General features: G+C 38.8%; 1 long non-coding RNA gene across 7 annotated transcripts; it reads right to left on the bottom strand.

Moving 5' to 3' along the window:
- Positions 1–2,261: 2,261 nt before the first annotated feature.
- On the bottom strand, positions 2,262–179,888 carry LOC140740782 (uncharacterized). Of its 7 annotated transcripts, XR_012101927.1 has the most exons (8): positions 179,471–179,644; positions 153,108–153,255; positions 148,882–148,965; positions 143,012–143,212; positions 89,982–90,121; positions 47,861–47,940; positions 46,256–46,332; positions 44,780–45,882 (listed from the first exon to the last, which is right to left on the bottom strand). It is a non-coding gene; the product is annotated as an uncharacterized lncRNA (long non-coding RNA). The 7 variants fall into 7 exon arrangements; XR_012101928.1 differs by lacking the exons at positions 44,780–45,882; positions 46,256–46,332; positions 47,861–47,940 and adding exons at positions 2,262–2,276; positions 24,767–24,982 and having other exon boundaries at positions 179,471–179,646; XR_012101929.1 differs by lacking the exons at positions 44,780–45,882; positions 46,256–46,332; positions 47,861–47,940 and adding an exon at positions 82,829–84,983 and having other exon boundaries at positions 179,471–179,637.
- Positions 179,889–288,358: the final 108,470 nt, after the last annotated feature.

Below are 288,358 nucleotides of genomic sequence, written 5' to 3' on the forward strand. Positions count from 1 at the left end.
GAATGAAATAAACTGAATATAAAACTAAAGTGCAATTTAGATGTCTTTGTCATTCAGAAATTAACATTTAATAATTTGTGAGGAACAGTTAACAAATACATTAAGAACCATAATACTTTCAGATAAAAGTAACATTGGACTGATAAAAATAAATCAAACAGAAAGTGACCTTAATGCATGCACATTTGTTTTTGTTGCAAATAGTGTGTTGGAGTTATCTGCCAGTGCATTAAAAATGAACAGTGGTTTGCTCAAGATTGCATTCCTCTCTGATCACTTCAGATATTTTATGTTGAAATAATCACACCAATTTTTAAGGGAGAGCCTTTTGGCAATAAATTGACCTGATGATTTTCACACATTACGATAGAAATGTAGTTAGAAATTATTTTTTCCAGTATTTAAGAGGGATAAAAAATGGACTGTAAAAACGAGCTGGTTTTTCAAGTTATTTACTACTTACTTTTGTAGAGTATTCTCTGGATATTTGGTAACATATCTTCATTTTTGTCCTTTCCAAGTCTAACACAACGGTATGATTCTGTATGGTTACCATTACTTTATATTGCAAGAAATTTAAAATTATGTTATTTTTATAGTCTCCATTTTTAAGTTTTCCATAAGCATTTTCATACAAACATGGTATTTTTCATCTTTATTCAGGGTTTTATAGATAATGGGTTAAAGAATTCATTTTCCTAGCAACACCTGCTACACTATCAGCTTTCAGTGGCAGAGGCCATTTTCATTTATGTTTTTGCTTATTCACTAAATGTGCGTTTTTGAACTCAAACTAAAAGAAATTGAGTCATGAATTTAAACATTCTATTCCAGCAATCTTTCTATTGTACAAAGAGCAAGCCTTGGGATTTTTTTTCTCGTCGTACGTGCACAGTAACTCTTTGAATGGTGAATTCCCTCAGCACACACAGTACCACTCAATGTAGGACTTGTTCTAAATTAATAATAGAACACTCAAACCCTCTTCCAATTCTAAATTCCATGTAGTCATTCCATAGTAAAAGAACTATGAAAAGGATGCAAATTTTCTTTTTAAATTATACATTCTAGTGTAGACCAAATGCATTAATTACTGTAACCTTGACTTGAATGTTGGTACAATATAGGAATCATACTCCAGGTATTAGGGGGTTAAGTAAATATTTTTTTCTCTGTTCTGGTCGATGTGTTTAGTTCCCTTCCTGCCAAGTCTCATTTTGCTATGCTATCTTGCGAGAGACACATATGGCGCAGTGAAATTGCTATCTATGAAAGCATGTCCTGGCCTGTTGAGACATCATCAAATAAGATTAAAGCAAAGTAAAAATAAAAAGATAGACTGAGTGATTTTTTTTTGCTTCATCTTGTGCACATCGATAAAAGTCAGGGAGCACTTGGTGAGGCTTTATGGTTTTGTTTTGTTTATTCATTTTATAAAAGCCAACAAACACAACGAGCCCAGAACAAAAGCAACATAAATAGCCTAAAGGTAGGATTAAGGAACGAGGGATGAAATGTGATAATTTAAAATCGTTTACATATTAACCTTCGCCTTGTGACAGTGGTCAATCTTAAGCTCAAAACATAAATTATCTCCAATTACTTCAAAGTCAGCCATTGCCTGTCATCTAAATTTCACCATCTGTTTGGTTCAAAAACAGACAATCCTGCCTGTCAATTTGACTGCCCATTCTCCCTCGCTGGACCAGCACCAGAAGGGGAGAAGGGTTATGGTTCTCGGGAGAAAACTTTTTTCTCTCTCTCTGGTTAAGAGGCGAGGGAGAGGTTCAAGTGGTAAGAATATAAATTGAGGAGGGAGAAACAATTTGCATAGCATCTGACCCTTCCTGTCAAATGTTATTCATAAGGCTGCTTAGTAAATTGAGCTGTCAGCGAAGTTTGATGCTACCTTCTCCTTTAAATTATACTTTGCAATGTTGACAGCATAGACTAAATTCAGGCAACCCAGGGTATTTTACAATGTCAGATCAGCCATGGTAATACCAACTCATTTTAAATTATCCTATACAAAACCGTCCATGATTCCTGCTAGGAAGACAACGTTTTGTAGCTCAGCTGATGATATTTGTGCCATAAACTTTCTCTCATCTTAGAGTCCAGCAGTGTGCGTTTGAGAGGAGGGGAAGTGGGAGTTACCTCCTGTTCAGATCAAACTACCCCTTCTGGTAGAGCACCGTGAGCAGTGAGTTGAAAGTCAAAGAGTTGAGAAACGAGCAAATCCTCACCGTTCTCCAGTGTCAGTGCTGACAATTTGTCTGAAATGAAGACATCATTAAGTCAGGCAAAAAAAAATCAGTCCTGCTTATTGAGAAACATAACTCCAGCAAAACATGCTCTGTGTTCTGATTCACAAAAAGAGTCAAATTAATTAATATCAAATATTTTACATGGTTCCACTTTATTCAGAGATGAGATATGGTCCTCTACCAAGGACAGCATTTCAAACTTCAAAGTAAATTTATTAGCAAAGTATTGATATGTCACCAGATACTACCTTGAGACTTATTTTATCAGGTGAACAAAGAAATACGATAGAATCAATGCAAAACCAATGCAAAGACAGGCAAACAACCAATATGCAAAAGAAGACAAACTGCACAAATGCAAAAAAGTAATAATAAATAAAGACTGAAAACATTCCTCCCTCCCAATGAGAAGCTGGTGGTTGGTCCTTATGATGTGAGTACTCCCCTACAATGCTGTTGGGCAGCGATTTCCAGCATCGTGAAGGAACAGTGCTATAATTCCAAGTCAGCCCAGTGCATGCTGGAGAGGGAAACCTACCAGTTAGGCCAGTGGTGTTACCCTTGGTGTCAGAGTTGAGGGATTATGAGGGATTGCACACATAACTTCATAGAGATGCTGAAGCCCCTTTTGTCATGAAAACAAACTGAGTGTGTTTCACGGACGGTGCCAAGCTTCCTGAGTGCTGTGGGAGCTGCGCATATCCAGGCAACTGGGGAGCGTTCCTTTATGCTTCTGACCTTGCCAGAAAGGTTTTAGAGAGTCAGGAGATGAGTCTTCCCTGCTCTTGCAGGCACAATCTTTGTAAGGCTGATCCTGTTAAGTTTCTGGTCACTTTTCTTGCTCTGTCTTGTTTTTGAAATGTCTTATTCTTCTGCAGAAGGAGTAATAGAAATTGTATGCTGTCCTGGTCTTGCTGCATGCATGTTTGGACTGCTAGGTTGTTGAGGTGTTGAGAATGTTACTGTACACTACAATTATGAACAAGCATCCCCATTTTTAACTTTGTGAGAAAGGGAAGGTGATTCATGAACAGCTAAAGATACTTGGGTCCAGGGAGTTGACCCAAGAGGAATTCCTGTCATGATCTAATGGGACTGGGATGACTAAATTCCAACAAACCACCTTATGTTGTTGTGACTGAGGCCAGAGGAGTATTTTATCTTTGTTTCCTATTAAATCTGTTTTATTGTTGTCAGACTCAAATGCTACATTTTTATCAAAGCAGTCACTCAAAACTTTGGAATTTAGCTATTTTTCCTTGCTAGGACCAAAGTTGCATTGAGATCTGGCAGAACCCAAACTGAGGAACAGCGGGAATGTTTTTGATAAGTGAAGGTTCTGATATCAACGTCAATAGAAGTGTTGTACTTTTGTTGATAATTGTTTGTCATAGAAACTAACCCAGATAAGTTATTTGCTGAGATTCCACAGATTATTATATCAATAGTCTAATATAAATTCAGTGGGAAAATAAAATATGGAGATTTCTTCATATCAGGACTCTACCATTGCTTCAAAGTTTAAAGTTTTCTTTCAAACTCTAGAGCCCTTGTCCATTATAGGCATACAGATGACAGAAGTAGGGATATGGCTTGTTAAACCACAATGTCTTGCTCCTAACTTTGGACTAGTTCTCAATATACCTGCGGCAATTGGTGCCCCAAGAGAAAGGAGGCATGCCAGCCTCCCAAGGCTGGAAGAATCGTCTTCGAAGAGGAGAAGTTTTATCTCCAAGAGAAACACCTTTTCTCTGCCACTACTCCATGCTTAGTCTGGGGCGGTGTCCAATGTGTGAGTCAGTTTTCCTGATTTATGATGCATCTATCAGGCGGGTAACATAAAATAAAACGGTCTAAGAGACTTTGTGCTCATCAGTACAATGAAAAAAGGTAGGCCCAATGAAACGACATGGCATGCAATTTTGGGTCCATCTTATACAGAATGGTTAAAAACTATATTGATTTATGTTATTAAAGTGAAATACAACTTTATAAGTGCCCTGCCTTAAAGTGCATATGGTATGGCATTTGGCTGGGATAACCACAATGAGCGCAAATAAGTTTAATAATAATTTTCTGTAATGTATATTGTCCCAATATACTCAATACAGTGTTAAATTTGAAGCTTATTATCTTATTAACAAAATGATGTGCCCATTGTAGACTGTTTTCAATGTTCAATCAAGCATCTTTAATTAGAGTTTAAATGGAGGAACAAGATTAAACTTTTCATTCTCTTCTCACCTAATTATTCCATTCCTGTTATAACTGCTGCAATTTCATTCAAATGCTTAAGCAATTATGTTTAACTGGAGTTCAGCAACGAGAGGTGCAAAACAAATTAAAAACCCCGAGACATGACATAACCATTACCGCTAGATGTCTCTTATGCCAAATTTACATTGCAATGTTACTATGGCAGTGAAGCGACTGAAGTCCGAGCCAGATAGTCAATTCAGTTCCCTCAAGACCGTAACGGAAAACCGTAGCAGTTGGGGATTTCACAACAGAAGTAGGAATCACTTAGTGCCGTACCACTCTGATTTCCTGCAGGTCAGAAGGCCAGAGAGGGCACTGCTCAGTAGTAAAGTATCATGAGACAATGATATCACCGGCTTATGGAGACAACCAATTCATCTGGACACAGTGGAGGTGCCAGTGTTATACACCCTCCACGAGCTATTCAATCCAAAGTCTGAAATGCTCTCTTCAGCCCTTTGTGCCGGCAAATCTCTTTGAAAATAATTTCAGTGTTGCTCTTGATTACAAATGAGTAATTCCACTGAGCAAGTAAACCCAATGTATGACAGAAATTGGTAACTTTTAATACTGAGCGTTTTGCTGGGGCAAATTTCCAATGAACTTGACAACTTTACTCCTCCCATGAAGGGTTCACTCCAAGCCTTCCATTCCCGTTACTTTCTTGCAGTATTTCACCTCCCCATTAAAAATTGTCACTGGAGTCAAGGATTTAGTCGGCATACATCTCATGCAGTATGCAGGCAGGTTTCAGATGTGGAAGCTTTCATAATCACCTCTGCTCTCCCTCAACCTAAATCTTGCACAGTTTAGCAGAGGACTTGCAAAGGGACAAAGAATGGAAATAGAATTGTAAACTAGTAAATAAACATTACATTTTCTCTCCTTTTTGCAGATAATGTGGAACGCCTAAGGTTAAAAAGAGGAATAGCCTGATTCATGACTTGTCTTTGTAGTGCCAAGTTACAAAGCGATGAAAGTTTGCATCAAATTTCTCCAACCCTTTTATATGGGTTTACTGCAAGTGACTGAGGTGTGCTTTAAGATCCTCAATTCTAGATCTTACTTGTAAAATGATGTCTTTTATTCAACTAGAAAAGTTAGTGCATATGATTCTGTAGTGCCCATTCTCTAATCACTTAGATTTAGAAAGAATTTTTTTCTCATAACCATGTAATCAAAATATTTTGCATGCAATGACTGCTATAATTTAAATAATGAATATTTGCTAATGTACACTTTCATATCATCTTAATTTTATTTGTATAAATTAGGAAAACAATAAGCTATGAAATAATTGGTTACATGTCCAGATAAATCTTGTCACAATAGTCATAATAGTATATTGAAATGTGTTCATATACACAAAAAAACTTTAAAAATCACAGAGCAGTGCAACTTTAAACAAAGTATGTCAAAGTTACAGATAAACTGTTATGCATTTATATTCTAATATAAACTCTAAAATGCATCAATTGGTATAAGTTTTCAAGTGAAATGTATTTACATCTGTCAATCTATTTCAGTTTTCACAATTAATACACTTACACATTAAACCTCCAGTAGATTTTTTTGATGAAGCCCTGTAGAGATTTATTTAATGAAGCCTTTGTAACTGGTATGTTATTTTTATGGAAGGCAGATATCTGGTCTGTGTGGTTCTCAGTTTATGAAGAAAATCGCTTTTCAGCAGGCTTAAATTAGGTGGTTGCTGAGTAGTCAAATATAAGTTGATTTTCCTCATCAGAAATTCAGTCTTTGGCAATTTTAGGCCAGCAATGTTCCTGAACTGTTGTCTTTTCCTGGTTGTAGTCAGTCTTTATTTCATTAGCTCATTCCACAGTTTTGCTTTAGTTTGTGATCAGTGTGGCTGGCAGAGGAAATAAATATAACCCTTCATTCTAAAATTATGCTCATAAAGGATATTCAAAACCAGTCACAAGATTGGAGTAAATAAACCTGCAATGTTGTAGGTAGGTATTTCAATAAAATTGCGTATTAGTTTTAAAAGCTACTTTCTGTGTCTCCTTGTGGCAGTTTGACAGTAGTACTGATATAATGGCTGAAGTAAACTTGGTGCTGAAATATTGGCTGTCTTCTCCTATACCAGTCTTGTTGGTTTTCTATAAATCATGCAGAAGTCTACAAATCTGTCAAAAGTGTCTCTCAATCCAACATGGTTTATTCAAGTCACTAAATATGCTTTTCTGATATATTACATAAAAATATGTAATCCAAGCCCGCATGCTGAAAAGACTAAAGTTAGTTCTTTTTCATGTCTATTGGATTGCAAAGAATGTGATCTTCCTATCTGATGACGTTTTTATTTATAAACTTAAATATAAAGCTTCTTTCTTAAGTTAAGTCAAAAGTCCACTTGTTACAGATTGGAATATTTATTTTAAAACTTCTACAAGTATATTTATTTTTTTTTATACAGAGTCTTGTGGTCATCTCTATAAAGCCCAATTATACTGCTGTGTGGTCAGCTATCAGTGGGATGGGGGTGGAATCTCAGCTGCTTTCTCTTCTATCCTAACGTATCATTGTCTTACCATTTGGGGAAACAGTAACCAAGGCAGGGACTCAAACCCAGATGTCCTGGTCCATGGAGAGCCAGCCTGACACACTGATCTACTGGGCCACCCACAGAGGCATTTGTTTAATTAAATAAGAATTAGCATTTCCAGGCGGCAATTGCCAGTCACGGATTTATGACAGAAATTAAACTATAGATTGTGATTGCAATTACACTATATTCCCATTATTATTACTTAAAAAATCTATTTAGATGATACACTGTAGCAACATAATACATTTCTTAAATAGTAGGTTAATACTTAAGTGCAGCAATAAAGAGCCATTGGCTAGCATGGATCATTGGGCTCTTGTGAATAAATTACAACAGAGATGAGGTTGGTTTTCTCATCATTTATTTCCAAACATGTGCAATAATATGACTTATCATGAATTTATTAACTGGTAGACTGCTTCAGATCATATGCAATTTGAAACACGGTTTTAAAATTTGCTTTGACAAAGGATTTTTGAGTTGTTCTACATACAGTAGTATTTACGTACAAGGTTGCAATATTCTGACCTGCAACATACAGTATATGATCATGAAACAAATATTGAAGATTACTTTACAAAACGAACAACACAATAACTTGTCATCACAATATGTACCAGCAACTCAGAAACTAAGATTACCGAAAACATTGATTATTGGCATGGAAGTCTACTTGTCTTATTCTGTTAATGATGATGATGCCAAGAGAAAACAGAATAGAAAATAAGAGGCATTAATATAGCCTACAGAGGAAAGCTGAACCAAAGACGTACATTTCTGGAAAAGAAAATGAGGTGGTGGAAATCAGACGGCTGGGTTACTAAAGAAGTAAAGAGAAGAAGTAATGGGTAAGAAACAGTGATTCACCTTCTAATGGATAATCATTTATCATTTCACCAGTTCCTGGCAAATTAGATTTCCACATCAATTGAAATGGCAGAGTTACGTGAAACATATATCCAAACTCTTATATTTTCTGTCCTAATTGATCAACAATAAAAAGCACAGCATCACAGTATCATAACTTGCAGAAAGCCTGGGAATGAAGCCAGTGTTGGCATATTCTCTCTCTTCCCTCAAACTTAAACAAATAGACATCATTGGCCACAACACTCCCTCTGATCCACTTATTGTTAACATCCTAGATATATACATGAGATCACAAATGTCATCCAATAATCAATAGTGGCTGATCTGTCAGAATACCACAAGCTAATACAGCACACAAATGAAACACCTCCAGAATTTAATCTGGGAACAAAAGTTCTAAAAAATACCCAAGTTTCTAATAGAATGCTTTAATTTTTTGTTTAATTAAAAAGACACGGAATGAGGCATGAAAGGCTTGGGTCTGAGTTAACCTTACCATGGGTTAAAATTGAATGCTTTAATCAGTTGTCAAGTTGAGTAGGGTTGCAACAAAAACCTTGCACTCAGGTTTAGTTTCACTCAGAATGCGCCAATTCTGTTAACAGCCAATGCCACCTAAGGCTGTGCCCGCAAGGGTTGCCTCACATTCTGGCATCAACAAAGCATGTCCGCAATGTTCAGCAGGACAACGCAAGCAACAAAAGCACAAGGAGTCCCTTTCCCTTTGGGACCACTGAAATGCACACGGAGGCCTCCAACCCCAGGACATCAAGGAGATAATTGTGAACTTCAGGAAGAGGAAATCAGGAGAACAAGCAGCAGTTCTCATCAAGAAGTCGGCAGTGGAAAGGGTGAGCAGCTTCAAGTTCCTTGATGCCAACATCTCTATCCTGGGCCCAGCATATTGCTGCAATTTTGGAGAAGGCACACCAGTGACTAAATTTCATTTGGAGTTTGAGGAGATTTGGTATATCATCAAAGACTCTAGCAAGTTTCTACAGATATACCATGGAGACCGTTCTGACTGGTTGCATTGCTGTCTGATATTGAGGTGCCAATGCACAGGATCAGCAAAATCAGCACAGGATTGTAAACCCAGCCAGCTCCACTAGCTTCCATACCATTATGGACATATTCAAAAGAGATGCCTCCTATCCATCATGAAGGACACAGCTCAGCATCCAGGACGTGCTCTCTTCTCATTACTACCATCAAGGATGAGGTACAGAAACCTGCAGACGCACACTCAATACTTTAGGAACAGCTTCTTCCCTTCCACCATCAGATTTCTGAATGACCCATTAACACTACCTCACTATTTTCTCTCTTTTTGCACTTTTTATTGATTTCTTAATATTCTTATTGTAATTTATAGTAATTTTTTTACTGTGCTGATGCCGCAAAACAATAAATTTTATGAGATATGTCAATGATAATAAACCAGATTGTGATTCTGTTTCTAAAATATTAGAGTATTTCTCCATGGATACTTTGCACTCTTGAGATAAAAATCCTAGTGCACAAGCTTAGAAGATTGGTACCAATGAGTTGGGAGAGATTATTACTTGCTCAACAAAGATAATTATCTGTTTGTTAATTATGGTAATATAGGTCTGAATGGTTAAAGATAGATGTTGTTAAACTCAAAGCTGAGAATAGAAAACTTGACAGTGCCAGTCTGCAGACTCAGAAGGAGCCTGCCATGTTTATAAATCATTTATTTTGTACTGAAAGATGTAGCTTATAACTCCTCTAATACTTGTTTATAGATGGGTTCCTAGATGTGTGCTAAAGAACTGGAGTGCAGCCAATGTGGAATACATCTCAAAAGTCATATCCATGCTTGACAAACGACATAGAATTCTTTGAGAAGGGTAAAGGTATGGTAGACGAAGGGAATACAATGGAAGTAGTGTACATGGACGTTTCCAGAAAAGTTGGCAGGGGAATTATTACAGATGACATTAATAAGAGATATAAGCGACCTTATATAAGAGTTATAATTAATTCCTTAGAAGACCACAGAGAATTTCAAGACTTCATTGATAAGGTGGGAAAATGGGATAAACTGTAACAGAATTCACAGTTAGTAATTAACAGCATTGAATTTTAGTACAAAAATAACATCAGTAATTATACTTTAAGTGGAAGCAAAGTTGATGCTGTGGAATAGCAGTAAGACTTAGGGATACAGTTTCATAGAACATTAAAGGCTGCTCCTCACAATGATAAGCTTGTGGAAAGAAGCTACTACAATCTATATTTCATCTCAAGAGGAATAGAATATAAAAGCCAAGAGGCAAAGATAAGCCTTTATAAAACCTTAATAAAACTTCACTTAGAGTACTGTCTGTTGTTTTGGTTCCTACATTATCAAAACCATAGTTCAGCTTTAGAGATTGTGCATCATGGATTCACAAGGATACTACTGGAATAAGGAAATATAAACATGACGACAGAATTGAAAGTTGGAACACTGACTATTAGAGTAATGTGGGATGGCATTATCTGTATAACCAGACTGGATGGAGTACGTGGAATAAAACTTTTTCCAGTACTCAAAAAGCCACAGATACCATATTAACTATAAGAAAACTGGAGAAGGAGAACAGGGGAGATTTTTTTGATATTACATTTGTGAAGCTGGAGAATTCATTTCCAGGATTAATGGTTCAGCCAGAAACTATGACAGATTTCAAGACTGAACACCGACATTGATTTGTTGAGCCGGCTCACCTTTCTGTGAAGATTTAACATACTTCTGAACATTTAGCTGGTAAATGTGTATATTTAATTCACCACAGGTAAAGAGTATGAAAAAGTACAGATGGTGAATTAATTTAAAAATATTAACACTGAGAACTGAGATGTATCTCACATGATAATGGCAGAAACTCAAGTTGGACAAAAAGTGAGGAATACTTTCCTCATGTTTAAATAAATTCTCAACATATAATCAATGGCCACTTTATTAGGTACCTCCTTTACCGAAGTAGCCATGAGTGTATGTATGTGGTTATCTGCTGCTGTAGCCTCTCACCATCAAGGGTTGACGTGTTGTGCCTTCAGAGATGCTCTTCTTACACCACTGTGGTAATGCGTGGATATCTGAGTTACTGCTGCCTTCCTGTCAGCTTGAACCTGTCTGGCCATTCTCCTTTGACCTCCCTCATTAACAAGGCATTTTCACCTAAAAAGCTGCCTCTCACTGGACAATTTTTTTTTTGTTTTTTGCACCATTTTCTATAAACTCTAGAGACTGGTGTGCATGAAAATCCCCAGAGATCAGCAGATTCTGAGATACTGTAACCACCCCGTCTGGTACCAACAATCATTCTATGGTCAAAGTCACTGAGGTCACATTTCTTCCCCATTCTGCTGTTTGGTCTGAACAACAGCTGAACCTCTTGACCATGTCTACTTGATTTGATGCATTGAGTTGCTGCCACATGATTGGCTGATGAGCTATTTGCATTAACATGCAGGTGTACAGTTAAAGTGGCCACTGGGTGTATATCAACATAACTGATGTACTTAATATTGGGAGTGAAAGCCTGATAGGCATCAACTAAAGCTTTAGTTCTCTTGTGAATCAATTGATAGGAGAATTCTAATGCCCCCCCCCCCCCCTTATTATTTAATCTGGGAGGCTGGTGGTGGGAGTTAAGAAATGGGGAGCATGCACTCAGAATAAGTGTTCAGCTGCCTAAGAGTGAGAAGAGTGCAAGTTCATCACTTAGAGAGTGGTTGATCTTTGGTGTACTCTACCCCAGACACTAATATCATTAATCATTTCAAGGTTAATTTAGACATATTTCTGGACTGCACAGGAATCCAGGATTGTGGGGACTGGGCAAAGATCAGCCATTATACTGAGCAGCAGATCAGCTTCCAAGGTCAGTATGAATGATTCATGCACCTTTTACTTAAGTTCTTATCTTCTTCTTTAAAATTGAGTGAAGACAATCAGCCTATAGGATATAGGGACATAGAATCAGAATGATGCCATTTGCCCCATCGAGTCTGCTCTGCCATTCCATCTTGGCTAATTTATTACCCCTTTCAAACTCATTCTTCTGTCTTCTCCCTGCAACCTTTGATGACCTTACTAATCATGAAACTGTTAAACTCCACTTTACATATACCCAGTGACTTCACTTCCAAAACTGCCCTTGGATCCTCATGGAACATTCCGCACCCTTGCTTCTGTAAACTTGTTTAACATGTGAATAGCTGGAAGCATCAGTCTCCAGTTTAATTGACAATGTGCCTTGATAAATTTGAACCAATTTCAAGCAAATTCCTGAAGAAAATACACAAAAAAAATTTCCAATAATTCTATTACAGTTATTCAGGGACCTGACATATGGTCAAATGCCTTTCATTAATATAACCTGGAGTAATAGCATAGGTGTTTTATAATCAGGTAACCCTCATTTGAAACCAAACCAGAAAGTGCTAGAAAAACTTAATAGGTCGGACAGTATCTAAGGAATTTCTCCTTTCCATTCATTCTCAAGATTGAGATTCTTATACTTACACACAAAACTATTTGAAATATAAGGAGAGGATATGATATGATCTGACTTCAGAATTTGAGAAATTAAAATCATTGACATCATAGTGTTTATAGAAAGCAAAGCATATTTAATATTTCAGATCAGAAACTTCTTGTCAGAACTGGGAAGGAGGCAATCTAGAGAGCATTCAGTAGCCAACAAAGTGAGGAAGAAATGGGAAGAGCAAAGGAAATGTCTCCCAGAGGTAGGAGCAAAGGGTTTAATTTGGCCATTAGAAATTCATTATACTTTGTAGTCTACAGGCCAAAATACACTAATTGAAAAGAAATACATGACCATTATCACTGGAGAATGACTGACAGAAATGGTTAGTACTGGTACAGACTGAAAGAGATTCAAAGGGACCCTAGCACCAAATATATTGTTACCTTCCCCTCCCCCCACCTCTCGGCTTTCCACAGGGTCACTCCATCCATGGTTCCCTTGTCCATTCGACCCTCTCCACTAATCTCCCTCCCAGCACTCCTTGCAAACAACTAAAGTGTTACACTTGCCCATTCACCTTCTCCCTCACCTCCATTCAGGGCCCCAAACAGTCTCTCCAGCTGAGGCAACACTTCACCTGTGAATCTTCTGGGGTTGTCCAGTGCTCATGATGCAGCCTCCTCTGGGTTGATGAGACTCATCGTAAATTGGGGGACCACTTCGTTAAGCACCTCCGCTCCATTCTCCAAAAGCAGAGCTTGCTAGTGCCCAAACATTTTAATTCTAATTCCAATTCCCATTCTGACATGTTGGTTCATGGCCTCCTCTTCTGCCAAGATATGCTACCCTCAGGGTGGAGGAGCAATACCTTATATTCCATCTAGGTAGCCTTCAACCCGAATGGTACAAATATCAATTTCTCTTTCTGGTTAAAATACAATACCCACCCCCTCCCCCTTCATCGATTCTCCTCTCTGGCCTCTTATCTCTTTGCACCTGCCCATCTTTGAACCCTGGGTCCTCTCCTCCTTCCCTTTCTCCTTTGATCCACTCTCCAAGTTCTATCAGATTCCTTCCTCTACAGCCCTCTATTTTTCCTACCCACCTGGCTTCATCTTTCACCTTCTAGCTGTCCTCCTTCCCCTCCCTCCATCTTTTATTCTGGCATCTTTCCCTTCCTTTCCAGTCCTGAAGGAGGGTCTTTGCCCAAAACATCAACATTTCCATAGATATTCCATACATCGATATTGATGTGGATAGTTATTTTGATTCAATATTGCTTTAATATTGATTCATTATTGATATTTGTTCCAATATCAATTTCTCCAACTTTAGGTAACTTGGTTTTTCTGTCCATATCAGAACAGCAGTTGTTTGTGATTGTAGCTCACTATTTCTCTTATTATTTATACAGCGTGGTCTGTTGGTCATATCCAGCTCAGCTGTTAGCAGCATATAACAAACCAAAGTACAACTGGTTTCTAACTGCGCATTAACTCATTTGGTCTCTCCATTTCAGCAATATTTCCTCTGTTCTACTCAGTCCTCCCCCACAATTTCTGTTGCAGAAAATTATACTTTTCTGCAGAGTAACAGAATCTGTACTCTGTTAACTCGGCTATAGATCCTGATGAAGGGTCTTGGCCCGAAATGTCAACTCTTTATTCCTCTCCACAGATGTTGCCTGACTTGCTGTGTTTCTTCAGCATTTTGTGTGTTGTTACGTTCCCCAGTAACCGGGTGACTTATCAGCAAAGATAGATAGGTCCGCTGAAGCCTGATGCTACTATTTTCAAACGTTTTTATTTATAAAGGGGCACAAACGTATGGTTAATACAAAACATTCAGATCATATACGTCGTCACAACTCAATCTAAAGCACAGGTATAGTAATAATCAATCAGAAATAAGCTCTATCGTTGTCTAGGGGTAATGTAGATATATATTATTTACTAGATATCTAAAAGTCTTTTGCGGTCACTGCAGTTCCACCAGTTGCCGTCGTTGTGGTGTCGCGTTGGTGCACTTTTGTTAGAAAGAGAGAGAGAGATAATTGAATGAAACAGTTACCCGACAGGTTTTCCAACCTGTAGGAGTTCGGTTTGTTGGAGCCTCGTTGGGGGAATGAACGCTCATCGGTGGCCTCCCCTGTAGCTAAGCCGTACTTCCGTTGTGGGGTCGCCAATCCCAGGCAAGGAAAAGATGCACACGAACCCCACCACCGGCTGTCGCTATCAAAACGCTGTCACAGGATTTCTAGCGTGTCTTCTGGTGCGTCTGAAGGGGTCCCCCCCCCCCCAGACCCTCCTTTATACTTCCTCATGGGATCGCCGGTGTCAATCTCTCTCTCAACCAGCCCACTTTGCCCGAGGGCTTTACACGTGGTCTTCATGAGACAATAGTCAGAGTCACTTTATTCTGCTTCCCGGGGGAACGTGGTCTTCCGCATGTCTCCCTCTCTCTCTCCCATTTTCCTGTGTCTATTCAGCACGTCTCTCCCCCTCTTGGGTCATTTGATCCCCCCTTAACTAGGGCTCTTGCGATTCTCACAAAGGAGGGGGCTGGGGTCATAACAGTGTGTTACTCTGGATTTCCAGCATCTGCAGAATATCTTGTGTTTATAGAAAAGTAACTTGTTCCTTTCTTTTTTGGTACAGATGAAGGATCACAGACTGAACACTAACTCTGTTTCTATCCACCACCCCCCCCCCCCCGCCCACAATACTACCTGACAAACTGTGTGTTTCCTGTATTATTTTAAATATTTTATTCAGACCCTAATGCAATAAGTTTGACTTTATTCCCAATGTGAGTGTTAGGGTTAGGGTTAGGGTCATTATTGATGAAAGTAACAATACTGACAAAAACCACAACAAACTAGTTGAAAAATTAATAAATGCTTAAAAGTTGTGTGCCAGTAGACAACAAGTGTAAACTTACTTTCACAAAAATGGGTTAACATATTATATTGTTAGTGGAAAAAAATAAGCTATAGCTAAAAGTGGTGGTAGTTTAATAGCAAATAAAGCAGTGGCATTTGTTAACAACTGTAGTAGAAACATTAATATAACAATTGAAGCTGGATCATGAAAAGAACCTGCATTCTATTATTTACAGGTGAGCCTATTTTCCCTATTGGAGAAGTGCTTGCTTTGAATCTGCATGTGACTGTGATAGAACTGGCTTCACACATACTAGAGAAATGAATGCATGAAGACTTTCAATCACCTTCCTTTGAGGTGTTGAATATTAATCCAGAAAGTATTCTTCAATATATATTCCTTCCGTTTGAAGGAAATATTGGCTACTGCTACAATTGTTCTAAGCCTTATGGCTTCATGGAAGCTGAAGACTGCAACTTACATTTTAGAAAGTAATTTCGCAGCACACATTCCTGCAAACTGTATCCTGAAAACTGATTCCATTCTAGAAGCGTTACTGAACAATCTGATTGTCACTACTCCACGTAAGTATGAATACCTTTATAAATATTCCTCTGCTAATACCAAGTAAAGAATTTTTTGAGTGTATCCAACAAAGAGAAGTAAAATAATAAATATTCCAATTGTTGTACTCAACTTTGCCTTTTCCATGTCATTGTTTGATTGCTCTAAATTAGTTTTTGTACTAAAACATTGAAGCTAAGGGTGCTTATCTGGATTTCTATGTCATATGCTAGACCAGAAGCTCAAACCAATTACTCTGATCTCCTACCTTCTAGAGTTTTAAACCCCTCAAATAAGCTTCACTATCCTTAGCCTTCAGCCTCTCACTTCTTTGGCTATTCGTACAACACTGACTTACATTCATTATATTAAATTTGTATCTCCTTGGAACTCCCCTTGCCTGGCCATGTATTGACATGCCTGGGACAGGAAGAACATTGACAAGATCAATAAAGAAACTAATTAAAATTGAGAGAAATACTTGGTAATATTTTCAAGTGAAATAGGGCATCACAAACTTAATATTTAGCAGAAATCTATTTTTAGGTGCAAGTGTTATCTATTTTTGGTTCTCTTAATGAGTTATATAGAAATATCTACAGTTCAGAATCAGAATCAGATTTAATATCACTGGCAAACACGAGGAGATCTGCAGATGCTGGAAATTCAAGCAACAGACACAAAATGCTGGTGGAATGCAGCAGGCCAGGCAGCATCTATAGGAAGAAGTACAGTCGACGTTTCGGGCTGAGACCCTTTGTCAGGACTAACTGAAAGAAGAGATAGTAAGAGATTTGAAAGTAGGAGGGGGAGGGGGAGATCCGAAATGATAGGAGAAGACAGGAGGGTGTGGGATGAAGCTAAGAGCTGGAAAGTTGATTGTCAAAAAGGATACACAGCTGGAGAAGGGAAAGGATCATGGGACAGGATATCACTGGCATATGTTGTTATATTTGTTAACTCTGCAGCAGCAGCCATTGCAATACATGATAGATAAATAAATAAATATAGAGAAAAAAGCTGAATTACAGTTAGTACATATTAAATAGTTCAATTAAAATAAGTAGTGTAAAATAGAAATTTAAAAAAAGTGGTGAGGTAGTGTTTATGGGTTTATGGGTTCAATGTCCATTCAGAAATTGGATGACAGAGGGGGAGAAACTGTTCCTTAATCGCTTCTTCCAATTCTTCTTCAAATTTGACTAATGAGCATCACTAAATTTTATTCTAAAATTTTACATTTAAAATAATAACTTCTTTTTTACAATAAATTGGTAGTGGTTTACCCAAAGCAAACAAAATTATGCAAAGTACAAAAATGGTGTAAAGATAATACATTTGTACTTCAATCACAAAGGAAAATTCACAGATGCTGGAAATCCAAGCAACACACACAAAATGCTGGAGGAACTCAGCAGACCAGGCAGCAGCTATGGAAAAGAGTACAGTCAACCCAAAATATCGACTGTTTACTCTTTTCCATAGATGCTGCCTAGCCTGCCGAGTTCCTCCAGCTTTTTGTGTGTGACATTTGTACTTATTTGCAATATGTAAGCATCATGATAAAGTTAATATTTATTGCCTATCCTTAATCCCCTTGCAAAGGTGTTGGTGTGTATATTGTTAATCCACTGCATAGTTTGTGGATTAACAATGTGTACAAAACTAAGTATTGGCTTCATTTTGTTGTATTTATGCAGTCAAAGCATTCTACATTAAAAATGTATTTTGTTTATTTTTTTAATCAGGATTTTTCAAGGAGAGGGAGAAGGTAAGAATGGATTAGAAATTTGTTCATTTTTTAGGTGGTTATTAACTTTCTAACCCTCCAAGGGCACATTCATTTAGAGCTGGAAGTAGATTGCATATGTTATTGCTAAATAAAATATACAACTCACGAGCCTGAAATGTAACAAATAAAGTAAGTGGCCCAAGGTAAGACTATGAGTGTCCCAACTCACACCTAATGTTTGGCTTGCTGACCTACAGGACATGCAGCCAACCAGAACCTTGATACTCACGTATGTTTTTGAATCAGACTATAACCTTGCCCATTCCTTCCTCTGTGATTTCCACCAGCCTTATAATCTTACAAGTAATAGCTCTCAATCAGTTCTGGTTCCCTGACCGGACTGAGGTTCAATTGGTTGACCATTGATCAACCATCACATCAGCTGTCAAAGCTGTACAGTCTGCAGTTGTGTCCCTGCCTCAGGTTGTGTCAGGGTTTTGGTGATAATAAATCCCGATGCACCATTTGTAGTGGGCTTTTGTTATACCACCACCCATCCACCCTCCACTATTCAGTAAATCTTTGACTGCTGGATCTTCACACTTGCAACATTGAATTCCACCTCATGGTGGAGGTACGATGCCAATTCATCAGATATCCTGCTCTGCTTGTGAATACATTACTGGGTCCACTGGTGCTTTATGCTGCACTCAGGTGAGAAGTGGAATAGACTGGAGTAAGCACAATCTGATCAATTATATCTTCATGTGACTGTGGTAAAGTTTGTGTGACTGTGGTAAAGTTTGTGTAACGTTGTCGTAGAGTCAGAAAGAAATATGGTACTGATACAGGCCCTTCACCCCAGGCAAACCATGCTGACCACAGTGGTCTCTTTCCCCAATGTTCCAATGGATAACGACCTATTCTGGCCAACGTTGCCCTATAAGTCAGGCTTTCTAGTCTGTGTTACCATCTGATTCATCCCCATAATCTTTTCTGTATTCTTTTCAGTTTAACCCAGATAGTCCTGATTTCCTGAATTCAGCTCATACCCCTCCAGGTACCTATCCAAGTGCTTCTTAAATTGTACCTGCCCCAATCACTTCCTCTGGCAGCTCATTAGATAGATAGATATTTTATTGATCCCAAAGGTAATTGCGGTGTCACAATAGCATTACAAGTGCACAGATATACAAATGTTGGAAGGGAAGTAAGAAAGAATTAAAAAAAAATTACCTCAAACAGACTAACAGGAGAGGGGCATCACTTCCCTGGCTATAGGCTGACTCATTACAGACCCTAATGGCTGAGGGTAGGAATAACCTCATATAGCACTCCTTGGAGCAACACAGTTGTTTCAGTCTATTACTGTAAGTGCTCCTCTGTTCAGACAAGGTAGCATGCACAGGTGAGAAACATTGTCCAGAATTGCCAGGATTTTACAAAGGGTCCTTTTTTCTACCACAGGCTCCAGTGTGTCCAGTTTGACTCCCATAACAGAATCAGTCTTTCTGATCAGTTTATGGAGCCTGATGGCATCACCCGTGTTGATGCCATTGCTCTAGCACATCACCGCATAGAAGATTGTACTGGCAACAACAGACTGGTAGAATATGTGAAGGAGAGGCCTGCACACTCCAAAGGACCTCAGTCTTTTTAAAAATTAGAGGCGACTCTGGCCCTTCTTGTACACAGCCTCTGTGTTATTTATACTCACCACCCTCTGCATAAAGGAGTTGTCCCTCAGGACTCTTCTAAATTTTCCTTTTTCACACTAAACCTACGCCATCTCATTTTGGACTTCCCTATCTCAGAGAAAAGATTGTCACCATCCACCTCATCTCTGACTCTCATAATTTTCAATATTTCTACAGTGTCACCCCTCTTTCTCCAATGTTCCAGGGAATAAAGGCCTAGCTTAGCCAGCCTCTCCCCGTAACTCAGACTTTCTAGTCCTGGCAACATCTTCATAATTCTTTTCGGTTTACCCAAATCTTTCCTACAACAGGGTGACCAAAACTGTACACCAAGTGAGGTCTCACAATGACATTTACAGCTAATGCAATTGAAAAATGCTTTGGGATGTTATGCTCATTAAAATCATTGTATAAATTAAATTTTACCACAGGATTGAATACTCTTTCATGTGGTATTGCATAACATACGCAGTCAATCTATACTATAGTAACAATGAGGAAATAATTAACCACAGGCTACATTTAATCAGTCAATACAAAAGGCATTTCAATCATAGTTATCACTGAACCTGTGTGTCAAATGCTGTGGGTGTACAGCACTGTCATCCTGAGCCTGGTAGCTACAGACCGTGTATATACAGTGTTACCAGTCTAAAACTGGCAGCTGTACAGTACAGTATATTCAATTCATATTGCACTTTACCAGATTTCCTAGTACTATGTTGAAATCTTAGAACTAGAGGAAAATTACAAGATGGTCTACCTTAGATATGCCGAGTTTGTAAGCAAATGTTCTCAAATCTCAGATCAAAGTATTCTCATTCTCAAATCGTTTGGAACAACTATTTTGCAGATTTGTAAACACTTGCTTTTAGGACAGGCTAGACCTTGTAGCAGATTTGTGTATTATAAATCTTAATGGCTTGAAACAGTTTCTCCAAGATAAGTCATTTGCTGTTCTCCTTAGCTGGCTCTGGAAGAATAACGTCATTTATGCATCAATGTGCAGCAGAAATTACTTCTCAGTGCAGTTAAGTTGGCAGTTCTGGGGCTAATGTTGTGCAGTCACTTTGCCCGTGCATGTCCAAAAACTAATCTCAGCATGCTCATAGACTTATGACGTGCTTTGACACTAGGTGAATATTCAGAACCTTACTTTAAGTAACTTGGGCCTTTATGATAAACCTTCTGCAAAACAGAAAACTCTTTGCATTGGTTGAATCAAGGGATAGGTAATTTAAAGTATTATTTTAGCTCAGCTTGCCTTGTTTCCTCTTGTCTTTTATTCTCTTTTCTCTTTCTCTGGGAGTAAAGGTCATGCCAACCTTTCCCTCCTGCATTTGACATCTCCTACATTATTTTGACTTGGTTCTTTTGTCTGTGTCCTCTTAACTGCTCCCATTCAGTCACCGACCAGATAACCTTGTTTACAGCTTATCCCCATGGTCACCTCAGTTTTACCCTGTCAGAGACATGTCCCTCCCTAACCCTCCCGACAACTTTATAATCTTCTCGTCTCTATTCTCAATTCTTAAAGCACTCCAACCTGAAAAGTTGACTCTGTTTCTCTTCTCATAGATCTGCTGAGTTTTTGTTTTCATTTTCCAGCATCTGCAGTTTTTATTATTTTCATTTCTATTTTAATTTACATTCTAAAACTATACTTTCTTTAAGTGAAGGAAACAAAAATATGAAATTAATAGAAAGCAGAGCAAAGTACTGGAATCTAATATGTCTTATTAGTGCTTTAAATAGTCTTGGGTCAGTGCCATGAATACATATTTTTCATAGGAAGATTGAGGTTGTATACAGTATATAGTAATATATTTGTCAACATAAAAGTTAATCTTTTTTTTGAACAGGTTAATATTACAAAGTAAACTTGATAACAAAATGTTACTAATCACTGCTACTGAACTCAATGCCAGTTGCAATCAACTTGTTTATTCACTCTCAACACTGCACAGTAACTTGGAAAGTGATGAAATGAGAAAAAAAATTGCTAATTAATTTCTAAGATAATTTATTCAGGATTTCAGTGTTAACCAAAGTGGTTGTGAGTTGTGAAGCATAGCATGTTCAAAATAATTACCAGTCCTATGTACCACATAAAAATGTCAAATATGAAGATTTTTATCTTAGCTCATTGTGTAAAAGTTTCTTAAAATATTGTGAATAAATTTCATTTTCCACAAATTTGGTGTAATTATTTTTAATACTGTTGTTTTTAAGCATTTGATTGAATAAAAAATCTAGCATGTTATTTTTTACAAAACAGGTAAGTTAAAATATATTATCTTCAGACCTGTTAACACTGATCACTTACAGGGTTAAAATTAATTGCTACCTCCTAATCTTTCTACTGCATGAATCTCTGAACCAAAATCACACAAAACCTCAAATGTAGTATCTTATTGCAGTTGCAAGATCAATAGCAGTTACAATGTATTCATCATGATCAGAACAAAATGCACCTTTTAATGTGAAACTTCCAAAATATAAGCAATTGAATACATATGTGTTGCGAATATTAGAAAACAAAACATCTGAAAACAAGAATGTGAGGAGACAATAGATTATTTTTGTTTCTTTCCGTTCCAAGCAGACCCGTTTCTTCTACTGCTTTCAGCCAACAGATTGCGTCTGTAACAAAGAACCTTTTTTTGGTGGGCATGTCATTAGTCTGATCATCAAACACGAGCCCTTTGGGTTTTCGATCAACTCTGTTGTTTTTGGAAACTCTCAATGCCATGCATTATTATACTAGAACTATCTATCCTTTCAAATATGAGCATGTTTAAAGAAGATCTTTAATACTTGAATTTTAGAATTCGATAATACAAACTTTGGTTGTTTTTACTAGTTATATAAACTATTAGGTGTTAAACCAAAGTAAACTGGCTACCGAGAGGGAAACACATCATTGGAAAACTGTACAAACTTTCAGACTCAAAGCAGATATTCAAGATTATCCAAAAGCTGTGAAACTAGAAAATTAGGACTCCCATTTTACATTATTTTTACATTGTGTTATTTTACAATTAATCAAATATTCACACAAGTGCATGTGCTATATATCGTTTGTAAAGCAATGAAAAATGAGTCTAAAGATGAGCAGATTCCTTACTTTGTTCCCATATTTATTAATTGTGTAATGGACATCTGAGTCTGGCGGACTGCTTTCTCTTAACTAAATCCCAATAAATTAAAAATTGCTTTTCTCTAGCATATTATATTAACCTTTGTCAGCTAATTTCTCTATACAGCAAAATAGTTTTCTCACTGTGCTAACTTTAATCATGTTTCATAGATATAAATGTATTAATCTGTGGCATTAAGTATTAAGAAAATCCATTCTACCCCAAATAGTGCTAGTGAAATTAGCAAAATGTGTGTGTTCAGAGCAATAAATGTGACTCGCTTCATCCTTGGTGGTAGGGTAAGTTGTATACAAAATATTTGGCTTATCAGTTAAAATTTGCATCTTTATCTTGGTCTGTTAAATTGACACAACACTAATTCATAAAATTTAGAGTGGAGGTAGATATAACCAATTGACAGTAATCTTGAGTTAATTTGATAAGGTAGCCAGTTCTATGAACCTGGTAAAACAACCATACATTTCTCCAAATCAGAATCAGGTTTAATATCACTGGTATATGTTGTGAAATTTGGTAACTTTACAGTCACAGTGCAATTGAATACATGATCAATAAATGTGGAGGGAAAAAATCAAGTTACATTAAATGTATTTATGTCTATTAAAGAGTTAACTTAAAATAAGTAGTGCGAAAAATAGAAATGAAAAAAAATAGCGTTCGTGAGTTGAATGTCCTTTTAGAAGTCGGATGACAGAGGGGAAGATGCTTTTCCTGAATCACTGAGTGTGGGCCTTTAGGCTTCTGTACCTCCTTCCCGATGGTAACAGTGTGAAGAGGACATGTCCTAGGTGGTGGGGTTCTTAGTGATGGACACTGCCTTCCTAAGTCACCGCTCCTTAAAGATGTCTTGGATACTAAGGAGATTAGTAGTATGATGAAACTGACTAATTTTATAAGTTCCTGCAACTTACTTTGATTGTGTGCAGTAGAAGTTTTTGAGTGTTTTAGTTGGCAAACCAAATTACTGTATTAGAAGTAGAAAGTTATGCGCCAGTGGACATAGTTGACAATTTCATTTGTTATAGCAAAAGTCATTAATTGTGGTTAAATAACATTGTAATGCTTACAGTATTTATTTTTATTCACATATTTGTAACACATTGTTGCTTTATAAAGGAATAAATAAATAATATAAAGCAACGGAAGTGTGCAGGTTATTTTGTACTCATAGACTGCTCCACTGCGTTTAAAGGTTATTGAAATACATAGTCTTGCCTTTTAGTTTCTTGAATCTGGAAACAATATGCTTCAAAACATCACCATTTAAAATGTGACAGACAACATATTTATAAACAAGTAATTTGGGAATCCTGCATTCCTGTAAATATGATAGAGAAAGATCTCCTTTCCCAAATAGTCAAGTATTATAGCATGATAGAACTTTCAAAATAACATCAGAGAAAACTTGTAGGTTGTTTTACAAGGATTATGTAAAATTAAAGTAATTAAATTTTGTTTAAATAAGATCATGAGAAATAGGATCAAAATTAGGTCAATCAGCCCATCAAGTCTGCTCTGCCATTCAATCATGGCTGTTGTGGTTTTCTCAACCTTATTCTCTTGCTATTTCCCTACAACTCTTAACCCCTGTATCAATAAAGAGCTTATCAATCTCTGCCTTAAATACACTGAATGACTTGGCTCTTTGTGGCAATGAATTCTAAAGATTCACCACCCCCTGGGCAAAGAAATTCCTCCTCATCTCTGTTGTTAAGGGCCATCTCTTTATTCTGAAGCTGTGCTGTTCTTCTCGTGGATATTTTCCTTCAATGTATGCTTTTGAATTCAGCTGATCTATTAAGCCTGTTGACTTTATCCCCAGTTAAGCAGGGCTAACCAGTGCAAATATGGATGCAACACATCTACTGTTAGCTACCTAGGAAGCAGGCTTGTGGAGCAACCGTGGGGAAATACCTGACTCCAATCTGCTCACACTAAGCAATGGATGATGGGAACTTTTGACTTTATTATTCATGTAGAAAAACTGAAACAATAGACATTCTAACATCAACAGTGGTCCATTTAGCATCATGAATGCATTGATCCGATGACCCCAATCAAAAGAAAACACTGAAAATGGAGAGGAATTTCACTTACAACTGCCCCACTTAACACAGCAGGTTGGATTACTCAGCTGCCATTAATGTGCATCCTGTAAGATGTAGCCATATATTCTATCAACACATGAAACTGAAAATTAACCCCACAGGATCTTATTGGTATCATATTTAAATAAGTGCGCATTAATCAAATGCACCTTTCTGGAATTTTGTACTTTCTCATCGCCGCTGAGCCACTTGTGGTGTCCTCTGAGAGTAATTTTAAATATTCATCCTCAGTGTCTTCGTTGTGGTGTGGCGAGCAGATCATCCACTTGTTGGAGAACAAGGGGGTCACCAACCATCCAGATCACCCAAGGGCTTCCAGGAACTGAAGACTCATCTCCAGGAGACTGCAGTTCTACAGCAAACATCTAGAAACATTAAAAAAATGTGCTTTAGACACTGGTAATTGGTCATAAAAATAACTGACGGTCAAGGATTATCCTTTTGGACAGCATAAGCTTTCTAATTGGTATATAAAACCAAACATTTTTGAGCAGATGATAGGATTAGAGACAGGAGGTTACACATACTTACAAATATATATATGACAGGGAAACTTGCAAACAATCTGTCCCATTTTATTCCCCTTGAAATCTAAGTAATGTGACTTCCTACATTACCTCCATGATAGTATAGCCAAATACTATGTTCATAGTCCCAGGACTTTCTCTACCACACAAAAAAAAACTTGTGCAGAAGCCAACTGTCTGATTTAGTCAACAACTCTATCCATACTGTTCTGTCAATTATGTTCTCATGATAACCACCCCCTAATTGTCCTTGCTTTTATGATCTACATTCTAGGGAACATTATGGGGCAGAATGTTAAAGCTCAGACTTAGCACTACAGAGAATTAGAATGAGTTTTTCCAATCACAAGTTTAATGAGTTGTAGAGAGTCTCTTGCATGTGATTTGAAACAACTTGACTGACAAGGAGGTTAATAAGTTGTTTTCCACGCAGGTTAGCTACATGACATGCACACGGAACTTATGTTGCAACTTATAGATTTCTTTCAGAATGATGTTCAATCTAGTTTCAATATTGATGAATAATATTGTCTTACCAAACATTCATTTTCAGATTTAATGATAAGATAAAGAATGCTATTCTTACACATGTCTCTTCTCAACAGTTTCAGTAGCAAATGCTTTCAATCATTTCCGTAACTTTCCCGAAAGACCCCATAAATACAAAATCTTGAGGATGTTGGAAGGTGGAAAAAACACAACACTAAATACAGAATGTTCTCAGTCAGCTTCTGTGGAGGAGACACAGAGGGAGATGAGGGCCACCTTCAGAACAATGATCTCTCAACAACTCTGACTGATGGTTTTCAGTCTAAAACATTAACATACTCTGTCTGTTCCCAGTATTTCTGGGTTTTATTTCAAGCTATATTTGTGGTTAAGTATATAAAAAAATAAAGGTGAAATGATCAGGTGGCTTTGGAATGGGATCAGGAAACAGATTGAAAATTGTGTTTGTAGACAAGATGCGGTATCAGTGGCTGAAAGAGGCCTTAACCTGCTTTCATTTTATGTTCAAGACAGAGTCACATAGTGGTTCTTCCTTTTCTCAGTATTTCGCCAAAAGTCTCTTTATTGCTTGGAGTGGGAGTGAATGCTTTTATTCAGTCTCTTAGCTTTGAAGGAAAAATAAAAGTCTGTTTTGTATTCTTGTTTCAAGTAGAGATTTCCTCTTGTGTTCAAACAGCACCGAGTTTTCCAACAAAGGGAGGAGCATTTTGCTTCTTTATTTCCAGCAGTTGTACGTTTGGTGTCGCTCAATGAATTGAGAGATGAGATTCTGAACCTGGAAGTGTCGATACCACTTCAGCTCTGATTCCAGACAAAAATGCTTCAATAGGATTTGTTACACCATCTATTGCCTGTGGAATATGCCACAGGAGCATATATCTGCAGCAGAAGAAGTCAAAACATACTCTTTCCATAAATAATAGAAAAATAGACCAGAAGTTTAAAATCTTTTCACTGCTTTTTTTCCCACAGATTATTCTGAAATAAATGCTAATTCTGTGCAGACACCTACAACTCAACATAACTTGAATTAATTAAAAAAGAATAATAGCTTTTAATTCAAATTTCCATTAATTTAACCTCCCGACACCCCCTGACCATACCCCACACCCCAGCAGCATAGCTCCTTGCTGACATCATGCTTTCTTTTGATCTGTACAATTTGTTTCATTTTAGTTCAAGACCCTCTTCTAATGACAACATAGGAGGAGGGGTTTCTTGTTTTAAAAGGACAACTGAGTCAAATGCATAACATGATGGGGATTTTAAATGTACGACTAATGCTGAAAAAAATGCCAATTCATAAACATTTCTCCCAATAATGATTCAACTTGCTCGTTTGAGTAGTGGTGCTGGCTGTGAAACTAGGGTAGAAGCCCTTTTAAATGGTGTCATCTACATTTTACTCTCAACGCTATTGCAGTGCCAAGCTGTAAGATCCATGTTCGATTCCCACTGCTGCCTGTAAGGAGTTTATATGTTCTTCCCGTGACTGCATGGGTTTCCTCCCACAGTCCCAAGAGATATGCTTGGGTGTGTATGTTTATAGTATGACTGGGTAAGTTTGTGCATGCTTAGTTTGGGTGTGTAAGTTTATAGCTGATATGCAATGTTGACACTGGACACTTGCTCAGCACGATCCTTGCTGGTTTGATTTGACACAAATGATGCTTTCACATGTGAAAAATAAAGCTAATATTTAAATTTTATGAGGTTTTGTGCTTGTGCAACCAATTGATTATCTTTTGTTTCTATCTCCAGTTTAATTATAGCTATGACAAAACATGGAAGACAACATGAACGGACAACATAGGCTTCAAGGAGCTTTAAACAATCTGGTGGAAAGGCAGCCTGACAGCAAATGAAAGTTAATGATGAAAAATATTAAGTGTTGTACTTTAGTAGGGAGAATGAGAGGAGGAAATATAAACTAGAGGGTACAATACAACAAAGAGTGCAGGTTGTATAGAAGAACATGGGGTATATGAACATGGTTTAATTGATATAGCAAATTGAGAAAGTTAATCCTACAGGAAGATTGTATAAAAGAGCATAAGGATAATGGGTTTTATAAATAGAGGCATAAAGTACAAGTGGAAGGAAATCAAAATGAATCTTTATAAAGTAGTGGTTTTGTCACAGCTGAAATATTTTGTTTATTTCATTTAGGGAGAATGTGAAGGATTTGGAAAGGGTGCAGAGGAGATTTACCAAAACAATCTTGGGAAGGGTCTTAACTGAGATGATTTCATTTGGAATAGTGATGCACGGAATTCTTTCTCTTACGCTGTAATTAAAGAAGGCCTTTGAACTAAAAATTAAACAATTATACAATCAAAAATTTTAAATTGTGAGGAATATATACAGAGTAGATTGACAGAAACTGTTTCCATTGGCAGAGGCATCAGTAACTCGGAGCTGGTTAAAGCACGCGTTAATCACCGATTGAAGTGTCGAGGAAGATTGAGACATTGAGGCGAGTGCGAGTTCATTGCCAACTGCCTTCCTTTTGATCGCTGCTGGAGAAGGAGTCTGTGAGTGGCCTATCGCAGTGTGGCTGGCCGGTCAGCCTCTCTGCCTCATGTGGTGTCCCTCTCTTTCAATGAGCATTGGTGATATTGTAGGATGGTATCAACCAGGCTCGTTTGAAGAAAATTCTGCCCAATTACCATCAGCATATAACCTGCAGCACCAGAGGTCCCAACATGCATGACCACTGTTATACTAAGATTCAAATCTGGTGACCAAGGAAGTTACAAGAGGTCAAGGTACAATCTCCTGAAGGTTATATCATGGGCAACACGGCAATTCCAGACTAAACTTGGATCAATGAAGGATGCTTGACAGTTGTGGCTGGGCCTGAATACTATCACCTCGTATAAAGTTAAATCAAGCAAAGTAGGTGACTACAGGGCTTTCCTTCCAAATGAGCTCTCTGCTTTCTATGCATGCTTTGACTGAAAAAGATGGAGGAACCATCAAAAATTCCCACAGCCCCTGATGATCCTACGATTTCAGTCTCTGAGGCTAACGTGCGAGCAGCCTTCAGGAGGGTGAACTCATGGAAAACATCTGGCCCGTACGGGCTACCTGGCCAAGTACTGAAAACCTGCGCTGATCAACTGGCTGCAGTGTTCATTGAGATCTTTAATCTCTCACTTTAGCAGTCTGAGGTACCCACATGCTTCAATCGTACTGGTGTCGAAGAAGAATGTGGTAACCTGCCTCAATGATTATCATTCAATAGCACTTACATCCACAGTGATGAAGTGCTTTGAGAAGTTCGTGATTAAATATATCAACTCCTGCCTGAGAAGTGAGATGGATCCACTCCAATTTACCTACCTGAGCAAATGGTCCATGGCAGATGCCATTTCATTGGCTCTTCACTTCCTTGTGTAATTGGATCTTTGATTTCCTCACTTGCAGACCCCAGTAGGTTCAGATTGGCAACAACATCTCCTCCACAATCTCCGCCAGCACAGGTGCACCAACCACAAGGCTGTGTGCTTAGCCCCCTGCTCTACTTGCTTTATACTTATGACTGTGAGGCTAAGCACAGCCCCAATGCCAGATTCAAGTTTATTGACCACACCACTATTGTAGACTGAACCAAAGGTGATAATAAATCAGCATAAAGGAGGGAGATTGAAAATCTGGCTGAGTGGTTCCATAACAGCAACCTCTTCTCAACGCCAGCAAGACCAAAAAGCCGATTATTTACTTCAGGAGGATGAAACCAGAGATCGTGAGCCAGTCCTTATCGGATGATCAGAGGTAGACTTTAAAATCCTCAGTGTTATTACTTTAGATGACCTGTCCTGGGCCCAGCATGCAAGTGCAATTATGAAGAAAGCACAGCAGCACCACTACTTCCTTAGAAATTTGTGAAGATTTGTTATGACATCTAAAACTTTGACAAACTTCTTTAGGTGAGTAGTGGAGAGGATATTGACAGCCTGGTATGGAAACAACAATGCCCATGAATGGAAAATGAAGCAAAATGTAATGGATAATGTACAGTCCATCATGGGTAAAGCCTCTCCTACCATTGAACACATCTACACAAAACATAGTCAAAAAAAAAAGCAGCATCCATCATCAGAGACCCCCACCACCCAGGACATGCACTCTTCTCACCGCTGAAGGTACAGGAAAACCAGAAATCACACCACAGGGTTGAGGGACAGTTATTACCCCTCAGCCATCAGGCTCTTGAACCAAAGGGGATAACTTCACTCAAATTTACTTGCCCCATTGTTGAAATATTCCCACATCCCATGGACTCACTTGCAAGGACTCTTCATCTCATGTTCTCGATACTTATTGCTTATGTATTTATTAATATTATTTATTTTGTTTCATATTTGCATGGTTTGTGTCTTTTGAATGCCCAAGCTGATGCGGTCTTTCATTGATTCTGTTATGGATTTATTGGGTATGCCCACAAGAAAATTAATCTCAGGTTTATATACGGTGGCATATACAGTATGTACTTTGATAATAAAGTTACTTCAAACTTTGAAGGTACCGATGCAATAAATGATCTGCATACAGTATTTGTCACACAAAACAAAGTGTTTCACTGCACCTCACTATGTGTGGCAATAGTTTACTCATTTACAAAACAAGGGGAGAATTTGCAAGGCTTTGGGAGAGCATAGAAGAATGGGACAGACAGGAATATTCTCATGTGCACAGACAGAGGTCAAATGCCGTCCTTCTGTACTTCTACCAATTTGTGATTTCACAAGTTCAATATTTTACATGGAATTTCCCATTACATGCATTGAAGTTTAATATGATACACAAAATTTGTAAAAGCACATTAAGAGATTAGAACCAAACTTGAAAATCAGTCCAGGAACCTATAAAGATTGCTACATTTTAAACAGATAACAACAGAACAGGAATTGTTGGGTATCCTGATCTGACTTTCAATTTCTATAGCAGTATAATTTATACTGTGCTATTTAATTTTATAACTGGTTTTAATTTTGTATCGTTTAAGAAAAAAATGGATTGGTTAGAATTTAAAAAATCATCAGTAAAAGAGTAGAGTTTTTGAATACTTTTGGTTTTCTAAACATCATTTCAATGCCTGGTCTCATATCAGTAAAATTAAATGTGGGCAACATATTCTTCTCCATTAATCCTACCAGAGGATTGTGTAATTTTAGGAAAAATAGTTTCCAAAGAATATCCAGTGAGCAATCACTCACAGTTTACTGTCAGTTCTTGAGGTGGGAGCCAAACTTTGAAACTTAATGATTAATTTTAATATCTATACTCTCAATTAACTACCGTATTTATGAATATCTGTTTTTGAGCAGAACTGGTGGATTGGGGGAAGCTTCACCATAACTAATGATAGTCCAATAAGGTCTAGGAAAGACGTAGGTTCAAAATTTGAAATTTCTAAGCATTTTAATTCAATAATTATAGAAGTCTGGAAGTTCACACAACTTGAAGGCTGTATGAGATGAAAAATTGATGATGAATGTGATTTGGTCAGAGTTCACGAACTGCTCTCAAACCAAGTAAGTATTGGTGAGCATCAAGCAAAAAGATTGTTCATGGGTGATGTAGATCCTCATGCAACAGTTAAGAATCAGCTCCACTGTGAAAAGAGTTGTGGGTTTATTGGGGAGCCATTTGGAGTAGAGCTCACATCCCATTTGTACCATCTGTCTGTATCTGCGTCCAAATGTGCTCATCGCAATGTCCCTCCCACCTGCTTCCTAGTTATCAGCAAATGTGCAAACTCTCCTCCAGGTCATGCCTGTAGGTGAAACTACAGACAGGCCTATGTTGTGGCCACTGGGGTGATAGAAATTTGCCCTTATGGAATTCGCAATTTAAGACACAGGCATTTTGAGATGTTGTTAAATTTGTTTTCACTGAACTTATGTGAAGAAACTTAAATAAACGTATTCTTTAACTTGCTTTTCTTTAGACAAGCGCAGATGAACAGTTTCATTCTACAGACACTCTGATACAAATCATCATCTAGGAATGTAACATGCCCCAAGTGTGGGGTTGCCTTAACTTAAGGACTAAAATTTGACCCTTCGGTCTCCCTACTCATTTCACCTTTCCAGTCTGAAAAAGCCTGCCACATGTCATGAGGTCAACTAGGCCTGACTATACCAGTCGATTTTCAGTAGGGTTAGTATATCAGCTTGTCTCAGCATTTTACCAAATCAGGCTGACTTGGTTAGTATTCCTGCACAACTCTTTTGTTTTTGATCAATGGCTGAACAAAACAACTTCTCTTCCTTTTTTTATAAATCCATGCAGGTTGGACAGAGCAAAAATTTTAAATCCTTCAGATTCAGCTGGGTTCAGACCCTGATAGGGTTAGCCTTGGGTCCAGTCTTAACATTTCAACCTCAACAACTACAAATAGGGTGGTGAGATTGAGTGGGAGGTTCCATTTATTTTTCCGCTGAGTCAAACGTGGGATATAAAGGGCCAGAGACGACAGCTGCTTACCAGATCTGCCTAGTAAGAAGGGCTGGATTCAGTGATCACTTTTCCTTTAAGTAGTTCTGGTCATATCATCGTTTGGTACTGGTGAATTTTCACTGGGTGCAACTGAGTCCAGAACCCATTCGAATAGAGGAAAAATTGCAATTGGTGCTTCCAAAGATTTCAAAACTTGCTTGAGGCAGACATTGAAAAGTCATACAATCCCACACACATCCCATTTTAACACACTTTTATCAGCATATGAATTTCATTACAGTTGTTTCTGTGGCTGTTTAAAGCAGGTTTATCATCTTCACACTAGGCTATTTGGTAGCTCATAAATGGAAGGATATGAATTAACATCTGTACATTCAATATTTAAATGTTTGTCAATATCTTCTTGGTGTTTAACAATTCTCCATAGAAGTCCCTATAAGTTCATTAACTTCATATGCATTCATCACTGCAACAAATAAATTAAAAGATACACCATGAAACAGGGTAGTTATACTGTATTTGTTTTACTTAGTACATTCATTAATGTTCACACAATCTTTTCAAAGATGGTTCATCTGCTAGTGTGAATTGATATACTGAAATTTTGTCCAGGTTAGGATTACTTATGCTGAAAAGAATCTAATTTTCACTCTGTGTTAGTGATTTTCAGTCTTTTGACAAAATAGCAAATAGTATGTTGAATTGAAAACCCATCCTGAGTCAATTATCAATCTGAGAATTGTAACCAATTCATAGGACATTGCAAATTGCCATCCATCCTTTCGATCAAGATGATTCAGGGATTTTTTTTTTTAAAGTTTGCTATTCCTAGGCTTCAGTCCAATCTTAATTTTAAAATTCTATTATAATTTGCAATTTAGCCTGAAGTATGACTTCCTTATAATCATTATTTGTAAATAAATGCATCCTTCCTGAGAGTCTTGGTACAAAATAAATTGCTTCTGTAACACCCTGCTACCAGCTAAGGGTATTACTAAATATTTCTAATTAATTTTTGCTTAACATATAATGTATTACACATTAATGCTGCATAATTAATACTCAGGAAAGTCTAAACGGTGTTCCAATTGTCCCGCTGGTACTTTTTAAAATTTGTTCAGTATCATTTTTCGAGAATAATGCTGAAATCAGCTACTCTGGAGTCAGCAATCATTTGAAATGGTAGAATTTCCAGTCATTTCACAAGTGTTATCCTATACTACCCCAGTCTATCAAGGTCACTGTGAGATTCACCTACAGTCTGCACTGAATGAATTCAACCTACCCACAGTTCATGTATAATTTAAACTCATCTTCTTCGGTATTACGATGCATTTGAAAAAAATACTTTATTACAACATATTGGCACAAACCAGCATGCATTATGCATCACATACTATGATTTTTGATTAACTATCACAAATATAAAAGAATCTTTTAGACCATTGTATTCCTTTTAAAATGGCATAAAATTTACCTCTTCAAATAAGATTAAATATCCTCCCATTTAATTTCTTCAAATTCATCAGATCACGTAAAAGTGCCGTGAAATGATGGGCATTGGTTCCTTTTTATCTGGTTACTTACTTGGTGCACATCGTCCTTTTTTCTCAAGTTAATTTGGTTTAAAATTTCCTCTATTTATTAAATTTCAAGATTCAAGATGGTTTAACGTCATTTCCAGCCCACAAATGTAAAGGAGAATGAAATAAACATTACTCTGGATCCAATGCAACACAAAAAAACCCCACACACTATAGTATAAGGACAATAAATATAAATACATAAGATAGCTTATATACATAGCTTGATTGTATGTCCATAAAGTGACACTCAGTTACTCAGTTATCAAAGGATCATAAAAAGGAAAGCAAATCATTGTAAGCAAATATCAAACTTGTTTTTAAAAAGTGTTTGTTGGTTGCCCTATTATTGTTTCTGGCATATGTGATAACTGAGAGTTGTTGAAAGGACAACGTGAAATCTAAATATAACTTTCTCTGTTGGGTCGATACATTACTTTCCATCCCCAAGCTTTTAATAACGTGAGAAAGGAAAAAAAAACATTTGGGGAGGTTTATAACTCTGCATTAAAAATGATTGCAAGGCAAGTTTTTATAGTGGAACTTACATGAGAAAGTTATCTTTGTCATTTATTGGAATCCATAGATGAACAAAATTAATGTAAGATCTATTGTTTTTAAAGTGCAAGAACTCACCGAAACAGTTGCAATGCTTCATAAATTCCTGGTTAAACTAAATTCGGAGGTAAAACTGTACTTTCTAAAATGATGCAAATGTCCCTTTCATTAGATAGATTGAATTATTTATTCCTGAAGTTTAGCAATTGTAACATCACAAAGCAACACACCTGGAGTTTAAGCACCTTAACATTAAATCTATTTATCTTCTCTTGCTTTGCTAAGCAGGGGCCAAAAGTAATTATGCTTCAAAACTGATTGAAAATCAAAGTCACTTTTGTCTGAATGCTAATGACAGTAAGATAGCTGAATATTATATCCCTTATTACAAACAAATATATTTCACTTGGATCTCTGCGAGTATTACCATGTTGCACAGAAAGTTCATGAAGGAAAGTATGCTCAGGTTCATTGTCAAGCCGGAAACAAGACAATAACATACATTACTTGAGGTACCATTTTGCAAACAAGTGGCATCATTGAAACAAAATTGTTTGAGAAGACAAAATGCAAGAATCAGAATCTATTTACAAGAAATTCTTGAGGTCTATTGCAGGCATTTATTTTACTACAGGGCATTATTGTTTGGGTTATATTTATGCTATTACTCTGAAGTATATGCTTTAGGATTAAATAAACTTTTCAGCGGTTACTTTTTGCTCAGCAGGTTTCAAATGATTTTCTCAGAATCCAGCTCAAGTTTGTTCCCTAAAATTAGCTCCCACTGCTATTAAAATCTGCAGGACAGAGAAGAACTGCAAACACAGCATTTCATCGAATGAATGCAAAGATTCATGTCAGACATTACAAGGAATTCTATGAGAAACTTTAGCTAGCAATTTGTGAAAGTAAAACATTGTTCCTGAAAAGTTCAAGAGGCAAATTCTTTTCTTCCTTTTCTCCCTTCAATAACAAATATAATGTTAACATCATTATATTTGAATTATAAATATACCCTGTTTAATTCTAATCATTTATGTAACTATCACACCATGAGCTGAACTTTATAAGACTCACCACTTTCAAGCAGAAAAAAATGTATTTCATTTTATAGAATGAAAGTTTCAAGCATTAAGGTATTATTACATTTCCTGAAGAAGCCAAAATATATTTGAAGTTTTTATGTAAGTCTTTAGAACTGAAAAATAATTATTCAGCCAGACATATACAATGAAAAACTCTTCCTCTATCAATTTCTGATAGAGCCATATATTCTTTTTTCTAATTTTTCTTTTTCATTTCTTATTCTTTGTATAATACCCTAAATTAGGTAGGAGATGGCAAGATAATTTTATCCCACCTTAATCACTTTTGCTAACCTGACATTTTCATTCAATATAAACTGAGGTGTTAGGGCTTGGGGGGGGGGGGGGAAGGATAGATACAGTGAATCAGAGAGACAGGCAGTTAGAGGGAGGGAGATGGAAGGAGGGAGTGGGAGAGACAGAGAGAGAGGAGGAGAGAGATAGAGACAGAAAGAGAGCTAGACAGAGAGAGGAAGGAGAAGGAGAGTAAGAGAGAAACAAAGAGACAGAGAGAGAGTGTTGAAAACTATGGCAGCATTTTTTGCTCTGAGAGTCACATTTTCTGCTGATGGTATATGCGCTATAATCTGTATACACAATTTAATCCATCAAAGAATCACCAGCAGCATATCAATCAAGCTTTCATCAACTTGTAAAAACAATATTTTGATTCAATCAGGCTCAAGACCAGCTGTTAAATATTTGGCACCCCATCATAATGCATGAGACACAAATTAATCCGGTGTCACTGAGCTGCTCTATGGAGGCTACTGCAACAGTCAAATATTTACATGCCATCCCACATGTCCCACAAAAGAGGCTGGGGAAACAATGGCAAACAGATTAATATTTCAGCAATCAGCAGATTTCTTACTTTAGTGTGACGAAGCATATCATTTTCTGGGATCTTTGAATTTTATAGGGAAAGGCTTGGTTATTGCTCAGTGAGAATTTCCTGGTCAGATGTCATTGACACTTCTAGCTGCACATTTTTCCCCCAAAAGTTCAACATAAATGAAAAGTGATTCAGGTGAAAAATATACAGCATTGATGATAAATTTGCCACCATTTAATGGAGAAGAACATTAAATTCAATGAAGATCTATTGTCACATAGAAAGAAGAGAAAAATATCAAAATCACATGTGTTGAATCAGTATTTGCCTTTTGAAATACAACCTTCAAATTTATCAATTTCATGCTGCTTCTCTCTGCAATCATTCTGTGGTATAAGATGAAATTGCAATGATTTTATTCTTTCATAGAATATGATCATTTTCCGATATATATGTAGCACTAAACACAAAACTTGTTTATTTTACTGACTGAATGTGATGTCGTTCTTTCAAGGTGTGTCTAAGACATTAATTTTCTAATGATTAATATATGCTGCAACTAATTCTTTGTAAAAGATTACAATTAATTCTTAATTTTATCAGTTTGGTGGGTAATAAAATAAATTAAATGTTTAAAACAATTATGAACCTGTCTCTTATTTAGTTTCAAGAAGAATATGTTCCTGTAGAATTTGTAGTGAATGAATACTTAAGGGATGCAAAATATTAAAACAACTTTGGAAGAGTGAATAGTGAAATGAAGATCAAAGCAAAATTATTTAGACATGCGTGATTGTATAATCTTAAAGTCCCAGTTCAGAAATGTTTAATTTATTGTAGATTTTTATACTAAAGGGAATTAGAATTATTTCACTTTCAATCAGGAGAAGACACAATTTTTTAAATCTTGAAGACATTCAGTTCTCCAGTTTATTCATGGGAGTGTTCATGCAAATATCGTGCTTTGCATTAATAGCATTAAAATTCAGCAATACAATTGTACCTTTGCATTATCATTATTTTTTCTCATAAAATAACCATGGCAAAAATACTTTGCAACAAAGATGGTGCTAACAATGAATAAATACACATCCACAAATCATCAGATTGTCGGAAATTAAGTTTAAATAGGTTACCGAAACTGAAAAGTATTAATGATCTGAGATGATCTATCATTTTAGACCGAATTTTTTCAAAACTGCACTTCCTTAAGTACTTTATTTTGTAATAGAGCTAAATTTAACAAATTTAATTCATTATAGTTCTAAAAATCTGAGACAGAGTTTGATACTTAATGATGGAATTTGAATTTTAAGGGAACTGCGATATATATTTTAACTCGTGCCCTCCTTTGGAAGAAATAACTTATTTAAAATAAATGAGGGATTCAAAAATATTATTTGTTCTTTAGTAACCAATTGTTTCTTAATGCAGAATTCCAATATTATGCACGTACACAGACCATGAAATATTATGAAAATTAGTCCAATTTATTTGCTTCTGTTCCTATTTTTAATTGAAATATGTATCAAGCAGTTTATTTGAATTAAAATGTAAAGGATATTAACAGTCAGCTATTCTTCTAAATCATGTTGCAAAAACGTGGTACTTGGACATAATGTAATACTGTTCAGAATTTTTAATTTCTTTGGAAATGAAATATTATTTAGTCCAGTTTTAGAAATAAACAATCACATTCCTAACCATCATGGCATTTCTGGCAGCTCAGTCCTAAAAACTCTTCCAAAATATTTGAAATTTCATAATTCTTTTCAAATATTTTGACAGATCTTTCTTTTATACTCTTTTCTCTTAATTTTGAAGTTTTTAATAACCCATGTTATCAAGTAACAGTAGAAAATATGGATATGTTTCAAGGAACTGACCTCTCTTTGCCGGGAAGGGCATTACTGCGGTCTGCTGTCTCCATGGTTGTCAAGTATTTACCTCATGTACAAGTGGATAGTTTGAACCATGTAGAAGACATAATATATATATATATTCACTGATCCGATTGCCTTGGATTATCAACTTTGTATCTCATATGTCGCATAATTTATAATTCATACATTCAAGCTGCCCAAAGTGCATTTGGATAATGTGATACCACAGTCACTTGAATCAAAAAACTTTGCCATAGACAGAGTTGTCTGATTGTACGCCACTAAACACAGGAAAACCATCAATAAGGAATTAAATATGTATTCCTCCAAAAGTTTCAACACTTAATGATCCATTTATGCCATTCATTTTGATCCTTAACAAAATGGAGGATCATGTTCAATACTCAAGGTTTCTTTACTGTATATGTGCAAACACTACACAAAGTTTATAACGTCGTATGAACGAAATTTTCAGCAACAGAATTGATTATTTAAAGGGAGTATTTCAGCATGTATACCTAAAAAGTTTGGGACTTTCTTATTGAAAGATAATTACTGGCATTGTTTAACTTTCAATGAAAAAAATCAGAAGAGGGCTTTTAAACCAGTGAAAATCAGAATTCATATTTAATGCTGTTTACACCATCTCAATCCTATTTATGATCTGGTTCTGCATTATCTTGGATGCTTCAAGATTCACAGCAGACTAGGAGATACTTAAAATTTTTTGGCTAGTTTCCTTAGTTAATTTGAGATCAAAGTCACATCGTTTTTTTAGAAATGCAAAGCAAAAAAGAATGCTTTGCAAATCAGAAATAATAGTTCAATAATTCAGCATGATAAAGTGGTAGAGCCGTACCTGCAATATCGTGGTGAATCTAAGATTATTAATATGTTACAAGATCCAAAAGAATAATTTCAAAATAAAGGAGAAATTAAAATTTAAAAAGGGGGAAATAAAGAGGGCAATGATTAATGGAAAGTAGATTATTGGCATATGAAAGGAATAGTTCTGTTTTAACCCATGGTAAAACTGATATATTTTTATACAAAATCCATTTTGTTAAAAGAATGTTTTGAGGCTGCGCTTGAGATTTAACCTCAAAGTGTGCGACTCATTTTATACACTCAGATAATATCCATTAATTTTTGACAGTACATGACCAAACATTCATCCAGGGTATGCATGGCCACACATTTTCACTTCTAGTGATTTACCCTCAGGCTACTGTGCTCATTCATTTCCACAAAGAATTCTGCACTCTCATCCCAGTAAAATGAAGATAAACACAATTAAAACTACAAGAATGTATAGCCTTTGACAAAAACAATTGCTTAATATTTTGCATTATCATGTTTGTGTCAATTTACTGCAAATAGAACAGTGCTCATTAAAATTTTTGACGCTTTCGATCGGTGTATTTTACGTCACATACAGTAAATCTATTAAATCATAGGAAACTATAGATTTTTCATTTTGCCATTACTTTCTGAAATTCTTTGAAGTATAATTCTAAGTCCACCGTGGTCATGTATTGAGTGGTGCTGCCACACATGGTTTATTATTGCATCTCTGATGGGGGTGATGCTTATTTACATTTCAATAGGTAACTTGACCAGGAACTGTTGATGGGCGAATGCACTAGGCTGCCAGAATGCTGTACCCCAACAGCGACACATTATTATAATGCGGAAACACTAAGGCTGGTACACACAACAGCGCTTTATCAGAAACAGTAGGCATTCTAAGTTGGCTACGATTAAATCTAGACCTAAACCCTAAAGAGAACATTTAGGCAATTATGAGGAACAAAACAAAGCAGTGCTAAACATAACCCGTCAAAGAACTAGAGCAAGGAACAATGTGGTGTAGAATCCATTTTAATGTCTCCTGGAGAGGTGGGCGACTGCTGAACTGAACTATATCGTGCTGAATAGAGAATTTACATGCAGAATAATCAGTAGGGGTTCAATGATTTTCAAAATGTAAGATCAATTTATCACGAACTCTCCAAAATCACATTGCCATTGCTACGAGAGCCACCGCTCAGCATCACAACAAAAGAATGGCATTTGCTGCTACGGACACAATTTGAGGTCATCACAGATCTTGACAAGCAGACAATTCTCCTGCCACATATGAAGTGCTGAGAATAGACTTGGAGTCTGCACACAGGCATCTGGAAATTTTGTACAAGTCAAAATATTTCAGTTCTATGTACTTATTCTAAGGACAATTTCCCATCTCTTCAGTGTGTCTGCTGGGTTTATCAACAACGTCTATAATTATACCCCGTATAATAATATAAAGGAATAATTACTGTGATGAGCTTGTTTATGTAGTCATTTCCTAGACATTGCATTTAATGGCATAAAATATAACTTAAGCAAGAAAGATTTGTATTAACATTATTTTAAGCTGTTAATTCTGATAAAAAGTATAACATGTATGTTTAAAATAATTTTTAGAAAATCTTGCTATTTCACTTTTGTCAACCTGATTATTAAGCTTTTGAAATAATTTCTACAGAAATCCACACAATGTTAATTCTTTTTCATATATCTGCCTTAACAGTTGATACATCTTTAAGACAGAACTTTAAAACATTTTATTGATTTTATTACTTTTTAAGTCCCTCCTCTGTAAGTTTTTCCAAAGTTTTCCACTTCATACATTTGCCCGGAACACCCCGGTTTCAGCCCAGAGCATCTTATGTACAGTCAACACAGTATTTTAGACACCAACATGAGGTGAGCTTCAGCAGTGTGGGACAGGGTTACCACCAGACTTAGAATGTTTTATAACTACATACTGCTCCATCTGGTGGCCTGAGCAAAGACAGGCAATACTCAACTTAGCACAAAATGTCAGTAGAGACTAACGTTTGAATCGGGGCCTGCTGGAGGAGGACTAGGGCTCTTCCAGTCCTCATCACCTGCCCACTTTCTGCATATTTAAAGATCCTGTCAGATAATGAATTCTTTACGTGGAACAATAGGTAATGAAAGGTTCCTCTAGTTTGTCCACAAATGTGCAATCCTCAGCGAAAATCAGCTATTCTAAGTACAGTATTTTAGAAAAAAAAACACTTCTATGGACAAGCAAACAGGTTATTGTAAACAATTAGCCATTAGAAACTTAGAATATAATTTTTAAATCAGATTTGTGAATGCAGTTGTCTTTTTTTTCTCTCTTTTATTCATTATTTGCCATGCGACAGAATACAGAAGAATAGGCCAGAAGTTGGAAGAAACTGTATATTTGAACACTATTCTCAGCTGATGCTGATCACAGTGAATCACGGTGAAATGAGTTTGCTGGTCTCAGTCAGGTCAGCCCAAGGAAGAAAGATTTGCTTTTGGTAGCGGAATCCATGTTTACATTCTACAAGAGGGTTTACTTAGATCAACAAAGGGAACAACATCTACAAAAAAGACTGACAAGTTAAACTACCTGACTGAGGAGGATATTATAGTAGAGTGTATGATGGAGGGTGGTGAATAGAGAAGCAAAAAACATGCGGAGCAAAATTACAAGATAAATGCAGAAGCGTTGAGTTTTCAATCTCCAAACAATTTATGAAGTTCCTTTATTTCTTGGGGGCTGAAATATAAAAATGAATGTAGAACTCAAATCTTAATACCTTCTTCATTTGCAGTTGAATAAAGAATAAATGGAACAGTTAATGACAATAAATGTAGAATGACCTTAATTTTAGAGCTAGAATTTCAGCTTTTAAGAAATTGAACCCAGGGTCAAAATAACAGCATTGGAAATGTTTTATTCTGGATTCAAGATGTTGTAAGTCACTTATCTTTTTATTCAGCATTGTGTGCTAAGTTTCCTGCAGCTTCTTACAGCTTTTGTATTAAAATTCAGAAAGGACACATTTTTGATACCTCACACTGTGCATTTTTCTAGACAGTCTCTGTTAAAAACTTGTTTCTAATCCCAAATTGGACACAAAATAGTTTTATAGCAGACATCAGAAAATACCTGCTGTTTAATAATAACTGCCTTCACACTCAAAAGTTGTTCCTGACCCTTCAATCCACTGATTAAATAAAATATATTTGAAGAAAATGTTTTCAATCATAATATATTGGCAATTTATTACAATGGTTGTTGATGCTGTGTGCTGTTGTCTCATGGTGACCCTATGGATAGAGTTTTCGGAGTACAGTAATGCCACTATCCACTTTGTGACCTGGCTGGATTTGAACTCAGCACCATCTACCTCGCAGTCCAGTGCTGATGCCACTACACCACTGGAGAGCCCAATATAATGGTTCTAGATATTTAATTATTATATGCAGGCATTTAATATTGTTCTGCATTATGATATACAGTATTCACACAAGACATGGAAAATACTGAGAATCAGCCATATATAAAACATTCTAAGGTGCAAAAGATTTTTGAAAAAAATATCCAATAAGATACTCAAGATATCTTCATGACTGGGTTTTATCATTTTTCATGTAAGTGATTCTGTGAACAGATAAATAATGTTCATAACTATGAAGGCTTCAGACTAAAATTGATAGCTTCTTGGAACTTAATCTACAGTCAGTGGGCAGTTCATTAGCTATACCTGTACAACTACTTGTTAATAAAGATATCTAATCAGCTAATCTTCCGATAGCAACTCAATACATAAAAGCACGCAGACATGGTCAAGGGGTTCAGTTGTTGTTCAGACCAAATATCAGAATGGGGGAAAAATGTGATCTAAGTGACTTTGATTGTGGAATGATTGTTAATGCCAGGGGTGGATTGAGCATCTCAAAACTTTTGATCTCCTGGGATCTTCACACACAAAAATCTCTGGAGTTTTCAGGGAATGGTGCAGAACAAAAAAAAAGATCCAGTGAACAGAATACTAACAATAAAAAAAATCTCAGTTCCACTCATTTCCTGCACTGAAATATGTCATAATGTTTCCCAATTATGTATAACTGTCATATTGAAGATAGAACATATTTTGTTCCTTAGTCATTCTTATTGTTGAGGTTGCTTTCTTCTCTCAATGCAATCAGCATATTTTAGTGAAGAGATTTTCAACCTTCTTGTACAATAAAGATGAACTCTTGATTTTCCAGTCTACCTCACTGGACCTTCCCTCTAACAGTAACTGTAACACTATATTCTGCATTCTGTTTTTGCTTGTATTATCTCAATATACTTATGCTATGAAAAGATCTACATGGAAGGCAAAGCTTTTCACTGAATCTCGGTACATGAGAAACAATAAAACAGTTGCCAATGATTGACATCCTGTCTTCCCTTAATCAGTACAAACTTCTAGATTGCACCTTTCTCTGAAGATTCCTATAGCTCTCCGGTGAAAACATTGAAAGTAGAAACTTTTAATCATAGATGCACCCATCTTCTCATCAACTCCTTTCGCCCATGTACAAGCTGTTCCTCTTGCCACCACTTTCAATGATCTTTCTGTGTCTGTGCAATCTTTTAAAATTACATTTAGTTTCAATTTTGTTCTTTTGATCTTTAATCCCTTTTCACTCCTTCATTGAAATTAGACTGTTTTTTTTTTGTTTTGCTTATTATAACACATGAGGTATTGAGTGAAGTGGGTAGTAGGATAATGGTCAAGCTTATGAAGAAAGTGCAGTGAGTTTGATCAAATCTTGTAACCCACTTGTTGAAGGATGATTATGCAAGTGATTTTTCAGCCAAAAATATTCATTTCATTCCAGCATTTGAAAGCATCTTAGGTTTTGAGAAAATATCAAGCTGTTACCTTATAATGGTTCTAAACTCTTCATCCAAATTTCTTCTCGCCTGCCTTTTTTTTGTTCACTTTGTGTTTATTGTTGGTTATGTTGTCATTGCTCTTCTCTTTATAGAGTTTTTTTGTGTAGGGATAGCAAATCTCATTTCCAAATCTACAATGTTGGAATGTGTACATGAACGAGGAGTATTGATTCCATTATCAGGTGGTCTGGCTCCAATCGTTGCAAATAGCTCACTTAAAAATATGTGATAGGAATACTTGGAGTTTCTCAGAATTCATCCACAAGCCAAGAATTTCAAGGTGCAACAAGTGAATGAGTAACATCATTGCATTGTCAATGAACCCCCTTCGTGCTTGATATTTAGGACATTTGCTAGCTCTATTTGATCTTTTGCAACAAATAACAGGCAGGTCTGTCTGTACATTTGATAGTTCATATGGATCATAGATGTCACAACCTCTGCCAAAGAAAAATCCCGACTAGAGACAAACATTCTCGAAAGAAGATAGTAGTAAATGGGTATTACATTTCCTCAAATATGTCTTCTAATCATAAATAATGAATTATTCAGCTTTAAAAGACTTATTTTCAGAAATATTTATTGATGTCGGGTAGGAAGAGTCATCTTTGCGATATGGGTATCGATGTAACGAGTGTGTAGCCAGTGGAACAAGTCTACACTGACATGTTAAGCAGGATGACATTTTTCAGATTTAAAATGTCACAAACTTGATCATTTAAAAATTTATGTTTTACTAATCAATGACTTTCCTTACTGGAACATTGTAGAAGTAATATGAAGAGATCATCTTAATTAAAATTTGGAAAAAATATCCATTTAGAAAAGACAAAAATGATTTGGCATTTTAATTCATTCTGAAAATTAAGCTTTCAACTACATATTAATGGCACATCAATGAGTACAGAGACAAAATTTAGTAAATATTATACAGCACCAATTTATTGCACACATTTGTATACATAATAAAAAGGCTCTGTGAGAGATTTCAAATGGATCACATATCAGCAGTTTGTTAACATCGGTACCCAACAACTTTATTTGAGAGTCACAAATAGCTGGAATGCAAATGGTCAATTCAGATGTTAACAGAACAACAAGGAGTGAATTAAATCACTTTGATGCCTGTCCTCAGTTTTAGAATATTAATGCTCCCCATGAACTTGGCCATCTCACTAGAAGGACAAATGGGTGATTTTTTTCATGAGATTCCTGATCGGACGGAATCTATAGGTTTTGGGAAAAAGATAAGAAATGAAATTGTGGAACAGATCAGCTGGCAAAGACCTAGCAGTTTCACAATGGATCAAATTGACTCTTATTGTGATGTTGAGAACTCAGAGAAACAACCCAGATCAGTTTTGCCTGAGGATGTACTGGCCTTTGCCGAGTGCTTAACATTGAAGTTAAAGGGGAAATCACAAGGGGGAGTTTGGGTTTTATTTGCTTCAAAGTTTCCTGATATGCCTCTAACACTTACTATTGTGCAACAATACCCGAGTATCCAGGTGACCTACAAAGATAAATAGCGAAAGTTTGTTTTTGAATTAATGAGAAATACTCAGTAATTTTTACCATCTATAGCTCTTAAAAGTATGTGTCTTCACTTGAAGTGAAAATATGTACACACCGTTTGGAGGGAAGTAGAAGATGAAAATAGAAATTGTATCAGGATGAAGCTATTCAGTCCTTCGAACTTGTGCAATGCATAATATACATTCAGAGGCCACTTTATTAGGTACACCTGCACACCTGCTTGTTAACACAAATATCTAATCAGCCAATCATGTGACAGCAACTCATTGCATAAAAGCATGCAGGCATGGTCAAGAGGCTCAGTTGTTGTTCAGACCAAACATCCGAATGGGGAAGAAATTGATCTAAGTGGCTTTGGCCGTGGATTGATAGTTGGTGCCAGACAGAGTGGTTTGCGCATCTCAGAAACTGCTGATCACCTGGGGTTTTCTCACACTGCAGTGTCTAGTGTTTACAGAGAATGATACGAAAACCAAAAACAGCATCCAGTGAGCAGCTGTTCTGTGGGCGAAAACACAATGTTAATGGGAAAGCTCAGAGGAGAATGGCCAACTTGTTCAAGCACAGGAAGGTGACCGTGTGTTACAACAGTGGTGCGCAGAAAAGTACCTCCAAATTCACAAAATGTCAAACCATGAAGTGAATGGGCAACAGCACCAAAACACCACAAAGATACTGTACATTCTGTGGTCACTTTATTAGGTACCTATAAAGTGGCCATAGAGTGTACAGCTTAAACTAACATTTCAGGCAAGCTATATGAGCTTTTAACTGGAATACAAAAATCTCATTCACATGAATTTTTTTTAATAGTCTATTAAAATATGCAGTATTAAAAAGTTATTTTTGTCATGTCCCGATGGTTTAACATTACCTTTGTTGTGGCAGCTTTTCACTAAATATGCGATGCAACCATGTCATCTTCCTCACCGTAACTACAGCTAAAGCATCCTGGAGAATCAATTGCACAAAAAATATATAGTTTACTGATGGTACCCAGCTGACCCACAAAATACTTATACAACCTGAAATAAACTTATACAAGCTGCACATAAATAAAATAAGAAACAAATAAACCTTTGCCCTTAGGTGAATGCTGGCAGTCCCACTCATACAAACGTGTTCTATCCTAGCATTCTCCTTTGCAGTCCACTGGTGTGTAATGATATCATGGAGTCTGTACTGAAAGCAGCTCCAAAGCATTCAGGGGTTCTACATTGCATGACAGTGTTCAGCACAGTAGAATGAAAAAAACATATTAGACTAAATTTCTGCTCAAAATGCTTCCCTTAATTCTTTAATGAGATTTACTCAAGATATGAATATTTAGCTCTTCACCTACATTCAGTCTCATGTACTAGATTGGTGATTGGTTGTAAAAAAAAATCACATAATTTTCTATTGAAATTATTGACATATTGTATTGATAATGGATGAATGTGAATCTTGGCAATCCTTTACTTATTTATTATTATTGTTATTATTTTGTTTTAGTTTTCTTTCTTCTAGATTATGTATTGCATTGAGCTGCTGCTGCTAAGTTAACAAATTTCATGTCACATGCCAGTGATAATAAACCTGATTCTGATTCTGCGTCTAGAATGCTGCCTCTAAAATTGGAAAATATGTCACTTATTCCATTTGGAACCTCAGTCACCTCTTTGTAGGCAAGCATTCACTTAATTATGGAATAAACATTCTGTTCAAGAAATCCAAAGCACTTTTACATTTGTGCACACACACAATTCAGTATATGCTAAAGATAAAAGAACTACATATCTGTACACATTGATAATTTTGCTCATTATCGTTAAACCACTTGATCAAATTGGCCCTGGAGTTCAGGAATTAACATTCTTTTTTCCATCTTCATATAGCTGGGAGTGGCACTCCTTCTTAAAATTAGGCAAGACATTGTTAGGCCTTTTACAGCCTTCAGTTTAGTGGACAACATCATTTGTATTCCACATGGACTGAAATATGTTCGAGGCAGTGCCGTGGGAGTCTGATGGGTTATGGTTCATCAGTTTCTGGTAACCCTACCATCATGACTGATGCACTGGAATATGATAGCTTCTATACACCACAGGAAAAATAGATGGAATTAAGTTGAAAATTATGTCAAAATTTCAAATTAGAGCCTCACTTCAAAAGAGGAGTCAATAGTTAGAAATGACCTACTAATTTATTAACTAACACTCGGTTTTATATATTCCAAGAAAGGATTCCCATACTTCATTTATAAAATATTACATCTCATATTTTATATTTCATATTTATTCCTGTCATAAGATCAGTAGGAAATATTTAAAAACTGAGCACTTTCATGACTTCTATAAATATTTATGATTAAATTTATTTATATTTCTACAGTAATCCATTTCTGATTATTCTATTTCTAAATGAACTAACGTACATCGATGTTAATACTGAGTTGGTTTTGAATAGATGAAATTGACATGAGAAGAAGAATACTGACCTAGAAACTGGAATATGTTCTAATGAGGCCAAAGTCCAGGAACTTGGCAATCTGGATCCTCCAAGTTCATTAACTCAACACTGGAAAACAGGAAGCAATAGTGGCCATCCCATTGATGATAAAGGCAGAACAAAGTCAGTAAGAAGAAATATGTCTTTTCTTACTACAGAAAACTTTTTTCCCCCCAAACTTTTTAGTACTTTTTCCAGTTATCCTTTTAAGAACTGCTGGTTAAATAGCATGCAGATCAGGAGATCTGAATGTTGCATGGCTTTTGAGTGGGATAAACCAATTGTCTCTTGATAATAAAATTAAGCCCCAATTAAGATAATCCAGCAGCAACATCAAATTTTGGGTCACTTCCAGGTCACCAGAATCAATATATGTTTTCTGAACCTTGCATGAAAAATTTACCTCCTAAATTGGAAAATGGGTGCATTATGTTTAATTTCATCCTCTGAGCCTTTGAGTCAGAAATCTTAATTTGAATTTCAGTGATATTTTTCATGTTTTCTATTTCTACTGGGTAACCTTCCTCAGTCTTGATTTGGTCATCCGTGAGAAGTAGGAAAGACTAATCGCTCAAATTGAGGGACAATTGCAGATGTGTATGATGGATAAAAAATTCCTCATTCAGTTATTGAAGTAATCTTTTGAAATGTAGGCATATAGTCTCGGATGACATTGTTTTCAATATGGTTAGAACTTGGACTACAGCATGTTTTAGAAGGGAATATATATATATATATATATATATGACATAACTGAGACCGACTAACACAGTTCAGTTACTGTGGATAAATAGACTATAGTTCATACCCATGATTCTGCTTATAGTCCTGTTAAGGAAATAAGGGAATAAAAGTTAGCCAAGTCCTGCTTCTATTCCTTCCACCTAACTGCATTGCTGCATCTGTTCAGAGAGGAGCAGCAGCTGATCTTAAAGACTGGGGTCCCATGGTAGCGTAGCAATTAGTGCATCGCTATTACAGTTTGGGGCATCGGAGTTTGGAGTTCAATTCCGATGCCACCTGTAAGAAGTTTTCTATAAAAATCGATGTACTTATTGATTTTGTAAACTGGAAGTATAGGATTGTTTGCATCTCAACTATTGTGAATATATTCTTAATGTGAACATACCACTTAATTCAGTTTCTCTTTCTTGCAGTGCAAGTCCTAAACATTTAGTATATTGTAGATACAAAGTGAGAAATCATGCTATTTAAAATTGGGTCACAGTATGCCATCTTTTATCTCATTAATTTTAACAAAGTCTGGTTTTTGATGACAATTATATTATTGATAATAAGACCATATCAGCAACTCCATGTTTGGCTTTCTAATATATCAACACTTTGCAATTGAGGGAAGTTCAGACCTCAATGTCTTAGGAAAGACATTTGGGCATTTAAACAGAATATCTCAACATGTTTTAGCAATTTTCAGGATCCTTTTTACAAGAAGAACCTCAACTCATATTCTGCCTGGGTATTCTGCAACCCAACAGAATGAACATTGAATTTTCCAATTTCAGATAACCTGTTCCTGCTGTCCCTTTTCCTCTGATCTACCTAGGTTCTAATACAAAACCCTTCCTCCCTAGCCCCCTATTACCCAGTTTCTTTTACCTCCGCACCCACTCCCTCTGGCCAATATCCACACATTCCATCCTTCAGGGTTTCCTTCTCCCCTCTCCCCAAATGTTCTCAGTTGTCCACCCTACCTTTTCTCCCCCCCACAAGCTCTACCTTCCCTTTCCTAGTAGATTACCATATTTGAAGATCTTTTTTGCCTCTACCTACGACTTCCTGGCTTCTGTATTATTTCTGTCTTTCCCTCTCCCTAGTTGACTCACCTGCCTTTCACCTCTCCTCACTTGGATCAGCTCTTGACCCACCCCTCTCCCTCATTTCATCTTCCCTTCTACCTGTCAGTTCAGTTGAAGGATCTCGACCCCAAATGTCAACTGTAAGAATTCGATGAGCTTCAGATCAGCTGTCTGACCCAATGAATTCCCCCTGCGGATCATTTACTTTCATCCATATTCCAGAATCTGCTATCTTTTTAGACCTCTGATAAATTTATGCTGGTTAATGTCTTATTTCATTTGATCTAATACAGATCTATTATGGACTTCTGAAGTACACTCAAGATTTTGTCTGAACTAAACAGCAGGAATAGCACACATCTGAAAACCATATCACCAACACTGTATGCTCCCTATTAACAAAGCAACCGGACAGAAGCTCAAGGATTTATTTATGTACTTGCATGAAGTAAGTCAAAATTATTTAGAATATGCTTGATATGCACACACACCTATTGGCTAACTATAGAGAGAAGGTTCAGCAGTTGTGGCATCGTCGTCAGAGATTAGAAGTCCCAAGGGCAGACAAAATATAAAAATATAATTACTAATATTTTCTAATACTAAAAAAAACACTAATTTGTAGATAGATTTTAACAAAACCTGTGGATGGTAAAACAATACAGACAATCCCTGTGCTATGAACACCCTCATTTATGGATGCACGTACACATAAAAAAGCTCCCATAATATTAATAAATTCAGAAGTCTGATTTGTGTGTGTGTGTGTGTGTGTGTGTGTGTGTGTGCGTGTGTGTGTGTGTGTGTGTGTGCGTGCGTGCGTGCGTGCATGCGTGTGTGTGTGTGTGTGTGTGTGTGTGTGTGAAGTCCTACAAGTAGCATGCTCTCCCACTCTACATTTAGTAATTGTTCTTTTTAATGCTCTTTGGATGCCTTTTATATAATACTGTGGAAGTATGGTTACAATATTTTCTGATATATGGACAAAATCAACGTAAGGACATCTGTTAAAACAAAACCCCTTTATTAGCCGGGAACAGCCTGTATATATTTGCCTAACTTTTTAGTACTGGAGAAATGTTACAACCACTAACTCTATTAATAACAGCAAAGTTTATATTGAAATAATAGCATCAGACTTGGGAGATGTAAAACAACTAGGCAAGAATTAGTCTAGGTAATATACAGTACAGTTAGAGACAGTTCTTTAAAAATTCAAAATGTCATTTCCAATGCAGGCAGGAAACTCTTCAATCTTTTGAGCGTAAGCAGGAAGGGTGTGATTAAGCTAGAGAGGGAGCAGAAAAGATTCACAAGGATGTTTCCTCTATTGGGAAAGTCTAGGAGCAGAGGACACAGCCTGAGAATAGAGGGACATCCTTTTAGAACAGAGATGAAGTGGAATTTCTTTAGACAGAGAGTGGTGAATCTGTGGAATTCTTTGTAATTGGCAGCAGTGGAGGTCAAGTCTCTATGTATATTTAAGGCAGAAGTTGATAAATTCTTGCTTGGCCAGGGCATGAAAGGATGCATGGCGAGGGCAGGAGATTGGGGCCAAGAAGAAAATTGGATCAACCATGATGTAATTGCAGAGCAGACATAATGGGCCAAATGGCCTAATTCTGTTCCTATATCTTATGGTCTTGTGTTGCTGGGACTTGACAACTTAAGAGGAGATTGGATAGACTGCAATTGTTTTACCTGGAGAAAAAGGAGTTCAAGGGTTAACTTTACAAGAGAGGTATAAATAGGAATGAATTGTCACAGTCTTTCCCAGAGCAGAGGAGTCTAAGACAATAGAACAGAGATTTAAGGTAAGAGGGGTAAGTTTTAAAGAGGACCTGCGAGGCAAGTTTCTCCGCACAGAGAACCAATTGCCAGAGGAAATGATAGAAAAGTTACCATTACAATATTTAAAAGACATTTGGACAAGTACGTGGGCAGATAAGTTATCTTTATCGGCATGAATGAGTTGTGTCGGAGAGCCCATTTCTATGCTGTATGACTCTAATATTCGTATTTAATGCTACTCAAAATTCTTCTGACACAATAGGAAGGGATTTGATCCAAAAGTTTATACTAGTTATCAGAGCTGTCCCATCAATCCCATTCCCTCTTTTACTTCTCTAACATATTCTCTCCCTCTCTGATTCTTGGCGTAAATCACGGTGGTCAGTTCAGTTACCAGCTAGCACATCTTTGGGAGGAGAGAGGAAACTGGTGCACTCAGAGGAAACCTACATGGTCATGGTGAAAACGTGGAAACTCTGCACAGGCAGCACCAGAGCAAAGATTGTACCTTCATCATTGGAATTGTGAAGAAGCAACATAACTTGCTGTCTAGTTATGCTGTCCACTAACAGTGCAATAAGTACTTACAGACCCTATGCAGTTAACTGTGATATTCTCAATGCAATCTGAACATAACCATTCACTTCCTTAAATGGAAATAAACGCATTTTGCATTAATACTAGGAGATTGCATATATTGTAAATTGTGCTGCCTGGATACAGACCTTTGTGAATTTGAAAATTACAATGCTGACATTTTGTGTTGCTTCAGAATTTCACAACTACTGTAACTACCATTGCATACAGATCCCCACTTTTCAGTTAAAAGTGAAACCTCAAGCCCGAGCTTCCCTTTCAAGTGGGCACATCGGTGGATTTTATGCATCGAAAATCAATCACCTGTGATTTTGGTGAAATCAGCTGAGTATTTTTTGCCTCAATTTCAAAAATAAAATAACAAGCTTCAGATTTACATTTTATTCACAGATCTGCACGTTGCATGCTGCCATTAGCGCCCATACACACTTTATAATTAGACTTCCTATAGACCTTTAACTTACTGTAGACAATGAAGTGGAATGCTCCTCCTGCAAGTATGGAAAGTCAGGGCACCCCCATAACTACATCTGTGGGAAGTGAACCCAGCTGCAGACCCAGGCCAGGGTACTGGAGGTGCAGCTGAATGTCCTTAGGATCATCCAAGATGCTGAGAAGATCACAGATGAGAGTTTTGGTGAGCTGGTTACAACTCAGGTGCCCGATATAGATAGAGGGGTGATCTCCAGCGGAGGTAAAGTGAGTAAACAGATAGTGCAGGCCAGTCCCGTCAGTAAAAAGGTATACCCTTTTGGATATTGTTGGGGGCGGGGGGTGGTGGAATCAAATAACCTTTCAAAGGTCAACAACAGCAGCTGGGTTAGTGGCTTAGGACTCAGCACTGAGGCAAAAAAAGGAAAGAGTGAAGTCAAACAAAACGTAAGTAATAGGGGAACTCAATGCTGAGGGGTGCAGGTTGGTGTTTCTACGACTACAGTCGAGAATCCAGGGTGGTATATTGCCCCCCAGGTGCCAGGGTCGAGGACATGGAGAAGGGAGGGCGGGCAACCAGAGGTCATGGTGCGTATGGGTACCAATGACATCGGCGGGAACAAGGATGTGATCCTGCAAAGGCACTTTAAGGAGTTTGGCAGAAAATTAAAAAGCAGCACTTGCAAGGATGTAATCTTAGGAATACTACCCATCCCATGTCCTAGTGAGGTGAGAAATCATATATGGTGCAGTCCAACGCGTGGTTAAAGAGCTGATGCCAAAGGTGGGGAGGGGGGCTTCAGATTTATGCATTATTGGGTTCTTCTCCAGAAGAGGTGGGACCTGGACAAATAAGACCACTTGCATCTGAACTGGAGAGGAGCCAATACCCTCATTGGGAGGTATGTTAGTGCTACTTGGGAGGGTGTAGATTAGAGTGACAGGGGACGGGAACCATAGCAGCAGGGCAGCAGATGACAGGCCAAGGGCAAAAAAAGTTGACACAACAAGCAAGACAGAAAGGAAGGACAGCAGGGGGATAGCTTTAAAAAAATGTGGGATTGATGTATTGAAATTCATCCACTACCCGGTTCAGGAACAGGTATTACCCCTTAGTCATCAGGCTCTTGAACCAGAGGGGATAACTTCACTCACCCCACTCTGAACTGTACCCACAACCTATGGATTCACTTTCAAGGACTCTTCATCTCAAGATCTTGATAATTATTCCTTATTTATTTATGATTACTTTTTTCTTTTTGTATTTTCACAGTTTGTTGTCTGTTGCACATTAGTCATTTGCCCATCTTGTGTCATATTTCATTGATTCTATTATGTTTCTTTGCATTTACTGTGAATGCCTGCAAGGAAGTCAATCTCAGGGTGACATACATGTATTCTGAAAATAAATTTACTATGAACATGTTTATTTTAATGCTAGGAGCAATTTAGGTTAAGGATAATGAACTTAAAACCTGGATCAGTACATGGAGTTATAACACACACAAAATGCTGGTGGAACACAGCAGGCTAGGCAGCATCTGTAGGAAGAAGCACTGTTGATGTTACGGGCCAAGACCCTTTGTCAGGACTAACTGAAAGGAAAGATAATAAGAAATTTGCAAGTAGGAGGGGAAGGGGAAATGCAAAATGATAGGAGAAGACCAGAGGGCATGGGGTGAAGCTGAGAGCCGGAAAGGTGATTGGCAAAAGGGATACAGAGCTGGAGAAGGGAAAGGATCATGGGATGGGAGCCCTAGGGAGAAAGAAAGGGGGAGGGGAGCACCAGAGGGAGATGGAGGACAGGCAGAGTGATGGGCAGAGAGAGAGGAAGAAAATAAAGAGGAGGAGGAAAAAAACTAAATATATAAGGGATGGGGTAAGAAGGGGAGGAGGGGCATTAATGGAAGTTAGAGAAGTCAATGTTCATGCCATCAGGTTGGAGGCTGCCCTCCCCCTTTCTTTCTCCCTAGGCCTCCCGTCCCATGATCCTTTCCCTTCTCCAGCTCTGTATCCCTTTTGCCAATCATCTTTCCAGCTCTCAGCTTCACCCCACCCCCTCTGGTCTTCTCCTATCATTTTGTATTTCCCCCTCCCCCTCCCCCTCCTACTTTCAAATCTCTTACTATCTTTCCTTTCAGTTAGTCCTGACGAAGGGTCTCGGCCCGAAACGTCGACAGTACTTCTTCCTACAGATGCTGCCTGGCCTGCTGCGTTCCACCAGCATTTTGTGCGCGTTGCTTGAATTTCCAGCATCTGCAGATTTCCTCGTGTTTGCTCATGGAACTATAACATTTCATGATTAGCACAACATGGTGGGACGAATACAGAGCTGCTCTGTAATACAGTCTGTTCTCATTTTTAAGCAATACTCTGTTGTGGATGACAAGATTCCACTCAGTGGAATGCTTTGTGATTCCACTCAATGCTTTGTGATTGAAATAATAAGTTAAAACTGATCATAGGAAATGTAAAGCCTAAATGTAATTGTACAGGAGAAAAAAGATATGATAAAAAAAGCTATAGATTCAATGAATCTGTAGGCTCGAGCAACCCACTCTTGCAATTGTCAACTGATTACTTACAGTAAGCAATGACAGTCTTTTTTGTTTCATTTGCAAGGAAGAATATACATTGAATAGAATCAGAATCAGATCTGATATCATTGGCATATGTTGTGAAATTTGTTGCTTTGTGGCAGCAGTATGATGTATCCAAAATAATAAAAAAAACATCAATTACAATAAGAAACATGGGTTCACTGTCCATTCAGAAATCTAATGGCAGAGGGAAAGAAACTGTCCCTGAAACATTCAGTGTGTGTCTTCAGGCTCCTGTACTGACTCGTTGATAGTTGCAATGAGGAGAGGGCATGTCCTGGGTGATGGGGATTCTTAATGATGGATGCCACCTTTTTGAGGCATCACCTTTTGAAGATGTCCTCGATGCTGGGGAGTCTAGTGCCCGTGATGGAGCTGGCTGGGTTTACTACTTTCTGCAGTTTTTTCTGATCCTGACCAGTGGTCTCTCCATACCAGATGGTGATGCCATCAGTTAGAGTGCTCTCCGCAGTACACCTGTAAAAATTTGCTAGAGTCCTTAGTGACATACCAACGCTCCTCAAACTCCTAATGAAATATAGCCACTACCATGCCTTCTTTGTAATTGGATCAATATGTTGGGCTCAGGATAGTTCTTCAGAGATATTGACACCCAGGAACTAGTCACTGCACATCTTTTCCATTGTTGATTCCTTGATGAAGAGTGGTGTCTATCCCCTTGACTTCCCCCTTCTAGAAGTCTCCAATCAATTCCTAGGTCTTGCTGATGTTGAGTGCAAGGTTGTTGTTGCGATACCACTCAATCAGCAGATCTATCTCACTTCTGTATGCCTCCTCATCAGCATCTGAAATTCTGCCAACAGTAGTGGTATCACTGGCAAATTTATAGATGCTATTTGAACTGTGCCCAGCCACACAGTCTTTTATGTAGAGACAGTAGAGCAGTAGGCTAAGCATGCATCCATGAGGTGCACCAGGTCGATTGTCAGTGAGGAGGAAACATTACTTCTGATCCACACTGACTGTGGTCTCCCAGTGAGGATCAAGTTGCTGAGAGAGGTAGAGAGGCCAAGGTTTTGGAGTTTGTTGATTAGAACTGAGGGTGTGATTATGTTAAACTGTCAGCTTAACTAATAAACAGCAGCTTATCACAGGGTATTACTTTTGGCCAGGTCTTACACGGCCAAGTGGAGAGCCAGTGAAATTGTGATAATAGGAAAATTACAGCAGGTCCAGGTCCTTGTTTTGGCAGGAGTTGATTCTGGCCATGACCAACCTCTTAAAGAACTTCATCACTGTAGATGAGAATGCAACTAGGCGTCGCTATGATTGTCGCCCTTTTGAAGCAGGTGGGAATTTCCGACTGCAGCACTGAGAGATTGAAGCTGTCCTTAAATAACTGGTTGGCAAAGATTTCCAGTGCCCTATCAGGTACACCATCAGGGCCTGACACCTTGCGAGCTTTCACCCTCTTGAACGATGTTCTGATGTTGGCCTCTAAGACAGAGGTTTCAGGGTCACCATAAGCTGAAAGGATTCAGATATAGTTTTATTCTCCCTTTCAAAGTGTGCAGAAAAGTTGATGAGCTCATTTGGGAGTGCAGCATCACAGCCAGTGGTGACGTTAGGTTTCGCCTTGTAGAAATCAAAACCTGCCAGAGCTGATGTGCATCCAATTCTGTCCTCAACTTAAATTGGAATTATTTTTTCACTCTTAAAATAGTTTTCTGTAGCTTGTATCTGGACTTCTTGTATAGCTCTGCGTCACTGGTCTGGAATGCCACTGACCTAGCCTCAGAAGACCATATAACCATATAACAATTACAGCACGGAAACAGGCCATCTCAGCCCTTCTAGTATATGCTGAACGCTTACTCTCACCTACTGACCTGCACTGAGTCCATAAGACTACAAATCTCCCTTTGATTTGAGTATATCCAGTATGTTCTCAAAGGCACTCACTCATCCACACAGGTCTTGATGAATTCAGTGACAACTGTGGCATATCCATTCAGATTCAAAGATGAATCCCTGAGTACTATCCCGTCCACTCACTCAAAGCAGGGCTATAAGTGTTCCTCTGCCACCCACTATTGACGATAACTTTTTGGTCCTCACCACTGGTACTGCAGTCTTTAGCTTCTGCCTATATGCCAGGAGTAGAAGTATAGCCAAGTAACTGGGTTTTCCAAATCATAGGTGAGGAAAGGCACGGTAAACATCCTCAATGGTGATATAACAGTGATCAAGTGTGTTGGCTCCTCTGGTCCCACATGTTGGCGGCAGTTGTTCTGGGTCTTCATCATGTGATCGCTAGATGTTCCAGGTCAGATGAGCAGGATTGAGACAGAACTGCCACATCTGTACACTACGATGAGTTAATCATAAAGCATTCTCCACCTCCCCTACCTTTAATATACTCAGTTACCCTGCCTTTGCAGAGAATGGTGAAGCCATTGCAATATTTATATATTCAAAATATTTTACAAGCATAGATTATTTATAGACAATTTTCAAGGACTGCGGGGTCCAGTGAAATGTAATGTCAATTTCTCTTCTGACAAAGCTTCCATATCCCACTGACTTGCACACTTAGTAAATATGTGAATGTAACTATTTAGATGGTAGATGGACAAAAATGCTCAGAAGAATGAAGAATAACTGGTACACAACACACAAATAGATCTCTTCTGGGTTTTACCATCAGAATACCGGTATACTCAAAAGAATAGAATGATGTTGCTTGTCTTAGACAAATCTCCACTCCTTCAATGTCCAGCTCGTGTGACCATGGTTAGTGCCCTTTATCCAGACAATGATCCTACCATATTCTCTGTTCCATTCATATTTGGGTCTCCGAGCAGTAAAGGGTAGTAACTCATTGTAAAAGTCTGCCTCTTGGGCATGGATTTTAACTTTGGTTGGAAAGACTAATTCGCATGCGATTCTTCGAAGAGGAAGCCATGCACGTATTCCAAATCATCTGACGTGAACTTCTCTGGTTTAATGAGAAACAGGAAAAATGTCAACGTAGAAACAAAAACAGAAGACAGATGAAACCTTTAAAAGTCTTCGTCAGGAGCGCTTACATACACCAGACAGAATATAGCTTTTTTTTGATGATCATTAACAATGGAAACTCTGGAACCTCAGTTTAAACAATGCAGCTAAAATACTGGCAGATATTTTCAGTACTATTTATGAAACTAACCAGAAAGCTAAAAGGAGAGTTGCAGTTATCTCCACATTTACGTGTCATTACATGGATTTGAGAACACCTACCGCTGTCATACTAAAATACATACAACACAGCAAGTTTATACCTAGCCAGACACCCACTGATACTGACCCCAAAACCATATTTGAATCTTGAAATTGCATTCTAAACCTTACTACACTGCATTTCTTCTTTAAGGTGTATTAACTCACTGTTGCCATCAGGAAGATGGTACTAGAGCCTCAGGACTTGCACCACAAGGTTCCGGAAAGTTATTATGCCTCAACCATCAAGTTCTTGAATCACAGGGGGTAATTTCACTTTCCTTGCAATTGAAATGTTCCCACACCTAAGGGCACTCTTTTATCTCAAGTTCTTTTTATTTATTATTTATTATTATTATTTCTTCCTTTCTATATTTGCACAGTTTGTTGTCTTTTGCACAGTAGTTGAACACTCACATTGCTATTGTTTTCCATTACTTCTATTATGGTTACTCGTCTTTTCTGGATTCATTGAGTATGCCTGCAAGAAAATGAATCTCAGGGTTGCACGTAGCGGCAGATACATACTTTGGCAATAAACTTACTTTGAACTTTGAAAATTAAATGAATAATAGAAGTATGTACTAATTTCTTAGGAAATATTAATGTTAGATAAATGCACAGAATTTGGGTTCACTTCAGTGTGAAAAAACAGCAATCTGTTTGTGTGTTGTTTATTTAGACTCCAGACAGGCTTGCATAGAAGGGAGGTACCTTCATTAAAAGATATTCAGGTTTAAAATATTTGGACAGGAATACAATTGTGTCTTATAGAATTACAGTTGTTGGTGGCACCTTGCAATTAAGTTTGGAGAATTTTATTTGATACTAATTGAATTTCCATGGGAGAATAGCATTGCCACGCGTGAGGGAAAGAGTGAAGACCCTGGGAGTAATACAGTAAGCTGAAAGAATGAAGTGGCAACAAGGACAGACCTGAACGTGAGGTAAATTATCATAGGGCACTGCTGTCTGATTTCATTAGGGTCAGCTTTTTTAAAAATAACTTTTTATAATCATATGCAACATCTTTTACATGGAAAGCACATTAAAAATGCCTGTTATGACACATAATGTCATGACAAAAGAATCCTATAATGTGTGACATTAAAAAGGTTACTTGATCAGACAAAAGAATTCAATGTGCTTGACAGCCTATAAAACAAAGCATTAAGACAGTTGAAAAGTTGATTACAAGTTAGCTCACCGTATTAAACACAAAGCGCTTTGTGTGGTTGAGATAAGACAAGTGCTTGAAAAAAACACACACATCATGATAACTGCTCCTAGTATACTGAAGTTTTCAGATCTTTAACTCAAAACTCTGGTTCAAGGTTATTGCTTCTGCAATATTGGGAACTTATGCAAATTGGAGAATATTGCATAATAAACATTCAACAAGATCTTGAAATTATCAAACCCTGTTAGAGCTACATTAGAGGCTTGGTGATTCATACAATAAAGCATGCATAAAAATTCCAACCAATATAATTAATATAATTATGGAATTCATATTTGAAATAGTGATTGTAGACAATTTGTTCACAATTACTGAAACAAAACTCTCAGATGACAAACTATTATCAGGATGAAAGAAATGCAAGTAAAAGTAAATTAAATAATTTTGTGTTCTTAGCTTCATCAGTCAGAATTTTTAAATATCTGGAATTTTATGTCCAGTACCAAGAGTCAAATTCCTTGGAGCTTCCTGTGAATCTCTGACCTTTCATTCAAATGTTTCACTGATCCAAAACCCCAGCAGTGAGATCAGATTTTTGGTACCATTTTGAATTGTTAATTGTTATGTTGGCAAATGGGTGAAATGATTTTTTTTATTGTCACTTTTATCAAAGTACAGTGAAAAGCTGCGTTTGCATGGTATTCATACTAATCAGTTAATCACATCAGTACATTGAGGGAGTACAAGGGGAAATCATTAACAGAAGTGCTACAGGCACAGAAAAAGTGCAGTGCAGGTAGACAATAATCAAAAGCCCATCTTATCACACAAGTGATCCGTTCAATGGTTTTACACCAATGATCAGAATTCCACAATTTCATTTTCCCAACCAAAAATCCATAGTTGCAGAGAATCTAGTCAGAGCACTGAACAATAAACAATATATCCTAGCCATGATATCTGAATCAAATCAACAATTTTACATATGTTTTCATATTTAGGGAATCATACTAGTTTCAGAGTAAACTAGTTGGGTTTTAACAACAGTCACAATAATTGTTACCAGGGTGAACCTTCCTGGCTGAGGCAGCAGTTCCAAATTGAGCTGCTACCACTCAGCCAATCCAATAAAAACAAGCCCTTGACTTACAAGGGCCCACCGCACGTCAAAGGCTTACTGTGCGCTGTCAGCAAAGACCAGTGGCAAAAGGCACAATCTGCAAAGATAGTAGTTTCGTTTAATCTCCAGCATCAAGGTGCTTTCTCCAAAGAATATTTTTTCTTCTCTCTTGGACTAATTACAGAAACTCCACAGATTTTTTTCATGTTGCACCTTTATACTCCTTCAAGCAGCAACGTCCCAAACTCATTGCAAATGGAATATTACAAACTTCAACTTGAGAGGAAAGCAATATTCAACTAACAATAGTGTCTGAGACAGCAATGTATCAAAAGTGCACCCATGTAATGAGATACTGCATTTTTGAAGTCACAGAGCACTACACCACAGAAATAGGCCCTTCAGCCCAACTGGTCTACAGCCTTTCATGCCCCTCTGACCCATCTCTCAAATGCTGAAATTGAACCCACATCCACCACTGCCCCTTTCTACTATGAAGTCCATTTCTGTTGGCAGATAGGAAACACGGATTTGTATGCAAGAGCAAGATTTGTTATACACACAAAACTCCAGTTATCTGGCACACACAGGAATTTGGTGGAGCCATACTGTTACCAGACAACAATTGGATGTTATTCCTCTGACATCAACCCAATTGTTACACTGTATCATAGCTATTTTTTCCAGTGATGTTGGTAAATTTAAAAGCAGCCCTTGTGCATGAGTTCCTAACCTTTTCTATGCCATGCACCCCTACCTTTAACCAAGGGGTCCATGGACCCCAGGCTGGAAACCCCTGCCCTAGTGAATTAAAAGAGATCTGAGAAATATCGCCTACTGCACCATCAGGATTTCTGAGTAATCAAACAGCAAATTTGCTCCATCTGCAGCAGTTCGCAAGTATTTTGTTGACGAAACACATAAATAGGTGGAAGATTGAAGGATGCACACCAGCACACTTTCTGTCTTTAGCTCATGTTCATCTTCAATGCAGAATCACAGAACATTTACAGTAGAGAAAGAGGTCCTTTGACCTGTTGAATCTGTACTTAACCCATGTAAAAAAAATAGCTCTGCTCCCGTGCCCTCACCCCTCAGCTGGCAATTTTTTTCCTTTCAGGTAATTATCCAGTTTCCTTTTGAATGTTACATTCAAATTTGCCTCAACTACCTACACTGCCAATGTAATGCACATCCTAAGCACTCACTGCATAGAAAATATTTTCCTTATGTTTTTTTTGGTAGTTTTGCCAATCACCTTCATTTAATCCTTGATCCCCCCAAAAAACCGCTTCCCTCTGCCAACTGTATCTAAACCTATTATGAATTTATGTAACTCACTCCATAAGATTGCAACCTTTGCTGCTGCAATTAGAACAACATCCGAGGGTCCTCTGCACTATAGTCATCCCTGGAATAAGTTTACTAAATTTCTTCTGCATTGGCTCCAAAATGTTTGTATCTTTCTTAAAGTGTGGCAGCACTTTCAGTAAATGACGCACAAATCCCACCAGGTCAATCTAGTCATACACCCTTTAAAAATAGTGCCTTTTAGCGTAGATCACCTCTCTTCATCCTTCCTACCAAAACGTAACACTTGCCATTTCTCCGCATTTGATTTCATTTGCCACCTAACTGTCCATTCTACAGCCTGTCCAGAGCTTATTGAAGTCTATTAGTATCCTACTCAAAGTTCATTGCAGTTCAATCTTGTAATATCTAACATAGCACAGAATGATTCAGTTATAGACAACTTGGCTTCAAAGTTGCAGTTCAACTTCTAAACTTAAAACTACAATTTTATTGACGTTTGTATAGCTTGCCTTAGCAAAACATGATTATCCTGTCATTTTAACTAAATTGTAAACTTAAAATGCATCACTTCTAATTGGAATAGCTGATCTATAATAATTAATACTGAACAAACATAGATCCTTAGAAAAGTAAACACATTTGCACCACTTTATTTGACCCCTATCTACACATGGCATTAAATTAAAGAAAGAAAAATAAAATATAATAAATTCCATATGCACAACAGTAATAAGGGTCCTCTGAGGTCTTTGAAAATGGACTCCGTGTTCCATGGTTTCACATTTCATTCACAAAACTGCCCCTGACAAAAAGTTTCAGAATGTTGAGAACGCCGTTGTGAAGCCTATTATTGCTGCAGACAGTTATTGCGTGTCCTTGTCAGGTGCAGACTTTGTGAGTAAGGAACACTTCAAGATCAAGGTTGCCTTCTGCTTCATTCTGAGGATTTTCATTATTCTTTCCATTTTATCAAAAGCTTAAAGATTTATGTGATCACTGATTAATACTGGCCAGATTTTTGGTGCGGTCCCAGAAAGGAAAGTTCAAAGAACATGCGTCTACTGCTGCTCCTTTCCGTTGGTCCCCTTGCAAGTGTTTTTGAAGAAAAAACAGAGGCATTGAACCACTTTTCAAGTTTAATTTTCAGTTCAACATTCGACTTTTTATAAAATAAGAACCAAAACAGATGCCCTTTGTGATGGAAAGTAGTTTCAAGTTATTTTAAGTATCATAATTTACAACATTAGCAAGAGCATCAGTGGAAGAAAAATGTGCATTCTACAGAGATGACAATATTTGTAATTGTTAATGGCATTTTCAAATAGTTCTTCTGAATCCCATTATTTAATACCTATAATAGGTCTGATATTCCTTCAGAAATCTCACAAGCATTATTCATTTCTGCTGGCTTGCTATTAGTTATTGTGCAGAGCAATTGAGGGGAACAAATTTAATTTAATAAAGGATCTCAGCCCAAATTGCCAACTGTTTTCCACTCTGTAGAATATTTTTCCCCTCCATAGAGGTTGTCTGATCTGCTTCGCTCTTCCAGCATTTTGTGTACATTGCCCTTTAACTTCTGGGCATCATTTGATTAAATCCTAATTAACTGATATGCTTATTATACTGACAAGTTCCTCAAATGTCTGAGAAGTGGGGGAATGGGTGGGAAAAATGGTTGAAATAACTAAGCATTTTTAACCAGTGGCTATCAGCAAGCTGTCCCTCAGTTCTGAGATGGGATTCCACTTAACTTCACAGAAAGAATGGCACCACTAAAGCCCTTTAATCTTTTGATACTGAATGGAATAAGGACTTAACAGGACAGGGAGTTGCTCTTCTTCCTTGATATGAGAGTATTCCCTCAAGGAAGACCATGTTTGAATTAAGCTGATCAAGAGATATGCAAAGCATAAGCACTGTTTCTCACAGGGATGGTTAATGATACCATTATTTCAAATACTTCTCGCTCCTCTGCTTACAAGCAGGTCTGAAACAACAAAGGGCCAAGATTGGGAGCATGGTGATTACTTGTACTTGGTTTCAGCACAATTTGAGGAGATCTGCAGTTGAAGAATAAAATAGGGATAAATGCCAGAAAGCCATGAAGATTTCTCTAAAACCCATTATTAAAACCAAGAATGATTATGTCAATGCATTCTGAAAATTGTTCTTAAAACATTTGGTTTTAATTCATTGTACCTCTTACATCAGGGAGACAATCTTTCAACATCTTGTGTCCTGGCACATGTGTGATTGAGAAGAAATGGTGTTTCAGAATTTGAAGGAAAGGGAAATTTCATTTCGATGTCTGAAGGAAGTGATTAAATTTTTTTTCAGATTGGACATCAGCTGTAAATGAGCTTGGAAAGATGCTGGAGTTTGCTTTTTAGATTGCGGCAGGCACAGATATTAACGTTTGACCTTTTAGCTGAGAGACACAACTCTCAGGCATTGAAGTGAGTCTCAGATACATGTATAGTGCCTTAGTCTGGAAACACATACAGATACAACAGCATGCATTCACATTAAATCTGTATTGTTGATCGTACCTGCTGTGAACCTTTTTTTAAAGTGTTGGGAATAGAAATTCTTATCTTCCTTATCACCTGAGAATGAGCACAATGTCAGTTCATTCCAGTTTGCTAAAACCATTTATTCTAATGTACAAAGTAACCCATCAAAGATTAAAATAACTGAATATTTTACTTTTCCATGAAACTATTGCCATCAGTACAATAGTAAAATGATAAACATTTGAAATAATTGAAGCAATTAATGCCAAACATTAAAAGCAAGTGAAAAACTAAATCTATTTAGCCCTTGGTTGATGAGTGAGTTTTTTTGTTTGCATCCAAAAGTAATTGTTGAAGTATTTTAGGCAGTAGATCTCTCATTTTCCTATAACACACTATCCGAATTATTGACTAAGACATCGACAAAGTGTGTGAATCGCCTCATTATATTTATTTTTTATTTGTGTTCTGTTCGCTTCTCTTGGTGAATAACCACACTCGAGCTAAACTAAGCAATAAATGCAAGACAAAAACCTGGGGATTTGTGATTTTCTGATAGAAGCTGAGCTTTCTTCTCTGATGATGGATAATTGAGTCCTGCTGGAGAAAGGTGGCAGTAAGTGAGAGTCAAAGAGCAAGAAAAGAGGGAAAAGGAAACTGAGAGAAAGCATGCACTATTGTTCAGTTCCCAGACGAGGGTCTGAACCGACTACGTCACAGAAGTCGGGCATCAGGAGGTACCCATCTGTCACACTGACCAGGTAGAGTTTGGGGTGAAAGCAAAAAAAAAGTTCCACCCTTTGCCTAGTCTGTACTGTACCTGATCTAGGTATGTTTCTTGCTCCCAAAAAAGAAAACAAATTCTGCTCTCCAGCACTGATATCCTTGATAAGCACCCAGAAAGCAGGCGAGTGAATAATTAAACTAAAGCAGTAAATAAAATTCATTTCATGAAGCTACAAATCCCTTGATGCAATTTCCTTTCCTCAAAGAACAAGTAATATATTTTTCATGATACCTATCAGAATTGTTATTCAATGTTTTCATGCTTTACCTTGGTACAGGGCGTTAACAGTGGAACAATGAAACACTGACAATAGCTTTCTGATACACTGCTTTTTTCTCCTTGACCACAATTTAAATCACGTAGCTTCAACAATAATCTATTCATGCTTTATTTTACGTAATGTGATATGCCTTTTTTATGATGACAACACTGGGATCCATTATTTTAAAAGACTTGGTGCAAATACAGAATAAAGAAAGCATTTCACTCTTGAATCACGACAACTTAATTTACTATAGAGTGAAATAAACTAAGGGTGGAAATGCAATATAGATAGCGTGTAAAACAAAATGAAAGTGACCATTTACTCATCTGCTAACTATCTCTTGTAAATATATTTTTCTCAGAAATTAATCCTTGTATAAATGCTTAGTGAAAATTGTTGCAGGCTATTTTTGTTTTGAGCAAATTGCTTAGCAAAGTTTCTGTCTATGGTTTAAGCATTCAAATAATTGAATCCTGACACAAATTAGAGAGAAACACAAAACAGAAACGCATTGAAAAAAGCAAAACTATATTTAATATTTTTAATGGTTTTAAAGGCTTCTTTGAATTATCTGTCAGAGAAACACTGCTTTGCCACATACATGAAAATTAAACAATTGGCTAACAAATTCTGTTTCAGTTCTCAAAAAGTATCAGCATTTTACACAGAATGAAAAATATCCCTGTTGCTTCTGTCTGGCAATTATGATGTTAATTCATTGAAAATGGTTTAATGAATTTGTCAAGAATTAAATATTTAGATGAGGACTGATCTTGTACAAATTAACAATTAAAAAAAAGGAAATTATAAATTTTTACTCAACTCTAAATGGGCTGAATCTTTCTAATCCAGGTTTATCACTTGAAACCCTGATGACAAATTTCTATAAAATCTTTCATAGCAGACAAAGTCTTTTGGCCCAGCTCTGTCAGCTGTCAAGCTGGCAAGGTGCAGTCAAAATAATAAATGTCTCTTACTTAGGAAATTTAAAAACAATTAAAATTTAAATAGATAATTAAAAAATTAAAACACTCTCAATAAAAATGAAAAATAATTATCTAAAACCAACTGAACTTACATAAATAATTTAAAAATTATTAAAGAAATATGGCATAATTAGAGAAAAAGAATGTGTCTTCCCCTTTGCTTCTCATTCCGAGCCCTGCATTCTTTATTGAAATGCATGACACCTTGGATCCTGCTCAAAGTTTAATGAGGGGCAGGATCTGAAAGGTGATACCCAACATAAATCCTGTGGAACCTCAACAACATGTAGTTCTACCACTAAGCTGGTCACTAACTTTGAGAAGTCTATGTATTTTAAACAGTGATTGTTTCCACTTAGTTAGGTAAGTTTCTGCAGTTCCATTGGGAGCTTCTGGATTTACCAATAGGATCTATGCAAAAAATGGTGCATTCTTATAATTTTTCTGAAAATAGGGTTAACTGAAAGCTTTTTCATTTAAATAATTGTCTTTCAATAGCAAATTAAAAGATACGGGGAGACAGTAGCAGACGTCAAAAAAAGATGGCGCTGGATCTATCTGATGACCATATTTATCCTCAATAGCTGGGAATGGCAATAACCAACAAAATAAAATCCCAAGCTATCACTCCCAATATTCAAAGGCATTATCATTACTGAATTCCCCCCACTGTCATTAACTTAGGGGTTACCTTTGAGGAGAAACTGAACTGGAATGGCTACGAGAGTCAAAGGTAAGGAACCTTGCAGTGACTGCCCAGAGTTGACCAGCTCAGGAGTGTTATGGAATAATCTCCGCTAGCCTGGATGAATGCAGCATCAACAACATTCAAGATACTTGACACCATTCAGGACATTGCCGCCCACCTGAGAGGCACCAAGCCCACAATCATCCATTCACTCCATCATCAAAGCACAGAAACAGCAGTTTATACAGGATGTATTGCAGCATCTTACCAAGACTCCTTTGACAGCACCTTCCAAACCACAACCTCTACCAGCTAGAAGGACAATGGCACAAAAGTTGGAAGCTGCCCTTTGAGAAACATACCATCATGACTTGGAGGTATACCACTGTTCCCTCACTGTTGCTGGATGAAAATCCTGAAACTCTCTCCCTAACATCGTTCTCATTATACCACTCCTCAAGGGCAGCACTGGTTCAAGAAGACAACTCAAGGCCATTTGGGGATGGGCAATTAAACACTGGCTCAGCGTACAGAGCCTACAGTCTTTCAATGAATAAAATCCTGTATGCTGGCTTCAGCATCGAATTAGATAACAACCCGATGCATCTTATTTAATGCAACTTAACATGCAATATTATCCACAAATATTTACATTTTGGAAAGTATTAGGACAGCGACATTGATTCCGTTATATATTTTGCCAATCTTTCTAAGTTTCTGTTATTTTTCTCCTTTAAAGCCATTGAGCTGGATTATCCTGACCTTTGGGCTTGTAGGAGGTCAGAAGTTCTGCTGCTGCAACTGATTGTTCACTTATGCACCGGAACGAGCACAGAGTTGAGAAGTGCTTCTGGGTTGTTTCGCACCATTGAGTTTCACCAGTCTCGGCTGATGTACCAAACGCATGGGGGTGTGGATGCTCCAAAAGACAAATAGAAGTTGTATATTATTGTTTCTCCTTTTCTCTTCAATTTAATTTTATGACCTGAAGAAGGTCCTCGGCCCAGAGCATTGACTGCTTACTCTTTTCCATAGATACTAACTGACCTGCTGAGTTCCTTCAGCATTATGTGTGTGTGTTGCTTAGAATTTCCAGCATCTGCAGATTTCCTTGTGTTTCTGTTTTGTTTGGTTTAATTTTAAAAATTATTGTGAAATAATTAATCTTAAATAATTATATAAAGTATGAGGATTTCAGTAATTTCTGAGGTTTCTGATTATCAGGGGTGGTTGAAATTGACTTTGACAGCACAGGTTGGCCTGCAGAATTTACCATCTGAGTGCTAGTTGCCATGTGAGGACCACTCTGCTTCCTAGGATGGCTGTAATGGTAAAGCCTCAAGGATATTTGGAGCCAATTGATTGAAAAAGGGAAATGCGATGAGGAGACCATTATGTATAGCTTGGATCAAAACTTAATTATTTTCATCAAATTGGTTGTCCTAAAGTCTTATAATTACTTAAGCTAACTTCTTCATAAAATCCAGAAAAATCTTATTCTCAATATTACATCTTACACAGCAATTGGTCTAAGCATAAATCTCAATTTAATTCAGTTGATTTTAGCTTCCATCTCTATAACCATTTATGACTTTTGCCTTTTAAATGCCAGCCACCTGCCACCAAATGAGAATCAGATAAAAATAAACACTAAAAATATGGAAAATGATAATTCATTCCCCACACATACAAAGAAATGAGAGAACAAAATGGATTCTTCTGGTGTTCCCGCCAAAACCATCCCCCATCAGTATTTTGATCAAAGCAGAAAATTTAGCACCATCTTCTGAGTAGGTCTGATCCAATTTAACAGCAGGTCACAGTTAGAGGCCTCAAGCCACTAATGTAACCCAGATTTAGCTGTGCATTTGGTTCATGAGGATTTTTTAAAAAATCTGCAATGTGCCAGGTTAAAGCACTTTTCAAATAGGAGTAATCTTCTATTTTCTTAAATGCACTACAAGGTTATGTTCTAAAAACAAAAACTTCAATTACTTCTAATTTATGTTCCAAGTTTTCTTATTAACAAGGTCAAAAAGTTATTATAATTTGCTTTAAAATTCTGCAGACTAACTTCAAGCATTTAATTAGATTGCTTTGATAAATTATTTAATTTCCTTTTTCTTCCTCTATTAATGTTTATAGTATATATTGCATGCCATAGCATTATCAGTATGAAATTATTTACAAATATAATGCATCTATATTTAAATTCAAATAAGAGCCAAAATAATAAACAATGGTTTAAAGATCATACAAATTTAATTTCAGTAGACATAATATTTAGAATAATTTGGATAAATGAAATAGAAATGAAACTCTTATTCAATCAAAATAAAGAACAATTCGTCACCCACAATCTGTAAATGTTCATACTTTTGAAAATGGCATAAATCCTGTTCAGGAAAAAAAATCCTTCAATTTTTTTAAATCATTTAGGTTGACGTCAAAGACTGGACTTGTATTGAGGACCAGTTCCTGTACAAAGACTTAAAATTGGCAACCATTTTAATGATAAAAATTTAAACCGAAAAGACATTGAATAATGATACAGTAAAAGCACTCAAAGAAATCCTATGGTTTCACACATAATTTGAAACATATGAATGTGTGTCTGCATTCATTAAAAATACTTCAATTTTCTAATCAATATGCTTTATTTTAATTACACTAGTAAATTCATCTTTAGTATGCTTCACAACAGTCCTCATTTAAAATAGTGAATTAGTGTCAGCAGTTAGGGCACTTGAAACTTTTAAGTTATCCCTTGTGATTTAAAACAAAGACTGTTTCTGTACTAGACACTCGCAAAACTGAGAGAAAAAAAAAATCAGAAAGATTTGAAACAGAAGTTTAGGCAATTCCAACCATGCACCAGATGTTATTGTGTACAAGTCAAGCCACTTGGTGAATGTCAAAGTACTGTCTCAATAAATGTGTGGTTTAAGATACAACCTGAGTACATGTATTCATAGATAATAAAGTTCCCAACAAAAATATTAAAAAACTATGATTAAACTTTAGTCTATTTAAAACTGTTGATACTTAATTTGAATCAATTGATGCCTGTAATCCTTTATTTAAAGTTTAGGTTTCACACCTAAATCAATCTCTTTTAACAATTACCAAATATACATAATTGAAGCATTACTGTGTTTATGGATTTCCATTTGTTGCTTTCACTCTCATTGGTACTTTGATATAAATTTTCAGCAAAAGGTTCTACATCAATTTATAAAGTTTGACTCACTTATTCTTTTGGTGGTTTGGTCTATAGTACTCATTTTCTCAGGGCAGACTTAATATGAAATTAATGCTGGTGATGACCAGCAATGCAGGGAGAAAGATCAGTGTGATTAGATGTGAAGGTGAGGTGTGACCATTCACACCATGTTACTTTAGTTCTTCTTCTCCATAAAACAAGTTTTCTGGCCAATGCTTATAGTGGACGAGAGATTCCAGCAACATTGATCTCACAGTAACATTCAATAACAAATAACTGCAATTTGTATACATATGTAATACTGAATCTGTTGCATTGTAGAGCTTGTATACAAAACCAGCTTCTGAGGAGATAGTCCATCAGATTGCTCAATTAAGGGACTTGGGTCAAAGTGCAGACATTTTAGAAGACAGGTGAAAAAATAAGAAACATCCCGACATTGCATGCCACGATAACAACGCTGATTCCAGAAAGAAGTTGCCAAAGTATTTGTAGAAAACAAACATAAAATGATTTGAACAATTGTTCCTAAACCCAAATGTTTTTTAGTTTTTCTCCATGGGACAGCTATTCTTAAAATTTTATGGTAATGATTTATGATGAAACTGGTTCTGATGTTTTCTTCACATCCCCCAGGAAGAATTGACCATAACATGGCACAATCCTTCACTTTAAAACGATAAATAAATAAACTCTTTAAAATGTACTAGTAGCCAGACAATTGTAGCATAAGTAATTTATAGGGGCAAGAGATGCCAGATAAATTTGATTACAATAAAAGATGGGGGATATATTTTTCCCCTCATAGAATTGACAGAAATGGACACAAAACAAAAGGCTAGGCAGAGTGAATGATTTCATTTTGTCTTCAATCCCAGACAAAATTCACAAGTAATTTTGACTGAGCATTTTATCACAATTTGACAGCTTTTCCACATGCCCTGATCATTAATTTCAGAAAGAAGCCTGGCCTGAGATGATAATTTTTTTTTGTACCAGCAGAAAATTTGTGAATCCATTCCAGAGTCGTGCCTACTGCTGCGATTGTGATTTGCTAAAAACAGCTAACGGCATACTCCGAAACCCAGCAGGACCACTTGCTAGCAGCCCTTGATTAGCAGCTTAACAGAGCCAGGAGCTGGGGAAATGCATTCCTCTCTCACCTGCTGCCTAGATTCCGCTCCCTTATGAGAGAGAGTGGTCAGCAAACTCTGTTAGTGTCCAAGAAAATGATACAATCATATTACTTGGTAAATTTGCAGATTTAACATGATATTAAAGTTGACTCTATGTGCCATTGCTTCATTACTGAGTGGACTAATAAAAAAGTATAGCTTACCATTAAGGTTACAGTGATTTTCCCCATTTAAGATAAAATATTAAACATGATGAAATGAAAATGCCTTTATTCTGTGCAACAGAAAGCTAGGCAATACAATTCTGCATCAAAAAATACAATTGTTTCTAACCCCAAATCATTTTTTCTCTCTCTAGGGAACAGAGATTCGAGCTCTAGATTTTTCTTCCTATTATTTCAATTTTCTATGTTGTCGTTATAATTACACTGGTGTTTTTTTAATGGTCATGTATTCTTCTGGCCAAAGAAAATTTTTTAAAAATGTGAAAGAGAAATTCAATGAACCATTATTTCAAATGAAAATTTCAAACCTTTCTATTTGTTTAGGAAATCAAAAAATGTCTGGGCCATAAAAATTTTCACTTTTATGTCTGCTATTTGTATTTTCTTTCAAGAAAAAATGTTGTAAATGTAGATGTACAATCTGGAAATTAAAGTATTTAATTTACAGATCATACAAGGTTACACAGACATTATTCTCATCTTATTTTAAACATTCCAATCAAGCTTCTTACTCAGATGAAATATTTATTCTGTGTCATGTTTTATTCTGTGACCTGTCACACAAAATATGCCGTTGTATAATGCAACCCAACCCTCTGCCTTTTGATTTTTTTCGCATGGTGCAAATGTAATTTTGTCAAATAAAAATGGTAAACAAGTTAAATTTCTCATAACAAAATAACTTAGCAGAGATCGATTACACACTTTCAAGCAGACAAAAAAAATGGTCAAACTTTATGATAGTATCACCGTGAGAATAGTATTCTTTCATTATTTCCTCAGCTATTGTCCTTTTTCAAGATGTTAAGAAAGCTCATTGGAGCTGCTATTTATTAATGGATACATCTGTCAATGAGAACACCTGTTTAATGACAACCAATCTATTTCCTCTACATGTATAGTATTTTCTCAACCAGTTAAAAAGGAAACATTTTTCATGCCACAGGGTGTTTTCAATATAAACAATTTTAATATGCCAACTCTTTGAAATGAAGGAAGACCTGTTCAGTTACCTTGCTGTGGGGGTAAGGCATGTAGTCTGTTACATGTTTTATTTCTTGCCAACAGTCTTTATCAACCCGCTACATCCACGCTACAGTGACCTCTTGTTATCCCATTGTTCTATATCATCACTTACTTTCAGAGGGCATTTCATGTTTTTGTAAGTACTCATGATACACTGCTAGATTAGATACAATCTTCCCTGATTTGAAAGAGTATTAAATTATTAACAAAGAAAACATATAAAATGTATCGCAAATGCCATGGTATCTTTTGCTATGCTAATTAACTGCATGGTACATATTGATCAAGCTGCTATTTTAGTTTGCATTCATATTAATAAACTATTAACTGCTGGTCACCCTGCCAGTTAGTCTGGATAGTCTTTACAATTTGACACTGAACCTTAGAATACTATTTCTTTAACAACAGTGAAACATTATTTTAAATGTATTAATTGGCATGAGATAGGGGTTGGAAAATATCTCTACAAGTCAAGGATTAACCCTGTGTAATACTAAAACTTGAAGCTGTTGCCAAATATTGCTAATATTTTGAATATTTGACTAATATGTCATCATTAATAAAGAATCTATTGAATATACTTTGTGCCCCAGAGCCAAGAATAATTTTTCATCTTTCTAGAAATATTTTGCATTTGCTCTGTATGGTTTGTAGCTCAGGATAGTTGGATTACTTCAGTCTTACTAATTAACACAGACAGAGCAGTTAATGCCGCTGCCCCATGGTTTCAGGGGCTGGGTTCAACCCTGACCTCTGGCGCCGTGCATGCATTTTGTACATTCTCTCCATGACCACACTGGCTTCTTCTGTGTTCCTTAGCTTCCGCTCACGTCCTAAAGCTGCGCTTGTGGGTTAATTGACTGCTGTTAATAACCCCTCAGTGAAAATTACTGGCAAAAAGAATCAAAGGGAAATTCAATGACCAAATGAGAGAAAAAAATTACCGTAGTTGCAGAGCTGAAAGTGGGAAGAAAAAAGAAGTGGAAGAACGGGACTACTTCCTAGGAGCGTGCTCGGAGCTGATGGACCAAGTGGTCATCTTCAGCAAAGGATTCAACAGACAGATACACGAGTCTGAAATGTTACATATTTATCAATACAAGGGCAAGAAAGTGGCTTTGGAAAGTTAGAATTACACAGCATAGAAACAGGCCCTTCAGTTCAATTTGTCCCTGCTGAGTATTCCTTAAGCAATGCCTTTTCTCGCTGTTATTGATTTTATAGCCTTCCCCCCCCATATATTCATTGTCAATCAGCACACCTAGAAGTGGACTAATATTGTGCAAAGAATTCAAAATAAATGTTTTTGGTATCTATTATAACAATGGATCACCAAATATGAAATAGCCTAGACCATGCAAATTTGATACTGTCTAGTCATTATATTTACCTTAAAATTATGGTGTGTATTTACAGTTTCATCATTTTTTAAATGGTAACTTGGCATTCTATGACATTCTATAACAGAAATGAAACACATTAATGTGAAAGTTTTGATGGACTATCTTATCATTTCCATCACCGGCTCTTTATTGGATTATTAAGTAATCAATCATATGAAAATCCCCACAAAAGAATATCAAACTTCTAATAACTGCGTATTTAAAAGAACTTAATTTAAAACTCTTCAAAAGATTAACCTCCCTAAGTGCCAGGGACTGAACAGAAAATAGGTAACGGCCTCTTGTTCAGAACATACTTCACAACAAAGTTGCGCATCACAGGGAAACTTACTCCTTTTCTGTGTTCATCACACTACAGAAGCACAGGCAGGCAGCCCGATTTCCATGCATATAGTATTTATTTTCTAAATTTTAATGAAAAGCAGTCAGCAAACAGATATGCCTAATGCATATAGAGATGAAATTTAATATATCCATGCACTTAGAAATGCTTGCAATTCATGCATATTATAGGGACTCATAATAATGTATAGTTTGCTAGCATTTATTTGTACACCTCTACAGAACTGCAGTGTAATATAAAGAGTGATGCAATGCAGTAGCTATATCTTCATGGCTTTCTTTATTTCTAGCCATAGCTTTATGACAGATGGACAATTTAACTCCTAAATCAATCATTGCAGTCTCTCCAAAGCACCAGAATACAACCGTGTCAGCACAGTTTCTTGATAAGCAGCAAACACACTGTTTCCAATTGTATAAACTAGCATCTTAATATCAGGCAATGCTTTTCAATTCTACCTCCTACAATTATGCTGCAGTTACTATGATTGCAGTAACTAGGAGGATTATGTGCCAATTAAACATTGTGCATATTTCTAGATCTAAGTGGTCTCCAATGAATCAGACAGAGTGTGTTGTTTCCAATGAAAGGAGTGTAATACACCACACAATATGTTATAACGTGGCAAGTGGATGTCCTGTGGTTGTGTTCTTCCATTTCAATGGGTGGGGTATGCAGCTGGTGGAAGATGGGGCTTAGATCAGTGTGAAAGAATGATGCCAATGTAGGGTATTGTTACAGGGTGGAGCTTGAAAAGAAATGAAATAAAAGAAGATTGGTTCCACTTCAATTTGGGAAGATTGAAATAAGTAAATAGGGAAAATAAATGGCAAAGAAATACAGTAAATCAGTCAAGAATGTACTAGGAAAGAAATAAAATGCTACAAATGGTCAGTCAACTAACAATTCTTTTTAAAATAAAACTTAAGAACTTGCTTCTATGACAGGTACATGGCCAAGTATCAATTTTAAACCTGACTATGATAGATTTTGTTTTGAACACCCAAACTATGAAAGAATACAGAGCCAAGCTGGGGCTTGGTCACATATTTTTAGATTTTCAGTAGAGTTTCAGCTGTAGGGTAATGTGGGTAGAAACATAGGCAGAATTCACAACCACCAACATTGAGTCGGGGTTCTCTTTAAGAGACTGGTCAGACATGATGATGCAATTACGTGAATTTATGATCTATATTTAGAGTTCTATAAAGGAGTTGTTAGGTTTTCCCTTAAACTTAAAAATACCTCTGCCATTTTATTTACAAAAACATACACAGTTGTTCTTAAATTCTAACTCATTTTGCCCATAACTGGCAATAACTGTTCAATGTTTGTTTCAATGTTCACATCTACATGTGACAAATAAAGCCAATTTAAATAATTGCATGCATAAAGAAGTGGACAGCATGGATATGATCAGCCAAATAGGATCCATTGGGCTGTAAAACTCCATGAATTAACAATTCCCATTCTAAACATGATGTGATAGTTTTCACTATCAGCACAGCCAGTCCATTGGGATATTTTTCTTTTGACAATTTTATCATGATGAAGTGTTGCTTGTAACGCGAGGTGTACCATAAGTCTTCTTGCTCACCCATGGTCTGCTTGCAGAGTGGAATAATGGCTGCTCCATTGCTTAACTAAATTTTATCACTTCCTATTTACTAGTGTTGAACATTATCACCTATATTTTGTTCATTTCAACCAAATGATTCTCTAATGACCTTTAGAGAAGGAAACTGTTTCTTCTGCTCTGGCCCAAAGGTGACTCCAGTCCCTTAGAAAGACGGATGACTTGTAACAGCCTCCTGAAGTGTTCCAATAAGCCATCTATTCTAAAACAATTTGAGAAGGCTGATAAATATAGACATTACTAGCAACTGCTCAGGAATATATTTAAAATATTACTGTATCATTTCCTACATAACTGACTGGAATGACCCAGAGATACAGAGCTGAGAAGAAATGTCTTTAGTCAGAATGTAGCGAATCTGTGGAGGCCACATCATTGGGTATATTTAAAGCGGAGTTTGATAAGTTCTCAATTAGTAAGTGCATGAAACGCTATGAGGAGAAAGCAGGAGAATGGGATTGAGAGGGAAATAAATCAGCCATAATTGAATGCCAGAGCAGAGTCAATAGGCTGAATAACCTAATTCTGCTCCTATGTCTTGTGGTTTTATGGACCCCAAACTTAAACCATATCAGTCAAGAGCACCAATTGTAAAATTGACCTTTATTATATTTTCTTAATATTGTTATTAATCAGATTGCTTTTGAGCATCCCTTTCTTAATTACTGTCTTTCTCAAATATTTGAAAAATATTTTTAATGTTTACATTTTGTCACTAGTTCTTAAATGTCTCTTCAAATTCACAGACATTCAAAGTCATTGACATACAGCAAAGCTGAGTAACACCCTTCCCTGGCCATCAAAGCCAATAGAAGCAGTTTAGAAATGGCTTTCATCACTACCTATTAGAAGTCAAGTGTCACCATTGAATAGCATGATAGGGCCACTTTGACTAGGTACTTGTGAGCAGATACTGGTTGCAAGTAACGCGCCTGTGCAAGAGGGATCTCTTTCACAATATCCCAATGTGTTTATTTTCAAGTTAAGAATTTTAAAATAAAGAAAAATTCCTATTTCCTCACATTGTTAATAATTCTAAATAGAAACAGAGAAACATAGAAAATCCCCAGCACAATACAGGCCTTTCGGCCCACAAAGTTGTGCTGAACATGTCCCTATCTTCACACAGTTTGTGAATTTAAGCTAGTTACAACTACTCATTATTCTAGATGGGCACATGAATGAAAAAAAATAGAGTGCTATGAGGAGGAAAGCGTTAGATTGATATGGGAGTAGGTTAAGAGTTTGGAGAAGTTCATGGGTCAAAGGGCTGTACTATGCTGTACTGTTCTATGTACTATGTTCTAACAATTGATCAGTCTGATTTACCCCTGCATTTGTGTCAGTACTTCCCCTAATTTATAATTATGAAATATAATATTATTTTCCTCCTGCAAAGTATTTAAACCAGATAGCTTATTGTCAAAGTACTATTCCCCTCAATTTTCCTTCATTTTCAACTAATGTTACTTGGGTTAATTTTCCAATGTTCCCTACATTCCAGCCATATATCCAATTATTTTAAACCAAATGGATGTTTCTCTCTACCTTGATCAGGAAATTCATCACTGTCCCTTATCGCCTACATGGATTGTAATAACTGCTTTCTACTCCTCACCCTGCTCCATATTTCCCATTCAATGCAACTTCTCTGCAGCCCAATAACCTGTTCGGCAAAATTTGGGACCATTTGGTGCAAATGATGGTAGTTTGACCAATACTGAATTGTTAATCACTATGATGTTTACATATCTGTCTGTGTGTCTGCACATTATTTAGTACTTTGCTTTCGGACTCCCAGCCACCTAATGGAATGTAAACAAAATGATCTTAAAACATTATTACAAACTGGGAGGGTTGGGAAAGAGGGAGAGCCTTAAAAAATATTGCGGCAGGCAGTTCCTGCAATGCAATCCTTCAAAAACACATTGATGCAATGACCAATTTGTTTTAGTGGTTCCTGAAGAGGAATAAATGCTTGCTTGAATGCTCCATTATTTTTCTACTTTTCTACCACCCCTTATAGGAAAGGTGATGTTGCTAAACAAGATGAATAAGCTATAATAATTGGCTAGTGAAGTGTGGAAAAGTATTAAGTACATCAAGAAATTTGACTATTTCTCATCCTATATTTGAAAGGCATTATATGATTAATAAAATCCAAATAGTATTTTTAATAATACATGACTTGACACTTGACTTAATTTTATGCTGTTTCTCTATAAATCTATTGCAAAATTCCTGCAGTACTTTATTGGATAGAATAACTACAATATAATTTGTATTTGGATGTCTATCTTCCATCCCCATCTCTTAACTCTCTTTCCACCAGTGAACCAGTAGATTCAGTTTTGCTTATTAAAGCAACAGGGCAAGAAAATGGCTTCTTGTCACAACTTTAACATGTTCTTTTCTACAAATCATACAGGGTACATCAACCAACTATGCATTCAGTGTGATTGAAACACCATGTACTACCAATTATTAAGGAATCAGTTCTTGCAAGCCGTCGTCAAGTCACTCAGAAGTCGTGTGAGAAACAAGAGCGAAAACTGATGACGAGAGTGGTCATCTACACGTGGCTGGCTGCTCACTGTGCCATTTTAGATCTTAGAAACAGCGCAATCAGAAAGACTTTGAGAGAAAACAGTAGGAGCCCCAAACACAGCTTTGTTTGGATTCTTATTATGTGAAATTCAGTCATGATTTTCCTGCAAAAAAAATTATAGGGACTGCAGTATCCAACTTGATATTGGAAGGATTAATATACTGTCCTACAAAGAGTTCAGCTTTTATTTCCTCTGCACATGCTATTTCACAAAAAAAAATTATATATAAACTGCACAGGACATGCACAGGACTCCTACTTAAAAAATCTTTCTCTCCAGCTTTCATTTTCTACAGCCAATGTTTTTCCCTCAGTTATCCAAATTAGAATTCCCACTGTGTCAATAGCCCATAGTGATCGAAATGAAGATGCATTGTATCAGGGCGGGTTACTCGTTCTTGAATTGTTTTTCACACACATTCTGAGAACATAACAAATAGCATCAGGAGTGATGTGGCACCTCAAGCCTCCTCTGTCTTCAAGAAGATTGCGGCTGATCTTCTACCACAGCATTTTGCTGCTGTATCTGTTTCCCTTAATCTCTCTAAAATGCAGAAATTTATCAGTTTTGGTTTGCAAAGCAGTCAGTGAGTGACTCTCCACAACTCTCCAGTGTAAGGAATTTCAAACCTTTTTTTTACCATCTGAATGAAAACAATTCGTCCATTTCAGTTCTAATAGCTGATCTTTTATTTCCATATGTCAACACAGTACAGAAGGAAGCCATTTTGCCCCATCAAGTCCACTTGTAGAGCAATCACATTTCAACACTTATTTTTCCCTGCACCTATTCTCCTTGCAATCCCAGATTCTATCTTTCACCTAGAACCATGGGCCAATCTACAGCTGGGTTGTGGGAGGAAACAAGCCAGCCTCATAAATACCTTGTCTAATGCTTGGTGGCTTGCGGTGAATGTCACCTCCTGACACCCACAGTCTTTTCATTATCTGCATGGCATAGATAAGGAGTATGCTGGTATACTCTGTGGTGAACTATATATACCTGTCTGGACACGCCCCCTGCTGACTGCTCCTGTGGCTCCTCCCACAGACCCCAGTATAAAGGTGATTGAGGCCTGAGCCCGGCCTCAGTCTCCAGGATGTAGTATGGTGGTCAACTACTGCTTGTTCTTTCTTCCAGTCAATAAAAGCCGATATCTTGCCTTTACGTCTCAGAGAGAGTTATTGATGGTGCATCATACTCTGTCTGAACGAGTTTAGTCTAACAAATCTCAAGTAGCTTGACACCACCCAGGACAAACAAATTTCCTGTCATCAGCCATGCTATGTGTTGATTTTCTCCACTACTGGTGTACAGTAACATCAACATGTAGCATCTCTAAAATGTTCTGCAGGTACTTTCCTACACTAGACAACACTTCCCAAATCTACAATCTACTCCACCATATGTGCAGTTTATAGAAAACGATGCTGGAAAGATAATTAATGGGGGGGGGGGGGGAGGCAAGGAAAATGCAAATAGCTGAATAAGTATTTTGCATCAGTCTTCCTTGTGGAAGACACTAGTGGAATTTCCAGATGTCAGGGGTCACCCAGTGTGTGAAGTTACCATTACTAGGGAGAAAGTTCTTAGGAAACTGAAAGGTCTGAAAGTAGATAAGTCACCTGGACTAGATGGTGTACACTCCAAGGTTGTGAAACAGGTGGCTGAAGAGTTTGTGGAAGCATTAATGATCTTTTGAGAATCCTTAGATCATATATGTCAAACTCAAGGCCCGCAGTGGAATTATCTTTGGCCCGCGAGATAATATCTAACTACTATTAAAGCTGGCCCCAGTAATCGAAGCGCCTATGGCGTATGATATGGCTAATGCTGAGTTTATTCAGGTACCAGGTTTTCAGGGTTTTTAGTGTTTATTCGGCAGTCTTCTTCATAAGAAATGGAATTTGTAAAGTGAAACACTTTGTAGTTATAGCAGAGACTGAGACACATGAGAGCAGGCTGAAAAAACGGAGGCAATGAAAGCTGCGTTTGCACGCGTCCGACTGATCCGGCCCGCATGAAGCTGCATTTTGCTCAATCCGGCCCGTGACCTAAAATGAGTTTGACACCCCTGCCTTAGATTATAGAATGGTTCCAGGGGACTGGAAAATTGCAAATATCACTCCACTCTTCAAGAAGGAAGAGAGGAAGAAGAAAGGAAATTATAGGCCAGTTAGTCTGATCCCAGTGCTTGGGAAGATGTTGGAGTTGATTGTTAAGGACGTGGTTTTGGGGTATTTAGAGGCACATGACAAATTAGGCCCTAGTTAGCATTGTACCCTCAAGGGAAAATCCTGCCCAACAAATCTGTTGTAAGTCCTTACGGAAATAACAAGTAGGATAGAAAAAAGGAGAATCAGTTAATGTTGTGTACTTGAATTTTCAGAAGGATTTTGACAAGGTGCCACACAAGAGGCTGCTTAACAAGCTATATCGTATTGCAGGAAAGATTCTAGCATGGATAAAGTGGTGGCTGAATGGCATGAGGCAAATTGTGGGAATAAAGGGAGCCTTTTCTGGTTGGCTTCTGGTGACTAGTGGTGTTCCACAGGGTTCTGTGTTGGGACTGATTCTCTTCACTTTATACGTCAATGATTTAGATAATGAAATTGATAGATCTGTTGCAACGTTTGCAGACAACAGGAAGGTGGAGGAGCAGTTAGTTTTGAAGGAGCAAAAGACAGATAGATTAGGAGAATGGACTAAGAGGTGGCAGATGGAATACAGTGTCAGGAAGTGTATAGTGGTGAACTTTGGTAGAAGAAATGAAAGGGTTGACTATTTTCTAAATGGAGAGAAAATACAAAACTCTGAGGTGCAAAGGGACTTGGGAGTCCTTGTGCAGGATTCCCTAAAGGTTAATTTGTGGGTTGAGTCTGAGATGAGGAAAGGAAATGAGATGTTAGCATTCATTTCAAGAGGACTAGAATATAAACCAAAGATATAATGTTGAGATTTTATAAAGCACTGGTGAGGCCTCATTTGGAGTACTGCAAGCAGTTTTGGGATCCTTATCTTAAAAAAGATTTGCTGAAACTGGAGGGGGTTCAAAGGAGGTTCACTAAAATGATTCTAGGATTGAATGGCTTTCATATGAAGAATGTTTGATGGCTCTGAGCATGATTTCACCTGAATTCACAAGAATGAGGGGTGACCTCATTGAAATCTATCGAATGGCGAAAGACCTTGATGGAGTGGATGTGGACAGGGTGTTTCCTACGGTGGGAGAGTCTAAAACCAGAGGACACAGCCTCAGAATAGAGAGGCATCCTTTTAGAATGGAGATGAGGAGGAATTTCTTTAGCCAGAGAGTGGCGAATCTCTGGAACACATTGCCCCAGGCAGCTGTGGCGGCCTTGTCTTTATGTATATTTAAGACAAAGGTTGATAGATTCTTGATTGGTCAAGGCACGAAGGGATACACAGGGGGAGACAGAAGATTGGGACTGACAGGAAAATTGGATCAGCCATGATGAAATGGTGGAGTAGACTCAATGGGCCAAATGGACTAATTCTCCTCCTATATATTATGGTCTTAACCTTTCAAGGTGCACATCATCTTAACCTGGAAACCAAATCACTCCTTCATTGTCATTATATCTAAACCTTGGAACTTGCTACTACACTTTGCTTTGGGTATGCCTTCATCAGTCGGACTGTAGCAGCTCAAGATATTGGCTCAACACCACCTTCTCAAGTGTCATTAGAAATTCAAAATAAATGCTGGCCCTGAAAATTATGCTAATATCTCAGAAAACTGATAATTAAAAAGAAATTCTGCCATTGTTTCTTACTTCTGTAAGGACTGCATACACTTTTACATATTTTAATTGTGTTTATTTCTAAGTATAATATTCTTTATAAAGATATCAAAATGGAGAAGATAACAGCATCTGTTAATCATAAGCTGGAACAATTTGATTCATACTGGGAAAAATGGTTTAACTACATAATGCCTCATAGGCCTGATTTTATTCTCACAAATCAATGAATCTGTTGTAAAAAAAAATTGCTCCCTACTTGTACATAGTTCTTTTGTTTGGCTTGTTTTTTCTTTCCACTCTTTTCTATAAGTGTATACCTCAGATAAATACTTTGTGGAGATTTGTGATATATGATATATATGTACAATGTCTGAAATACATCTTATGGAAATATTTGTTTGATGATGAACTTCAATAAAAATAAATTACAAGAAAAAGATATCAGTATTATATTTTGGCCAACAATGTTTAAAAGGATAGCTGTCTATGACAAAAGAATTTTCAGAATTTACTTCAGAAGCTCTGGTAAGGACTCAAAGTCATACCATGGATCTTAATCATCACGAGATACACACCCAAGCAGTACTCTCCTTTGCAAATGAACTCTTTAGTTGGGGATCTGCAAATGCATTAAACGATTGACCAATTTTGACAGAGGTGCAATCAAGAGCATATCTGATATATCAGTAGAAGTTTCTTTTAAATTGTGACATACAGTTTTGATAGGGCCAATCTATTACATATTTGGAAGCAGATGACATGTTTCAACTTTCCATTTCAGAAACCAATTCACAAAATCCCATCATGAGATTATTGCACAAGGATGAGGGAGTGAGTTGTGGCATAAGACATCAGCATGGAGTGAAGAGTAGCTAATATGTGGAAACCACAAAAGCTTTGGATTGACAGATTGCAATTAGTCAGTTAGCTGAAGGACTGTTGTTCATGCCCCAACTATTGGTAATAACAATAGTTTAGGGGTAACACGAGGGGGAACTTCTTTACTCAGAGAGTGGTAGCTGTGTGGAACAAGCTTCCAGCAGACTGAGTGCAGGTCAGTGGGACTAGGTGAGAGTAAGCGTTCAGCACGGACTAGACAGGCCGAGATGGCCTGTTTCCATGCTGTAATTGTCATATGTTATATGTTATATAACAATGTCAAGGAGGGAACCAATCGTAAATTTGCCAATTTCTCAAAATTAGCATATTAAAATGAGTGCCCAAGGAGGAAGCAAGTGCTCTGCATGAACAAGCAATGAAGTCAAGTTCTTTTCTTTAGTGTGGAGAATAAAGGAACATGTATCCTTTAGAAAAATAAATCTTCAACCAGATTACCTAAACATGAATTCGGGCACAAAGAAATGTGGTTGATTCTTGCACGTGAAACAAGGGCAACAAGGGACAGACAATAAATGATGCCTTGATAGAGATACTCACAGAAATTAGTCAATAAAGTACCTAGAGGTTTGGCACTGATGGCATCAACAATGACACACCTGAAGGTTGCATGTGTGTCCTGCTCTCTGTACACCCATGACTGTGAGGCTGAGCACAACCCCAACGCGACAGGAGGTGCTGCCTGAAGTACCACCATCAAAGATACCCTCACCATCTTTGCCTTGCCTTTTCCACGCAGCTACCATTGATCAGCAGCCTGAAGTTCCACACCACCATGTTCAAGAACAGCTACTTCCCTTCAAACATTTGGATTTTGAACAAACCCCAATCACTACAGCTTCACAACACAATGAACAGATTGACCATTTTGCACTTAGTAGATTTTATTTTTTTCTTCTATTTGTGTTTTCTTGTAAATTGTGTATAATTTAGGTTTTATTTTCTTGTGGATGCTGCTTATATGATTCTATGCGCCTATGATGCTTCTGCAAGTTTTCATTGCACCTGTGCATACATTTACTTGTGCATATGACATCAATCAGGATCTAGATCAGATTTACTATCACTGGCATATGTCCTGAAATGTGTTGTTTTGTGGCAGCAGTACATTTCAATACATAACCAAAGAACATAAATTACAATAAGAACTATATTGATTAAATTAGCGCAAAAAGAGAGCAAAAAAAAAGTGAGGTAGTGTATATGGGTTCATTGTCCATTCAGAGATCTGATAGCAGAGGGGAAGAAGCTGTTCCTAAAATGTTGAGTGTGTCCCCTTAGGCTCCTGTACCTCCACCTTGATGGTAGCAATGAGAAGAGTGCATGTCCTGGGTGATAGGGAGACTTAATGATGGATGCCACCTTTTTGAGGCATTGCTTTTTGAAGATGTCCTTGGTGCTGGGAAGGCTATTGCTATGATGGAGCTGGCTGGGCTTGGAACTCTCTGCAGCTTTTTCCCGATCCTCCATCCCAGAAGGTGATGTAACCAGTTGGAATGCTCTCCATGGTACAAGGTTTGCTACTACGAATTCCTGCAATGATGAGATGGCTTAATGAGAAACTGACTTGTTCACATCTCTTTTCACTAGATTTTGAGACAGAAGAGTAATTTCATGATACATAAAATTCTTAAGATGCTTGTCAGACAAAATACTGACATCTATATTGAAAAGTTATAATATCCAAACAAGTAGCTCCTAAATGAAAATTGAAGCTTTGGAAGCTTCAAATGGAAATTGAAGCTACTTCGCTTTTTAAAAATACGGTATTTCTACTTTTGCATATTTAAAAAAATCTATTCAGTATACATAATTGATTTACTTGTTTATTTATTATTATACTTTTTTTGCTCTCTCTCTACTAGATTATGTATTGCATTGAACTGCTGCTGCTAAGTTAACAAATTTCACGTCACATGCCGGTGATAATAAACCTGATTCTGATTCTGATAGTTGACCATTTAAGAGCGAGATGAGAAGCACTTTCCTCCCTCAGTAAACTGTAATCTCAAGTTTTCTAACCAAAAGCTCAGGGAATTTGTACTCATTGACTCTATGAAAGTCAGAGACTGATAGGTTTTGGATATGTAGGGAATCAAGGAACATAAAAGCTGGAAGAAGGTCCTAAGATAGTAGAAAGCCAGGCATGATCTTACTCAAGGAAGAGCAGCCAGGAAGGATCAAATAGCCTCAACTTTCACCTCATTTCTCATATGCTTTTCTTTAGAATGTGTCATTATAATAAAATGCATACCTTGATCGTGGTAATGTGGAAAACAATGCTTCAGATAAATTCAATGAAGCATTTTATGCTTACAATTAATTTTATGAAATGGATGTTTTTAGCTGGAAAATAGCTAATTTATCCTATACAAATTCAAGAATAGGTACAGGTATAACAATGCCATATATATGAATGATGAGGCCTGGATTACTAGTTTAATGAATAAAAATCTCCTGTGGATTTTAATAGCTTCAATATTCTTACCAGATATAAATCAAGAACAAATATTGGGGTTTATTAGCTATTAAATCATCACAAAACAGTTAAATACATACATACCATTTTAACAAAATCTCTATATCAATTGTTTTCTGCTTGCTTTCAACAAAATCAATGCACTAATGGTCTTAAGTGAAAAAACAACACATTTGTTTCCCAAGTCAAATCATACCCATTGTATATTCTAAGAATGGTAATAAACTTTTCATGTACTTTAGACAGGGTCCAACCGCGTATACACAACTTTTAAGAATATATTATATGTACATTCTTTCAGATTTATTTAATTAACAATATAGAGCTTCATTTTTCTTCTTTCTATTTTAAAATCTCTGTATATTAACAACAATATGAAAGAAGCAATCTGAGATTTTTTACATAATCCTACATGCTCATATTTGATATCATTTTATCAAATGTGACTCTCCCCATACACAAATAACACTCTTGTTCTCTACAACCTTTGGTTTGAAGTTTTTAAACATAAAACATTTAAACAATTTTTATGTGCCAAGTTAAAGCAATAAATTGGGGACAACTTCAGACCACCTCGTCTTATTTTATAAGAATTATAATCGTGACTGTTCATTTTACCACATCAATCATTCCAAACTAAATAATTAAAAGCCCAGACAGAAGTCACTAGAGAATATCTTAAAAGGGTAATTCTTTTTCTCTACTTTAGTAGTTACAGTTTTTATACATCTCTAAATCATAATCAGATTTTAATTACTGGTGAACCCTTAATATTCCAAAGCATCCTGTGATTTTGCATTAAAATGCCAGTGTCTTTAATTTATTTAGAAAGCATTTCAACAAACCGTAAATCTTATTTCTGTGTTTCGATAGATCTGGCTAAGTGTGATGATAGGGGAAATTGTGGAAGGCATTTGATGCAGATGTAGAATGTAATGCTCAGAAAGTGAGGAATCTAGCATCAGCTTGGCACAAGGCTTTGAGCCAAGTCTGGAGTGTGCAGATGTAATGACCAGTACTTTTGTGATCTTAATTTCCATTACTACCAAAGCACCAATGCAGTTAAAAACTCAGGAAGTTCTGTTGTGACTGTGGGCTATAGCATTCAATGATGATTGCAAGATTTCACAGAAGCATGGCATACTAACTCCAATAAAATGCAAATATTGCATGGAACGAGAAGCTGCAGTCTTCTTTTAAGTGACAGAGTCAGATGCAATTTCCTCCCAATCATCTCCACTTTGCCAACCCACATTGTTGCTGCCCAGTAGCTACTCGCTCAGACTGCAGCAACCCATGCCGAGATGGTACTCTCCTTTGGCAAGTCTGAGCCTGATCCAGGTCACTTTCCAAAGATATCTGCTGCATCCTCAACTGATGGCCAGCAGCCTTGCACCAGCCAGATAGGCAGCATCATAAAGTTCATCAGAACAGGCAAAGATGCAAGAAGTCAACAAACATCCAACCACTGGGAGCAATCCATCTAAATACACCACTGGTAGCTCCTTCAAGCTGTTGAGACTTGTTTAGTTATTCAAGGTTAGAGTGAACTTCAAGATGTTAACAATCATTGCTGCATTGGTATGTCATGATCTACCACCTCTGCTTCTGAATATTCAATCCACATAAATATCTTTGTCAACTTAGCATCTTGTTGAAGTTTTCTAACAGGGGACACACATAACAATGGTTCATGTTCACCATTAAGGACATTAGTAGCTCCCAAATCCTAAGATACTCTCCTGTGTAGGCCATGCTTAAAATGTCTGCACTATACCATGCATTATTGCTGATACTAAGGAAAATTAGAAGATGATTCATCACATTTAATTCTCCAAAATACAGTTCTTATGCTACAATTCATCAAGATAATACTAATAGAAAAAAAATCACACAGATTATTTAATTTGTATTTACTTCAAGCAACAATTATAAAATCAATCCTAGAGTCAAGTTAAATCAAGTAGTTTTGCTAAACCATTTCAACACAAGCAAAAATGAGCCAAAAGATCTCTGTATTTTGAATACTTCACCATGCAAACTGCATTTCAACAGAATAGCTCTCTCACTCTCTCACCCACTCATAATGTCCTTTGAGATTTTGTATTAGTTGTAATTGGCCACAACTGTGTTTATGAAATACAAGAGCAAGTAATGCATTCTGAGTGTGGAGAATTACTCAGAAAAGAACTGAACCATTTCTTTTGCTTGGGGTGTTGGTTTTACTCTCTATTGAATATACTCCCTCAGTGTGTGGAAGACCTCTGTGTGCAGGCTCACATTAACCATTTCTGTGAGTTATATATAAAAAAAATTAACCAGTGAACACTGTATCAGCAGTTGCCCTTATCCTGTCCACTCTTGTTTTAATTGGGGTTATTTACCTACAGCAGACAAAGAGATAGCACTTGAATGCAGTGGGATTAGTTTCAAACTTCCATTGTAAGAAATTAAATGCAGGATTGCTAAAGGAGGACATGCAGTCTCGTCGAGATCATGTCTGAGTGAGTAGGATAAAATAAACAAAAGACATTTATTTCTCTTTCTTGTAAATTTCCCTAAACTGAGCATATACATAGCTTTGTGCAGCAAGTAAATAAATTCTCCTGAAAAACTTGGACACCATCATCATGAATTATGAACTGAGATAAAGGCTCATTTCAACATGTATATTTCTTTACCATTACCTGTCTATTTTTAATATAATTGCTAACTTGTGAACACCAGGGAGAATTCATTTTCACAGACACAAGAAATTATATGATGCAGAAGAAATAATTCAGTGAACTTTGGGTCAATTTTAGACAATTATCTCAAACTGTGATGAATTATTTTTTTCTCTCTCCCAATAAATCTATGAGTAATTGAGGAGCTATTAATTAATAATAAAAACCAACTGATACCCTAGAGAGTGGCATTAATTATGAATATAAAAAATTGTCGTTATTAAAATGAAACATTTCCATTTCAAGGGAGGCGACAAGCATTTTCAATGCAAATGATATTTAGTGAGTTTTATTTATCCCATTTAAAAATGAACACAAAAGATAGTACGTTAACCATTTCGTGATTGAGCAGACTAAAAATCATGTCCTTCAGTTATAAAGGCAAGAGTTTTGATGTCTCTATTAGAATTAAAAACAACAGGATGATTAGAATCTACTTAAGATGAGTGCCTGTATTTCAATATTATTTTTTTCCTTGCGCATTTAGCTGAGATAATTTTGAGCAATGAGGGAAAGGCAATGAGCTTAATGTCTTGTGCTAATTGTGTTAAAACTGTCAGTGCCCACCTTTATCACTGGACAAAACTGACAGCAGAGCAGCTCTGGGTATCTGTTTAACTGCGGAATTCTGGAATCTACTTTCAGGGATACCCTGCTGCTTCACTGATACCGTCTTCTCAGATGGCCTCAGCATAGAATTCACGGTTATGAACGAAGGGTAATTACCTAGAAACATTACACCAAAGGCAGCTGAAAACATCCAGGCTAGTGACCAAAAAAAGATGTTACTCTGTTGTCTCCTAAATGTGTAACAAGGGATAATTATCTCTGATCAATCCTGCTGTCTCTGAAAATTAATTTATAGAAGTGTGGAACCTTATTCACTTAGAAGTAAATTAGGTATAATCAAACATATTTTTATTCTACCACTGTATACCCCTCCTTCAGCCTACGCATATGTCCTTATCTTTATTTGTCTTCCATCGTAATATACCTTCCTTTTTTTAAAATCAAGTTCCTGCCTTCTTGCATATGTACCTTCAAAATGACTGGTTGAAGATCATCTCACTGTTTTCCCTAGTTGCAGACATCACATATTCTCTGCAGAGAGACCCACACTGGATTCGATGCTATATTACCAGCAACCTCTGCTGACAACACCATGAAAGCTCTTTGGACAACTGTACACTAGATGAATGGTGGACATTTTGCCAATCACAGCAATATTTAGGCCATTATTTAAAATGCATTTCTATCTTTATTGCATTTTGGAGCTAGGTTGAAAAAACAACCAGCAAATCAATATGAGTAAAGGAAGGAAGTTACCTCAGTCTTAGAAGAGGCAAATGCCAGTTAGCACTAAGAATGCACATCAGAGACTCTTTAAATCATTTGTTCTCCAAGAGCAGGTTGATAAATCGAATAGGTCGAAGATACTCTTGTTTGACAAGGCCAAGCACTTGTTCCTGTGACAAAGAATATAAAGATGGCATTAACAAAATTTGCATATTTACTTCATCAAATGGTTGCTTTTCTATTAACTCGTTAACAATTACATTTCCATTTAAAATGGAACATCTATCACACAAACAACATTTACTTCCCTTCACATCTCAGACTATAAAACTCAGCTCAGTTATATTAACCTCTGTGCCAATAGTAAATATAGAGTATAATTATATGGACTCCTCAACAAGGAAATTGATTACATATGGGAATGCTATTAAATTTCAAATCTTTAATTATTCTCAATTTTTTAAAAAATGGAAGCTTTTTTCCTCAGATATACAGGCCTTTGGAGTCAGTAAATTTAGTCAGATGCAATGGTTAACTCAAAACAAATACACCTTTGATTGGTGTGTAATAAACAGGCAGCCAGTGGCAAAGAACACACAGCTGCAACTCGGCATGTTGGCAGAATTCCAGGATAGTGGGTCTGGCAGAAAAGCTGGAGTCAATAGTTCATTTTAATTACTTTTAATTAAAGGTACTTTGCATTTTTAATTAATTGATTTAGATTTGTTCACAGGTTGAAATCAACATGTTAACAATTATGAGTTCATGGGATAAATCCTTTACATAATACATGCCATTTTGAGAGTGGGTTTATCCTTTTTGTTAACTTTTGATATTTATCACAAAATATGCACAATGTAATAAGCAAATTCAGCTTCTGTTGTCAGACTAAATTCACACCGTACCAGTATTTTTAGTGGAATATTAAGGAAGATTTGATATTCATTTTGTTGTTGATCCTGTCATTCTTTTATTTTTTTTTGCTTCCCACTGATATAACATTTGTGTTCACTGGTTTGTATAGGGTTGCTCAGAAATCAAACACAATTTAAAATACTCCAAAGTGACGGAAATACAACTTTATACACCAATGAAATAATTGGAAAGTTTGTTGGTGGGTTACATAGCCTCCTCCTGTTTTGAGCTCTTAAAGGTAGATTGCTGAAAGTAGTCCATTAAGATTGACTTATTAATGAGTAGAAATCCATCTGATACTAAATAACAATTCAGCATTGGTCACAAATACATGGTGATCTACAAATTTATTCATAGGATTGTAGCTTTTTTTGAGTTTAAGGTTGAGTTGCAGTTAAGGCTATAATTACCTCATCAAGAAGTTTTGGGGAATTGTATGGGGATAAAATATGCAAAAATGCAAGAAAATAATAAATTAGAAGTCTAAGCATACGTATAAATGGTGCTCAAGATGGTGCCACCAACCAAAAGACTAATGGCGATGTCCTGCAGACAGTTCACAAAACTAATGTACTTCTTCTTCTCAACACATACAAAATGCTGGAGGAACTCAGCAGGCCAGGCAGCATCCATGGAAAAGAGAAAAGTGTACAGTAGATATTTCAGGCTGAGACCTTTCTCTTGTTTGTGATTGGAGTACTTTTTCTTCTCCTTCTTCATCTAAATATATTTCTACTATTAATCTATGTGCGACTGGAGCCTGTAATTTACATTTCGTGTGTTGTTCCTCTCCGCGCCTTATGGTGCATCAGGCAGCAACCTTGTCATTTCTTTAGCATTTTTTTTTTGTTTATTATGAGGCTGAGCTGCTAGCTCAACATTCAACCCAGCATAGATGGTAAGCATGCTAGGAGCTGGCCGTATTTGAACCTGGAACCACTCACCTTGGAGTCTGGTGAGGATGCCATTACACCAGCGCTGGGTTAAGTAATATACATTTTGATGAAGTGTTTTTGGGCTGACTTTTGTTGTCTCTGAGGGAATTCAGCGTGGTTGAGAGTGAGGCTGGGTATGGAGTGTGCAGCCTAATGGTGGCGTGTGAACCCATGATCAGCTCAATTCTCGACCAGCCCGCTGATTGAAGTGCTGAGCAAGATTGAAATCAATGCAGTTGAGAGCAGAAGGCGAGTGGGTGATCAGCACTGTCTGCCCATGTTAAGCTGGTCTTCTTCACTGCTCACTGTTGCTGGAGGAAAGTGCAGGAATCTTGGGTCTTGGACAAGACTTGATCGACATGGTTTGTGGATTGGACTCATGTTTTAGAGGACTTTGCAATTGATGTTTTATGTGTTTCTGGTTTCTGACTACCCCTTTTTTTAATGGCTATTTTACACCATTTTGATCAAATCTGACTGGTTCTGCAGCTTGCAGCCAATGAACAGCACGTCACTTAATTGAACTGACTGAACTAAACTGAACATCCCCAGACGGTTTCAAGCACCCTGTGTTTTGACGTTTAATTTTGTGTATGTCATCCGCTCATTTTTTACCGTTTATATGATTTATTCTTTGTTTCTGCGCGTTGGGTGTTTGATGTTTTCTTTGGATGAGTTCTATTGTGTTTCTTTGTTTTGTGGCTGTCTGCCCGAAGACAAATCTCAGGGTTGTATACTGCGTACATACTTTGATAGTAAATATGCTTTAAGTCTATGAATCTTTGTATTGAATGTCTGACAAAGAAACCATGATGTTAATTATCTCATTGCTCGAGTGACAAGTTATGATTTCATCTGCAATTATCCATCGAATTTGGTAGAATAGGAGTTAGCCATATTGGAAACCTTGGCATGGCTGGCAGACAAAATCTACTTAACCCACTAAATACATTAAGCTTTTGGAATGTTACAATTAGTTTATCCACAAAAAACATCTGGCAAATTAGTAAATTGATTTATTATTATCATATGTACTGAAGTTGAGTGAAAGACATGTCTTGCATACAATTTATACAATGAATGTAATTAATTACAGCAGCGTATTGATGCAATACATTGAAAAGCAATAGAAGAATGCAGAATAAAGTGTTAGATTTAGAGAGACAGTGCAGTGCAGGTAGACAATAATTTCAAAAGCCGTAATAAAGTAGATCATGAGGTCAAGAGTCTATTATATTATACTGAAAGACCATCCAATAGTCTTACAACAGAAGCTGCCCTTGAGCCTGCTGGTATGTGCTTTCTGGCTTTTGTCAGGGGTTGCTAGGGTAACAAGGCTCAAAGGGCCGGAAGGGCCTCCTCTACGTTGTATCAGTAAAGTAAATAAAAATTTTATATCTTCTATCCAATGAGATCATGGATTATGACAACAATGGGACATGGTAAGGCATTAACAGCTGAATTAAATGTGGAAAGCATTGTTTAATTATGAAGTGCAAAAATTATGAATACTAATTTCAAGCAAAATGGAATGCAGAAAACAAGCTAAGATGTTTCAGAACTTATTCTCCTCTCAGTAAGAGCATTTTCTTGGCTTCTGATATGACAACTATTGATTTGGTTTTTCTATGTAATTTATAGAATAGTTTTAAGCTATCTAGTTGTAGCGTTTGTAAAAAGTGCCTAAATATTTTGCTTAAGAAATCTGTTTATGAACCTGATAAAAACAGTGCTGCAATGTTGAATATCACATTAATTTAAGAGGGAAAGGAGCTTTATGTAAGTTTCTTGTTTCAGAATCAGCTCTACCATCATAAACTCATATTGGTCAAGATTTGCATGATCACTTGTACTTTTTTTTGGCAACAATATCACCCATCATTACACTCAATTCTTAGCCTCAGGATCATGCTTAATCACAGCTGTTAACAAGTGCAAAATTTTCAACGTTTGCCATTCACTCCTGCATTCTAGATGCTGTTGCCAACTCTTCTCCAGAGAGAAACCTTCCCTACTTCTCCTTAAGTCCACAGCAACAGACAGAGCAGATAAGGGCACTTGCAGACAATTGGTTTCCACGAAATGCAGGCACTCATAAGTTTCATTCATGTGGTCATGAGAGCTCACATATCTCTCGTACATGATCCCAATGTACATTTGTTGGAACATCATCACAAAATGAAAATGCTACAAACACGAACAGAAACATTCAGCAGGTCAGTCAAAACCTGTGAGAAGAGAAACAGAGTTAACGCTTCAGGCTGAAAACTGATAGTCACAACTGAAGGATCTTTGATTTAGAATGTAAACTCTGTTCCCCTTTCCATGGATATTGTCTGACCTACTGAGTGTTTCTGAAGGGGTTCAGACATGACAGTTTGAGATAATGCATCGGAGTTTCGTCAGTGCAAGGTTCTGAGCCCAATTACCCTCAACTTCTTTGACAATGACCTTGCTTCTGTCTTAGGGTCAAATGTGAAGATGTTCACCAATAAGTGAACAATGTTTAATTCTATTCGCAACTCCTCCAAAAGCAAAGTAATTCTTGACTGAATATTGGAAAGCCTGGATAATATTCTGACATGAACTGACAACCGACAGTTGAACTACAATAACCTTGTCCATCATGGAACAATTCAGCCCTTGGGTAACATTTGCCATGTTTCCTGTCCTGGCAGACTGAATAGCCTGTGGTGGATGTCTCACCTCCTTACAGCCCAACGCCTTCCCATCCTTGACAAGGCACAGATCATGAATGTGGTGGAATATTCTTCACTTATTTAAGTGAGTCCAGCTACAAATATCCTCAAGAAATTTGTAACTGGCAAAAGAAGCCAACTTGATTGGAAACCAAGCACCACACCTGATACCTTTCCTAAGTTTCCACCTGGTTGTTTCCGAAGTCTACCTGGTAATCTTCGGAAACGTTGAAAATTTTGCACTTGCTAACAGCTGTGATTTAGCATGATCCTGAGGCTAAGAATTGAGTGTAATGATGGGTGATATTGTTGCCAAAAAAAGTACAAGTGATCATGCAAATCTTGACCAATATGAGTTTATGATGGTAGATTCCCAACCTGGGGTCCACCGACCCCTTGTATTGGTCCATGACATAAGAAAGGTTGGGAACCCTGTCTTAGAGTCATACACTATAAAAATAAGCCCTTTGGCCCATCGAGAGGTTGGTCATGGCTAGAATCAACTCCTGCCTCAGCAAGGACCTGGACCCACTGCAATTTGCCCATTGCCAAAACAGGTCTATGGCAGAGAAAATCTCAATAGCTTTCCACGTGACCTTAGATCACCTGGATAATACAAATACCTATGGCAGGATGCTGTTTATTGACTAAAGCTCAGCTTTTAACACAATCATTCCTACAGTTTGATTGAAAAGCTACAGAACCTGGGTTTCTGTACCTCACTCTGCAACTGGATCCTTGACTTCCTAACCAGTGTGGATCCTAATCTGTGTGGATTGATGATAACATCTCCACCTCACTGACAATCAACACAGACATACTTCAGGGATGTGTGCTTAGCCCACTGTTCTACTCTCTCTACACCAAAACTGTGTGGCAGGCATAGCTAAAAATGCCATCTATAAGGTTGCTGATGATATGACCATTGTTGGCAGAATCTCAGATGGTGACATGAGGGCATACAGGAGTGAGATATACCAGCTGATTGAGTGGTGTCACAGCAACAATCTTGTACTCAATGTCAGCAAAACCAAAGAGCTGGTTGTGAACTTTAGGAGGGTAAGACAAGGGAACACGAACCAATCCTCAAAGAGGGATCATAAGTGGAGAGACTGAGCAATTTCAAGTTCCTGGGTATCAATATCTCTGAGGATCTAACCTGGTCTTGACATATCGATGCAGCTATAAAGAAGGCAAATAAGCAGCTATATTTAATTAGGAGTTTGAGGAGATTTAGTTTGCCAGCTAAAACACTCGAAAACTTCCACAGACATACCATGGAGAGCATTCTGACAGGCTGCATCACCGTCTGGTATGGGGGGGGGGGGGGTGCACTGCACAAGATCGAATTAAGTTGCAGAAAGTTGAAAAATTAGTCAGCTCTATCATCGGTACTAGCCTCTATAGTATCCAAGACACCTGCAAGGGGTGGTACCTCAGAAAGGGAGCATCTATCATTAAGGAACCCCACCATCCAGCACATGCCCTATTCTCATTGTTACTGTCAAGAAGGAGGTACAGAAGCCTAAAGGCACACACTCATCGATTCAGGAACAGCTTCTTCTCCTCTGCCATCCAATTCCTAAATGAACATTAAACCCATGAAGAGCACTTCACTACTTTTTAAAATTTCTGCCTTTGCAATACTTAGTTTAACTATTTAATATACATATATACTTACTGTAATTCAGTTTACTTTCTACATTTATCATGTATTGCAAAGTTAACAAATTTTACAGCATATGCCTGTGATATAAAGCTAATTCTGATTCTGATTCAGGTCTGTGTCAACCATCAATTACTCATTTACTCTTATCCTACATTAGTCCTGTTTTCATTCTTTATGCATTCCCATCAACCCACCCCAAATTGTACCACCACCTACACATTATGGCAATTTATGGTGGCCAACTAATCTACCAACTTGCAAATCTTTGGGAGCTGGGAGAAAGCTGGAGAAATCCAAAGACAGAAAAGATGTGCAGACTCCACACCGGCAGCACTCGAGGTCAGGACTGAGCCTGAACGTCTGACAATGTGTGCTAGTGGCTCTACCAGCTGAGTCACGTGTCACCCTGTGCATGGCACGTCTTGCGGTACCGGCTCGAGGAGCGAGGTGAGCAGTACGACCTGCGCAGTGAAGCTGGCTACGAGGAATTAGTGCCATAGGAGCCATTTCCAGGGTGTGCTTCAACTGGCTTCCACTGGTGGCTGAAGTGCTGCTCCCTCCCACACATAACTCCATGAAAAATGTAGAAAACCTCATATGGTCTTCTTTGACTTCATAAAATCCTTTGGAGAGGTGAAAAGGGAGGAACAATGGAGAATTCTTCTCAAGTTTGGCTACTTTCACTAATTCCACTCAACATCAATAAGACAAAGGAGATGGTGATGGACTTTAAGAAGACTAAAACATGCACTGCTCCATGTTCCTATTGATGGCAGGGCATTGGATGTGGTGAGGAGCTACAGGTACCTGGGGGTGCACCTGGATGACACACTTGAGAAGAACACCAACACAGAGGCTGTGTACAAGAAGGGCCAGAGTTGCCTTTACTTCCCGAGGAGACAGAGGTCCTTTGGAATATGCAGGCCTCTCCTTCACGTGTTCTACCAGTCTGTTGTTGCCAGTACAATCTTCTATGTGATGGTGTGCTGGGGCAATGGCATCACACGGGTGATGCCAACAGACTCAATAACTGATTAGAAAGGCTGACTCTGTTACAGGAATCAAACTGGACACACTGGAGGTAGAACAAAGGACCCAGTGGAAAATCCTGGCAATTCTGGACAATGTTTCTCACACTCTGCACACCACCTTGGTGACACATTTAGTAATAGACTAACACAACAGCATTGCTCCAAAGTGAGCTATATGAGGTCATCCTTACCCTCAGCCTTCATGCTCTGTAATAAGTCAACCTATAGCCGAGGAAGTGATGACTCCCTCTTGTTAGACTGTTTGAAGTAACTTATTTTTTATTCTTTCTTACTTCCCTTCTAATATTTACATCTGTGCACTTGTAATGCTACTGTGACACTGTAATTTCCTTTGGGATCAATAAAGTATCTATCTATCCATCTTTCCAATTTGCTTCTATTCAATATCTGTCACACATATAAGTTAATTCTAATCAACAGGTCCACCAGAAATCATTCCCAATGCAAACAGACGTCAAACGAAGGCTGTATTATTATTCCTCTTTTCTCAATTATTTTCAATCAGCTTTTCTCTTAGCAACATTGCACCCCACTTCCCAACAAGCTTCCCATTGTGGTGAAATTAATCTACAGGACAAATAGGAATCTGTTCAGTGGACAAGAACTATCTCTTCTTTGAATGACTACTCCATCCACACAGAGCTCAAGCACATGAGCCGATCACTGTCATAATGGTAGCCATGCCAAAAAAAGAAGCAAAGGTAACACCAACTGCCAATATACTGGCTGCACAAACGTGAAAATCGATAGAAGAAGTTGACGAATCCAGGCTCTCAATAAGCGATTCCCTGAAGAGAGCACCTTCAGGAATGTGCAATGAGGCAGCAAGCTGGAGTGGTTCATAAATGCCACGTAACATCAACACTTCCTACTCGTGCATTGTTTACACCCAAGTAATGGATATTGCAACAGAATTCAACAAATTGCCTTCAGTAAATGCAATGTTGTTAATAGCATCTCCTGTATATCACAGCCATATGGCAAATATAAATGATTTTCAGAAAGTTACTTAGCTTAAGGTGGTGGAAAAATATCATTCCCGAAAACAGCTGGGTGGATTTACCTCAGATTTTTTTAGTCATGGCCAGATATTGTAACAATCGGTTTCTCAGAACGGTGTCTTAATTGAATAAATCCATTACTCTTTATTCTCCAGCCTTGCAAGAATACAAATGTCGCTCCTCACTGGACACACAGTCTTTATTACTCAAGCATGACACCTACCAAATCATGATTTAATCTCAGGGCCAGCAGTTCTGCCCATTTGCAAACCTTACAGTTGTTCAGCACATGGTTCACTTAAAAAAAATACTTGCAGTCAAGTACATTAATTGATAGTCAGGATCAGGACATTACAAAGTACAGTGGCTACTCAACGACATCAGGAATCACCAGTTGATTCAATGGAATACTTCAGCAGCAGCTACAATTGGCCATCACCTCTCTCAATTGAGATATACATAGACCAGCCTCATAGTCCCATTTGATGCAGGAAATTTTGAACAAAGTCACCCATTTGGCATATCGATGCATTCAATTACTGACCCAAGATGGTACTCCTACTGTTCCCATGAAAACCCTTTGTGAAAGAAACATAACACTGGGCCGTGCAACAATGTGCTTCAAGTAGATACATCTTTACCCTTTTGAAATTCTTCAAACACAATGATTTTTCAATGGCAGGCTTTTCTCAAACAAAGGCAGTCTGACCTTCTGATGTTTGGCATCAGTCAGTGTAATCAATAATTTTAGGCCACCCACCTGTTTTTATAAGAGCATCTAACTCACTGGCTTTTGGCTCTGCTTATGGGATTGCACTCACCATGATGTCAACCTCGACCACTTGAACTACTTGCCTCTTCCATTGTAATTGAGAATCAAGTTTATTATCACTGACTTATGTCATGAAATGTGTTGCTTCGTGGCAACAGTGCATTGCAAGACATAAAAATTACTGCAAGTTACAATAGATAAATAAATAGCTCGAAAGACGAATAGTGTTGGTTGACTGTTCAGAGATCTGATGGCAGGGAATTCTGTTAACATCATGACAGCTCAGCAATCATAGGCTACAACTGAAGTTGATTGTGCCCCTACCCTGATTGCCTATAGTGTGGCTTACCATGCCAGATCTCACCCTTTGTGAAGCCATCTCTTCAGATTAACTTCTGAATGGTGCTAGTATCTAAGATGGTGGAGCCTGCAGGAGAAGGCACACTGGCAAATTAAGGTGTAAACAGTCCTCCTGTTCTTCAGTTATATCAGCAGCTATGCTGGGATAGTAGGCCATAGCTGATTACTTCCCTCTCTACCACTTCGAGAAAAGCCTGAAAAACCCAAATGCTTTGCAGATGAAGCTGCATCAGTCATGAGCTGTAAGTGTATCTCATCTCCATGCATATCCCAAAGCCATTGAGAACACACTTGGATCTTTTTGCAAATATTTACTTCTGGATTTGTGTGAAATTATTTGCTTCTTGTGCCAGAGCGATGACTCTTGCTGAAAGCAATGTCCATGGACTGGCTGGAAAGACTGGAATTATGAACTTTGCAGGTCTTCCTCAAATGGCCCAGTTGAAAATAATGGTATGGATGTAATGTATATAGGTGAAATGCAATGGATATTTATGATCAGACTGAGACAAAGTACCACACAGGGAAAAGACATGAGTTTGCATTGAAGGTTGTCACTGACTTTGGCTGGCTAAAATAATGGGCATGTATTTGATTGCAGATTTTCATAACGTAGGAGATCAATGATCCAAGTCCTGCTTGACCTGGCCCCAGCCTCCCTGCCCATCAATATTTCTGAGGCTCTGGTTGCCTCTCACCTTAATTTTCCTACCCACTCCCCCATGGCTTCTCTGCCCCCTAAAATTCTCTGTTTAAGCCCACTCAAGAAACATCAACTCAATTCCCATGTAAGCATTTTGCAGTCCTTAGGACTCAATATTGAATTGAAAGTTTCAGATAATAAATGTCACTATCCAGCTGTAATATTAATCCAGTTTTTCTCTCTGCTTCGGTGCTATTTTGCCTGAATATTGCCAGCAATTTTTAAATTTCAGATTTCAGGCAACTGCTGCTTTTTGCATCTCAGTACCAGTATTCTTTTGCTCTCTAATGTGTTTACTGATTTCCATCTATTTAGACTCCTCCAGACAGATCAACTATGTTAAAGCAGCATTTGTCACCTTCTCTTGGACAACACCTCTGACAATCTTGCCCTCCTGTCTCTTACAGACATTGTTTTCTCCACTCCTCCCCTACTTTGCAACTTCAAACACATCCACTTTCTCACTTTTCCAGCACTAATGAAAAATGATTGACCTGAAATGTTAACTTGCTTCTCTCCCTGCAGAAGCTGCCTGGCCTGCTGATCATCTCCAGCATTTTCTGACTTTATTTTGTCAATAGCAAATGTTCCCTTGTGATAGTTGACCAGGGATGGCACCTGTGTTCAAGACCAGTGCTAGTGTAACACATCCTTTACGTGGATGGCCCGTGTGTAAAGAAAACAAAAATAAAACTGCAGAAACTGGCAATCTGAAATTAAAAAAAGTTAAATATTTCATTTCATTTTTCAATCTTTTTTTTATTGATTTTCAAATAAAGAATATACAAATCGGAAGAAGAGTTTAACAAGTAGATAATATAAAAGACATATAAATAGCAATAGTAAAAACAGGAAGTATATAATGTCAAAATCAAATAGGTAAAATATTATGCTGTTATATATACAATGGTCAAAAAAAACTACAACTCCTCATAGCAATCATAAAAAAAGATTTGAAATTTTATTGATAAAGGAAAAAAACCCACTAACTAAACTGAAACAAAACAAAAAGAAAGAAAAAAAAGGAAAGAAAAAGAAAGATTGGGCAGTCCAATTGAGGATAAAATTAGAAAAAAAAAGGAGAGACAAAAAAAACACATCCTTCTAGTCATCTCCGAACCTTCATGGATAAGGATTTTCCCCAAAGAGAATAAAGAAAAATAAATAAATAAAAATAAATTAAATCATGTGAAAATATTGAATAAAGGGCCGCCAGACTTTTTCAAAATTAAAGAATGTATCAAATGTCCGGCTTCTAATTTTCTCCAAGCTTAGACATGACATAATGGAGGAGAGAAATAGAAAACAGTAGGTGGATTAGATTCTTTCCAGTATAGCAAAATAGCTCTCCTAGCCAGTAAAGTTGAAAAAAGCTATCACACATTGGGCGGAAGCAGACACTTTGCTTGCTTCCTCTGGAATAATCCCAAAAATTGCTGTAAGTGGATTAGGTTGAACATCCATATCTATAACTTTAGATAATATTCCAAACACATCCCTCCAAAAATTATTTAAACTTACACATGACCAAAACATATGAGTCAGAGTAGCCACTTCTGCGTTACATCTGTCACAAATAGGGCTTATATTAGGAAAAATATGCACCAATTTATCTTTGGACATATGGGCCCTGTGTACTATCTTAAACTGAATTAAGATATGGCATGTGCAGATAGATGAATTATTGACTAAATAATAAATTTTACTCCATTGATTATCTGAAAGTGAATGTTGAAGTTCTACTTCCCAGGTGCGTTGAACCCTATCATCAGGCGACATGCGAGCATTCATTAACTTTATAAACGATAGCTATTAATTGTTTTTGAAAAGGATTAAACTGAAAAATAACATAAGCCAAATTTAAAGAGCAGGCCAAGGGGTAATTCGGTAAAAAAATCACGTAAAAAATTCCTAACCTGTAAATACCTGAAAAAATGTGTATTAGTAAAAGTTAAATATCTGGAAACATTCAACAAGTGTGGCAGCTTCAGACTTCATGAAGAGTCTGCAATCAGAAATATTAATCCTGTTTCTCTTTCTGAATGTGCTGCTTAACTCAGATTTCCAAAATTTCTAAATTTATATGAAGACTGCTCCTGATTTCAGACTTGGAAAGGGGCCCAGGTATCTTCATATAGAGTGCTGGACCGTGAAAGAAGTACTACAATGTTACAGCTTTCAATTTGATTGTCCAACTGCTCTTAACAATTGCATCTGACTAAATTACTGATTTAATTTCGACTGATGTGTGAAGTCTCCATCAATTGACTAGTTTAAAAATGAATGGTCTTGCTTTTGGATAAGTGCCTCCACAAAAGCACGTCTGTAGTAATGAGCGAAGGTGTGTTAAGTGGCAATGTATGTAGACCCAGTTGACTTTGGGAAAATTCCACTTCTCCTGGTGCCTGGGCTCAACGAGAGGTTCCGCAGGTTCTTCTGGCACACAATTCCTTTGGGTGATGTGATCCATTAGGCTGTCTGTGTGTGGCTCTCTGTAAATGTGGAACAGCATTCCCTGTCCTCCGTCATCACTGGTAAAGGCATAGTGAGGGAAATAACATTCTCTAGCATTATATGTCTGACTGATGAGGCTCCAACTTCAAAGCTTGTGCCACAGCAGCATTGCAGTTACAGCTTTGGGGTGTCAGAGTTCAGAGGTCAATTCCATGTCCTCTGTAAGAAAGTTTGTACATTCTTCACGTGTTCATAGGTTTCCTTCGGTTCTCTCCACAGTCCAAAGATGTACCATCAGCTACGCTAACTGGTCATTGAATATAGTCCTTCGCTTAGGCTAGAGTTAAATAGGTGCATTGCTGGTTGATGCAGTTTGGTGGCCTGGAAGAGACTGTTCCATGTTGTATATCTAAATAAAATAAAAATTAACAAAACAGCTGCATGAAGTCCAACAGAAGATTTTCATTAATGGCCACTATTTTTGTTGTATGAGGGAGCCCAACAACACTATTTTGTTAAAGAGCACCAACATTGCAACATTTTCAAAAGAGCATTAAAGAAATTTAGAACAGCATTCCAACACTAAAGAAAAGTGAAAATGAATTTCTAGGCACAGATGTTTCTTTTGAAAATGTGTTCTATCTTTTTTTTTCACATAATGGCTTGTTGTTGTATATTTTGAATATCAGCAAGATTCGGAACTTATTGCTTGTAGTTTGAATAACTCTGCAACTGTTTTAAGGAACTTGTCTACAACATTACCTTCATTTTTCAATAAATGAAAATCTTTTTACCTCTCTCATTTTTACCTCCATTACATTAATTTTAGGCTTCTTTACTTACCCTGTCATACCTACTCATGCCTTTAATCTTGCTCACAATCTACTCTTTTACTGGTTCTTTCTTCTCCTTTCTCATCATGAAACTTGTTTAGCTCAGGATTTTTCAGTTCTGTTCAAATGCAATTGACCTGATTTATCAGTTTAGTTCCTCCTTTTCCCCAACAGTGGAAGAACAACTGAGTACTCCCAAAATTCCATTTTCACTAGGATCCTGATAACAACTAAAAGAGTCGGCAAGAAAAATATATTTGTATCCGAATTAAAGGATATAACTGGCCAATGGAATGGGAAATCTGGCATGACCATTTTGATTTGCAAAATGTTGAATGTGTTCTTTTTTATCTACTTTCTTCGCTAAATTGATCGGGTTTTGGTGAGTCAGTCCCAGTTTTAGCCCAGTCAAGTGCAAAATCCCCTTACTTTTCTCCATAGTGTCTTTGCTCCAAACTAACTAACCTCACACTCACTAACAAACAGTACTTAATAAATTTAATTTTCTTTCCTGACACCATCATGCTCTCCAATATTTCTGAACAAGATTACCAATTTCACTTGCTTTTAGACTGTTCAAATTCAATTCTCACACAACTGTTACAAGGAGCAGATTAGGGGAGATTTTACGGGGGATCTACAGATTTAAAACTTGGGCTATTTTCCCCTCACCTTCAGCTGAAGGTCTCTGAAAAATACAGTATTACAGAGTTCCTCCAATACATGGATGGAGATTACTAACTGTGAAAAGTAAGCATTAGGGTTGGTATTTTCTTAGTTGTTATAGTTGGTAATACATTGCAGAGTATAATTACTTACTGAGCCTTCAGAGTAGTCATTCAGTAGTTCTTCAACCATAATCCTAACAAGGGAAACACCCTCTAATGCACCAGCGTAAATTCATTTACTCTCACTTACAGGCTTGGCTCATTATTCCTCCACAAGGTATTGAATTCCCAAATGATTACTTAAAATGCCAGCAGGCAAGCTCTTTCCTATATATAAAAAACCCCACAGAGCTCCTATCCAAGAAAAAAAATGGCATCTGAGGAAATTGACATCAGATCTAAGGGACTAAATTACATATACATCCTTATTCTAAAATATTTGATAAAAATCTCAATGTCATTAACTACAATTGGCTCCAAAACATGGAAGATATCTTGTAAGATGACAGTCAATGTTGAATATGCTCAGCATTTGAGGGATTTTCAATCTGAGGAAACTTATTTTCTGTATTTCTATCATACTTCAAGGTCCCTTTTTTTTACAGTTTCCTAAGTGGGCTTTTCGCACTTGTCAGTCATCCACGCTTTTCTTTCGATCACAGCAAAATGATTTGCTGTTCAAAATGGAGATGTGCTTTCCCGGCTATGTCTGAAACTCACCCAGAAGTGTAATAAATTATCAGAAGTGCTAAGCAATAGGAACAACTAATCCATGGCAAACATGAACTGAATATATAATTCTTCTGACTACCAACTAATGGACTTGTGCTAGTATTTTTTAATTGAGCCACTCCCAACCATTCTGCTCTCAGTTCTGCTCTGAGGCATTTTCAGTGCAGTAAACGATGCAGTTTTGTTGGTGTCTCCAATCTCTACACTTGCTTCAGTATGCACAATTAGAACCAGTCCAACAAGCATAATCGACAGATCCCCCTTCTGGTTCATCAGTCCCCAAGAGCCAGCTAGTACAACCTCTAACACTTTATTATTGGTCAATTTAGATTTTCTGCCCACTTAAGTGGCAAAGGTGAGGGTCTCTGTGGCTACCATAATCAATAAGACCAGTCATTTCTATGCTACTCAGCAGAAGGTAAATTTACGCTGCCAAATATTCTAGATTACCCAATAACCATTTCATTACATCAAAAATGCACAGTTACTTTTTTGGTACACAGAACAATTATTTTCCAAACAGAAGTATTATTTAAATTACACAAGTTGTGGTCAGATAAATTATTTTCCTATTCAGAAAATGGTAAAAAATAACTTTATTTATTAAATTAATTCTGGAATCACAGGCAGATGTGTCTTTGCTTTTCTCACTTGGTCCTGACTGCTAATCATCATTCATAAATACACATTTTCAGCAGAAGAAAAACACCTTTTTTCCATCTTATGTAATCTAATTGTTTTGAATACGTACAACTTTAGGTGAAACATTTCAATTTAATTTGAAAATATATTTCTGTTGTTAAATCTTTAGGCATTGCCCTTTTCAACTTTCTTTTTGAATATGAACATTTTTTTCAAGCCCATTACATAGGTTTTGGTCACAAATTGATACCTTAAATATGTCTTTCTCAGAATGTAGCAATATGTTTCTGATTTTCTAATTTTTCTTTCCTTAATTAAATGTATTCTCCATGCAGACATGAAACAAAGAAGAAAGCACAGACTTAAAGAAATTCTGGCTGGCAGTTCAATTCACAATTTATGTTCAAAGGATAAAAATGTGCTACTGTTATTGTAAATCACATACTCTAATACCTTACAGACTTTGTCAATATGAAAGCGTTACTGGAGCCATTCCATTACAGTATTGAACACCAAAATTGAGACTGACTATCCAGTGCAGAGCTGAGGGAGATCAGTACTGTTCAAGGTGTCACCTTAATATTGCAATAAGCAGTTTCATTATTACCAACTGATTTCAATACTGAGGGGACACAGCTTGCTTGGACATCAGCAATATCAGTATTTTTGTGACTCTCCCACCAGAGTCATAAGGAAAGGCTGAATAAGTTTGGATTTTTTTTTACCCTAGAGCATAGGAGAATTGGGGCAGAGGAAAATTGTTAGATGTACACAAAATTATGAAGGATATAGATAGGGTAAATGCGAAGAGACATTTTCCATTGAGATTGGGTGAATACAGAAGTAGGGGTTAAGGTTGGTGAGACTGTGATCTGCCACCACCGAGGTCTCGTTGCTAGGATAGCGAGTTGCTTGTTGTTTACTGTTTAACTCTGCTACACACTGCAAGCTTTTTGAATGACATTTTATTAATTTAATTGTAGTAATATTTTGTTTATATATTTTGTGGATGCACCGTGGTCCAGAGGATCTTTGTTGGTTTAGTTGTATAAATGTAGAGTCAGATGGCAATAAACATCATTTTCAACTTGAACCTGAATGAACTTCTAGTGGACGTGGCGGATGTGGGTTTGATCATGGATTAAGGGTGAAAGGTGAAATGTTTAAAGGGAGCATGAGGGGGGAGCTTCTTCACTCAGAGGGTGGTGAGAGTGTGGTATGAGCTGCCAGCGCAAGTGATGGATATGGGGTCGATATCAACACTTAAGAGAAATTTGGATAGCTACGTAGATGGGAGGAGTGTGGAGGGCTATGATCCAGGTGCAGGTCGATGGGACAAGGCAGATGAACAGTTCAGCATGACTGAATAGACTGAAGTACCTGTTTCTGTGCTGTGGTGTTCTGTGACTCCATGACTCTAATGAGAAATAGTTTCAAAATAGGGGTGGGGGATGAATTGGACTTGTAGGTAATCTTGCTAATTTAGAACCTCCACTTCTCAATCTTTAGAGTGGTGGAAAAGGCAAACAAGCCATTCAGTTACATCAAAAAAGGAACAGCAAGGTGCCACAGGAGTAATTTTATTGCATGGAGTGTGGCACCTCATTATCATCGTAGGACAGGTTAAATCGGTTAGGATGGGCGACGTGTCGGCCAGACCAATGAACCTCTTATCACTGATAGCACATAACTACGCTGTAGTGGTGTGGTCATAATGTGTAAGATATACAGATTGTGGAAAAGCTCGGAGAAGAGCCGCTGGGGCAGACCTCACCTTTGACACAAAGACTAAACAGGGTCAAAGGCATCTGCCACCTATGTGCTCTCCTCACACATCCAATTGTCTGAACTACAACAGGTGTCTCTTAACATCTATCAATTGGTTGTGTATAATAGAGGCAGCCATTTTGGTACAGCCTGTAGGTGCCAATAGGATTCCACCCCTGCAGACGAGGTAAGAAAAATTACACCTAGTCAAATAATTTTATTTATATCAAAACTGTTACAAAAATAATGTGGTTGGATGTTGTGCCTTCTTTTTAACAGAATGCAAACAGCAAACTCAGGGAACATCATATAAAACTTAGACTACCACATCCGAAATAATGTCCATTACAATCATCGCCTTATGAGGTGGACTGCTAAATACGGCAGGAAATACTGACTTCATTGAACCACTCACAGGGGAATTGGATCAATTCTTGATTTATTAAAGAATATTCCAAGATGGCGGCGTGACGCAGCTGGCAGCGGCCACTCCGGAACTGATTATCTGTTATTTGTGAAGTGGAGTGCCGTGCACAATCATAATCGATTGAAAACGGACGTGGAAGCACGGAGAAACATCGGGAAATCTCCAGGAAGACCTTCTTTGTTGCTGCTGCTGCTGTGAGGTCCGGGACTCTGCTGGGAAGAACAGGCCCCCAGTCCTCAGGGTCACGTTGCCAATGGCCTTAATACGCTCAGCAGAGGATGGTGCTCAGAAAAGCTGTGCCGGAGGGGATGGTCGTCGGCTCGGAGGTTCGACGGACTCAGAGTCCTTACAACGGATTCAGGTCGCTTTTGGCGTGTGCTGCGTCTGCGAGGCTGAGTCGGGCGGCGCCTTGGAAGTCCATAGCAGGGGTACTCCCTTCTGCCGCCGGCGTGGGATGGCGATTCTGTCAGGACCCTGGGGACTTGTGGAAACTGTGGTGATTTCTTTTGAACTTCCAGTCCTTTAACAACTTGGACTATTTTTACTGTGCCCATAGTCTTTTTTTTAATCAATTATGCTATTGTTTGCACTGTTGTAACTATATGTTGTAATTATGTGGTTTTGTGCAGGTCTTGTAGCTTTAGTTTTTTGTCTTGTTTTTAGTTTTTGTCTGGTGGATTTGGAGCTCCTTTCCGGGGACGCGCTAGATGGTAGCGTGATATTAATACGCAGCAGCCTCTCCGGACTCTGGATTGGGGATTGCCAAACATTACATGGATTTTCTGGTGTAGTCTGTTTTGTCATATGCTTTTCTGATATCATTCTGGGGGAATGTTGTCTCATTTTTTAACTGCATTGCATTTGTGGTTTCTAAATGGCAATGTGGTAAACTATGTGATTACCTGTCTGGACACGCCCCTCTGCTGACTGCTCCTGTGGCTCCTCCCACAGACCCCTGTATAAAGGCGATTGGGGCACTGCTCCTCCCTCAGTCTCCAAGATGTTGTGGTCACGTTTGCAGCGAATTAAAGCCTATCTTTTGCCTCCCGTCTCCGAGAGTTATTGATGATGCATCAGACAATAAACTGAATCTGAATCTGAATAGAAGGTTATGAATTTGGAGTTAAAAAAGATTTTAAAAGGACTCTGCAAGAAATGGGAAGGATGTGGATTACAAAAGTGCTTGGCCTTTGCTTAGTGATACATACTTATATTCGTCATGTTGCCCATGAACAAAAATCAATGCATTGCAGATCTTACCTACTGCAGTGGGAAGACCTTTACACAGCACCAAAGCCAAACTGTTTCACCAAACGGTATAGAGGGGCCGAGAGCTGAACTTGCCTACAGACAGAGCCAAATGACGATCTAATACGAGTACAAATGCTGAAGTCATTCACCTTTACTACTGACAGCATTACCGTCATCACAGGACAAGGTGGAATCAATCCTCATGAGACTGCTGGGGGCTCTGCTTAGGACAGTAGGTTATCAATGCTTTATTTGTTCAAGCGATATGGACGTGGATATCAAAGCCAACATTTATTGTCCATCCCTAACTGTCCGTGGATTGAGTGCTTGTTGTCACAGTTGGGCCATACTGGGTGAGGATTACTGACTTCCTTCTCTGCAGGACAATAGTGAACAAGGTGAGTCTCACAACACTCCAGTAGTTTTCAAGCTAACGGTTACTGATGCTAGCCTTTTCATTCCAGGTTTATTCAGCGACCTGAATTGAAATTCCCAAGGTGCCATGGTGTGACTCGAACTCTCATTTATGGATCAATGGTCCAGGCCTCTGGATACTGGCCGAGTAATTTAATTACCATCCTACCATGCCATGAAATAGCATAACAGCATTTTTGGCTGGGGAGGAATGACTCTTTCCCAGTCCTTTGAATATACAAATAAAATCAGTTTCTTCTTGGTATAACTTTAAAGAGAGTTTGCTGCATAAGGGTCTTACCTGTCTGCTGTATGAGAGTCACACTGAGGTATCTTTATCAATGGTATCAGTTTGACCAGAAATCTATCTATCTACCTATCATCCTATCCATTTATTTATTTGTTTGTTTATTTCTTATTGTAACCTAAGGTAATTTTAATATATTGCACTGTACCGCTGCTGTAAAACAATAAATTTCATGATGCACGTCAGTGATGATTAAACTGATTCTGATTCTGTGTAAACAGGTGATGTTACATCATCTAATTTCATGGTGGTAATTTGAATATTCATTTATAATACCTGACTATTATTGTCAGAGTTAAGTCAGGTAACATTGTAAACCAAGATTTGGTTAGAATTGTGCAACTTGAGACACCCCAAGCAGTCGAGTGATAAGGTCATCGAGCAGAAAGCGAGGCCGCAGAATGATCTATTGCCCAAGGTGCAAAAAAACCGAACAACCTGCTGAGCGCAATTCACCCGATCGTTCAAAACTCGTATGCGATTTTACAAATTTAGCTCACCAAATGAAAGACTGTGAGCTCCAACGGAACTAATTGCAAAATACTGAAATATTTAAAGTAATTCAGCTAACAATCCACATTTTTAATTTATAAGAAAAATAACATTCACTGGAAGATTTGAAAAAAATCACTAACATATGAGTATTCGGAGTCATGGCACCTTACAAAAAAAAAGCTGATTTATTGTCTTCTACAGAGAAAAATACAGTCTGGGGACTGAATGCTTCTTTTGTTTAATCAAGGAAAAAATCCAAATCATTTACTACAAGCAATTTCACATGCTGTGATAATGAAGTATAAAAACCTTTAGTATCATTCAAAGAACAAATTTCCTACGTTACTCAGTACCAGCCAAATTCTTTGTGTTGCTCTGCAGCCCCACACATTCCACGTCACACTCAAACAAAAGATGTACAAATTCATTAAACTATTTAATTACACATCTTTACTTTTCTCCATTAGCAATCCTAGCCGGTACAAAGTATATAAAAGCTGCCTAGTTTCTTGAGCAACAGCAGTGACTGAGGATTTTATTCAATTTACAATAAGGCCCTTTTTTTTTTCTCTTGGCCAGTTTCCTACAAGCCCAGCAAATGGGAGCATTCAAGTGTACACACAGAGCAAGAATCTAAAACGCAGTAACACTCGGACAGGCAAGCACATCTATGCAAGCATTAAAGCTGCCAGCGCCAACAGCGGCAGAAAAGTGCTTCAGCTACAAACAGAAAGGATATTAGCTTTTTTTCCTAGTAAATTTGCTTTTTACATCTATTTCTTTTCAGAAGGGTTGTTATTGAGCTTAGTGTCCACAAATGCCATTGATCTGCCTGTGACTCAATCTATACACTTTTACTTTGACAGAAGCTCAGCATGTAAGCAATACAAATCCTAGTTAGGCTACAAACTTATTGATTTTATAGATTTCTCCCAAAGTTGTGATAATGATATATCATTGTTAAATTTGGTAGAACAAACTGCTTTTCCAATCTGTCAATGCAAGCATGAAAACCAATTCACAGCCTTGTTTAGAGATTTTCCTTCAGTGGGATAACTACTGCAAGCGGAAACAGATCGCCAATATCCAGCTGGTGGCAGTCGCTTGATGGATGACATCTTTTCTGATGCCCCTTTCCGATCCACAGTGTGTTATGTCAGATGGGGTTTTACTCACTGCCAATAATCATCAGCACAGTTTTTCATAATCTTTTCTTAAGCAATTTAAATTTCATACATACCCACGTGGTGTTTATTTTTTGTTTTGTATGCATGTGTCTCTGTGCGTACGTGTTTTATTCTAAGAAATGAAGGACAAAGACAGCTATTCATTGATAATTACAGACTCACTAAGCAAATATTTAAAAAAACTATTCCAAGCTTTCTTACCCCTTTCTTTCTAATATATAAAATATTGGTCATTTACTCCATTCATACACAACAACAGTTTTTGGGATTGTACATTGCAGATTTTACAAGGCAAACAATAACCTACGGCTAAAGTTGTTCATGAAATGTTTTTTCCCTTGGAATCAGGCACATGTGTTCTTGCACACTTCACAGCGTCTGAGCGCACAATTAATTTTATGGTGGATGCGTTTTCTTTTTTTCTGAAAATCTGTTCATAATTGTACTGGTTGAATTTGCAGGGGCTTTCACAGAGAATGATGACTTCCCCCTCCTGGATTTGATCTGCTCCTATGGGAGGTGCAATTTAGATAGTGCAGTATCGATTTTTGCCATAATAGGTACAGAGGTACCTCTCCGGCCTGTTCAGTCTGCCCACTCTCAACATCAGGATTGTCAGCTGCTGCGAGGAAGCCTGTCATTATTTTTTTCAAGTAAATCTATCACAGAAAAAAGGTGATGAAAATAAAATTATTTTCACCTTGCTACAGAGAAGAATGGCTGCATCCACCACTGAAATTATTCTTAATGCCTTCTGGTAACAAAGTAATCAGAAAACAGAAGGAAATGGTTTGTGAAGGTTAATTTACTTTTAATTTGCCTCAGACACTTCTGTGATTTTTTTATATGTCAAACAATATGGTGCTATATTTTCTTTAAAGGAATACTAATTGGGATAGAAACATAGGACTTGACTAGTGCATCACCAACATATATTATATTATATGAAGACCAGTTATTCCTCGAGAAAGGATTGAAATGAGATTTGTAAATTCAAGTGGTAGCTTCAGAATGAAATGAGATTGTCAACAATTACTTGTGGAAAATAGGACATGCAAAAGTAAGAACCCCGGGGCTTGTCATTCCTGACCTCTGGAAGATTAGTGAGTCTGTTGAAGCTCTTCCACTGAAGTTCAACCCAGAGGGGGAAAAAAAACTTGATACTTAAAAGGAAATGTTGCCTCATTACATTAAACCAGCAAGAGGCACTCGTAACAGATTGTTTATAAAATTGTTTAAAAAAGTCATCTGACTTTGTGTTTATTAAGACTTACGCAGTAGTTAGCTGAGCACAGTTGTCTGTGTACATCAAGAAAAACAAAGAAAGAAATGTCCTTAACTGTCACTTTTAATAAGTGGAGTCAACATGCCTCTATTCAGGTTAAATATTGCCCTGTCACTTTTCAATTGAGTCAACAGATATTTAAAAAAAAGTCAAACCATAGTGTATGCAAAAATCTGTCATAATGTGACAGACCTGTTCTCATTCAAAATATTCTATTGTGAAATCTGAAAAGTAACTTTTCATAATCAGCAGTGACATTAAAAGGAGCATTTGCATGATAACAATGATTTTTCTAATTTAATGAAAGCTTGTAGGTTTCCATTGTAAAGTTTACAAAAACCTCATCCATTTGCATTTTCAGTCAGTGGATAAAATATAGATTAACAAGAGCTCTGCCTTAAAGTGAAGCTTCTGTGTAACCATGACATGTACAAGGAACAAAAAAAAAAGATGATTTGCCCTCATGCTTACAATAAAATTCACTTTGAACTTTGATTATGAGGTGTAAAACATTTTACATATTATTACAAAGCAAAACAAAACAAATGCAAAATTAGTTCTATGTGCATATCTTGGTAGGGTTCAGGTACAATTGATGAAAAACAGGCAAATCTCAGACCAATGAAGATTGGGATTTAAGCAGAATGCTTCCAAGTTCATAAGATGGATCTTTGAAATATTGTATAAAAATATTAATTGTCAATGTAGCTGCGGTGAGGAAAATGTAAGAGCTAAAGTAAATATTGTTTTTCTAAGACATTGAATTAGGCTCAACGGTCAAAATATTTGAACAACGACATCATAGGCACATACAGTAATCAGAATTTGATCTTTCCAGATAATTATTTAAAACCTTCGAATAAACTTAAGGCAAATAATATTATCGGAAAATTTCACTGCTCAGTTTAGCTTTATTTTTCTTTCATGTTGCTGATCAGCTATTACTTACATTGAAATGCCAAAACAGAACAAATAATAGAATAAACAGAATAAAATAGAAGAAATAAACAGAACACTTAGAATACACCAGTAGTTATTTTTAATCATTATCATTTTTTTTCTTTAATTTTACAGACGGCAACAAAGATTCCCCAAAGTTAAATCATATTTTCCCTGCTGTTTATAATACCTGGAAATTTCATCTTTAGATTGTGGGATATATATCTTTGATCATGATATTCTCAAGCAATTTTACTGAATCTGTACAACCTGACCACATCACTGTAGTATTTCATACAAAATTTGAAATGTGTTGATTTCACAGCAATCAATACATTTAAGCAAGTTTTACCTTCAGATGTTATCATCAAATGTATTTCGTTAAAGCAACCCAAACTTATAAAATTTGAAATTTTAAATGATTTTCTGAACACACAACCCACCTCTAATGCTTTGTCCATTTATGGAGAAATCCAATTCCTGGCAGTGCACTGGGAAAAATTGATAGCTTTGGGCTCAGCATTATGCTCCAACACCTACTCAGTATATATGGTGCTATTAATAAGGCAAATTATTCCAAGGCATTTCAAAGGACTGTCATCAAATAAAAATTGACACAAGCTATATAACATTGGACAAATGACAAAAGGCTTGGTCAAAGAGATATGCATTAAGTCGCACCACATAGGAGAAAGAGAATGTCAGGTAACAGGAAAGTTTTAGAGAGGGGATGCTGAGCTATGACCTTGGAAACTGAAGATATGGTATGCAATGGTGAAGCAATTAAATTGGGGAATGATCAAAGGACCATAATTAAAGGAGCACAGATATCCGGGAAGATTATGGAGCTAAAACAAATTACAAAGGAAGGAAGAGAATAGAGGGATTTGAAAACAAGGATGAGAATTAATGATCCACCATGATGTCATCATTTTGTATTGCTTTTGCTTCTGTACAATTCCACAGAAATTCGCTAATCGAAAGAACATAGCTAATTAAAAGTTAAAGAAATTTTCATAATCACAGACGTTTTTGCAGGTTAAAAACTTGTAGGTATATTTGTGGTTCAAAATGTGCATGCTCAGTAAGGACTGTTGGTGAGATGTGAACAAGAGAGAGACAATAATGTCACCTAAACGCCATGTGTTATGAACTACAATTCTTACAACACTGCCATCACTCCTTTGGAATAAAAAAACGAATGAGCTTGAGGGAATGAATTGGCTGATTTTTTGATCAACCAGGTTAATTTTCCTCAACCTATACATATCTCATCTGCTATAAAAGTAAAAGAATGATTAAACATATAATATGATCAAAATTTAATAGTTTTTTATAGATAAGCTGTTAATTGTGACAAAGAAGGAACAGGAAATCCAATAAATTGTAAAAGCTTCACAAGTTGTGCACAAAGATTTAATGATTTGCACAAATCAATGATGAGTTTTAAGCCTCTTTTGAATTTTTATACTGTTTATTTACTTTTAAATAATAAAAACTGCAGATTCACACTGAAATATCAGTGATTAAAACTTCCAAAGACCCTTGAAGACTGACTTCAATATACTCTTTGATATAGGTCTATAATTGGCAGAACATAGAGTGCTGCAGCATTTTGCTTGCTATCTAGTCAATAAGATTTCACATTATATAAAGTGAATAGTCAAGAGTAAGTTCTCTTCCAGCACAGCATATATTGAGGTACAATATATCTATCTTCCTCATTGGTGGAAATAGTGTCAAGACTATATTCTTATGGATAATAATTTTTTCTACAACTGACCACTGTAAAAAGTACTTGGATTGATAAAAACACAGTGTCTTCAAGTTTCTACTTTAGCTTGCTTTAGGGTGGCTCATCTGTAAGCGGCCAAACATAAGTTTAGCACAAACAATGTCAGATCCAAACTGAGCTTGTCTGTTAAATTTAAAAAAATTCTCTGGAATTTGGCCACACCCACAAATCTGGCCCATCCAAGTTAAAACCAATCACCTTGCAGTTATCTGCTAATTGTGCCACTTTTTGGGCCTTCAGATTTTTTAAAAATCAAGCTTCTTTTTTATCAGACACAAGTACATCACTAGGCCTGTGGTAAATTCCTTTTTATTTTAAATATTTGAACTGACCATTATACATCAAGGCAGTACTATATAGTTTGAGATAGTTCTTAAAAAATATTTTCAGTTATCAAATTAGAAATTCTGAGACTTGGTGTTTTCATGTATCCAAATATTTCTACAACTGTCAATTGTAAAATAATTATTTTCCCTCAGAGTATAGTCATGATATTATAAACCAAATGATAAAACTGTGGCACGCAAACAATAGCTGGTATTAAAAAGTATTTGATTTTCCTTCTGATACACCCAGTTAGTATTCTGTTAAAAAAAGTGCATCCATTAACACTCTTAAAATTAACAAGGAATATATTGTCTTTAAAAGAGAAATTCATCTTTTAAAATGTTGCTGGTTCACAGAAAACAGTACATTTCATGATGCACAAGGGAATTTATGCAGAAATTTGGGCAATAAAAACTCCTTAAAACCAAAGCAATCGTGAGAGTAATTTGCACTTGAATGAGTGAGTAGAGCCAAAAGAGAGAATCTAGCAAAGCTGGCAGTATAAATTAAAAGAGTAGAATATGCCAAGATATATTGCATCATGTCTGATATCAAACCCATTTAGCACATGTAACCACAGGCAAATCTCTCCCCACTAACTCCTGCTTCAACATTAAACCTTGCATATTGTCAATGTACCAGACAAACTTTGTCTCCCTCATGTACATCAACACATCAGTCAATAATCAAAACTGAAATAAATTTGATGGCGACAGCAGTGTAGCCTCTAGTCTGAGAAAAACAAGTAATCGGATCAATGTAAATGGTGTAGGAAGGTGCTGTATATCAGCTGCTTCAATGAAAAGACTACCTTTTGTGTTAAAATGCTAACATCAATAGTCTTTTGAAATAAAAGTAGTTATTTTAATAATTTGAAAAACAGTTCTGGGAGCATTGAGCAGGTCACAGAAAGTTAGGGTTTATGTTTCAGGTTGATTGTTCTGGCTAAAGGTTTTCGATCTGAAATATTAACTCGATCTTTCTCACACTATATACAACTGCAATTTACTGCTTTTTATATATTTTTGACCATATTCACCAACACGTTAACACATGAGTGTTGGTAAATATGATCAAATATATATATAATGCAGTAAATTGCATGAGCATGAAAAATGTGATAAGGACACTAAATACTACAAAACATAAAAATAGTAGTAAAAATAATTGAGAATTGTTACCAGTGGTTGATGCAAAGGATTGGCAAAGGAGGTTTACATAGTTGCTAAAGAATCTGATCGCAGAACACTATATCATACACATTTCTGCACAACACTGCCTTGTTTGGCCCTTTAAGACATTATAGAGTGAGGGTCCACAATACATGATCTTCTCTATTAATCATATATCCAGCTGAAAGTGCAGAAAGAAATTGCAAAATCAGCAAAATATTTTTGCAGACCAATTCAATGTTGAGTACACAGCCCATGTTAAGCAATCATTTTGGAGAAAGTTGTAAGGAACCGAAAGCAATCAAAAACATATCTTATAGCAATATCATAATGAAAATTTGCTACATCACTGTGAAAATCAGCATCTTCGCTTTTACTTGAACACATTCACAGTGGATTGAATTTGCAGAATTATAAACAGATGTTGCTGAATGCCAGAATGTGACACAATGCAGGCAGGATTCATCGACTTTGGATAATTAAAGGTTTTTGTTTCTTTTATTAAAATGAGATGGACTCTACATCATCATTTGTATTTCACGTTAAATTTACGGAACCTGTGGTACCACAGTTGATCAAACAAGTTCCAAATGAATATAAAACAAGTTGAAACTAATGAAGTGACACTGAGATATCCTGACCATCAAATAATTCAAGCAGTAAGGAATACTTAATGAAAATAATCATTGACATGCTTTCAGATTTCTTTAAAAGTTAAGCCATGGAAATGTAAGTTAAATTATCATACTTAACCAGTCTCATGCAAATAGCTAAGCACCCAGCCAAAAGCATAAAATAAACCAAACTGTAATTCAATCATTAACTAAATAAAGGTTTCACTCAAACCAATTGTGTTGAGTGCAATTTGTATCTTTCACTATTAAGATAAATATAATAATTATTTTTAGTAGTAGTCACTACAGAATAGCATTAAATGATTAAGACTACACAATAATATTTATGTAAATCTCCAGAAAGCCACAATACTAAACGCTACTAGAATAGTCCGAAAGTTACTAACAATTGAGAAATGATTGTGTTTAGCAATGACTGCACCTCAGGTTTTATCAGCTTGAGATGAGAAAAATAATACTAACGACAATAATAATAATATCTTTATTTATAGAGCACATTTCATACAGGTGATGTTGTTCAAAATACTTTACAATGGGATAAAAGTACCAAAATGCAAATAAAATAAAAAATAAACATAAAAATATCAGAAATATATATAAAGCTCAGTTTAAGAATAATAGAGGCTAATATTTCAGTTCTTTTGTTTTTAGGTTATAGCTGCAACCTCTTCAGTGCATCATGCCTCAAATGACCATTTAAAGAATTAAGGGGTAACACTAGCAAATATTGACAAACAGGTTCAATGGACCTGCAGTGTGTATATAAATTCTAAAATTTTAAATTACATGAGCCGAAGCAGAAAGAACTCCTTTTTAGTACAAGATCTATAATTATAGGAATAACGATCTTGAATTGCATCCTAGTATGGCTTCAGGCAATGGAACTGTTGATCGATTTACTGTAGAATATGGTCAAAATATTTCAAGATTTGATACAACTTGATTGGAGAAGGTAGGTGAGGGCATCCTAGAAAGTGGTTAACTGAAAGGTTAATTATCCACAACCAAATATGGTGGTGTTGCAGATTTGTTAGATCTGGTAATAGTGATTTAAAATGTAAACACAGAGAGAATGTTTCCTAGGTCCAGAGGGTAGAGCCTCAGAACAGAAGGGTGTCCCTTTTGAACAGAGATAAGGAGGGGTATCTTTCACCAGAATTGTTGAATCTATGGAATTCATGGCCACAGGCAGCTATGGAGGTCATCATTGGATATATTTACAATGCAGATTGGTAGGTTCTTGATTAGTAAGGGTGTCAAAAATTAGAGAGAGAAGGCAGGAGGATGGGTTTGAGATGGATGATAAATCTACCACAATGGACCAGACTTGAATGGTCAAATGGCCTAATTCTGCTGCTATGTCTTATGGTCTTTCGATCCAAAAGATGCACTAATGAGAAATCCTGATTGAAAAAGAGCTGAACACTTTGTAAGGATTCACACAGTTGCTATATAATTCAGAGAGACCAAATCAAAATGCAACATAAAATACTAGAAGTTTTTTTTTTACAATTAATGTATCAAATATTGCTGGATGTTATTGCTTGACTTTATTACTAGATGGCATGCCACAGGATAATCAAGGATCGAACTTTACAGAACTTGCTCAGACCAGCAAATAAAAAGAGCAAAGTTGTATCCACAAGAATTGAAAAGACTTAGGAATATAAAATAACAAAGATGTCACAGTGGCGGAGCTAGTGGAGCTGCTGCCTCACAGTGCCAGAAACAAAGTTCAATCCTGACCTCCACCTGTGGAGTTTGTATGTACCCCGTAAATGTGCTGATATCCGCTTATGTCCCAATGACGTGTGAGTTAGTAGGTTAATTGTCCATTCTAAATTGTCTCCAGGTGTAGGCGATTGGTAGTTTCAGGAAAGGAGAAAGTTAATGGGAATGAGGGAAATAGGATTGCTCTGTGGGTTAGCATAGACTCGATGGGAGGAATAGCTTTCCATGACCTTTAGAAAAGTAATAGATCTTGCAGTATTTTGTCTAATTTTATGAGAATAAGAAGTTAGACACTTGTTCCTTTGATGAAATTCTCATTTTTCCTGGCCAGTGATAGCTGATTACTTCTCATTTAACTACAGTAATTACATTAATAATTCTGTGCAAGTAACAGTGGACCATTCTTCTAAAGAAGAGTTTAGAAAAGATCTACATGTAAGTGCTCAGTTTTTTAAATAATGAAGTATTCATGTGGATTTTCCAAAAGGAAATTAAAATGATCAAAATATTTCTGATGCCAATTGAATTTTTTGCTGAGATTGGAGCTTTTCAATCAGTCCCAGGAGTCAATTGTATTTAATATATTAAAAATTAATTTTGCAATTACTCTCCTGTCTACAAATCTTACTTATTGTTATGCTTTTCTTAACCATTAGAGTTAACATCCTCTATTATAAATTCCTTGCTTCATAATGATAATTCCCTATGTACACTAACTGAACGTCATTGCATTCTTCCACCAATAAAACCATTATTGTTCTTCCTTTCCTTGCTTTCTGGCGAATTAAGCAGCAACCTTGCCATTTCTTTAGCATTGTTGTCTGTTTTTTAATGAGGCCAAGTTACCAGCTCAATGCTCAACCCAGCATGGATGAAAAACTTGCAAGGAGCCGGCTAGACATGAACCCAAGACCACTCGCCTCAAAATCTAGTGTGGATAGCACTACACCACCATTGTTTTCTATCCTTCAATTGCATAATTTGTTCTCCATTCCAGTCCAAGTACTTGCTTCTCAGATTACCTTAACTTTGCTCCATTACTCTCAATGTTTACCTGGATTTGGCTGGCATTTGAAGTGATGCTGCTGATGGTACTTTCCAGTCCCTTGAAGTTCATACTGACTGCTATGATTTGCTTGAAATCTACAATGTAGTAAATGTCATCTACCTCCAAATACCCAAGGTCCCACACCACTGACAGATTCCTCAGTATATCACTACACCAACATTTCTCAGGATAATAGAACATTAGACAGTTTTTGTCAAGAACAGGCCATTTGTCAAAGCTTGCCAAATTCCTATTCATGTACTCTTGAAGGTTGGGTCAATTTACATCAGCAGAATGGTGCCTTCACATATGAACCATATGTATACATGTGATTGTGGGCAGAAATTGTAATCAGTAGATCATACCACAAAATATTAGTGCAATATAAAATTTGTACGGTATACAAGGATCCTACTCTGGACCATCAAGAAATTGACTTTAACCTCATCAACTCTGGAGAACTCCCACCCACTGCTATCAAAATCATAGTTTCTTTTCCTCAGACTGCTCATTTCTACCTGCTACCCAAGATCCACAAACCTGACTATCCAGGTGAGCCGCTTGTCTCTGTCTGCTCTTGCCCCACTGAACTCTTTCCTCATACTTCGACTTCATTCTATCCCCCTTGCTTTAGAATGTTCCCACCTACATCCTTGACAGTTCACATACTCTCAATCTCCTCATCAACCTTCAATTCCCTGGTCCTGACTGCCTCATTTCCATCATGGATGTCTAGTTCCTGTACCCTTTTCTCCCCCAACAAGAAAGCCCTAACACTCTCCACTTCTTTCTCAACAAAAGACCCAAACAGCTCCCCTCCACCACCAACCTCCTCCGTCTGGCAGAAGTGGTCCTCACCCTCAACAATTTCTCCTCCGGCTCCTCCTACTTTCTCCAAACTCAAAGGGTAGCCATGGGCACCCGCATAGGCCCTAGCTATGCCTGCCTTTTTGTTAGCCACATAATATAGTCCATGTTGCAAATCGCCTCTGGTAATGTTCTACAACTCTTCCTGTGCTATATTGATGGCTGCATTGATGCTGCTTCATAACACATGCTGAGGTCATCGATTTCATCAGCTTTGCCTCCAACTTCCACTCTACTTTTAAATATACTAGTCCATTTCTGACATCTCTCTACCCTTTCTCTGGAGACAAACCATCTATTCACATTTTTTATAAACTATCTTGATAATATCTCTTCCCACCCTGCCACATGTAAAAATGCAATTCCCTTTTCCCAGTTCCTTTGTCTCAGCCACATCTTTTCCCAGGATGAGGATTACCTTTACATGACATCAGAGAAATCCTCCTTCTTCAAAAAATGAGGTTTCCCTTTTTCCACCATTGTTGCTGACCTCGCCCGCATCTCTCCATTTCCCCGATATATGGGTTAACTGCATCTTCCTGCTGCTTTAACAGGGATAGAGCACCTCTTGTCCTCATCGACCATGCCATGAGCCTTTGTATCCAACACATCATTCTCCACAACTTCTGCCATATTCAATAGGATCCTACAACCAAACACATCTTTAGCATCCCCTCCCCACCCCGCAACATACCATTTTCCAAAAGGATGGCTCTCTCCGTGATTCTCTGCTCTATTCATCCCTCCTCACTAATCTGCCTCTTGGCAAGTATCCCTGCAAGTGATGGGAATGCTACAGCTGCCCATTCACCTCCTCCCTCATCTCCATTCAGGGCCCAAACAGTCCTTCCAGATGAGGTAATGCTTCACCCGCAAATCTGTTGGGATCGTCTACTGAACCTGTTGCTCCTGATGCAGCCTCCTCAGTGTTGCTGAGACCCAATGTAAATTGGGGGACTGCACCATCGAACACCTCTGCTCCATCTGCAAAAGGCAAAATTTTCCAGGAGCCAACCATTTTAATTCTTATCCCCATTCCAGTTCCAACATGTCGTTCTATGGCCTCCTCTTGTGCCACAATGAGGTCACTGTCAGTGTGGAGAGGAAAACACCTTATATTCTGCCTAGGTTACCTCTAACCTGATGGCATGAACATCAATTTTGTCTTCTGGTAATTTTTTTCCCTTCCCTATTTTTCTATTTCCCACTCGGACCTCTTACCTCTTCTCCTCACCTGCCTATCAACACCCCCTGGTGCTCCACCACCTTCCTTTTTCAGTCATGGTCCACTCTCCTCTCCAATCAGATTCTTTCTTCTCCAGCCCTATAACTTCCTCAGCCACCCGGCTTCACCTATCACCTTCTAGTTAGTCCCCCTTCCTCTCTCCCCACCCATTTATTCTGGTGTCTTCCTCCTTCCTTTCCAGTCCTGAAGAAGGGTCTCGAAGTTGAAATGTGGACTCCTTATTCATTTCCATTGATCCTGCCTGACCTGCTGAGTTGCTCTGGCATTTTTATTTGTGTGGCTCTGTATACAAATAAACAAGGCTCAAAATAACGTCTGCATATCTTTATCCAAATATCCTCCCGTAGGTAGAGGTATTATTTTTATGTTCATTATATAAAATGGCTTTGTCATCAGTGCTGTATGCAAAAGGAATCTATGTCAAGGTTCTTAATAGGCACAGTCAATTTATATAGTGCTCTTAATGTAATAAAGTGTGTTGCGTGGTCAAGTGGTTAAGGCGTTGGACTAGCTATCTGAAGGTCGTCAGTTTGAGCCCCAGCCGAGGCAGTGTGTTGTGTCCTTGAGCAAGGCACTTTAACCACACACTGCTCCAGTCCACCCAGCTGAAAATGAGTACCAGCAAAGTGCTGGGGGTTAATCTCGCGATACACTGGCATCCTATCCGGGGGCCCGGGGGGGGGGGGGGGGGGAGTCTCGTACTCTCAGTCACTTCACGCCACGGAAACTGGCATAAGCACTGGCCTGATGAGCCTATAAAGCTCAGGACAGACTTTAACTTTTAATGTAATAGAACTGAAGAGTTACAAATACAAGAAGAACGGGGTGATGTTATGGATTGAACAATTAAACAGACATCTCGGGATGAAGAAACTCAGTGAAATATTTCACTGTTTGGGCCTTCCAATCAGATACAGCAAAGAGAAGAGGAATGAAAAAGGTAGTAGATGCAAAGAATGGTGGCCTACGCCACTTAGCTGTCAAGATGGGAGAGATGAGACACAGGACGGATTTATAAATAACCACAAAATTTGAGCTATCGATAGATAGTAAGTCAAAATTTAAGATTAGCTTTTGGGTGATTATATGCATTTAAATGCCTTATGGGATGAATCCTAAGTAATCAACAAATTTGAAAACTCAAATAACTTACAAATAACAAATGCTAATTCAGTTGTGATGAGTTACTTCTGGCTGACAGAGAATCTCTTCCATTAATCAAGCAGCAAAGATTCTCACGAATCGCTTTAAATTTCATTGGCAGTTCAGAGACAAATCATTATTTCCGGTAATGAAATAAGTTGGTGAGAGATAGAAGGGAGAAGGATTGGATAAAGAAAGACAAGAGCATGGGATGAAAGGAGGAAACATTATTTCCTTTATTCACAAAATTTACATGGTATTTTCACCATACAAAATAAATCAGGAGAAAGTTGGTTGTTTCGCTGTGGATCTTGTCGGCCTGACACAGTTATGAGCACATCTGGGTAGTTTTGCATCATTGCCTAAAATGGACTGGACATTGACTAACAAATGATAGCTTTTTATGTGAAGTTTGCATGACTCCTTGAGCAACCTTTCCAAGCAGCGTGTGGGAAATTAGATCAAGTTCTTCACAAGAGTGATCATCCTCCTATTCCCTGGCACCAAGTAACAATTCCCCTTCAAACACATGCCTCCAAGCAGTTCCCATTCTCCATAATTATACTTTCAAACTCTATTCTTGCTCCCTCCTCGATTACATTCCCAAGCTCCACTCACGGCTCAGAACCTCACTCATGCTCCTGATCAGCCACCCTCAATTCTCATTCCCAAGCCCAATCCCAGCACTGACCACCAAGCATACTTCCACTCCTCCTGACCTTATGGCCACACAGCCAAACGTCAACTATAATCACAATCCCCCAAACATGTTCCAAAATCTAAATCACCAACCTTCTCCCCGATCTTGCCAACAGCTAATCATGCCTCTGACCCATGCATCTCACTTCCAAACCATCAATCCCGCTCTAAACTTCCCAATCATGCACCAGTCTTCCTTTCAGTTTCCCAAAATGTAATCTTGCTGCCAACCACCAGACATTCTCCCAATATTCCAATCATGTTCTCAACACTAATCCTGATATCCTGATCACCCATTATCATTACAAAGCCCTGATACAGAGCCCCATGATAGAGGAGGCACATGTCCATTCTACACAATGGCCAATTTCACAATCTTCATCAGGTTGTAGCCATAGATCCTCCCTTCCTTGAACCAGCCTCCATCCCAGTTGGGCAGTTCCACTTGTTGAAGCATGCAAAGTTCTTTCAGTCACACCAGTAGCTCTGGACTAGGTGCTGCTGGCGTTTCCACAGACAGAAATGTTGCTTGAGCACCAAAGTCCCATGCAACCCCAAATTTCTTGGCTACTTTTAAAGCAGCATTGCTTTCCTTTACAGCAAGGTACAGGAAGAGGATATATATGCCAAGTTCTTTACTATTAGGTCTTGAATCATTCTGCTTTAAATGATGGAATTTAAAAAAAAACACCTCCTAGCTGAGAAGTCAACCTTTATTTGACCAATAAAATTCTGTGCCAGTGATAAACGCTAACCATTCAGAATTTACATCTTTATTCCCTCTTTTTTGAGAATGTGACACATGGCCTTCAAAATGCTCTTGTCAACTGCTAACCAATCACATCTGTTCATGGGATATGCTGGTTAATAGCACAAGGATATTAAAACCTTCTGAAAGAGTTAAACCACAGAGAAATGGACCAGACATTCATGATCACATGAAACAAAAATGGAAGATTGAGGCAAATAAATCTGAACCCCTCTGCTTTTGTCATTGTTGCCACATTTGATTTAATTACTTTGCACATCAACCAAAAATTGATGCAGCCCTTGAATGAAGGCTTGAATCAATGAGTATACCTAATATTGTAGAACACAAAAAAAAGGTCAGGAAAAACTCTGAACTGAACCAAAATCTGAGTTAAAGTTGCAGATTCTATAGATTATTATTATTTAATCCCATAATCATGAAAAACATTAAAGACATTACTGAGTTTTACTGAGTTAAGTATTGTATGTAATTAGTTTTGCTACAACAAGTGTATGGGACATTGGAAAAAAGTTGAATTTCCCCATGGGGATGAATAAAGTATCTATCTATCTATCTATCTATCTATTCCCAAACTTAAAAGGGAACTTGGTGATGCACCATCAATAACTCTCTCTGAGACGTGAAGTTGAGATATCGGCTTTTATTGACTGGAAGAAAGAACAAGCAGTAGTTGACCACCATACTACATCCTGGAGACTGAGGGCCGGGCTCAGGCCTCAATCGCCTTTATACCAGGGTCTGTGGGAGGAGCCACAGGAGCAGTCAGCAGGGAGCATGTCCAGACAGGTATATGTAGTTCACCACATTCACCCCTCCTTTGTTTTAAAAGAGAGTCCCCATGGGGCGAAGTTTCTTACAAGTATATTTACAGGTTAAGTCTATCAGGTGGTCAAATCTGTCGCTGCGATCTACGTAGCACCGGCTGTGATTGCACAGGTGCCGGTGGTGATTGCACCGGAGACGGTGGTTGTGCTGGTTCCGGCCTAACTGGAGGTGTCAGCCCACTAGGCGTCAGTGATCCCTCATGTGTGTGCGAGGCGCCTGGTATATGCACGTACGAGACGCCCGGTATAGGAGTGTCGTGAGGAGTCTGTGTAGGGCTTGGTGTGCGCGGTGTCACCTCGGGTACAGGGTTCATAGTCACCGTGGAGTGTTCGGGGTAGTGGTCTGCTGCTCCTGTGGGCGCCAGGTCGCGGACGGAGACCATGTCCTCTCGCCCATCAGGTAAGACCACGTAGGCATACTGGGGGTTCGCATGTAGAAGGTGAACCCTCTCGACCAGCGGGGAGTATTTATTGCTCCTCACATGTTTCCGGAGCAGCACTGGCCCTGGGGATGTCAGCCAAGCTGGTAGGGTGGTCCCAGTGGCAGACTTCCTGGGAAAAGAGAATAGGCGCTCGTGAGGGGTGGCATTGGTGGACGTACATAACAGGGAGCGGATAGAGTGGAGTGCCTCAGGGAGGACTTCCTGCCATCGAGAGACCGGCAACCCTTTTGACTTAAGGCCCAAAAGTTTGGCCTTCCACACTGTGGCATTCTCCCTCTCCACCTGTCCATTTCCCCGGGGATTATAACTCATGGTCCGACTAGTAGCAATGCCCCTACCCAGCAGGTACTGGCACAGCTCGTCACTCATAAAGGAGGACCCTCTATCACTGTGGATATAGCAGGGATATCCGAAAAGAGTGAAGAGCTGGCACAGGGCTTTTATGACGAACGTGGTAGTGGTGTCGGGGCAGGGGATGGCAAAGGGGAACTGTGAGTACTCGTTGATAATATTGAGAAAGTAGACATTGCGATCGGTGGAGGGAAGGGGGCCCTTAAAGTCAACACTCAGTCGCTCAAAGGGGCAGGTGGCCTTGATAAGTTGCGCCTTTTCAGGACAGTAGAAGTGCGGTTTGCACTCAGCGCAGACTTGGCAGTCCCTGGTCATCGTCCTGATGTCCTCAAGGGAGTACGGCAGGTTCCGGGCTTTCACGAAATGGTAAAATCGGGTGGCCCCCGGGTGGCAAAGATGTGCATGGAGGGCATATAGCTGGTCAAGCTGTGCGCTGGCACACGCTCCCCGGGATAGGGCATCAGGGGGCTCATTGAGCCTTCCAGGCCGGTACAGGATATCATAGTTGTAGGTGGAGAGTTCGATGCTCCACCTCAAAATTTTATCATTTTTGATTTTGCCCCGCTGTTGGTTGCTGAACATGAACGCAACTGAGCGCTGGTCGGTCAGCAAGGTGAAACTTTTGCCGGCGAGATAGTGCCTCCAGTGCCTAATAGCTTCCACTATGGCCTGGGCTTCTTTCTCCACCACGGAGTGCCGAATTTCAGAGCCTTGAAGGGTACGAGAAAAGAATGCTACTGGCCTGCCTGCCTGATTGAGGGTAGCAGCAAGCGCGAAATCGGAGGCGTCACTCTCTACTTGGAAGGGAATGGTCTCATCCACCGCATGCATCGTTGCTTTGGCAATGTCCCCTTTAATGCAGCTGAAGGCCGCGCGGGCCTCAGCAGAGAGGGGAAATGTGGTAGACTTGACCAGGGGGCGGGCCTTGTCTGTGTAATGAGGGACCCATTGGGCGTAATAGGAAAAGAAGCCCAGGCACCGTCTGAGGGCTTTGAGAGTGGTGGGAAGAGGGAGCTCTAACAGGGGGTGCATACGGTCGGGATCAGGGCCAATGACCCCGTTTTCCACGACATACCCAAGGATAGCGAGTCGGGTGGTTCCGAACACACACTTGTCCCTATTATAAGTAAGGTTCAGGGCTTTGGCCACTTGGAAAAATCGTTGGAGGTTGGCGTTGTGATCCGGCCAGTCGTGACCACAGATGGTGATGTTATCCAGATAGGGAAATGTGGCCTTCAGTTGGCACTGGTCCACCATCCGGTCCATTTCCCTCTGGAAGACCGAGACACCATTTGTGACACCGAATGGGACGCGCAGGAAGTGATAGAGCCTGCCGCCCGCCTCGAAGGCGGTGTAGGGGCGGTCCTCTGGGCGCATGGGGAGCTGGTGATAAGCGGATTTCAGATCTATTGTCGAGTACACCTTGTACTGAGCTATCTGGTTGACCATATCCGCCATGCGGGTAGGGGGTACGCGTCAAGCTGCGTGAACCTATTGATGGTTTGACTATAGTCCACGACCATCCTATTTTTCTGCCCGGTCTGAACAACAAACACCTGGGCCCTCCAAGGGCTTGTGCTTGGCTCAATGATCCCCTCCCTGAGCAGCCGCTGCACCTCTGACTGAATGAAGGCCCTGTCCCCCGCGCTGCACCGTTGGTGAACAGCGGTGGGGGAGGGATCTTAAGGGTGGAGAGGCTGCAAGTGGTGTCAGTAGCGCAGCTGTCGGCATGGTGCTGGGTGGGATGTGTGGTTCGGTGTGTGTGTGTGGTTAGTAGCGGGGTATATGGTGAGGTCCCACAAAACTGAGGATTCCTGATAGTGAGTGGTGGGAGGGGCCCGTCATATGCCATAGTCACACTTTCAAGGTGGCTCTGGAAGTCCAGCCCCAATAGCCCAGGTGCGCACAGTTGAGGCATGACCAGTAGTGCAAGGTTCCGATATTCTGTGCCCTGCACCACCAATGTCGCTACACAACCCACCCGGATGTCTGTGGAATACGACCCAGAAGCCAAGGTGATCCTGTGACGTACCGGCCGTGTCACGAGTCCGCAGCGTTGCACTGTGTCCGGGTCAATAAAACTCTCAGTGCTGCCCGTGTCAAACAGGCAGCTAGTCCTGTGCCCCTCCACCAGGATGTCCATCATTGACCTTGCAAGCTGGTGTGGGGCGCTTTGGTCGAGGGTTACGGTGGCCAGAGTTGAACTGCTGTCTTGGTGCCTGGTAAGCACCGGTGGGTAGGGGGCGGGGCATGTTGGCACCGACAAAGATGGCGGCCCCCATGTCTCACGTGCAGCACTGCCCGACCCCGCTCGTGGTTTAGACTTACAGACCTTGGCGAAATGGCCCTTCTTCCCGCAGCTGGAGCAGGTCGCTTCTCAGGCCGGGCAGCGTTTTCGGGGGTGCTTTTCGAGTCCGCAGAAGTAACACTGCGCGGGCTTGCGACTGGCAGCAGCTGTGGTCGGGTTCGGGGAGTTCGTGGAATCGCAACTGGCAGCGGCATTGGCGAATTCACTCGCGGGAACCGGCGGCGGCAGGGTCTGAGGTGTCCACGGAACCAGCGGGGGATCGCGCGGCTGGACAGCGTCAGCATTGTGCAGAGCAGCCTCCAGCGTGTCGGCCGTCTCGATCGCCGAGCATAAGGTAAGATCGGCATTTTCCAGCAGCCGCTGGTGTACGTAAACTGACCTGATTCCTGTAACAAAGGCGTCTCGTACTAGCAGCTCCGCATGCTGTTCCGCCGTGAGCATTTTGCAGTCGCAAGTTCGCACGAGTGTCTGTAGGGCTCGGAGAAACTGGGCGCTCGACTCTGCAGGCCGCTGTCTTCACGTAGCTAAGCGATGTCTTGCATAGACGGTGTTCACCGCCCGCAGGTACTGTCTTTTGAGGGCGTCCAGTGCCCCTTCGTAGGTCGGCAGGCCTCTGATAAGTGAGTAAACTTTCGGGGTGACCCTCAAGAGGAGAATTCGGTGCATAACAGCGGGTTCAGTTGCACTAACCTCCTCCAAGTATGATTGGAAGCATGCAAGCCAGAGTTCAAAGGCAAGAGCTGCTTCAGGGTCTTGGGGGTCCAAATCCAATCTTTCCGGACGTAAAACACTTTCCATGTTTTAAAACTTCCAGTCAATATAATTGATGCACCATCAATAACTCTCTCTGAGACGTGAAGTCGAGATATCGGCTTTTATTGACTGGAAGAAAGAACAAGCAGTAGTTGACCACCATGCTACATCCTGGAGACTGAGGGCCGGGCTCAGGCCTCAATCGCCTTTATACCGGGGTCTGTGGGAGGAGCCACAGGAGCAGTCAGCAGGGGGCGTGTCCAGACAGGTATATGTAGTTCACCACACTTGGGTCAAATTACTTTTGGACTCTCACAGGGAAAGAGTTGAAACAGTTGGTTCCATGATGAAGCAAATTTTATTCTTTTAATTCAGCAAAGTTCATTGATAAAATGGGTTTATTGCTAGACTGGCATGTGTGCCATAATACAGAACAGCAAAGCATTAGGGTGAGAGTTTGGTTTGGATCTATGATTCTATTCAGAGCAAGCTTTCAATATAACGAGTATATTATCTAAAGATATAACTCAAGGGATTGGGAGGAGAGAGTGTTGGTGCAGTGTGGGGAGATTAAAAAAATGGGGGGAAAGTTGCAGCAAAACCTTGCAAGGCTTTGAGTAGCCCATTATGGGATGATACTTGTAAAGTTCCTGGAGTGGGGGGCACAGCATCTAAATGACAATTTATTTCTTGCATTTGGCAGAAAATGAAGTAGCAGCAGTTGTTTCTAAACTTCAGGAGAACTTGCACCAGTCACAAGCCCTCCATATTGGTGGCACAGCAGTGGAAGTTACAGTTTCAAACTCCTGGGAGTGCACATTGCGCACAACCTCTCATGGTCTCAGAGCAAACCAAAACAGTCAAGAGAGCTCACCAATAACTCCACTTTCTGAGGAGACCGAAGAGAGCTGGATTTTGCATGTCCATACTCACACCATTCTACAGATGCACAGTAGAGAGCACCCTAGCAAGCTGCATCATTGCTTGGAATGGAAACTGCACTGAGGCAGACAGGAAGGATCGACAAGGGGTAAACATGACTGCCCAATGCATCACTGGTACCAGCCTACCCACCGTCAAGGACAAACATAGAGATAGGTGCCGAGAAAGGGTCAATAACATCATGACACACCCTGCTCATGGACAAGAGAAAATCTGCAGATGCTGGAAATCCAAGCAACACCCTGGATTTGCTGGAGGAACTCAGTAGGCCAGTCAGCATGTTTTGTGTGGGCATCCTGCTCATGGACTGTTAGTCCCATTCCCATCAGGGATGAGGCTACATATTATCGATGCCCAGGACCGTCAGACTCAAAAACAGTTACCTTCCCCAAGCAGTAAGGCTGATCAACACCTCCATCCACCCACTAACTCCACCGCTACTTTATTATTTCCTGTCGGTCACCTTATATACAGCCTAGTGTCACTTTCCAATCAATCTATATAGGTAACTTATTTTATGCATTTATAATTATTGTGTTTTTTATTTTTTTATTATTGTGTTCTTTATCTTCTGTGTTTTATTTTGTGCTGCATCAGATCTGGAGTAACTATTTTGTTCTCCTTACACTTGTGAAAACCTAATAACATTAAACAGTTTTGAATCTTATTACCAAAGGCATAGAAATATTTCATATTGTTATTGCATTGAAAAATAAAAATTACTATTTTCTTTCCCTTGATGGGGCTGGATGGTAAATAAAAACTGCCTAACACATCACTGGCCCCAGACTATTAACCAATAAGGACATGTGGTATATACAGCCAGATACCAGAAAAGGGGCAGTATCATCATGAAGGATCCCACCCACCCTACTTGTGGACTGTCCGTCCCACTCTCATCAGGAAGGCAGCTACGTAATATCCACACCAGGACCACCAGACTCAAAAACAGTTACTTTCCCCAAGCGGTAACGATGATCAACTTCTCTACCCACTAACCCACTCCTCCACAACCCCCAACCACCAGTACTTTATCATTTCCTGTCAGTCACCTTATTTACAGGCACTCTTGTGCCTAGCGTCATTTTATGGAGACACAATCTATCTATTTATTTAAGCTATCTTATGTATTTATATTTATTGTCTTTTTATTATTAATGTGCTCTTTATCTTATTGTGTTTTGGATCCAGACTAACAATTATTTCATTCTCCTTTACGCTTGTGTACTGGAATTGACATTAAACAAACTTGAAAACTTAAATCCTTGACTTTATTGGGCCTGAAGACTAAGGGGCATGCTGGGTATTTTCAGGGGGCATGCTGGGTATTTTCAGAGTGCAGAGAGTCAACCACACTGGTGGGTCGGAGGTATTGATTCGACCAGATTAGGTAAAAACATACACACCCTGAAGGGCATCATTGAACCAGATGGGTTTTTAAGTGAAAATCCAATATATTTTCATGGTCACTGAAACAAGCTTTTTAATTCCAAATGTATTTAATTACTGGAATTTAAATTCCCCAGCTGCTTTGTTGGGATTTAAATCTGTTGCTGGATCAATAGTCAAGGCCTGGCTCATAGTTCCTCACGTAACCACCTACTATCTCACCGCCCCCCCCCCCCCAATGCCAATTCTTGCACATTAACTACACCCCTGAGACTAGTTTTTAATATTTCTGCTGCTTATGACTCATAAATAGTGATTAATTAGTGCAAATATTAACCATAAAATTATCTGAAACAGCGTAAGGCACATTCTAAAACAGAACATGGCATGTGAGGGCTTGTCGGTCTGAAGTGTTATTTCATGGCTGGGATTTTGGGAACAATGAGGCAACAGAATCAGCCAGTGACCTCAGTGAAATATATGTAAACATTCAACTCCAGAGTTTCCGCCAGCCTGAACTTAGAGAGCGCACAAAGAGATTTTCCCATGATGAGATCTTACATGTTAATTTGATCAGATGTGAAGAATCCATCTCTGAGGTGGCCAGACCTACCCCCTGACCACAAAGTGGGAAGACAACCTAAGTCATGCTCACAGGCTGAGCATGAAATACCCAACAATTTAATTATTTCAACACACCCTAGACGTTCATAAACATTCAGAAAATTTCAACATCTTTTAAAGACTGGAAAAGCAAGAAAACCTAAAAAAGCTTAATTCTTTTTCAACCACCCAAAAATGAAAACCAAACTATCAAGTCAACAGAAACTTATTTTATAAAAAGGGTTAGAAACATTTTTCAAATAATCTTTTTTAAATTACTGGGTGTAGGAGGTCCTTTGTAAATTAACTTTCTAATGACCTGAATTACTTACATCCACCCACTCCCTATAAAATACCTCGGTAAACTCTGCTTTCTGCCTCCTCATGTCTACTACAGGGTCTTTGGGAAAGATCTCTCCAAAGGCCTGGACATTTAGCCGAAGTCCTCACTCATTTGGAGAACTAGCTCAGTGTTGAGTCCTGACATGCCACACATCCAGTGGCGAACTGCTGACAATGATGATTAGGTTTCTAAAATCGAGCACGCATGCACAGAAATCCAAAAGTTGCAGTCATTTATACAGTCTAGTGATAGGTAACGCCAATAGTATCTCTATCATTATACCCATCTGGGCCAATTCCTACTCACGTGGTTTAAGTATAGACACCATGAGTTGGAGCTAAATGTTACTGGGCCTCACAATGGTCATCAATATTGACAGCAATGACAGAATTTTAAATTGCTAATGCACTGGAAGTAGTTTGGACAGGTGGACGAGGTTGGATGGGCGGCTGAAATCCAATGGGTGATCGGTAGGAGGAGGAGTCAGTGACAGATCCAGGAGGCAACAGAGAGGAGATGATATACAACATGCTTGTTGGAAGCTTTCTGATGCCACCATGGCCTCAATGTGTTTTCAAGCTCCCCAACCAAACAGACACATTGATGACTTGTTCAGCTTAATATTGTCTCTGCTGAGGAAAGCGTGTTGCAAGCCTGAAATCCAGTGGATTCTGGAGCGTGATATCCTGTCTGGGCTGCGTATGTACTGAGAGTGACCAGAAATTATTGATTCATTAACATTTCAAATCTGTAGGAGCTGTAGAAAAAACGTTCGAGCAAGGAGCCTGCCAGTGATACCAAGAATACATCACTGAAGGGGGCCTATTCTCCCCTATCGCCTCCTTCTGGCACCCTTACCCCTTCCCTTACTTCCATGGTCCACCCTCCTCTCCTATCAAATTCTTTCTTCTTCAGACCTTCATCTTTTCCACTTATCACCTCCCACCTTTTCACTTCCTCCTCCCTCTCCCACCCACCTACCTTCCCCCTCACCTGGCTTCACCTATCACCCTCCAACTTGTACTCCTTCTTACTCCCCCCATTCGCCAAACTTATTTTTCTGGCTTCTTCCCACATCCTTTCCAGTCCTGATGAAGGGCTTCAGCATGAAACATCGGCTTCTTATTTCTCTACAGAGATGCATTGACATTTTATTCCTCCACATAGATACCGATTTCCTCCAGCATTTCTGTCTATCACTGAAGGAGAGGGTGTCGTTCCTTCATTCTTCACTTACATCCCGATATACACATTATTTATACACCCCAGCCTTCTCCCTTCTGCAAACACCAGCATGTTACCCCTCCCACCCATTGTTTTCTGTCCATTAACCTCTCCACATCCCCCCGTCCAAACACCAAAGACATTGAAATGGCTCTTTCAGTAGCGTCATACCCTGCTCTCGGTTACCATCAGCAACCATTCTCCTTCTGTCCATTCAACAACATGTGCCATTACCCCATCCATCTCCACCCCTTTCAGTGTTTAACCACCAATCAACTCATCCGCCCTGCTACTAGTTCCCTCCCATTTGCTCTAGAGTTTAAACTCACCCCAATCAGACAGCTTCAAAGTTTTATGGTGTGGAGGGAGTTCAAAATACCGGCATCATAATTAAAGCCCAGTTAACTATTGATATGTCCACAGTGAATTGGTTATTGCAGAATAATAATTACCTCCTATCATTATGTAAAGATTTATTTAACTCTCTAAGCACAATATTAACTATGACTCAACACTTTAAATTCTCCATGTGTAATGCTCGTTCTGAGAACACATCTGTATTTAAGTAGTCTGTTACATTTCTCCAAGGATTTTACTACAGATTTTCCATCATGGATTATGTTCTGCCCTCTCCAGATCTGTTCTCCATGGCTTTTTCCAGGTTCTAATTCCAGCCCTGCTTTTAGACTCAGGCTTCACACCCTTGACTTGTGGTTCGAGTATCTAGTCATAACATAGATAAAGGGAAACAGTGGATGCTCACAATGTGGAATTCGTGTGTGGTTATTTTACAGAAAACTGTTCCACTAACTTCAATTGCAAAATACTCTGGATAGGAAGACCACTCATAATCTGTAGATGGCTCCACCATGAACATTACATGGTACACAATGACCATTATTCTCTTCTGGTGAGAAGACAACACAGCTGGATAAATTAATATTTTGTAAGTTGCACAACTCAGCTTCTGATAAAGGGTCATCAAACTGAAATGTTAGCTTTTCTTCTCTCTTCTTATCTACTGTGCCTTCTCTGTATTTTCTGTATATTTTCATCTTTGGTAAAGTCTTTTAGGAGAGGAAAATGATTTGTTAAATTTGTTAAAATGGCAGGACTGACTAACTTTGCACACCACCCTAATGTAAAAATAACCTGACACGTTAAAATGAGTTGCCAATAGATTTTTTTCATTTGGCATTAAAAGTTAAAATTGTTCCCATTGACCCTTGCTTTAAGTCACTTCTTTCTCATCTGTTTATTATTGACTAAGTTATGCTATATTTTCATTTATCAGTTTTCTATCACATATTTTGCCATTTAAAATTAATATCTCCTGTTGTCCTAATCTGCATTCATACACTCACTGTCATCCAACAGAGTAGCCAATCATCTAAATGCTGTAATCAAGTAAGTCACAAGAAGTTCTGCAAAAGAAGTTATCAATTTTATTTTCTTACAGGAAACTGGCCTCTGCATTAATTGTGGGAACCTGAACTTCGGCAATGAACTGAAGCCACAGTTACGCATTACAGCAGGAACTGAAAGGCATAACATAATGTATCTTTCATGGAGTTGTATAGTATTTATGGAGCTTTCATTCCATCTATCAGCTAGTCAGAAATTAATTTATATACTGTCTTCTTCATAATCACTAAGACATTTCACAATCCAAGTTCCCCTCTACAATTTTCTTCCAAGGCCTCAATCTTTGCATCTACGATGGTGAAGAGGTTTGGGGCAAGAAAAATTCAGAGCAGCCAGACATTACCATCTGATTTCGATCTCTTGTTCCTGTTTTAAAGTGCAAGATTTCTCCTCATACAGACTGGGCCACCAAGTGTGTGATGTTTCATCCAAGTAATTACTTGGGAGCATCAGCAGACTTTGATACTGTGGCATGAGAATGAGAAACTGAAACCTTGTCTTTTGATCAAATGAGAGTTAACATATCCCTTTCCATCACAATCATGAAATAAATCATAAGTTAAAGAGTGCTTGAACATATTGCAGTTAACACTTCAGGGTTCAGATGACAGTTATAAACCACTTGTGCTTTGCAGTTCCCATTGACAATTCACATCACCATGTCAAAATATTATGCTTTCCTTCCATATTTCAAGGAATTAAGAATAATAGAGCTGTCAATAAAATTTCTAATCTGTTAGTGCTTTTGCATATTATAAACTTGGCAGATACACATTAACCTATGAAATTACTTCTCAATCAGATCAAATCCTGAGTTGAGGGTGTAACAGATATCTATATTCGGGAAAAAACATTCAATATAGTTCCAGTTACGTGGCAAGATAGCTCATTTGAGCTGATTATTAAAATGTATTTTAGTTTGTGGTTATAGCTTAAAATAAATTGAATAATATATCTCATGAATTAGAACATTAGCCAAGCATATACTATAAATTATCAAGGAAGAATAGGATAATTCTTCCGAACTGTTTAGTTGATGAGTTAATGATGAAGGCTTTGTTTCCTTATCTAAGTTTTCTGATTATTTTTAATATACTTACCAGCTTGTGCTTTATAATCTACATTTCCTTATCTGCCTAAGAATAAAGATTTTGAATCATTTATGCTTCTTCTTCATGAGCACTTTCAAATTAGCCAAAATACCATGGCCCAAATTGAAAGCATTAGTCCAACTACAGTCCTCCTTCAGTGGATGATACTCTGTTAATACCATATCCTCATGAACACATGTTGACGTATTGTATGATTTCAATGCAATTGTTACAAATGCTAGTTATAACAATGAATGTTATTCAAAGTCACTGGACATCTCAGTTTACATGCTCAACCAATATCTTTTGGGCTAGAAATTCCCCATTGATAAAACTGTCCGCTTTTCAATCTCTCTAGCAATTATCTGGCATCAACAGTGGTGCAACATGTCTGCAGTGAGATCTTCAACCCCATTAGTAGAAAAATGCCATTTCCTATTTATTCAAAGAATGAATCAGCTTTACTAAGCACACTTTGTTGGAAACTGCACATCTTAAAGTGCTAGCACTCATTTGCCTTCTTTGTCCTCACTGAGATCTCAGATACAACATCACATGATTGCTTTGCCCATCGGGATCAGGGTCACTATCATTTTCCCAGCCTCAGAATTACTTCAGGTTTTTGTTGCGGTTCTCTGCCACATGAAAGTTTGCTGCTCACTGCTGCAATAGGGAAGTTATCCAAACTACTTAAAGAGAGATTTCATCTACTTTTCTGCTATGTACAGGAATAGTTGATCAGGTATTTTTTTGCACTGCAGGTTTCTAGGAAGTGCAATCATTCAAGAAGGCCTCATATCCCTATGGAGACTTCCTTAGCAACTAGGGGTGCTTCCCCTTGGTCAAAGCATTCTACTCCTGCAAGTGTTATTCTTCACTATTTGTCCAGGTCTCTGATCCCCTGAGAAGCACTCTCTCTCCAACCCCACCATTTCCATAATGATACTATTAACTCATTCTGTTTCAACACTCTCCAGTAGATGGAAATGTGTGGCTTGCATCCCTCTTTAAAACCCAATTACAGAAATTACAATTGCTGTGTTCCATGCTGAGAAAAGTTAGAAGCTGCTGAACTTCACGAGGGAAAAGCATACTGATGTAATCTTGAACACAGCATTCAGATCCTGAGAAGAGTGACAATGTGCTTTTCTAATCTTTGAAACTGAAGTTCTTACTTTTTGTGCGTTTTTAAGATACAGAACCAAAGTGATCTACAGGGCTGTTTAAGCAACAGTGGAACATCATGGAGTTACTTCTGGGCTCTTGTTTCATTTAGCCACATACCTTCTTTTCATTAGTCAATAAAGGGTAGCTTTTTTTGAGAACTTTCCAAGCATAGACATTATTTGGCATTCAAAATAATCTACACAAAATAAAGCAACATAATGTGTTAAGGGAAAAAAAGAGTTTCACCTACCACACAGATATATGTTTGAATTAATTTCAAATATGTCTAAGTTCCCATCATATTATACTACTTGTAATGTTTCATGTTAGCCTTAAACAATATAAGTGCAAAATTCCTGATGAAAAATATCTCCAAATCAAGCACTTTCAATCAAATCTTTTATTTATTCAACTGAATTTGAGATATTCACATTTGAAATATTCTGCTCCCAGGACATAGGGAAAAAGGAGAAACTATTCAGTAATAAAAAAAAATTCTCATAGAAAAATGAGATAATTACAATTAATAAATGTATCTGCAAAGGGAACAGCAAAAGAATTTTATTCTGGGAACAAATCTATTTAACCTGTCAAATGTTTTCTGGTCTCTAATCCTCGAGGCTTCTTTCTTGCGGTGATTTCCACAGCTGCCGGGGAAGGCCTTCTGGCCTTTATGCCAAGAGGCCATGCCTCTGCATTCCACCTCTTCCACCACTCCTCCATCAAGGCTTCCAGTGAAATGACATCAAATGTTGGAATCCTGTCTCTTTCTCTCCCATGCAGCCCCCTTTCTTCAATATATCCCTGGTCTGAATGAGTTTCAGAATAGCAACCAGCACTTACAACTGTCATGATTCATGTACTTGCTGTTGGGCCTAAGGAGCTTTAAGTGGGATGATTGTGGCTCCCTGCTGAGGTGTGTGGCCATTGAGTTGAGTGGTTAGTGCTGGCTGAACATTGCAATCACACAAATGAGCAGATGGTAAGAAGTTGTTGCCTGTATTGAAGAAGCTGGCACAGGTTAATGACACACTATGATCACTTTGTCCATTCTCAGGAGCTGCCCAATGTAACCCCTATGATTCTGACCATTGTTCCACAAACGGAAGCTATTTGGGATGTAGAAATATAAGTTTATTTTGCCTTTGATAATTACAACAGTGACATTGCTGGCAGTAAAGCACCTTGACATATGCTAAAAGGAATATACTTCTCTTTCCTTTCCAGCTCCTGTGCTAATCCCCAGTGCCCTCACACTCTTCTTTCTTCTTGGCAATCTGTTGATGCACTGCAGCGCTAAGGAAGAGGCAAGTGCTTAGAATTAGGAGGGAAAGGTGCCCATAACGAATTTGATAGTTTAAGGCTCCCTGAGTGCTAATTTATGGGTTTCACCAATTCAGGATCTGATTGTTTGAACATAAACATTAAATGTGAAGGGAATACAGACGTATTCATTTGCAAATAGTTACAGTCTTAGAACATTTACTGCTTAGGGTTCTTTATTTGTACTTCATCTCATTTGTTCATCATCATGGTCAAACAGTTCAGATGTAGCCTTCCAGCTCCAAAGACTTGTGTTACGTGAGACCTCAAGCGCTCTATGTATAGAATTTATATTTCCTGTCTGTAAATGCATGCATTTCCCCCAGGTGCTTTGGTTCTCTCTCACAGGCCAAGGACATGTGGGTTGGTAGGTTAATTGGTCACTGTTAATTGCCCATTCTGTGCAGATGAGTAGAAGAAACTGGGGAGAGTGGATGAGGAAGGTGTGGGTTGAGCTCACGGGGAAAGGTAGTGGGGGAATGAGATTGTTCCGATGATCTGGCATAAACCTGATGAGTCAAAATATCTTCTCTCAGGGTTGTAAAGAAATATGGAAATATGAAATATGTTCTCATGCTGGAAGATAACTTGACTCACCAAGTTCACCACAGTTCAATACTGCTGGAGTGCAGGAAGTCACCCCTGGAATTTGGTTAATGATTGGGGTAAAAATTCAAATCAATTTGCAATAAATTATTAATGAGTATATTACTAATAGAGATATCATGTTTCTGAGAGGGGGAGGGTTTCTCTTTACTCTCTACAACAAAGGAAGTAGAAAGTTAAGATGAGCAAGAACGATTATGCGTGCACAAAAAAAAATCAATAATTTTATATCTTGCATGTTAGCTGAGATCCATAAACAAATCTATTCCAAAGAAGAAGCAGGTCAGAGTGCAGAAGTGGATGCAAGTTCCTTCATTAACCTCAGGGTATTATGGGGGATGCTGACAATCAATTATTATCCCTAAATCTCTGGAACCTAAAAAGGTATCGTGGTGTTTCATTTCAGTACCGATTAAAGGCTGCAATGATGTTCCATTCACCATATGTTCTGATGTACTGCACTGTTACGTCAGAATTACTATAACCACCCTTGGTATATTAATGTACAACCCTACCAAAACTCTCAGTGTGTTACAATCCACCATTTGCCCCATGTGAAGCAAAGCAGACTTTTTTTATTAAACTGAAACTGCTTTTAATGCAAAAGTAGGTTAGGTCAAAGTATAGAGTATTAATGACGTCCAATAACCTCGTGGCTGATGTTTTAATTAACTTTGAAAGGTTTTCTCTAGCAAGCAGAGCAAAAGTTTCCATTTTAAATCAGCCTGGAATCATCGCTATACTCCACAGGACATTTTAATCGATCATATGAAAGATACAGTGAGTGTACTTAATGAAGAAGTTAAGAATATTAGTATATCAGAATCTAGCAAGTCCACAATACTGGACTGGCCAGCTTGGCAGCAATTATTCTTGGCAAAACAAAATTATACCAACACATAAAATATATTTAGTCACTACTTTCTCCTCACATTCATCAGCATGAATTGTCCTTACTTTGGATCAGAAAATAAAGCCTATCTTTTAAGGTAAAGGAATAGATTAATGGTCAACTTTGTGGCACACAAAAATCTACACTGTAACCCTGGCTGTATCAATTAAACAGTAACCTCACAACTTTGCACAAGAGAAACTCCTTTCTCTGTCTAGTAAAATGCAACTCCCAAAGTGACTGACTTTATGTATTAATAAAATGAACCAGCAACAGCCATGTAACTATCGGATGGTTCTCAGAGAATGCCAGGCTTGTGTCTACACATCTGCGAGCCACATGTGGACACACTGTGTGCTGCAGCTCTTAAATGTGAACTTCTAGCACTGACATTGAACTTATTTAATATTTTACCGAGTCTGAAAAAATGTTAACAAATTCGTGTTCTGCAGTCTCAAGAAAGAAATAGAATTTGCAATATCGAATGATTAGGATATATTAGCATATCTGCTGAATTTGGAATATTGGCTGCTTCGATTTTTTGATCCAAATATCAATATCAGCAAGAGGATGCATTGCTTCCAACATTCCTGTGGAGAAAGAATGATTGAGGAATACATCCTCCCTTCTCTGTGCTGCTTGATCCTTTCACATTTAGGTGGAGCAATGCACAATAAGTGCTGGAGGAGCTCAGCAGGTCAGGTGGCATCGATGGAGGGAATGAACAGTTAACAGGTTGGGGTTTGACCCTTCAACAGGATTAGAAAGAAAATGGCAGAAAAAAATAAAAAGGGTGGGAGGGGGGGAATGGGAAGGATTATGATCTAATGGATGATAGGTAAATCCAGCTAAGAAAGGGAAGATAGAAGAGGGGAGTGAGATCAAAATATCAAAGAGGCCAATGTTCCAAATTCAGCAGGTATGCTGAAGCAGGGAGTTGACAAGAGAGGGCAGGGGAATGTAGAATAAAGGGTAGGAGGTGGGAAACCAGACAGAGGGGATGGCATGGATGATGGGCAGGTAGTAAGGACTGAGGAGGAGAAAGTGAAATGGTAACAGAGTCACAAGGACAAATGGTGACAGAGGGGTCCAGTTACCAGAAGGTAGAGAAAATTGATGTTGTTGCCATCATGTTGGAGATGACCAAAATGGAAGATGAGGTGCTGTTCCTCGAATCTACGTCTGGCCTAAATTTGGCGGTAGACAAGGATATGAACAGAAGTATCAGTGTGGGAATGGGAAGTGAAATTAAAATGGCTGGCTACTGGGGGACCCTGGCTGTTGTTGCAGATATTTGGGACGGTTGCAGGGATAAGTACCTAAATGGTGATTGGTGAGGAGAGACATCAGACAAGGGAGACATGTGAAAAGCAATCAGTGCGGAGAACAGATCGGGTAGGGAAGGGCAAGATGCAGCAGGTGGTGGGATCCGAGTAGAGATGTTGGATGAAGTAGCTCGTGGGTGGTTGTTAAGTACAAGCGGAACCCTATCCTTGTTATGTTGGGAAGTGATGGGGTGAGATGTGCGGGAAATAGAGAAGATGCATGTGAGTGCTGCATTGAGAGCAATAGGGAGGAAGACATTTTTGGGGGGGAAAAACAGACATCTCAGATGTTCTGGAATGGAAAATATCATAATGAGATATGATGCAATGGAGCTGGTGTAACTGAGGGGAAGGAATAGCATCCTCGTAGAGACAGAGTGGGAAGAGTCAAGGTACCTGTGGGAGTCGGTAAGTTTGTAAAAGATGTTGGCCAATTAAGACAGGGAGATCAAGGAAGCAGAGAGAAGTGTCACAGATGGATCACATCAATTTGAAGGCAAGGTGGAAGTTGAAGGTAAAGTTGATAAAAATGGGTGAACTCTACATTGACGCGGTTATCCATGTAGCAAAGATTTACTAATGTAGGTTTGGAACATGGATTGTTTAATGAAAGGGGAGGCATGTTGAGGTGGAATTGGAATTATGGATTTGACCAGCATTGTTCTTGTACAAGATGAATGTCCCAGATGATCATGTGGAGGAGTGAAGCTAGCTCCCTGTCTCCGGTTTTGGGAAAATGGTTTTCCATTTCAGAATGCATTCAGGTGAAAAATAAACATCAGCAAAAATTAAAGGCTCTTCCCCTTTACTTAGTTTGCAGAATGTGTTGCTCATTTGCTAATTATTAAAGTAGCAAGTGTAGAATACCATTACATAGATCCACAGGTGGATAGGACATGCGCCATTGACTCCTAGCAGACCTACCGCCTAAAACGTAGAAGATACTGTTAGCACAGTGGATAATATCAACTTTTCATCATAAATTATGAACCAATTACAAACATATTGTGGAGGATATTTCCATTTAATTTGTTTATTTTATTAAGCAGGCTATAAGCATCAGAATAGTTGTGACTTACTCAGAAGTTGCTGAATTATCTGTCTCATACCTTTGCTAGATAAATTTCATTAGCTTTTGACCAGATTGTCTAGTTTGTATCTCATGGGGAAAAGCAAAAGACATGATCCATCTTGCACTGGTGAATTATGCCTTGTGCTGGCAGCCCATGAAGGAGCAGTGATGGTGGTCACAGAGATGTCTGTGCGCCAGATGATCCAAACTTGTCATCTAAAGGATACAAGGCTTCAGTCTGTAAGGTAGGCAGAATGAGAAGAGAAAATCAAATCAAGTAAAAGAAAAAGATCTTCAAAATTCCATTACACCTTATTTACTGTATATGCAATCTCTCTAACAATATATAAATACATACAGAAATACATATACTTTAAAAATCTTCATCAATGAGCACAGTTTTAAAGGTGAAAAACAAGAAGACTTTTTTCCCCATTGATCCTCCTTTGCTAAAGTACATGATTTAATAAGTTATTAAGCAGAATTTTGGCATAAACAGAACAGGTGTATTTCAAAAGATTATCAGATTTTAAAAGCTGTACAACATGCTATTTTAATTATTTCCTTATAATTACCAACAAGAAAGCTTTATGTGGTTTTAGTATTTTCAACTCAGCTATGAAACATACACTGGAGAAAAAAACACTTCTGGCTTTAAAATGACAGTGTAGCTATGTCGCCGAGACTTTAGGCATATTCAACTCCTAAATTGTGAAAGCCATTCTACTGTGGCTAATTCATCCTGAAATATTCAAAACTGCTTCTGCAGGCTAACTTTGCTCAGTATTGTTTTTGCTTTCATTTTAATTAAATAATACAGTTGCACTTCCAGATGCGATGAGAAATGCGTAAAAAAGAAATATGCTTTTAACTATCTAATACTTGGTGAAAGTAAAGAGTTTCTCCATATACTTTATGGGGTGGCATGGCAGCATGGTAGTACAACACTTTATGGTACAGGTGCCCTGGGTTCAATTCCCTCACTGCCTGTAAGGAGTCTGTAAACTCTTGGGTGCACGGGTTTCCTCTCACAGTCCAAAGACATACAGATCAATTGGTTCATTGGTCATTGTAAATTGACCTACAATTAGGCCCAGATTAAATCAGGGGATTGTTGGGCAGCACAGCTTAAATGCCAGGAAGGCATACTCCATGCTGTCTCTCAATAAATGAATACAGTCAGAGTGACATTGTACTTTAAATAGATACCTTAACTGAAAAAAATCTTTCATAAAATATTTCAATTTAGGATTTATGAATAAAGTGCTTCAAATCTGATGAAATGTTAAATTTAATATTTTGCAACCAGACTATACTGTTCTGATTAAATGAATTTGAGTAAATATATTTTTATACATGAAGTTGGGGGATATCACTGAAACCTATAAAATGTTGAAAAGCTGAGATAGAATTGATGTGGAGAGGATGTTTCCTATAGTGGAAGAGTCTAGGACCAGAGGGCACAGCCTCTGAAGAGAGGGATGTTCATTTAGAACAGAGATGAGGAAAAATTTATTTAGCCAGAGTGTGGTAAATCTGTGGAATTAATTGCCATAGTTGACTGTGGAGGCCAGGTTATTGGAAGTGTTGTAATGTGAGTATTATTAAAAGTAAGTTAATACTAATCGGGAAGCTGTTGGTAGCAAGAGGCGGGATCCGGGATTGGCAGGGTCTTTACTTCCGCTCTTTTTACTCCCAGTATGCATTGTATATAGTTCCTCCACCCAGGCCGCACGAGGTACCTGGAAGCCTCTGTATTGTAAATATCATTTGCCGTCCCAGATAAAGATGCTCTTTTGGCCATCAAGTTGTCAAGTGGTCTTTTTGTAAAGTAGAAGTTACCATATATTTTTGGCGATGAGGTAAACTAGTTTTGTGGACGGGTCGGCCCCGTTTTCGATCAGGCGATCAGATGTGAGCAGGCGAGGAGCCTCGTGTTCGGATGGCTTTGTTTGGTACGGTCGGTGTGTTCGACGAGCAAATCGAGGAGTGGCCGGAGTACGAGGAAAGGTTGGGCCACTTTCTCTGTGCTAATGGAATTACTGAGGAGGCTAAGAAGCACTCTATTCTCCTGAGCATGTGTGGGGCAAGGACGTACAAGCTGATACGGAACTTAGCTACACCGCGGAAACCAGGAGAAATTCCATACGACGAACTGGTCAAGCTCGTGGGGAACCACCACAATCTGAAGCCTTCGGTGATAGTTCAATGGTTCAAGTTTCACAGCCATGTCTGGAAGCCAGGTCAGTCTGTGGGTGATTTTGTAGCCGAGCTTCAGCAGCTGTCGGAGCATTGCAATTTCGGAGCCGTGTTGGATGACATGCTCCATGACAGATTAGTATGAGGCATTAATAATGCCGTCGTACAACACCACTTGTTGGGGGAAATCCAACCGTTGATTTTCAAGACAGCCCTAGAGATTGCTCAAGGCATGGAGTTGGCTGCTAATAATGCCAAGGATATACAGAAAGGATATGGGGGGGTTGCAGTCGACGGCAGTGCTCCAAGTCAGGAGGGAGACTGGTAAACAGGCAAGGCGGGTGGAATGTTTTTGGTGATGTTTTTGGTGTGGAGGAACGCACTATGCAAATGTTTGTAAATTCAAAGATACTGTCTGCCATGCTTGTAGCAAGAAGGGACATTTAATTAAAAAGTGCAGGAGCATAAAGGGTAAGGTTAAGCCTGGGCAGGGGAAAGCTCAACAGACTCTGGCAGCCACACACCACCTAGGAGAAGCAGACAAAGAGGCAGCGTGTGCCTACATGTTTGGGGTGGAAACGTACCACCTGAACCATACTATGCCACAGTCACTGTCAATGGAAAGGACATTAAGTTCGAGACTGATTCACGGGCTTCTGCATCGGTCATTAGTGAAGAGACCTACATGAGGACATGGGGATCCAACCTGCCTCCCATCAGACCATCTAAGCTCAAACTCAGGACCTATACGGGGCAGCCCATACCTCATTTAGGGGTGTTATATGTGGATATTTTGGCCGGGGGTCAGAAGGCTGAAGCCAGGCTGCTGATAGCTAAGGGCAGTGGGCCCAGTCTTCTGGGCCGCGATTGGCTTTGCAAAATCTGGCTCAACTGGCATGAATTTAAATATGCGCACATGACGGAAGAGCATGAGGTGCAGATGAAGTCGCTGATGGCAATGTGAGTGACAGACACAGTCCGGACACATTTGAGAGTGAGCTCACAGCACAGCTTGTGGCTCTTCAGCCTATTACAGGAGCAATTGACGTTACCCCCTCGGCACTGAAAGCCAGCACTCCACTTCTAGTACGGCGAAGCAGTGACCCAGCTCTTGTACCACCTGCCCAGTTACAACAAGGTGCATCTTAGCCTGATGATCCCACTAACAGGAACCTGCATGTGAAGCCAGTCGTAACAGTAGCAAATGGGGCACCCGCAGACAATGTAAGAACAGAAACTCCAGGACCACCAGACAAGCATTCAGAAAGCACTCTAAGTGATTTGACAAAGAAAGTAGAATTTTCTGGAGGCGGTGGCCCCCTGGGAATCCATGTGATGCCTTTTAACTCTACGCTGAGTGGAAGATTCCTTGGCCTGAGTATTCGTGGTATTGAAGAGAACAGCTGTTCAAGAAAAGAGAACCTGCTCCAGCAGAATAAATGTATCATCAAAATCAATGACTGTGATTTAATAGACAAGATCTTTGTTCAAGCACAAGAGGTTTTCCAAAACGCATTGTGATTTCCTGCTGTTGACCTCCAGATAGTTCCAAGTTATAACAAAGAACTCTATGAAAAATTTGCAATTGGGTCTATTCTGAGCCACGGTTCAAAAACCAAAGTTCCTTTTTCAGTGCGTTCCAAGCTAGGTGGCAAACCTGCTGATGCCGTTTATCCCAATAATGCTGAGAATAGCTTGCCACCGATTTCAAAGAAGCTTAGTAGTCCAAAACAGTTAAGGAACAATGGCCACTTAATGCATACCAGGAAAGCATGCCCACCAGTGACTTTGCTAGAGGGAGAGGCACTGGCAGAGGGGGCAGAATCCCCTGAAGAAGATGGACACTCTCACACAGACACACAGCCCCCTCTCGTGTCCCCAACACTCGATCCACCCAAAAAATCCTCACCAGCGGTGCCTGCTGTGTCACCGGGGGTAGTGCGTAGATCGCAGCGCCCTCACAAACCTCCTGACAGACTGAATCTTTGATTGGATAGTTTCTTTTGTTGTTAAATTGTATGTTGAATTTGCCATGGTTTTTTTTAGGTGTTTTTGTATTGATAACCTGTTGCTAATGATACCACTGTTTTTATTTCCCAGTTCTTCTATATTTGGGGAATGTTGGATTTTAAAGGGGGAGAAGTGTTGTAATGTGGGTATTATTAAAAGTAAGTTAATACCAATCGGGAAGCTGTTGGTAGCAAGAGGCGGGATCTGGGGTTGTCGGGGTCTTTACTTCTGCTCTTTTTACTCCCAGTATGCATTGTATATAGTTCCTCCACCCATGCCGCACGAGGTACCTGGAAGCCTCTGTATTGTAAATATCATTTGCCGTCCCAGATAAAGATGCTCTTTTGGCCATCAAGTTGTCAAGTGGTCTTTTTGTAAAGTAGAAGTTACCACAGGATGTATTTAAAGTGGAGGTTGATAGGTTCTTGATTAGTCAAGGTGTGAAAGGTTACAGGGAGATGGAAGAAGAATGGGGTTGAGAGGGATTTCAGTCATGAGGAAATGATGGAGCAGATTTGATGGGCTGAATGACCTAATTCTACTCCTATCTCTAATGGTCTTATATTTCAATGATACAAAATAATACACAAAAACTGGCAAAGCAAAACAGGCATGCAAAATGCTTCAAACAATACCGTATTAAACTAAAGCTACACTTCATAATCATCAAGTATTTGTAATCATAGGAAGTCGGCCTAATTTATGATCATGGGATTGCATGAGGATATTAATAGTAGGGATTCATTTTATACACAGGCTTGAATCACTAAACCATTGCAAATTACAAAGTTGAAGCTTTTTATAAATTGTGTGCAGAGGGGCTGACATTCAATAAAAATACTTTAACCTCAGATCAAAAAATCAAATACACTTGACATTTTTCTACAATACAAATGTAGTGTTCACATCTGTAATAGAAAACAAAAGAGTTATAATATTATAAAGTAAATAGTTTCTGCAAACACCCTAACCTCCATCTCTCTTTATCCTGAGTGTTTTTCACGACCATAGTTTCAACAATAAAACACATTTGCTTTAAAGAAAATTTAGTATTTTTAGAATTATTTTTATTACAATTGTTCTTAATGATTTTAAAGTTATTTTGTGTTTAACATATCCTTTAACAAAATGAAATTTTACTAATTATATAGGTCTGCATCATATTTAACAATCCTGTAAATAAAGGATTTTTAGTATTTAATTTGAATTTCTTTTCTTGCTGTTCAATACATTCCTTTCGATGAATGATGGCAGAGCACAGATTTCATCAAATCCAAGCTTCTTCAATTCATTTTCTTCCCATCTTTAAATACAGACAAATCATACCTCTTTAGATATAAAACAATCTGGAATATTTGGCTGCTGGAAGTATCCAATTTCAGAAGTCCAATATACTACAAATAAAGCTACTAAATTTCCTAAAAATATTTCTCAAATTGATCATAGAAATTTGGTACCTGGTGTGGTACTACTTTGTATATAATGAGGTAGAGGTAACACTATTGCAAAGAAGCTTGCTGGGACGTAGAACCAGGAGCTAGAATCCATTTTCCCATTGAAATGTTTTAAAGAGATGGTCTATAAGGCATCCACAGAATACTAAATCCTCAATTGATTGCTTCCCAAGTAAACAAGTCACAGTATTTTTTTAACCTACATAGGAGAGGTAAATGAATAAACAAATTTGTTCTTACTTACCTCAGCTACATAAATACACATTTATATGTAATAGCATTAGCAGTTCCTTCCCATTGTGTATCAGCTGTTCAGGGCACTGTTTAACTGAAGGACAGGAAATATATAAAATGCGAAGGAGGGTTAAATTATCTTAACTTCTTCCACCATTTCCATGTTGCTTCACAACATCAGTTAGTAAATTCTGTTTCAATAACTGCTTAAATTTACGTTTCTGCTTGGAATTCACTACAAAACTGGTATTCACCAATAATATGTATCTTAATTGTGATTTTTGACTGACATTCAGTACAGTTTCTGGAACAATTCCAATCTAATTGCAGTAAAATAAATTAGAATCAGGTTTATCATCACTGGCATGCATCGTTAAATTTCTTAACTTAGCAATAGCAGTACAATGCAATACTTGATAATATAGAAAGAAAAATAAATAGATAAATAAATAAAATAAATCACAGTAAGCATAAGTTAAAATAAAAATAGTGCAAAAAAGAAATATTAAAAAAGTGAGGTAGTGTTCATGGGTTCAATGTCCATTTAGGAAATGGATGGCAGAGGGGAAGAAGCTATTCCTGAATCACTGAGTGTGTGCCTTCAGGCTTCTGTACCTCCTTCCTGATGGTAGCAATGAAAAGAGGGCATATCCTGGTGGTGGGAGTCCTTAATGATGGACACCGCCTTTCTGAGGCACCACTCTTCGACGTTGTCTTGGATACTATGGAGCTAGTGCCCGTGATGGAGCTGACTATTTTTACAACTTAAAAGTGCTATTTTATTTGTCATACAAGCAATTTGCTAGCATTAATGAGTAAACAATTCTTTGATTAATGTTATTCATATTTCCTACAAACTTTTTTCTCAACAGTTTAAGTTCTCCTTGTTCCTAAAGTCAAGAGATTCTGCAGATGCTGGAAATCCGGAGTAGTGCTCACAAGATGGTGGAGGAACTGAGCAAGTCAGGCAACATCTATGGAAAAGAATATATAGTCGATGTTTAAGGCCGTGATCCTTCATCAGGACTCACGAAGGGTCCTGAGGGTCTCAGCCTGAAATGTCGGCTGTATATACCTTTCTATAAATGCTGTGTGAAGCTTGTTTAACATAATTTGTTTTATTATTTGAATGATACTGCAAAAACTGAAATGTCAATTCAAGCTAACCAGAAATAATATGTAATAAAATTGTTTCCATTGATTTTTGTAAATTCTCTGAGAATATTGATTTTTCTTTTCAAACTTTTTTTCTAGTAGTTTTCTAAAGCTTAATCATTATGATTTAACTGATACACAATTAGTAGAGTAACAAGTACTCAGATTTAGGAAATATATTGAGTATGGCTGTATCATACATGATCATGTCTGCAATGAAGTTTTAAATGACAATAAAAATTCAGATGGCAGGGAACTTGATGTGAAAAAAATATACGATTCAAACATGGTTGAGATGATAAATTATGAAGAAAAGAAAAGCTATTTCCTCGCAATTCATTGTGTCAGTAACACTCACATTATTTTGTGCTTCAGAGCTTTGCTCTGCCTCCAAAATTCATTCTATTGGTAATAGGTTCTATATACTGCATTTAGTGTACACAACTGGGATGAATTTCCAATTATCCATTTGCTGCAAAGTTTAAAAAAAAACAGCCAGCTTCTGTGATAGAGAAAACGTTGAATCATCAGTATTCTGCTGAAATGAAGCATCTTGTTCCATATCTTTTAGTGAGTGTAGTTAAGCACAGAAATCTGGATCTTGTTCTGATATATCCAGCTCCTCCACAAACCTTGTTGAACCAATACCATGCTAATAGATTTCCCGTCCAAAGCACATGGGGGCATGAGCTTGCAATACTCAATACCATTTGCTCATTAAAATGTCAACCAAACGACCTCCCTAGCCCTAAAATTTATACAGCTCTGAACATTCATTTCTTTAGTATATTGTTTCTTCAGATATTGAAAACAGTATTTGTTTTGGCTTTAGCTTTCTATCTCTTAATCCCTTTCTTTCCTTTTTTAAAATTTCTCTTTATGCGTGTAATTTTGCACTGAACAAATGCAAAGTTCTAGCTGGCGCTCTAACCAGCTAGAGTATCACCATCTGGAAGGAGGGGGCGGGGCTACTGCACAGGGTCACAAGAAGCGACAGAAATTTGTGAACTCAGTCTGCCCCATCATGGGCACTAGCCTCTGTAGCATTCAGGACACCTTCAAGGAGCAGTGCCTCAAAAAGGTGGCATCAATCATTAAGGACCTGTTCTCATGGTTACCATCAGGGAGGAGGTACGGGAGCCTGAAGGCAAACACTCAACAATTCAGGAACTGTTTCTTTCCCTCTGTCATCAGATTTCTGAATGGACATTGAACCCATGAACACCGCCTCACTACTATTCTTGCACTGCTTAATTTAACTATTATATATATTACTGTAATTCAGTTTTTATTATTATGCATTGCAATGTTCTGCTGTTGCATAACAACAAATTTTACGATGTATGCTGGTGATATTAAACCTGATTCTGATTCAGATTCTTAACAAATTCATACTTCTGCCTTATATCTTATGTGACACCTGAAGATGCTTCAAGGCTGAGTGCCTAGAGAGTAAATGTTTAGTTTCTCTCTTTCCTACATCAAAAGGCAGCAAATTGTTGTTCATAACTGCAGAGAAAGTTGGGGGCAGCTGTAAATATAATAAAATTGAAATATGCTTATTTTACTGTTAACCACAAAATCTGAACCATTTCCCATTTTATTATCTCTAATGAATAGCAATTTATTTTGACAATATTTTAAGGACTGTGAGTCTATTAGCTTAACAAATTGTAAATTACTTTTAACAATGTAATGAGAAATGCTTTCAAAGCTGGATCGCCCAAAATATTGAATATTCTTCACTTTAGATCGTTTCTAAAAAATCCTGCTGGCTCAAAGTTCGTTATATTTTATAAGCAAACTTTTACGAATGAGCAATCTTAGTAGAGCATAGAAGAAAATTTGGAGGGGAGGCAGATATATTTTACCAATGCTGAATAATGTAAAAGATAGAAAGACAAACTATTTTCAAGTTACAGTTTTAACCTAACCTGTCCTATCTATGGTAAAACCGGCTTTGCAAATTAAGTTGACTATGTGTTAAATGGGAGGTATCTTCAGTTCAATCCCATTCATGTTCTGTAGATTTGTCGAGAATGCCCAGAAGAAAATATACTTCAGGGTTGTATATGGTGTCATATACGTACTTTAATAATAAATTTACTTTGACCTTTGACCCTTGAATCAGTCTCCTGATAGCCAGATTAAGATAAAATTGTCAGGGCACAATTAACAAGTAAAAACATCACTTTAGCACATTTCATTACAGTACATATGTAGACAGGCTCTTTTTCACCACTGTGCTTAGAAGTATGGTAAAAATAAATGGAGTTTCTTTTACAAAATGGAAGATCTGAGCATATCTTTGCACTCAGGGTAGTGAAGTACAAGTGCAGATCTGTGATAACTGCTCATATCTAATTGCAGATTTTTCTGTAAAATGATCAGTTTTACAACCCAGTCAACAGAATTCTACATGAGCGCTGTCTACATGGAATGGAACATTGCTTTACCCATCTGTCCTGTTGCTAGGGTAATTACTAATGGAATCCTACTTATGGGCTGTATTTCAATGGTTTGTAGTATTATTACATTTTAATCTAAAATTGGAAGGAGTGGCTTTTGAACTAATCAGGCTTGTTGCTGATAGGAACTCACAAAACAAACGGTAGAGTTTGTTTTAGTTTCATTACATGGCCGCTGTTTCAAGGCCTTCAGATGAAAGCTGCTTACCGTGGGGCTGAGTGTGCTAACCAAGCCCATACCTCAAGATTGCCACCCCCATCCATCCCTGGGCTGCTCCTGTGGCCATGCTAATCTTTGTAGCAGCCTGTCTCTCATCCTACAAACTTTTGTAGTTTTCAAGTGAAAACTTGGCCGCAGGCATCAAATCCTAAGGCACCCCATTTCATATCTCTACCTCTTCTATCACCAGAAAATTCTGAATGGCTTCTGACAGTTTATGTTTCAAAGGCCTCTTCAGCTAGCTCTATGTTGTGTCATAGACATATAAAACATGCTCAAAAACGTATGCTTTAGTCACTTCATGTTACTTGATGTCACTTTAGCTACCTGATGTAAATTTATTCAAAATATTAATGTTAATAAAAATAAATAAAGAAAAAACAATCTACTAACCTTTCCCATCAAAGAGCACTGACGTAAAACAAGGAGTCAGATATGAAGTGTATCTGATCACAATCTATAGACTTGATGGTGACTCCTGGGACAGAGCATGAGGTCAGATGTGCCAACAACTGACCTCCAGTATGTTCTTCCTTCTTCACTGCAATGCACAAGCATAGGAATCATGAATATGCTGACCAATCAGGATCTCCTGATGGGAGACTCTCTCCTGGATCACAACCATTTCAGGCCAATTCATCTCAGTTGGGTCAATTTGAACTGCAGTCAAGTAAAGCAAAAAATGTTGGTACAACAGCATTATATTAATATTTTTATAAATCATAAAAAGTTGAACTTTTTGTCCCAAAAAACATTTCATAAAAATTTTAATGGATTTAATTCTGAAATGCAAGTCTAATTCTGTAGATCATGAATTAAAATTCCATTGGGTAAATTTATCAACTTACTCTGCTTGATGACGAGTTCTCAACTTAATTACAAATAGATTCAAAATTTGAATCGAATTAAATAGTGAATATACAGGGTCAAATGTGGATTTGTGCTATTACAGTTCCTTTTAATTAAGGTTATTGGCAAGTCTAGTAACAAATAAATGATTCTGGACACCAATGCAGGAACCGGAATATGACAACCAGCTTATAATTCATCTTGGATGGAACTCAAAATATTAAAAAATTATGTTTGTGCGAGTGCAATATACATTGGATTTATATCAGACCAAGATAGCCAGGAGCAGAACAATTCATGACAATATTCATGCAGTATATGTTAAAACTAATATTCAATTAAATGTTTTAATTCAGAATAGAAGTGCAACACTAAAGAAACAGATTTCACTTGACAAAACAATTTGTTTGGATGCAACTTTGAATATTTTTGGATCAAATACCATTCTTTTTATAATTTAACACACACACACACCTGGATTTCCCAATTTCAAAATGAACATTGAGGCTATTTATACGTAAAGGTGAGAAACCGGAGACCCCGTACACATGAACGTCTATTCACTGACCGCAGACAGTAGAGGGGAAGCTCCACATTTTTAACGGTCCTGCCAGGCAGAGAATCATTAAAAGTGTGTGATGAATTACAAAGACACAAGGTGTTCAATGGCCACCTGTCCCATTAATTCTCAGTTAAAGTTGCATTGACAAGAAAATAAGTGCATGTCTATGAAAAGCACAAATGCCAGGGCACCTGAACAAGATAGGATGGCATAGTGGTGCAGCAATTAATGCACACGTCTCCGTGCTTTATAACACAGGTTCAATCCTGACCTTGAGTGCTGTCTGGTATAGATTTTCCACTTTCTCTTTGTGATTCATGGGCTTTCTCTGGATGCTTTGGCTTCCGTCCACTTGCTGGTTGGTAAATGGCTAACTCAATCACTGTAAGTTACTCCATATTAATGGTAAAAAGAGGCAAAATGGTAATTAGAGGGCACACGTAAGAGAGAATAAGTGATAATAGAGATGCAAGAAAATGGGGGGGGGGGGGGGGGAGGTGACGGTGGTGAGTAAGATTTAAATACATTGCTTGCCTGGAAGTGTCAGGTGGAAGATATGATTATCACAGGAACTTTGGCAAGGGTATCACTGGAGTGGGTAGGTAAGTCAAATTAACTTGATTCAGCATGAGGTTAAGAAATAGACACAATATCTATACTTGTGCCTTTTTGTAAAAGGGGCGCAGAAGAAAGCAAAAATATAGATCCCAATGAGAAGAAAATGAAAGAATTATTAATTCCAGCTTCAGATTTACCCCTTGCCTTTCCACCCATATAAAAATTGAGAACATACAAATATCCCAAAATATTTTGTGCAAATATTTTAAAGACATTCTATTCACTATTTTGCATAAAGAAAGATCTCAACAGAATATATTAAACGATGACTGCTTCAGCTGGTAAATAATATTTTTATATAAATGCACATTCCCATAAAAGAGCTGATTTTGTTTGTTTGAATATTACCTTCATTTCTCCTTTCCATGTCTCTAGCATCAAATCACATTTGCAAAAGGAAGATTTATTTTTTAAAAAATGTCATCAAAATATAAAATTATTCCACATTTACCCAAACTTCATTTCAGAGGAAGATGAAGTTGCATGATTATGCAGATCAGACCGGCAAAACTTTTTTTGTGATTTTAATTGTGAATTTTGTTCAACTAATCTTTGAATCAGAATCAGAATCAGGTTTAATATCATTGGCATATGTCATGTAATTTCTTAACTTTGCAGCAGCAGTACAATGCAATACATGATAGACATAGAAAAATACTGAATTACAGTAAGTATTTAAAGTGCCTATAAAAAGTACTCACACACTTTGGAAGTGTTCATGTTTCATTGTTTTACAACATTGAATCACAGTGGATTTAATTTGGTTTTTCTGACACTGAGCAACAGGAAAAGACTCTTTTGTGTCAAAGTGAAAGCAGATCTCTACAAAGTAATCTAAATTAATTACAAATATAAGACACAAAATAATTGATTGCATAAGAATTCACCCCTTTCAAGATGACACGCCAAATTATCACTGGTGCAGCCAGTTGGTTTTAGAACATGCATAATTAGTTAAATGGAGATTTGTTTTTGGAGACCCGTGTGCAGTCAAGGTGTTTCAATTGAGTGTAGTAAAAATACACCTGTATCTGGAAGGTCCAACCGCTGGTGAGTCAGTATCCTGGCAGAAACTACACCGTGAAGACAAAAGAACACTCTAAGCAACTCCATGGAAAGGTTGTTGAGAAGTACAGCAGGAGATGGATACAAGAAAATTTCCAAGTCACTGAATATCCCTTGGAATACAATTGTCAATCATTAAGAAATGGAAAGCATATGGCACAGCTGTAATCAGCCTAGAGCAGGCCATCCTCAAAAACTGAGTGACTGTGCACAAAGGGGACTAGTGAGGGAGGCCATCAAGAGACCTATGACAACTATGGAGGAGTTACAAGCTTCAGTGGCTGAGATGGGAGAGACTGCAGATACAACAACTGTTGCCCGGGTGCTTCACCAGTCGCAGTTTTTGGGGAGTGGCAAAGGGAAAGCCACTGTTTAAAAAACTCTCACGAAATCTCAGCTAGAGTTTACCAGAAGCTATATGGGAGATGGAAGTCAACTGGAAGAAGGTTCTATGACATGATGAAGCCAAAACCAAACCAGATTAAGTGCTATGTTTGGCCAGACACTGCATATCATCAAAGACACACCACGTCTGCCGTGAAGCTGCATCATGCTGTGGGGATGCTTCACTGCAGCAGGCCCTGGAAGGCTTGTGAAGGTAGAGGATAAAATAAATGCAGCAAAATACAGGGAAATCCTGCAGGAAATTCTGATGCAGTCTGCAAGAGAACAGTAAACCATGAAACTTCGGTGGGGGGTGCGGTGAGTACTTTTTATCAGCACTGTATATGCAAATTAAATAGTTACATTAAAATAAGTAGTGCAAGAACAGAAACAAATAAAACATAGTGATGTAGTTTTCATGGGTTCAATGTCCATTTAGAAATCAGATGGAGAGGGAAAGCAGCTGTTCCTGAATTGCTGAGTGTGTGCCTTCAGGGTTCTGTACCTCTTTCCTGATGGTAAAATGGGAAGAGGAAATGTGCTGGGTGGTGGGTGTCCTTAATGATGGATGACACTGTTCTTTGAAGATGTCTTGTATTCTAGGGAGACTCTTAGCCATGATGGAGCTGACCAATTTTACTACTTTGTAAAAGTAGTACCACGTTAAAGCAAACTTTGTACCATGTTAAAGCAAACTTTGTACCACGTTAAAGCAAACTTTGTACCACGTTAAAGCAAACTTCTGGACGTTAGATGTTTACTATGAGGGGACTTCACGCGGGTCCACTGCGTGAGTAGAAAAAGGCAGGAGCGGATCACAGCAGCTTGCTTGAGCTCTGACCAGCAACCAGTTCCAGGATGGTTGTTGCTTCCCAGGTGTCAGGCTCCGGAACATCTCAGCTGAGTCCTTAGCAACCATAAGTGGGATGGTGAACAGCCAGAGATCATGGTGCCAATGACATGGGCAAGACGAGTGTCAAAGCTCTGCATAGGGAGTTCAGGGAGTCATGTGCTAAGTTAAAGGGCAGGACCTGCAGAGCTGTGATCTCAGGATTGCTACCCATACCACATGTTAGTGAGGCCAGAACTAGAAAGCTCATACAGTTTAAAATGTGGCTAAGGAGTTGGTGTAGGAGGGAGGGCATAAGAATTTTGGATCATTGAGCTCTCTTCCAGGGAAGGTGGGGACTGTACAGAAGGGAAAGTTTGCACGTGGACTGGAGGGGGGACTAAAATCCTACTGGGAAGGCTTGTTAATGCTGCATGGAGGGGTTTAAACTAGAGTTTCAGGGGAATGGGAACCAGAGTGCCAGAACAGTTAATGGAGAGGTTGTGGAGGCAGATGCTGGTAAGACCTCAGACAGAACCAAAAAGTTGAGCATGGTGTGACTAGTGTTCTGAGCAGCATATATTGCAATGCCAGACGTATCGTAGGAAAGGCAAATGAGCACAGAGCTGGATAAGCACCTGAAATTATGAATTTGTAGCTTCCAGTAAGACTTGGTTGAAGTAGCAGCAGGACTGGCAACTCAATATTCTGGGGTTCCGTTGTTTTAGACATGACAGAGCAGGAGGGATTAAAGGAGAAGGGGTGGTGTTGCTAGTCAGGACAGACTGGAGAACCAGACTAGTGAGGCATTATGGGAGGAACTGAGAAATAAGAAAGGTATCACCATGTTAATGGGGCTATATTACAGACCACCCAACAGTCCGAGGGATTTAGAGGAACAAATTCGTAAAGAGATCATTTTAGTAAGGTTGTTTTAGTAGGTTATTTTAACTTTCCACATATTCACTGGGAATCCCATACTGTAAAAGAACTAGATGGTATAGTGTTTGTTGAATGTCTTCAGGGCAGTTTCCTTCATCAGTACAAAGACATTCTAACGAGAGAAAATGCGATACTGGAACTGCTATGACGGAATGAGACCGGGCAGGTGTCAGAAGTTTGTATTAGGGAAACGCTTTGTATCCAGTGACCACAATCCCAATAGCTTCAAAGTAAATATGCAAAAAGATAGGTTTGGTCTGCAGCTTGAGATTCGAAATTGGAGAAGGGCCAATTTTGTTGGTATCAGATATGATCCGGCAACTGTGATTGGGACAGGTATTTTCTAGCAAAGGTGTACTTGGAAGGTAGGAGCCCTTCAAAAACAAAATTTTGAGAGTACAAAGCTTGTATGTCCCTGTCAGTGTAAAAGGTAAAGATAACAAATATAGGGAACTTTGATTTTCGAAAAATACTGAGGCCCTGGCTCAGAGAAAAAAGGAGGTTCATAGCAGGTATAGGCAAGCAGGAACAAATGAGGTGCTTGCGGAGTGTAAGAAATGCAAGAGAACACTCAATAAAGAAATCAGGAAGGCTAAACGAAAGCATGAAGTTGCTCTAGCAGACAAGCTGATTCTACAGATATGTTAAGAGGAAAGGATTGCAAGGGAAATAATCTATGTGGAGCCAGAACAACTAGGGGAGATCTTAAATGAATTCATTGCATCTGCATTTACTCCAGAGATGGACACAGTCTATAGACGTGAGGAAAACGGTTTCAACATTATGGACACTGGACCGATTACAGAGGAGGAGGTGTTTGCTATCCTGAGTCAAATCACGGTGGATAAATCCCCAGAGCCTGATGAGGTGTTCCCTTGGCCCTATGAAGGCAAGTGCAGAAATTGCTGGGGCCCGAGAGAGATATTTAAATCATTCTTAGTGACAGGGAAGTTCTAAAGGATTGAAGGATAGTCAATGTTGTTCCATTGTCTAAAATGGTTCGAAGCATAAACCAGGAAATTATAGGCCAGTGTATCTGCCATGAGTTGTGAGAAAATTCTTGGAAGGTATTCTAAGGGACCGGATCTACACTGTAAGTGGACAGACATGGCCTGATTAAGGCTAGTCGACATGGCTTCATGTGTGGAAGATCATGTCTAACCAATCTTATAGCATGTTTCAAGGAAGTTACCAGGAAAGGGGATGTAGGCAAGGCAGTGGATGTTGCCTCTGTGGATTTTAGTAAGGCATTTGATAAGGTTCCGCATGGCAGGATGGTCAAGAAGGTTCAGGTGCTCGGTATTCAGGCTGAGGTCGTAAGTTGGAATGGACATTGGCTTTGTGGAAGAAGCCAGAGAGTGGTCGCAGATGGTCCCCTCTCTGACTGAGGCCTGTGACTAGTAGTGTGCCACAGGGATCGGTGCTGGGTCCATTGTTATTTGTTATCTATATCAATTACCTGGATGATAATGTGGTAAATTGGATCAGCAAATCTGTGATGAGACCAAGATTGGGGTGTAGTGGACAATGAGGAACACTATCATGGCTTACAGTGGGATCTGCATCAGCTGGAAAAATGGGCTGAAAAATGGCTGATGAAATTTAATGCAGACAGGCGTGAGATTTTATACTTAGGTAGGACCAACCAGGGCAGGTCTTATAAAGTAAACGACAGGGCACTGAAGAGTGTTGTAGAACAAAGGGATCTGGGAATACAGGTCCATAATTTGTTGAAAGTGGAGTCACCGGTAGATTTGGTTGGAATAAAGGCTTTGGGCACATTGGCCTTCATAAATCACTGTATCGAATACAGGAGATGGGATGTTATGTTGAAGTTGTATAGGGTGTTGGTGAGGCCTAATCTAGGGTATTATGTGCTGTTTTGGTCGCTTACCATCAGGAAGGATGTAAGCAAGGTAGAAAAAGTACAGAGAAAATTTACAAGGATGTTGTCGGGCCTGGAGGACCTGAGTTATAAGAAACTGCATATTGAAATCCCCATGCCTGTATTCTTCAGAACATAGAAGTCTGAGAGGAGATTTGATAGTGGTATACAAAATAATGAGGGATATTGAAATATAGAAACTTAGAAAACCTACAGCACAATACAGGCCTTTCGGCCCACAATGCTGTGCCGAAAATGTACTTACTTAGAAATTACCGGGGGTTAACCATTGCCTTCTATTTTTCTAAGCTCCATGTAGCCATCCAGGAGACTCTTAAAGGACCCTATCGTTTCCGCCTCCACCACCATCGCCAGCAGCCTACTCCACGCACTCACCACTCTCTGTGTAAAAAACTTACGCCTGACAGCTTCTTTGTACCTACCTCCAAACACCTTAAAACTATGCCCTCTTGTGCTAGTCATTTCAACCCTGGGAAAAAAAACCTCTGACTATCCACACAATCAATGTCTCTCATGATCTTATACACCTCTTTCAGGTCACCTCTCAACCTCTGCCGCTCCAAGGAGAAAAGCTGGAATTCACTCAACCGGTTTTCATAAGGCATACTCCCTAATCCAGGCAACATCCTTGTAAATCTCCTTTGCACCCCTTCTATGGTTTCCACATCCTTCCTGTAAGGAGGCGACCAGAATTGAGCACAGTATTCCAAATGGGGTCTGTCCAGGGTCCTATATAGCTGCAACATTACCTCTTGGCTCTTAAGCTCAATCCCACAGTTGATGAAGGCCAATGCACTGTATGCTTTCTTAACCACAGAGTCAACCTGTGCAGCAGCTTTGAATGCCCTATGGACTCGGACCTCAAGATCCCTCTGATCCTCCACACTGCCAAGAGTCTTACCCTTAATACTATATTCTGCCATCATATTTGACCTACCAAAATGAACCACCTCACACTTATCTGGGTTGAACTCTATCTGCCACTTCGCAGCCTAGTTTTGCATCCTATCAATGTCCCGCTGTAACATCTGACAGCCCTCCACACTATCCACAACACCCCCAACCTTTGTATAGATAGAGTAAATGCAAACAGACTTTTGCCACTGAGGTTGGGTGGGACTACAACCAGGGGTCATGGTTTAAGGGTGAAAGGTGAAAGGTTTAAGGAGAACATGAGGGGAAACCTCTTCACTCAGAGGGTCATAAGTATGTGGAACAAGCTGCCAGCACAAGTGATGCACGTGAGCTCGATTTCAACATTTAAAAGAAGTTTGGATAGTGGGGATATGGAGGGCTATGACTCTGGTGCAGGGTGACGGGAGTAGACAGCTTAAATGGTTTCAGCATGGACTAGATGAGCAGAAGAGCCTGTTTCTGGGCTGTACTTCTCTTTGACTCTCTGACTCTCTGACCCTATGACTTCGATCCTGTGCGGTGCCCCCCACCCCATACCAGACGGTGATGCAGCCAATCAGAATGCTCTCCATTGTACACACATTAAAGGAAAGGCAAAAAAGAAGAATGAAGAATAAATTTCTAATCGCCAACTATAATCAACCATTCTTCTTTTCAGCTGCATGGTAAATGCTTCCATTGGAGCTGCTTGCACAATTTGCCTTCTTGATGAGAACATACACCAGTCCTCACCAAGAAGTGGAACCGGCAAGCAATTTCAAGTTCCTGGGTGCCAATATCTCTGAGGATCTATCCTGGGCCCAACATATCAATGCAGTTACAAAGAAGGCACGGCAGCGGCTATACTTGAGTTGGAGGAGATTTGGTGTGTCACCAACCCTAAACACACTCACAAATTTCCGCTGGCATGTCATGGAGAGCATTCCCACTGGCCGCATCACTGTCTGGTGGGGGGAAGGGCACGGCACAGGGTCAGAGAAAGCTGCAGGAAGTTGTAAACTCAGTCAGATGCATCATGGGCACTTGCCTCCCCAGCATCTGGGACATCTTCAAAGCATGATGCCTCAAGAAGGAGGCATTCATCATAAAGGACCGCCATCACTCAGGGCCTGCCCATTGCTGCCATCAGGGAGGAGGTACAGAAGCTCAAGGGCACACACTCAGCTGTTCTGGAACAGCTTCTTCCCCTCTCCAATCTGATTTCTGAATGGATATTGAACCTATGAACACTTCCACATACTTTTTCTTCTCTCTTTGTACTACTTATTTAATCTAATATTATATATATACTGTTATTTACTGCATTTATTATTATGTATTACATTGTACTGCTGCCGTATGACAAAATATTCAACGTATGCCGGTGATAATAACCCTGATTCAGATTCTGCTTCTGATTCTGGAATACTTCACTTAATACTATATTTTGCTGAAAGGAAGCATCTGAAAACAATTGGAAATCATTTAGTGGTGGATACCATTTCCATTCCAATAAAAACTCTTCTTCAAACAGAAAAGTTATGATGAACTTTTTGGCTAATTAAATCAAGTGAATTGAACATGTTTAAACTAAGATGCTGTTCATTGGTTCCAGTTCAACTGCCGTAGTTTCTTGAGCTTTTAAAATATTGATAGAATAGATATAGAATATTTCAGAAGACCTGTAATCATTTTAAATATTTTGTCACCAAAATTCCGTGCTCTAAATGTTAAAGCTATGAAAGAGTTAGAACTTCGTATTTCTCAGGCTGCGATTTCACTTTAATGAAGATCAGGAAAATGAGTACATCTGTACCTTTAATGTTGGGCATATAATGGCAATGTGTGAGAAAGGTAATGCAGTTTCTAATTACCTCATATAATCGAAAGCTTAACTTGTCTGCTAATAAAACTTGTTTTATAATAACAAACATATGTGTGTTATCAATGTGATTATAATCTCAACCCAGTCAAGTTTTAGTTCTAATTCTTTAAAAATAATTTTTCAATACGTAAGTGGAAAAGAAAACCTTACTAAGGGGAAAATTTTCATCTTTTTCTCTCATTTTTGCTATATCCATGTGAAAATATTAGGTACTTGTTCTGCATATCCAGACTACCAGTATCCTCTACAACCACATGTATGGAGATTAGTATAACTAGCAACCAATATTCTTGCACATATTTTGAGTTTATGATCAAGGACAAAATTCCTCTCATGAATTCTGTTCCCATTTCTTCCCATTACTGTTGTTGCTGCAGACCAATATATTATCTGGAGAGACTATGAGTTTCTCCTTACATCCAGTACATTTCATTCATGATCAGCTGATATGTCTGGCAAGACTGAACTAGAATCTCTTATTTTGTGTCTCCCTACATATAATTACTAAGCCTTATCAGAGAGAACCCCACTAAAAGAAAGGAATACATTCTGACCACGATTTCAGTATTGCAAAAACAAGGATTTGATGAGAGGGTTACTGGATTTGCAAGTATGTGTTATTTAAATTTACCACGTGCTTTGAACATATGTGGGAGACCAGTAAGTTTAAATTTACCAGTACACTTGCACAAATTTGACCAGTATCATGAGCTGGGTTTTCTCTAGAACTTGAAGTTAATAGTTTCATTGCCACTCATGGTACTGTACAACAGTCTTAGGCATTACACTGTATACAGCTAGGGTGCCTAAGACTTTTGCTCAGTGCTGCATTTGTTAATGTGGGTTGGAAAGGGTGTTTGTAGATCTGGTGGGAGCAAAGGATGCTGGGAATGGTGAGGGAGGAGCGCTGCAGGAGGAGTGTGGGACAGGTAGCAGAGAAGGAGTGTCAAGGGTGGGGGGGGGGTCAGTGGGGGTGCAGACACACTGAGCTCTGACACACCAGGAAAGATCATTTGATTCCAAACAATTAATTGGTTTATTCATCACTACAGAATCACTCTCCTGTGCTTCCTGCTCCCTGCCCTCTCCCTTCCCCTTTCCCAACCATGATTCCCTTCTCCCTGCGCCCCTCCCACTCTCAGTCCACAATCTCAGAATGAGGTTAAACATCATTCACATATGTCATGAATTTTGACTTTTTTTTGCAGTAGTGGTACAGTACAATACATAAAATGACTACAGTACTGTGCAAAAGTCCTAGGCACCCTGGCTATATATATATAAAGACTTTTGCACAGTACTGTGGAAGAGAAACGATATAAGCCTAATGGAAAGTGACTACAAAATAAATAAATAACAACTGGCAACAATTGATGACAACACAGAGTAAACTGATGGCAGATATTACCAAGTAAAAACAGATAAGGAACAAATAGATATTTCCACATATCTTTGTTCAGAGCTTAGTATCCTTTTTGAATAGTTAAACACGGCACCTTGAGACGAAGCAATGACTCAACAAGAAAATGGAAAATGACTACACAGGAATAGCATTCTGGAAAAAATGGGAAGTGAAACATTAGTACCAGCAAAGTTAACCAAAACACCAGCTTGTCTGCTGTGGTGACATAACTTGGATGGCAATTTGAATGAGAAAGTAACAAAAAATATATATAATTAAAGAGAATGAGAGGAAGTAATCGATATATTTAGCAGTAGTTTTCCTGCTTCTGTCACTAAGCATTAGTGTATTCAATTTTACCACACAGGTGATTAACTCCTTTAGCACTTTTATCATTACTTGACTTCCATTAAAATTAGTTTGCATGTACAATGCATGACAGTTGCAAAATTTAAGGTTGGAACAGCTACAAAAATATGGAAGATGTTATTTTATTTAAAATGTATACTATATGTAGCCAATTATGCTGATGCCTTGTATAGCATTTAGTTGGTCTAGACAATGCTTCTACAGATTTACAAATGGATAATATTAAAGATAATTTTCATATTTACCATCATCTTGAAAGCAACAGGGATCATAAATCTCTGTACTACTGTGTTTACTACATAAAAATAAACAGAAATTCCTGGAAAGGATTAAAATTAATAATATATTCTCCCATCAGATACCCCAAACATTAGAAAATCCAGAAAAACAAACACAAAATGCAGAAGGAAGTCAGCAGTTCAGGCAGTATCTATGGAAATTAATAAACAGTTGACATTTCAGGCTGAGGACTGAAAAGGAAGGTGGAGGAAGCCAAAATATATTTACTAATATATTTAATATATTCTGGCATCTTCCCCCTTCCTTCCCAGTCCTGATGAAGGGTCTCAGCCTGAAATGTTGACTATTTATTTCCAAAGATACTGCCAGACCTGCTGAGTTCCTCCAGCATTTTGTGTGTGTTTCTCTGGACTTCCAGCATCTGCAGAATCTCTTGTGTTTATCAGATTTTATCATCTTTAATTTCAGACTACCACAGGCTTGCATTAGCAAAGAAATTCAAGGTTTAATTGGAAGAGGTATAAGAATTTAGACCAATCTATTAAACATAAAAGGCAAATGTGAAGAGTCATTATCATAGTTAATGAGAAAATGTAAAACAGATTCACATTGACAAACATAAACTAATGTAAAACTGTCAAATTTAGCAACCAGATGATTTTGATTAAAACTTAAAGGATTGATTAACAGATTGATTATGATTAACAATTATTCTTATTAATAATATGGAACAAAATAAGGCAAAAATTATTGTCCTACTCAAAAACAAAAGTTCTGTCTTTTAAAACAAGAATATTGACTGATTGGCCTTGTTTAAATTATTATAAATAAATCTACATGGTAGAAAAGCTTCATAAAACAGATGTTCCTTTACAAACAGGGAGCATAACACTAACCTGCTCTATGTTGCATGAAAACTAAAGCACTTTATTTTTGTGTTTTTTTTTGTGAAACCTGTCTAGGCATTTTTTAAATTAACTCACCAAGCATTTACTCTAAACAAGATTCACCCTTTTTTTTTAATCACAGAAAGGCAAAGTGCATGCTACAATGACCCTGAACAATCATGTAATCAATTTTAAAAATATTCACAAGTGCCTTTTAGGATACCATGGATGGATAATAATATGCAACTCCACTAATGTTCAAAGGATTGGTCTGTGAGAATAAAATGAAATTAGGGAAAATGTGATGTTATTGGAGCGCTGTTCACATCTAGACCAGGGATTGGGATAAGGACGAAGTTAATTGCATTTCCAGATGACAAACCGCTCACCTCGGAACTGAATGGCTCTTTATGAAAGCTATCAGTAATAAACTGTAAATCTCAGCTATGATTGCAAATAAAGGTCATGCCCTTTGTGCTGCTGATGTCCCTGTCTTATTATATTCCCCAGATCCTTTCCAGTCCTTAAGGTGCCTAAGCTCTAAAAAGCAATCAACACTGAAAATATTTCCTCCCCCCGCCTTTTCTTCCCTGTGACATCCATCCCTATACTTTGATAATTGTAAATGCCTCATATACAAAACAACAGGAATTTTGATCCTTGGAAGAAATTCACGGCCGGGATGCTTAACCCTCACATGCCGAGCTGCTAAAAGATTCCGTCAAAGGCAGTTTCCAGGCTAAATTGAAATGCATAGTTCATGTACCCCATGCCTCTTCCAACTGATTTAAAAAATGCTTTCAGTCCTCCAATCTGAATCACTTAATGCACTTGCAATAGAAACACACTGATGTGGTATTCAATGTGCATTTTGTAGTACAAGTCACTGATAGTTCTGTTGTAATATAATTTTATTATACTGTAAATCTGGTAGGTTTTTGGGGGTTTTACAGCTCCTGATTGATGCGTTGTCTTCTTCTGGAATCACAACAACCAAGAAACTTTGTAATGGACCTTCCCACAACTTCTTCATACAGACCACGGCTATAAATTATTGGAGTAGTATCCAACAGTAGACCATGAGACATAGGAGTAGAATTAGGCCTTATTGTGCCCGTGATGAATTTTGGCTGTATGGTTATAAAAACTTCATACATCCAAAGACAGAGCAAAACAATCAGAGAAGTGGGATGGGACGATGGTGGGGGTGGGGGGGGGGGGGAATCACCACGGCAATCACAGGTGCGCAGGATGTTGCCAACATTTAACTAGCTCAAAAAACACTTACCTGAAATGCAATGCATTGCTGCTTGTGTGTGTTTTTTCCCCCTTGATGTCCTCCACCCCCCAACAATAACAAAGCTTTTTTTCCCCCAAAATTACCATCTAAATCAAAGTGGTGTGTAAGATGCAATTTGTAAATCTAACAATTGATTACAAATTCTGTTTCAGCCTTTTCCTACCTCCACAAATCAAAGGTTAATTACTTATTTGGATAGTGGATTATTATTTAAATTAGAGAGGTTGTCTTACTACATATATTAATGGAAAAATAAATGTGAGGGTGTCTACAGTGTTGTTTTATAGTTACAAATCACAGGATATAACACTAGATTTTTTAGCTCTTCCCACTTTTAAAACTGAACATCCAAATCAATGTAATGTCACTGCACAGACCAAAAGTGTTTTTAAAAATAGTCTTCCCATTAACCAAACAATTTTGTGCTTGACTTTGTGATTTCTAGGTTGAAATTATTTTTTTTTAACAGAGGTTGCTATCCTCCTCATAATAGAGCCTTCTGTAATAGCTAATGAAGGTAATGAAATATGACATGCAGTTTGGTCCCTGACCATAGAATGCTCCCCCTCCCTCAGTATCTTGAACAAAGCCGAAACAGATGTAGCTACTTTGTGGTTTATCGTTGTCGTATGCTGTTAGACCAGGTCATTAGGTTCCCAGATATTAAAATCTGCACTGTGCAAATGTGAAATTCTCTGATTTAACAAGTGACTGTCCCAAATGTTTCTCAATACAGAGGAAAATCAAGTTAATGACATGTCATGGCAGAATCGAGAGGGCCCTAATGATGCTCAATTCCAACCGTTTGTTATTAACAGGACAGATGCCGAGAGACTATACCTTCCAACTGGAGAGTATTGGAACTAGGAAGCACAGTCTGGATAAAGGGTCAGACATTTAGGAGTGAGATGAGAAGAAATTTCTTTATGAAGAGACAGATAAATCTTTGGAATTCCCTAGCTCAGACACTGTAAATGCTCCGTCATTGGGTACATTGAAGCTTGAGATAGATAGATTTTTGGACACAGTGGGAATTAGTGGATGAGGATATCCAGCAGGCACAGGTTCATCAATGCTCTTACTGAATGCTGGAGCAAGCTCTAAGGCCATCTGGATTACTGCTGCTACTGCTTGTACATTCTAAAGCAGGCTGTCCCGATAGTCACAAAGCAGCTTGAATGTGTGCTGCATCAACAATAAAGATATCATTAAGATTTGATATTGGTCCTTCCCCAACAATATGCAAGACTTGTGATTAAAAACAAAACAATAGCCACTATGTTTTAGCACCTTTTCAATTCTTCCAGCAATGAAACTCAGATATACTATTATGCACTGGAATAAATAGGTTCTAAATGTTTAATGTTACACACTATGTCACTTCTAAAAGGAAGTGGAAAAAAACATAACATGATTTTACATGGTATTGTTCACACAGCAATGTGGATTTCTGCATTCACTTGTTCTCTTGCAACGTACAAGACACATCTCATAAATAAATTATGATAAGACATTGCATGGTGAACCATCAATTTACATTTTACTAATTTAAACCATACACCAAAGTGCAAATGGATACTTGCTGAAAGAATTTAATGCTGCTCTGTGGATGACCACAAAGCAGATATAAGGCAGATAGAAGAGTGTGAGATGTATAAATTATTTCATGTCTCTGTCACCTTCTCAGCTCCTGGAGCACAAGGCCACATTAAATTTATTCTTTCAAGTGCTTTTTGGGCCCCAGAAAGGCCAGCAATGAAATAATCAATCTATTAAATAAATCATTCCATGTGGTAGTGATTGACATTATTGCAAGAACATTAGAAAAAATCAGGATTTATTCTTTTTTGAAACTGTTTATAGCTAAAGAGATGATTTACTGACCCTAAAGTGATGCATTATGAATGAAACCATAAACAGGTTGAAAGGCACAATGTAGTATGTGCAAGCATTTTTAAGTTACTCTGATACATATTTCTGTAACAAAAATACCATGGTACTCGAGAAGTAATAACTGAACATCAACTCACGTAATATGCCAACTTTCCTTCTTCCAGAATTTTTTTTAAATGCATCATTTCAATTGTGGTCACTCGTGTTTCTTATCTTAAAGTTATTTTAGCCTGCTGCAATGCATGTTGCATAAATATGTTACTGAAATTTCCATCAGTCCGAGAACAGCAGCAAGATTTTCGGTCAGTTTGACTTAATGGAACAGTTGAACATTGTGACTATGTTATTGGAAACACAAACTGTTGACCAAATTACATGTTTTAGTGTTTGAATAAACTGTATTAATCACAACCACACTAAATATCATTCACCCTGTGGCTGTTGTGGTAGTTTTAGCTTTTTCAATAATATTTAGCAGTATTTTAGGTATAGATTTTAAGAAAATCTAGTTTCTTCAAATCCACCTCCAATGGAATAAGATAATCCAATTTAACAGGATTTTACTGTTCAATATAATGAAAGTAAACATGATCATATTCATTAAATTTAGATACTTCTTTCAAATTACTCCTTACAGTAAATAAGATGAGATTGCTTTTTGCAATGAGTGTATTCTCATGCTATTGGAGAATCACAGTAGTAACAACGAGAGCTCAAGCCCCCACAAGCAGGCCTCAATCCCCAGAATTAAACATAGTTTTGCTGCTCGAATGTCAGTCTCACATCATTTGTAAAATGCACTGAAGGTTCAGATTACATTCCAATACCAAAATTTTCCTTCACATCTTTTTATTATTTTGACTGTTAAATATTCCTTACTAAATGTTGAATCATCCTCTGCCTGAAATATTTCAGTTTGAGTTCACAGAAAAATAAAATCATTTGGTTTTTCTTTGTACATAACTGATACATTTGATGAAAGTTCTATTTTAGATTTTGAATTAAAATTAGAATGAACAAATAAATTAATACTACAGTGCAAAATATAAAAATGAGCAAATATATTGTCTCAAGGCCTGCTGCACAAGTACCCATAATATCAAAATATTAATTTTGTGATATATCACTTAACAAAGTTTAATTGCAAAACATTACAGCTTAGCACAAGAAGAATAAGACAGAATATGTGTGGACTGCCATCTTGCAACAATTATATTTGATATATATTCCAGTACACCGGCCATTCTTTCTGCTTTTGGTTTGTTCCAATGTCAGACGAAAGCAGGCAGAAACATGACGGCACTGAGATGAGAAAAAGAGATGCTCTGATGTTGCTAGTTTTTCAGGTTTAAGCTGTGGTTTACTGCATTTTTGAGTAGAAAATTGCCTGGTATTTAATGCCTCTGACCTGTAACCTACACAATACACAATCCTGCATCCATCCTAATAGAAGCTCACATGACATTCCGGGGAGATATTTGTTGTGAGCTTATGAGGAAAGTGAAGCATGTACAAACCCTTTAATAGCTACACATTAGAATGGAAACTTTAGTAACAGTGTCATACATAGCTGCATATTACAAAATGCCACAGTTGATAAACAGCACAACTCAAAGCTAATATCAGAATATAACCCTTCAGTTTATCTAGTGCACAGAATTTAAACCTTACTACAAATCAATTATCACATATATTCTAATTTCTAAAATGTCTACAATGGCAACTATTAACCTTAACTTATTCTTTCATATTTGAAATCGGAACATTTTTTAGGAAGCTCAGAATATTCCTTTGTAACAAATTTATTGGTCATCATTAATAACTACTGATAAACACCAGCAATGGTGCTAATCTACATCTAACTATGTAACATAAAGCCACATGTTAAAAGAAAATGTTACAAGTTTGTTCACTTGAACAGAATACAGCTTTGCCATTAAACTTCTAAGCACATATATCTGTATAAATAAATATATAAAATATATTGTGCGTTAATTCATTGCTTCTTCATATGATTTTATTTTGCATAATGACTAACGAGAGTGGGAGAAAAGGTTTAGAAATCAAATCATGAAAACAGCCCTGAGGGTGGCACAAACTATTTCTAATTGTTTGCTTATTGACACCAATTTATCACGGGGCACTTACTGAATAAAGGTTTCTGCAATACATGACACTTCGTTATGTCAGTTTTTACCTCATGTTACAGCCCACATTTGAAAGAAGTGCTGAAAACTCTCAGACCAGAAATGAGCAGCCTATTAAGATTTGAAAAGCTGTCATCCAAACTGAAAAGACTTGCGTCAGCCACAGAGGATATATTTTAACTGCCTGTCCACAAAACTTTAATAATGCTGTCTTGTTCTAATGTGTGCAAGAAAGACAATTTTACTTCTTCTATTAACCTGAAGTGATTACAATAACTAGATGGTGTTGCCTTATTTCATGGAATATTAAGTTCAAATTCTGCCCACAGTAAGAATTATAAAAGTAACCAGTTACTATATGCCCCCTAATAGACCCAAGTGACACATATATTTGATTCTCCTTGCAATTCTGGTGTAATCTAGGCCTATCCAAGGAATGAGTTTTGTCAGATTACCTTTAATAAATTGGGAACAGCACATCTGTTTATTGCTTGTATTTTCATATCAGATACCATATCCAATTTTTGTTTGGCCAGCTACATATCAATGCTGTAAATATCTTACTTCATAATAGTGTATTACTTCAAATGAAAAGGACAGATACTAGTAGTGTCATTGCTTAGAATCATATCCAGTTCACAGTTCCATAACTCAGGATGCAGAATATTTGCATTTTATTGGTGGCGCCCCTGTAAACTAAACTTAAATGCCATTTTTCACAGAGGAAGTCGGTATGTAATAGATAAAATAAAGCTTCATGTTATTTATCATATGAAAGAACAAAATTGTCAGAATCACAAGCAAAACAATATTGTTTTGTGATCCTTTGTGTACTAAAATGATGATTCAATTTTTTAATCTTTTACAAAGCTGATTTGTTTCAAAGACTAAATGACTGTTCAGTGTTAACAGTACAATATCATTCTTTGTGTGAAGCTCAGAATTCTACTTCTATTACACCTCTGTTACAAACTCTGATTAGTCAGTCTCATTATTCTTTATCTTCTTAGAAAAATATCAACACGTGAAACGCACAAATATAGCAGTGTGGTTCAAACAAACAGCTCATCGAAGCAGACGGGCTGTACACAAGCATGCATTCCACCGGTTATGCTTCATGCTGGACAACATAATTCATAGACTGTATTTCAAGTACTAGACAAAACGATTTGGCAAAAAAAATTAAGGAGAAATTCAAACAAATTTAGAATTATGAAAATGACTGAAATACACAATGAAAGATATAGAATAAGCGGTGGATTTCTTTGATGTCTGAATTCCAATTATGCCCCTGACTGAGTTCAAAGAGAAAAATGAATAAGGTATATTTTAAAAGGCACTATATGCATCTTTGGTCTCAGCACTACCCCCTCTTTATGGTCACTCGCTTACGATTTCGTGGTGGAATTTGGTCTCAGCACTACCCCTCTTTATGATCATTCCCTTACAATTTAGTGAAGGAGTTCTTCCCCCAGATTCTCACATTTGATTCTCTGGCTGACAAATAAAGACAAATGCTTTATCAGCTGTCATATTCCCTACACAGACCGTTCACTGAATTCATGAACAAAAATACATGGAATGAATGAGACTATGACATGCAAGTTTCGAAATTTTCAAGCTAATTCAAACAAGTGCAACAAATGTGAGCTCTTGAATGCAATGCAATTGACTGCATTGATTAACAAACCCATGTGGCTTCATTCACTGAAATAAAACATTTACACTATAATTTAAAAATACATTTTTCTACCAACAGCATGGATTACATTTATTTGAAATCAAATTGAGCTAGCAAATGGCAAATAAAATAAAATTTATAACCTTAAAAAATTAAAGATACAATTCATAAATGTGATCCAGCATGATCCATATTAAATATTTCAATAGAAATATGTTCCTGTTATTATTTGCTTTTGATATTTTATTTTCTATAATTCTTCATTAGATTTATTTGATATAATTCAAAATATTAACTTGTATGCAATATTAAATCTCAAGTAATCTGCAGCTGACAAAATAATGACTATCTTCCTTAGATGGCTTTTTTAATAGTTTTGTTTAATTTTCATTAAGGCTTTCTTCTACTTTTGCATTTAATAAATGCTAATACCACACCTATTAATAAAAGTAAAACATGCAAATATTTTCAAATAATATATTTGTATTACATGCATTTATGTCCTGCAAGAGACAAATGTCAGCACTTCCATTTTATAGGTTGCTTCTCCATTCCAAATTAACTAAACTATTATTTTATTATTTTTTTTAGTCAAAACCTCTGTTCCTTTTGATATTTATTAACATTCAGCTTAACAGCTATGAAAATACGATTTTTCATATAATAAAACTTGCATCAAATAGCAATGAAGTGCATCAGACTAGCATTTAACACAAAAGGATGATCACAGCAGTCAAGTTTGGTAAGCAGTAGAAATCAAAACAGCAACAGAAAATAAGAAAGAGGAGCACAGTTTTTACCTCAGAACTAAAGCATGACAAGCTAAAGAAATTACTCCTTGTTGAGCTAAATCTATTCATATTGAGAACAGCGACTATAAACCAGAAGAATAACTGAAGGATTATCAAGAATTCTTTACTTCAGTATAGAAACCATTTCTTTGAAATGAGAACCATAAGAAATAAATCATGTTGTTTTAACGAACTGAAAAGTTGAAATCGTTTTTTAACTGCATCTTATAGCACACATGCTGCCCAGGCACTGTTTGAAAGGCTACACAAACCAAAGCAAAATTAACAGGAATCTCAAACGTGAAAGAATTATTCATTTTCCTATCTGATATTACATATTTTAGTGCCTTTATTTAGGAATAAATCAGAACATTAGGTGAATGTGCAAAATGTTAATCTAAATTCTACAAACCCAAGTGTCACGACAAGCATGTATGCTGCATTGAGCATAACAAGACGAAAGGGGTTATTGACACTCTGTTGTCTCAAACCACTCTGAATACATTTCACATTTCATCAGTTTTGTCTTTCCTGCCACGGGTGAAGACGATCAGAGCAGACACCCATTAGATTTTTCATACAATTTTTTCATGACACGTTGGCAGGATGATGGCAATTTTGAAATCTTACCAAATGAGAAAATGTCAAAAATTGAACTGACATCAATAGTCGTCAAGGAGACAAGGCAATATATAAAAAATAAAGCTTGCTTAATTCAAAAGTAATCAACATTTTGTTTTTACAACATTAAAGAAATTTCGAGCTTATTTTGAAAAGAAGGAGTTCATTCTTTAATTACTAGAACACACAAAATTAACAGGGCTTTTCTTTGTTTCATTTCTATGTGGGAAGTATGATTCTTCAGGGACTGTACATCCAAGCTCAATATTAACAAAAAAAAAACACTTGCATAAAACACCAGACATAAAAGGCATTTAACCGTAAGTCAAGCAATTGAAAAATATGACATTTCATTAAAAATATGAAACTAAATAGAAATATTGCTTGTGTATCAACTTGAGAGCCTTTTGTATGAAAATAAGAGGGGCTACAGTAGCAAAAAGATGTCATGAATTTTGAAAAGCAGCACAATTAATTAAATCCTGTAAAAATGCATGAAAATTGTTTGAAGAGTTACATTTTAAAGAAGTCAGGAGCTGCATGGAGATTCTTCTGCATTTAAAGTAATTGTACAAATGTATCTAAGCATGTAACTACAAAATCTTTTAAAGATAATAGTCAAAAGGTTCCTTTGTTTGCATGAGTCAAATTTAAAATCCCACTGTACTTTAGAATTAAAACTACAAGCAAAGAATATTTGAAATAAAGCAAACATGTCACTATCTGTACCAGATTTTAAGAATACTAAAAAAATTACATATATCATTAGATTGCAATAAAAACCATCCTTTGTCTAAAAAGCTATCATTTTACACAATAGTGCGATGCGCATAGCTTTAAAATCAAATGGTTTGATAAAGCAAAGATAGACTATATTGCCACCTACAGGCAATACTATGTAAAAGCAGCTATTTCAAATTATAAACTCGAGTTGTCCAAAACTGAAGTATTCTTGGATTGAAAAATAAAGTATGGGAAACATACAAACATACATACATAATGTTTCTAGTGGAACATTATGTCATTTGGTTATGACTGTTTTACTTAACAAAAATGTTAAAGTGTCTTCTTTATTTAAATCTGCCTGTATTGGAAGTACAAAGCACTCTACACCATTGTTTCATAAATAAAATGTCTTTTGTATATGAAATCCATAGAAGCTCACTATATAACACATACAATGGCTTATCCAAGCTTAGAAATTGAAATTAATTGTTAAAGCTCATTCTCAAGAATGTTTGCTGCTCAGATTCTAAGATTAAATCCAAATTTCCAACCCCATTGGAGTATCACATGAATGCATGGTAACTTTTGCTGAGAAAACCCAGGGTTAAGGGAGTTAAATGATTATACTGTAACCGAGGAAGCCAAAAATGTTGTAGGAAGAGAAATCTGGAAGGTATTGAGCTGAGGTTGGCTGAGCCAGACTAGTAGTCAGTATTAATTTCCTTCCAGTTATTTTTACGTAGTACCATTTCTGTAGTCAAGAAAAGGCCTACCCTGAGCTATTTCATGGTAATACAGAAATCACAGTCATGGAAAAGAGGATAACTATTAGTGTATAATATGCATTGGAGTTTAATAAAACTCAAAAGCAACAATATACATTAATGATCCAGGAAGTCACTTCTTCAGCTACATCCATCATCTATACAAGAAAATGAAGTCTTTGACAGCATTATGGAATTACTTCTGATCTTGTCAGTAATTTTCAGTTTATAATTAATATAATAAAAAAATCTGTAAGAAAACTATGCACAGAAAAGCTTGTGATTTGTTTTAACAGTCACATTAACAGAAAATTACTGCACACTCTATAAATCGTTTCTTGGCTAAGTTCCTCTAAAACATATACTAAACATGCAAATCTACAAAAATAAAACCATTGGAATGGTGCATTTCAGGTGGAATCTATGCTTAAAGATTCAATCAAATGAAATATTGGTTCAAATAGCAAGTTCCATTACAGCAAAGCTAATGATTATATTTAATTAGATTTTAAAATAAGACTGCAATAAAAAGTTTGCATACAAATATATGACATGTTAGTAAGAACAAGAGAATAATGTTTATTTAAGTGCCTTTGTGCCTCTACTGAATTACTGCTATTTTCTTCTCTTTACATAATATTCCAACAATCGTATTATTTCTCTTTCCCATGTTGTAACATCACAATATCTACATAAAACTCTCATGGTGTAATATTAATCTTCAAATAATCATCTTCACTTTATTCTATATATATAGTAATAACGAATTGGCTCTGTGAGTGACCTATAATAAAGACTATTGTGACTTTTCTGTTCTTATTATTAATCAGCTACAATTAGAATAAATAATAAGCAATTTACATTGTGTGAATTGAGCCTTAATTTCAATTATTTTCTTGAAGATAATGCTGAAATCATGCTTTTAAGTTAAAACCAATAATTTGTTGAAGCCTTAAAAACAAAGCAAAATCTAGCATCTAAATTAAAAAGCAAATTATAAATGTAAAACATTTACTTTATCCAAGGAGAAGCAGATATGCTATTTATCTGTATGTGCAAACAAGCAAATTACTAGAAACGATAAAGCCGTTTTGCTAACTGCAATATTTAAGCATTGATCAGGATGTTTTTGAGATGTCAGTAACTTAGCAAAGATTAAGTTTATTAAAACATGCAGAGGCATAATAGTATTGTGTTAATAAGAAGTTAATGCCTGGTTTAGCATTAAAATGTGACAACTAAATCCTTTTGTTAAATACAAACTTTCAAAAATACTCAGGGTTCAGCAATCAAATTGTATTTCTGCGTTTCAGTCTGCATGAAAAGAAAGTAAATATAATCTGTTTGGGTTGTATGTAATTGTGTAAATTGCCCATGGATTATTAGTTTATGTTAATTCTGATTTCTGGCCTGTTTTGTTTTTAATTGTTCCTTTCATTGTGCTTGCTATACTTCCACAGGAAAATAGGATTAAAAACAGCCATCATTAGATATTGGCTCACAATTAATAATAGAACAAAATAGAATAAAAATATTTGCAGATTATACTGCATAATAATTGTTCAAGAATAAATATTCATTATGTAACATTCTGTGCTAAATACTGAAATATGTTCTTACATTGAACGAAACTATTTAATCAGTAATGGTCTTCAATTAACTCACTGAAGTCAAATCATTTGTCCCTATAATGAGGCTCAGGTGTACATCTAACTTTAGCTATTTATTGCTTTACAATGATGAGATTGAGAATGGAATCACCTCAGCCTTGATAAATAGTAAAGGTTTTACAGATATTTTTTTCATTTTTTGAAATTAGATTACATGTAATTAAACATCTACCTATAAATTATCATTTGTAAAATAAGGCTTCCTGATTACAAAACTTCAAATCAAATTATCGTGGACAAAAGACTTATCTGTAAAAAAAATGAAAATTAATCAAGGGGAATTTGCAAAAAAAAATTGTGTACGATACTTGAGGTGAAGTCATCACTGCTTTAATATTGAGAACATTTCTTTAGAGCATTTCAACTGAAAAAAAAGGAATTACCAGTCTGCATTGAACAGTATTTTTTTAAAATGCAGTTATATTGTTAACTTCATAGTGGCAAAAATTAAATCGATACCCTAAAGAAAATGAATAAAATACATGGTAGAAAGTAATTTACTATGTTGTATTTCAGACATCCAAATTGCCAATGATCAAAACCTGAAAGTAGTGGAGAACTAAGAAATAACTATTATAGATTTATGATTACTGAAGATCAATATCAGTTTTTGATCAGTGAATTACTGATATGATCAGAGGTGTAATTTCTTTCCCATAATACTCAAAGGATGTGACATTTCTATTATTTACACCTTGCGTTTTGTGAATTTTATTTTAAGATGTATTAACTTGCTAATTTAATTTTGTAGTTAACTGATAATATACTGTAAATTTCTAAACCACACTAAGTATAATATACTTCTGTTGAGTAATAATGGGGATGAAAGGTCAAACAAGGCCAGTGCACTTATTAAGTTTATATCACTTTTGAAATACCAAAATACCATGCTTCCATTTTCTGATGTGACCCGGGAATTTTTTGAAAAAAATCTAAAATTACTATCTGAAGTTCTGATAAAGACACACTCTCATCATCGACACCTCGGGCAAGGCCATCTAATAGGGACAAATTGCCAATGACTGCCCAAGCAACTACCACAGACTGCTGATTTGTGGATTGATACTGATGTTTAATGATCCCCCTGGGTGGATCAATAGTAATAATCCTCTTTTCTGCCTTTCTTCCTTATTGGCACTACAGACTAGGGTTTCGGTGGGAGCTCTGTGGCAATTGCAAGCTTATAAGGGAGGAAAGCAAACGTTCCACAAGTTAAAACACCAGGTAGAGAATAAACAGAATCTCGCTGCATTGCAGACAAGAAGTTTTATTTTACTCGATTTATTACTTATATAAAAGCAAATGAATGTCTGGGATTAAATCCATGAATAACAAAGCTTTTCCCCCTCAATTTTTTACTGAATTGATGCATTGTTCAATAATAGAGCATATGCTGAAATTGGGAAAAAATATTAAAATTAAAATTGGTATAATTTTTAATATAAAAGCAATTGATTCAACATTTAACTAAAATTGCAAATATGAGACAGGGCTGATACGTCATAACATCAGCACTCTGAACACAGGCTCGCTCTGTTTAAGTCATCCTTGACAGCATTACTACAATCTGACTTCAGCGTTGTTAAATATAAAGCTACAGATTTCCCTCTATTGATAAATAAAAATAACAAGTAATAATATAAACAGAAATATTTGTGCATCGTTTTTAACCCAGCATCTTTTGTGCACAAATACTGTTGTAGATTCTATAAATTTTGCCAATAAATGTCTGATTGTCAAGCTGTGCCTCATGTTTAATGATCATAAAATTCCTTGCAGATAAAATCAGGTTAAAAAATGATGCCGAAGTGAAAACAAATAAAACTGAAAAGCACTATCATTTTTAAAAAATCAGCCCTAATAAAGAATGCATTCTGACAGCCCCTGGCACTAATCAACCTTGTACAGTAAATCAGAAGTCCTCGGCTGCTTACTTGCATAAGCGATCACATTCTATTCATAACATCATTATGTCATATCCATACTAATCTCTGCCCTCACACCTCCGTGGCTTTGACATGCAAATGAACTAGAAAAGCGCACATTAAAAAACACTGCAATCATGTCATGCTTCTGAGCTTGAAGCTCCACTCTGCACACAGGGCTGGTGATCAGAAGAAACAACAGCAATCTGTTGAGGATCAGACGCTGAGGCAAGGAGGAGGGGAGATGGATACACACATACACGTGTCACAAACGCAGCCTGTGAGCCTGCTTTGCATATTCACATGATTTCCATGCTCATCTGCTTTGGCAGTCAAGTACAAGTTTTTTAAAGTCTCGCACTACAAGGCCATAAATAAAACGAGGAAAAGGATAGAACTGCCTTACCTCAGCTTGTTTGCCTTGTGCTCCTGCCTTGGAATTCCCTGTGGCTGCTTTGAATTTTGAGCTCCATCCTTCAAGGTTTTGCTCTCCCCTCCTCTCTCTGAGTTGTGACTGGTATATAAAAAATAAAAAGACAACTACATGTTAAGCCAGCAGGCAAGACATCATGAAGCTTTGGATAGGGGGAGGGAAGAGAGGAGGGGTGGGTCACAGTTAAATGCTTTACAAAGGAAAACCTGAAGGCTTTCGTAACTTGTAAGAGTCACTTTTCCAGACGTTGCTCTGAGGAGTTGGTGGTTTGGGGCTAGAACCACATTGCAAGCATGTGCCTGGGATTAAAAACAGTGCAATGCCTTCTATGTATTCACAATCAAAATTGCTTCATATGAAAATAACTCAATAATAGTCTATGACACAAATTCAGATGAAAATGTCATTCGAAGAGGTCCACCTTGGACTGATCGAACACTTTACAAGAGAAACGTAATTTTAATCACATGTCTGCTGACTCTTTCTTCTGTGTAACCGAATTTGATGAAAACATTTCTGACAGGGGCTGCAGTTACATCAGAACAGCATGCCTAGGAAAATAACTGCAATCTCAGATTTTTAGAAAGAATTGATCCTGTTTAAATGATAAACCATAATTCTGAACCAAATTATGCAAGAGCTGATAAATTACACGACTGCTTTAAAAGAAGACAACCATATTGAAAGGAAGCCAATTTTTTAAAAAATCATTAATTTATGATAGCAGAAATAAGCCATTGAAAACTTGTAAAAAAAAATAAGTTAATATAGGTTTTAAATTTCATCCGAATTTATGAAGTGAAGTGGTGGGGAAGAGGTATGGAACAGAGATAAGCTGATGCCCTTTATTTCATTCCCTGTTCATGTACTTCTTTTATCTACTGTGCCCAGAACAGGATCACATGGTCCTGCAGATATAGAGCAAGGTGGGGGGGGGGGGGGGGGGTGGGAGGACGCTGGTGGAGAAAGAGAAAACAAAACAGACAAACTCGTGTACGCACACATATACGCAGATACACATGCACAAAGGGAAAAAAAGACAACATTTGCATGCTGGGCTGATCTGACAGAATCTTCAGCTTGTTTTTGCTTGGTTTTAGCCTGAAGACGCATGACCCTGCTGTGGCGTGCAGCAGCCGTGGAGGTGACCCCATGCTAACCAGCCTGTTAGAACTAATAAGGTACACCCATAAACGACACCACTGACATTACGGTCTCCTGCAGAATTTGTCTATTTATGCACTAGTGGGATCTAAATTTCTTGTTTCTCACTGTATTATGTATCATTATAGTTGGAAGATAATTTTGGCTATTTCAGACGTTTGCAGTACCCTTCTGTGGGATAATTATCAACAACATCAAATAGGGAGATTGCAAATGGCTGGCTGAAATGGAGGACAGTCCAAAGATGTTGTGAGACAATTTTACTTCTACTAATTTCAACAGAAATGGTTTCTGAACAGCAATTTCTCCACTGACGACACGTCAGCAACCATTTACGTTATTTTCTTTCCCCCTCACTCCCCTCGCTCTGCTGAAATCCTCCATTTTGTGATCACTTGTGATCATCGCAGCTTCCTATTTGCATGCTACGAGATGGTGGCAAGCAGGGGGATGAAAAAGACAGTATGAAGAGTGAATGTCAAAGCCCACTTCTGGCATTTGCTCATTTAAATTCAATCATGCAACCTTGCAGGAGCTGAAAAATAGATGGCCTGCATTATGAATTTCTGATCAGCAGACTGATAGGTTATGAGAGAGGACAGTAATCCTATTGAACAGCCTTTTTCCAAGCTGGGGCGTGAGACAGCTGCCCTTCTGAGATTGTTATGTTTTTTTCTCTTACCCTCCTATTATTTTAGCATTTCCCCCCATATTTTACTGAATGTGACATGAATTATAGCCGCTTACATTTGCATCTGAATCTTCATTGATGTATTAACATTAATCATTAACACCATTTTTAAATGGACTACAGGCTTTTATTTGTTTACATTTTAAAAGCTCGATATATTTCATACTCAACAATCCTTTATGGTCTTATTGTTAAATGTACATCCTGATTAATGCAAATAAAAAGATTGATGATACGGATCATTTACATCGTATTTTTTTAAAAAAATAAGCCAACAGTACAAAACTTCATAAAAATAAAATCAAATAAAGTATGCTATCAAAAATGCAATCTCAAAATGTGGGGACAGGGGAGAGAAGAAAAAGAGACTATCAGCTCATAATTTTCGCTTGCTTGATATGTAAGCCAGTGATATAAGCCTACACTTAAATCTTAGCGCTAAGCTTTGCCTATTCAGTGCATCTTACTTATATTCAGCTATTAGACAAAGGATTAAGGCATCCCTATAAACCCTAAAACATACAAATAAAGTAGATTAAAATGCAAAAAGCTATAAAGCCATTAATGGAAAACAGAAATATTTTAAATTATCTTTTTTATCACTAGGAACAAAGTAAAATGCATTAAATTAAAAATAAATGATAGTCATGGCTTAGTATATTTTTAATATAAATAATGAAATCAGTCTCCATGCAGTTGCCTTTTGTTCACATTACAATTTATAATGGCATACCTTTGGGATTTTTCTGTTTAAAATATATGATTTTTTTAAGTATCATTAAAACTGCTTTCAACTCTGTGGAAAAATCTATGTGAATAAAATAATTATTTGGGCTATTTGCAGGATATAAATTAAGGAAGCATTAGCAGACACGAGCAATCCACACTATCCTGTTTTAGGCTTGGTGATACAGCAAATAAACAGTTTGAAAAAGCCCGAGTGACCACAATATTCCTTCCCCAGTGAAGCTGCGGAAAGAGCGCGAGTCATCCGCCATCAAAATTTGGCTCCTTATTGCACCTTCTGGATGAGTGGAAACACAGCTTCTGGAGAAAAGCAAGTTTATGGCATCTTCTGCTTCAAAGTGAAAATATACTGCACTGTGTAAAAGCCTTAGGCTAGGGTGCTAAGACGTTTGCACTGTACTGTAGCAATTTTACGCATTGCACTGTATTGCTGTTGCAAAAAAAAAAAATTCATGACATATGTGAGTGATGATAAACCTGATTCTGATATGGGTCTCTATTGTGGACTGAGCTTAGGAAGCGGGCAGCGGGGAGGGGATTCACGCTTGGGAAAAGAAGAAGGGATTGGGGAGGGAGCGGGAAGCAACAGAGAGACATTCTGTAATGATCAAAAAGCAATTGTTTGGAATCAAGTGACCTTGCCTAGTGTCTCGGGGCTGGGTGCGTGTGCGCCTGGGCCACCCCTATCTGCTGGCACTCCTTCTCTGGCACCTGACCCACACCCCTTCCACAGCATTCCACCCTCACCATTCCCAATATTCTTCACTCCTGGGAAAAGTACAAACTCACTCTCTGCTCCACATTGACTGTTAGCTATATATACGACATTTGCACAGTTCTGTATATCAAAATATTTCTGAATGATCACCTGTCCTCTTCAAGACCAGCTTCTTAATAAATATTATGGTTACAGAGAGTACCATTTTCTACAGAAACAAGAGAAAATTATATTAATAATACAACACAGAATGAATAAGTCTGTATTTAGCATGCTGGTTCTTTCTGGTAGTTTAGTCATGACTTGCTCATTGATAGGCCTTTTGCTGTGACAATTTCCATCGCCACCTAGGAGGGAGTGAGGGAGTTTGCTGCTTGGAAAGCACAGATCCAAAGCCCTCTGGTTTATTGTCCTAGTGGCCTTTAATTCATGTATAAGAATAGACAGTGAATAATGGCAGGCTATTTGGTCAGAGAAGGCATCACAAGCAAGCATTATTCCGTTGTCACCTGACATTTACACTTGCATACTTCCGGCAGGGGTCCCGTCTGGATACTAGCAAATGATGGTAATTTTTCACTCCTTAACAGAGAATTGCTGAGCCAATTGCAGTACTCTCATGCTGCCTCTATTGAGATCATTCTCTCCGGGCAAGTTTGACAATGGATTTTTAAAAACCTCATCTTTTCACTATTACAGGAATGGGAAAGGAAGAGGGAGGCCATAAGTATTTCTCAGGACATTTAGCCAGCCGTGCTCTCTTGCCTTGCATCCGAAATTCTGAGGCAAATGAGAAACTAACTGTAAGTGCATTCAGCACCTGCATGACCAGCTCATTACCGTGAAGTAAAAAGTACAGTCTAGATGGGGATCAGATAGAAAGGATGCTGCTGCTGTTATCCTGATAGACCTGGTTTACATTTGACTATAAGTCAATGGTTTCTAAAAGAAATCTCTTGCTTGCAACATTCCACTTTTTCACTCAGAACAAAGGAAATACATTATGCAGAAAAAAAACATTGCCATAATTCATTAAACTCTCCTAGAATATTGAACTCAATGTACTGCAACATTAGATTGAAGACATCAGCACACAATAAGATCTTGCTGAACAGAACTTGGTGCACAAATCCTCCATCGGCAGCTTGTACTGTGGCACTGCTGCCATGTTTATGCCTCATATTTCCACATTTAAATGCCGCACAAATCATCAGAGGACGAGATATAAAGAACTTTCACAGTTCGGCCCAGTGCACAAATGAAGTCATTTTGTCTCAGCTCAGCTGGGATTTTAAGTGGTTGAGGGATGCGAGTGTTAACAGTCAGAACATCATTACAATTGCAGGCACTGCACCAAGCCTTACACCAGGAGACTACTTGATAGCATGCATCTTTCTTAACAAGATGCAAAATAAGAAACACATTTGCCTGTTATTAAACCCCACTCATAAGTGGATGCAGGGCTCCTTTTTTTTTTGCTAAATATCGGGAGGACCCTAGGGGATTACTGTATGGTAACTGGAGATGAATTTCAGACAGGGAGCCTTTTAAACCAGCAGTGAAGGAATCTGAAGCATCAGAGCATGAACATCAGTTTTAAATGCTTTTTCCTTGCCAAAGGAGTAAACACTTAGTAAAAGAGGGGGAAAAATGAGAGCGCTGACATGGATTGGATAAATACACTGGATGGATTGAGGACATTAAGCACTGTTTCAAATCTGGCAGTGCATTAAAGGCTAACACTTCTTTTAAGATGGCACACAAGTCCACTTTATGCAATATGGAAAAGATTAAGGATATTAATTCATCTACCACCTAATCAATTATAGGTTATGGACTAGACTTCTGTTTCTACACAGTATTCATCATCAAATTTACACTGGCTTGTCTGTGTTGTTCCACAGAATTCTATACACTGGTACATGAGGTCCACAATGGTAATATGATATATTTAAAAAGCTTTCTTACACTGCTGCAGCTTACAAGCAGTCCATCTTACATTGGTACTCGTTAAGCACCTTTTCTTTGACATGGCTGATTACTGAAGCACTTTGGAACCACTTTAGAATCTTTGCGCCAATTAAGTAAAATAAAACTATGGATAGCCAGCAATCTACATGGTAATTTAATGCATTTCTCACCAATTTCCTAAAATTCACTAACTGGGCATAAATCTAGAGTATATTGCAATAGCAACACAAGCCATTTATTCATTCCAGGTGTGTGGCTGTTTTATTTATTGGCTCAGCATCTTTTCTGTCTGGAACTTCAACATGAGAAATTCTACTTTGCAGCCAGCTGCATGCAATTGCTGTGAACAACTGCATCGTGAATTAAAAATCCTCCAGTACGACAGTGCAATCTGTTTCCCTCTGCCTGCGTCCAGTGCTCTGCCACAGTTCCAAAGCACGATGCTGTTATCATTTCCTACCTCTGAAGGAGAGAAAAAGTTTTCCAGTGGGAACAAAATGTAGCTCAATCACACATTTTCTTTTAAACAGCAACTAAATCTTACACTTATGTGCATACTCAATCACCTGCTTCGTGGTTTTACCTGTGCACACAGAGAGGGCAGACTGGTGAAAATACATCAGAGCTGGCTTCACTAAGACTAGCTTTACTCAAATAATCATAGCCATTTACCACACTTCGATATGCTCATGTTTTAGATACTGACATAATTAACAGTATATTTTTAACAAGGCTAATTATTAGGGCATTTTAATATTTAGTGCTCCAAAGCCCTCCTTTACCAGATAATTCATCCGTTCCATCAAACATGTTGTCGAGCATATAGGGAAAGGAGTACTTGAACTGGCTCTTCTTTCCAGCTATTTTTTTATCTCAATATATTTAGGCAGGGTCTCCAAATAAAACAGTAAATTCCTTGGGGCTTTTTGCTATTTGTCTTCTAATTTAAATGATGCTTTTTTAGTGGTTTCCTGAATATGAAGGAACGTTAAACCATAGTTATTAAGATAATTACAAGGCGATGTATATTTATAGTGATTCTACATACTTTTAACATCAATTTAGGTTACCTTAAAAATCCACAGACCTTAAAATGCCTTTTTAAAGTGTTTTTGGTCCTGTCTGGTTGACACATTTGCCATCATAATCAGATGGAATAATCACTTCTGGCTAACACCTTAACTGAAAGATGAAGCCTAAAAATACTGTTCTCATGCATAAATATTCTACATCAGCACACAGTCACTAATGCCTAGCAATGTACAGTTGAGCCACTATATGTTCTGAATTTCACATACATTTGTCTCATAAGCAGAGAGTAGTTATGTTGCTTCCATCAATGTTCTTCAGAATAATAGCTAATACATAACTACTCTTAATGGTAAGTATAAAATATAAAAGACTTTTGAAATATATGATAATGAGATTTGGCCATATTCTCTAAAATACTAGCTACTAAAAGATGGCAGTAAAATCATTAAATCACAATATGTATGATGCGAAGTTTAAACTGAAAGATACAAACAAAAATTATAGTCATTACATTAGCCAGGGAGAACAGCACTAATGCTTTTTTAATGCAATATTTAAATTACTCCTGGCTAATGCAGGGTTTTCTGTTCATTTCTATTGCTGCCAAGGGTTCAAGGTAGGGAGGGGGGGTGGGGGTAGAAATTAAAGTAAATTTTTTATAATCAAGGTACAACTGCCCTAAGCACCCAGTAGCTCTCATCTAAATAGCCTCCGTCCCTATTATGCCTTTCTTTTATTCTCTGGACTATTGAATTCAATATACAAAAACTCCATCATACAGCAATATAATTTCTGTGTCTGGATAAGGAAGGATTCTGGGTAATTGGTTGGTTGCAGTTCACTCATTGTTCACAGCTGCCATCAGGAGATTCATAGAAGCGTCTGGAGAGATTTCCCCTTTGCGCTTATTTCACCCAAGGAAAAAAGTCATTTGTCTGATTTATTTATGATGCAATGAAGGTATGCTGAATGGATCAGGATAACCTAACACTGGTCAAACTATCTGTCAGTAAAGATAAAGCACACTTATACTCCAATGGGCACACAGTTTTTAACTATCTCCATACCTCAAACTGTACAGCCTTTGTATCACTGCTTCGCACACAAGTTCCACCTTATACAACCCAAATGAATTTGTATATTTCGGTGTCTTCCTGTTGTACAGTGTTGTGTTTGTGTGTATATGTATATGTGTGTGCCATTGATATTCGATTCCATCTTTTGTCAGATTTATAATTTTTGCGCACCAGTCAGCAAGTGTAGATTATTAAAGTAATTACTGGCCTTTTTCTGCGCTGCCCCAAATAGCCTTTAACACTCCAGGTTAACTGCTTTCCGTCATAATGCAAACATTATTTTCATAGTCTATCAGGCACAGTTCCCAAAGCATGAGAAGGAGTGATTATTTGTAGGCAAGACTAGCCCCTGCAGGCACAATCTGCCATTGCAATCACAGAGACATCAAATGCTTTGATATTCTGCTTTTGTAGGAAAAGTCTTCAGAGAGAAGTGGGGGTGGAGGTATTGTTTATCGAAGCAAATGCGTCATAAACTAATTGTATTTTCAGCAAAAGAATATAAAATATCCTATAAAACCGGTGGAATTTAAAAGAGCCCATGCAATGAATGATAAAAAGAACCTTTAATGCAGCTTTCATCAAAGGCTCAATTCACCCTCCTAATTGAATAAGTTGCTGTCCCACTTGACAAAGGATCAAAATTACATTTCCTTACCACTGTTCGATTGAACAAAAACATTGTTTTAGATTTTATGCCACCCAACAAAATAATGTAATCAATAAAACTATCTAACAAACACTTGGACAGCACTTGTTTTACAAAACAAGGAAATGGAAGTGATGTTTCACCTTCATTTAATTGCCAGAACTTATTCCCTGCTTATAGCTAATTCTTTCCCCTTGAAATGCTGCAGATAGAACCAGAAGCAATTCATGAAATATTGCTCTGTCAGTTTAACACAGCAATCATGGTTATTTTTACAGGGAACATTTCGTTTCAGCTGGAAGTCAAACATTTGTAGTAGAAAATCATTTACAAAAATAACAAAAAATGCACTGTGGATGTATACGTTTTTTTCAGAGCTGAGAACATACTTGATAGCTAAGTATTTTTGAAAATGTGCGTCTGTTAATTTAAATAGAGTAGTGCACTCTTGTGACTTTTAACCCTAAATGATCATTGCAAGGAGTGCCTGAACTGTATGTTATTTCTATCAACCCAGTTTACTGAAAGGAAAATGCTGTTTCTATAAGGAAAGAAAGCCACAACGAAGTAAGGCAAACTCACTTATTAAAAATACTTCTTAGAAACATTTTCAGCATTTTAAACATAGAAGTCTTCATTGGCTTTCATCAGTGAATTCTTATTACTAATAAGAAATACAAACAGTTAAAAGTTAAATGCATTGCTGGCTACCTCACAGGCATACACATCTTCAAGGTTTAAGTTTTGCACTTGGTACCAATCCACCTCCTCTTTATTTAATGACCAAGTATGACCTGAGGAACTCCTGTGCATAGGCATAGAGTCATAGAGCAATACAGCATAGAAACAGGCCTTTCAGACCATCTAGTCTGTGCTAAATTGTTATTTTGCCTAGTCCCATTGATCTGCATTTGGACCATAGCCCTCCATACCCCTCCCATGCATATACTTATCCAAACTACTCTAAAATGTTGCAATCAAACATGCACCCACCATTTTCTGCTGCTTCTTATTCCATACTCTCATCACCCTCTGAGTGAAAACGATCCTCCTCAGGTTCCCCTTAAATATTTCACCTTTTGCCCTTAATGTATGACTTATAGTTCTAGTGCCACCCAACCTCAGTGGAAAAAGCCTGCTTCTATTTACCCTATCGATACCCCTCATAATTTTCTATACCTTGAGGCAAATCTTCTTCATTTACCTACACTCTAGGGAAATGTTCTAACCTATTCAGCCTTTCCCTATAACTCAAATCCTCAATTCCTGGCAACATTCTTGTAAATTTTCTCTGTACGCTCTCAATCTTGCTGTTATCTTTCCTGTAGGTAGGTGACCAGAACTGTACACAATACTCTGAATTTGTCCTCATTGAAATCTTATACAACTTCAGCATAACATCCCAACTCCTGTACTCAATACACGGAACTACGAAAGCCAATGTACCAAAGCTCTCTTTATGAACCTAGCTTCTGGTTAAGATGGCACTCCCGAGCATTCGCAACAGCTTCCTGGCAGTTAAAAAGTTAATAAATTCAACTAAAAACATCACTACATCACTAAAAACACCTTTTCTGAGGTAAATTGTGTAAAATCATCACTGCAAAAAGTGAGGGGACGAGCGATGGCAAGGTGAGTTTGGGGAATGAGCCAGGATGGTGTGGTGCGGGATCAATGCAGATGGAGTGAGCCATTTGGAAAGAAGAAGTCAGAGCAGAGAGTCTCGATGCCCATACAACTGGCCTGGGTGCGAGGTTGGATTGCTCTGGGCACTGAGCTGATTTGAAGAGCTTGAGAGCCGTTTCGGACTGGGCTGTGAAATCTGGGCTCAGAGTGAGCCATTGGGTGGTGTGGTCCAGGCCCCAAGCCCTTCACAGTAGCCAGGTCCTAGTGCGAGGTATGATCCACCATTTAGAAAATTGAAACACCAGCCCAGATTGGAGCTGAGAGCCGATTCCACCTGCACTCCACGATGTTCACTCCTGTGACACCACAGCCTTTCATTGTTTGGTCAATTTAAACACGGCCTGAGATAGACTGAAAAGACAGAGTGTTGGGATCCAAGTCAAGAGCCCATTTCACTCACTCTCCGCGATGATCACTCTTCTCTCCATGGTGTTGAGGCTATGAAGACTGCCTCAGCTGCTATGCTCTGTGCCCATGCATATGATGAACTGATAATTGGGGTTTTGGGCCTACTCTGGGCTACTCTGGGGTTTGGATCTGAGGACTCAATTTAGTTCAGAATTTTGTTGTTGGCTTCAGTTGTTGGCTTGATTTGTGTTTTTTTCCCTTTCTCTTGTGCATCAGGTCTTTTATTTATTTTTCTCTTTATTGGGTTCTTTTGGGTTTCCTGTGAGAAAACTAATCTCAAGGTTGTATAATTTATACATTCATTGAATCTACCTTTGATAACACTTTCAAGGAATTATGGGCCTGAACTCCCTGAGGTTGTATCATTGTTTAATACACAAATTCCAGCTTACAAGAGATAAATGGATTTGTGTAGTTTCAAAGTTCCAAGTTAATTTATTATCAAACTACATATATGTCACCATATACAACCCGAGATTCATTTTCTTGCGGGCATACTCAATAAATCCATAATAGAATAATAAGTGTTCACCTACTGTGCAAAAAACAACAAACTGTGCAAATTCATAAAGAAAAAAATAATAAATAAACAAACAAACAAATAAATTTTGAGAACATGAGATGAGAGTCCTTGGAAGTGAGTCCATAGACTGAGGGAACATTTCAATGATAGGGCAAGTGAAGTTAGGTGAAGTTATACCCTTTGGTTCAACAGCCTGATGGCTGAGGGGTTCTTGAACCTGGTGCTGTGTGTCCTGAGGCTCCTGTACCATCTTTCTGATGTCAGCAGTGAGAAGAGAGCAAAGCTTGGGTGGTGGTGGTTCCTTATGATGGATACTGACTCCCTGCGACAACGTTTCGTGTAGATGTGCTCAACAGTGAGGAGGGCTTTTCCCATGAGAGACTGGACATTGTTGTACGATTTTCTCTTCGGGGGCATTAGTGTTTATGTACCAGGCTGTCATGTAGCAGTTTGGTAGGTTTCTGTTGTATAGTGTTGCATTTGTTTAAATTACATATATGTGTTGTAGATATTCAATTCCATCTTTTGTCAGATTTATAATTCTGCACATCAATCATAGGTGCAGATTATTAAAGTAATTCGTCGAATAAAAATTGTAATGCAAGCAGCCTGCTATATTAGGGAAGTGCTGATAGTCTATATTGATAATGAATCAAGTTCTTGTGATGCCGTTACAGATGCTTTCCAATGGAACTCATCGAATGTCACCCAAGGACAAAGTGCTGCAGCAGTTAGTGCTGCTGAATCACCGTACCAGGGACTGGGGAGCAATGCTGACTTTGGGCGCTGCCTGTGTGAAGTTTCCATGTTCCTCCTGAGACCGTGCAGGTTCCCCCACATCCGAAAGACATGCTGAGAGGCTAATTGGCCTCCATAAATTGCTCCGTAGCATACCTAAAGAAGAAAAGAATCAAAGAGGAGCTGACAGGCAAGCGAGTTTCAGGGTCAAAGAGGGAAAGGGAATGGGACTGAATGACTCAATCTGCTCATGAACCTAAATAGCCTCGATCTGTGGCACTGTGGTGAGGGCCTGTGGATTTCATCCACTGCATCACATTAATGTGATGGTCAAGATGCTCCCAGTGGGGTCATTGAGGAACAACTCATCTATTTCAGGATGGTGGTGGGGAAGTTATCAGATTTTAATGATAGGGAGATGTCAAAATGTACCCTTTAAAGGGGCCATAATAATTTTGCCCTTGAAATTTGCTGGAAGCAAAGACATAAACCTCAATTAAATAAATATGATGTAAAAGCTAATAGATTCCAAAAAGATCTTTGAATGGACAAAAGGAAATTCAGAGGGTAATTATCATACACACTGGTGACACTAGCACTGAGGACACATTTCTAATTGCCTTTGAACGGAGAGGGAAGTGAACCACTGGAGAAGTTAGTTAAAAGTCAACCACACTGCTGGTGTGCCAGTGTCACTCATTAGCCATTTCAGGTAAGAACATCTAATTTCCTCTCATTAAAGAATAAATGGGTTTTTATGACAATCCAGTAATTTTATTGTCATCATTACTGACACTCAATTTTTAAATTCCACAATATTTAATTAGGCAAATTTAAATGAAAATAAATTTCAGTGTGCTTAGAGATTAAGCATTTTTGGAGAGAGAGTTAAAAGCACTCATATCACGGGCTGGAGGGGATAGATATCCACCTGTGTGCATTCCTATTAGTGATCGTCCTTACTTCACTGAAATGTCATGAAATGACTCTGTACAAGAGAGTCAAAGCACCTACTCTTGACTTCCATTGGCATCACCATTGCCAAGACCATCGCTGTTGGTTTCCTGTGGCCATAAGTACTGCAGCTGCAGGAGTGTGGCAGAGACTGGGTAACCTGTTGCCAATGACTTGACTCCTGACACCATTGCCTTTTCCACAATGCGCAAGGCACAGTTCAGTAGCATGATGGAATACTCTTCGCTCCCCTGGAGGAGCGCAGTCCTCACAACTCACGTGAAGCTCACTGCCATCCAGTACTAGGCAGCTCGCTGGATCGACACCCTGCCCACACCCTAAGCATTCATTCCATCCAGCACCAGATGTACAATGGCAGATTGTGAAGGTGGATGGTGATGCTGAAGAGAAAAGGTGCTGCTCTGGTTCTTTAGTCCACCCTAACTGCCTGGAAACAAAGCTGGTGATGGTGTATGGATATAAAATCCAATAGCACACATGCCCTCCACACTTTCAACTCCACTGCCTGCACACCACATGGTAGGAAGAGTTCAAATTCCTCCTAATGTCAGAGGGATGTTCAGAAAAGTCTCTTTCCTGGAAGCCACTCATTTGGCATTCAGTATAAGATCTAAGCTTTTGAAATTCTTTCCCTAAATTGACTCACCTTTCATTCAGCTCTAACACAGTATACAAAACTCATCAGTCTGACGAGGACTTTAAGCCCTGTATCTCCTTCTTTGGCGCTAGATCCAATTCTACTTATGTGAAACAGCTTGGGACATTGCTACCATGTTAAAGATGCTTCATAACTGGAAACAGCTGCTCACGTTGCAGAAAATAATTTTAATATCTTTTGTTTTCTAAAAATAACTTCATATATCATTGTTTAAGCAAAGACAGGACTTGGTTCTATGAAATAAATTGAAATACATTTGAGAAGCAGTGAAAATAAACGATCATGCATTGATGTAACTCAGGTACAACTGATTTCAAAATTATGAGGTCAGCTTAATAAGGAAAAAATCCCCTTCATATTTTACATGCTTTCATACACCTTTTATCTACCGGTATCGATTTGTCAGCATCGGATTATAAGTCTTGCATGTCACTGCTGGAACCAATTTGCAAGTCTAAGCCACATCCCAGTGAACTGTCAGTTAGCTCTTATTCTCTTCCTTCCACACAGGGTTTTGTGCTTTCCTGCACCAGCTTCCTCCTTCATACAGATCTCCAGCGGAAAAGAATGGCCAGGAAGTTAGGCCTTTGGCAAAAGTATCATCAGACTTGCTAGTGCTTCACATCCAATAAAGTACTCCTTTAAACATATTCCTAAGCAGCCCACACTTTCAAATATCTCCACCTGTTTCTCAGTCCTTTGTGAAACTCTGCCACTTTGATTTACTGCATTCAGATCCCATGTAAATGTATGTTATTGTTAGAATTTCTGATGACAGTATCAATGTTCAGCTGTATTTATTATTCATTAAATTCATTATGGAACCTTTTTAAAAAAAAATTGGACTCCTAAATGAGCTTAATTTAGGGTTTAGCATTAATTTAAAAAAACTATTGGAGGAATTGATGAGACTAAAATCCCAAAGACTTGCTGATTTTTATCCAGAAGTTTTCAGAAAGTTGACAATGGAGATGCACCCATCTGTTAGTCTATGATTCTATAATAATTTCATAGATTGGAAGATGGAAAATGGGCAGTTGATGTTTCAGCTCGAGACACTTCATCTGAATTGGAAGACAGAGGGGAGGTAGCCCGTATAAAGAGGTGAGGGGAAGAGCTGGCAAGCAATGGGTGGATCCAGTTGAGGATGGGTAAGAAAAAATAACAACAGAGGTTAAGGCAGATAGATAGAGGCAAAAGTCTGAGCTGCGGAGATACACTCTCACCCAATGAATTGGCTGATGGCCTATCGGTGACGGGGGTGAGCAGGGATTACTGACAGATTCAGGAAATCTGTCAGCACCTACCGCAGCAGAAAGGGGTGGCCATGTGGAAATTGCGAGGTCATGTACTTTAGTAAGAAAGTAGAAAACCAGAGTATTTTTAAAAGTGGAAGGATTGGGACATGTGTATCCTAGAGCACATCTCACTAATGTGCAGTTACAGCAAGCAACAAGAAAAGTAAATGGTATATTTATTGCAAAAGTATTTCAATACAAGATTAAAGATGTCTTTCTGCAATTACAGTATACATTGTAGGTCACCTGAAATACAGAGAAGAACACCAATGATTAATTCATCTGAAATTCAATGTGATCAAAAAAGTGGTTGATGTAAAGTTGTTGCGTGAATATTCCTTCTCATCCCTGTGTTTTTTCCATAAGTACATCTTCCTGCGACAAGTTAAGTGATCTTAGTGCAGTTTTAAGTGGCTAGAAGTACCATTCCTCCATACACAAGGTGGAAGTACCAGCAGGGCTTCAGTGCAAAGCACCATTGCCTGCTCCTTGATGTAGACTCTTTGTTTCTTTCCCTGAATAAAATTAAGGACACTGATTAAGTGCATATAGAAATTATCGGCTACAACAGTGTATAATTCAAGGGCAATGACAACTCGCATTTATAAAACAATTTAAAGATAGAAGAATAAGCCAAGGCTTCTCAGGCTGATTAATACCAAACTCAAGATGGCATAACGCCAAGTAAAGCTATATTAGGATAGCTGTCCAAAAGTTGGGATAAGAGGTAGGTTTAAACAGTACCTTGAAAGAGACTGACATTCCCTTTCTGCTCAATAGGGCTTCCCTTTAAAATATTCTGCTTACATATCCCTCCACAGCCCCAGCCATTCCCTACCTCTTAAGTTTTCACTAGCCACACAACCCTTGGAGATGGCCGACCTCCTCCATTTCAGGTCTCTATACACTCAATGGCCACTTTATTAGGTATACCCGTACACCTGCTTGTTTCATGCAAATATCTAATCAGCCAGTCATGTGGAGGCAATTAAATGTATAAAATCATGCAGACATGGTCAAGAGATTCAGTTGCTGTTCAGACCAAATATCAGAATGGGGAAGAAATGTCATCTAAGTGAATTTGACTGTGGAATGATTATTGGGGCCATACGGGGTGGTTTGAGTATCTCAGAATTGTCTGATCACCTGGGATTGTCCTGCAGGGAGGCAGACACAAGGGAGAAGTGAGACGCAGGTGAGGAGTAGAGTGGGGAATGGAAGAAGAGGGAAGGGGGAGGGGAGAAGTTATTGTAAGTTAGAGAAATCAATGTTCATGCCATCAGGTTAGAGGCTACCCAGGTTAAATATAATGTATTGCTCCTCCAACCCAAGAGTACCATCATCATGGCAGTATTGGAGGCAATGGACTAATAGATCATAATGGAACTGAGGATTGGAATAAAATGGTTAGCCACCAGGAAATCCTACTTGCTGCAGACAGAACGAAAGAACTTGACAAAGATTCCTTCCCCTGGTATTCCTCTTCCTTCCCTTTCTCCGATGAAACACTCTCCTCTCTTATCAGATTCCTTTTTCTTCAGTCCTTTACCTTTTCCACCTATCATCTTCCAGCTGGTCAGTTTATTACCCCCCCCCCCCACCTCTGCCACCCATCATTTTCTAACTTGTATTCCTTCCCCTCCCCCCTCCCACCTTCTTATTCTGGCTTCCTTCCTCTTCTTTTCCAGTCCCAATGAAGTGTCCCAGCCCAAAACATTGATTGTTTATTCCTTTCCAAAGATGCTGCCTAACATGCTGAGTTCCTCCAGAATTTTGCGTACCTCATTGAATCTACCCTGTCATATCCACTATGAATTTTGCACATTTCATTCAAGTGACCTCTCATTTTCATAATCTAAACTATAAAAACCTATCCCGCTCATTTTCTTTCTGCATGACGTCCTGCTACCCTAGAAACCAGTCAGGCAAATCTTCAGTGCACTCCCTCTACAACAAGTATACCTCTTTTAGATAAGAGTACCAACATCGACACGTTCTGCCGTCAGGGAGGTTGTCAGGAACCTGAAGACCCACACTCATTGCTTTATGAACAGCTTCTTCCCCTCCACCATCAGATTTCTGAATTGTCCACAGAGCCATGAACACTATTTGTCTTTTGCACTATAAATTTACTTTTGTAACTTACAGTAATAGAACATAGAAACATAGAAAATCTACAGCATAATACAGGCCCTTCAGCCCACAATGTTGTGCTGACCTTGCAACCTACTCTAGAAGCTGCCTAGAATTCCCTACTGCATAGCCCTCTATTTTTCTAAGCTTCATGTACCTATCTAAGAATCTCTTAACAGACCTCTACCACCTTGTATCCACCTCTACCACCTTCGTTGGCAGTGCATTCCACACACCCACCACTCTCTGTGTGAAAAACTTAACTCTGGCATCCCTTTTGTACCTACTTCCAAGCACCTTAAAACTATGCCTATTGTGTTAGCTATTTCAGTCCTGGGAAAAAGCCTCTGGCTATCCATGCAATCGACGCCTCTCATCATCTTATACACCTCTGTAATGTCATCTCTCATCCACTGTTGCTCCAAGGAGAAAAGGCCAAGTCAACCTGATCTCACAAGGCATCCTTTCCAACATTCCTCTGCACTCTCTCTACAGTATCCACATCCTTCCTGTAGTGAGGTGACCAGAACTGAACACAGTACTCCAAGTGGGGTCTAACTAAGGTCTTATATAGCTGTGACATTACCTCATAGCTCTTGAACTCAATCCTATGGTTGATGAAGGCCAACACACTAAATGCCTTCTTAACAACCCTCTCAACCTGTGCAGCAGCTTTGAGTGTCCTATGGACACAGACCCCAAGATCTTGCTGATCCTCCACACTGCCATGAGTCTTTTCATTAATATCATATTCTGACTTCAAATTTGACCTACAGAAATTAACCACCTCACACTTATCTGGGTTGGACTCCATCTGCCACTTCTCAGTCCAGCTCTGCATCGCATCAATGACCCGCTGTGACCTCTGACAACCCTCCAGACTATCCACAACACTCCCAACTTTTGTATCATCAGCAAATTTACTAACCCACCCTTCTACTTCCTCATCCAGGTCATTTATAAAAATCGCAAAGAGGAGGGGTCCCAGAACAGATCCCTGCGGAACACCACTGGTCACCGACTTCCATGCAGAATACGAACCATCCACAACCACCCTTTGCCTTATGTGGTCAAGCCAATTCTGGTTCCACAAAGCAAGGTCTCCTTGGATCATATGTCCTGTTCTGTCCTTTACCACAAAATCTCAAATTTCATGACATATGTCTGTGATAACTCAGTTCTGATTCTAATTCTGAGAGCTCCAAAGTGGTTTCATCAGTGATAAATATAGTAAGGGACCTTTACACTTACTCACTGATAAGGCACCTTTACTCTGATACTGAATAAAGGTCAACCTACAATTCCCCTTCAAAACTGTCTGACCTGTGACCTGTGACCTGTGTAAAAAGTGCCTTTGAAAAATAGCATCTACCTATATACAGTCGGCCCTCCTTATCCATGAGGGATTGGTTCTGGGACCTCCTGCAGATACCAAAAAATGCAGATGCTCAAGGCCCTTATATAAAATGGCATAGTATTTGCATATAACCTATGCATATCCTCCCATATAAATTAAATCATCTCTAGATTATTTATAATACCTAATACAATGTAAATGCTATGTAAATAGTTGTTATACTGTAATGTTTAGGGAATATTGACAAGAAAAAAAAACGGTACATGTTCCTCTCGCTCACAACACAAGCAGCGAACGAACGAGGGGTGAGGTGAACAATGATCAAACGACAAGTAAAACTTGTAATACCTGTACAGTAGTTGTTACACTGTCTTGTTTAGGGAATAAGGATGCTTTGGAAGAGGCTCAATAATACTAAAGTCAGGAACTGTGGAGGTTGAGGGCTGAGGATCTTCAAGCGTTGAATGTTGAGACTTCAAAATTGCAGATGCTTTAGTTAGAAATATTGATATAGGAAGCTGAATCTTCTTTTTCTTTGCATCATCAAACAAACCTTGCAGTGGTTGTTGGCATATTGTTATCCCTCAGGGTGACACGGAGGCTTCGTTCCTTCGAAGGATCGTAGTCGAGGATCATATCCTTTTAACACTTGCCCCTGTTGAAAAACATCTTCTTCCAGAACAAGCCCATTTCATCACAATTTCTCTTCTATGAGTTTCTTGAGCTCCTCTGGGAACGCTGCTGTGGCCTTGGTATTAGCCAATGCTGATTCTCCTGTGATCTTTACGTTCTTGAGGCTGTAGCGCTTTACGTAGCCAGCCAGCCATCCCTAACTTGCCTTAAACTCTTTTCTCTTGCTCTTATCAATCCCGTCACAGTAGTGCTCATAGAGACTAAGAGCTTTTTCACGTATAATTTGGCCATGGACAGGGATATGCTTCTGTGATATGCTTCTAATATTTCTAATTTCTCGGCGAGAGATAGCACTTTACACTCCCCCTTAGCCTTTGAGGAATTGCTTTGACAACCTAATTGCTTTTTAGGAGCCATTTTTCACAGGAGCAAAGTAGTGAACGAACGAGACGAGAGGCGAACAATGCTCGAACAATAAGTGCTGGAAGAGCACTTCCGGGTTTTCCCGATTCGCGGTTGATTGAATTCATATTTTTGATATCAGCATCTAAAACATTCATCATTTCTATATTTCATAATCAAATGGATCGTCCCACGTACAGTACACTGTTTGCTTTGTTGTTTAATCTGCCTCGTCCTAGCGACCTGCACCCAGGCCATAGCCATCCATACCCCTGCCATACACGTACCTAACTAAAACTCTTAAATATTGAAATCAAGTTCGCATTCACCACTTGCACCGGCAGTTCGTTGCGTACATTCACTACCCTCTGAGAGAAGAAGCTTCTCCTCATGCTCCCCTTAAACTTTTCACCTTTCACACTTAACCCATGACCTCTAATTGTAGTCCTACCCATACTCAGTGGAAAATATCTGCTTGCATTTACTATCTATACCTCTCATAATCTCTATCAAATCTCCCCTCAGTCTTCTACATTCCAAGGAATAAAGTCCTAACCTATTTAATCTTTCCTTATAACTCAGGTCCTCCAATCCCAGCAATATCCTTGTACATTTTCTCTGTATTCTTTCAACCTCATTTACATCTTTCCTATAGGTAGGTGACCAAAACTGCACATAATACTCGAAATTAGGCCTCACCAACATCTTACACAACATCAATAGATTTATGAAGGCCAATGCAACAAAAGCTTTCTTTATGATCCTATTTGCCTGTGCTACAATTTTTCAATGAATTATGGATCACTTTGTTCTACCGCACTCCTCAGTGCCCAACCATTCACTGAGTAAAACTTACCCTGGTTGGTCTGACCAAAGTGCAATACCTCGCCCTTTTCTGCATTAAATTCCATCTGCCACTTTTCTGCCCATTTTTTTTTCTTCAGCTGGCCCTGATCCCACAGCAAACTCTGATAGTCTTCCTTGCTGTCCACTACACTCCCAGTTTTGGTGTCATCTCCAAATTTGCTGATCCAGTTAACCACATTATCATCCAGATCATTGATACAGATAACAAACAACAACAGACCCAGTACCAACCCCTGCAGCACACCACTAGTCACAGGCCTCCAGTCAGAGATGGAAGCATCTACTACTATTCTCTGGCTTCTCCCACAAAGCCAATTTACTACCTCACCTTGAATGCCAAGCAACTGAGCTTTCTTGATCAGCTTCCCATGCAGGACCTCATCAAATGCCTTGCTAATGTCCAAATAGACAACATCCACTGTCTTGCCTTCATCCACATACTGGGTAACTTCCTTGAAAAACTCTATAAAATTGGTTAGACATGACCGATCACACCGATCATGCTGACTATCCCCAGCTTGTCAATGTCTAACCAAATACTCACTTATCTGGTCCCTTCGAATACCTTCTAATAACTTTCCCACTACTGACATCAGGATCACCGGCCTATCATTTCCTGGTTTATTTTTAGAGCCTTTCTTAAACAGCAGAGCAACATTAGCTATTCTGCTATCCTTGGTAGCTCACTTGTTGGGAAGGATGATTTAAATATCTCTGCTAGGGCCCCTTCAGTTTCTGCATTTGCCTCCAACAGAATCCAAGGGAGCACCTTGCCAGGCCCTAGGGAATTGTCCACCTTAATTTGGCTCAAGACAGCAAACACCTCCTCTTCTGTAATCTGTAAAGGGTCCATGACCTCACTGCTGCCTTGCCTCACTTCTATGGACTCTGTGTCTGTCCCCTGAGTAAGTACAGGTGCAAAAAATTCTATTTAAGATCTCTTCCCTCTCATTTAGCTCCACGCATAGATTACCATTCTGATCTTCCTTGAGACCAATTTTGTGCTTTACAATCCTTTTGCGCTTAACTTATCTGTAGAAACTTAGGATTCTCCTTCATCTTATCTGCTAGGGCAACCTCATGCCTTTTTTGTGTCATCCTGATTTCTTTCTTAGTGTGCTCTTGCATTTCCCATACTCCTTAAGTACCTCATTTGCTCCTACCTGTTTATACCTGATGTGCATCATATTCTGTGTTAATCAATTTGTATCATGTCATCAGTAAATTTAAAAATGTTCCATTGGGCACATTATCCTTTTGTTGATATACAGTACACTCAGTGGCCACTTTATTAGGTATATATGTTCACTTGTTCACCAATGCAAGTATCTAATCAGCCAATCATGGGACAGCAATGCAATGCATGCAGACATAATCAAAAGGTTCAGTTGTTGTTCAGACCAAACATCAGAATGGGGAAGAAATGACACCTAAGTGAATTTGACTGACAAATGATTGTTGGTGCCAGAGTGTTTTGGAAATCTCAGAAGCAGCTGATCTCCTGGGATTTTCACACACAGCAGTCTCCAGAATTTATTTAAAAAAAAGAAAACATCCAGTAAGCAGCAGTTTTGTGGGTGAAAATGCCTTGTCAAAGTGAAAGGTCAGAGGAGAATGACCAGACTAGCTCAAGTTGAAGGCAACAGTAACTCAAATAGCCAAGTGTTGCGACAGTGGAGTGCAGGGGAGCATCTCTGAACACACAACACGTCGAACCTTGAAGAAGATGGGCTACAGCAGCAGAAGACCACGAACGTACACTCAGTGGCCACTTTATTAGGTGCAGGAGGTACCATTTTCAGCTCACCTACTGATCAAACCAATCCACTCATGATGCCATTGCCTCAGCCCTGGACTCCACCCTGTCCCACCTAGAAAATGATGCCTTCTATGTCAGGATGTTATTCATCATCTTTATCTTGGCTTTTAACTCGATCATCCCTCAGAGGCTGGTGGATAAACTATCCTCATTGGGACTCAACGCCCCTCTTTGTAAATGGATCTTGGACTTCTTGACGGAAAGACCCCAATCAGTCCGAGTTGGCAGCAACGTGTCAAGCTCCATCACACTGAGTACTGGTGCCCTCCCCAGGGCTGTGTAGTCAACCTGCTGGTGTTCACGCTACTGACTCATGACTGCACTTCCAGATCCAGTTCAAACCGCATCATCAAGCTCGCTGACGATACAACAGCAGTTAGCTTCACCAGCAATAATGACAGGTCAGCATGCAGAGATGAGGCAGAGGGCCTGTGAAATTCTGACAGAACAACAATCTGAGTCTGAACATGGACAAGACAAAAGAGGTGATTATGGACTTCTGGAAGACGGAGGTCGACCACTCTCTATTGCACATCAATGGCTCTACCCTGGAGAGAGCAAAGAGCACCAAATTCCTTGATGTGTGCATAACCAATGATCCAAATGGGTTCCACAACACCTCCTCATTAGTGAAGCTGTATAGCAGAATCTACACTTTTTGGGGAGACTGAGGTGGGCAAAGCTCCCCAACACCATTCTAACAACTTTCTACAGGAGCACCATTGAGAGAGTCCTATCTGGCTGCATCTGTCATGGTCCAGTCCGTTAACTACTCATTTCAGTATTTCAGTTAATTTCCTTTTCCCCGTGTTCCACTGGGCTCCTTGATTAGGGCACCTGATCCTCATTCAAATGGGCAGCACAAAAACTCCGGCTTACATCTACTCGCTGCTGGTTCGTCACCTCAGCAGTGTGGCTATGCTCGTTCCAAGCCCCCTAGAATATGTCGAGTCGAGAGTCTGCCGTCCACAGTTCCTGTGTCGAGTCAAAAGACAGCCATTCACAGTACCTGAGTCGAGTCGAGAGCCTGCCATCTAGCTGAGTTTTGCCGGCCTTTTGCCACTTCATGTCCTACCCGGAGCCGCGATACAAATTGTCTTGTCGTCGTTTGTTTTTGTCATCTTGTGTCTGGCTGAGGTTTGCAGGCCGTTTGCCACTGCTACGGGCCGTGATACGAGTTGGCTGTCGTTGTTTGGTTTTGTCGCTTGGCGTCCAAGTCCAGTTTCAGGCTCCGTGTCTGAGCCCAGGCTCTGTGTTCCAGTCAAGTCCGAGTCCAGGCTCCGAGTCCAAGTCAAGTCCAAGTCTGTCTCCATGCCTGTGTCCTGCACTTGGGTCTGTTTCCAGTTGCCTCCTTGCAACAGTATTACAGTATGATATGGAAGCTGCAAGACCCTACAGAGGATAATAAACACTCCCAAGAGGATCACCAGGTCTCCCTTTCCTCTATTTAAAAAACATTGTAGATGAAAGTCCCAAAGCATTGTTGAGGATCTCTACCACCCATCCCTCAACTTCTTTGACCCTCTACCATCAGGAAGGTGGCACAGGAGCATCAGGACTAGGACTACCAGACTGGGTACAGCTTCTTCCCTCAACCTCTGAGACTAATGAATACCCTGCCACCACCTAGGTCTCATTACTAGGATAAGGAGCTGATTAGAGTTTTCTGTATTGGTTACAGTTTATCTGTGCTGTGCACTTCCCATGCATTTTGAATGATATTTTATTAAGTAATTTGTAGTAATATTTTGTTTATGTGCTGTGTGTGTTATATGTATTGTAGGTGCACTGCAGTCTGGAGATACACTGTTTCATTTGGTTGTATATATGTATAGTCATATAACAATAAACTTGAACTTGATTGTGGATAACTGGGGCCCAACTTTGATCCCCACAATACTCCACTTGTCAGTTGATGATCTAATGGGGATCTTGTACCCCATTTATAGCACTATATAAATACACCTTTCATTGTAATTGAGAGAATATTATAGAGATGGTGAAAGTTAGGGTTGAATTTTCAGAAGGCCAGGCAGCTGCAAGCATCCAGTGTTTGATGCCAGACAAAGCAGGTGCAGTGTGTGGATGAAGAGAGGTGGTGCTGGAATGAACTGGGTATTGCCAATGTACACACGGAGGATCATCACCTTGTGTGGAGAGGCTTGCAAGCTCCTGAGATCCCAAGAGCAATGCCACTTGGTGCCTAGCTCCTGCTGGGGCTACCCATGGTTGCAAGTTCAAATAGCAATCCAATCAAGACCGTAGGTAGATAGAAACACAATGGTCTGAAGTGAAGACATAGGAGTACTCTTGAAATAGCAGTATAGGGGTGCAAAGACCTGCCATTGCAGGCGATTCACTGACTGTGACTCAAAATCAAAATTAATGAGACAGATGACCCAACCGGAAACCAGAGGAGAGGTGTTGGAGCAGGGTAAGTATTCAACCATGTCAGAGGCTATGGCCATTGAGAAGGATGAGAAAGAAAATTAACACCATGGTTATGGTCACATTTGATGGACCTATTTGATTGCTTTTTGGGTTTGGAAACTGAATTGCAGAGAATTAATTATGAAATTTTGGGAAAGACGGTTATGGAGATGGGAGGTTACAACATATTCAAGATTTTCCAGGGTTATAAGGGAGGTACAAATCATAAACACGAGAAATTCTGCAGATGCTAGAAATCCAAAGCAACGCACGCAAAATGCTGGAGGAACGCAGCAGGTCAAGCAGCATCTATGGCAATGAATAGACGGTGCTGAAGAAGGGTCTCAGCCGAAATGTCAACGTTTATTCGTTTCCATAGATGCTGTCTGACCTACTGAGTTTCTCCACGATTTTGTGTGTTGCTTATAAAGGAGAATCTTTGCAAGGATTAGAGTGTGAAGATTGAATTTCTTTATTGAACAGGTAAAGATAAGAAGTACGAAAGAGGTTCTATTTTTTGATTAGTGATTTAAAACCCTTTGGTTAAATACTTGAAAGGACAACATTTACAGGGCCACGGGAAAAGAGCACTGAAGCAGATTAATCAGATGGCTCTATCAAAAAGCTATTACAGGAACAATGGGCCAAACGGCTTCCTTCTGTTCTGGGTCAGTATGCCATTTACATTAATTCTTTATTCAGCTGCAAATAGACAGAACCACGTGTTTTCCTAACACATTGAAAAATGTAGGTACTGTATTCAACAATTCTGCTTTTAATGCTAAACTATAGAAAATATGAAGAAATTGAAAAGAAAATTGAAACTGGTTCCATTTAGCGGTGCTTCACAGAAATGAAGCTGCCAGCCCGTCGGTGATGTGCAGTTGATCTGCACACCCACTCCCATAACAGGAGACCAATCATGTTTGGTAAGGACTGAGGGGAGAATCAGACCTGGACTTTACAAATCATTACATGTTTGAATAGCCCTCTGAATGAAAGGACTCCAAAAGAAAGACTACTGTTTAGGCAGAAAGCCAGCAAACAGGAGCTTTCCACTGAACTGTACAAAATAATTGGTGATCAGCTGTAGCGAATGTAAGAATCTAAAGTAGACACTACAGGGAATGTCATATCCAATCTACTTGAGCTCAGGAGGACATATGAGTCGGAATGGGTCCTAAATTTCTATCTACTGATACAAACTTCAGAAAATGAAATTCAGATGCTGATGACTTTCTGTTTGCTTTTTTCTGATATACATAAAGGTGCTGGTTAATGACCACAAAGGGCTTCTAAAGATAAAATGTAAGTACTCAGCTGAAAAATTCAACCTGTACCAGGAATGTTAGAAGCCTGAAATCATTGTGTACAACTTCAGTCGACCAGGCGTCATCTGTGAACCAAGAAACAGATAAGATTACCACACAAAATGTTGGAGGAACTCAGCAGGTCAGGCTGCGTCTATGGAACTGAATGAACAGTCGATGTTAGGGCCAAGACCCTTCTTCAGGACTGAAAATAAAGGAGGAAAATTCCAGAATAAAAAGATGAGTGGGAGGGTAGGAAGGAAGAGGGCTAGAGAGTAATAGGTGAAGCCTGGTGGTTGGTAAGGTAAAGGGCTAGAGAGGAAGGAATCTGATAGGACAGCAGAGTGAGGCATAGGAGAAAGAGAAGGAGGAGAGAACCCAGCGCGAGGTGATAGGCAGGTGAGATGAGGTAAGAGTCCAGAGTGGGAAAGAGAACAAGTGGGGGCGGGAAAAGTTGTTTTCCAGAAAGAGATAGCATTTCAGTGTGATGGCTTTTTATCAGGTTGACCCTCTGAAAAGTCACTGTTCTGAAGCATTAACCCTGTTTCTTGCTCCACATATGCCACCTGACAGTCTGAGTATTGCTACCAGAAATTTAAGCTTGGAAAGTAACTGACACAAATTTCAGACCTGCTCATCTCTGGACTGAATATGTAAACAAAGGGATTATCTGAGAGCCTACAGATGCCAGAACCTGGAGGAACACAGAGGGTCTAGCATCATCTATGGAAATGGACAGCCGATGTTTTGGGTTGAAACCCTCCATCTGAGCGAAAAAAGACAGTGCATTTTCTGCCTTGAGTGGTGCATGCACAAGGAAGTAAACACGGTGTTGAGTAATCTGATATGGTAGTACATGTTATTGCAAAAACAAGATTAGCATCCTCAAGGGCTGCCAGAGGTCGCATCTTGTCCTACTCTGAAGTTTACAAAGGGACAATTAAAACTAATCCCACTTTAATTCCTCTTCCCATTCCCACACTGACAAGCCTGTACACGATGAAAAATATGCATCAGGGAGTCCTGACTTTGAATCTGTGGAGTGGACTGTATTCAGGGATTCATCTTTGAATCTGGATGAATATGCTGCAGTTGCTACCAACTTCATTAAAACCTGTGCCTACCAAAACTTACTGTACATTCCCAAACCAAAAGCTGTGGATGAACCAGGAGGTACGTCGTCTGCTGAAGGCTAGATCTGTGGGAATCAAGTCCAGCGACTCAGGTCTGTAGCAGCAAAAGAGGTATGATTTGCTGAGGGCTATTTCAAGAGTGAAGAGACAATTTTGAACGAGGTTGGAGGTGACATCGGATGTATAGCAACTCCGGCAGGGTTTGCAAGACATTACTTCCTACAAAGTGAAACCTGATAGCGTGAATGGCAGTGATGCTTCACTACCAGACGCACTCAATGCCCGCTTTGAGTGGGAGGGTATAATTACAGCTGTGAAGATCCCTGACCTCTATCTCAGAGGCCAATGTTAGGCTGTCTTTAAAGAGTGTGAACCCTCGCAAGGCGGTAGGTCCCAATGGACTACCTGGTAAGGCTCTGAAAACTTGTGCCAACCAACTGGCGTGAGTATTCAAGGACATTTTCAACCTCTCACTGTTACAGGTGAAAGTTCCCACTTGCTTCAAAAGGGCAACAATTATACCAGTGCCTAAGAAGAATAATGTGAGCTGCCTTATTGACAATTGCCCAGTAGGACTCACATCAACAGTGATGAAATGCTTTGAGAGGTTGGTCATGACCAGACTGAACTCCTGCCTCAGCAAGGACCTGGAAGCATTGCAATTTGTCTATCGCCACAATAGATCAATGGCAGATGCAATCTCAATGGCTTCTTCATATGGCCTTAGACCACCTGGACAATACAAACACCTACATCAGGATGCTGTTCATCGACTATAGCTCAGCATTTAATACCAACATTCCCACAATCCTGATTGAGAAGTTTCAGAACCTGGACCTCTGTACATTCCTCTGCAATTGGATCCTCACCTTCCTAACCGGAAGACCACAATCTGGGCGGATTGGTGATAATATCTCCTCCTCTTGGACAATCAACAGTGGCGCACTTCAGGGGTGTGTGCTTTGCCCACTGCTCTGCAGTCTCTATACCCACGACTGTGTGGCAAGCCATAGCTCAAATACCATCTATAAGTTTGCTGACGATACAACCATTGTTGGTAGAATCTCAGGTGGTGATGAGAGGGCATATAGGAGCGAGATATGCCAACTAGTGGAGTGGTGTCGGAGTAACAACCTTGCACTCAACAACAGTAAAACAAAGTAGCTGATTGCGGGCTTCAGGAAGGGTAAGACGAAGGAAGACATACCAATCCTCATTGAGGAATCGGAAGTGGAGAGAGGGAGCAGCTTCAAGTTCCTGGGTCTCAAGATCTCTGAGGAACTAACCTGGTTCCAACATATCAATGCAGTTATAAATAAGGCAAGACAGTGACTATACTTCATTACGAGTTTAAAGAGATTTGGTATGTCAACAAATACACTCAAAAACTTGGAGAGCATTCTGATGTACTGCATCACTGTCTTGTATGGGGGGGGGGGGGTAGCTACTGCACAGGACTGAAAGAAGCTGCAGAGGGTTGTAAGTTTAGTTCGCTCTACCTTGGGCACTAGCCTACAAAGTACCAGGACATCTTCAAGGAATGGTGTCTCAGAAAGGCAGTGTCCATTATTAAGGACCTCCAACACCCAGGGCATGCCCTTTTCTCACTGTTACCTTTAGGGAGGAGGTATAGAAGCCTGAAGGCACACACTCAGCGATTCAGGAACAGCTTCTTCCTCTCTGCCATCCGATTCCTAAATGGACATTGAACCCATGAAAACTACTTCACTTTGTTAATATATATTATTTCTGCTTTTTGCATGATTTTTAATCTATTCAATATATGTATACTGTAATCGATTCACTTATTTATTTATTTGTTGTTGTTATTATTATTATTATTATTATTACTATTATTATTTTCTTCTTCTTCTAGATTATGTATTGCATTGAACTGCAGCTGCTAAATTAACAAAATTTCACGACACATGCCGATGATAATAAACCTGATTCTGATTCTGATTCTGGCTTGGATTGGGGTTCGCTTCATCGAGCACCTACTTTCCATCTGCTGCACCAGTCATTTTAATTCCACTTCCCATTCCCACAATGACATATCAGTCCATGATTTAAAAATAATCTTTCAGCTCCTCTGCATGTTGCTGCAGAGTTCCAGCATCTGCAGTTTTGTTTGCCTCTATTTTAAGCTAATGTTGTGGTAGTGTCAATGAAATATTTATTTGCTTCCATAACAAATGTAACATCATAAAACCATAAATGCACAGCAGGAGGCTGCTCAACCCATTGAATCCATGGCTTTTTATAGCGTGCTCCAGATATCCCATTCTTCAGCCAGAATCAACTGAATACAATGAGGATACCAGTAGATCTACAGCCCGTAACAGCTTTGAATTAGGAAAAGGAAACTGGTTCTTGTCTCCATTCAGGGACAACCAAACCCAATCCACTCATTCATCGCACAATTGTAGTCTGATCAAGTGGCTATGGATAGAGGAAGGAATTGTACCCGGTACACTACACACCATCTTGAACAGCCTACGGAATGGAAAACAATTCAGAGAAGACCAGTAAACAGCAACTGTTTACTGAGCTGCACCCGACAGCCAGTATTTAACTACCAGGCAGTAACACAAGGGAAGAAGGTAAAATTTGTAAATGGAGTCCAGTGAGCTTGAGGTGGAACCTAGCAAAAAGGAGCAATAAATGTTCATGATTGTGTACTGCAGACTTGTACACCATCCATTACATTGCATTAGAGATGCCTGAGAGGTCAGATACCCCCTTGACGTAGCCGTGGAATCAGAGAGAGAGAAATCAGATTGCTCTTAACCTCCTGTTAGCCATTTTCAGAGGGATCACTTGCTCGCTCTTGTAATTAGAGACAGAGTGTGCTAAAGAATTGAAGGGGAGATAAAAAAAAACTCGTACTTTCTCAAAAGAAGACATAAAGTACAATTTCTAGAGTTACATTACATCTTTCTGTTCACATCAATTTAACTTAAAAGGTAATTCCAAACCATTGCTCATTAGCAGCCATTAAGTTCCTCAGAAAGGAACAAACTGAAAATATTAAATACAAAGGGTCAAATCTGACAGATAGGAGGAGGTGTACTTGGAACATAAACACAATCATTCCAGCCCTTTTCAGTCCAGCACCCTTGCACTGTGGATACAATACAACAGATTGCTGCAAAGAAAAAGAGAATGTTCCACGGAACGGTGCAACTGAAATGGTAGCTGGCTATTGATGGCGTGGTGAGATTCTGCTCAGAGTGCCAGGACACTGGGTCACAGCTACCCGCTAACCCAGTGTAAACATGCATTCGGCTGGCTCATCTCCCCCACCAGGTGCATGTTGACTCACTTCAGCCACCGGTGGAATACGTCCTCAATCTTGTTGACAGCCGCATAAAGAATTTGGAGCTGCTGCTGCTCGGGTTGTGCAGTCATTTTCATTTGCAATGCCGTGCACAAAAGCATGTGAATTTTGAGTCGTTGAGCCAAATCAAGCCAACTTACATTCAGCAGGTGCTATCGGAAACCAGCTGTTGTTTCTGCTAATTGGATGATGGGTCAAAAGCCTTTGCCACTGGCAAGCTATCAAAGGCTGTCAGGGAGCTCTGGAGGAAGAGCTCATGATATCATACCGATGTGTCTTCTATTTTCTATTTTGTGGGCAACTCTCACGTGTGTAGGGTCAAGTTCATCACCTCTCCCTGAAAGAGCAAGTGGGCGGCGAGTTTGGGTGGCTAGCTAGACCAGCAGGATTCCAGCCCATTCACATTTCCTCATAACCCATTATCTGCCACACACCTGTCAATATCAGTGTCAAATGGCTGCAATTTACAGGTGTAAAGGTGTGGATATACATCTCTACCAAAGGAGATGTAAGACATTCCTTCCCTCTACTAGCCTGCAGGTCACCCTTATACAAGGTGTAGCACCTGCTTATTCCACCGATCAGGGTCACTTGAAGCCATGGGAACAGGAGGTGAATGGTCATCTGAGCAGCTGGTATCACAGGTCCTGGTTATGTGACTGCTGATGCCAGGTAGACAACCTCTGAAGAGTATTGATACTGGCTGGGGTCACCCTTCCTGTAAAGACATTGCCCAGGAGAAGGGAATGGCAAACATCTTCTGCAGAAAAGCATGCAAAGAACAGTCATTGTCATGGAAAGACCATGATTACCCCCATCATACGACATGGCACATGCACAGCATTGCAAACAAAAGGAAGTCTATCACCACTGATCTATTCCTTTGAACAAAAGTAAATGTTGTACATATCAGAAGAAGGATCATGAAGCAAAGGCATTTAAATTCAAACCAACAACTATTAACTAATACAACCCCTTCATGGACAGGATATTTATCCAACCGAAAAAAATGAAGAGTGAAACTCAATTATGCTAAAATATTTCAGCCTGAGTTGAATTGAACCATGCTTCAAATAGAAGAAGCAGCAATATTTCAAGATAAAAGCACAGATAAACAATCAGTCAGGAGAGGTTTAAGGTAGAGCAGCAGATTGTTCTTCATCATAGTTAGAAACACCTGCAGAAGGAAGTTCAACCACCCATCTTTGCAGAGAACATATTCGCAAGACACATCTTTGTGAAGAATTGACTGTGCATGGTTAAATACAATGCATCATGTATCACAACGGCTGTTCATTAGATTTCCCATCAGTCATGACTAACTACACATGATAACCAACATTACTAAACATACTGTAGGTTGGCTAAGAAAACTAAAGATCAATTGAAGAGATGTGTTTTGTGCCAGGCAGTTACTATGATAACATGCCTGGAGATAGTATTGCTATCTAGAAGGCAGATGGATGAGTCAAGCCAAAGGTCAAACTTGTGAATTGTGAATTTCATCTCATGCCATATTCAATATAGAGTCAAGCAGAAGAAAAGTTCAACTTGTTGAAGAATGGATTCTATTGAAAATTCCTCAAAAACAATGGACAAACATAACCATTATCAGGACATGACTGAGACAGCTGGATTGTGCTGTGACAATGAAGTAACCCTCAACCAGACAGTAAAAGATGAATGGTGCTCTCTACTGACATTACAAGATTCTCATGCGAAGTTGGCGGTAGCCAAGCTCTTCACAGAGTTAAACTTGTTGCATGTGTTCACTTAAAGAAGGAGCACTCCCACGAGAAAGCAACATTTACCTTTAAGAACCCAAACCATTCATGCCATGCTCCCTTCTCTTTGCTGCTATCAGGAAGGAGGTACAGGAACCTTAGGTCCCACACCACCAGGTTCAGGAACTGTTATTATGCTTCAAGCATCTGGCTTCTAAACAAGTGCAGATAACTTCACTACCTCAACACTGAACTGATTCCAAAACCCATGAACACACATTCTAGTAATTTACAAATCATGTTCTCAATATTATTTATTATTTATTTATATTTTTTCTTTTTACATGACTTGCCTTATTTTGCACATTGGTTTGTTGCCTGTAGTCATTTATTCATTCTATTGTGTTCCTTTGTATCTTCTGTGAATGCCCACAAGAAAATGAATCTCAGGGTAGCATATGGTGACATATATGCACTTCAATAATAAATTGGCTTTGAACTTTTTGAATTTTGAATTAAATATAGATGAAGACTGTCAACATGACCTCACCATAAACAGACACAAGGGTATGCATCCCTACACAAAACTGCCAGATGGAATTATGTCATTATAAAAATTCTCCAATGGATGATAGAAAAGTTCCAGGACTACCTCCAATCTTAATGAGGAAGATAATCTTCACACTCAAAAGAGGCTTTCAAATAATGGAATCATAGCAAAGTAAAATACAAATGAAGTAAATTCAGTTATGTCTAACCAGAAGTTATCTATTTTAGATAGCTTCTTATTAATGTATTTTTCCGAGTGATAATATGCTTCTTTATTCATTATTTTGAATTAAGTTACTCGCTATTTCAAAATTTGCTTGCTATTTTGAAACTTTTGCACCTTGGCCCCAGACAAATGCTGTCTCATTCAGCTGTATCTATATATGGTTTGAATGATAATTAAACTTGATTTAATAATCAACTATGAATCTCTGTGGGTACAATCTGACAATGAAAATGTCAAAGCCTTGTAAAGGCAGAAAGCATGGCAGAGGTAAAAGAGGTTTTGAGTATGATCCAGTAATAATCAAGAATTTTACCTGAGTTAGTATTCATGCTTTATCACTTAACCAGGAAGTGTAAGTGAAAGGTGGATAAACAGGGAGCATATGACCTATTACAGGTAGAGTTTCTACAGTGAAGATATTTGTGATGTTCTTCAAGAATGGAGATCAAAACTATAGAAATATCCTTATGGGCATGGAGCTGATTGAAGGAACCAACTTAGAGAGCCCATGTAGACCTTGGACAAATTAATCAATGCGGAAAAGCGAAGACAGTAAGGATGACAAGCAAATCCATTCTGAGGTGGGATATTGTTGAAATAGCACCAGAACGCAGTATTAAATCCTGCCTTGTTCGAGGGAAGTGTCAGCAGTATCCAAATTAATCTTATGTGACTACAGCAGAAGAGATATTGGAAGCAGATATAACAAGGCAAAGGCAGCTTTCATTGCACCTGTGCTTACATGTACTTGATTGATTCATTGATTATTGATTCATTGGTTATTATTCTATTTTGGATTTATTGAGTATATCTGTAAGAAAAAAATCTCAGGGTTGCATATGGTGACATATCTGTACTTTGATAACAAATTTACTTTAAATTTTGAACTTAGAGCATATGACAATAAACTCGTTTGTCTTTGAGATTTGACAGTATAGTTTAAAAATCCCCAGCTTCTGAAGGTATAGCCGAAAGATTGTATACTTTGTATTCTGGCTCTTTGGCCACAGCACGTCTCGGTGATCATAAAGAAGCAGAGCCGCTTCCCCAGCCCTGAGTCTTCAAATTACGTCCACCGCAGGAAAAGAAAAATCATCATCTTGCAACTTTGCATTCAAATCCACAGAAAACCAATCCACAAATACACCTCCCTCAAACAAATATAAACCACAGACCCCCTTTAAGAAAATGCAGGCAATGTTTCAAAAGTGGCAGACCTGCCAGAATTTGCAGCCTCCTAAAGAGCATACTGTCTGTAAGTAGCACAATTAGCCCTGGTAGTTCACCACCCCAATTTCAAAGAAGCCTGATCACAAAATGGTCTGGGTCTCCCACTGATGACACCTGGTGGGCAGAGCAAATGCACAAAGCATCTGAATAGACCACCACTTACCTACTCTGTGTCAGAAATGAAATTGACCCGAACGATTGCATTAAAGGCTAAGATTTACGGCACCGACAATGATATTTTTACATCTGTATTCTAATTTGCTAAAAATCATTGCCAATGCATTGAAATACCCACAAACAAAAACAGAATGTTGCATCAATTATATGTCTTTTGTTGGATGGCTGTCACATAGGATTTTTAACCTATTTTATTGCTTTCCTTTAGTGTCTTGACCAATAGCTTGCAAATTCATATCTTCTCATACAAAGGAATGATAATTTATTGATATTGAAGTTCTAATTCATTCTCCATAGAAAACTAATAATGGATAATCCCTTCTGCAGAGCAACATAAAAGATTCCAATAATTGCAAGTCAAAATGTTGGTGACTGCTGGAAAATGATGTGAAAGGCATCAAACATCTTGCTGTGAACAGTAAAGATAAAATGAAGTCTGTCTCTTATACTACCTTCAAGGTGAAATTAATAATTAATCGGTAAAGCATGAACATGAAATGATTGCTATCAATATTTTAATACTTTTACTGTTAATTTCATTCAGCCCATCACGTATGTCTTGAGAAAGGCTGATGTAATTTACACATTTAAAAGGGGTGACCCTCTTTTCTGCACGATGTACAACTCTTTCACTGTGTATAGAACTCCATTATGACATTCAACAGAATATCTTTAAATATTACCAAGATGATGGGCAGTGAGACTGTTGCAGGAATATATTTGTTTACATTTCACTAGCACTAGAAGTCACTAGCAATTAGAAGTCACTAGCAATCAACGCATGGTAGTGTCAATCTGTAATCACTTTTATACCTTCAGCTCCAACCTTATGAAACTAAATAAAAAGAAATTTAAATAGTTATATATATAAAGCATACAAGTACAAACATACAAATAAAATAAAAGAAAATTATTCAATGTAAAATTGTAGAGGATCCTCTATGTCTGAATATTTCCCCAGTCTGCTTAAATTGATCTAAAATACTGTGCTGCATTATAGAAACTCAAGAGATTCTGCAGATGCTGGAAATGTTGAGCAATGCACACAAAATACTGGAGGGACTCAGCAGATCAGCCAGCATCTATGGAGAGGAATAAACAATCGACCAGTCCTTTGGGCTGAGACCCTCATCAGCACAACAGAGGGTCCTGATGAAGGAACTCCGCCAGAAATGTCAACTGCCTATCCCTCTTCATAGATGCTGCATGACTTGCAGAGTTCCTCCGACATCTTGCATCTGTTGTTTGTTGCTTTTGTGCTCTGTTATATAATGAAACTTAAACAACGTCTGATTTACAAAATTATGTTCTCCTTTGTATTCCTGAAAACAATATAAATCAATCTACACTAATTTGCACCAAAGTGAAAGAAATTCAGCCCATCACGTATGTCTTGAGAAAGGCTGATGTAATTTACACATTTAAAAGGGGTGACCCTCTTTTCTGCACGATGTACAACTCTTTCACTGTGTATAGAACTCCATTATGACATTCAACAGAATATCTTTAAATATTACCAAGATGATGGGCAGTGAGACTGTTGCAGGAATATATTTGTTTACATTTCACTAGCACTAGAAGTCACTAGCAATTAGAAGTCACTAGCAATCAACGCATGGTAGTGTCAATCTGTAATCACTTTTATACCTTCAGCTCCAACCTTATGAAACTAAATAAAAAGAAATTTAAATAGTTATATATATAAAGCATACAAGTACAAACATACAAATAAAATAAAAGAAAATTATTCAATGTAAAATTGTAGAGGATCCTCTATGTCTGAATATTTCCCCAGTCTGCTTAAATTGATCTAAAATACTGTGCTGCATTATAGAAACTCAAGAGATTCTGCAGATGCTGGAAATGTTGAGCAATGCACACAAAATACTGGAGGGACTCAGCAGATCAGCCAGCATCTATGGAGAGGAATAAACAATCGACCAGTCCTTTGGGCTGAGACCCTCATCAGCACAACAGAGGGTCCTGATGAAGGAACTCCGCCAGAAATGTCAACTGCCTATCCCTCTTCATAGATGCTGCATGACTTGCAGAGTTCCTCCGACATCTTGCATCTGTTGTTTGTTGCTTTTGTGCTCTGTTATATAATGAAACTTAAACAACGTCTGATTTACAAAATTATGTTCTCCTTTGTATTCCTGAAAACAATATAAATCAATCTACACTAATTTGCACCAAAGTGAAAGAAATTCCTTCCTCTTACATACAGTAAATGACCTATGGTAGCTCGATACATTATCTAACAAGGGCTACATTCTCAATTTCAAATATGAGGCATGTTGCAGGCATACACAAGTTGCATCTGAACTCCAGTTCCCTATCCACACCCCTCCTTCCAGACCCCACAATGTATCACTTTTGGAAGTTACCTGCTGCAGCATGCTGCCTATGCTGAAGGGCCAAGTCTTGCTAACATACAGACAATGGATTTGTAGGTAACAGGGCAAAAGGAAGGATCTCAGGATAGTGGAGTAAATCAGCTTAATAATGTTATGCAATCTGCTCATTATCTGAGTCCAGAACAAATTAGTTTGCGTGAATACTTTCTCAGGATGAAAGTGGATCATATAGCTCTTGAGTGGCTCACAAGAATAATAATTTGTTTTTCTCCCCATCCATCCCTTTGTTGTACTGTACGTTAACTAATTGAAATAGACTACAATAATTAACTGACAGCCAAAGAACTCAAATCCTTTGTCATTTTATTTTGTCTAACACTTCTTACCTTCTTATTTGTCAGTATTTCTACTGTGGTGTAATGACTCTGCTATCATGAACTTGACAAGGTATAGACAACACACATCTAAAATCTTCTTAATACTTCCGAAACACCAGTGACTCAAAGTTCCATTAACTTTCCCAATTCCATATTTGGCTACAACAATTAAAGTTTGTCAACCTAGTTTTCTGGCAAAAGATCCATTTGACTGCTCTCATTTAACCATAATCTAAATGGACATTGTCTGAATTTAAAATTAAGATTCTAAGGATTTGTTCAGGAATAAGGCAAAACTAACTGATTCAGTGTACACTTTATCTTGTTTACAGTCAAAGTTTATTGGCAGAATTCGAATGATAAATTGGGACTGGAAAAAATATTGCTGTCCTTTCCAAGACCTACTTTACTGAATTACTTCAGCAACTCTAGGAACATGACAAAAAGGCCCAGGGAACTGATCAACCTTGGGTTCCACAAATTTCTATCCAAAATCATCACTGAGAATTGGTGCGTATTCTCTTCTTTATGTCATAGAGTCATGCAGCCATGGAGTTATCTGTCATAGAAACACTTGGTCCACTCCAAAATTTAACATTGTTTACACTAACTCATTTTTATACTTTATACGTTTTCATGAAACTCTTCTCAGGTGCTAGCACACACTTACATTGAAAACACTGACTGCTCGTTTCCACGGATGCTGCCCGACCTGCTGAGTTCCTCCAGCTTGTTTGTTCATGTTGATTTGACCACAGCATCTGCAGTGTACTTTGTGTTTACACACTTACATTAGTCTGTATGTCTTTGAGATTTATTTATTTGTTTGGTTGTTTCTTTGTTTTTATTTATTTGTTTGGTTGGAGATACAGCATAGTAGCAGGTCCTTCCACCCAACAAGCCCACGCCACCCAATTAACCCATGTGAGCAATTAAGCTACTAACCTTGCAGTTTTGGAATAGGAGAAGAAATTGCGACTTCTGGAAGAATGTCACATGGCCACAGGGAGAACGTACAAACTTCTGACAGACAGTGGCAGAATTGAACCCAGGTCACTGGCGTTAAAATAGTGTTATGCTTACTGCGATGCTGCCATGCCACCTCAAATATAAGATGTGAAAGGAATTCAGAGCCCAACAAGGAAATTTTATACAATCACAGGGAGAAAGTGCAAACTTAATATAGAAAACACAGGAATTCAAGACTGAAGTTGATTCACTGGTATTGTGGAATAGCTGAAACACTACGCTGCCTTCATGAACCAGGGTCATAGAAACATAGAAACATAGAAAACAGGTGCAGGAGTAGGTCATTTGGCCCTTCGAGCCTGCACCGCCATTCAGTATGATCATGGCTGATCATCCAACTCAGAACCCTGAACCTGCTTTCTCTCCATACCCCCTGATCCCTTTAGCCACAAGGGCCATATTGGAGCTAGGAAGCCACAGCTCTTCCAGCTAAACTGTTACACTGCATTGGCTTTCAATCCTACTTGCATTACTCTTTGTTAAAACCAATGTGATTTTATTTAATATTCTCCAGTGCCCATTAATTCATGATCACTGACTACTCGTTCCATCTCAAGACATTACATTTTATACATGCACTTTATAAAACCACTTAGGAGTTCTTATTATATTTCATATTATCTTTTTATATTACCTGTTAACCTTCTTTTCATATTCCTTTTTAGTCCTTCAAATTTTTTGTTCACCTTTCTACAGCACTTTATCCACATCCTTGTTATGCTTTGTAGCTTCAAAACATTAAACTAATTCCAAGGAAAACAAGTCAGGAGGTAAGTCATGTACTTCATTTTTACTTTAAGTGAGGCGCACACATATCATATGCGATCCATGTACTTTTACATATAACCCACAATGAATTATTTAAACAAAATGCTTAATCAACCAATATAGATAAAATATTACTGAAATATTAAATACACAACAGTCCTCCCTGCCTAGCTATAAACTCCAACTCAATAGAGAATGCTTTCAACTATATACACAGTATATTATATTAAACAACAGCTATATAAAGTCATCCATAGCATAGTAATTTTTAAATTATCCCATTCATGCCTGAAGATTTAATCGCTGTGGAGGATTTCTTATTCTTGTGGGAATAACACCTTTCCTGACAAGAAGGATCATTCTGCTTGGCAGGCGAGACTTGTGGTTGTAAAACAATCTCTTGTTCTGGGACGTCCTCTGTCGTGGTTCTAGGAGCTGACTCTGACAGTGCAGGAAGTGGTTCTAGCACAGTGGCCACCTTCCTTTTCTACCTATTGGCTCCAATGCCATTAACTAATCAATGAGTTGCCTCCAGATATCACAAGCACTCTCCACTGTGCAGGAGACTGGTCCAGTTCTGGTCTTTATCATTCCGAATACCCACTTTTGATCACCTCTGCAGTTCCTTGCCAGGGCTGCTTGTCCAGGAGTGGAACATCAAACCTCCTTCTCAGGAAAATCCAGGAGTTTGACCTGCATACCCCTCCTGGGATTGGGTTTGAAGAGATCCAAGCGAGAACGCAATGGATGACTTAGGAAAAGGACAGCTGGTGAGTTGTCGGTTGTGCAGCGTGCTGCTTTGTGATATTCAGGGAAGAAACTGGGGAGCTTCTGATTCAGGGTCAGTGTAGTGTGTTCCACTATCATTGCTCACACTGTGTTCTTTAGACTCTGGTCAAACCATATGTAGCTGGGTGGTACGGTGCAGATGTAATATGTTTTATTCCATTCATCTTTAGGAATAATTGAAACTGCTCGCCCACAAACAGTGGTCCATTGTCACAGACTAGGTGTTCTGGAATGCCGGCCCTTCCAAATAGGCTTCTCAACACATCAGCAGTGTTCAAGGCTGCTGTGGAGGCTACTGGAAACACTTCTGTCCACTTTATAACTGCATTTCCTGCTACTCAGAAATCTGCATCCATGAATGGCCCAGTAAAATCCACATGAATCCTTTGCCAGAGCAATACAGGCCATTCCCAGGGATGGAGGGGCAGTGCTCTTGGTATCTTCTGAACATGTTGGTTCCTCCACACAGGGCATGGCAAGCTGCTCGACCTGCTGATCTATCACAGGCCATCAGACAAAGCTTCGATCCTATGCTTACATCTTAACCACACCTAGATGGCCAACATGTAGCTCCTCCCAACACTTTAGCTCTCAGCTTGGATAGTACAATTCTCAATCTCCACAGAAGGCAAACTCCGTCAAGGGCAAATTTATCTTGGCACTGGTAACAATGGACGACTGGAGTTCCTGCTGCACATTCCAACCATTTCGGCTGGCCACATAGACTTGACACAGTGTGAGGTCTTTTGTGGATAATCTCTTTGGATTATCTCTGCCATGATAGAGAGATTTTCAATTTGCATCAGTGAGAATACGTCGAGAGGAGTGGGTTTTGTTTTTGTATATTTTTCTGGTATTTCCTTTTCTGGGGTAAATGGGACAATTCATCAGCATTTCCATGACTATTTGTCCTCTTGAATTCAATCTTGTAATTGTGTCTTCCAAAATCCAGAGCACACCTCTGCATCCATGCTGCTGGTGTTAGTGGAACTCCCTTCAGTGGATTGAAAATGGACATTAGTGGACATAAAGGACCCTGCGGAAAATCCTGGCAATTCTGGACAATGTTTCTCTCCCTGTGCATGCTACCTTGGCTGAACAGCGGAGCACCTTCAGTAATATACTAAGACAACCGCGCTGCTTTTAAGAGCACTATATAGGTCTTTCTTACCCTCAGCCAGTAGGCTCTATAATGAGTCAACCTATAGGCAGGAAAGTGATGACCCCCTCCTGTTAGACAGTTTACGGCAACTTATTTTTTATTCTTTCTTACTTCCCTTCTAATATTTATATATTTGTCCTTCTAATATTTATATATTTGTATACCTGTGAACTTGTAATGCTACTGAGTCACAATAATTTCCTTTCAGATCAATCTCTATCTAGTGGTTGATGATCAGTGATAAGGGAAAAACTGCTACCCATCCAAGTACCTGTTAAAACGTCTTACATCTCAAACCAGACCAAAGGCCTTTCCATCAATCTGTGTGTAATTTTGTTTCTCTCTACAGCAGTAAGAGAACGTGATGCAAAAGCTATGGGGCAGTCGCTTCCATCATTCCTAACGTGACTACATGTACCGCAGGGCGAGGCGTCGCAGGCAACCTTCACAGAATGACGTGGCTCATAATGTGTGAGTACATTGTCTGACATCACCGTTTCCTTTATCTTTTTGAAAGTCACCTCACCCTGCTTTGCCGATTTGCTATTTCTTCCCAAACTGCAGTAATGAGTTCAAGAAGTGGAGCACAGTACCCAGGTTTGGCAGGAACCTGTTATAGTAGTTGACAAATCCTAAAAAAAGGATCACAACTTTGACAGGTATTTTCGTCTTGGGGCACCCTCCACTGCTTGAATTTTCCCAGCACAATTATATAATCCTTATGCTTCAGTAGTGTGAGCACCGTTTGGTGATGCTTGGTTTAAACAATTCACACATGTAGCATTGTGCTCTGAGCCCATAAATGTTTATTCTTTTTAGCGGCATCTTGAGGTTTTAGAAGTGTTCCTTATCATCTTACTTCCAGTAAGGTGGCAGTATGTTTGGACACAGTGGCCTCTCAGGAGCCAACCAAAGATGTTTTTTTCATTGTTAAGTATCTTTTCTATGATCACAAGACAATACTGACTCAAAAAACTTTGGGTACTGCAGGTATACCCCACTGCGAGCTGCTAATTGATCAGAATAGCTGGACTGGGTTTGAAGGAGCTAGACTGGCTGCCTGCTACAGGAAGGCATCAAAAGCATCAGAGTTGCTGAGTAAAGGCGGCGTGCAGTGTAACCATGAGTGATTTTTCTCAGAAGTTTCTCTTGTGATCGCAAGATCCTGTTGGACACTGATAATATAAGATGCCATGGTCCTGTTTCCCTTGTGTTGTGGTGCGACAGATGGCAGGGTAGCTGCATGACCTTGGTGGTAGCAAGAACTAGGCCTCAAACCAAGGGTTTGCCTGCTGCTGTAGTCCGGGAGAGGAGACACAGGATGTGGTGTAGTATGGTGTCCGTGCTCAGTTAGGGGCTGGCCTCTCCCATTGATAATGCTGTCCAGTGTTCCGGTGGAATGACAGGCTGGCTTGCATGCACAGCTTTGTTTGTGCACCATCAAATTGTGGAACATGTCACTCAGGAACTTGGAATATATATATGTAGTTTTATTGTATGATTATGATTTTTGGTCACTATTTTGAGTGTGCTGTGTATGTTTAGCAAGTTGGCCCCAAAGGAAAGCTGTTTTGTTCAGCTGTATTCATGTATGATAATTAAAATAGAGTTTAATTTGATTTGGTCCTTATCAATAACAATCATATCATCCAGGTGACAATGAGTGCCTCGGCAGCCTTGCAACACCTGGTCCAAAGCTTTCTACCGGACCGCATGTGCAGATACTACTCCAAAAATAAGCCTATTATAAGGATAAGGCCCTTTGTGAGTGTTTATGGTGAGAAAAACTTCGGACTCTTCTTCCATCTCCATCTGTAGCTAGGCCTCAGCTAAATCCACTTTGTTGATGTGTACTCATCCTGAAAGGTTTGCAAAAATATCCTCTATCCTGGGCAGAGGGTATCGATCTACTTTCAATACTGGGCTAATGGTAACTTTAAAATCAGCACAGATCCTGGCAGATCCATTCTTCTTGGTTATTGGGACCAATGGCATTGCCCATGGGCTCACTCCACCTTGGAAATAATTCCTTCAACCTCCATGCAATCCAGCTTACTGGCTATTTAATCGCAGATGGTAATCGCAGAGAAGCTTTGCAAAAATTAGGTGTGGCATTTTTATTTAACATTATTTTACCTGTGATATGCTTGAGTTTTCCAAAGCCATCTTTGAACAATGCTGTGGCATCATTCAGTACCTATCTTAATTCACTTTCTGATGGTTTCATTACAGGGGATGCAGCGTGCAAATTGTGGTTGGACCTCCAATCAAGTTGTCGTTGTGAAGGTTAATCATATCCCCTCAATGCTGGTCCTCCTGGTTTTACTATGTACAACCTCAATGTGGCCTGTTAGTTGCTGTATTTCATTGTCATGGGAGTTATCTTTTATCTTGGCTAAGTTCTTAGTTGGTTATCTTCAAGCGTCAGTTTAGTATCTTTGAAATGCTGTTCAAACTCATTTTTTGAAATGACAGAAACAGCCAAACCAATTCTATTTTAATTAATTTGCCATTTACCTCTGGCACAAGCCATATTATTTGTCTATTGTTAGATAGATAGATACTTTATTGGTCCCAAAGGAAATTACATTGTCACAGTAGCATTACAAGTGCACAGGTATAAATATTAGAAGTGAAGTAGAAAGAATAAAAAGTAAGTTACCACATACAGTCTAACAGGAGTGTGTCATCACTTCCCTAGCAATAGGTTGACTCATTATAGAGCCTAATGGCTGAGGGTAAGAATGACCTCATATAGCACTCTTTGGAGTAGTGCAGTTGTCTTAGTCTATTACTAAAAGTGCTCCTCTGTTCAGCCAAGGTGGCGTGCAGAGGGTGAGAAACATTGTCCAGAATTGCCAGGATTTTCTGTAGGGTCCTTTGTTCTACCACAGCTTCTAGTGTGTCCAGTTTGGCTCCTATAACAGGGCCAGCATTTCTAATCAGTTTATTGAGCCTGTTGATATCAACCGTGTTGATGCCATTGCCCCAGCACACCACATGTACTGGCGACAACAGACTGGTAGACCATGTGAAGGAGAGGTTGCATACTCCAAAGGACCACAGTCTCCTCAGGAAGTAGAGGTGACTCTGGCCCTTCTTGTACACAGCCCCTGTGTTGGTTGCATTACAGTTTTCACATTGTAAATCTCAAGGCTACACTGTCCTGTGTCACTCTCATCATTATCAGATTTTTCATCAACAGCATGCAGATTGGTGCTCTTTTTGAAACTGTAGCTTGACCTTTTAGCTTTTCCTCTTCACTGTGCAATGCATTTATTTTTGTCTGCCTGGCATGCTCTTTGTATCTGTTCTCCTTTCTTGCATTTTCTGCAAGTTTCATCTTTATAACAGCATTGGTCTGGTGTATGTCAGCCCCTGCCCACAGTGTTAACACAATCTCCTCAGCAGGTGTTTTCTGTTTAGTTGTTGCAAGTTTGTTCACACTCAGTTTCATTCCTGAGTGTAACTCACTTGCACCTCTGTCTGCTGTTTCCATTCATACAACAATATTAACTGCTCATTTAAATGTGATTTGTGCTTCAGTTAGGAGCCACTTTTGAATGCTTTCTTGTAAGATTCCACAAACTAAGTGATCTTTAAGTGTATCATTACCAAACTGACAATGCTCAATCTCTTTACTTCAGCCACATACACTAAAATGGACTTTCCTTCCTTTTGATTCCATTTATGAAAGCTAAAGCATTCTGCAATCAACAATGGCTTCAGTTCTAAATGCTTCTACATTACTTTTACACAAACAGCACAGCTCATTTCAGCTGGTTTGGTTGGAGCAGTTAACCTTCCAAGCAAACTGTATACCTTTAACCCAAAGCACTTAGCAAAATTGGTACCAATTTCTCATTAGTTATTTTATTTCCTTCAACATACCATTCAATTAGCTCAGTATAGATAAGCCAGTTACCCACTAAGCAATCAAATGTATCTATCTTTCCAATGTAGCCAGCCATTTCTGATTTTTTGTTTATTATTATCAGCCAATACTCACTGTTTATGAACTCATGAATTCTTATGTTTTCTGACTTTAAAAAAAAACTTGATTGTATCTTCCTTTCCAAAGAAGCACATGCTGTGTTGCTTTTCTTTTTAACTCGACCGTTCCTCATTGCATGCCAACAAGTCGGTATCCATCTTGTATTCATTTTAAAAATACCTCATTGCCACTGTACCAATTGTAATGGGGGACTTCAGTATGCAAGGGGATTGGGAAAACCAAGTTGGTATCGGATTCCAAGAGAGGGAATTTGTTGAATGCCTACAAGATGGCTTCTTAGAGCAACTTGTGCTCAAGCCTACTTGGGAGAAGGCTACTTTAGACTGGATGTTGTGTAATAACCCCAATTTTATTAGTCAGCTTAATGTAAAGGAACCCTTAGGAGGCAGTGATCAGAATATGATTGAATTCATACTGCAATTTGAGAGGGAGAAATTTAAGTCACATGTATCAGTATTGCAATGGAATAAAGGAAATTACAGAGGCATGAGAGAGAAGCTTGCCCAGGTGAATTGGAAGGGATACTGGCAGTGATGACAGCAGACCAGAGGTGGCTGAAGTTTCTGGGAATAGTTCACAAAGCGCAGGATAGATATGTCCCACAGAAGAAGTAGTTCTCAAATGGCAGGGGTAGCCAATTGTGGCTGAAAAGGGAAGTAAAGGATTGCATAAAAACCAAGGAAAATGCATATACAGTAACAAAAGTGAGTGGGAAGTTGGATGATTGGGAGAATTTTAAAATCCCACAAAAGACAGCTAAAAAAGCTATAAGAAGGGAAAAGAAATATGAGGGCAAACTAGCCAATAATATAAAGCAGGATGCTAAAATATTTTTCAGTTATATAAAGAATAAAAGGGAGGTGAGATTTGATATTGGACCACTGGAAAATGATGTTGGTGAGGTAGTAATGGGAGACAAAGAAATGGCAGATGAACTTATTAAGTGCTTTGTTTCAGTCTTTACTGTGGAAGACACTAGCTGTAGGCCAGAGGTCCATGAGTGTCAGGAAGCAGAAGTGAGTGCCATTGCTATTATAAAGGAAAATGTGCTGAAGCTTTATAAGACACTAGTCAGGCCATACTTGGAGGATTGTCAACAGTTTTTCACTCCTTCTCTTAGAAAGGATGTATTGTCATTGGGGAGAGTCCAAAAGAAGTTCATAAGGATTAACATATGAGGAGCATTTGGTAGCTTTGGGCCTGTACTCACTGGAATTTAGAAGAATACGAGGGATCTCATTGAAACCTACCAAATGTTGAAAGGACTAGATAAAGTGGATGTGGAGAGGACGTTTCCTCTGGTGGGGGTATCCAGAAATAGAGGGCACAGCCTCAAATTTGAGGGGCGACCTTTTAGAACAGAAGTAAGGAGGAAATTTTTCAGCCAAAGAGTGATGAATCTGTGAAATACTCTGCCACAGACTGTGGTGGAGACCATGTCCATGATTCAAAGCGGAAGTTTATAGACTCCTGATTGGTCAGGGCATCAATGGATGTGGTGAGAGGGCAGGTGTGTGGGGTTGAATGGGATCTGGGATCAGCCATGATAAAATGATGGAGTGGACTCAGAGGGCTGAATGGCCTAATTCTTCTCCTAGGTCTTATGGTCTTATGTTTTGTAGCTTCAAAACATTAATCTAATTCAAAGGAAAACATGAGAATCAGAAGATAAGTCATGTCCTTTTTTAATTTAAGCTAGGCATGCACATATCATGTGGTAGTTTGATGACAAATGCATTTCACATATTAGTACATATAACCTATAATTAATTATTGAAACAAACAAGAATGCTTAATCAACCTATATATATATATACAAGATTACTCAAATATCACTGCAATATTAAACACACAACAATCCTCATTGCCTTTTGTATCATTAGCTCTAAGCTTATCATATGCCTCTCTTTCAAAGCAACACACACATGCTGTAGGAACTCAGCAAGCAAGGCAGCATCAATGGAGGGGAGTAAATAGTCGACATTTTGGGCTGAGAACCTTCATCAGAAATGTGTGCGTTGGTCAAGATTTCCAAAATCTGCAGAATCTCTTGCATTTATGATTTGTTTCTCTTTCAGATTTCAGGTTAGTTATATTCCCTTGTTATCCATTGGAACTTTATCCAACTGATCAGAATCACAGAGAGGGAAAGAAATGGGGGATAAAATGAACAATGTTTCAGTATTAGTAGGCATATGTATGTATATTAAATCATTAAATTAAAAATAGTGCAAAAACAGAAATAATATTAAATAAAGTAAGGTAGTGTCCAAAGCTTCAATGTCCATTTAGGAATCAGATGGCAGAGGGAAGAAGCTGTTTCTGTCACAGGTGCAGAGCAAGGGTGGACCCAAATGCAGGACACAAGCACGTTTTGTAGGGTTAAATAAATAGAGTTTATTAATAGTTACAAGGAAAACTCTTGATGCAAGGATAGAACAGAGAGAAATCAGGGAGAGAGCAGAGCGGAAGCGGGAATAAGTGTAATAGACTAGGACTCAGGCCTTGGTCTTAGGCTGGGACTTAGGGTCTGGGCTAGGACTTGGAATTCGGAGACCTGGACTTGGACTAGGTACTAGGAACTCAGAGCCAGGACTCAGAACACGGACTTGGAACTGGAACATGGAACTCAGGACCCAGGACTTGATACCTGGAACTCGAGATCCTGGACCTGATACTTGAACCTCAGAGCTTGGACTTGATCCTTGAAACTGGGAGTTTGGACTTGATCCACGAAACCTGGACTTGGACACGAAGAAACTGTTCCCAACTCAAGATAGCAGCAGGCAGCTGGGCCTACCCTGCGGAGGCGAGGACACGAAAAACTGAGCCAGGGCTCCTCCTTGAACACAGGACAGGGTTGGGACTCTTTTTGACACAGGGCCAGGATCCCTCTAGGGCACAGGGCCGGGACCCCTTTTCGACAAAGGACATGGAGACGGAGACCACACTATGATAGACAGTTCTTTATCTGGACACAAGTTTGCTCCAAGCAGCAGGAAGCTCTTGACCCACCCCGGTGTGTTAACATTGACGGACCCACTCTGGCAAGAGAAGGCAGCTTACTGGCACTTGCTTCAGGAAGGAGACTTGGCTTGTTCCGGCAAGAAACATAGTTGGCTCTGGCAAGATAACTGGCTTGCACCAGCTTCAGTGACTTCGTTAACACTCCATAACGCTCACACCCAAATGGCTGAAAGCTGGAGACTTATAAACTGCCAGTTCAATCAAGAGTAAATTGCCTTTAATCACCAAGCCCGAGGGACATGGGAAAACAGGGAATTAAAGGGAAAAAAGGAGTTAACGGTCCCAATCGTAACACAAACAAAGGAAATTTAAAGGGAACCCAATCCGGACCATGAGCATTACTAAATGACTGGGTGGGTGCCTTCAGGCTTCTGTACCTCCTTCCTGATGGTATCAATGAGAAGAGGGCATATCCTAGGTGGTGAGGGTAATTAATAATGGACACTGCCTTTCTGAGGCAAAGGGACCAGGGTAGATCCTCAGAGATCTTATCACCCAGGAATTTGAAACTGCTCACTCTCTCCACTTCTGATCCCCTTAAGAAGATTGGTTTGTGTTCCCTTGTCCTACCCTTCCTGAAGTCTACAATCAGCTATGTTGTGAAATGTTGAGTCACAATGGCTACAACCGATCCTTGAGGTTCTTTAAGTAGTTCTATCAAATTACATAGGGAATAAAGTGAGAATATCTCTTGGATCTCCTACAACAACAACTCTATAGAAATACTTCAGTAGAATCACACAGTTTATTCATGTTGGTAGTTCAACACTCTCTTCTCAAGGGGCAGTAAGAATGGGCAATAAAATCAGGCCTTGCTAGAAATGCCCAAAAAGAATAAATCAGTATCAGGTTTAATATCACTGGCATATTTCATGAAATTTGTTGTCTTTGCAGAAGCAGTACAACAGTAAGTAGGTATGTGTGTGTGTAGATATATATACTTACATTTATACTTATATATATTTACATTTATATAGTAGTTAGATTAAATAAGCAATGCAAAAATTAAAATAAAAAAGAAGCAGTGAGTTGGTGTTCATTGGTTCAAAGTCCATTCAGAACTCAGATGGCAGAGGGGAAGAAGCTGTTCCTGAATCATTAAGTGTGTGCCTTCAAGATGGTAGCAATGAGAACAGGGCATATCCTGGGTGATGGGGGTTCCTAATGATGGATGCGGTCTTTTTGAGACACCGCACTTTGTAGATGTCCTGGATGCTACTGAGGCTAGTGCCCATAATGGAGCTGACTAAGTTTACAACTCTCTGCAGCTTATATCAATCCTGTGCAGCGACACCCCCCACCCCAATACCAGGCGGTGATGCAGCCAGTTAGAATGCTCTCCACAGTACATCTCTGAAAATTAGTGAATGTCTTCAGTGACATACCATATCTCCTCAAACTCATAATGAAATATAGCTGTTGTTGTATCTTCTTTGTAGCTGCATCAATATGTTGGGTCCAGGATAAATCCTCAGAGGTGTTGGCACCCAGGAACTTGAAATTGCTCACTCTTTCCACTTCTGATCACTCTATGAGAGGTGATTGATAAGTTTGTGGCCTAAGGTAAAAGGAGTCGATTTTAGAAAATCTAGCACATTTATTTTTCAACACAGTCCCCTCCTACATTTACACACTTAGTCCAGCGGTCGTGGCGCATACGGATCTTGGACCCCCAGAAAGTGTCCACAGCAGGGGTGATTGATGAGTTTGTGGCCTAAGGTAGAAGGAGATGAGCTATTAACTTCAAACGTTCTGCATAATCACTCAAAGAGTTGAACTGCATGTGAATATAACAAGAGCTGAATAACTCATCTCCTTCTACCTTAGGCCACAAACTAATCAATCACGCCTGCTGTGGACACTTTCTGGGGGTTCAAGATCCGTATGCGCCACGACCGCTGGACTAAGTGTGTAAATGTAGGAGGGGACTGTGTTGAAAAATAAATGTGAAATTGTCTCTTTCTACTTTAGGCTATAAACTTATCAATCACCCCTCATATGAGGACTGATGTGTGCTCCCTCGTCTTACCCTTTCTGAAGTCATCAATCAGTTCTTTGGTCTCACTGACACTGAGTGCAAGGTTGTTAAATAAACAAACAAATATCTGCACCCTGCAGAAGGGGAGAGAAAGATAAACTGGTTTAACAAAATTTACCAAGTTTATGCTTTCAACTATAGATGCTAGAACATGCAAGCTGATGAAAAGGCTGAGCTTCCTTCTCCACAGATGTTTTCTGAACAGCTGAGTGCTTCCAGCATTTTCTGGTTTTATTTCAGATTTCTGCCAATCATGGAACCTTACTGACTCCAGCCACGGCAGATTTATTTTGTTAGTTAACTTAGATGTAAATTCCATATGATACAATTTTAATAGTAACAAATAACATCCAAAGGAAACTTGCAGAATTTGTGGCAGATTTGAGACAGATTGCTGGATATTATGAGTTTGGTAAAAGCTTAAAGATGTTGCCTAGGATCATATAGTTTGTGGAATGCAAGATGACTATTCTCAAAGGAACCTATTCAGTAAAATAAATTGGATTTCAAGAAGATATTTCATATTGTTCAGGCTACAGAGGCAGAAGTCAATCAACACAGGATTTGCAGCATCATCCTATCAAATCCCAGGATGTTAATATGATAAGACCAAGACCTAGGGGGATTTTGTTGAGAGGAGAACTACCTGGTAACGATGTTATCATTGCGGTAGAGCGACAACATGATAATGAATGAAAGCACATAATGTTCATTTGCCATAATTGCTGAAAGTAAACCAAGATCATGGCATAGTCAAGCAATCAAGTGGTGTGATGTCTATTGGAAAATAGTGAAGTGACCAAGATGAATAAAAAATATAGGCTGTTCATTCCACTACGGGCAGAGCAGAATAAAGGACGGTATACAGTTCCTCTTCTATTCCTTATGTTGTTCCGCTCACCTCCATAAAAACGCTGCTCATTCACATGAGGCCATTATTTCTTAACTGCTACAATATAATTGTGTCAACAGGCCTTCTTGCAATACATCAAAAATCCATCACCCACTAATTGAGGCCAATACTGTGCAGCCATGTATAAGCACATATTACAATGGAGAATTCTGATACAATTTACTATTGGTTACGTGCATAAGGATTTCTACAGATATTGATCGCTTTCAGAAAACAATTTTTGGATCCAAAGTTATTAGCACCTCATAAAATCTTTGCACTGCCTGCTAGAATTTGTAGCCTGCTCTGAGGAGATGTTATCGCTTTGATTTCCTATTAATAATGTCTTCCACATGTACAGCATTTTGGCAAAATTGACAAAAAAGGTGAGTGCCTTGGATGATGCAATTGACTTCCAGAGTCAACAAAAATAATCTAACTTTCATCCTGGGCAGGAGCAGACTGGCCCTTCAGAACATCCAAACCTCTGCCCACCTTCCATCGTCTACTTCTGACCAACAAACTGAATCACTGTATTATTGAGGAAGTTACTTCACCAGCATACACGTCAGGAAATGGGTGGCGTATTTAAATGACCCCAAAATCCCAGAAAGAAAAACGAAACCCGAATGAGGTCTTTGACCAGCAGCCAATCCAGACGTCAGAAGGTTTGAGAGAAGGAAACTTCAAACAGGTCCATTGCCTGAGCATACAAAGGGCAGCAGCCAGTCACTACAGTTAAGAAGGGATTGGCCAGTGACTAATCAGCGTTTGGGATTGATTAGCAAGAGCAAATGGAATGAAGACAGGAGCGAGAGAAGTAGCCATCATTGAGCAGACTGAGTCAGAATGGTGATAGAAACATAGAAACACGAAAAATCTACAGCACATTATAGGCCCTTCAGCCCTTGATGTTGTGCCAGCCAAGTAACCTACTCTAGAGGCTGCCTAAAATTTCCCTACTGCATAACCCTCTATTATTCTAAGTTCCATGTACCTATCTAAGAGTCTCTTAAAAGACCCTATTGTATCCACCTCCACCACTGTTGCTGGCAATGCATTCCACACACCCACCACTCTCTGTGTGAAAATCTTACCTCTGACATCCCCCTTGTACCTACTTCCAAGCACCTTAAAACTATGCCCCCTCATGTTAGCCAATTCAACCCTGGGAAAACACCTCTGGCTATCCACATGATCAATGGCTCTCATTATCTTGTACACCTCTATCAGGTCACCTCTCATCCTCTGTCACTCCAAGGAGAAAAGGCCAAGTTATCTCAATCTACTCTCATAAGGCATCCTCTCCAATCCAGGCAACATCCCTCTGCACTCTCTCACATCCTTTCTGTAATGAGGTGACCAGAACTGAACACAGTACTCCAAGTGGGGTCTAAATAAGGTCTTATATAGCCATGACATTACCCCACAGCTCTTGAATTCGATCCCATGGTTGATGAAGGCCAACACACCATTCACCTTCCTAACAACACTGTCAACCTGTGCAGCAGATTTGAGTGTCCTATGGATATGGACCCCAAGATCTCGCTGATCCTCCACACTGCCAAGAGTCTTACCATTAATATTATATTCTGTCTACAAATTTGACCTACCAAAATGAACCACTTCACACTTATCTGGGTTGAACTGCATCTGCCGCTTCTCAGCCCAGTTCTGCATCCTATTGATGTCCCACAGTAACCTCTGACAACTCTCCAAACTAACCACAACACCCCCAATTTTTGTATCACCCCCGATCTTACTAACTCACCCTTCTACTTCCTCATCCAGTCATTTATATAAATCATAAAGAGGAGGGGTCCCAGAACAGATCCCTGTGGAACCCCACTGGTCACCATTCTCTATGCAGAGTTCAAACCATTCACAACCACCTTCTGTGGTCAAGCCAATTCTGGATCCACAAAGCAAGGTCTCCTTGGATCCTATGCCCCATTACTTTAATGAGCCTCACATGGGGAACCTTATCAAATGCCTTATTGAATTCCATATGCATTGCATCTACTGCTCTATCTTCATCAATGTGTTTTGTTACATCCTCAAAGAATTCATTCAGGTTCATAACGCATGACCTTTCCATGACAAATCCATGCTGACTATCCCTAGTCAGATTATGTCTCTCCAAATGCTCATAAATCCTGCCTCTCAGGATCTTCTCCACCAAACTGCCCACCACTGAAATAAGACTTACTGGTCTATAATTTCCTCGGTTATCTCTACTCCCTTTCCTGAACAAGGGAACAACATTTGCAACTTTCCATTCCTCTGTTACTTCTCCCGACCTTATTGATGATGCAAAGATAATCGCCAGATGCTCAGCAATGTCCTCCCTCACTTCCCACAGTAGCCTAGGTTATATCTCATCTGGTCCCGGTGACCTACCTAACTTAATGCTTTTCAGAAGCTCCAGCACATCCCCTTTCTTAATGTATATATGCTCAAGCATTTCAGTCCGCTGTATGTCATCCCCACAATGCCAAGGTCTTTTTCCCTGCTGAGTACCGAAGCAAAGTATTCATGAAGTACCACCGCTACCACCTTCGACTCCATGCACATGTTTCCACTATCGCACTTGATTGGTCCTATTCTCACATGGCTCATCCTCTTGCTCTTCACATACTTGTAAAATGCCTTGGGGTTTTCCTTAATCCTGCTTGCCAAGGTCTTCTCATGGCTCCTTCCAGTTCTCCTAATTTCATTCTTGAGCTCTTTCCTGGCACCCTTGTAATTGTCTAGATCATGAGGTTTTAGCTCTTTGAAGCTTCAGTCAGCGATCCCCCACAACAACATGTATATCACTTTCAATCCTTTCAGGGGGTGGGGGCAGGTGGGGTGCATGACCTAACTGAGGAAAGGCACAGTGGACGGGCCTTTGGCACTGAGATGACATCTGTGATTCAGAAGGGAAGGGGGAAGAAGAGGAAAGCTGCACTGATAGGGAATTTTTTAGTTAGGGGAATGGACAGGGGGCTTTGTGGGCAAGAATGAGATTCCTGGATGGTATGTTGCCTGCCAGATGCCAGTGTCCAGAATATCTTGGATCGAGTCCTCAGCGTTCTTAAGTGAGAGGGTGTACAGTCAGAAGTCGTGGTCAATGGTATGGATAGAACAAGTGATGAAGTTCTGCATAGGGAGTTCTGGGAGTTAGGTGTTAAGTTAAAAGGCAGTAACTCCAGGGTTGTGATCTCAGGATTGCTACCCATGCCACATGCTAGGGAGGCCAGAATTAAGAAGATTATACAGTTTAATACATGGCTAAAGGGTCAGTGTAGGAGGGAGGGCATGAGAGTTTTGGATCTTTAGGCTCTCTTCCAGGGAAGGTGGGAACTATACAGAAGGGACAGTTTGCACCTGAACTGGAGAGGGACTAATGTCTGAGAGGAAAGTTTTGTTAATTCTGCACAGTGGGGTTTAAACTAGAGTTGCAGGAGGATGGGAACCAGAGTGCCAGAAGAGTTAGTTGAGAGGCTGTGGCAGCAGATTTTGGTAAGACCTCAGGCAAAGTTAGGAATCAAGAGATTGAGCATAGTGCATCTAGAGTCCTGAGCTGCCTATATTTCAATGCAAGAAGTGTCGTAGGAAAGGCAGATAATAGTGCTGAAGATGAGGCAGCAGGTTCACGAACAGAGGCAATTACCCTTGCTGCCAGCTATTTCTAATTTCTACACGGAGGACTTTGAAATGAGGGCTCTATGTTCATCACCCTTACGCTCCCAATGCTTCATCAGATACGTCAATGACACCTTTGTAGTGAGGCCTCATGGACTCCAAGCACCCCAACAGTTCCACAACTATCTGAACAGTATACATCCAAGCATTCAACTTACCAATGAGATGGAGAAGATTGGCTGCCCCCCATTCCTGGACATTCTAATACAATGGAAACTCAACAGTAGCCTCGGACATGGTACCTATCGGAAACCCACTCTCAGGGACATATACCTCAACAATAACAGCCACCATCATGCCTCCCAACATAGAGCAGTTCTTTCTACTTTGATTAACCATGCAAAAACTATATAGGACCCGGAGAACCTCTCCAAGGAAGTAAGACGATTATGCATGACATTCCTGCAGAATGGCTACAAGATGAAGGAAAGCACCTAAATGGCCAACAGAAAAACCAGATAACGTAATAACGAGGAGGAGCCCGTTGCTACAGGCTGTCTTCCCAATATGTCCTCAGTTTCTGGAAGGATTGCAAGAACACAGCAGAAATACTGGATTAATACTATCCACAAGCCTGTAAAGAAGCTCAGATCACAGTTTATGCGGGTCAAAGATGGCCTGGGACTCAGGATGGCTGGTGTTTACAAGATTCTGGAATGCGGAGCACATATATCAGCCAGACAGGACATACAGTAGAAACTCGCATCAAGGAGCACAGGAGGTGTATCCATTTGGGTTACCTGGAGAAATTGGCAGTAACAGAATATTGCATCTGCAATGGCCATAGGGCCATAGGATTGACTTCAACGGGTCAAAACTACTGAGTGACATCATTATCTATTCATCATATACGCCGGGAAAGCACTAGATCCTTTTCTGAAGAAACTATTATTTGTATATCATTGCGTTTTCTATAACCCCAGAAGAAGATTTTAATTTTGGCCTTTATTGCGAGCTAGAATTTAAATAGAGAAATATATTGCAATAATACAGAGTGTCGATGAGGCAGCACTTGGTGTTCTGTGTACAGCTTTGGTCCCTTCATTTAGGAAAGTATATACCAGATAGTCCAAAAGAGATTCAGAGGCTAACTCACATAATGAAAGAGTTGTCCTATTATGAACACCTAACAAAATATATACTTTTGGAGTCCAGAAGATTGATTGTAATCTTACTGTAATATATATGATCATAGGAGGCAATGACAAAGCTGATGTTCCCACCAGTGAGAGAGTGCTGAATCAGGGGTGTAGTTCTAGGATATGGGAATAGTCATTCAAAATGAAGGAATGTCGGAATTTCTCATCACAGGAGATGGCAAATCTCTAGACTTCTTCTACTCCCTTAAGTTGTGGAGTTCAGAATGGTGGAGATATTTAGAGGGGTGTCTAATAAATATTTACGAGATTTGGGAATAAAGGGCTGTGGGGAACTGAAAAGAAGAAGAAATGAGGCCTGGGCAGATTAGCCAGGGTCACATTGATTAGTGGGGTATGTTGTGTATTTAATATTTCAATAATATTAGTGTAATCTTGTATATTTATTCTTTGATGAAGCATTCTTGTTCGTTTAAATAAATTATGGATTATATGTGCAGTAAAGTTATGTTAATTGCATACGGCATCACACTACCACATGATACATGCGCACCTTGTTTAAAGTAAACTTGAACGACACCCATATTTTCAGACTCCCTTCAGTTTCTTGAAAATAATTTAATGTTTTGAAATTGGTAACATTGGTAACATTGGTAACAAAGTATTTTTAGAACAAACCCAACACGGCTACCGACTTGTTAAAGTGCAACAAGACATTTGAAGAAAAAAAAACACAGGAATCTCAAATTTAAAAATACCCAGTCCAGCACGTGGAGACAATTGAGTTTTAAGCATATTCATTGGGAAGGAAGACAGCAGTGATTTAAAAAGAAAGTGAAGGAATTCACAGGTTTATAAAGGGTGAGTACCAGGTGATAATAATCATTAAAAAATCAGATTACATAACGTGTAATTGGTTCAGTATACTGAACTGCTGGAACAGTATTTTGAAGCAAATGAAATAGTCAGTGAGAAGTGAGTGCCATTTTGCTAAGGACTTTGGGTTTAAAGTTTACTTTAAACCCAAACCATCAGAAATCAGCTTTGCTAATAATTTGCTAATGAGAGTAATACAGGAACATTTAGAACCAAAGCCATTGTTGATTGCAGAATGCTTTAGGAATAAGTGTAATCAAAAAGAAGGGGAGTCCACTTCAGCGTTTGTGCCTGAATTGAAGCGATTGTCTGAATATTGTCAGTTCAGTAATAGGCTTAATGGACACTGAGAGATTGTTTAGTTTGTGGAATCTTAAAAGAAAGCATTCAAAAATGGCTCCTAACTAAATCACAGCTTACAATCAAACAAGCAATCATTGTTTCAATGGAAACTGCAGACAGAGATGCAATTGATTTGCAGTCAGGAGTGAAAGTGAATGTGAACAAAATTGCAGTGTCTAAACAGAACCCAGCTGGCTGAACAAATTGTGTTACCATTGTGAAAGGGGCTCACATGCACCAAATCAATGCAGATCTAAATGTGAAACCTGGAGAAAATGCCAGCAAGTAGGTCAGGTACAAAGAGCATGCAGGTGGACAAAAGTAAATGGATTGTTCGGGGAAGAGAAAAAGCTAAAAATGTCAAGTTGCAGTTTCAAAAAGAGCACTAATCTGCATGCTGTTGATAAAGAGTATTGACAATGATGAGAGTGACATAGGACTGGGTACCCTTGAGATTTACAATTTTGAAACTAACAGGAGACAAGCAAATGGCTTACGCCAGAAGTGAAATGCAAATTAATTAAAATGGAATTGGACACTGGCGCAGCTGTCTCAGTCATTCCACAAAATGAGTCTGAACAGATTTTAAAGATACTAAACTGAAGCCTGCAGATACTGGAGAAAAGATAATTCCTGTGGGAATGACATCTGTAGCTGTGAAATACAAGAACCAACAAACCACATTGAGGTTGTATGTGTTAGAAAACAGAAGGACCGACATTGTGGGGGTGTGATTGGCTGAGACAACTACTACTTGATTGGAGATCCATCCACCAGCTGCATGCCGCATCCCTGCAATGAAGCCAACTAAAAGCAAATTGAGAAATGGACTGAACGATGCCGTAACTGTCCCAATGCCGACCACCATGAACCATTGCCCAACAGAGGACAAACAGGTGTTGGTGCCAACCTCTGTGCCCTGGATTGGAAAGCATATTGGACCAAGGAAGCACCATGCTGCTCAGAGGAGGCGTGAAAGTGATGTAGCCTGACTACAACAGTTTGTGAAGGCACCATGTCTGAGAAAGCTTCTGATATGTTAATCAGGCAGACCCTTGTGAAATACGGCTTGGTTTTAAGCTGGAAGAGAGTGCAAAGAGCTTCAAGAAACTTGCAAGCATTCTGCTTTTGTGAGTATAAAGAACCAGAATCTACTCTGTGTGCATTAAGGTTATTGCATGAACTTCAAGTGGGAGACAAAAAGCTGCTGGTAAAAATTGATGCAAAGACCAAAGCCCAGCTGGATGAATGGAGGCCAAAAGAAAGGAGTTGATGGAGATACAAAAACAGAGGATTCATCAGATGGTGATGTGGATGCAGGAACCAAGAAGAGAGATCAGATTAGAGATCAAAAGAAGGATTAATAAGGCAATACTCCAGTGAACTAATTGCATCTTCCCAAGATCAAGATGCACAAACCAGAAGAAGGAAAAAAGAGGGAAGACATGAAGAGAAAGAATGTGAATGAGAAAGAAAAAGAAAGGAATCAAAGTAGGTTCAGAGAGAGAAAAGAAGAAGAAAGTTGTTTAGAGATGTCAGATTAACTTCCTGCAATTCCAGAATCAACTCTGGGTCACCACAGAGGAGACGCCAGAACCTGAGATTGTTTCACAGCCACAAGTCTACCTGCCAAGCAGAGTGAGCCTCCTTGTCAGGAAAAACGTTATCCCACAAGAGTAACATATGCTCCACAGTGATTAAATCTTTACGCCTGAATGGGACAATTTAAAATTTACTCTGCTGTGGTTTTATATAATATTCTATGTATATAGTTGAGATGAATTCTCTATTGAGTTGGAGTTTACAGCTAAGCAGGGAGAAGTGTTGTGTATTTAATATTTCCATATTTGAGTAATCTTGTATATATTTTGTTTGATTAAGCATTCTTGTCCATTTAAATAATTAATTATGTGTTATATGTAAAATATGTTAATTGCATATATAATCATGCTACCACATGGTATGTGTGTGCCTCACTTAAAGTAACCTTGAACTACTCCCGTATTTTCAGACTCCTGTGAGTTTCTTGGAATTAATTCAAAGTTTTGAAGTTACAAAACATAACATGGTAGGTTTCAAGGGCCAGACAGCTCGTGTTCTTCAATAATTATGACAATAATAAGAATTGCATTAAATGCACAATTCTGATTATTAAACCAATTTTCTTCTGCAAAAACATTAATCTTTTTTACCTAACACTTTGTACACAATCTATAAAACAGTGCTGACAACCGGTCATGCTTATTAATAATGCCATATACTACTATCGAACAATGGCTTGTTAATAAATGAAACACAGATTGATCATTTGCAACTAACATTGCAAACCAATCCTGATAATGGAGCAAAATTTCCAAAATCACTCAGTGCCAGTCAAGGACAATATGTTTGTTTCAGCTCGGGCTCTGATACCTTTTTCTGCTGGCTCCTCAACTAGCAACAGTTTGGTGTGGCTGACCATTGGGAGGGGACTGAAGGAAGCCAGTCAGCTGCACTCGGATATAGCTAGCACATTTTTCATTGCACCTCATCTGTGCACGTGGCAATAATGTACAAGGATGGTGTCGAGACTTCAGGACCTGAGTTATACGGAAAGGTTGAATAGGTTGGGACTTTATTCCTGAGAATATAGAAGAATGAGAGGAGATTGATTCAGGTATACAAAATTATGAGGGATATTGATAGGGCAAATATAAGCAGGGTGTTTCCACTGAGGTTGGGTCATGAGTTAAAGGTAAAATGCAAAAGGGGAACATAAGGGAGATCTTCTTCACTCAGAGGGCGGTGTGAGTGTTTTACGAGCTGCCAGCACAAATGGTGGATGCAGGGTCGATTTCAACACTGAAGAGAAATTTGGATAGGTACATGGATGGGAGGGGTCTGGAGGGCTATGGTCTGGGTGCAGATTGATGAAGGACTGGGCAAATGAATGGTTTGGCCCAGACTAGATGGGCTGAATGGCCTGTTTCTATAGTGTGTCACGATTCTATGACTTTAAGCTCAACTTCACTTGATAGCTGGTTCGCCATTCGTCAAGACCATCACTATTCTGGGTCTGAATGTCTGATGCATTGCTAAAAACTTAAAATATTTTCTTTACAATTCAAATCCAAAAAGCAATTGAAAATAGTTAATAAATTGTCAGCACATTTCCTCAACTTCTTTCACCCACTTAAGTGGGGACGGTCATGTTTATGTAGGTATTACCCAGTGCAGGAACAGTGAGCAGGTCCTCTAGCATGAGAAGTGCTTTCATTCCATGAGAAGTTCTGTCAGAGGCAGCATGGTGTAAGGTATTGTGGGTGTCATACGTTTGAAGCCTGAGATTGTGCGAGGATACCCAGTGAATTGAAGTATTAGTGCTGATGTCAGGGCAAAGATCCAATAAGTTAATAAAATACCTCAGTGCATTAACTCTGCTTTATATTTTTTCATTCAGCTCACTGGTGACTAAAGCTAATGTATTAAATGCTAACTCAATCTCTTTGCCACATGAATAAGACACCTATATCCTTCTCTCATGCATGGTGTTGGAATTCCACTTGCTTTATATTGTAGATCCTTCCCCCAGTAGATTGCTTCATTTTGAACGTGTAGAAGGTGTGCAGTTTTCACTTTAGATGCCTATTTAGAATTTGCCAGACCTAATGTAATATTACAACTGTTTTAAAGCAATTTAAAGCATTGTACAAATTGTTCTGCAATACATTTAAAACAGATCAGAATATTCTCCTATTTTGAAAATGCTTTAGATTATGGCAGATTTCCAATAATGTTTTCTATTCTTTCAATTATATACAAGCAGCAGGGGGCAATCTAACTTAGAAAACCTGCTGTGAGATGTTCAGTTTGCCAGTAATGATAACAGCCTGGACTCTATTACAATGTGCTTTGAGGCACCCTGCAACATGGACCATATTTCTATGCAGTTTGCAAAGCAGGCTGCTTTGAAAAGAATGCCAAATTCAATGTTATGTGTTTAAATTTTATGTTCATGTAGATTAGTGATTTGGAACTAGCTTAGATTCTATCCGCACAGAAGAGTTATTAAAGTCTTGGCATTGCATCTCTTTTAAAAAGAAAATTGTGAGGTACAATATAAAATAGAGACAATTTTGCTGATGACTTCTAAATGAAATATAATTAATAGTGGCCTTACACATTAATATCTTTGAAAGATAATGGACTGAGTTTTACTGAAAGTGGGAAAGGAAATTCTTTTAATGAGCTAATCTATACTTGTCCATATATTTAATGTATAGTAAATAGCTCATTCATTCAAAGTAAATTTTCAATTGATTTTAATGGGTTTGTCAACAGAGGCTTCTTTTCATCTGAGGTAATTTTCAATGTGAACATCTGATTGCACATGAAGCAACTATGCAACCTGTTAGGATTTGATGTCCTCATTTACACATACACAGGAACAATGTACAAGAATCTGAATTATCTTTAAGTAATTGTACACTAAGTGGGACTCCCATTCATTGACATAGTTTTGTAGGACAGGGCTGATAAAGACCCCTGACCTGGATGGTTTGCATCTCGGGATCCCAACAGAAGTCGCTGTCAAGGCAGTGGATGCCAGAATACTTATCTTCCAAAAAATCCTTTGAAGCTGGGGAGGTGTCAGACTGGAAAGCTGAAATCATGACATCTCTATTCAGAAAGGGAGAGCAGCAAAAAGCAGACTGATTAGGCCACCATCTTTCTCTAAGAAATGTCAACCAGTTATTAAAAAAGTAAGAACAGACTTGGAAAATCATAATCAAATCAAGGAAAGCCAAGATGAATCAAGCTATGCCAGAGGAATCAAAGCTGGGCACAACAGTTTACAACATATTTTACGAACTGGAGGAAACAAGATACAGTAGTTAGATTTACTGAATTCACAAAATCGGTAGGCAGGCATGTTGTAAGATGAACACCAGTAAGTTTCCGGAGAGATACTGATAAGTTAGGTGTGTGGTCAAGATAATTGGCAAGTGGAATATAATGTGGGAAAACATGAAGCGGTTCATTTTTGAAGAAAAAGACTAAAGAACAACATTATTTAACTAGAGAAACATGTTAGAATGTTGAGGGATTTGGCAGTCATTGTGTAGAAAACACACAAAAGCTAGCACACAGGTGCAGTAGCTAATGGAGTGTTGGATATTTTTTCAAACGTGTTGGAATGTAAAATTGGGGAGGTCTTACCCAACAGTACAAAGCACTAGTGAGATGACTTCTCAAATAAAGTGAGTTGTTCTGGTCCCTTATTTAAAGAAATGCATCATTTCATTGTAGGAGGGTTACAGGAGATTCTTTAGGTTGATCCAGGGTATGTTCAACAGGGAAACATTGAAGAGGTTTGTACCGTACACTTTGGAACAATGAGAAACAATCTACTGAAACATGTAAAAATCATTGGACACTAGATGGGGTAAACAATAAGAACATCTCATGGGAGAATCCAGTACCAGAGAGCATGGTCTCAGGATAATTGAGAGCCCTTTTAAGACTGAGGTAAAGAAGAACTTCTCTCAGGGGTTTGCGAGACCACAGAATTCCTTTGCCACAGAGACCCATGGGGGTCTATGGGAATACTTAGAGTCATACAATCATGGAACAATATAGGATGGATACAAGCCCCTTGGCCCAACAAGTCCACAACAAACAGAGTGCCCACCAAGCTCATCCCAATATCCTGCATTTGCCCACCCCAAGCGCTGCCTCTCTGTGTACCTATACAAGTGTTTTTTTTATTTATTCTGTTGTACCTGCCCCAACCACATCCTCCAGGAGCTCATTATACTCACCACCCTCTGTGTGAAGACAAAGGACCTTAGGATCTTTTTACATCTTTCCCCTCTCACACAAAATCTATGCCCTTCGTTTTTGACTTTCTTATCTTGGGAAATGGTTGTTCCTATTGACTTTATCCAGACATACCACCTCTCCTGGAAGTTCTAGGAGTCTCCCACAAATTGATAGTGGCTCCCTGATGCCCGCAAATTATATACAATATCCCAGAAATTGATTTTTTTGAGAGATATTTTTTGAGGGGGGGGGGGGGAGAGAAAGAGAGATATCAAAAATAATGACAGTGTTGCCCGCTGCACTATTTGCAACAGTAACTTTTCTATTGCCCATGGTGGGTTGAAATGCAAAAGACATGATGAGGTGAGTTTAACAGGTGTCATTCATTCATTAACATAGCTAACATTATTTAAACTAGCTGGCTAACTGCTAAGGAGCCACTCTATTGCAGATATCCCACCTCTCCCAGAAGTTCCGGGAGTCTCCCTCAAATTGATGGTGCTTCCTTCCTGAAATGAGTTTTTGCTGGGTAGGATGTCTGTCTTATCTATACCTCTAATAGTTCTAAGCACTTCTATAAGACCGACTCTCACGCTCCCACGTTCCATGCAATAAGATTTAGTCTGACCAACTTCTCCCTATGACTCAGGCCCTCTAGCCCAGGCAACATCCTCTTAAACCTGTTCTGCACTTATTCCAGTTTTTAAAAAGTTATTGAGATACAGCGCAGAACTGGCCCTTCTGTCCCTTTGAGCCATGCCGCTCAGCAACAGCTTAACCACATCCTTCCTGCAATAATGTGACCAAAACTCTGTACTGCCCTCCAGGTGTAGCTTCACCAATTATATATACAACTACATCACAATGGCCCATCTCCGATGCTCAGAGCCTGACCGATGAAGGCCTGTATGCTAAACACTTTAATCACCATTCTACAATTTTGATCTCCTAGGTACTTCTATTCCATTACACTCCCTAGTTCTTACTTAAACCTTACCACAAGTCCTACAGTGGTTTACTTTCCAAATTGCTTCACCTCACACTTGTCTGTATTTAAATCCATTCGCCACTCCTCAGCCCACTTCCCTAACTGATCAAGATCCCCCCACAGTCTGCAATAACTTTCTTCACTATCATCAGCACCTCCTAATTTCACAGTAAAACACACAAAATGCTGGAGGAACTCAACCAATCAGGCAGCATCAATGGAGAGGAATAAAGAGTCAACATTTCGAGCCTTCTAATTTCATGTCGTCCACAAATTTACTAATCAAGCCTTGTGCATTCATCTTCAAATCATTTATATAACTAACAATTAATAAGGGTCCCAGAACCAACCCCTAAAGCACACTTCATTCAGAGAATCAACCTTCAACCATCAACTTCTGCTTCCCATTGTGGAGCAAATTTTGAATCCTTCAAACTATCTCTCCCTGGGCTCCATTGAATCTAACCTACTGAACCAGCCCATCAAGTAGGACCTTTTGAAAGATTTGGTAATAAATAAATTTGTGTATAACGGAGTAGTCAACAGTTATGTGGAAAGGACAGGAAAGTCGAACTCAGGAGCGATGGATCAACGATGATCCAGCTGAGCAATGGAGCAGGCTTGAAGGGATGTATGATGCTCCTGTTCCTGCTTCTTCTGGTCTTAATGAACGATGTCATCACTTGTGCCAGGTTGCCTTCATTCAGTTACTCGACTAAATGCTGTTTATACCTAAAAAGATATTTTCTCTCCCTCTGCTTTTTCCCCTCTACCATCAGATTTTTAAATGGATACCGCCTCATTATTTGTCTTTTGCACTAAAAGATTAGCTTTATTGTCACATGTACACGGAAACATTGAAATGTACAGTGAAATGTGTTGGTTCTTGATACAACCAACACAGTTCAAGGATATGCTGGGGGCTGCCCACAAGTGTCGCCATACTTACTAACCCTACGCTGTACATCCTTGGAATGTATGTTCTTCCCACTGTCACAGAGACAGCGAACTAACTTCTTAGAGTGAGCAGCAGGAATTAATCTCTAATCACTGGCGTTGTAAAGTGCTATGTGCCCTAAACTGCAAACCGCTATGCGTCCTAAAAATATTTATTTACTTTTGTAACTTGTAGGATTTTTTTATGTCTTGCACTATACTGCTACCATAAAACAACAAACTTCATGCCATATTTCAGTGACAGTAAACCTGATTCCGATTCTGACACGGACCTGTTTATTTTGTCCTTCTCCCAGAGCAAGATTCCTTGCTGGACTTTAATCGAAGCAATTGGTTTTCAGAAGGACCAAACCAAGACTCCATTTGCAGTAGAACTTACATGTAGATGTTATAGACCAGATGGTACCTCAAGCAAGATAAACCAAGAATAGCTGGGAATCCCTTGGTATTTGAAGTGACTGCTTTAGAATTTGATGAGGTGATAGGAAAGGAGAGATAATATTTCATTAAAATGGTTAGAAAACATTTTTATCAGAAACATATAGATTTCAATTCATTTATGTAGTTTTATCCTCTTTCAAACAGGTGTTTTAATTGCCAGAACTCAAAACTTTCAGAAAATTTGACCCAGCATATATAAAGTCCTTACTACCCCTTTCAGGGTCTATCAAAGCACTTCACATCTATTGAACTAACGCATCCAGTGTTAGTGTAGCAACCTCCAACAATGCCAAATAATTAGCTTTAATATTGATGAGTGATAGATAACAATATTTATCAGCTATCTCACTATGGATAATGCTTCTTGTCCACTTCTTCCTAGGCTTCATCTGGCCAACCTCTCGTCCTAGCAACATCTTCATAAATCATGTTCAGGGTCTTGGCATAATGTCCAATCTGAATGAAAACACCTCCAACAACCCAAATCTTCCTCTGTGCTACAGAAGAGTATTAGCTTTGATTGAGACAGGTAGTAAAAGGTCCCAACAATGTCTTTATTAACTCTCATACTGTTTTTGGAGCAATAAATTCAAAACTACCTCTTGAAAAGTGACAAGTTACAGGACAACAGATCACAGGGATGATTTGACAAATGCAGGAAATTTATCTGAAGAAACTACTCCTCACACACAAACAAGGGAAGATCTGCAGATGCTGGAAATCCGAGCAACAAACACAAAATGCTGGAGGAACTCAGCAGGCTGGGCAGCGTCTATGGGAAAAAGTACAGTCGATGTCTTGAGCCGAGACCCTTCGGCAGGACTGGAGTAAAGAAGCTGAGGAGTAGATTTAAAATGTGGTGAGGGGGAGGGAAGAGAGAAACACCAGGTGATGTGAAATATGGAGGGGGAGGGATGAAGTAAAAAGCTGGGAAGTTGGTGAAAGAGACAGAAGGCTATGGAAGAAAGAAAAAAGGAGGGGGGAGCACCAGAGGGAGGCAATGGGTGGGCAAGGAGATAAAATGATGGAAGGAATAGGGGATGGGAAATGGTGAAGGGGGGCCCATTACTGGAAGTTTGAGAAATTGATGTTCATACCATCAGGTTGGAGGCTACCCGAACAGAATATAAGGTGTTGTTCCTCTAACCTAAGCTTGGCCTCATTTCGACAGTGGAGGAGGCCATGGATGGGCATATTGGAATGGAAGTGGGAAGTGGAATTAAAATGGGTGGCCACTGGGAGATCCCACTTGTTCTGCCAGATGGAGCGCAGATGTTCAGTGAAGCGGTCTCCAAGTCTACGATGAGTCTTCCCAATATACAGGAGGCTGCACCGGGAGCGCAGGATATCATAAATGATCCCAACAGACTCACAGGTGAAGTGTCATCTCACCTGGAAGGAATATTTAGGGCCCTGAATGGTAGTGAGGGAGGAGGTATAGGGGCAGGTGTAGCATTTGTTTCACTCGCAAGGATAAGTGCCAGGAGGGAGATCAGTGGAAGGGACAGACGGACAAGGGAGTCGCGCAGGGGGTGATTCCTGCGGAAAGCAGAAAGTGGGACGAGAGAAAGATGCGCTTGTTGGTGGGACCCCGTTGGAGGTAGCAGATGTTTTGGAGGATTATGTGCTGGACATGGAGGGTAGGTAGGTGAGGACAAGAGGAATCCTATCTCTAGTAGGGAGGTGGGAAGATGGGGTAAGAGTAGACGTGCGTGAAATGGAAGAGATGCGGTTGAGAGCAGTGTTGATGATGGAGGAAGGGAAGCCCCTTTCTTTGAAAAAGGAGGACATCTCCTCCATTCCAGAATGAAAAGCCTCATCCTGAGAGCATATGCGGTGGAGATGGAGCAATTGAGAGAAGGGAATGGAATTTTTACAAGTAGCAGGATGGGATGAAGAGTAGTCCAGGTAGCTGTAAGAGCCCGTGGATTTATATTAGACATTGGTGGATCAGCTGCCTCCAGAGATAGAGAAAGTGAGATCGAAAAAGGGGAGGGAGGTATCAGAATGGAACAGGTGAATTTGAGGGCAAGATGGAAGTTGGAGACAAAGTGGATGAAGTTGACGAGTTCAGTACGAGTGCAGGAAGCGGCACCAATGCAGTCGTTGATGCAGCGAAGGAGAAGTGTGGAAAGGTCACCAGTGTAGGCTTGGAACATAGACTGCTCCACATAGCCGATAAACAGACAGGCATAGTGAGTGCCCATGGCTACCTGTTTTGTTTGAAGGAAGTGGGAGGAGCCAAAGGACAAAATACCTAGAGTGAAGACAAGTTCCGCTAGGCAGAGGAGAGTGGTGGTGGAGGGAAACTGGTTGGGTCTGGTTTCCAGCAAAAAAATGGAGAGCTTTAAGGCCTTCCTGATGGGGAATGGAGGTGATCAGGGACTGGACATCCATAGTAAAAATAAGATGATAGGGGCCAGGGAACCTGAAATACTTGAAAAGATCAAGAACGTGTGAGATGTCATGGATGTAGGTGGGAAGGGACTGAACCGGGGGGATAAAACAGAGTTGAGGTATGCAGGTACGAGTTCAGTGGAGTAGGAACGTGCTGAAACAATAGGTCTACCTGGACAAGCGTACTTGTGGATCTAGGATAGGAAGTAGAAATGGGAGGTGGGCTGTGCAAGAACTGTGAGGTTGGTGGCGGTGGATGGGAGATCCCCAGAGTCAATAAGGTTAGTGATCACGTGGGAGACAATGGTCTGGTGTTCCTTAGTAGGGTCCTGTTCAAGGGATAAGTAAGTTGGCGGTGGGCTTCAGCAAAGTCATGGTCAGTATACAGGACTACTACTGTACCTCCCTTATCTGCAGGTTTGATGGTGAGGTTAGGACTGTTGTAGATGATGTACAGAATCGAGCGTTTGGAAGGAGTGAGGTTGGAATAGAAGAGAGGAGTGTTAAAGTGTAGATGGATAATGTCCCATCAGCAGTTGGCAATGAAAGACCAGGGCAGGGTGTCCAGAAAGAGCAGGGAAGATTTCAACAAGTGGTCCTGTTCTAGGGTAGCCTTTGGACTAGACATGGTCAGTGCCATTGAGTAACAGTTGACTACTGGCAACACAAAAGATCAGTTCTCTGCAAAATAACTTATTTCAACTTCAGCATTCATATTTCTTAACTGGGATGTTACAAAGATCCAACTTTCCAATGTTAATCCTCTTCACTCTTGAAGATGTGTATGCAGTTATATTTGTTTGTCAGGCAAAGATTGAGTAGTAAACTAAAGGAAGTGACTCTCACAGCTACCTGGACTATACCTCCTCCCACCTTGTTGCTTGTAAAATTGCCATCCCCATCTCTCCACTCCTCTGTCTCTGCCACATCTGCTCTCAGGATGAGGCTTTTCATTCCAGAACAAAGGAAATGTCCTCCTTCTTCAAAGAAAGGAGCTTCCCTTCCTCCACCATCAACGCTGCCCTCAACTGCATCTCTTCTATTTCATACACGCCTGCTTTTACCCCATCCTCCCACCACCCACCAGGGATAGGGTTCCTCTTGTCCTCACCCGCCACCCCACCAGCTCCACGTCCAGCATATAATTCTCTGCAACTTCCGGCATCTCCAAAAGGACCTCACCACCAAGCACATCTTTCCCTTCTCTCCACTTCCTGCTTTCTGCAGGGATCACTCCCCATGCAACTCCCTTGTCGATTTGTCCCTCCCCACTGATCTCCCTCCTGGCACTTATCCTTGAAAGCAGAACAAGTGCTACACCTGCCCCTACACCTCCTCCCTCACTACCATTTAGGGCCCCAAACAGTCCTTTCAGGTGAGGCGACACTTCACCTGTGAGTCTGTTGGGGTCATCTACTGTGTCCGGTGTGGTATCCTCTATATCAGTGAGACCCGATGTAAATTGGGAAACTGCTTCATCAAGCACCTATGCTCCATCTGCTAGAAAAAGTGGGATCTCCCAGTGTCCACCCATTTCAATTTTACTTCCCATTCCCATTCTGACATGTCAATCCATGGCCTCCTCTACTGTCGCAATGAAGCCACACTTAGGTGGTAGGAACAACACCTTATAGTCCATCTGGGTAGCCTCTGACCTGATGGCATGAACATCGATTTCTCAAACTTCCAGTAATATTCCCCACACCCCTCACCTCTCCATCCCCTTTGCCCTCTCTCACCTTATCTCCTTGCCCACCCATCGCCTCCCTCTGGTGCTCCTCCCCCTTTTCTTTCTTCCCTGGACTTCTGTCCTCTTCTATCAGACTCCCCCTTCTCTAGCCCTTTATCTCTTTCACCAATCAACTTCCCAGCTCTTTACTTCATCCCTCCCTCTTCCCCTCCCCCCTCTCTCTCTCCCCTCCCCTCACCTTTTAAATCTACTCCTCAGCTTTTTTTCTCCAGTTCTGTCGAAGGGTCTCAGCCTGAAACATCTACTGTATTCTTTTCCTTAGATGCTGCCTGACCTGCTGAGTTCCTCCAGCATTTTGTGTCATTGCCTTGGATTTACAAGTTCCACATTGGTACTCAGAGTCAGCCATACTTTCATTAACTTTACTTCATCATAGTTACATACTTTCTGTTCTGTTACCTACTCAACACTTTGCTGCTCAAAGTTTGACTGCAGAAGTCAAAAATAGCTCTACTAAGTAAAGTGAAAAGCCATCCATTATTGAGAAATATGACTTTTATATTTATCCGAGAAGTGCAGACATTCAAAGATGTCCCTTATCAACACCTCAAACACAACTTCCTATCTAGGATGCCAGCCCTTTCTCCATTTTATATATGAAATTCTAATCTGAAAAAAGGAACATCTTCTCTTTTTTGAGGACTCTGAAATTTCTGATCTCTGAGCTTTGACGGGAACCCTGCTGAAACAACCTGGAAGTTGGCGGGTGGGACCCTAGTTTGGGTCAATCTGTTTAAGGTTTGCTTTTCATAGAATTGTGTGACAAACTTCTCATGACTGCAGTCCAGATGGACCTGACTCTTCCAATAACCTTCAAGGTGAAACATTGCAGTAATTAACGGTTTATTTATCTGCAAGAGAATAGTACCAATGATTCACAACTGTCAGAAAATAAGTATTAGGGACAAAAAGTTCTTGCAACAAAAAACTTATTAACAATTGTTGTTAACTCACTCAGAAGTGTGTGTAAAATTGATTAACACCTTATTTTTTCATCGGCACATCACCATGCTTATGACAATGAGGTAGACAATTTCCTGGATTTCAATCCCTCTACTCAGTACTCGGAAAGTGGTGGATGTATCACAAATTGCAATCACCAGAGACAAATTGAAAACTCTGGTAAGCTGTAGAATTGTGTTTTCTTAAAGAATACTTAACCACAAGAGAGGTATTGAAAAAAATCAAAATTGTTTATTTTCATCTATACATTTTAAAAGCATGAATAAAAGTTGAACCAAAAATGTATTTCTGAGCAATTTCAGATTCACAGGAGGCATCAGGCTGCCAATGACAATGATTTTGATTTTGGGTTCTAGAAGTGGCATTTCCTCCCTGTGTACTCAGCCCTTGCACTCATCCATTTCATTATCTATCATTCTGAATTAACCTGCCGTCACCCATTTCTTTCAATTGTTATCTTTTATCAATTCAGTGTGGCATTCATTGAAAAATATTCTTAGAGTGTTTATATTTTTTCTTCCAAGATCCAGCAACTTCCATTCAATTTTCAGCTGGAAAACCTCAGTGCGGTTTCAACTGTGGAGGATAAATAGAGAAGGAATAGACAGTAAGCTAAGACTTACAGCACTGCCAGTATGCTACGTTGCTGTGTGCTTATAATGATAGTTGTTACTTTGATGAATATTCTGAGAGTCCCATGGAAGATACATTGAAAGAACATTTTTCTAAATTGGATTTAACAAATTTTAAAGATTCTCCACCAATAATTAGTATTCATAATAGCAAAAAATGTGTATTTTTGTATCACCTGTTTCCTTTTTCTGAAGTTACATCTCATTTAAGACTGACCAATTTCATCCATTAAAGCTTAGCATTCAATACATTGCAGTCATGGAAATGATTGAGTTGTTCTGTAAGTCACACCGTTATTAGCTAACTTTCTTTAATACTGCAGTCTCGTTGGCAAAGGATAGCATTAATTGCCATCCTCATGCTTCCTTGAGGTGATGGCAAGCTACCACCTTCAACAGATACAGATCCTCCAGAAAAGGGACTTGTATAGTGCTCTTGGATAGGGAATGCCAGGGGTTAGACTCAATGGCAGTGAAGGAGTGCAACAGTGTCCAAGTCAGCATAGGGTGTGGTGTGGATAGGAGCCCGTGTGGTGGAGTGCCATGAAGCTGCTGCCCTGCTACTATCAGACTAGCCAGGAGAGTAACCGCAGTCCATTTTGTGGATGACACACATTGCAACTAAGTTACCATGGTGGAGATAAGAATGGGTGTGTCCCTATGCTTGGTCCCAGATGGTGTCGAGCTTCCTGAGACGAGCTCCATTTATTCCAGTGGTTTAGAAGAGAACTGATAGCAAGCGGCAATTCCAGATCACCTGGAGCTGAATAGCCAGGCATTATTTCTACCTGGCCCTCAGTTTTACACTCGCCATGCCTGGTGTGTGCAGGAGAGCCACATGCCTGTGTAGGGATCAGTAAACTTGATAGAAAGGTATGTGGTTTGAGCTTCTTTTTATTCTAATTAAAATTAATGTTTTTAATTAAATCATGTCAGACGGATATGTTTTAATAGTTAAACATTTTATTTAACTGATCTTTAATTATTTAAATGCACTATGATACTGTTAAATGTTTCTGATCATCTAAAGCATTTAGAAACAGTTGAAAGCATGTTATCAAAAAGGTGTCCGAGGGCAGGTCTTAGGACATGCTCTCGGAGGCCTGGTGGCACCATGTGAATTGCTCCATCTTTGCAAGATGGTATGACAGTGAGGCCTCGAGGGCAAATGGCAAATGGCTGATGTCACCACAGGGATTCATCAGTGTTTTCAGATAATGCAAATGCTTTAGTTTTAAAATGTAATATTAAACAGAATCCTATATCATCCAAAATAGGTTTATTATCACTGACAGGTGTTATGAAATCTGTTGTTTTTGAGGCAGCAGTACAGTATAAGACATAAAAAATTACTATGAATTGCTATAAAATAAATGAATAATGTAAAAGAATGCAGGGAGGTAGTGTTCATGGGTTCTGATCCTTTCAGAAGTTCTCAAAGACGACATTGAACATTGAATTGATACTTTTTTGTAGTTAAAAGACAGTTTAGCAATAGAAATTGCATAATCAGTTAAATATACAAGGGTACAGCAATATTTAATTTTCATGGATTCTGCACATAAATTTTGTTATAAAATATTGAAATTATTTCAATAATGATTGCCTGCAATCTCTGCGAATCATGGATTAGCAAAGGGAGAGGTAGGTAGGCCAATCCAAAATTTTTGGAGTTTGGTCAGGAGTGTGGCTGGATCACTTCTAAGGTTAATTCTTATCCAATAGTACTGAAATGATTCCATTTCATCCATTATCATCTTCTGAAACGATTTATTTGGAAAAAAGGATCAAGAGCATACTGAATTCTTTCAGGCTTTGTCCAGTAAAGGATGATTTAAGGAGCAACCCCTCAGAATTTAGTGGCTCCTGCAACTACATCTAACGGCTTGAAGAAAGCGGCGCAGCAACAATTGAAATTCACGTCAACTCTAGTATGTTGAGGGGGGAAAAATTACATTTTAAGATCAAGTTTAAAGTTAAATTTGCTGTAAAATACCATCTCTGTTTTACATAATATGAATAAAACAAGTCAAGTTCCCTGTCAAAGATGTCAGCATTCAAAGCAATTATGTGTCAGTATTGCATTTTACATTCTGTAAAATTACACCTTAGTCTACTAATAGCAAATCATGTGTAGAAAGGTGACAAAGTTACTTTTACTGAGTGATTCACTGATATTAGCTTCAGAGAAATTTGTTGTTTTCAACAGCCATTTCAATAATAAGACCTTTTTATGAGACTATTTTATAATCTTGATTAACAGTAAAATGAAATCCTCACAAATGCAATTTTGATTCTAAAATTACTTTCTCTCAAAAAGCAACACTTTTGGAAAGTGACAATAATTATTGTCTACTATTTTCACACTAAAATTATTAGCCTTTTAGGATGAACTTTAAAATTGAAGCTAGAAGCTTTAATTTATGCCACCGTGTATGAATGCACAAAATTTTACTTAAAGCAAACTGATCGAAAGGCTTCTTTGATGAAGTGATGGAGGGGCTCAATGAGGAGAATGGGGGACATGGGGAGACTGTGGATTTCCTAATTACTTTTGATGAAGTGCCACATAAGAGCCTTTTCATCTTTAAGAACCATGGAATAAAACAGGAGGTGCAGAATGATGGAAAACTGTCTCAAGACTAAACGAAAGAGTAAGAGTAAAAGGTTGTATGTTAGACTGAAGTGAAGAGGTTAAGACCAGCAAAAATCTGCTTTTTAATGGGATGTGAGTGAAGAGAGAACAATTTTCAATTTTGCAGATGTCATAAAACTTGGAGGTAAAGAGAAGTTTGAGGGGTGTAATGACAATCTTCAAATACTATACACAGTGTCCTCAGACCCTGCCAACCCTTGGTTCACATAAATGAGTATTACAACTAGGGATTTTGATCAATTTAACTGAGAATTTTTATTTGTGAAACAGCCGCTCCTTGTTTCATATTAAAGCCCCAAAAACAGTATGAAAAACTAAAAATTTAAAACCAAAATGTCAGCAATTCAGAAGTATCCATTTCCTCTGCACAGTAATTAGTTGAACCACCTTTCACAGTTATTACAGCCAGTAGTCTTTTTGGATAAGTGTCTACTAGCTTTGCATAATGTGATGGTGCAAGATTTGCCCATTCCTCCTTGTAAAATTGCTCAAGGTGTGCCAGATCAGTTGGGGAGCAGTAGTTGACAGCAATTTGAGGTCTTGCCAGAGATGTTCGATCAGGTAAGGTCAGGACTCTAACCAGGACACACAAGGACATCAATTTTCTTCATTTGAAGCCACTCCATTGTTGCTCTGGCAGTGTGCCTTGGGTCATTGCCCAGCTGAAAGACACACTTCCTCCTCAGTTTAAGATTTCTGGCAGAGGCTAGCAATTTTTTTAATCCAGGATCTCTTTGTATTTAGCAGCAATCATCTTCCCATTAACCCTGACCAGATGTCCAGCCCCTGCTGCTGAAAAGCATCCCCATAGCTACCTCCACCATACTTTAACAATAGGGAGAATGTTACCTGGCTAATGCACAGGTGCTATGATGCTATGGGATTTTATGTGCTTAGTTCACTGAAAGTGGCAGAGAAAGTGGTAACAAAATCATAAACTTTATCTATAGAGACATGGAGTCCAACTTTATAAAAGGACTCAGCCACCGCTGTAACGTTATGTCCATTTCTCCACTTGAGAAACAATATGAAGGCATTACAGATGGTGCAGAAGGAACTAACATACCAGAATTATTCCAGGGATGAGGGTGTTTAGTTATTGTGAAATTGAAGTTTTGCTTGGAGAAGAGGGAGTTGTAAGGGCATCAGACTATAAAAATCGCAGATGGAGTAGTCATTATGAAAGGTCTCAGCCCAAAAAGTTGACTATTTATTACTTTTCATCACTGCTGCCTGATCTGCCGAGTTCCTCCACCATTTTGTTTACGTTACTCTGGATTTCCAGCACCTGCATAATTTGTAGTGTAGACAGAGTAGGTAAGGAGAAATTATTTCAAATGGTGATGGGGTCAGAAGCTTAGAATGAAGAAGAGTGGCAAAAATACAAAGTGGAATATGAGGAATTTTGTCTATGCAGGTAGGTGATTAGGGTTTGAAATGCAATGCCAGGGAAGTAGTGGGGGCAAGTTTAATTCTGGCATTCAGAAGAGAGCTGGATAGGTATGTGAAAGGAAAGAATTTGCAATACTGTGGGAAGAAGATGGGGGAGTGGAATGAGCTGGATTGAGCCAGTAGGACCTGATGGGCCGAATTGTCTACTGTTTTGCTGTAATCCTGTGTGAATAATATTGCAGAGATTAGGCTGTATAAATCTCCTTTGAGTGAACTAACTAGAGAGGGTAGGAATTTGTATGCTGCCACATGCTAGCTTAAATAGCAGAAGGGTCAAAGCTTGATCATGCACTCAATGTCACTAAGACCATGGAATTGGCTGTGGACTGCTGGAAGGAGTAGTTGGGAAAACACAGACCAGTCCTCAGTGAGAGGTCGGTAGTGAAAAGAGTGAACAGTTTCAACAGCTTAGAAGGTTTATTTTGAGCCCAACATATCGATGCAATTACACAGAAGACATGCCAGCGGCTACACTTCATTAGGAGCTTTAGGAGATTTGGTACAGCACCAAAGACGCTAGCAAACTTCTACCCATGTACCGTGGAGAGCATTCTGATCGGTTGCATCACCAGCTGCTGTGAAGGCTCCAGTTCATGAGTATGAAAAACTCTGTAGAGAGTGATAAACCCAGCCAGCTTCACCCTAGGCGCTAGTCTCCCCACCATTGAGGCCATCTTCAAAAAGGGGTGACTCAAGAAAGCATCCATCCTTACTACCCAGGACATGTTCACTTCTCATTATTACCATCAGTGGTGAGGTACAGGAGCCTGCAGATTTTAGGAACAGCTTCTTCCCCTCTGCCCTCAGAATGGTCCACGAACCCATGACCCAAATGGTCCATGAACTCATTATTTTGCTCTCTTTTTGCACTTTATTATTTAGTTATTGTTTACTGACTTTTATAGTTCTTATTGTAACCTGTAATAATTTTTAAATGCATTTCCCTGTACTACTGCTGCAATTTCACAATATATATATATCAGTGATAACGACCTGTTTCTGATTATAATTCTGAGCACAGGCATTGTTATTCACTCAGTGTCTATTTTATTAGGTACTTGCTGTACTAATAAAGTGGCCACTGAGTGTACAGTTATGCTCTTCTGCTGCTATAGTCCACCCACCCGAAGGTTCGACATGTTGTGCATTAAGAGATGCTCTTCTAACACCGCTGTTGTAACGCGTGTTTATTTGAGTTACTGTCGCTTTCCTGTCAGCTTGAATCAGTCTGGCAATTCTCCTCTGACTTCTCTCAGTGATAATGTGTTCTTGACCACAGAGCTGCCGCTCAATGAGTGTTTTTTTTTCTCTTGCACCATTCTCTTTCAAAGCTAGTGACTGTTGTGCATTTGAGATACTGCATTATATCGTCTCCAAGCAAGAAACAGTCCATCCTAGCGCATTTCAAATCATAGTCAGGGACTTTAGCTGGGTTTTCTTGAAAATCCTGTCCAGTTACAATCAGCATATAACCTGTAGCAACAGAGGTCCCAAAACACTCGGTCACTGTTATACTACGACATGGAGTACGTATTTCGATGAATCTGGCCCTGATGGGGTACCTGGCTGAGTATTAAAGACTTGTGCTGATCAACTAGCTGCAGCGTTCACTGAGATCTTTAACTTCTTGCTTTGACAGTCTGAGATACCCACTTGCTTCAAGCAGACTTCACTTATACCGGTGCCTAAGAAAAATGTGGGAACCTGCCTCAATGACCATCATCCAGTAGCATTTACAGTGCATCTACAGTGATGAAGGATTTTGAGAGGCTGCTGTTGAATCATATCAGCTCCTGTCTGAGTTGTGACTTGGATCTACTCCAATTTACCCATTGGAGCAACAGGTCCACAGCAGATGCCATTTCTTTGGCTCATCACTCAACCCTGGAACATCTGGACAGCAAAGGTACAAACATCAGGATGTTCTTTATCGAGTATTGCTTGGCATTCAATGCTATCGCCCCTTCAAAACTAATCAGTAAGCTTCAAAACCTTGGCCTCAATACCTCCTGAATTTCCTCACTTGCGGACATCAGGCAGCTCAGATCGGCAATAACATCTCCTCCATAATCACCACCAGCACAGCTGCACCATAAAGCTGTGGACTTAGCCCCCTCCTCACCCACTTTATATTCAAGTTTGCTGATGATACCACAGGATGAATCAAAGTTGGTGATGAATCAGCACATAGAAAGCTTGAAAACTTGGCTGAGCGATGCTACAGCAGCGACCTCTCACTCGACGTCAGCAAGATTAAGGAGCTGATTATTGACCAAGGGGGGAAATCAGAGACCCATGAACCAGAATATTGGAGAATCAGAGGAATAGAGGGTCAGCAACATTAAATTCCTCGCTGTTATCATTTCAGAAGTCGATCCTGGGCCCAGCACATAGGTGCAATTATGAAGAAAGATTGACAGTACCTGTACTTACTTAGCAGTTTGTGAAGATTCAGCATGACAGCTAAAATTGTGACCAACTTCTATAGATATGTAGTGGAGGGTATATTGACTGACTGCATCACAGCCTGGTATGGAAACACCAAAGTCCTTGAACGGAAAATCCTACAAAAAGTAGTGGACACGGCCCAGTCCATCACAGGTGAAGCCCTCACCACCATTGAGCACATCTACACAAAACATTGTTGTAGGAAAGCAGCGTCCATCATCAGGGACCCCACCCACCCAGGTCATGCTCTCTTCCTGCTGCTGCCATCAGAAAGAAGGTACAAGAACCTCAGGGCTCCACCACCAGGTTCAAAAACAGTTATTAGCCCTCAACCATCAGGCTCTTGAACCAAAGTGGATAATTTCACTCAGCTTCACTTGCTCCATTATTTGAAATATTCCCACAACCTGTGGACGCACTTTTAAGTATTCTGCATCTCATGTTCTCGATATTTGTTGCTTATATATTTATTATTATTTGATTTTCCTCTTTTTGTATTTGCTTAGTTTGTTGTCTTTTGCACACTAATTGAACACCCAAGTTGGTGTGGTCTTTCCTTAATTTTTTAATAGATTTATTGACCATGCCACCAAGAAAATAAATCTCAGGTTTGTATATGGTGAAATATATGTACTTTGATAATAAATTTACATTTTGAACTTTGATCAACAAAGTTGCATGAAAATCCAAGGAGATCAACAGTTTCTGAGATACTCAAACCACCGAGTCCAACACCAACAATCATTCCACGGTCAAAGTCACTAAGATCACATTTCTTTCTATTCTGATGTTTGGTTTGAACACCAAAATGAACCCCTGTACCATGTCTGTTTGCTTTTGTGCATTGAGTTGCTGCCACATGATTGGTTGATTAGATATTTGCATGAGCAAGCCGGTGTACAGGTGTACTGAAGCACCATCAATAACTCTCAGAGACGGGAGGCAAACGATAGGCTTTTATTAGCTGCAAAAGTGACCACAACATCTTGGAGACTGAGGGAGGAGCAGTGCCTCCAATCGCCTTTATACAGGGGTCTGTGTGAGGAGCCACAGGATCAGTCAGCAGAGGGGCGTGTCCAGACAGGTATACACATAGTTTACCACATGTACCTATTAAAGTGGCCACTGAGGATACACCCTGAAGCTGCAAACTTACTGACACATTGGGAATGCTCTATCAGACAGCTTCCTTTGTCATTGAACTTCACATGGAATCCAAACACAAGGGCCTGCCTTGATGAGTTTGTCCAAGGTTTAAACTAGGGAATCAGCTAACAGAGTAGACTTGGCACTGATCCCACAGCACCACCAAGGTAGTGATTGAAGGCACGAGGTTTCACTTATTATTTTGCTAAAGTTTTATGTTTTAATTATTTATAAGTATTTTTATATGAACTAAGAAAATTTAAGTTTTATACTTAAAAAAAACTGAATGTTAATCTTATTTATTAACTTCTACTTTAATAGTTCAATGATATTCGATGTTCAAAAGTTCATTAAATCACTGCAAAATCTCTGACCATGAGCAGACTTGGGGTGAGACTCTAAAGGTTATGAAAGTTTCAGGAACATTTCAGGAGCAGGGTTTCTTCTGTGTACCACTGAAGAAGTTTACGGACAATACCAAGATGGCTGGAGGAACAGGTAGTGTCGTAGAGGCAGGGAGCCTACAGAGGGACTGGGACAGATTGGGAGGGAGAGCAAAGTCGCCAACAGAATTCAGCATTGGGAGGTGTAGTAGGAAGAATAAAGGTGTGACTATTTTCTAAATGGGGAGAAAATTTAGCAATCAAAGGTGCAAGGAGTCTTGGAAGTCAGAGTTCAGGTGAACTTGTAGGTTGAGTCAGTTGTAGAAAAGGCAAATCAATGTTAGTATTCATTTCAAGAGGGCTAGAATATAAAAGCAAGGATGGTGTGCTGAGGATTTACAAGGCATTACATTTGGAATACTGTGAGCAATTTTGGGCCCTGTATCAACGGATAGATGTGTTGGGTGTGGGGATGGACCTGAGAAGATTCTCAATTATGAACCCAGGAATGAAAGCCTTTCCACATGAGGAATGTTTGATGTCTTTGGAACTGGACTGAAGGGTGTGCAGAAGGGTGAGGGGGACTCTTGTTGAAACCTACTGGATTTTGAAAGGCCTGAGTAGAGTGACATGGAAAGGATGTTTCCATTAGTAGGAGGGACAGCTTCAGAATAAAGAGATGTCCCTTTAAAACGGAGATGAAGAAAGATTTCTTCAGCCAAATGGAGGTGAAACTGTGGAACTCATTACACTTCAAGCTGTGGAAGCCAAGTCATTGAGTGTATGTAAGGCAGAGATAGATAGGGTTGAGGGTTACGGGGACAATGTGGAAAAACAGGGTTAAAAAAATCAACCATGATCGAGACGATAAGACCACAAGATATAGGAGCAGAATTAGGCCATTTGCCCCATCGTCTGCTCCACCTTCTCATCTATTTTTCTCTCAGCCCCTTCTCCTGCCTTCTCCCCATATCCTTTCATGCCCTGACCAATGAAGAATCTATCAACCTCTGACTTAACAGACAGAACAACTTGGCCTCCACAGCTTCCTGTGGCAAAGAATTCCACAGATTCACCACTCTCTGGCTAAAGAAATTCCTCCACATCTCCACCCTAAAGGGATGCCCCCTCTATTCTCAGTCTGTGTCCTCTAGTCTTATTCTCTCCCAGCATAGAAAACATCCTCTCTACATCCACTCTATCATTGGCAAAGCAGACTTGGTTGGCTGAATAGTCTATGGTCTTGTGCTCTTATCTAGGCCACTTTTCTGGTATTGGCAAGGTATTAAACCAAAACTATGGAGGAGAGAGACCATGAGTGGTGATTGAGTGTAGACAGACTGATCCTGTGGGATTTTGCCCATATTTTGATTTCATATATATTAATTAAAAATTGTATTACATGAAATTGTACACACATGTACTAAAGAATGACAATAAGCAATCTTGAGTCTTGAAGTAATAAAATAGAAGAAATGAATTAATGTGTCACTGAAATTGAAACATTCATCACTTTGCACAACAATGTTCAGCTATGTATTGGAAAAGTTATGGCTTATTTGTGATGAGTCACCTTTTAAATTAAAAGAAAATTAAGAATTTATGTAGCTGCATTTCTAATCTCGATGTTCCAAAATGGTTTATATTCAATGAATTAAGTTTTAAAGTGCAGTTGGTGGAATAATGGAAATGCAACAGCCAACTTTTAGCATTGAAAAAGTTAGGTATTCTTTGGTAATGTTGTACAAGGGACTGGCCAGAACATCGTGGATGATTCGTTTGTTCTTCAAAATATCACTGTGAGGTATGTTATATAGTTCCAAGACACCAGACAAGGAATTGGCTCAATCATCTGAAAGGTAGTACCTCCAACAGTGAAGCATTAGAAATTCAGGCTAGATCAAGGATTCCCAACCTCGTTCATGCCATGGACCAATACCAGTGGACCCCCGGCATAGATTTTGCACAAAATCAGACTCTTTCTGATGAGCACAATCAGAAACAGAGCATACATACCTTCCACTAATGCAAACCATCCAAATAAAGTTGTTTGCAGTACCTTTGTGCCAAGTAGTATAACGTTAATACCTATTTGATCAAATAATTCATTTGAACTCTGTACTATATTTATTCCATACACAGTACTGTACCAAACTCTCAGGGACATATATACTCCTAAGGTGCTTAAGACTTTTGCACAGTACTGTAGTAATTTTATGTATTGCACTGTACTGCTGCCACAAAAAAAATCATGATATGTGTGAGTGATGATAAACCTGATTTGGATGTGGGTCTCTATTGTAGATGGAGAGTAGGGAATCATGGTTCGGAAAATGGGAAGGGAGTGGGAAGCACCAGAGAGACATCCTGTAATGATCAATAAGTGAATTGTTTGGCATCAAATGACCTTGCCTGCTCAGGGTTGGGCGTGTCTGCACCTGTGCCAGCCCTCTACCTTCTGTCCTACCTTCCCACAGCGCTCTGCCCTTGCACTTCCCAACATACCTTGCTCCCACCAGGTTTACAAGCTTGTTCTCTGCTCCATGTTAATAAATACATTACTTTTCAAGGAAATCTTCCGTGAAGATTGTAATAAAACAGATGTTGATGTTTGTTGCCAATATTGTGCGCTTTTCATTTTTTTTCCACAGCAAGCAACCCTATCCACACTGACTCAATCTGTACACGTGAACAGAATACAATGGATGTAGACTCAGCCTCTGTTGGTATTGCCAAAACTACTATATATTGACAGCTGTGGATTATCTGATTCCAGAACTTCTCTTCATTCATTTCAATAGAACTAAATTTTGAGTGTGGAATAGAACAGACATCCACAGTCAGATAGAGTAATCAGGGTTACCATCTAGGAAACAAGTAGTTTTTGAAGATGGATCAGGTCCACTCCTCATTACTGGTTAGGTGGTCATAGAATAAGATTATTACTGCTCACACAATCAGTAAAATAACAATAAGAGCATTTGAAAGCTTTAACCTGAGCATACCACTACAAAGAAACCTTTCAGATGATGTCCCTCTATCAATGTCCAACCTGAGAGATCACATGATTCCAATAAAAGGGATGAATCATTCCTGAGATTTCAATAAAGTTCCCACTGACTGTTCAACATTTTAAATATGACTCTTGACATGTTGCAGAGCTATCGCTGTGTTTAGTGTTTGTACACAGAAAACACTTTATATTCCCAAGGAAACTAATATAAAAGGCTTTTTGCCAAAGTCTCTTTTAATAATTATTGCTGGTCTTAGGTTGGGAGATAAAGATCAGATAAAAACAAAAATTCCATATAAATCTAATATGCACAGAAAAATGCAAATCTTTTTGTAGATTTATCTCTGAGCCAGTTTCTTGCCACTATGTCAGGCAAATGTGACATTTTAAATGAATTTAACCCCATTACCAGTTAACCCACTATGTGGTACTTGTTTAGCTGATTTACATCCCATCACAGAATCAGAATTCTCAAACATTAAACTGATTTAGATGATGAGAACTGAAAGACATGGGGCTAAATTTAGTTCCTTTGCACTAATGCTCCCCTTGGAGCCTTTAATATTTTAAACTATTTAAATTCTTAATGTATTTAAACCAGACCTATCCATCAAACATTGGATAGAATTGAAACTGCATATCCCCAAAAATGTTCCTTTGCAGAGTCAGCAAAGTGCGTGCAAATTCTACCTACTGACAGCATCTGGATTAGGATGTGGCAGGACATTACTGAGGTACTTTATAAAATTGCCTGTGATGGGCTATTTGTAATGCAACAAGACAAATACAGTGGATTCAAGGAGGAGGAAAGGCCATTAGGTCTATTGAAATTCACAGTTACAGTAGAGTGCATCTACTTACAGTATATCTATAAGTAAAATTGTCCACTGTTTTGCCTTTACTGCCTTTCCTGATACATTACTTTAGATTTGTGTCATTTTTGAATTCAGAAGTTACTCACCGCTGCATGGTTCGTGTTTTTTTTTGCTGTGTTCACTTTTATCTTTACTTGGCTCAAATAAAGTCTGAGAATTATTTTATCTTGACTTGTATATTTTAATAGTTGTTGTTCTCACCCTCTTTTTACTTTTAACTGGGACCCATTTTTGTCGATCTCTGTGCCAAAACAACACACTTTTTAAAAAATCTGTTGATCAAATCCAATTCAATATACCAAAAAATGTGTTAAATCCGTACATTAACAGCAATAAGTGCATTTTTTCCAAAAGCATTACAGAGCAAGTATCATGCCACAGATGGTGTTGTCCCAACAGTTCTGTTGTCATTTCACATTTCCAGAGGCTGAAGTAACTTCAAGATTCAAGATTGCTTATTGTCATACTTCAGTACACGAGTGTAAAGAACAAAATGATTGTTACTCTGGATCTAATACAGCATAATAATACACAATAAGCATAAATAACCCAATAAAAACAAAAAAGACTATAAATATAAAAGGAATCATATAAAACACATTGCACAAGTAACTGTTATACACGTAGGCTGATTATATGTACAAAAAGTAATGCTTGGTGATATGTATGCAGTGGTGATGTGGGTGGTGGGTGGGTTAATGGGTAATTTGCATTTAATTTTTTGTGTGTATTTATTACCAGTTTCACATACTCAGCTTTGACAGTCAACTTCAAAATGACTAACATTAATGGGACGGGGCAGTTGATGACACTTTTGGTGTGCTACCAAGAGCATCCAAATAGAAAAGCTAATCTATCTTCAACTGTGCATTGCACACAACTTGTTCCATTTAATTTTCTGATTACTTAAGCACTTGGAGAAGTTGTAAGCTGCAGACATCCAATAACCCAATATCTGTCTCCAATCCTCTTTCTCAGCAGGTAAATTAGGCAGAGTTTGATGGCAATTACACTGAGAGAGTTTGATGGACAAGGGAAACACCAAAGATAAGCTTTGACACCGGTATTCTTTAATTAACTTTTTGCAGTCATACAGATTAATGAAGTTGAGGAACTGCTGCACCACTGCAAAAACAAGTCATGGTTTCCATAATCTTATCCCTGCGATAAACACAATATTCCTGAGAAACCATGTTCAGACCAACTGACCTCAAACGAGAGCTGCAGTTCATTTAATCAACTCAGTGGTGTTCCTGACATAAAAGTGTGAAGCAGTAGTGAGACTCCTGAGACCAGAACAATAAACATCAGCAATCAATGAATGAAAGCGCAGAACATATTGACAAAATTCTACACTGCCATCACAGAGAGCATCCTCTCATCAGCCACTACTGTCTGGTTTAGCATAGCATCCTTTCACAATATATGGAAACTACAGCGAATTGTCATGTCAGCAGAAAAGGTCATTGACTGCAGGCTACCTTCACTGCAGGACCTGTATGTGCCCAGCACAAAGAGGTGGGTGGGAAAATATCATTACAGACACTACCCATTTTAAAAGTTTCTTTCCCCGGGCATTTAATCTGACCAACCACTCTAATTAGACCCCAACCCCTCCCCCCATACCTCAGTCTCTGCATTGCACTGAAAACACTTTAAACTGTTTTTATAATGCTGTTTAATGTGGGTATTTATGTATTTATGCACATTTTATTGCCCATCTGTATTTTAACCTCTAACTTTATTTTTATGCATTCTTTAGGATTGTTGAATGTTGTTTTACTGTTGCCTGTCGTGTCAACACTCCACAGCAAATTCCTAATATATTTAAATATATATGGCATATTAGGTTGATGCTTCATCCTTCAAAGTAGCTTATGGAGTACATTCTCTTTTCAGGAATTACTGTGTGCACCACCCAAGATTTGTATGAAGCTGAGGAACCAAATACAAAGTGCGCCCCACTGCTTGGCTCAGAGCATTTGTGCTCCACCTTTGGGTGCAGTGGTGAGTCCAGTGGGTGAGACAATAGCTTCTGACCTGCAGCTCATGAATTCAACGGTACAATGAGCAGACACAGATCAATCATCCCACAAGGAAAACATCATTCGTGATTTTTTTTAAAAATTCATTTACGGAATGTGGGCGTCGCCAGCTAAGCCAGCATTTATTGCCCATCCCTAGTTGCCCTTGACAAGGTGGTGATGAGCTGCCTTCTTGAACCACTGCAGTCCTTGAGTGTAGCTATACCCACGGTCCTGTTAGGGAGGGAATTCTTTACAGAACAGCTGGATAGAGGGAAGTGTGTTTCCTCCCAATATCTCACTGCAAAATTAATTGGCTGCAGATTGGTTTCTAAGATGCATTATAGCCTGACTCTTGAAGATGCTCTTAAAATATATTCTTCGGATGAATCGTTGTTTCCGATGCACTATCAAGATATTGGTGTCATTATCAAGTTGACTGATTTATCAGTAATAACACTTCCTTGTTGAAATTAGCTTCAAACAATAATGTAGAAGGATGCTCCATACCAAAATGGAGAAGATGTTTGCTGGGAACACAGAGATGAGTACCAGCAATTTTAGCAGCTGGACAGGAATAAGCTTTCTCTCAATCAAAATAGCATAAATATAATTTAACTTATCACAGAGGTCTTGGTAATCCTTGCACAGGCTCACTGTTCACTCAGTGGCCACTTTATTGTATACCTGTACACCTACTTGATAATATAATCAGCCAATCATGTGATGGCAACTCAATGCATAAAAACATGCAGACATCCAGTGCGTGGCAGTTCTGTTGGTGAAGATGCCTTGTTAAAGTGAGAGGTCAGAGGAGAATGGCCTGACTGGATCAAGCTGACAGGAAGGCGACAGTAACTCAAATGATCACACATTACAGCATTAGTATGCAGAAGAGAATTTCTGAATGAACATTGAACCATGAAGTGGATGAGCAACAGCAGCAGGTGACCATATTGGGTTTCATTCCTGTGGCCAGTTCATCAGGCACAGGCGGTATGTACTGAAGTGGATATTGAGTGTATATTGGCAATAAAATACTATCTTGACCGCATCAACCATAATCAGACAAGTTAAAGTCACTGAACAGCACATTAATTAATTCTCTTTTCTGAATGATGTTACAGCTATCATGATTTTGAAGAAACACACAAAATGCTGGAGGAACTCAGCAGGCCAAGCATCATCTATGGAATAGAGTAAACAATTAACATTTCGGGCTGAGACCCTTCGTCACTTCATGAAAGTCCTGATGAAGGGTCTCGGCCCAAAACATCGACTGTTCACTCTTTTCCATAGGTGCTGCCTGGCATGCTGAGTTTCTCCAGTATTTTGTGTGTGTTGCTTTGGATTTCCAGCATCTGCAGATTTTCTCATGTTTATGATTTTGATAAGATTTCATATTAATCGATTAGTTCTTCATATATTAATGAAGGCTCATTATTCATCAGTAGGTATAGCAGCAACAAAATCGTCAATAGAGTATTCCCATGAAGGATAAAGTACTAACTCTTTATTCCTCACTCATCTTTTCAGAATTCTCTATTAGTTGTTTTCCCAACTTTGATAGCTTGGCTTAATCATAACTTCTCCATATTCGAGACATTTAGACTATTTCTAACATATTTTATTTAGATATTCACAAGCAGCATGTTGACAGCTGGCTCAGTCTCGGGCATGAATTAGCCAGCTGGCAGATCAGAAGATCTTGACAGAGATCTTGTGGCTAGTTTGCTTGAAAAATGTTTCGTTGAGGGAATCTGTTTAAGATAAGAAAGGCTGACTGGTGAGCTGCTCCAAAGAGATTCCAGATAATTAAGATGTGACACTGCCGAACAGATGTGGAATCTCAGACATTATTGTTCTCAGTACTGTGGGCCATTAGGAACACAATTATATTACATCAGAATCTATAACAATGCAATTTTCCATGTCTCATTCATCTTTTTGCTAAATGATGGACATTGGTTCAATCCGAGCATTCATGAAACATACGCAAACATGCATGAACCAGATACAGATACAGTCAACATCTCGGTACTATAAGGACTGTAGAAAGTTAAAAAAAGAATTAAAGGAGTGTTAGTTATGGTTAGTGTTGTCCCACAGCCAAACAATCAAGTCAGTAATTCGTCATCCCAATCACTGCTCACTGTTAATGACAATAGACAATGTGGATAAGTAACTATCAAGCAGTGAATTACCCTTCCCCAGTGTCCTGCAACCCATTATTGTTGTCGGTATAGAAGGAAAGTCTGTGGCATTTATAATACAAATTTTTGTTTATATATATATTATTAATATAGTCCTCATTTGTTCCATAAATGTAATTTGTGTAGGATGTACACAAATGTGAAAACTTAGCCCTAGAGCGATGATTAAAATAAATCTACAAATGTCTGCTACTTTCTGTAACTGAGAAAGATGCCAGGTAAATACGAGGGGTGATTGATAAGTTCATGGCCTAAGGTAGAAGGAGTCAATTTTAGAAAACCTAGCACATTTATTTTTCAACATAGTCCCCTCCTACATTTACACACTTAGTCCAGCAGTCGTGGAGCATATGGATCTTGGACCTCCAGAAAGTGTCCACAGATGGGTGATTGATGTTTGTGGCTTAAGGTAGAAGGAGATGAGTTAATTAGCTCTCATTACACGCACATGCAGGACAACTCTTTGAGTGATTGAAGTTAATAACTCATCTCCTTCTAACTTAGGCCACAAACTTATCAATCGCCCCTCGTACAGGTAATTTCCTAAATTCTTTACGTTAAAATCTTTCATCGTATTCCTACTAATACTGAAACATTGTCCATTTCATCCCCAATTTCTCTCCCTCTTACTTCCCTCTCAGTGATCTTTGGAACTTTTATTTATATTTACATCAATTATCGCTGGCATCCCAAGTTTGTCACTACAGAGACTCTGAGGCTTTCAGCACTCCATAACTCATGTTTGTAATGCTCTGTATTTACCCATCTGATAAGTCTGCATTCTTATCCATAATGTTTCATAAATCTACAGGTGCTTATTTTTAAATTCTCCATGACTTTATTTAATCCCAATGCTGTACCTTCAGGCAGCTTTCATTCAGGTTTTCTTTGGCTGAATCTAAAGCAGTGTTAATATTTCTTTCCTGTATTGTTCTTTGCATGGAAGACTACTCAAACTTCAAGGTAGAAGAGATCTTTGCTTGGATTCCTCTGACATTCGCAACATTCAAAACTACATTTTAAACCAACGCCTACTCACTGGAGAATCTCTTTAGCCACTTCCTCTGAGTAAATGTTAAAACATCAGTCTGAAGCTTGACAATGGGTTTGTTTGTCTCGCTGTTTAGCCATTCACTGTGGTTAATATTTCAACCACAAGTCAGAGGAATCCCTTTCTTTCTCTTTCCTCCCCACCACACACACCAACTTTGCAAAAGCCAAATTTAAACTTGAGTACAAAGAGGTACAAGGACAGTATTCTGATGCCAGTGTGCTCCCTTGTATCCCACTGTGATCACTTATTAAAAATGATGAGGTTGATGTTAACACTTGACAACCTTCCATTTTTACCCATAGACATAATTTCTTCTCACACTGACAGCACTGAATAAATATCAAATTAAGTAATGTCACTCTATCTCTGCCTTTCACCCTGCTGACAGGTTTATTCACTTTATATTACTTCGCATTTTAACAATAAAAATACACTTTACACTTGGGCATATCATATAGTGACAAACTATAATTCTACAAAATCAAAAGAAATTCAGTATTCATGGGGTTACGGAAATAAGGATCAGAAATAATCCTATTTTGCATTATTCTAACAACAAATGCACTATAGATTTTTTGGGGGCAACCAAAATTAGTAAAATAGAAAAGAAAATTTTAACAAAATTTCTGAAAAAGAACTCATTGCAACAGTGCTTTATTAATAGTCACCTAAAACCACGGGGTGTTTTTGCTTTAATCTTTTTTTCTTCAGGTTAGGAGGTTATTAACCTGTATCCTGGGGCGTGAAAGATGCACATCAATTACATCAATCGAATGGACAAATGAACTTTGTATTAAAAATTTAACAGCTTTCACAGCACCATAGACGTGGTGGGACTTCCATCATCGCTTTGTTACAAAAGAAAAGGTGAAAAGTTTCTCCTTAATATCTGAGCACACAAAAACTGAAATGGAGTAACATAAAGGTAAAAAAGCTCACTGAAGCTAATGTAATTCCACTCAAAAAAAAATTATTCAATGCTCACATAACAAAAAAATGATTATTTTGAGTACTGTTGCTCCTCCTACTATTTTGGGTTGTTTTTTTACTTGTATGCAAGATCAAATGGAATATAGATCGGTTTAGGTAATTATCTCACAGGCTTATTTGTATAACTTAGAATTCAGAAAAGGATGAAAGAAACCTGATCTAAAATTAAAGTTTTAAAGATCTATATTTTCATTTTTTGACATAACTTTATCTCAGAAATAATGTATATAGCCCCATAAAGACTAGTTGGTTTCTTAAATAACGCAAAAGTGAACCTCAAGTGTCTGCACCCACCAACACTAATCCTATTCTAATCCCCTTTTGTTCTCCACACATTATATACAACTCTAGACCCACCAATGTGGTTGATTCTTTCCTCCATCCTCAGTCCTGGCCAATGAATGCTGGGAAATAAATGCCGATATAGCTGACTGCGAGAGATAGAAAAGAACATTGTCTCCTTGCTCACTATATCCTGCCTAACCAGGATGGAGGTGGGTGCAAGGACTGTTGTTCAGAACTTCCCTTATTTTGTGGGTCTTTACTGAAAGGAAATCTATCAAAATGAGACAGTATGTATGGATGGCATCACTTCTCACTTGCAAATTATTTCATTCCTTATTATTCTTGGATGGATTAAGAATGTTTTCTTCACTTTAAAGAGATCTTTAAAACTCCATGAGCAACATAGACAGTACAGAGAAATTTAGTATCTTCCCATTTTTCTTAAACACAAAGCAGAGAAAGATCTGTCTGCTCTCTTCAGTGCTAAACCTCCAATGGGACTGGTATTAATCCATTTAATATCCAATTAAAGATTATAGAATGATGATGGGACAAGGACAGCACAAATCTTCTTCTTACTTCAGTTATTGCTGTTTATCACTTGAAACTCAGAGGGACATTTGTCAGTCTTAATTTTTCCTAAACAGCAATAACTGAAAATTAGCTGCCACTCCATCTCCTACTAGGGTAAATGCAGTATCAATATTAAGAATGAATGAGCATGTCTTGATTTTGCTTGTTAAAGCAGAGCTTCAAATGGGCAAGTGCTTCTGGAGACATTATCGTGTGGCTTCCCCAGTACTTAGTCTGGCTAACTCCAGTGAAAAATAAAATTATGCAAGAACTCAAAGATAAGAATGTACCATTCAAACCAACAGGGAGTAGTTTGGAGAAATAACATCAATGCATTCGGAAGAATGCCAGATAAGCATTTAGGGGAGAAGAAAATAGAGGTTTATGTTGTTAAAGTTGGACAAGGAATCATTAGAAGTGGCTAAAAAGATGTACAAACACCATGGGATGGATTGGTCAAACTGACTGGGCCAACTGCAAGTTCAGAAAATTCTACATAAAGCTTGAGAAAGATGTTATCTTAAAAAAATACGTTAAAGTCAACTACTAGAAGGGTGTAAAATGCATTTTATAGTTTTCACAAAGAACCATGTTTTCTTTCAGTATTGTCAGTAATTTCAAAGGAAATTCAACAGAATCTCTGAATAAAGTTATGACATTCCCAATCATCATCTAAAAGCATTAATGTCACACATGCATTTCAATTGTATTTCCAAAAGCCAGAACATTTCAATCCTTGCGCACTTCTCCTGGTTTCCAAATGTAATTATGCAGCATAAGTAAACACAGTTGTCTTCCACATTGCCCTAAAATAGTTAGTGAGGGATTGAGCACAAGTTCCAATTTTTGGAAGAATCAATGGATTATCGGGTCATCATAATTTAGATAGAAAGACATAAGAGACTAATAATACAAAAACAAAAGGTCTCCTCCACATTACCAAGCAACATTCTGAGCACGACTCTGCTTTCATCTATAAGACAAAGTATAGTTACGGGTTTGTATTTATAATTGTACATGAATGCATGTTTGATTCTGACAGAGAAAATGACGACCATTGGCCCTTCCTCTTTATAAGAAAACCTTCTATTGTAAAGTGTATATATTTTATTCCATAACATTTTTCTAAAATGATTATATCACCCAGTTGTGTGATAATGTGACTAGATCGGGGGCTTTCCGAACATTGAGCATCCTTGATAGGTCTGAAATTTGGCTTAGCTCGTACTATGTACTTTAGACAGCTATCAGAATTTATTTTTCAAGTGTTTTGTTTGTGGGCTTCTTCTGGGTGACTCAACTGATAATCTTCTGTTTGTTTCCATTCAGACCTGAAGAGAGCTCTAATGAATTGACACTAATGAATCTGGAAAAATTAGATTCATACCTTTGAAGTGGATGAGGTCAGCACTGACTGCAAGTTCTAGACTCGTATATGATAGATATTTATCTGACAGAATCTACTTTGCACGGTTAGTTAAGAAAGCCAGCTGAAAATTTCCTATGTTTCACAAGTCTGATATATAGCAGTATATTAAATAATAAATTAGCATAGCAAATGTCTCTGGATTTTCAACTTGAACATTATTAGTGGCTTTGACTAGGTACTTCCTCAAGAGATTATCGTAATCATATATTGTGACCTGACAGAAGGTTAGTGGAGATGAAGGATCTCTACCCAAAACATTCACTGGCCATTTCCCTCTACGGATGCTGACTGACCCATTGAGTTCCTCCGGCAACTTGTAAGTTTCTGCAGACTCCAGCATCTACTGTCTCCTAGTTGCCTGACAGTAGACCTTCTTCAATGAAGCAATTTTTTTGATGATTCTGCTGAATGAAGTTTTGAAGAACAAGATAATATGTTCAAGTCAGAATGGTTTGTGATTTTTTTTCTTGGAGGATTTTAGAAGGCTAAGGTCAAAGGCTTCAGATGAGACTGAAAAAGCCTTGCAAGTTGTTGATGTGTATCTTATGGATAGAATAAAGTAGAGCCATGGAATACCATAGAATGCTTGTGAAAGGGGGGACAAACATGTAGCTAACAGCTTAACTGCTGATCATTGTTGATGACATAGCCTCTACAAATTACTTGACATCCAGCATCTACATTGACATAGCAATAAGTATAAACTATCCCTGAAAGAGGATAACAGGTGTGAGATTTATGTGAACTTCCAAGTTGTGTTCTCAATAATGTGGCCATTTAATTGACAAAATTTGTTTTGTTCGGTATAAGTGCTTTTTGATCGTAATACAATTTTGTATGTACTTTTATACAAGTTGACATTAGCATTATAAAGACAATGACAAAGGAACACCAAGAACTTTCCAGAATAACTGTTCTCAGCATAAAGCCCATAATCATGTAAAATTTGCTGGTGCATAACACAATTCATGCCATATAGCCCTTAAAGATTTGATGTTTCTTTTGTACTTTAAAAACCTTTTATCTTTAAGTGAAGCTTAGTGTAAGAAAAGGCAAAAGCCACTGTGTTATTATAACCATCAAGCAATCTTTTGTAAATAATTCAAATGTAGTATTAGTATAATTACAACACAGTTCTGACACAGTAAAATTATAACACAATTCATTCCATAAATTATTAACTCATAACTGAAGAATGAGTCAGATAACACAGTGAGGCCTGATTACCATCTGAAAAGGCCATTTATTTTAAAGTATGCAACAATCTCTATGTAATGAATTATGATGTAGGTTTTTTTGTGGTACAGAGGGTAGCTCTTCCAGATAATTGTAGGCCTTCTATGGCTTTTCAAAAAATAACAATAATATAATTACAATTTATGATGAATTCGTTTTATGCTCTTTACTCAAAACCTCTTCAACAAATGATACGTTGACTTTTGATAAAGAATTTATCTTTAAATCTGACTTTAAAATCTAAACAAAATCAACAAATGACTAGTCGGGCCTAAAATGAATGGAATTCTAATTAAAAGATAATTGAATGTTGTGTTACTCTGTACACTAATTGTCATTACAGAAATCTGCATCGGTTTATTTCAGAATTACAAAACATCACAATTGGTGGGGTTTTCAAATGGAATTACTTCTGCAATTCAGTTTTACTCCATATTGGACTCGGTAAAAGTGCATTTTCCTGCTGCAGACCACATATTGTATTTATTATTGGAAATTTAACTTGTCGTATATTGCACTTGGGCCAGAATAAATGACAAAAAAGTGTTCTCTCAGAATTGCCATGATAAATTTTTGAAAATATTTTACCATGCTGAAGTTGACAGTCAAATGCAAACTGCTGCTGCTTTTATTTAAAACTTTCTGAAATCATTTGATGACTTGCATTATCTTGACAACGAAATTATGAAAATCATGCTTCAATTTTTTGTATGCGTTTTCTTGATAAATGAAGCAAGTAGCAGACGGTGTGTGCTGCTATCGGAAGAAAGCCCCTGCACTCGAGCGATCCTCTCTCTCTCTCTTTTGATGGTGAGTGACAGCCTGTCGCTCCTTGAGTTGGGGGACTCAGAGAAAGTGACACGGATGATTGCAGAATCGAAACAGCGAGCAGCTGGTCTCCTGCTCTCATTTGTTGCGGGAGTGACCTCCCTCTCCCTCGCCATTGAGAGAGAGCCTGTCTGAGACACTGCAGTTTGTTTGATAGACTCTGGGGGGCTTGGGGGGCTTTGCTATTACTTGCATGGTGGGCGAGGGTCAGATGCAATGTCAGGTGCTTTTGCTGCTGCTTGTGCATGGGAAGAGGGAGGGGTCTTTGGGGTTCTGACCTTTCTGTCATTCATTCATTTTTTTGGTTTTTTTTCTCTGTTTTGTGGATGTCTGCAAAGAGTAAGAATTTCAGGTTGTTTACTGTGTACATTCTCTGATATTAAATTGAACAATTAAACCATTGAACCATTGAAATATTACCTTGTATACCAACATAAAGAAAACCCAAACCCATACAGCTCTGCTGCCTTACCCTAACCAATGACATGAAATATAAGTATATATTTATACTAAATATGCATTACAAATAAATATTCTGCATTGATTTCATCATATATATTTTATGTGAATATTGTCACCATTATTTCCCACTGTGCATTCAAAATACATTTGCAAATTATTTTTAAACATGACCAAACTAGCCTCCTACATCTCCATGACCCCTCAATAAAGGGAGAGAGAGCCTACTGGTTCCAGCCAGCCAGAAGGTGCAGTCCCATTGGCCAGCCACATCCAAAAGGAAAAAGAGTTTGCATTCATATACATCATTTCATCCTGTCAATCCCATACTGCCTTACAACTAAAGAAGTTGTTGCAGGGTAGAAAAGACAGCAGCCAATAATAACTCCCACAGGGAACATTGCAAAGATGTAGTAGGGTCATAGAGTACAGTGCATGAACTGGCCCTTTGGTCCATCTGCTCTATACCAAACTGTTATTCTGCCTAGTGTCATTGAACTGCACCTGGAAAATAGCACTTTATACCCCGCCATCCAAGCGCCTATACAAACTTCTCTTAGATGTTACGAACCTGCATCTGCCACTTTTGCTGACAGCTCGTTCCATACACTCTGAGTTCCCCCTTAGATTCTCCTTAAATATTTCACCTTTCACCCTTAACCCATGACCCCTAGTTCTAGCCTCACCCAACCTCAGCGGAAGCATTTGCCCTAACCCTCATAGTTTTTTATATCCCTATCAAGTCTCCCCGCAATCTGCTGCACTCTTTGGAAAGAAGTCCAAACCTATTAAACCTCTCTCTATAATTCAGGTCATCAAGTCCCAGCAAAATCCTTGTAAATTTTCTCTGTACTCTTATTGATAGATTTCCTGTAGGTAGGCAACCAGAACTGCACACGATATTCTACATTTGGCCTTACCAATGTCTTACACAACTTCAACAGAACGTCCCAATATGGTGGTTGTCCATCAAGTCCAACAATGACAGAAGACCTGTGCAGGGGAGTTTTTAAAGTGGAAAAGCCATTGCACTGGGACAGCTCCACTCTCTTGACCTCAGAGTCCGGGGTCCACTCACAAACTGGGGTCTTCCTTGGTTGCAGTGGATGACCATGGTAACTTCTATGCCTTGTCACACCTTTGCTCTCCACGGACCACGGCAGTACCACCTTCCAAGATGTTGGATCTCACTGTAGATCACATCTACCTGGTCTGTCAGAGCTGAAGTCGCATGCTAGGACTGGCATGTCCCTATCTCACCAGGGTAGGAGGCCTGCCGACCACCCTCACCTGCCTTTGTCTGCCTGTAGAAGCAGTACACCGGGGTGTGGCTGCTGTCACATGCAAACAGCAACAGGTGAGTGCTGAGTTCCGGTGGGGACAATAGGAGAGTGTGCTGCCCTATAATAAACACGACAAGCCCCTTCACCCCTTCCTGGACAGTCCACACAGACCAACATCCCAATGTAATGTTTTAGTAATGTGTTTTTTGAAATATACAGTATATATTGGCCAAAACACTGAGATAGTTGCACTTTTTTTTCTTCAAAGAAGTGGCAAAGGGCAGCCATGGAATCCTGAAGCCACGTTTTTAAAAATTCCAAAAACGTTGACAGTTCCTTTCCTCAGATAAATGCTTCTCAGCCCATGGAGTTCCTCCAGCATACTGTTTATTGTTTGACAACCACACCCTGTTTAAAAGCAGAGGTCCGAGATTTATAGGTGGCATGTTAGAACAGCCAGAAGACCTGCTGCCTGACAGCTCCTGTGATCCTAGTTCAATCCTGACCTCTGGTGCTACGTGCATGGTGTTTACATGTTTTCCCTGTGACCATATAGATTTCTTTTGATGGTATAGTTTCCTCCTACATTCCAAAGAAATACTGCTTAGTATTTACTTGATCACTGTAAACCGCCTCTAGTGTAGATGTGTGACAGAAATGGCAGGTTAAAGGGAGAACTATTGGAATTGCTTTGTTAGCCAGCAAAGACTCAATGGGCCAAACATCCTCTTCTCTGTCTTAGGAAATATGGAATAGGAAACGTGAATCTTTAACGCAATGTTGTCTGAATGCAAAGTGCAAACGTTCTGAAGTTGCGAAATTTGTCTCCTTATTCTTCTTTCACTTCTTCGTCTCTCTCTAGTTACAGTCGGCCCTCCTTATCCGTGGGTTCCGCATGTGCAGATTCAACCAACCTCTCTCCAGCACTTGTTGTTTGAGAATGTACAGACTTTTTTCCTTGTCATTATTCCCTAAACAATACAGTATAACAACTATTTACATAGCATTTACATTGTATTAGGTATTATAAGATGATTTAAAGTATACGGGAGGATGTGCATAGGTTACCACAGATTGGGATAAAAAAAAACAAAATTAAGTCGGAACAGGTACATCAGTATTAGTGTCAGTCAAACATTTGTCTTAGTATATAGTATATATTTTACCTTTCTATGCATGTAAAAAACTTAAGCAACGTATGTATTTCAATAACTAAACCATTGCGTTCCTTAATAATAATTGTAGCTTTCATCGGCGCAGGGCCTTTCACATCCTCCATTATTCTCACTTTATCCTTTAAAATTGTTCAGATCGTTGACCACCTGTAGCCTAACGCTTTTCCAATGACCGATGGCGTTTCACTTCCTTCCAATCGCTTTATTATTTCCATTTTATTTTCAATCGTAATCGTTTTCCGTCAAAGAAACAGAAACACTGTGGATTCACAGCTCCACCAGGTCCTAAAGTCCACTGCACTGAGATGGGTTAAATAAGGTCCAGAGCTCCGCCGGGCCCTAAAATCCACTGCACAGTGACAGGTTAAATAAGGTACTTGAGTATCTGCGATTTTTGGTATCCACGGAGGGTCCCGGAACCAGTCCCCCACAGATAAGAAGGCCCAACTGTATTTAGTTTCTGAGCTGATGGCTGAGGTCAGTGTAGGCCCCCAGGCTCTCCCTCAGATCTTGGAAGTTCTTGACAAGGCAGGTGGGTATGTGTATTGCCACTATTCCAGCACTGTAACCTCTTCTCTGGTTGGTAGGGGATTTTAACATGCGAGTGGATTGGGAAAATCAGGTCGGCACTGGATCTCAAGAGAGAGGATTTGTAGAATGTCTATGAGATGGCCTTTTAGAACAGCTTGTTGTTGAGCCCACTAGGGGATCGGTTGTACTGGATTGGGTATTATGTAATGAACCAGAGGTGATTAGAGAGATGGAAGTGAAGGTACCCTTAGGAGGCAGTGATCATAACATGACTGAGTTCACTGTGAAATTTGAGAAAGAGAAGCCAAAATCCGATGTGTCGATATTTCAGTGGAGTAAAGGAAATTACAGTGCCATGAGAGAGGAACTGGCCAAGGTTGACTGGAAAGGGACACTAGCGGGAAGGACGGCAGAGCAGCAGTGGCTGGAGTTTATGCGAGAAGTGAGGAAGGTGCAAGACAGATATATTCCAAAGAAGAAGAAATTTTCAAAAGGAAAAAGGATGCAACTGTGGCTGACAACAGAAGTCAAAGCCAAAGTAAAAGCAAAGCAGAGGGCATACAAGGAAGCAAAAATTAGTGGGAAGACAGAGGATTGGGAAGTTTTTAAAAGCTTACAAAAGAAAACTAAGAAGGTCATTAAGAGGGAAAAGGTGAACTATGAAAGGAAGCTAGCAAATAATATGAAAGAGGATACTAAAAGCTTTTTTAAGTACATAAAGAGTAAAAGACAGGTGAGAGTAGATATAGGACCGATAGAAAATGATGCTGGAGAAATTGTAATGGGAGATAAGGAGATGGCAGAGGAACTGAACGAGTATTTTGCATCAGTCTTCACTGAGGAAGACATCAGCAATATACCGGACATTCAAGGGTGTCAGGGAAGAGAAATATGCGCAGTCACAATTATGACAGAGAAAGTACTCAGGAAGCTGAATAGTCTAAGGGTAGATAAATCTCCTGGACCAGATGGAATGCACCCTCTTGTTCTGAAGGAAGTAGCAGTGGAGATTGCAGAGGCATTAGCAATGATCTTTCAAAAGTCGATAGATTCTGGCCTGGTTCTGGAGGACTGGAAGATTGCAAATGTCACTCTGGAATTTAAGAAGGGGAAAAGGAAGCAAAAAGGAAATTATAGACCTGTTAGCTTGACATCGGTAGTTGGGAAGTTGTTGGAGTCGATTGTCAAGGATGAGGTTACGGATTACCTGGAGGCATATGACAAGACAGGCAGAATTCAGCATGGTTTCCTTAAAAGAAAATCCTGCCTGACAAACCTAGTGCAATTTTTTGAGGAAATTACAAGTAGGCTAGACAAGGGAGAAGCAGTGGATGTTGTGTATTTGGATTTTCAGAAGGCCTTTGACAAGATGCTGCACATGAGGCTGCTAAACAAGATAAGAGCCCATGGAATTATGGGAAAGTTATATATGTGGATAGAGTGTTAGTTGAATGGCAGGAAACAGAGAGTGGGAATAAAGGGATCACATTTTGGTTGTCTGCCGGTTACCAGTGGTGTTCCACAGGGGTCCGTGTTGGGGCCGCTTCTTTTTACGTTGTATATCAATGATTTGGATTATGGAATAGATGGCTTTGTGGCTAAGTTTGCTGATGATACGAAGATAGGTGATAGTGCTGAGGAAACAGAGAGTTTGCAGAGAGACTTGGATAGATTGGGGGAATGGCCAAAGAAGTGGCAAATGAATTACAATGTCAGAAAGTGTATGGTCATGCACTTTGGTAGAAGAAATAAACGGGCAGACTATTATTTAAATGGGGAGAGAATTCAAAGTTCTGAGATGCAACAGGACTTGGGAGTCCTCGTGCAGGATACCCTTAAGGTTAACCTCCAGGTTGAGTCGGTGGTGAAGAAAGCGAATACAATGTTGGCATTCATTTCTAGAGGAATAGAGTATAGGAGCAGTGATGTGATGTTGAGGCTCTATAAGGCATTGGTAAGACCACACTTGGAATACTGTGTGCAGTTTTGGGCTCCTTAATTAAGAAAGGATGTGCTGACATTGGAGAGGGTTCAGAGAAGGTTCACTAGAATGATTCTGGGAATGAGAGGGTTAACATATGAGGACTGTTTGACCGCTCTTGGACTGTATTCCTTGGAGTTTAGAAGAATGAGGGGGGACCTCATAGAAACATTTTGAATGTTGAAAGGCATGGACAGAGTGGATGTGGCAAAGTTGTTTCCCATGGTGGGGGAGTCTAGTACAAGAGGACATGACTTGAGGATTGCAGGGCGCCCATTCAGAACAGAGATGCGAAAAAAAATTTTTAGCCAGAGGGTTGTGAATCTATGGAATTTGTCGCCACGGGCAGCAGTGGAGGCCAAGTCATTGGGTGTATTTAAAGCAGAGATTGATAGGTATCTGAGTAGTCAGGGCATCAAAGGTTATGGTGAGAAGGCGGGGGAATGGGACTAAAGGGGAGATTGGATCAGCTCATGATGAAATGGCGGAGCAGACTCGATGGGCCGAATGGCTGACTTCTGCTCCTTTGTCTTATGGTCTCATAGTGTAAGAAGAACCATCTGCTCCATGCCAGACAATATTTATCCAATAGTTTGCACAGGGCTTTCAAATGAGACTCACAAGGCTTAAGGTAAATGATTGGTCGTCAGTAGAGTATGGCTATGTCCAGGGTGCTAGGGGGGAAGAGGAGAAATAGGAGTAATATCTCCAACTCTTCTCTGAAATAAATACAACCGTATGTTTATGGATGCCCATTCTATTAAGGAACCTGTTTTCCAATAACTATTTTGATCAGCTTAGTCTCTTTTTTCTAGCTCTAGGAGCATAGGAGAAAGGGGAAGATTTGGCAGAATTATGAGAGGTATAGGTAGGATAAATGCATACAGGTTTTTTCCCCTGAGATTGGGTGAGACTAGGTCATAGTTAAAGGATGAAATAATTCAGGGAAACATAAGAGGGAACTTCTTCACTCAGAGGATGGTGAGAGTGTGGAACGAGCTACCAGAGGGCGTGATGGATGTGGATTCAATTGCAGCATTTAAGAAAAGTTTTGATTAGTAGATGGAAGTGTGTGGTCTGAAGGGCAATGGTCGAGGTTCTAGTCAATCAGACTATACAAAATAATAGTTCAACACAGACTAGATGGGCCAAAGACCCTGTTTCTGTGCTATTGTGCTCGATGACTCTATAACTGTTCGATAATATTATTTGTCCTCCGGATAGACAATAGACAATAGACAATTGGTGCAGAAGTAGACCATTCGGCCCTTCGAGCCTGCACCGCCATTCTGAGATCATGGCTGATCATCTACTATCAATACCCGGTTCCTGCCTTGTCCCCATATCCCTTGATTCCCCTATCCATAAGATACCTATCTAGCTCCTTCTTGAAAGCATCCAGAGAATTGGCCTCCACTGCCTTCCGAGGCAGTGCATTCCAGACCCCCACAACCCTCTGGGAGAAGAAGTTTTTCCTTAACTCTATCCTAAATGACCTACCCCTTATTCTCAAACCATGCCCTCTGGTACTGGACTCTCCCAGCATCTGGAACATATTTCCTGCCTCTATCTTGTCCAATCCCTTAATAATCTTAGATGTTGCAATCAGATCCCCTCTCAATCTCCTTAATTCCAGCATGTACAAGCCCAGTCTCGCTAACCTCTCTGCATAAGACAGTCCGAACATCCCAGGAATTAACCTCGTGAATCTATGCTGCACTTCCTCTATAGCCAGGATGTCCTTCCTTAACCCTGGAGACCAAAACTGTACACAATACTCCAGGTGTGTACTTCCACTCAATCCAAATCTAGAGTGAATGGTTGGGTTCGCTCTAATTGTCACATTCAACCATGTGTACATCATATCCATGGCTAGTCATGATCATTGTTTTACCTAGAGAAGTTTGTTATCTATGCACTTCACAACAGTGCAGTTTCCTCTGGTACTTCCTCAGGCAGTGACATCCCTGAACGAATGCCAGTGTGGTGTCTGTGGTGCTTTTAGTGCTCTTCTTAAAGGCAAATAGAAGAAGCAGAGTTATCAACGGACATCAATGACGAAATCCTCTGACAGAAACGTATAAGAAAAGAATAGAGCTGGTTAGAAGAGAAATGTTCCCTCTCACAAGCAAGAGAAATAGTTTTCAGTTGACAAGGTGAAGTTTTTGCAATTATATACCCAGCAGTTCACCATAGCCAACGTAATGGAAACAATGGTCATTACATTTGTCTACTATTGAAAAACTTTGTCTTATTCATTTCTAAATAGTATTATTAAACATGAAATCAAATAACTGTCATCCATCAGGCAGGTCATCCAGTCCTTCATAGCTGCTGCCTGATCTGTGGAGTATTTTCACCATTCTCTTTCTTTCAGGTTTATAGCAGCTATTGTGGAGTGATTCTCACCATTCTAGTATCATGTTTCCTTCGCTGTTTATCTATCCACGTTCATCTATCACTAAAAGCAATGTGTTACTTGGATAACCATAGACTCTGTCCTATCACAAACATTCTCTTTGTTCTTTCTATCCCTTCCACTTTCTAAGCATAAAAACTACTTAGTTTCTCAACCTTGCATTTCCAGTGGAGATCTATACCCAAAATGCTGACTTCCTTTATCTTTTTGCAGGTGTTCACGGATCTGCTGAGTGTTTCCAAGTGCTTTAAGTATTAATTTCTTATCTCCAGCATCTGAGGATTTGTATTTTGCCCTTCATTTACTGGGTAGCTTGGAGTTAGCCTATCGTGGACATGGTAATCTGCAAGTGGTGCTCTAAGTGGCAGTTTCTATGAGGGGAAATGGTAAGTGAGAATCCTTGCTTTAATTTACCTTAATCTTTGTGAATGTATAGAGTCTATTGTCAAGTCTATATACATTTAAAACCTCTCCAAAAGTAAAGGTAAGGAACTGGCGTGTGAGAAAAGTAGAACAAATGTAGACTGTAAGAATTATCAAAGGCTTACTGCCAGCGTATTAACATGAATGGGAGGGAATACAAGGATTTAGTGAAGTTCACTTAGGTTACAGACAGAACACATTCACTTGGCATAAATCATAAGTATCAAAGTCAAAATATAAAGAAATTTAATAAAGCAAATGATCATAAAGTCTATGCATTGCAGGAGAAAGGAACCTAGGTTTACAAATACATATATCCTTCTGAGTGAGTGAACAGGTCAAAGTGAAATTAAAGAAGGCAGATCAAACTTTGGAATTTATAACTAAAGGGGATTGAAAACAGAAGCAAAGAGGTCGTGACAGCTGCAATGTGATTCTTAGGCCACATCTGGATTACTTATGCAATTTTGAGCTCCCCACTAAGAGCCGCATTCTCACTCTGTGGAAAATGTATTGCAGATATACAAGGGTGATGAGAGGTCTGAGTTAAAAGGAAAGGCTTGACCAACTGAGGCCATATTCTGTGCAGCTGTGAATTTTAAGATACTTTGTAAGAAATATTCAAATGATTTAAAACAAAAGGAATAAACAAAATGTTAGTAAGAGGTAAATCAGAGACCAGAAAACATAATCTTCAGATTAATGCTGGAAAGAAAGAGGGAAATTTAGAAGGAATACTTTTACAGAAGTTGCTGCAATGTGAAATGCTTTGCTGCAAGTGAGTAATTAATACAGCAATTAATGATGTTAAATTGATGTTTTTCGTTCCAAAAGACAAGGGATAATTGCTTGTAGAAGAAAAAATGTGCTGATATGGGAAGAAGTGAAACCCTATAAACCAGCTCCAAGAGGGAGCAGAAATTCAATGCAGGATCTAATGTTCTCCACCTGTGTTAAAATTTCTTTATTATTTCAATGACTGCCTAAATACAAAATAGTAGAAAAACTTTTAAAAAATGCAAGAAAAGGTAACGTTGACATTGGAGAAACTGGTAATGAAAAGCAGAAACACATTGTTAAAAGCTCATAAATAACAAAAAGAACAACAGTATGCTGGATACTTTCATGTAGCATGATATTTCTAGGAATACACGGGATCATAGCAAAGTTATGACAAATGAGAAGCGCAGATGGCCGATGTTTCTGTACCAATTGAGAAAGAACTATACACCTTAAACCCAGCTTCCAGCATCTGACCAATGGCCCTGCAGGTGATGGCTCTTCAACTGCACATTCAGGCACCTTATAAATATGTGGAACATTTTTCCTCTACCAATCCTTTAGACAGAAACGCCACCCCTTCCCTTCACTTCAGAAAATTTAAACTTCTTTTGATGTGTCCATTCCTCTACTTTATTAATATATAATCATATGGACATTCCTGCCTCTCTTCCACTCTGCACCATCAACAACATATGATTTGGAAATGGCTGAGCCAACATTTAAGAAAGTATCATTAATCATTGTATTAAAAAGGAGTGGGCTATACACACTCCCCTGTGGAGCCCCATTCTCTATCTTATTTTTTATAGGGAACGTTGTTCCCTCCCTAACTTGTATCTTTCTACCATACAAATAATCTTGAATCCAATTGAACATTCTACCACCTATTCCCATCTTTTCCAGCTTAAACAACAATCCTTGTGCCCATAACATATCATAAGCTTTCTCTATGTCAAATTGCACCAAATTTCTTGGTGTTCACCTGACAGAGAATCTCACCTGGTCCCTCAACACCAGCTCCATAGCAAAGAAAGGCCAGCAGCGTCTCTAATTTTTGCGAAGGCTGAGGAAAGTCCATCTCTCACCCCCTCCCCATCCTCATCACATTCTACAGGGGTTGTATTGAGAGCATCCTGAGCAGCTGCATCACTGCCTGGTTCGGAAATTCCACCATCTCAGATCACAAGACCCTGCAGTGGATCATGAGGTCAGCTGAGAAGATCATCGGGGTCTTTCTTCCCGCCATCACAGACATTTACACTACACGCTGCATCAGCAAAGGAAACAGCATTATGAAGGACCCCATGCACCCCTCATACAATCTCTTCTCCCTCCTGCTGTCTGGGAAAAGGCTCCGAAGCATTCGGGCTCTCACGACCAGACTATGTAACAATTTCTTTCCCCCAAGCTATCGGACTCCTCAATACCCGAAGCCTGACTGACACCTTACCCTACTGTCCTGTTCATTATTTATTGTAAATGCTTGCATGTTTTTGTGCACTTTATGCAGTCCTGTGTAGGTCTGTAGTCTAGTGTAGCTTTCTCTGTGTTGTTTTTTTTTATTACGTAGCTCAGTCTAGTTTTTTGTACTGTGTCATGTAACACCATGGTCCTGAAAAACGTTGTCTCATTTTTACTGTGTACTGTAGTAGCAGTTATGGTTGAAATGACAATAAAAGTGACTTGACTTGACTTGACTTAAAAACTGCTACCACTGATTATTTATTAATTTGGGCCATACAAACTTAATACCAAGTCCATGGTCATTCTCCCTCTATGGCATCCGGATATCCAGATTTGTATAGAGCTAAGCTTTGCACAAAATAGGAAAGCCTTGCTATAACCTTTTGTTCTTTTACATACCTGTGAAGTTAACAAAATATTCCATAAATGGAAGGATCTGATTGATCCTTACCAGGTTTCAATAGGGATAACAACCACTAATTTTGATGAAGCAGCAAGTCACCCTTCAACCCATATTGCATTAAAGAATTTCCAAACCAACATAAGTTTCGAATCTGATAACCATACAAATATATTGTAACAAATATCATCTTTCCCAGCTGATGTCTGACCAGTCATATTAATAGCCCTTTTAAGTTCCGACAATATAAATTCAACATCCAAGCAGGAATTGGAACATTCCTTTTTCCTGGCAATCTGATCTTTCTCTATGTAGCACTACCTCTCTTTACTTAAATTGGCCAAACTATGTACACTGACATATGATTTTGCTTGTAACTCTGCTTTTCAGAGTCAGTAACTGCAACCATACAAAACCAGTAATGCATGAAGTTTTCAAACTTCCCCCATTTTCTGTATCATACCCCAAATCTTAACAGGGAACTACGGGGCATAGCCTCAAGATTTGGAGGAGTAGATTTGGGACAGAGATGAGGAGGAACTGCTTTTCCCAGAGTGTGGTGAATCTGTGGAATTCTCTGCCCAATGAAGTAGTGGAGGCTACCTCAGTAAATATTTTTAAGACAAGGGTGGATAAATTTTTGCATAGTAGAGAAATTAAGGGTTATGGGGAAAAGGCAGGTAGGTGGAGATGAGTCCATGGCCAGATCAACCATGATCTTATTGAATGTTGGTGCAAGCTCGACGGGCCAGATGGCCTACTCCTGCTCTTATTCCTTAAGTTCTCACGTGCTTATGTTCTGCTACCTGGATCTCTTTCCAAAACCATCACAGCATGTTCTCCAATACTTTTTCTTTGTCCTCCTCACTACTTTTCTAACTATAGCTTGAGCTCTTTTGTATTGTATGAAAGATGAATATGAGTAGCACTCCTTGACTTTCCTAAAAGCTTTATTCCACTCCTTCATAGCTCTTTTACATTCATCTGTCCACCTGGAAACAGCTTTCCTTTTATCGTCTCCCAACGATCTGGGAATTGATTCCTTAGCTATTGAGTTGGGTACAGAGCACCAGGTATTATTGCTCAATTCAATATCCCCCAAAACCAAACTTAATTACTTTATCTTCAGTAGTTCTCACATATTTCATACCTTGCAATGAAACCTCTCATAAACTTGTTCTGTTCCAAAGAAAACAACCACAGCCTCTCCAATCTTTCCATAAAACTAACATTATTCCTTTTTGGCAGCACCCTTGTAAATCTCAGAAATAAATCTTTGCTCTTGCTCAAAATAATTCTGCAGATCTAACAAGAAGAGATCTTTGTTACAGAATTATACAAACTGAAAAAATATATACATGTGATCTAGGCAATATTTTGGCAAATGTTGCTGCAAATTATTTCAATGCGAAGAATATGGTGAGCAAAACCATTCCAATGAATCCAAGACAAGCAAGTATCCACTGGAGCTGAGTTCCTTGGACAGAGAAAGAAAATGAAGCATTTGATCTCTACATTTGTAAGTATATTTACCATGGAAATTAATTTACGAATTGACAAACATTCAAGGTGAAAAGTCTTAAACCCTCTCAAACAATTCATGCAGGGAGTGACAAAATAGGGTATTAAAAAGCTGTGCTGAAAATTAACTGGACTTACAATAGCTGTCAGATAAACTGTTTCATTTTGCCTGAAGGAATTTAGTTACAGATAACTAAATTAACATTCTGTCTTTTAAATCTGTCAGACAGAATGCATTTTTCTCAAATACCAGATAAACTCTTTCTGATTTCATTTTATGTTTGATTACATTTTTAATGACAGTTGTGCATTTCTACTCTAATTTCATTTCTTCTTCAGTGGTAAATTAACATATTTGATAAATTATTGGGACCCAGAAAAGTACATTACCAGGAGCATGCAAATCACTTCAATTTTCTAAGGAAGTAATAACGTGAGCATTTCTCACATACTGTTCATGACACCTGATAGGCACAACAATTTGTCAGGAAAGAAATATTTTTTATATAAAAAATGGGTCCATTGGTTATTGCTTTTCTCTGTACAGTCATTAGTACTATAAAAGAAACAATCAGTATTTACACATTGAAAATTGATTGTGTAATATAGGATATAAAAATAATATGCAACATGCAATTAAACAAACCAAAAGGAGACTTGATTGCTCATGTTTCACTGACAGCAAAGCAAAGTTAACTTTCCGCCAGTTACCTTTGCTCAATAGAAAGCAATATCGATTTTAGCAGACTATCTGTACTGAAGAAAACTTCGGAGATGTAGTCAATCAATCAATATTGCTACTGTTGAGAAGTGAGTATCATATTTCTCTGCCAAAAGTCCATTCTGTAGAACATAGGGCTCATACCCAGACTCAATGTCCCAACTCTTGTGCTATTGTCATGGATGCAGCTGCATTTTCCAGCCCTGTGGCTCCAAATGTTTACATGTTCTTGCTTTTGTAGTCATCCTGTGAAGGAAAAGAATCCAACGACAAGGCCTCAGGAGGAATACCCTGATGGTCTTTTCACTGACAGAGACCTTTCAACTGATTGTAAGTTGCCCAACATTATGTTTGTGGTATTGGGAAGCTGGGGTGGCCATAAATAAGAAGCACAGGAGATGGATAGGTGAGGAGCAAATGTGCAGCTGTTAATTTTTCTTGTAAGTCATCTACCTAGAATGCTCTCTCACATTACATTCAGTACATGGAAGCTTGAGAGCAACCTGTAAGGATCAAAATATACATGAATACATAACATATCCCTTCCCCTCTTATTTTTAAAGGTTTCTTCCTCTTCCCATACTCAAACCAGCCACTGAACTATTAACATTTAATGGTGTACTCATCAAACTCAACCAACAACAAAAAACATATTTTCTAAACTAGGGAAAGAGGGTAGACTGCTTCTATTCCCAGACATAACTTTGAGGATTATCCTGCCCCATTTGCTGAGGGTTAGTCACTAAACTAGAGATTCAATCTGTCTGGAGGCCATCTGTTCCAGTGAGGGTACAAACGATCTGGGGATGATGCCGAAGCCATTTTATCTCTTGGTGATGTAGGTATAGACTGGGTACTACATTGTCAGTAGAGGGGAACTCAGAAAGCACAGGTAATGGGGGAGTATTGGCTGTTTCATTTGATCCTAACGGAGGTTTTGCAGTTGCTGTCTCAGAATCCTGTTCCATTTCTACAGCTGAATCTGGATTGGTCAGTTTGTGTTGGTTTTCAGTATCCTCAGAAGTGGGCGACAGCTGATTAACATGCCTTCTTCAGATGTTGTAGTTACTCGCTGTCACTTTGTACTACATGATGCAGGACCAGTTTGTGCCACCACCGTTACATGTATCCACTTTGTTCCAGAGATGGAGCTCTGGACAAATATGCTCTCTCCTGCTGTGAAACCTCTTTACTTCTCTTTGCAATATCTTTCTCCTTGGGTTTCTGTTTTGTGTTTGTGGGTCTAAGCAGGTCAAGCTAGGTGCAAAGCTGTCTTTTCATCAATGCAGTGGCTGAAGACATTTAGGTGGTGCTGTGAGATGTGTTGTAGTGTATCAGCAAGAAAGTGTTTGGATGCTGGTTGAGGGATCTACTTTCAATTGAAGTCTTGAGAGATTGTTTCATTGTATGAATCATTCAGCAAAGCCGTTAGTAGCTGGATGATATGGTGGTGACTTGACGTGCAGAATACCATTTGCTTCCATAAATGCCTTAAGCTCTTCAGACAGGAGCTATGGGGCATTGTCACTTACAAGCTGCCGTTGAAGGTCAAAATAGCTAAAGATGGAACATAGCTTCTCAATGCAATTTTCAGGTGTAGTGCTGTTCACGATGGCAAGCTTGTGCCATTTGCTGTGTGTGTCCACTATGGCTTAGAACATGTAGCCTTTGTTAGTTGACATCCATCTGTCTCGAAGTTCAATGGGTTACGATGATCATCATCACAAGCCTGGGAGGAAGGAATAAAGATCCTAAGATGCCCAGTCTTCAAGATCCTAGCTCAGCCTTACCAGTGTAGTCCAAAGAAAAGCTTATGAAGCAATACGGTTGGCACCAGCTTGACTGCAGGAGCTGCCAGAAGGTTATTCAATAACGTCCAGCCGCCTTGGGGGCTCCACTCCTGATTTGCTGTCTGGGTTTACTCCCATAGCCTTTGTCTCTACCGTGGCTGTCCATAAGGCAGTGGAGCTATTTACCCATAACTGGGGTCTGGTTCACGAGCGGCAGGGTATGTCCACACACCGATAAGCCTGCGTGCTACGTGTGCAGGGGACAAACCTCCTCCCCATCCTCTGCAGTTCAGCCTGCGTCCAAAAGGAGTTCAGTTTCCATGTGTCATCAGCGAGGAGGCTTGCTGTTGGAGAGGCCGTGTACTGGCAGGGAGGGACTTACACATTTAGCTCTCCTTTTCACAAGACTGTTAGCCAACAGTGGAAGCTGAAATGAGAGCAACAAGCACTACCCACTACACTACCACACCAGATGCATCATAACAACCGTTTTAACACCAGCTTCTATAGGTCCTGCAAAATATATGTGAATCTTCTGCCATGGATCTTCAGGCCATACCCATCGATGCAAAGGAGCAAATTGAGAACCATTTCTCACTCGCTGAAAATGTGGGCATGTTTGGGCATTTTCTTCAATGGTTACATCCAGTCCTGGCCACCAGAAGTAGCTGTGTGTGATTTCTCTCATGCACACTAGGCCACAGAGTCCTACAGGTAGCTCGCCAAGCACTTCCTTTCTTAATGGGGGAGGAATGACAACACAATTGTCCCATAGTAAACATCCTGCTTGCACTGTGAGCTCCTTCCATTGAAACTGGTAAGGTTTCAGCTCTATGGTTGGCTCTCCTTTCCATTTGTAAGTTACCATATCCACCACTTGAGATAGAGCAGGGTTAGCGTGTGTGTTCGTCTGGAGATGTTATAGGTACCTTCTTGAAATAAAAGATTTCATTTGGGGATGGTTCTGGAGCTGTTCAAGCTAAGGGATGCCTGTATAGTCCATCAGCATTCAAATGGTGCTTGGACTTCCTGTACTTTATATCGTACTGATGTACAGATAGTAACAGAGCCTGACGTTGCATTCAACTAGCAGCCAGAGAAGGAATGCCAGTATTTGGACCTAAAATTGCTGTCACGGGGTGATGATTGTTCAGTCGTGTAAATAGACGAGCAAAGAGGACTCGATGGAATTTCTCAGCTCCAAAGGCATTTGTGAGTGCCTCCTGCTCAGTCTGGGCAGGTGGCTTTCTGCCTTG

This window comes from Hemitrygon akajei, chromosome 17 (assembly GCF_048418815.1).
Source record: "Hemitrygon akajei chromosome 17, sHemAka1.3, whole genome shotgun sequence".
In the NCBI taxonomy this organism is placed as follows: Eukaryota; Metazoa; Chordata; class Chondrichthyes; order Myliobatiformes; family Dasyatidae; genus Hemitrygon; species Hemitrygon akajei.